The sequence below is a fragment of the Manis javanica genome, chromosome X (assembly GCF_040802235.1).
Source record: "Manis javanica isolate MJ-LG chromosome X, MJ_LKY, whole genome shotgun sequence".
Lineage (NCBI taxonomy): Eukaryota > Metazoa > Chordata > Mammalia > Pholidota > Manidae > Manis > Manis javanica.
In genome coordinates this window covers 72,914,266-73,202,623 of record NC_133174.1, presented here as the reverse complement: position 1 = coordinate 73,202,623, position 288,358 = coordinate 72,914,266, and the positions used below count along the sequence as shown (strand labels likewise).

The 288,358-nt window shown below is 36.9% G+C and overlaps 2 protein-coding genes across 9 annotated transcripts; one reads left to right on the top strand and one right to left on the bottom strand.

The window, feature by feature from the left end:
- Positions 1-88,098: 88,098 nt before the first annotated feature.
- POF1B (POF1B actin binding protein) lies at positions 88,099-185,606 on the top strand. The gene is made up of 17 exons (XM_017640166.3): positions 88,099-88,249; positions 88,355-88,680; positions 102,253-102,327; positions 104,586-104,666; positions 124,128-124,229; positions 129,109-129,291; positions 154,366-154,496; positions 159,110-159,137; positions 160,314-160,388; positions 165,692-165,784; positions 166,621-166,734; positions 167,530-167,682; positions 168,063-168,182; positions 169,498-169,626; positions 170,463-170,545; positions 181,396-181,510; positions 183,945-185,606. Exons 2-17 carry the CDS (start codon positions 88,399-88,401, stop codon positions 183,948-183,950), a joined length of 1,770 nt encoding a protein of 589 aa, XP_017495655.1. The 5' UTR covers positions 88,099-88,249; positions 88,355-88,398; the 3' UTR covers positions 183,951-185,606.
- A 6,800-nt stretch (positions 185,607-192,406) lies between these two features.
- ZNF711 (zinc finger protein 711) lies at positions 192,407-221,187 on the bottom strand. Of its 8 annotated transcripts, none has more exons than XM_017640182.3 (11): positions 220,969-221,187; positions 219,137-219,257; positions 217,981-218,240; positions 217,524-217,626; positions 209,100-209,663; positions 200,876-201,031; positions 200,057-200,194; positions 197,851-197,988; positions 196,957-197,004; positions 195,556-195,699; positions 192,407-195,080 (listed from the first exon to the last, which is right to left on the bottom strand). In XM_017640182.3, the coding sequence occupies exons 4-11, from the start codon at positions 217,600-217,602 to the stop codon at positions 193,903-193,905; spliced, it is 2,445 nt and encodes an 814-aa protein (XP_017495671.1). In that variant the 5' UTR covers positions 217,603-217,626; positions 217,981-218,240; positions 219,137-219,257; positions 220,969-221,187; the 3' UTR covers positions 192,407-193,902. The 8 variants fall into 8 exon arrangements, with proteins under 8 accessions (XP_017495671.1, XP_036860713.1, XP_017495680.1 ...); XM_037004818.2 differs by having other exon boundaries at positions 217,981-218,072; XM_017640191.3 differs by having other exon boundaries at positions 217,986-218,072.
- Positions 221,188-288,358: the final 67,171 nt, after the last annotated feature.

Below are 288,358 nucleotides of genomic sequence, written 5' to 3'. Positions count from 1 at the left end.
TATCTATTGCCTGTAATATTATAACACCTTCCAAATTGATTTTTTCTTCTGCCCTTGTCCTCACTATAATGTCATCTCAACACAAAAGCCATAGTAATTGCTTTGGAACAGAAATCAGATTATATCTCGCCTTTTCACAATTCTCAGATGACATCTTATACCATTCAAATATCAGTCTTTCAAATGGTAAAATGCCTTACATGATTTTCCCCTTACTTCTACCTCTCTGTTGTATTACTCTTCCCTTCACTTGGTACTTACATTTCAGGTGTGCCTGCTTGCATTTCTGGAACTAAAGTTTCCAAGAGGTAGTTGTTACTTCGTGCTACTGGTTCTCTATAGATTCCTTGTAATAAGTTATAGTGGCCTGAACAAATGAGGGCACTTCCTAAGTGCAGGAGCTCATATCTCAGGGCAGGGCAGGGCATTAACACTCTGATAAGAAAGCTCTATTTTCTATGGCTCAACTATAAGTGAATTTGAGTTCCCAGGTAACCAAATAGTGGTAAAATTTACTAACAAGTCCCACCTCTTTGTTTTATCTATTATTACCCAGGTACCTTTGACTTTTATGTTTTATGTTGACTTTTATGGTTTTATGATTTGAAGGTCATAACTACTCTTAAAATCAGGGAAATTTGACAGACGTAATGAATGAGGTAAGTCCTAATTTTATGCTTGGATATTGTACATTGTTCAAACTGGTGTGTGTAATAGTTAGAAGCAAGTTACAACATGTGCTTAATTATGTGTCATGCAAACACATTACCAGGGCAGTTTCTGTAGGCACAGCTCCAGCAGCAGTGTGAGTTCATGCTAACTCATATTTACTACAACACAGTTAAGTGTGAGAAAGAAACTCCTAAACAAAGATTTTTTCCATTAACATTTCTTCCATCATCATGTACATAATACAATAGAGATTTCAGTCATATTCCAAGTTCACAGCTCTTATCTAAGAGAACTATCAAGTATTCAAATGTCAAATCAAGCATACTTCTTCAATAATGTAGTGAACAGCATACCTTCCAAAAACCAATCAACAAAATATAATCTAACATAAAGAGGAATTGAGAGGGAGTGGTTGGAGAAATTAAGAATATATGTGGATTACGGGAAAATGGCAGCCTGAGTAGCTCAGAGGAAATCTACTCCCCAAAACATATATATTTATGAAAATACAATAAATACAACTATTCCTAAAAGAGACACCAGTGCATGCAGTAAAACAGCCAGGATATATCTACATTGGTGAGAACCCGATGTCACACAAAGGGGGTAAGATAAAAGCTATGGCCAGGCGAGACCTGAACACTCCCCCACCCCAGAACCCAGAGGGAAGAAAGGAGTCAGAACAGGGAGGGAGTGAAAGCCCAGGACTGCTAAACAACCAGCTCTAGAAATCCGCACCTGGAGTGCAGACACAAAGTGCGTGGGGTGCTGGATATTAGAGAAATGGAAAAGCAGAACCTGTGGACAGGTCCCCACAACTGGTGCCCCTGACACAAAAGAAAAGTAAGTGCTTTCTGCAAGTCTTAAAGAGACAGGGACCCTATAGCTGGATGAAGTCATCCCGGCACACTTAGTCAGCAGCTGGGAATCCCGGGGAACTTTAGGTGCCCTAAACCCTCAGGAGGCAGCGCAGCTCTGAAGCCCCTCATCACTCTAAGCAGCCTGCCAGTAGTTCCTCCAACTAGTGCGGACCCCGACACAGTGGCTCAGTAGCGGGAGAGGGGCAGTGCACGCTGGGGGCAGCGGTGCTGGAAGGGACAGGGAGTGGATTGCATGTGGCAACAGTGCCAGAGGGGAAAAGGAGAGGCTTCCGTGAGCCCACAGCAGTGGTGGCTGAACAGCCCAGATGTGGCTCGCACACACCAGTGGCAGTGGAGCCAGAGGAGTACAGGAGAGGTCCGCACGGGAAAGCCCCACGTGCACCTGCAGTGGAGCCATAGGGAGCAGGTGTACTCCCAGCAGCTGACCGGAATTCCACCCAATGGACAGCCACCTGGGCCAGACCCAAAGGCAGCTGCTGGCACACAGATGCCCAGCACCGCTATCACAGAGGAGTGCACCTGGCATGCCTGCCACTCACTGCAGGGCTATGCACTGCTCTGACGGAGACCCCGCCACAGAAGTTTAGGGGATTAACCCAGTGGCTGCACCAGGAGTGCAGGTAACCGACACAGGCAGCAGAGGAGGGCAAGGCATCCATCAAGCAGGAAAGGACTTTCTTCTCCCAGCTGACACACCTGCTACCTGCCTATAGCCACTGCTATCACCATGCAAAGGCAAAAAAATTTAGTCCAGTCCAAGATAGTTCAGACAACACCTGAGAGAGGATCTGCAGAGACAGACCTAACTGTCTCCCTGAAAAAGAATTCAAAATAAAAATCATAAACATGCTGACAGAGCTGCAGAGAAATATGCAAGACCTAAGGGATGACATCCAGAGGGAGATTACAGAAGTGAAACAAACTGTGGAAGGACTTATAAGCAGAATCGATAATATGCAAGAGGCCATTGATGGAATAGAAACCAGAGAACAGGAACGCATAGAAGCTGATGCAGAGATAGAGAAAAGGATCTTCAGGAATGAAACAATATTAAGAGAACTGTACCAATCCAAAAGGAACAATATCCACATTATAAGGGAACCAGAAGAAGAAGAGAGAGAAAAAGGGATAGAAAGTGTCTTTGAAGAAATAATTGCTGAGAACTTCCCCAAACTGGGGGAGTAAATAGTTGCTCAGACTACAGAAGCACACAGAACTCCCGAGAGATGGAAGCCAAAGAGGACAACACCAATAATAATCAAAATGGCAAAGATCAAGGACAAGGACAGAGTATTAAAGGCAGCCAGAGAGAGAAAAACGGTCACGTGCAAAGGAAAACCCATCAGGCTATCATCAGACTTCTCAACAGAAACCTTACAGGCCAGAAGAGAATAGCATGATATATTTAATGCAATGAAACAGAAGGGCCTTGAACCAAGGATACTGTATCCAGCACGATTATCATTTAATTATGAAGGAGGGATTAAACAAATCCCAGACAAGCAAAAGTTGAGGGAATTTGCCTCCCACAAACCACCTCTACAGGGTATCTTAGAGGGACTGCTCTAGATGGGAGCACTCCTAAAAAGAGCACATAACAAAACACCCAACATATGAACAATGGAGGAGGAGGAATATGAAGGGAGAAAAATAATCATCAGACTGTGTTTATAATAGCATAATAAGTGAGTTAAGTTAGATAGTAAGGTAGTAAACAAGCTAACCTTGAAACTTTGGTAACCATGAATCTAAAGCCTGCAATGGCAATAAGTGCATATCTTTCAATTATCACCCTAAATGTAAATGGCCTGAATGCACCAATCAAAAGACACAGAGTAATAGAATGGAGAAAAAAGCAAGATCCATCTATATGCTGCTTACAAGAGACTCACCTCAAACCCAAAGACATGCACAGATTAAAAGTCAAGGGATGGAAAAAGATATTTCATGCAATAAACAGGGAGAAAAAAAGCAGGTGTTGCAATACTAGTATCAGACAAAATAGACTTCAAAATAAAGTAACAAGAGATAAAGAAGGACATTATGTAATGATAAAGGGCTCAATCCAACAAGAGGATATAACCATTATAAACATATATGCACCCAATACAGGAACACCAATATATGTGAAACAAATAGTAACAGAATTAAAGCAGGAAATAGAATGCAATGCATTCATTTTGGGAGACTTTAACACACTACTTACTCCAAAAGGCAGATCCCTCAGAGAGAAAATAAGTAAGGACACAGAGGCAGTGAACAACACACTAGAACAGATGGACCTAATAGACATCTATAGAACTCTACATCCAAAAGCAACAGGATACACATTCTTCTCAAGTGCACATGGCACATTTCCAGAATAGACCACATACTAGGTCACAAAAAGAGCCTCAGTAAATTCCAAATGATTGATATCCTACCAACCAACTTTTCAGACCACAAAGGTATAAAACTAGAAATAAATTGTACAAAGAAAGCAAAACGGCTCACAAACACATGGAGGCTTAACAACATGCTCCTAAATAATCAATGGATCAATGACCAAATTAAAATGGAGATCCAGCAATATATGGAAACAAATGACAACAACAACACAAAGCCCCAACTTCTGTGGGACGCAGCAAAAGCAGTCTTAAGAGTAAAGCACATAGCAATCCAGGCATATTTAAAGAAGGAAGAACAATCCCAAATGAACAGTCTAAAGTCACAATCATCGAAATAGGAAAAAGAAGAACAAATGAGGCCTAAGTTCAGCAGATGGAGGGACATAATAAAGATCAGACAAGAAATAAATAAAATTGAGAAGAATAAAACAATAGAAAAAATCAATGAAAACAAAAGCTGGTTCTTTGAGAAAAAAAAAACAAAAGAGATAAGCCTCTAGCCAGACTTATTAAGAGAAAAACAGAGTCAACACACATCAACAGAATCAGAAACGAGAAAGGAAAAATCACAATGGACCCCACAGAAATACAAAGAATTATTAGAGAATACTATCAAAACCCATATGCTAACAATCTGGAAAACCTAGGAGAAATGGACAATTTCCTAGAAAAACACAACCATTCAACACTGACCCAGAAAGAAATAGAAAATCTAAACAAACCACTTACAGGCAACAAAATTGAATCAGTAATCAGAAAACTACCCAAGAACAAAATTCCTGGCCCAGATGGACTTACCTGGCAATTTTATCAGACATATAGAGAAGACATAATACCCATTCTCCTTAAAGTTTTCCAAAAATAGAGGAGATGGGAATACTCCCAAACTCATTCTATGAAGCCAACATCACCCTCATACCAAAACCAGGCAAAGACCCCACCAAAAAAGAAAACTACAGACCAATATCCCTGTTGAATGTAGATGCAAAATACTCAACAAAATATTAGCAAACCGAATTCAAAAATACATCAAGAGGATCATACACCATGACCAAGTGGGATTCATCCCAGGGATGCAAGGATTGTACAACATTTAAAAATCCATCAATATCATCCACCACATCAACAAAAAGAAGGACAAAAACCACACTCTCATCTCCATAGATGCTGAAAAAGCATTAAACAAAATTCAACATCCATTCATGATAAAAACTCTCAACAAAACGGGCATAGAGTGCAAGTACCTCAACATAATAAAGGTCATATATGATAAACCCACAGCCAACATCATACTGAACAGTGAGAGGCTGAAAGCTTTTCCTTTAAGATCGGGAACAAGACAGGGATGCCCACTCTCCACACTGTTTTTCAACATAGTACTGGAGGTCCTAGCCACAGCAATCAGACAAAACAAAGAAATACAAGGAATCCACATTGGTAAAGAAGAAGTCAAAGTGTCACTATTTGCAGATGACATATTGTACATAAAAAACCCTAAAGACTCCACTGCAAAATTACTAGAACTAATATCAGAATTCAGCAAAGTTGCAGGATACAAAATTAACACACAGGAATCTGTAGCTTTCCTATACACTAACAATGAACTAATAGAAAGACAAATCAGGGAAACAATTCCATTCACAATAGCATCAAAAAGAATAAAATACCTAGGAAAAAACCTAACCAAGGAAGTGAAAGACCTATACTCTGAAAACTACAAGACACTCAAGGGAAATTAAAGAGGTCACTTACAAATGGAAACTCATCCCATGCTCCTGGCTAGGAAGAATTAATATCGTCAAAATGACCATCCTTCCCAAAGCAATATACAGATTTCGTGCAATCCCTATCAAATTACCAACAGCATTCTTCAATGAACTGGAACAAATAGTCCAAAAATTCATATGGAACTGCCAACGACTTCGAATAGCCAAAGCCATACTGACAAGGAAGAATAAAGTAGGGCGGATCTCACTCCCCAACTTCAAGTTCTACTACAAAGCCACAGTAATCAGGACAATTTGGAACTGGCACAAGAACAGACCCACAGACCAGTGGAACAGAATGGAGACTCCAGACATTAACCCAAACATATATGGCCAATTAATATACGATAAAGGAGTCATGGACATACAATGGGGAAATGACAGTCTCTTCAACAGATGGTGCTGGCAAAGCTGGACAGCTACATGTAAGAGAATGAAACTGAATCACTGTCTAACCCCATACACAAAAGTAAACTCCAAATGGATCAAAGACCTGAATGTAAGTCATGAAACCATAAAACTCTTAGAAAAAAACATGGGCAAAAATCTCATGGACATAAACGTGAGTGACTTCTTCATGAACATATCTCCCCAGGCAAGGGAAACAAAAGCAAAAATGAACAAGTGGGACTATATCAAGCTGAAAAGCTTCTGTACAGCAAAGGACACCATCAATAGAACAAAAAGGTATCCTACAGTATGGAAGAATATATTCATAAATGACAGATCCAATAAAGGATTGACATCCAAAATATATAAAGAGCTCACACACCTCAACAAACAAAAAGCAAAGAATCCAATTAAGAAATGGGCAGTGGAACTGAATAGACAGTTCTCTAAAGAAGAAATCCAGATGGCCAACAGGCACATGAAAAGATGCTCCACATCGCTAACCATCAGAGATATGCAAATTGAAACCACAATGAGATATCACCTCACAGCAGTAAGGATTGCCATCATCAAAAAGACAAACAACAACAAATGCTGGTGAGGTTGCAGAGAAAGGGGAACCCTTCTATACTGCTGGTGGGAATGTAAATTAGTTCAACCATTGTGGAAAGCAGTATGTAGGTTCCTCAGAATGCTCAAAATAGAAATACCATTTGTCCCAGGATTTCCACTTGTAGGAATTTACCCTAGGAATGCAGCACTCCAGTTTGAAAAAGACAGATGCACCCGTATGTTTATTGCTGCACTATTTACAATAGCCAAGATATGGAAGCAACCTAAATGTCCATCAGTAGATGAATGGATAAAGAAGAGGTGGTACATATACACAATGTAATATTACTCAGCCATAAGAAAGAAACAGATCCTACCATTCGCAACAACATGGATGGAGCTAGAGGGTATTATGCTCAGTGAAATAAGCCAGGCAGAGCAAGACAACTACCAAATGATTTCACTCATATGTGGAGTATAAGAACAAAGGAAAACTGAAGGAACAAAACAGCAGCAGAATTACAGAACCCAAGAATGGACTAACAGTTACCAAAGGGAAAGGGACTGGGGAGGGAGGGTGGGAAGGGGGGGATAAGGGAAAGAGGGCATTATGATTAGCATGTATAGTGTGTAGGGGGCATGGGGAGGGCTGCGCAACACAGAGAAGACAAGTAGTGATTTTACAGCATCTTACTATGCAGATGGACTGTGACTGTGAAGGAGTATGTGGGGGGGACTTGGTGAAGGGGGGAGCCTAGTAAACATAATGTTCTTCATGTAATTCTGGATTAATGATACCAAATAAAAAATAAATTAAAAAATGTAACGACACAGCCTAGAAGAACCTGTTTGCATGAGATTTTTTGAATCATCAAAGCTCATCTATACTTATGGGGGAAAAAAGTGGTGGCAGAAGATAATGAGAATAAGCTTGGCAGGGAGTGAGCCAACTTGAATGCTGTGATTACGTTCTTGTTATTCTTTCTGTTCAGGAGTGGATTCATTGGATGTAGGTAGTTTAAAAGGGTATTTTATACAGTTTCCTGAGAGCCAGTTAGAAAGAAAGAAGGAAAGGTAGAAAGGGAGGAGAGAAGGCACAATGGAAGAGGGGAAGGGTGGGATAAAGGAGAAAAAGGAAGAAGGAAGGAAAGGAATATTTATTTTCTGCTACCACTAGGTGTTCTACATACACTTTCTCACTTAATGCTCACAATAACGAGACGAGCTAGGTATTATTCTCTTCTTTTTGAAAAGAGGGAAATGAGGCTGAGAAAGGTTAAGTGATTTACCTAAGGTCTTGCAGCTACTAAGTGGCTCAGTTAGAATTCAAGCCTGACTCCGTGTCCCTGTTGGGCTTCTGCGGTAACTTTGACACAGAACTTTGGTTTACAAGTCATGGTCCACATGGGTCCTCGGGTGGCCCACAGACTATCTAATACCATTACTAAAAAGAATATAACAATGCATATTTCTTAGTTTCTGTTATGCATTCAGAACTTCTGTTTCTAATAAAAATGCATACATAACCTCATTGTGGCTCATCAAAAATTTTACTTTCTCTAATTCTGGGGAGATTTGGTTGTATTTTCTGAGAAGGCAAAGCAAGTGGAATAGATGGCCCATGAAGTCTTCTGCCCCATCAAAGGGGGCAACGGACTGAAAATATTTTAGAACAACTCACCCAGGTATTTTAAAACTAGATAGAGTGGTCATTTTAAGCTTTGGAAGTGTTTTTAAGACGTGTGGGTAAATGTACTACCAAAAGAGTATAATATAACACTGTGGGACAAGTTTTAAAAGTACAATTTTGGATGATGGCATTGTTTTGGAAAGAAACAGTCATAGTTTATTAATTGGCTCTTAGGTTTGCTGCCAGATACTCTTACTATATTTTTTCCCTATTGAACTTTTACAAATTAAAAACAAATAAAAATGCACATAAAATTCAAACTATAGTAATGGGTATGAGGTTGCTTTTAGGGGTGATGGAAATGTTCTGGAGTTATACTGCAGTGATGACAGCACAACTTTGTAAATTTAATAATCCTCATTCAATCCTACACTTGAAATGAGAAAACTAATGGTTTGCAGATGATATCTTAATAAAGCTGTATAAAAAAAAGGCTGAATGTAAAAATTTCAAACTGCACAGAAGAGTACAGAGTAAAAAATAACAGGTACAATTTCAGATTAATTAATGTATATTCTAAATGGGAGCCTTAAAAAGAATGAAAGGAAAAGATTGCTAGGTAATGCTATGATATGCAGATTGATCAATTCAAAACTTCTTTTCATCACAGTGATAATCTAAATAGAGATAGCTGTGATGTTATCAGTTACGTGCTATATACCGGTACTGTTTAAGTGTTTTGCAGGTATTAGCTCACTTTATACTGACCAGGATCATATAAGGTAAGTAGTAGTATTAACATATCCATTTTACAGATGTGGGAACTGAGGCAAAAAGATTAAGTACCTTCCCAAGATCACATGACCAGCAAGTCTGGAAACCAGGGTATATAATCCAGGTAGTTTGATTCCAGGAACCTTGCTCTTAACATTTTTTTAAGGAGTTTGGGTACTATACTACTCTTTTTTTTTATTACGAAGGTTTCACATGAAAAACATTGTGGTTACTACATTCACCCATATTATCAAGTCCCCCACATACCCCACTGAAGTCACTGTCCATCAGCATAGTAAGATGCCACAGAGTCACTACTTGTCTTCTCTGTGCTACACTGTCTTCCACCTGACCGACACACACACCATGCGTACCAATCATAATACCCCTTCTCCCTCTCTACCAACCCATCTCACACCCCTCCCCTTTGGTAACCTCTAGCCCCTTCTAGGAGTCTGTGAGTCTGCTGCTGTTTTGATCCTTCAGTTTTGCTTCATTGTTACACTCCACATATGAGGGAAATCATTTGGTACTTGTCTTTCTCCACCTGCCTTATTTCACTGAGCATAATACCCTCCAGCTCCATCTATGTTGTTGCAAATGGTAGGATTTGTTTTGTTCTTGTGACTGAATACTCTTCCATTGTATATATGTACCACCTCTTCTTTATCCATTCATTTACTGATGGACATTTAGATTGCTTCCATATCTTGGCTATTGTAAATAGTGCTGTGATAATCATAGGGGTGCATATATATTTTTGAATCTGAGAACTTGCTCCCTTTGGGTAAATTCCTAGGAGTAGAATTCCTGGGTCAAATAGTATTTCTATTTTTAGTGTTTTGAGGAACCTCCATATTGCTTTCCACAATGGTTGAACTAATTTACATTTCAACCAGCAGTGCAGGATTTCTTCGTATCCCCCTTTCTTCACATCCTCACTGACATTTGTTGTTCTTAGTCTTTTCAATGTTGGCCATCCTAACAGGTGTGAGGTGATATCTCATTGTGGTTTTAATTTGCATTTCCCTGATAATTAGTAATGTTTTCATGTGCCTGTTGCCCATCTGATTTCTTCTCTTGAGAACTGTCTGTTCATATCCTCTGCCCATTTTTTAATAGGGTTATTTGCTTTTTGGGTGTTGAGGCGTGTGAGTTCTTTACACATTTTGGATGTTAACCCCTTGTTGGATATTTCCTTTACAAATCTATTCTCCCATACTTTAGGATGCCTTTTTTTCTACTGATGCTGTCCTTTCCTGTACCGAAGTTTTTTAGTTTGATGTAGTCCTGTTTGTTCAATTTTGCTTTTGTTTCCCTTGCCTGAGGAGATGCATTCTGGAGAAATTTTCTCATGTTTATATTAAGGAAATTTTTGCCTATGGTTTCTTCTAAGAATTTTATGGTTCCATGACTTACATTCAGAACTTTGGTCCATTTTGAGTTTACTTTTGTGTACAGAGCTAGACAATAATCCAGTTTGATTCTCTTACATGTAGCTGTCCGGTTTTGCCAACACCAGTTGTTGAAGAGGCTGTCATTTCCCCATTGTATATCCATTATTGCTTTATCATATATTAATTGACCATAATTGCTTGGGTTCATATCTGGGCTCTTTATTCTGTTCCATTGATCTATGGGTCTGTTCTTGTGCCACTACCAAATTGTTTTGATTTCTGTGGCTTTGGTGTAGAGCTTAAAGTTGGGGAGCATAATCACCCCAGCTTTATGTTTCCTTTTCAGGATTGCTTTGGCTATTTGGGGTATTCTGTGGTTCCATATGAATTATAGAACTATTTTCTCTACAAATATTGAAGAATGCCATTGGTATTTTGATAAGGATTGCATTAAATCTGTAGATTGCTTTAGACAGGATGACCATTTTGACCATAGTAATTCTTCCTATCCATGAGCATGGGATACATTTCTATTTACTAGTATCTTAATCTCTCTCATGAGTGTCTTGTAGTTTTCAGGGTATAGGTCTTTCACTTCCTTTGTTAGGTTTATTCCTAGGTATTTTTTTATGCAGTTGTGAGTATAATTATTTTTCTAATTTCTCTTTCTGCTACTTCATCATTAGTATATAGGAATGCAACAGATTTCTGTATACTAATTTTGTTTCTTGCAACTTTGCTGAATTCACTTACTAGTTCTAGCACTTTTGGGGTGGATTCTTTAGGGTTTTTATGTATAATATCATGTCATCTGCAAACAGTGACAGTTTAAATTCTTCCTTATCAATCTGGATGCCTTTTATCTCTTTCTGTTTTCTGATTGCTGTGGTTAGGACTCCCAGAACTATGTTGAATAAAAGTGGGGAGAATGGGAATCCTTGTCTTGTTCCTGACCTTAGAGGTAAAGCTTTAAGCTTCTTGCTGTTAAGTATGATGTTGGCTGTGTGTTTGTCATATATGGCCTTTATTGTGTTGAGGTACTTGCCCTCTATATCCATTTTGTTGAGAGTTTTTATCATGAATGGATGTTGAATTTTGTTGAATGCTTTTTCAGCATCTGTGGAGATGATCATGTGGTGTCTATCCTTTTTGTTGATGTGGTGGATGATGTTGGATTTTCAAATATTGTACCATTTTTGCATCCCTGGAATAAATCCTATTTGATCACGATGAATGATCTTTTTGACGTATTTTTAATTCAATGTGCTAATATTTTGTTGAGTATTTTTGGATCTATGTTCATCAGGGATATTCATCTGTAATTTTCTTTTGTAGGGGGTGTCTCTGCCTGATTTTGGTATTAAAGTGATGCTGGCCTCATAGAATGAGTTTTGAAATATTCCATCCTCTTCTACTTTTTGGAAAACTTTAAGGAGGATGGGTATTATGTCTTCACTAAATGTTTGATGAAATTCAGAGGTGAAGCCATCTGGTCCAAGGGGTTTGTTTTTGGGTAGTTTTTTGATTACCAATTCAATTTCATTGCTGGTAATTGGTCTGCTCAGATTTTCTGTTTCTTCTTGGTTCAGCCTTGGAAGGTTGTATTTTTCTAGAAAGTGGTCCATTTTTTTCTAGGCTATCCAGTTTGTTAGCATATAATTTTTCATAGTACTCTCTAATAATTCTTTGTATTTCTGTGGCATCTGTAGTGATTTTTCCTTTATTATTTCTCATTTTTTTATGTGTGTAGACTCTCTTTTTTTCTTGATAAGCCTGGCTAGGGGGCTTATCTGTTTTGTTTTGTTTTTTTTTCTCAGAGAACTGGCTCCTGCTTTCATTGATTCTTTCTATTGTTTTATTCTTCTCAATTTTATTTATTTCTGCTATGATCTTTATTATGTCCCTCCTTCAACTGAGTTTAGGCCTCATTTGTTCTTCTTTTCCTAGTTTCATTAATTGTGAGTTCAGACTGTTCATATGGGATTGTTCTTCTTTCGTGAGATAAGCCTGTATTTCAATACACTTCCCTCTTAACACAGGCTTGATTGCATCCCACAGATTTTGCAGTGTTGAGTTATTGTTCTCATTTGTCTCAATATATTGCTTGATTTCTGTTTTTATTTGGTCATTGATCCACTGGTTACTTAGGAGCATGTTGTTAATTCTCCATGAGTTTGTGGGCTTTTGTTTCCTTTGTGTAATTTATTTCTGGTTTTATACCTTTGTGGTCTGTGAAGTTGGTTGGTACAATTTCAATCCTTCTAAATTTATTCCATCCTCTTCTACGTTTTGGTAAACTTTAAGGAGGATGGGTATTATGTCTTCACTAAATGTTTGATAAAATTCAGAGGTGAAGCCATCTGGTTCAAGGGGTTTGTTCTTGGGTAGAATTCCTCCTTGTGTTCTTGGATATTTTTCTTTAGCTCTGTAAATATGTTTATGATTTTTATTTTGAAACCTCTTTCAGAAAGATTGATGAGTTCAATTTCACTTGCATATCTTTCTGGTGTTTGTGGGATTTTGATTTGAACAAAGTTCCTTTGACATTTCATGTTTGTAGGTGGTGGTGCCCTCTAGTGCCCAGAAGCTCTACTCTTTGGAGCTCCTCAGCCCCTGCAGTGATGGCGGGGGCTCACAGGCAAGCTGTGCTGGAACCTCTTGAGAGGAAAGAGCTCTTTCCTGCTTCCCAGCTGCATTGCCTGTCTCCACTGCCAGGGCCAGTGGGCCAAATGTGTAGCAGAAGCCTCTATGCTTTGCACTTGTAGCTGCCATAGGCAGTGCTGCCCTATAGCTTTCCTAGTGCTATGGTGGGAGCAGCCATTTCTTGAGCTGTTGCCAGCTAGGAGTAAGAGGTGGCAGGCTGTGTTATCATGGTGGGGGGTCTTGGAGCTGCATAGCCAGCCAGGGGGATGGAGCACTTGAAGCTCCTGAAAGTTCCCAACTTGCTTGGCAGAGTGCGCCTGGATAATTTGGTCCACCTTTCCTTTCTCCTGAGCAGCAAGCTGTGTGCAATCCCTGCCCCTTTAGCAGCCCTCTTGTTGTTAGGAAGTCTCTCAGACTGACCACCGTTCCTTTGTCCCAGAGCAGCCAGTTGTGGATACATGTTTTCCACAAATGGCTGGATTCTCAGTCTCTCCAAATATTCTGCCTCTTAGCTTTCCAACCCCACTAGTCTCCCGATCACCATGTAATGTAAGTTAGTGCCCTCAGAGCAGATATCCAGGTCTGGGTTCTCAGCAGTCCTAGGCCTCCACCCCCTCCACACATTCTTTTATCTTTAGCTTGTTTCATGTATTTGTGTGTCATCTTACCAGCTAGACTCATTGAGGATAAAAAGAAAATGAATAAATCATTCTTCTGTACACTCCACAGTGCTTAACTCATGACTAAACATACAGCACATGGCCAATAAATTCTTGTTTATCAGTTGACTGTTTAGGAAAATTCACTATTATGAATATATAAACTAATTATACAAGAACAGTAAACAAGAGACTTGAGGCAGTTTTGTAAATTCCTCACACCAAAATCTCAACAATTGAGGGGTTAAAACATTTAATTTGAGTAGTGACAATTTAATTTCGTTGTGACAATGATTAAACTTATTAGACAATTTCCCTTCTCCACTCTGCCTGAGTAGACCTACTGAGAAGAATGTACTTCCAGTATCTTTCAAAAATATATATTGTGTCCACTTCATGCAGAATGTATGTTGAGGCCTTTTAATATCCCACTGTTCTTCTGGATCCAAATGAGATTGTTTAATAACTGAAGGAAACTTCTATGTATTTGGGCCTCTTGACACTTTGTTGCCTGAGAAACTAGCATGTCTTATGTAAAACTGCTTTGCCAAATGAAACAGAAAGTTTTACAATGAGATTGCAGTGTAAGATATTCTGGGTAAAAATAAAAAGACCTGTAAAGATAGTCCTTATTCTTTGGAAGTATATATACTTTATAAGACTAAAAGTGTTTTCTAAAGTGGATAGGAAAGATAAACATCAAACTGTTAGCAATAGCTACTACCAGGGAGTGGATTGGGATGGGGCTGGGTATAGCTAATGGACCTGCCACTTTTTACTGCATATACTTCTGTACTTCTTAAATTTTCTATAATGAGAATGTGTTCATACATTATTTGTGTAACTTAAAAAAAATAAACCAGTCATTTAAAATAAAAGAAACTTTCTAACTTTGTGATTGTTAAATTAAGAGGTGACAGACTTTGCTGAAAAGGAGTAGGTACAAAGTATTGCGAGGAAAAAGTGAAGGGGAACCCAGCTACTCCAGCAAGCTCTCTCTTTTTCTCACTTTCATCATTGCGCACACTTCCCTCTTCTCAGTCCTTCCCCTCAGATTATCCATGCCTTGGAAAAAGAGAACCGAAACAAATTTTGTAAGACAAAAGGCTTACTGATTAAATAGGTGAACTTTTGAGTTGAACTAAAATTTTGACAGCGAGTGTTTCTCTACTGTTTATATATTTTAGAGCTTGAAAAATTGTGTTTAAATAAATCACGATTTACAGTCAGAAAAGGAATCAAAATTTTTTTTCAAGTAAAAATTTAAGAAAGAGACTTTTTAATTATGTTTCCTGACATTAGAAAAGGTAGGGTATTTATAGTATTGAAGTAATCAAGATGCCCAAATCCTCTTGTCTTCATTTTTTAGTGTATCTATTCATATTAATTAGTCTTCTCTGTTTAAATTATTTTATGGACAGGTAGAACCTGCCATTTTCTAGTGCCTTGTGAATACTTCCTATGTGGTTCTGTAAAAAGTCCTCTCTTCGAGGCCTATTGGGTTGAGGCACAAAGCCAACTCGAGGCTCCAAGTTGATTATTTTCAGATGTTACTTCCAAAAAACATGATGTAGCTGGGAGTAACAAAAAGACAGAACAGAAACAAGACCATCCTTATGGTAGCAAAGCTCCATAATTCTAACTTCCCTTCCCTAACTAAGATAAAGAATCAACTCTGTCTTATTTAATTTCTAGAAATGAAAGAGAACAGTCATTCCCTTCCTCTCTCATCTCCACTTTTTCTATGACCTGACCGTAAAGGGTATCATGACCCATTATAGGCTTTGTTTCTCAGGCTAGTCTATGTGATCTTTAATTGTGTTTGATAAAAATATCAGAGTTCCTAGCTTAGGAAACTTTTTAAAAATATTAGTTTGCATAAATATAAACATGCAAGACGTGCTGATCACGGAACAGCCATGTAAAATGATAGAACAAATTAGCAATACAGGCCATCACAGCCCACATAAATCATTCAATAGACTTCAAAAACAATCAACATAATGACATCTTGGATTAGGAAAGTCAGGAACCCAGCTAAGACTCCCCAGCCTTTGCTGGAGGGAGACTAAAAAGCAATCACACTCATCTCTCCAGACCAGAAGGATGACTATCATGATACTTCTCACATGGCACATATTTTCTTGCAATAATATACTAAGACCTTGCAGCTTTTATCTCACTTGGAAAAAGACTAGAATAAAAACAAAACACAGTAACTAAAGAACAAGCACAATAAAACCTGTGCCCCCGAAGATGTCCTTTGCTCCAGAATACCCATGTCTCATCCCAGTTGAACTAATAAATTTATAATGAAAAGTATATACATTGTGTCTCTTCTGAAGGCATTGCCAATTCATTTGTTTCTTATCCAATTGATTAATTCAAATAAAGCATGCATTCTGAACAAACATTTACTAGGTTCTATGCCTTTTAAGGACTCCACTACTTTGTCTCTTGAGCGCTAGTAAAACTGGAGTAATTGGGTGGATGGATTAAACTCATTTTTCTTCCTCCTTTCCTTACCCCTCCCTTTCTTTTCTTCCCTTTCTTTCTCTTTTCTTCCTTCCTCCCTTCTTTCCTTCCCTCTGTTCTTCCTTCCTTCCTTCCTTCTTTCTTTTATTCATACAGCAATTCATTATTAAGTATTTATTATGTGTCAAGTACCAGCTAGCAACAGGTATATGAAACAGACCTGGCCCCTCCCTCGAGGAGCTCACAATTTATGGGGGTATCCAGAATAATAAATGTAGGAGATAAGGGAAAAGGAGGAATCAAAGATGATTTGGGCATTTAGATAGGTGGTGGTAGCATTTGTTGGGCCAGGGAACACACAAGAGATTTGGAAGTGAGTATGGAGATGAGTTCAAATATGGATGTGATGTACTTGAAATGGTTGAGAAACATCCAGGTAGAGATGTTCAGTAAGCAACTGGATATTTGGTCTGGAATCTAGAAGAAATATAAGGGATAAGAGGGATTTGAGAGTCATTAACAGTGATAGCTATTCAATCATGAGAGTATATGAGATAATTTTTAGAGAATGTGTACAGTAAGAAAAGAAGATTCAGGATACCAAAATGGACCCAACTGATAGACTATCTAATTTACAGAGGATGGTACATCTACCATAATATATATTTTCATCTGAAAGCTTATTAGTTTATTTATCCATTTATTCAATGAGCATTTATCAAGTGTCTACTACAGGCCATAGATAGACAATTATACACAATATACTTGCTGTCACCATGACAGAATTCATGGGTACTGAGAAAAGAAAACCAAGAGCTACTGTGAAGGTGTCCATTTACCCAAAACAAATGATTTGACTAATAGCCCTAATCCCTTTTTTATAAAGGAAATTCAAATGCTGCAACCTAATTCTGTTATCAAAATTAATAAAGAAAATGAAAACACAAAAATGGTTTAAATCACACTGCTTTCAGTGGAATGTAGGGATTCATGATAGAATTCTTTGTTCAAGACAAACTTTGATCCAGGTTTTAAATTGGTGAAGACAATTAAACCTAGCTCTTCTGTGGCATTGCATCAGATTGCTTATGGCTCCCTTCATTGCATCCTTCAGGTCATCATTGAGAGGGTGTTTGAAGAACTCGTCCTCACTTGATTAAGAACTACTCCTCAAGAAGTTTCCAGGAACCTTCCTACACACTGATGACAATGATGATAATTCAGTCTTCAATTTATGACTCAGAATCACTATAATAATCAGGTCTAAAAGCCCCTTCATACTGAACTAAACTTCGTTGAGATAACTTTGTTTTAGTTAGGATGCATACTGTTAGAGCTAAAAGACAAGGAGACAACTGGAAAGCATTGTCAGCAATATATAATAGAAGGTTTACTATTTTTATACCTGTTGTGCTGGGTAACCATTTATGAACATAAACATTGCATCAAACCTTAAGACCTGCTCTTCTTAAAATATGACAGAAATAGAATTAAAAAGCTAGTTGCCTGTCTGAATTAAAAACCATTATCATTTTCCTGATACATATTAGTGATCCTAAAGAAATCAAGGAGAGCTTAGTTCCAGTTCACAACTAAAATTGCAAACAGAAATATAAACAGATTTTAATAACATTTTTAAAAGAACTATAAATAAGGCCTTAACTTAATGAAAAGTATATACTGTAGTTGATTTAGACGCTGTAAGAATTTTGGAATTCTTTGATTTTGTTCATGAATGTTTTCCTAGACAGACTTTATCCTAAAAGGGATCAGGAACATGTGGAACAGGCAAAGTTTTACAGAGAGGTATCCATAAAAATCTAATTTGAGTACTTCTAAGAAGAGGAAGACTTTCTTAAGTAGGGTGCAACTTCAGTAGTTAGTACTCTGAAGAGCTGAACTGGCAGCAATACCAGCATTTGAGTGGGTATTATGGGTTAGGTTTTGCATTGTTCTATAATTTAATAACTTGTGTGACCATTATGCTAAGAAAATGACCTCTCTGGAGTCCATTTATAATAGCACTATATAAAAGCGCTAAAATTTAATAATTATTTTATCTTATGAGATTGGCTTTTACAGTGTATCGTTGCAAGTCTAATATGGACCTTGGTTTGAATTCTAGCTCTGCTGCTTAAAACTGTGTGGCCTTGGACAATTAAGTTAACCTTGTTTACCCTCAGTTTCTTTATCTATAAAATACTAGTAATTATGTCATCAATCTCATATAATTGTTTTGAAGATTAAATGAGGCCTAGTGTGTTAAGGTTATGCATAGAACAAGAGCCTGGAATATGGTAAGCTCCCAATTCATGTTAGCCTTTATATATATATCATCATCTGTGATCTCTGTCGCTTCTCTTCTCAGGGAACAAATATTTCTATAAGAGTCAGTGCAGCTTCAATCAGTAATTTTTCTGTTATCTACAAAACAGAGACTCCATCTAAAACAAACCAAGATCCTACAAGATTTAAGCCCTGAAATCAAGCAACTTAATACAGAAAATGAGACAGTACATGAATTGGTTGGCTACTTCCTGATTCCTGTAACGGGGCTTACACTCAAGTCCTAAAATTATGACACATTCCCAGTTTTCCCAGTTGTTGCTTCCACTCAATATTTTCTCAGGTATTCACATCATGAATTATCTTTGACAGTTGGGCCAGGTTTATATTTTAGTATTAAAACCCATGATAAGTGAGGGAGTCTATGAAGACTCCAACCTCTAAAATATTGTATCAGGGCCTTTTGTAATTCACTTTTTGATGTTTTGGGGAGAGATGGGGAGAAAATAACCTGGGGAAAAGGTAATAGCTCAGATATTTTAAATGTTACAATATGAGCTTTAATGGGCTGGCAGAGATGTCACCTGGAATTCTCATCACGGAAGAAGCCGTAATTAATTGTTTCACAATGCTAGATGCATACACACCCTTAATGTCCTTGTTTTCTTCACTGCATCTCATTTGTTAATGAGGTTTAGGCAGAAAGCTGTGCAGGTGGAGGTCCACTGGTTGGTTGTTGAGGAAGTTTGAAGTCTATCTGGACAAAATTATGACACACAAAACTTTTATGTTAGAATTCACAGCCTTTCTTTCTCTACTGGAGAACTTCTTCCCTCAGGTAGTCCATGCTTTTTATATCCCTTTGACTTTTTATACACCTGAATTGTGTATTTCTTACTCAAGGTATCTCTTGGCTCTGAACCTCTTTACATCCTCGCATCAAAACCATCTATCAAAGTCTTTTATCTCTCTCATTCTTCCAGAACCACAGCAGATCAGAAAAATAAAATTATTTACCCTTGATTGTTGATGTTTGCCAATGAAATACTAGTATGCTGCATCAAATCACCTGGGTAGTTGGATAGGTATACAGATTCCTAGGCTCCATGGTGGACACATTGAATCAGAAGCTCTTAGGTTAGAGTCTAGAAATCTGCATTTTAAGCAGATTTCCTAGGTGTTTCTAATATGCAGCCCTGTTTGAGAACCACTGTGAATACATTCATGAAATAATGACTTGTCACAGTAGCAAAAGCAATGCTGTAAGCCAGAGGAGTAATTCTCAGGTGGTAATATTTGGTGCATGGTGTCAAGCTGTTAGAGAGGATGTAATCTGGGTGAGGGTGCCACTGAAATGACATTCCTTGAGTCACTTGTACTTCCTATTATAGATGGTGCCTGTGTATTTTTCAGCCATTTTTAGCTATTAGATCCTCAACCCTCCTGGTCCCACTCAGGAGATGCTCAAGGCGCAACTGTTCTCTCTCTCTACCATTTTCCTGAGAATGTTTCTAGTGACAATATCAATATCTGCCCTCTAGCCCTTTAGTTCAGCCAGAGACATCACCACTTGATACTAAAGAACACTCCTCACTTCTAGCATAGATCTCACAAAAATGGCTGCTATGCTGATTAGGTTTTTTGCTTCCCAAAGTCCCCCACCTCAGGCCTCAAATACTGTGAGGTAAATAGAATTATCATAGTCATTCTAATGAAAGAAATGCAAATTGAAAGACCGGCAGGGTCAGAGATGGAACACAGGAAAGACTTGGGAGTCTCTGATTTCCTTCTTGATGCAACACATGCTGGATAGTTTCTCAGCTTCTGTCAACAGGGTTTTAAGTGTTACATTTTCATACTTGCATGAAGATGTCCATAATTTAAGTCACATAGTAGTTGTACTGGATGAATTGATATTACTTTCCATGTGAGGGCAAAAGCTGAAACACTGGCAGGCAAAAATGTTTGGGTCTGACGACGTTTAAAATTGCCCTAATCCCATGCCTTTCATAATTGCCAAAATTTTGATTACAGATGAGAGTAAACAATATAATAATTTTTTCTTTTCCTCAGTGCAATACTAGCTTCAATTACTGGCCTACATGAAAATTCCAAATATCTTGGTGAAAGTATCTAATTCAATGCAGTTTTATAGTAAGCTATTGGGTCTTTTTCTCAACCTGCAGATTTTTCAAGTTATTGTGATTTCCATAGCTTGCTTATGTTGTTATGATTCTTTTTTCAGTTCATTTATTTCTTGAAATATTGTGACTTTTCAACTGTTTACTAGCAATAAAACTCGCACCCAGAAAGAAGGCCACTTCTGATTGAAGACCTTGTTTTAAATTACATTATTATTGATTCAGAATCTGTTCTTATATTTTCTTTCAAAGCCACATCATTTCAGTAACTATAATAGAAAATTGATCTCAATGAGAGAAATAAGACTCAGAACATAAAGCACAAGCCTTAATTTGTAAACTGTTGAGTGTAACAAGTACATAGAGATCCAAGTCTTTCATACTTTGTTGTTCCTATTGTGCCTCTAATAATGTTAATGGAGCTATAAAATGTTTCAATAATAATAGTAAAGATGTCAAGTTATGAGTCATTGCATGTGTAACTTTTTAATGACTTAAGCTTCTTTTCAAGGGAATGGTTTCATTATTCAACAGCAACACACGTCTATAGGTTGCGTTTCAGTGATTTCTTTTTAAGAATATAGGGACTGGGGACAAATTGTATCAAATAAAGCAATTCTATGTAGGCCAAGCTAGTATGTTACCACAGAAGTGAACATGATTATTAAGATGTAAAAAATGTGGCTTGAAAAAGCATGCATTTCACAGTACATTAGAGATCCATCCAGGATTTGGCGGTCCAACTATTTCTTGGCACCCTGTTTCCACCCCAACTACAAAAATGATAGGATGAAGCCTGGCTTATGTTGTATAAAAATAAATTTCTCAAAAAAAGCCCATTTTGTCTCAGAGTAAATGAACATAGTTTTCTGCATATACCTATGGTCTCCTACTAATGCCAGTATGTCATAAGTAGCAAAACTGCAATATGGTGAAAGGATATTTCCCTCTATGGCTCATTCAAAGATTTTGTCTTCTATTTTCTACTTTTTCTTACAAAGAAGTCATAACTTAGATATCATCACCAGCTGATCAGGCAGCTAGTAAACCATTAACGCTCCTTTGTGGGAAAGAAAGGCAAAGCAAACAAGCAAGCAAAGGCTGAGCTTTCAGCAAAATTCTATCCTTCAATACCTCAATAAAATCTGCAATATTGGTCATTTAAGATCAGAAGAAACTACCTGCAGACTACGTCAGGGATTGTAATTTGTTCACTAATTTTATGACACACACTCATACCACAACTATTATATTACTAGTCTGTAGCCCAATGAGAATGAAAGGGAAGATTCTTTTCAATGCATATTTACTACCTATTCTTCCAATTTCAGGGGACACACACCAAAAAATGAATATGATAAAAATGAAAGAAAGTAAAGTCAAAGTCTGATAGAACTGTTTTAATTTGCATTGGAAGTTCACTTCTTTACATTACAAGTGAAACTCTAGAATTTAAGTTCTAAGAGAAATTATGTAGTAAGGCTGCTGCTCCTCCCCTCATCCTCAAACTAAATAAGCCAAAGCCAGTTGCTAACAATGCAGAGTATGAATGCACGTTGTCTCCGCTTCTAGTTTCCCATATCCATTTTCCCATGGTGCTCTCTTCTACTTATTTGTTCTGCAACCTGGAGTGGGCCTAAGTGCCCTCAATAAATAGTCCCTTTGCAGAGAGACCTCATTACTGCTGTTTCATACCTTTAAGCAGGAAGGTTATGTAGAGGGAGGCACATTATATTGGACATCAGAAAGCCTGGATTTGAAGCCTGGTTTGATTTTTTTTTTGATTACTCTTCATTTTTCTGTAGACTTTAGTATTTGTCAGTCATACCTCAATAAAGCTAAGGGCAAATGTAAAAACAAAGAATCAAAAAAATGTGGTCAGGGAAGGCCTTCCTGAAGAGGTAGTAATTGAGCAGAAACCTGAAAGAAGAGAGGGAGCAAGCCAATGCAAGTTCTGAGGAAGTTCATGCATAACATAATGGAAAGCAAATGTAAAGGATCTGAATTAGATAATGAGTTTTTGTGTTCTTGGAATAGTAAGAACACCATGGTGGTTGGAGAAGAGTGAGTGGATTGGACAGTGATAGGAAATAGGTCAGAGAACCTAAATAATGTAGAGAATGGTAAGCTATGGTAAAGGAGTTTGAACTTTGTTCTCAGTGCAATGGAGTATTTGGAGAAAAAGAGAGGCATGATATAATGTGTGTTTTTAAAAGGTCAATCTAATTGCTGTGCACTGGGTAAAATGTAGGGGGTCAAGAGCAGAAGCAGGGAGAATAGTGAAGGGCTACTGCCAAGTATGTTGGCAAATCTAGGCAAAAGTTGAAAGTGGCTTGGACTAGGTATACAGTAGTAGAGATAGTGACAAGTGTTTTGATTTTGGATAAATTTTGAAAGTAAAACTGTCATGTTCTGTGGATGGGTCGAATTAAGGGTGTGTCGAAAAGATAAGGGTAAAAAATGACTCCTAGATTTTTGTAGATTTAGCAACTTAGTAAATGGAAGACAGACATTTATTGAGAAGGGAAGTACTGAGGAAGGAGTCATTTTGGGATGGGGCGAATCAGAAGTTCTCTTTTGGCCATACTGAGTATGAGTTGCCTTCAAGCAGAGCTTTCACAGGCAGTTGGATATGCGCCTGAGGGACAGGGAATGGGGTCAAGGATAGAGATGCATTAATTAAGTAACCACTTTGTGAAAAAGTCCAGATTAAGAACATGAGGAACATACTAAAAAAAAATCATAATGAAAGGTACACCAATCAGGCATCCTGTAGTGGAATTCATAATATACAGCAAACTTCTACAGGACAAACTTAGTAATGTTTACAAACAGAAAGGTTTGTACAGGTAATTATAAATTAATACATTCCTAAAATATTCAAGGTGGGGTAAAAAAAGGAACATTTATTTTGAGTTAAGGTGGGGCTAATATAGTTTCCTGAAAGGTCTGGGGAATTAGGAGTAATTGAAAGGCATGATTCATTTTCCCCTTGATAAAGGCCATATAACTGGGATTATTTTGTGAAGATTAATTTAAATATTTTCCATTTCATATTTTCAAGATCAAAAAACAGAAGTGAGTGGCAGTGTGGTACATTTAGTGTTTTTTTAAATGTACTTGTCATTCTGGTTTCACTGCCTTTGTTAGGGGAATAAAGAAAAGCAATTAGAAAACAGGTCCTATTGCAGTCCTATTGCAGTCCTATTGCAATTTTCCAGATTCACAATAAGCTAACTCAGGAAACTGGAACAATAAAGCCTGTCACTCATTCAGTCAAGCACATGAGATCATGGAACCAAAAGAGAAGCATGGCTTGAGCAAGAGGTTGGGAATTGCACCAATTAGATGGAGCATGCTTTACATTAAGTAGTGTTACACAATTTTGCTTAAAAGTGGCTTCAGCTGCAACCTATTTCCTATGGAAGCAAATTTACTCCTTCAACTGCCTCCATTCTCTCTTACTCATGTCACGTACACAAAGATATCTCTAGTGCACATGAAAAAAATAAAACTATAGTAGAAAGTGCTTTAGTGTGTTGTAATGAAAATATGCAAGCTCTTGAGATTTACAGGTTTACAGATGCCTGAGGCAACAGATGCATTTCCAGAGATCAAGGTTGGGAAGGATGTCACACTATCTCAGCACTAGGGGCTTTTTTTTCTTTTGATGGAGGGTGAGAAGAGGTGGGTATAAAGACTAAACGCTTGGGAAATCCTAGCATAACACAAGGCACCACTAATCTGTTTCTTTGGTGATCGTTATAACTCAGTAGCCATGGCTTAATCTTTAGTTGCTCTCAAAATAATAAGGTTCAGATGGCTTAGGCAGAACCTGGGACGAAAAGAAAGTCGATTAAAAAGGAAAACATTTTGGATGACTGCAAATACCTGAAGTGAAGTCCAGGCTCTTTTTTCCCTCTTTTGTTGGGGTTTGGCGGGGAGGCTTGGAAAATGAGTGCAGATAAAAGAACACTAAGACTGTGGATGTACTCCTGAGGGCAAAGATCTTGGAAAGGTTAAATCATCCTAGTGGGAGGATTAAAGAATACTGTAAAAGGAATATTTTGTGTGTTTGAAGAACATTTTCTGCAGTTTTAACTCTTTGAGGAAAGGCAATATTTAAAGAGAAACTTACGGACACTTTTGTTATTGTTTTCTAAAGTTCTGGAATACTCTTGTCATCTGATTTCCCTTCCTCTTGTCGTTGCCTGTTGGTATTTTTGAATGGCAAGGAAACAACCCCATCCATGGCATGGCCCAGCATTTTATGTTTGCGAAGATATGTTTACGGTAACCTTTGAGAAACCAGAGTCCTGAATTTTATGCAGGTCATTGGAGCATAAAAATATGCAAAAGGAAGACTTACTCAGTTAAACGTTTGCTTCATTTTCTGCCATTCTCCAGGTCGTGTACCTCACTCTGTGCTTCTCCTGATTCCCCAGTTTGGCAGTTGTTCCTGCTTATAGTAGGGACCACACCTTACTTACCTTGCAGCTCTATTACTAGCTTTGCCTTGAGTAAGTGTTCTAGCGCTTGTCTTGAGTCCTACTTTGTGCCAGGAATTTTTCTAAGACAAGGGATAAGACACACAAAGTCATTAGCCCTAAAGAGTATAAATTCTAGGTGGAGCAAGGGCAATAGACAAACGAATATATATAAAATATCTCAGTGATGTGTTATAAGAAACACAATTCAGGGTTTTGGGGTAAAGAAGGTCAGAGGCTTATCATTTTAAGTAAGATTGCTAAAGAAAGACCTATCTGAGGTGAAATTTTAGCATAGACTTGAATGAAATAAAGGGAAGGGTCATGCAGAGATTTGCAGAGATGCTGTGAAATTGCATTAAAGGCAGAGGGAACAAATCCAAAGGCCCAAAGACTTCAAGGCCCTAAGGTTCCAAGGCATGCTTACTGTGCTTTTAGGACAGCCAGGAGCCCAGCATAGCTGATGCCCTGTGAGAACAGGATAAGTGCTAGGTAGTTAGTTAGGTTGGCAAGGTTGTAGTTAGATTATGTAAAGACTTATAGCTAAGTAAGTGTAGTGAAAATCCAGTGGAACATTGGGTTTTGAGAAAAGGAGGGAGGCAGCATTGATCTCATTTAATTTACTCTGTGACCAATTAGTGAGGAGCTGACTCGGGTAGAGGATGGGGAGTGGGCATAAGGGGAATCCAAGAGATCAATTAGGTTAGTGTACAAGCAGATTGCGGCGTGGACTAAGTGGCTTTAGTACAATTGGTGAGATGGTCTGATTTGAGGTAAATTTTGAAGGTTATCCAGCGTCTGCTGAGATTTCACTCTTCTTTATTTTCCAATACTCCTTACTACCTCCACATGTGCTGATCAAACCACGGGCTCATCCTTTCTCTGGGAATGCTTGACTCCTGAAATTTTAAACTATTATCCCACTCTCCAGCTATAATAAGCTCTAAAACTTGCCATTCTTTCCTTCCCTTCCTTCTGCCATACTCATATTCTACCCCACAGGTATCTCTGGTCTTTTGACTCCAAGTAGCTTTTCTATCAGGTTACCAGAATCCTTTGGTCTTTCCTTCCTCTACCAATTAGCCCAGACTGCATATTCCATCATCTCATTTACTATCTGACGTCCATCTACAAAACTGTTCCCTCTATTTACCTCTCCTTTGAAGTCACTTACAAACTCCCTCCTTCACAAGCGATTAGGCTGGAATCTCAAAGCACCTCATTCCATATGTATAAACCTATGTACATCCATACCCATTTTCCCCTGTTTTCCGGCTTCCTGCTCCCTCTTCCCATTCCATTCTAAATAAGTCCTTTGCCTGTGCTCTGTATATTATCCTTTCCCAATTCTTTAGGGTCCAAAGTCCATTACATATCTCCTTCTTCAGGTTTCCCCAAAGAATTTCCCCACCAATTCTCTATCCTCTCTATCTACCACATAATGTCTTATTTTCTCTATATTAATTTTGTGGAAACAGTAGTTTAAATTCACTGCTACCTCTCTCTCATTGTCCTCCACTCTTCAACTTTCTTTAATTTGGCTTCCACCTTATCACTCCACTGAAATTTATTTTCCTAGAGGCACAATGAGCCTTCCAATTGCCAGACTAAATAGACAAATTTTAGTTTTTAAATAAAACATAAAAACCAATTTCCTTTGTCCAGCATTCAAGGCTCTTGATGATGCAACCCTTTCTTATATTTCTAGGCTCATCTCCCTATCTCCCTCTACATACCTTGCTCTGCAGCCATCTTCAACTATTTGCAATTCAAGAGTAGACAATGATCTGGTTTTGCCCCAACACTTTTGTATATGCGTTTCCCCCTATGGAAAATCTCTTGTGTACCTGATGAACTTCTGTTTCAAGACTAGACTTAATGTGACAACCAGATGGAAACTTACTAGATTTCCCTAATCAAAGATGAACACTTCATCTTCTGCATTAGCATAGCACCTTATATATATAGCAACAACTGCATCACTGTAATATTTCATTTACAAGTCTTCTCCCCTCCAGACTTTGAGATCCTGAAGTTTATATAGGGAGAAGACAACATTGTAACTTTATGTCTTCATTTCCTTAGAACTTAGAACAGCATATGTTTGATGTTTGTGAAACATTTGATGAATAAATAAATGAATGATTATTATCAATAAACAGTTACTCAGTATCTACTCTTTCCAGGCACTGTGCTAAGTGCAGTGTAAGTCAAAGTATATGACATGGTTTTGGCTCTCACGTGGCTTGCAGTCTAGTTAAAGTAACAGAACAAATAAAAAATAGATGTGTAAATAAATAACACCATAGGGTATCCTACAGTAAGTGTCAAATGGGTAATAAAGACAAGGACTACGAAGAAAGAAGAAGCCTGGGCTGGAATGGTCACAGAAAACATGAACTTAGTCCTAAAGAGCTGACAGAATTTTGTTAGGTAGAGTGAAGCAGTGGCCATTTTTTGACAGAAAATATGGAATGAGCAAAGATGCCAAGGCAATGATGCATATGCTGTGTTCAGGGAACTGGGAATAGAAACATCTGATAAGAGTGCGTAGTTCAAGATGTAGTTCTACACTTTCTCACTGTGTGATCTAGAGCTTTCTCACCAGTAAAAGGGGACTACAATACTGTGTACCCCATAGCGTTGTTGAGAAATTAGCAAGCCCTAAAGAAGTATTGGGGTTGCTTTTGTTATTATTATTAGGCAGGAGAGGGGGATAAGGGAATACAGGTTGAAGCCAGATTCTAGATGACTGTAAATGCCAAAGTGGTTTTTATTTTATCCCCTAGTTCATGGAACATTCCCCTTTGAGCAGGGGAGTGTCCTACATAAAATATTGCTTTAGAAAGATTGATATGAAAGTGTTGTATAGGATAAATTTAGAGGTAGAAAGATCAGTTAAGAAGCAATCGCAGTAGTCCAGAAGTGAAGTTCTAAGGCTCTAATTAAGATGGTTACCATGGAAATGAAAAAGATAATGAAGCACTGCAAAGAATCTAAAGGGCTTGGTGATTAGATATTGGAGGTAAGGGAAAGAGAAGAGTCAGAAGGACTCCAACATTTGTAAGATGGAGTGGCAAAGGTAATGATAGTAACATGGACAATACTGGCTGATCCAGGGATGGGGAGTGGGGGGGAATTGGTTTGGGGAGAAAGAAGATAAATTTGGTTTTTAAAAATACAACTAACATGCTCTGACCAAGTGTCCATTTAGGCTGGTAGTTGGTTATTATTACACATTTGGGAAATACAGAAAATAGAAGAAAATTAAAATCACTTTTAATTCCAACACCAGGAGAAACCAGCTAATTTATTGGTGTATTCACCTTCAGTTTTCTCTCCAGAAAGTGTATATATCAGCAGTATATTAATGTGTCCATGACCGATACGAGGTGTAATTGTTCTTTTTAATTTTTATTAAGTTGATAGGTAAAAAACAATATCCTATTTTTGGTTTAGTTTTCACCCCTATTGATAATGAGGTTTTTTTTTTCCAGATAATCAGTAGCTGTATTTTTTAAAAATTATTTGTTCAAGTATTTTACCTATTTTTAAATGACTATTATAATATTTTTAAATGTTTTAAATCAAGGTCCTTTTTTAAAAAACTCATCAACTAACATTTCAAAACTCAAAACCTATTTATATGGTCTCTGTGGAGGAAGAGCACACAGAGTTGGTGCTTGTTCTTTTTACAGGAGATCTTTATGTTATGTGCCATTTTATAACCTTTCAGCCATTAATCTTTCTCATCATGGTTGACCATGAAGCTCTGTGTAGCTGTGACTGATTATACTCCTTTTTGTTTACTGTTCACTCAAGGAGGCAAAATTATGCCAGTCATGCCATCCCCCAGCCAAGGACTGCTCCATTATATCATCCTAATTGTCCTCCAGGAACAGAATGATGGCATCATTCAGTCCTTCATACAAGGGCCAGGATAAAGGGCAGTGTTAAGCAACTTCATTTTGTTTTCTGTTAGAAAGTTCTGCTTTGTTGACTAACTTAAATACTTCTAAATTGAAAACCTTTTCATGTGGCCACCTCTTTTAGAAATGGAGACATTACTACATACTGTTGAGTGGATAAAAATGTATACCCAGTTTGAAAAATGTATTAGAATAGATTTGTGAACAGTCACTCAACCAGGACAAGGGACAACTTATCCCAAGCAAGTAGAAAGAATAACAATTGCCCTTCTTTTACTACTGATGTGCAGCTGCATAGAAAATGATCTGGGGGTGTGGTAGGTAGAGAAGGTGTGGGTTGTTCACAATGTTTTATATTTATTTTACCTTTGCATTAAATTTTGTTAAATTTCTTATGTGCCTCTCCTGTAAAAAGAACAAGCACCAACATTTAAACTTCTCTTCCTGGAAATAAGAAGTTCATCCACCTGTTTTTTATGCTTCCATTCCCCTATTTCTGTCACAGTATTCTCACCTTTCTGCTACCCTGTTCCTACTTAGCTATTTTGCAGTATGTTCAAACTGCTCTTAGGGATCACTCGGTGCCTTGTAATTCTCTTGTGTGTTTGGGGCTTTGAGGGGGTTTGTTTTGTTCTGTTTTGTTTTGTTGGCTAGGAAGTCTTGGGTAAGTGATTTTTTAATTCAAGTGCTTTGCTGTTCTAATACACTAAGATACCTTTGTGACATAATTATGAAAGGGCATGCTTTTCTTGACTCGCAGAGGCTGGTGAGACATGGCATGGAATATTGTTTATCCACTCAAGGTCAGGCAAAAGTTGTTAGTGGATCTGGCAGCAAATGTTGCTGACAGCAGCAGGAAGGGTACCTCATCTGGAACACCAAGTGTAAATACTGTTGATATGATTTCCAAGTTAGCTCTCTTTTCACAGGGAGTGAATTTCTTTGTTCTAACAATGTTTCAAAAAATGATTTCACTCAGCAGGCTAGGCCAGCTATTCTGGTACATTTGTTACACTGAAACCACCTCACAGCCTTTCTAAAAATGTTTACATTAAAAAGAAAATGCCATTTCAACATGAAGCAACCTTTAGCAGCAGCAAAACTTGAATTAGAAACTATGGATGACCCCTCTGGCTCAGCTGAGTTGGAAAAAAACAGCCCTTCTGCTGAAATGGCAAAGCCTTCAACTTGGTATGATTCATGAGGCCTTGGTTTCTAGTGCAGACCATGGGCTAGGACAGCAGGTATTTACTCTTGTAAAAGTGATGTTAGGAGCTGTTGGGAGTGGGGAGCAGGGGTAAGTTCTAAGAAAAATAGCACCTACATGGAGCTTAGGTGGCCCTTTGTGAAAGTATAAGATAACCTGTTTCTTCAATCATGTAATCGTTGATTTAGAAAGAACCTTAGATGTCCACTAGAGCTTATCACAATGCTGATCCACTCATAGTAGGGACTCCTTAGCTATTTGTCTCATGGTGGACTCATGCTAGGAGTCATAAAGAGTAAATCTAGTTCTCCCTTGGTAGCTCTTAGTATTTAGGAAAACTATCATTATCTCAAATCCATACTCCCAATTTTTCTCCAGTCCTCACATTGGTTCCAATATTTTGACCCTCCACAGTACCCTACACATGGACAAACCTTTCCATATGTGATTTCACACAAGTGAAGTAGGACTATCATATTTCTTGTTAATGATATAAGTAGTGTGTTGAATGTTTATACTTGGTCCAGTGCTAAGTGTTTTACATGGAATTTTCTCCTTTAACATTTTCAAGAGCCCCATGAGGAAGAGCCCTATTATTATTATTATTACCCTGATTTTACATATCTGGACTCTGGGCATTTACTAATGCCACCTAAGATTATATTCATTTTGTTGTTGTTGTTGTTTCATTTTGTGTATTAGTTGGTTCAAAGGATGCTTGTGATCAATAAAATTCTAGATCTTTTCCCCATGAATTGTTGTCAAAGTTCTCTCTTAGGTATCTTATTTTCTAAGCTAAATACAGAACCTTACATTCGTATCAAATTTCTTCTTGCCAGTTTTATACTGCTTTTCTTCCTCTTCTTTTTTTCTGGATCGAAGTACATTTTTTCTAACATTTCATAAAATTCTATTTTGATCTAAAGAAATATTCAACATTTTTTACAATATTATATTTATTATTCAAAATGTTAACTACCTGTCCCAGCTTTGTTTCTTTTACATATATGATAAATTTGCCTTCTGCATCTTCACCCAAATAATAATAAAAATGCTAAAGAGAACAGGATCATAAACAGAGTTCTGCAGTACAACATTTAATAGCTCTTCCCAGAATAACAGAAATCAACACTGTTCAGGTTTAGTTGTTCAATCCACCTCACTACTATTCAGCTTTCATTCTCTCATCTCATTGACTAGGACATTATAAGATACTTTGTCAAATAACTTGTTGAGAATAAGATATGCTATTGCTGGGGCATTCCCTTTTCTATCCATCTTGTCATCTCATTAAGAAAGGAAATGAGAGTAATTTGGTATGACTTGTTACCTTTTCTGTCTTGTAGATCTCATTTAAGTTTGCATAAATTATCCACAATGTTATATTCTTGAGCTTTTTCATGTCAATAATAAATTTATGTGTTGATAATTTCCAGAATCAAACTTTCCAATCTTCTGGCATCTTTACAGATTTGTGTGATTTGCTTAAGATTACTGACAGTGGTTCAGCAACACAATCAGTAAATTCTTACTATTTAATTTATCTGAGTAGAAGAGTTAAACCTACAAAAGGGTGATATCTTGCTATTGTCTCCCCACCTTAGGCTTCACTTCCTTCTTTACTTCAAAGATACAGTCTGAGTTTTGATCTTGATACCCCAAGTTTCCTTTCTGTCCTGGCTTGTTCATTACTGAGAAAGACAAATAAAATATGTCATTGGTGATTATCTGAACAAAGACAGGTTATAAATAAGAATGTTCTCAAGATCAGAGCATTTTTTTAAATTTAGTTTCATTTTCTCTCACTTTTATTTACAGTAAGGATAGAATAAAGCTAATAATATCATCTAATCACATAAACACAATAAACAAATTTGATTTTGTGAACCATTGTAAATCAGAATCTGCTATGTTTGTACAAAAAGAAACTTTGGAATGAAAGTCTCCTAAGTAAAAAGTGAGACACAAGAGCTATATGAATTAAATTCAGTAAAATAACAAAGGAAGTCTCAAAGGCGAGCAAGAAAAAATCTGAGACATAATAGAGATAAAGATCCTACAGTTGATAAATGGATGCTAACAGAAGCAACTCTATAATGAATTGAGTCAAAAACAACTGCAGTATTAGACTTTCAGAAAGCAAAACGATGGATTTAGGAACAGTGGAGGTAGAATTTTATAGGAATTGAGGGAAAACCAGAACCTATTTCTTGTGCATGTCATTTCCATAGTAATAACACTACAATTTCCTCTCTATATAATCTCCCTCTCCAAATTCTAAAGTGATCAATAATATTCTGTACTTGTCTATGATTTTATTTACCTTGCACTTAATTCATCTGCAAAGGAGTCCCCATCAAACAAGAATGTAGTAGTGATACCAGGGTTCTTGTATATGGTGTTGAAGAATGAACTTCATAAAAGCTCAAGGTAGGCAAGCAAGAAAGAGGTTTTTTATTGATAGAGGGAAGTAAAGATACAGTCCTCCCAGGCATATACTGGGAGGGGCAAGGCTGGCCTTTATATGCTCAGGTCTAGGGGATTTTATGCCTGTTGCATCGAGGGAGAGAAGCTGTTTGTTTTCTATAGATTTCAGTCAGAATGGCAGCTATATTTTAGCCAATCATACTAAAGCTCATTTCTATTTTTAGCTAGTATGCCTTGGTCAAGGTACAGGTGAGCTACTGTAACTTATGATCAGTAAGATGGTTCTTTATCATGGAAGTTGTTGCATTGTTTCAGCTGCAAGTCTCCTGTTTTTCACATTCCTAAGGTCCTTAGTAAGCATCTCATTTGTTCTTCCCAGGGCCCTTATCTTGCTCTAACTGGACAGGGGTTGCCTCTTGTCCGTTCCCTGTCTCAGTAGGATTAATGAGTGTGTCAAAAATTAATACTGGGAGCATGAAGAAGTATATAGTGAGAAAGGGGTCCCAAAGTTAGGTAGCAGGCAATTCCATTCCATTTGGCCCCAGACCACCAGTAAAATCCTACACCATGGTATCTTAATCCTTCTGACACACACATGCACACATACAGACATTACTAATTTTTCCCTGTCTTCCAGGCATCCCATCACCTTTTGGTCTCAGATACAGGACTCCACATCCAATGGGCTGAGATTTATCTTCCTCACCAGTTTCTTAAAATTGTTTTACCCTAAGTTATGCACACTAATGGAGAGAAGCTTTGATTGGGTTCTATTTTTTTGGACTCTTCATCATTATTTTTCTTCAATGAATATGAATATTTGAGAGTTGTCTGCACTATTTAACTATTAACCCAGCTTTGTCTCCTCCAGGCTAAGGCTCTACTTTCACAAGACCTCTGCTGAGCCTTGAGATCTGATAATCTTTAAAGAGAGAGATTTGGCATGACCTCTCATAAAATACATGATTATGTTTGTACCTATCTGAGATAAATGTCTGATGTATGACTGTTTGCAGGAACCTAAAAAAGACTGGCTGAGAACATGCTATGGTGTGGCATACCATCAGATAATAAATAACATTTTGTGTGAAAATCTCCCTTAATGTGATAGAACATACTAGCCTAAAACAAATTTCTAATGAAGTGTTTGGTAGGACAAAGCCAGTTCTTACATTTAGGAACTTACCTAAAGAATAGTGCCCCAGCTAAGCTCTGTTTAAAGATTTATGTGCTATTTCATATGAAAGTTATGTGCTAATCTTTTGACTAGTAAAAGAATATGCCAATTTCTTAAAATTTGGTGAGCTGTTCCAGGAGCTTTTCTGAACATTGTAGCAATATTTTGTCTTAGTTCAAAGTTTAGGAAAATGAGAAAATGCCTAGATATAGATGAAATTGAATGACCCCTGGCATTAACTTCAATAGTACCTGAGTCAAACATAATTCCTCAGTGTTCAATTTTCAATACCTTTATGGGCAGCCATTCTACTCAATCTGTGTCACTGTAACATATGTGAATCATTCCAACATAGCCTCCAGTGAGCTTTCTTTTTTAAACCAAACAGAAACATTAATTAAAAACAAAACATCTTTCACCCATCTGTAAGGCTGAATTTTATTTTTTAGAACAGATTTCTTTCAAGCTCTTTTGACTAAGCACAACATTCGATTGCATTTGTGCCTTTTATCTGTGTGTCAGTGCTGAAATGAATCAAATAGGCCTTTGACCTCTTTCAAAATAATTGCCTTTGCAGTGACTTTTAGAAGTTAATAAAACCATGTTAATGATAAGTCATAAGAAAAAGGGAAGGCTAGATAAATACTATCTTTAGAATTGAGTTCTTCCAGCATTACCTAAAAACAGCCACTTCCATGATGAAGAAAAATTAATAGCCATTTATTTCCTTTCTCATTAAGTGAAGCACATGAAACAGTTAATTCAGCAGCATGTGCCTAGTGGCTATGTAGGTAAAGATGATGATAATGACTATTACTTATGCAGGAACCTTTTCCCTACAGTAATCTTCAAACTAAACTTTCATCTTGGGCCATTTCTCCTGGTGAAAACATATAATGAGCATAGGATTCTACGTATGTTTTCTCTATACATCTGCACATATTAGAATCTCATTGATTTGTCTTAAGATTATAAAGAAAATCAGCACATGAGATATGCTTTATATAAACCATATTTAACAAATGGTAGTTATTTTAATAGTATTTATACCTGATGGAGTAGTGTCCAATTCAATTAGCCTATATGTTCTCAAAGAACAAACTCTATGTTTCTTTTCTTTGGTAAAGGTACAGTGAGATGGGCACACTCATACACTGATCACAGATGTGCAATTCTGTATATTCCCAAAGAGCAAACCAAAAATATTCTAACAAAATAATATATATCCTTTTACCCATTTCAGTTAATTTATTCTAAAGACATAATTATGAAAAGCATAAAGACTTCTTTACAGGAATATTTATCAAAGCTGTGTTTATATATCAAAGTAAATGTTTAACAATAAGAGATCTGTTGATTAAAGTATGATACAATTTTATTACATGGCTATTAAAATCTCAAAATGTAATATGTATTAGCATTGAAATATATATGAAATATTGCTAGTTGAAAAGCAAGTAGTAAGACAGCATGTTCAGATGATTCTACTTGTTTTTAAATCTCTATGCATATGCATAAAAAGAAACTGGAATGACATTTGTCTTCAGGTAGTGAGATTGTGATGATTTATGCTATTTTTTTACTTTCTATGTTTTCCCAGTTGTCTGCGATAAACATGTATTATTTTAGAAATTAGGGGGAAAAATAGCAACTGTTACCTTTTACCAGTGAAAGCATGGCATGGAAGATGCCTGGAAGAACTTTTACTCCAGCTTTATGATTCTCAGGCTTCCCTTCCTGTCCTTAAAAAAGGGTACGAAGGAACATGAGTTGGAATGGGGAGAGTAAGTGAGTTAAAGCTACTGGCCTTCCACTATATTGTCTGGGGGGTTGCAACTCTTAAGTCTCTGATTCCTTCATTAAAGCCAGCCTCCTGAGAAATGCGTCACTGGCTACACCTCTGCCAAATATACTGCCTATTCCTGGAAAGGGATCCTGGTCCCAAGCCTTGCCTGTTTCCTGCCCTGGTTAACTGGGCTGGTCAGTAAAATTCCCTCTACTACCCTTCATAAATCATTAAGAGCTTAAGGACAGTTCTGGCAAGAAAACCTTGCTTGCTTTCCCCTTGGATCTTCCCTCCCATTCTGGAGGGCTAAAGATACTTACCAGACAGTATAAACCCCAGGTTACCAAATTAGCTTCTCCCTGTATTACCACTGAAATAATCAAGTAAGTGGAAAAAGAAGAGACTTTTTATGATTATTTTACCACTCTTACCATAAGTACCAGGAGGAACGCTGAACACACGCCACATCACATTCTCCAAATTTCCCAAGCAAAACTTTTTTAGCTGTTAGAAGTGAGAGACTTTTCAAAAGTACCTGAAGTACTTAAGGTAAATCACACATTTGTTTGTTCTGTGACAGCATGAAACTTAGATTTTCAATGTGATAGAAGATAAAAGCTGATAACTATTACATCTGTGTGATCAATACATCTATTTTAGCTACACCATGCATGTATCACATGTGTGGTACTAACTTGGGGAAGAAGGTGGGTGTGAAAATCAGGAAATGACTGTCACTCTTTCTGACCCTCCAAATGGTATTTTTCCACCTCATATTATTCTTTTCATTAACATGCTGGCTCTTTAAATCAACCTCATTTTGAAGTTCTTGATACATGTGCCAGGGGCTCTGAGGGGACAGAGGAAAAGAAATACGGGGCCAAGAAATAATTCATTCACTATGTTAAATCTCAGGTAAAAAGGAAAAGAAAAGAAAAAGAGTCCTGAAACTACATCTTTCAAGTTGCCGGTTCCAACAGAACATGTTCACCTAAACCATAAACTCAAAATTTAATAAATGTTTGTCTTATTTATGTCCATTTATTTTCATGAAATTTTTTTCATGGAGGTCTGGAAAGAATTTTATGAAGGTCTCTATTGCTTAGATAATTTTATTTTATCTTCCACATGACTTTTCCTGGACATTTCTATTCTGTTTTCCTTTACTTAGAGTAACTAAATTTAGACACAGTGTTCAGGTATATATTATGGTTCTGTATTAAACATTGGTAATGCTTTGCTGTTTTTTTCCTAATACATTGCTTCCTTTTTAAAGACAATTTGTCCTCATTTTCTTTTTTGAGATATAACTGACAAAATCATATTAGTTTCAGGTGTACAACATAATGATTCAATATCTGTATATATAGCAAAATAATCACCCCAAAAAGTGTAGTTAACATCCTTCACCATACATACATAGATACAGAATTTTTTCCCTATGATAAGAACTTTTAAGATCTACTCTCTTAGCAACTTTCACTTATATAATACAGTATTATTAACTATGGTCACCATGTTGTACATTATATCCCCATTACATTCATTTTATAACTGGCAGTTTGTACCTTTTGACTCCCTTCACTCATTTCACCTACTCCCTACCATGCATTCTCCCACCATCTCTGGCAACCATTAATTTGTTCTCTATATCAGTTCAGTTGAGTATTTTTTTTAAGATCCAAATATAAGTGAGATAATACAGTATGTGTACTTCTCTGACTGACTTATTTCACTTAGCATTATGTCCATAAGGTCCACTGTGTTGTTGCAAATAGCAATATATCCTAATTTTGTATGACTAAATAGTATTCCACTGTGTGCATATGTGTGTGCGTGTGTACCTCATTTTCTTTATCCCTTCATCCACTGATAGACACATAAGTTGCTTCCAATGAATACATTTCTTAATGATGTCTATATCTCTATAATGATTCCCTAATCCTTTACCAAGGTTATATTAAATATTTTGGACTTTGGGTCATTTTCTTGTAAATTCATTGATTATCTTTTCTTGATTGAACATTTTGTTTAATATGCAGAGCAAAATCATAGGAATCTTTAAATTTAATTGTCATTACAAATATTTGTCAAGTTTTGTTTTGGAAACTCTTTTCCTACTTTCTTGCATATGAACCCAGACACACTACAAACCACTAATTCATCATGCTGCAAGGGCAAACATTATTCATATAAACATCTCTCATTAATTTCCCATAATTAAAAAGTCATAGAATTATAGATATTGAATAAGGCTCATAGATTTAGTTTAATTCGGCAAAAAAACCCCGCAATCAGAGATGTTCATTAACTGTGATGGGGTTAATTTTACTTACCCATGATGAAACTCATTCATACTTTTCTATCTGCTCATCCTTAGGAGAATTTTGTGCAATTCTCACCATAGAACAGGCAGTACACCATCTACACAGAAATTAAGTATCTCTCACTAATATGGAGGCAATGTATTGTGGAAGAAAATCATAATTAAGGGCCAGGATGTCACAGTACTTAGCACTGGTAACTAGCTGGTATGACTGAGGAAAACACCTAAGGACTCTTTTCTCCCCTGTTAAGTAATTTCATTATGGACTCCCTCTTCCATATTTATTAAATTGTCTAGTAGTAGGAAGAAACATTGTCACCATCGCTTGGATAGTCCCAAGTTCTCAGTGTCCTAAGGAGTAAAAAGTATATCTTGAATATGCAGTACATGCCTTTGGCTGCAAAATAATATAAGATCCATCAAAGAATTCAGAAAATGAATCAAAATCAGACATAAGTTAGGATGCAAAGAAGAATTTAAAATTTTGCTTGAATTCACATATTTGCATGATTTTCTGTAAAGAGAGCATAAATACAGGGTAAAAATAATTAAATCCATCCAAACCTACACAACAGTATACCTAGTTAATTCAAATATTGGGCTGACCAATCTAGGTAGAATTTTACCCTGATGGACTATAACCAACTACAGAAGGAAAAAATATTTATCTGAATGGTTGTCCTTTGTATATGAAAATGTTTCTGATTGTGTATTCTCTTGGATAGATTTCAGCAATATTTAAATCTAACTTATTTTTATTGTTGGCTCTTATATCTTTCATACTGGAAAATTGTAACCTAGAACAATATTGTTCTAAGGCATCCTTAATTAGCCAGTTTTAGAATTATCTGTGCAGGCCCCACTCCCAGGAATAATGACAGAAATGGTGATTAATTCCTCGCTTATCACACAAAAGCCAATTAAATTCATGGTGTGGCTGATGTATATTATAAATAGATTCTTTACAATTGCAACAGAGAACACTTTGGGGAAATGGTTCAGAAAAGGTCTCTTGAAAACTGGAAGAAATTTTAGTCAAAGTAAAATTTGGAGCACCAAGTGGTCTGGAGCAGTGTTTATGATTGGGTATTACCTAATAGGCACCAAGAAGGTGAAGTCCATCAGACAAAAACAAATTTAAGTTTACCTCAGGATGTTCAAGGAGAAGAAGTTCCAAGGAAGGTAGGGAGGGAAGGGGGAAGAGAAGAGCTAAGGAAACTAGGTCTTACTGGTTAACAGGATAGAAGCTAGGCTATCTGCTTTGCCTGAATGAATTACAATATGATAGCATAACCATTATTACATCAGGTGGCATCAGCATGGCAGTAAAATAGGGTGAATTTGTAAAAAAAACAGTCTTTGGATCATTCAGTAAAAATCTGTGCAAGTATGTTCTTTCTGGTGCCTCTTTTTCAGGGATATTTTTAGGTATTTTACATACATTCATAAATCAAGAGTGCTCACTTTCACAGGTGGTTTCCACCATTCTGTCTGCCATTCCTACCCTGGCTTCTAGGTTATTTGAAGCTTTTATAACACCCCATGAAATCACTTTTCCTGGCTACTGATATCTTTCCACTGTTCCTCGTACCTCATTTAGATGGTGTACGGTAAAGGGCAGAGTTTCCAGAATCTCCTGCCTAGCCTTAGTTCATTTACATATCAGTGGGTATTTACCACTGCAGAGCCCCACTGTCAATCTGGGGCAAGGGGTGGAGAGAAAATAGCTATTCTCACCTCCCCTTCCTTTTCTGGTACATAATTGGCCTGGCGTTTGCCAGTCACCAACGACCTGCTCATGGAGTTCCTCCCAGAAGTGGCAGGTGGGGAAGCAGAGCACATGTAGTGGCTGGAGGGGATGAACTGACAAGAGCCCGGCTAGTGACTGTAAGAAATAAAAGCCTTTCTCCCAACCTGACTTTTTCCCTTGACTTACTTCAGTTTCATCAGATTCATACAGCACTTTCTCTGGATTGGCAACACCCTTTCCCCTGGAGCTACAGATGGATAGCCAGGATTTTATTTGACAGTCATGACACTGGAAGGAATCTTCAATCCTACCCATCATCTGCTCTATTAAAAGCCACAAAGCAAAAGCACCTCATGCTTTCTGTTTCTAGTCTACTTTAAAACCTCAGATGTAGCTCTTTCATTTAATTCACTGCTTAAGTCAAATTACAAGCCATCTTGCACTAGAGATCTGTCACAGTTTCCTAGGACAGGACCAGCAGTCATCACCATCACATGGTCCACAGTGATGCCCACATTATTGCACTTATAACCATTCTTCACCTGCTGCACCCATTCTCATTTTCCTCAAAATATGTCAGTACTTTCACTATTACGTCAACATTCTGAAAGAGTACAAGTCAAGAGGATACCCTTATTCCCTTACAATACACATGTGCTTAGTCTGAGGAGGCATCCGTGAGCCTCAATTCATCCAGTTATTGTCAAACATGAGGATTGTTGGCTCTGGTAAACTTCATTTGAGAGACACAGTGACCTACAGTGCTTTTCCTCAGTTCTATAGTTACTAAATAAGTGATTCTTGACTTCTGGCTGCAGAAGAAGTCTTAAAAACTATGAGAAAAGGTGGTCAGTATTATTAGTCACTAGGGAATTGTAAATCAAAACTACAATGAGATACCACTTCACACACACTAGAATGGCTATAAGATAAAACAACAAAATGACAAGTGTTGACAAAGATGTTGAGAAACTGGAACACATACACAAAATTGTGTGACCACTTTGGAAGGCAGTTTGATGTTTCTCAAAAATTTAAACATAAAATTACCATATAACCCAGAAATTTTACTCACAAACTGTGCCCAAGAAAAAAGAAACCACAAACATTCACACAAAATGCATGCATAAAAGTTCATACTAGCATAATTCATGATAGTACAAAAGTGGAAACAGCCCAATTGTTCAACCGATGAATGGATAAACAAAATGTGGTGTATTCATATGAAGCTGTGTTATTTAAACATAAAACTGAGTGAATTACTGATACATGCTACAACATAAATGAACCTTTAAAACATTATGCTAAGTGAAAGAAGCCAGAAACAAAATGCCTGTAGGGTTCTATTGATATGAAATGTCCAGAATAAGCAAACCCACAAATACAGAAGGTAGATTCATGGTTGCCAGGGGCTGGGGGGCAATGGGGATCAATCACTAACAGTATGGGTTTCTTTTTTGGGCTAATGAAAATATTCTGGAATTGGTTAGTGGTTATAGTTTCACAACTCCAAGGATATTTAAAATACATAAAATAAAAACCACTGAGTGAAATATATAGTATGTTAACTATACCTCAGTAAAAAGAAAGCCTACAGAGACAGTAGATTTGTGGTTGCCTGAGGATAGGGGTGGGACTGGAAGTGTCTATAAATGGATGGCAGAATTTTGGGGGTTGATGGAAATGTTCTAAAATTAGATGGTGATGACAGCTGCACAACTTTGTAAGTTTATTAAAAACTACTGAATTGTACACTTCAAATGAATAAATTTTATGATATGCAAATTATACCTCAATAAAACTGTTTTTTAAAAAGCCATGAATGTCTACTTGACGATGGGGGGAGTCTAGTAAACATAATGTTTTTCATGTTATTGTAGATTAGTGATACCAAAAAAAAAAAAAAGCTACGAATGTCTGGTCTCCTAGACTGATTAAATAAGAATTTATGGGGTAAGTTCTGGCCATCGTCAGTTTCTAAAAGTTTCCCAGATGAGTGTAACATGCAGCTAGAGTTGAAAACCATGGTCTTAAATTATGGCTTCTGGCTTAAAGAATTGATTGATCTTGGAATGGCAATTTTTATTGCATATAAACTTACAAAATGCTTGGTATCCTCACTGGTACTATATCTCATCTCTCCCCACTTGCTATTTACATAGGATTCATTCATGCATTCGATAGGGATTAATTAAGCATCTATTATGTGCCCAGTGCTGTGGTTACTGAAGACACAGCTTACATCCTAGTGGGATAGAGATATGTAGACAACAAATTGCCATATAATGTAATAAAGGGTAACTGAGCTACATTAGGTCCATAAGTCCAGGGAAAGGATGACCAACTCATCCAGACACTCTGCTAAAATCTTATAGTCAAATGATAATTAAAGTGCTGTGTCATAAGAATTGTTATAACTCAACAATAAAAATTAGACCATGCTATATTTATTAACTATAACTGAAGCTCAGTCGATATTTTTCATTAACAGATAATAAATCAGTTCTTCTCTGGATTAGATGGAGATATGAATCTGAAGATATAAAAAAGATTATAAATTATTTTTAAAGAAATGCAGTTTTATGACTTGCAATTTTATAGCCATTAACTTATGCAACAAATTATAAAGGGCTTCATAGATTTGCTGTAGTGAATAGATTTTTTTAAAAGTTTGCAATTAGCATAGTAAGTGTTTGAAATGTACTTAGTGCTTTTAAAATCTCCTGGTTCTCTGAAGGTAGCTTAAACATTTTCCAAAAAAATTTTGTTTACATTATTAACTTGAAAAGCAAGAGATTTCATCCACAAACATCAAGAAACTAAACTTGTTCAAAGACTATTTCCCAATTGTAAAAATGTCCAAATTAAAAGAATGTGAATTATTCACACATTCAACAAACATTTCATAGAGAATCAAACAGGTACCAGGCAATATTCCAACTACTTCAGATATATTAATGAACAAATCAGACAAAAAGTTCATGTCCTCTTGAAGCTTACATTTTAGCATAAAAGGCTCATTAGATTTTTAACTACACTGGGAAATGGAGTGAAGATAGGAAAAACATATGTAGTCCAAGCACAATGCCTTTAAAATGCTTATATCACAAAGTGATTCAGTAAGATGTTTTGGCTATTACATTTCAAAAAAGTGCAAGACAAAAATATTTATTTTTGATTCCATATTACATTTATTGTCTTCGGTTGTCTTTACTACACTGTGTGTGTGTGTGTGTGTGTGTGTGTGTGTGTGTGTGTGTGCACTTGGCATTAGATGGAAAGGGAATGTTTTGTAATTGTCACTTGTCTCCCCCTCGTTTCCTATGATTTCTTTCTGTTTGTCTCTTTTTCATCCATTTCTGTCTGTCTCACCAACTCTATACCCTATGCCTCTCATTCAACAAACATTTCATAGAGAATCAAACAGGTACCAGGCAATATTCCAACTACTTCAGATATATTAATGAACAAATCAGACAAAAAATTCATGTCCTCTTGAAGCTTACATTTTAGCTTTTATTTATTTATTATTTATTTATATCCTTTTATTATTTATATCCTTTAAACACCCAAAAATTCTTTATACTTTTATTATTCCATTTTGCAACTAAGAAGCCAACATACAAGGTGGTTGCTACTTTAACAAGATCATCCAATTAGTAAGACAAATCCCAGGTATTTTGACTCTAAATCATGATAAGTTTTCATTACACCACACCACAATATTTCACATTTGTCTCTTCAAAAAAATTAAATAACATAAAAACATGCAAGGATTCCAGTTCTAGGTAAGATGGAGTAAACACACAACAACGATTTTCTCCTACATATGCAACAATAAAACCTGCACATGACACATTGTATAGCTATTCAAGGTCTCTGAAAAGTAGGTATCAGCAGGAGGATTAGGAAGGAACACCTGAAGTTGAAGTGTCACCAAACCAATGGTGAGCATATCATTTTTTCCCACTGGTATCCCATAGCCTGAATTCAGTGCTGCCTGAAATACAAGTGAACACTTGAGAGGCAGAAAGACAGACAGAAAGAGACAGAGATAGAGAGATCTTGGGTCAACCCACTAGTTCTGTCTGGAGAAGAAAAGGGAAATCCTAAAGTTCAGAGCAATGGGAAAATCCTCCAAGGTTTTCTCCATTCACTTCTTAATCAAGCCATGTGCCTGCTAAAGTGAAAATATAAGTATTATTATCAATAAGATATAAACAAGAGCTAAAGTCTCATGATGTATTATTTAAGATGCCCAAAATACAAGCCAAAATTACTTAGTACATGAATATCTCAACTCATATGAGGAAAAACAATTAACAGATGCCAAAGGCAAGGTAACACAGATTTTGGAATTATCTGACAAGATATTTAAAGCAACTATAATTATGATTTCCAAACACAAAATCATAAACATTCTTGAACAAATATAAAACAGAAAGATTCCACAAAGAAACACAAAACATAAAGAAAAACAAAGGGAAACTTTAGAACATAAAATGTTCTAAAAATTTTACAACCAAATCCTGAAAACAACCATGATACATTGCACTGGGTAAATGGATATACAAACAGTGGTCCATTCATATAATGAAATACTACTCAGCAATAAAAAAGGAAAGAACACCTTAGATAAATCTGGAGAATGTTGAGTGAAATAATCCAGTCTCAAAAGAGTACATTCTGTATGATTCTTATTATATGGCATTGTTGAAAAAAATAAAATGATAAGAACAGAAAACAGATCAGTGGTTGCCAGGATTGGGAGCTGGGAGATGGTACAACTATAAAGGGTAACACAATGGAGTTTTGTGAAGTGATGGAATAGTTTTATATATAGACTGTTAACATAGACTATTGTGGTGGTTACACAAATATATACGTGAGTTAAAAATCATAGAACTGTGCACTGAAAGTCAAAAGTCAATTTTACTGCATGATATTAAAAATAAGCAGGAAATTAACTTGGTATTTATATGGCCTTGATATTTACTTCTCTGCAGAAACTTTAGGCTTAAGTAGGCTAAAAAATATCCCCAATCCTGGACAGTCTTAAGCTAGCAGATGATTTTTTTAAATAGAACTACAGGCACAATCAATGTCATTAAGTTCCTAATTATTCTTCCCTGCTAATATTAGATTTTATTCAGTATTTAGGTGAGAAATAAGCTCAGTATTTCAGTATGACACTATACACTATTTGGTATGTTTTCATTAAGTAGTCAATTATCTGTATCACCTGTATAAAGAAGTTTGTGTATGAGCACAGGATTACCATTGCTACATAGAATTTAGTGCTTTTCCCGGCATTAAGATGGTGGTTATTAACATGGAGATAGTTTAATGGAAACCTGTGCTTATGGGCAGGTGGGAGGCCCAGATGTATTGCTCTTAACTGACAGTGTTTATGACCTTTAACTAAACACAGACCTGTTCTGTTTGGTCCCTTCCCAAAAGCACAAACATGGCAAATAACATGGTTTCTAAGATATTCCCAAGAAGGTTTTATCTATAATAGCATCTAATAACTAGAAATTTCGGTTCTAATATCACAATAATTTAATCATCTATCTTTCTTCATTAACAGCCCTGGCTTTCTTGGGTGTCAATCCTTTATTAAAAGAGGAACCCATTTTTGCTGAACAACAATGTACATATATTTAAAACCACAATAAAACAGCCTCTTTATTGGATCTTCTGTTTGAGAACAGGGACTTCCACCAGAGTTGCCTCATGCATGGTACTGATAAAAGTGCATTATTTATTTGAGTTAGCTGTAGCCACTTACAAAAACCCATAAAAAGCCTATTAAAAGTATCAGCCCTGAGGTGGAGCCAAGATGGCAGTGTGAGTAGAGCAGCGGAAATCTCCTCCCAAAACCACATATATTTATGAAAATATAACAAAGACAACTCTTCCTAGAATAGAGACCAGAGGACACAGGATGACATCCAGACCATATCCACACCTGCGGGAACCCAGCACCTCACAAGGGGGTAAGATACAAACCCCAGACCTGCGGGACCCGAGCGCCCCTCACCCCAGATCCCGGCGGGAGGAGAGGAGTCAGAGTGGGGAGGGAGAGGAAGCACAGGACTGCCAAACACCCAGCCCCAACCATCCAGACCAGAGTGCAGACACAGTGCATGCATGGGTTCCTGGATACTAGGGTAACAGGAGAGCAAGACCTGTGAGCAGGTCCCAGAGGCCGGCACCCAGGGACAAAGAAAAGTGAGCGGCTTTTATTTTTTATTATTTTATTATTTTATTATTTTTTATTTTTTTTGTGTGTGTGTGTGAGTGATTTTTGGAAGTCTTAAAGGGACCGGGACTCCAAAACTGGATGGAAGAGTCCCAGGACACTTAGTCCAGCAGCATGGAATCTGGGGATCTCTGGCCACTCTAACCCCCTGGGCAGCAGGGAGCACGGAGGCCCCGTATGGGGATAAATACCCTCCCGGCAGCTCCCCCTCCAATGCGGCTCCACCAATTGGAGCAGCGGCCCGAGGCAAGCCACTCCCACAGCAACAGCAGAGATAAATTCCATAGGAGGTGAGCAGGAATCAGAAGCCCTGCGTGCATGCAGCTGCCCAGAACAAGCCAATAGAGGTCGCTGTTCTCCCAGGAGAGGAAAGCCACAAACCTACAAGAAGGAAAGTTCTTCCAGGCGTCACTCGTGCCAGATCTGCAAACTATCTCTAACACCATGAAAAGGCAAAATTACAGGCAGACAAAGATCACAGAGTCAACAACTGACAAGGAGACAGAATTAAAGAGACTTTCTAAAAAAGAATTCAAAATAAAAATCATAAACATGCGGATGGAGATGCAGAGAAATATAAAAGAGCTAAGGTATGATGTCCAGAGGGAGATAATAGATGCCTGGAAAGAGATTACAGAAGTGAAACAAACTCTGGAAGGATTTATAAGCAGAATGGATAAGATGCAAGAGACCATTGATGGACTAGAAACCAGAGAACAGGAATGCATAGAAGCTGACACAGAGAGAGATAAAAGAATCTCCAGGAATGAAACAATATTAAGAGAACTGTGTGGCCAATCCAAAAGGAACAATATCCATATTATAGGGGTACCAGAAGAAGAAGAGAGAGAAAAAAGGATAGAAAGCGTCTTTGAAGAAATAATTGCAGAAAACTTCCCCAAACTGGGGGAGGAAATAATCGAACAGACCACAGAAATACACAGAACTCCCAACAGAAAGGACCCAAAGAGGACAACACCAAGACACATAATGATTAAAATGGCAAAGATCAAGGACAAGGAAAGAGTTTTAAAGGCAGCTAGAGAGAAAAAGGTCACCTATAAAGGAAAAAGCATCAGGCTATCATCAGACTTCTCGACAGAAACCTTACAGGCCAGAAGAGAATGGCATGATATATTTAATGCAATGAAACAGAAGGGCCTTGAACCAATGATACTGTATCCAGCATGATATTCATTTAAATATGATGGCGGGATTAAACAATTCCCAGACAAGCAAAAGTAGAGGGAATTTGCCTCCCACAAACCACCTCCACAGGGTATTTTAGAGGGACTTTTCTAGACGGGAGCACTCCTAAAACTAAACAGATGTCACCAGAGAAAATAAAATCACAGCAAAGAAAGCAGACCAACCAAATACGAAATAAAGGCAAAAAAATAAAGTCAACTATCCTCTAAAAGCAGTTAAAGGAAACACAAGAGCACAGAATAAAACAACCAACATATAAAGAATGGAGGAGGAGGAATAAGAAGGAAGAGAAGAAAAGAATCTCCAGAGAGTGTATATAACAGCTCAATAAGTGAGCTAAGTTAGGCAGTAAGATACTAAAGAGGATAACCTTTAACCTTTGGTAACCACGAATCTAAAACCTGCAATGGCAATAAGTACATATCTTTCAATAGTCACCCTAAATGTAAATGGACTGAATGCACCAATTGAAAGACACAGCGTAATAGATGGATAAAAAAGCAATACTCATCCATATGCTGCTTACAGGAAACTCATCTCAAACCCAAAGACATGCACAGAATAAAAGTCAAGGGATGTAAAAATATATTTCAGGCAAACAACACAGAGAAGAAGGCAGGGGTTGCAGTACTAATATCAGACAAAATAGACTTCAAAACAAAGAAAGTAACAAGAGATAAAGAAGGACACTACATAATGATAAAGGGCTCAGTCCAACAAGAGGATATAACCATTCTAAATATATATGAACCCAACACAGGAGCACCAGCATATGTGAAACAAATACAAACAGAACTAAACGGGGAAATAGACTGTGATGCACTCATTTTAGGAGACTTCAACACACCACTCACCCCGAAGGCTAGATCCACCGGGCAGAAAATAAGTAAGGACATGGAGGCAGTGAACAACACAGTAGAACAGATGGACCTAATTGACATCTATAGAACTCTACATCCAAAAGCAACATGATATACATTCTTCTCAAGTGCACATGGAACATTCTCCAGAATAGACCACATACTAGCTCACAAAAAGAGCCTCAGTGAATTCCAAAATATTGAAATTCTACCAACCAACTTTTCAGACCACAAAGGTATAAAAGTAGAAATAAATTGTACAAAGAAAACAAAAAGGCTCACAAACACATGGAGGCTTAACAACATGCTACTAAATAATCAATGGATCAATGACCAAATTAAAATGGAGATCCAGCAATATATGGAAACAAATGACAACAACAACACAAAGCCCCATCTTCTGTGTGACGCAGCAAAAGCAGTCTTAAGAGGAAAGTATATAGCGAACCAGGAACACTTGAAGAAGGAAGAACAATCCCAAATGAATAGTCTAACATCACAATTATCGAAACTGGAAAAAGAAGAACAAATGAGGCCCAAAGTCAGCAGAAGGAGGGACATAATAAAGATCAGAGAAGAAATAAACAAAATTGAGAAGAATAAAACAACAGAAAAAAACAATGAAACCAAGAGCTGGTTCTTTGAGAAAATAAACAAAATAGATAAGCCTCTAGCCAAACTGATTAAGAGAAAAAGAGAATCAACACACATCAACAGAATCAGAAATGAGAATGGAATGAATAATCACGACAGACTCCACAGAAATACAAAGAATTATTAAAGACTACTATGAAAACCTATATGCCAACAAGCTGGAAAACCTAGAAGAAATGGACAACTTACTAGAAAAATACAACCTTCCAAGACTGACCAAGGAAGAAACACAAAAGTTAAACAAACCAATTGCGAGCAAAGAAATTGAAACGGTAATCAAAAAACTACCCAAGAACAAAACCCCTTGGCTGGATGGGTTTACCTCGGAATTTTATCAGACACACAGAGAAGACATAATACCCATTCTCCTTAAAGTTTTACAAAAAATAGAAGAGGACGGAATACTCCCCAACTCATTCTATGAAGCCAACATCACCCTAATACCAAAACCAGGCAAAGACCCCACCAAAAAAGAAAATTACAGACCAATATCCCTGATGAATGTAGATGCAAAAATACTCAATAAAATATTAGCAAACAGAATTCAAATGTATATCAAAAGGATCATACACCATGACCAAGTGGGATTCATCCCAGGGATGCAAGGATGGTACAACATTCGAAAATCCATCAACATCATCCACCACATCAACAAAAAGAAAGACAAAAACCACATGATCATCTCCATAGATGCTGAAAAAGCATTTGACAAAATTCAACATCCATTCATGATAAAAACTCTTAGCAAAATGGGAATAGAGGGCAAGTTCCTCAACATAATAAAGGCCATATATCATAAACTCACAGCCAACATTATACTGAATAGCGAGAAGCTGAAAGCTTTTCCTCTGAGATAGGGAACAAGACAGGGATTCCCACTCTCCCCACTGTTATTTAACATAATACTGGAGGACCTAGCCATGGCAATCAGACAAAACAAAGAAATACAAGGAATCCAGATTGGTAAAGAAGAAGTTAAACTGTCACTATTTGCAGATGACATGATATTGTACATAAAAAACCCTAAAGACTCCACTCCAAAACTAGTAGAACTAATATCGGAATTCAGCAAAGTTGCAGGATACAAAATTATCAAATAGAAATCTGTGGCTGTCCTATACACTAACAATGAACCAATAGAAAGAGAAATCAGGAAATCAACCCCATTCACAATTGCATCAAAAATAATAAAATACCTAGGAATAAACCTAACCAAAGAAGTGAAAGACCTATACCCTGAAAACTACAAGTCACTCTTAAGAGAAAGTAAAGGGGACACTAACAAATGGAAACTCATCCCATGCTCTTGGCTAGGAAAAATTAATATCGTCAAAATGGCCATCCTGCCCAAAGCAATATACAGATTTGATGCAATCCCTATGAAACTACCAGCAACATTCTTCAAAGAACTGGAACAAATAATTAAAAAATTCATATGGAAACACCAAAGACCCCGAATAGCCAAGGCAATCCTGAGAAAGAAGAATAAAGTAAGGGGGATCTCACTCCCCAACTTCAAGCTCTACTACAAAGTCATAGCAATCAAGACAATCAGAGCCACAGACCAGTGGAACAGATTAGAGACTCCAGAAATTAACCCAAACATATATGGTCAAATAATATTTGATAAAGGAGCCATGGACATACAATGGCGAAATGATAGTCTCTTCAACAGATGGTGCTGGCAAAACTCAACAGCAACATGTAGAAGAATGAAACTGGACCATTATCTAACCCCATACACAAAAGTAAATTCAAAATGGATCAAAGACCTGAATGTAAGTCATGAAACCATAAAACTCTTAGAAAAAACATAGGCAAAAAACCTCTTCGACATAAACATGAGTAACCTCTTCTTGAACATATCTCCTGGACAAGGAAAACAACAGCAAAAATGAACAAGTGGGACTATATTAACCTGAAAAGCTTCTGTACAGCAAAAGACACCATTAATAGATCAAAAAGGTACCCTACAGTATGGGAAAATATATTTGCATGTGACAGATCCGATACAGGCTTGATTTCGAAAATATATAAAGAGCTCACCCACCTCAACAAACATAAAACAATCCAATTAAAAAATGGGCAGAGGAACTGAGCAGACAGTTCTCCAAAAAAGAAATACAGATGGCCAACAGACACATGAAAAGATGCTCCACATCGCTAATTATCAGAGAAATGCAAATTAAAACCACGATGAGGTATCACCTCACACCAGTAAGGATGGCTACTATCCAAAAGACAAACAACAACAAATGTTGGTGAGGTTATGGAGAAAGGGGAACCCTCCTACACTGCTGGTGGGAATGTAAATTAGTTCAACCATTGTGGAAAGCAGTATGGAGGTTCCTCAGAATGCTCAAAATAGAAATACCATTTGTCCCAGGATTTCCATTTCTAGGAATTTACCCTAGGAATGCAGTACTCCAGTTTGAAAAAGACAGATGCACCCCTATGTTTATGGCAGCACTATTTACAATAGCCAAGAATTGGAAGCAACCTAAGGAACCATCAGTAGATGAATGGATAAAGAAGATGTGGTACATATACACAATGGAATATTATTCAGCCATAAGAAGAAAACAAATCCTACTGGTTGCAACAACATGGATGGAGCTAGAGGGTATTATGCTCAGAGAAATAAGCCTAGCAGAGAAAGAGAAATACCAAATGATTTCACTCATCTGTGGAGTATAAGAACAAAGGAAAAACTGAAGGAACGAAACAGCAGCAGAATCACAGAACCCAAGAATGGACTAACAGGTACCAAAGGGAAAGGGACTGTGGAGGATGGGTGGGTAGGGAGGGATGAGGGAGGGGAAGAAGAAAGGGGGTATTATGATTAGCATGCATAATTGTGGGGGGAGAAAGGGGAGTGCTGTACAACACAGAGAAGACAAGTAGTGATTATACAACATTTTGCTATGCTGATGGACAGTGACTGTAAGGGGGTTTGTGGGCGGGAGCTGGTATAAGGGAGAGACTAGTAAACATAATGTTCTTCATGTAATTGTAGATTAATGATAACAAAAAAAAGAAAGAAAGGGGAATTACTCCCTGATAGGATAAAACTAACTGCAATTCACTGATTAATGGATGCTTTAAATATCCTTAATTTTGATCATTTAAAGGGTGTCAGATGATCAGCTATGGAAGTACATTTTTTGGATAATATTCCTTTCTCTTAAAAAAAAAAGCAGTTACTGTATGGTGATCTCCAATAAGTTCTTCACAATGGTATAAAGGGCATATCAAAGTGTGTGCAAAAGGTTTGTTTGTGTTTATACAGAGGATCAAAGCCTAATTTGGCTACCCAGAAAATGAATTAAGATACGATATGAAGAAGAACGTCTGACATCCATATTCTCTGGAAGAGTCATTCCAGAAGATGATCATCAAAAAATTTCAACAAAGATCCTGGTGCTGTTGCAGTTGTAGCTGCATTCATCCCACCGGTTCCTGGACTTGCCATTGGAATGAAGAAGGAGATATCTAAGCTGATCTGTGCAAACAGTAAAACAACAAATTTGACTGGATCTATACTGTCGGAACTCAACCAAGAATTAGAAGTGCAAGTTGCAGGGCTCCAAAATCTTGTGACTATAGACTATCTACTGTTAAAAGAACATATGGGATGTGAACAGTTCCCACGAATGTGCTGTTTTAATTTGTCTGATTTTTCTCAAAATATTCAAATTCAGTTAGACAATATCCATCATATCATTGATAAGTTTTCACAAATGCCTAGGGTGCCTAACAGGTTTTCTTGGTTTCACTGGATATGGCTGGTAATTGTAGGTCTGCTTTGGTTATGTAGCTGTATTCCTATTATGTTAATGTGTACATGCAATTTAATTAGTAATTTAAGACCTATACATGCTTATGTTACACTACAAGAAGATATGTCAAAGAAATAATCAATCTTCCCATGTTTTCTTCCATCTGCTACTTCTATAGCTTCTCTTCTTCCTTCATAATTACAACCCCTAAGTAGAATTTGTGCCTCATACCGGAATTACCGAGTATCATAATTCTCCCAAGTGGTAAAGATATCTCAAGACAAATGCTGGGCATAGAAGCCACAGGGCATAAATCTGCAAAAAAGTGAAAAGCTATCCTTTGCAAACAGTATTGCTTCTCTCTCACTTACCAACTTTACATTTCCCTGTATGGCCCTGGAAGATGACCTGTTAGCCAGAAACGGGCAAGATTCCTCAAGGGAGGAGCAACCTAAGACAGGCACAGTCACAGGGGGGCCATCAGGTGAGAAATTGGGGATCAACAGAGGTGAGGCTTAGAACCTCACCCCCCTGTTTTGAGAGAAATCTTCTGCATCTGTGGATGTTTTGTTGCCCTTGTCTAGCTTGGATTAATACTTAGTCTATAGGCACACACCTGATCATCTACATTTGCCCTCTTACAGCACTAAACTATGTTTTCTACCTTTATCTTCCATCTACCTACCACTTCAGCATTTTATTTAAAATAATAATAATAATAATAATAATAATAATAATAATAATTAGGGAGAAATGTGGAATTCACATATAAATCAAGTAAAAAAATCAAACAAATAATCATAATTGACCTGATTGTTTATAGTTCATGATGCGTGATCAAAACCAAAAGTTTCTGTGATGACTGCCCTTGCACTGTTCACCATGTAAGAACTTATTCACTATGTAAGAACTTGTTCACCATGTAAAAACCTGTTTGTTATGCTTCTGAATATTGGAGACTATTGAGAATTAGGCTTGGGGTTGATTAATGATTGTGCATTGAGTCCCCTATACAGAATTTTATTGTTGTTAACAACCATATGATTAATAAATATGAGAGATGCCCTCTCAAAAAAAATGATGCAGGGTTAGGTTTTCAGTTAAAAATATCTCTCCATTAAAAAAACAATACTTCTAAATAAATATGTATGCATTTAAAACACTAAAAAAAAAAGCCTATCAGCTCTGATCATTAACCTTGTCAGGAGTTCTCAGTGGTGATCAGGGAAGGTGTTAAGATTGATGGGAGTTGAAACTGGTCCAAGGTGGAGACTAGGGAAAGAATCAGGGCAAAATAAGTAGTTGCTTTTAGGGAAGAACATTGTCCAAATCATCAAGTTCCAGAAATTTGAGGTGGTACATTTCAACCCAGATTATCATTTATTTGTCTGTTCTGTCAATAAGTATTTTTTGAGTGATTAATCCATGCATTCACTATTCCAGTTGCTTGGTTTATTGCAGTGAACCAGATAGCCAAAATTCTTATGATGGAATTTATAAGCCTAGTGAGAGTAAAAAGACACTGAACAAGTAAATGAGATAATTTCAGAAAGTCTTAAGTAATTTCAAAGAAACAAAATAGAGTAACGTGGTAGAGAATGACTAAGGATGAGAATGGGGTGGGGTTGGGGAGGCTATTCTACATATGTAGGTCCAGGGGACATTTGAGCTGAGACCATAAATGATGTGAAAGAGTCAAGCAAGAGAAGATCTAGAATAAAGGAGCAACAAATACAAAAACTCTGAGATGAGAGCAAGTTTGGCCAGTGTAGCTAGATCAAGCCATTGGACAATTTAAAATGAAGAGTGAATGATCTGATTCACATTTGAAAAACAATTCGGATTTGGCAATTGTGTGGAGAGGGTTTTAGAGGGCAAAAAGTAGAAGCAGGGAAACCAGTTAAAGAAAGAGCACACACTTAAATTACAGCCTTTGTGATACACTGAGCAGAGACATTCATACCATGCCAGACTCCTGACCTACAGAACGGTGAATGAATAAGTGTTGTTTTAAAGCTGCTAAATTTATGGTAATTTGTGATGAAGTAACAGAAAACCAGTATTATGTTGTGTTAATTTTCCAGGGCTGCCATAACAAAGTGCCAAAAACAGGGTGGTTTAACAAAATTAATTTATTTTCTCACAATTCTGGAGGCTCAAAATCTGAGATCAAGGGGTTGCCTGGGATGGTTTCATCTGAGGCCTCTCTCCTTGTCTTATAGATGGCTATCTTTTCCCACTGTCTTCACATGATCTTCACTCTGTGTATTCTGTGTCCTAATCCTCTCTTCTTATAAGAATACAGGTCATATTGGGTTAGGACCCACCCTAATCACCTATTTTTAACTTAGTTACTTCTTTAAAGATTCAACCTCCCAATGCAGTCACATTGTGTGGTATTGGGCCCTAGCATTTCAACATATGGATTTGGGTGTGATGACACAATCAGCCCACAACATAGAAGGAGATCAGTTAGGAGATTTTCATGGTAGTCCAGAAGAGAAATAATAGTGACTGAAACAAGGACTATACAGTTGGCAATGGAGAGACATGAATAAATCCAATGTATTTTTAAAAGTTGCTGACAAGACTTGCTGATGGATTATATGTGGACTGTGAAGGAAAGAGTGAAATTCTGAACAGCCAAAAAGTTTCTTTCCTGAGAAATTCTAAGGAAGTGATGCCAGGGTTCTTGTTCCCAGAGTCAAAAAATGAACATCACAAACACTCAAGGTAGGAGAGCAAGGCAGAGGCTTTTATTTAGACATAAAGCAAGAGAACAGAGCTCCTGGCTTATGCCAGGAGGGGAACAAGAGAGCCCCGGGGTAGTGTGTTATCTAGAGGACTTCAAGGCATGTGGGGAGGTTGGGGTTCCTATGGCCAGGATCATCACTGAACTTAAACCACTTGATGATGTCACTGGCCTGTTGCTAGGCTACTGCTTCCACACCTTTAGGCAATGAGCTATTATTACACTATATAGAGAGCTTGACCCAGTGTTCTGGGAGGAGGCAGAGATGCTAGTGCTTGACCTACCACTGGGAGAACAGGCCAGGTAATAAACCTTTTCACCCCAAAGAAATGTTCTACTGTCATTTCTTTGGTCACACTGAATCCATAGCAAACTTGCCTGGTGCTGAAACCCATTGGCAAGACAATTGGTGACAGTTGGCAGGATTCATTGTGGACCAAGGAAAAAGACAGGCTACCCTTATGGGAGGGTTGTTTCAGTGGGCTGCCGCTATGAATGGGGAGACAGTGGACTGTCCCTCAATGGGGTTCCTATGTGGTCTCAGGTGGCTTGCCTCCTAGAGGCTGGGCCCCACACCAGGACTGGAGGCAAGTGGAGAGGATACCTGAGGCAGTTAGGGATAGTCCTTGGTATAGTAAGTAGGTCTTTTCAGAGACAGATTGCCTGTGAGGAAGCAGGGACTGTGAGTTAGCTGCTTCTCACAGTATCAAAAAAGTCTACAGAAGATAAGGACATGCTCCTGCAAAAGACCCAATAAATGGTGGCATAAGAATGCCAGCTACAAACTGCTGTGGATTCACTGAAGAAGGATATGGCATTAATGTGAGAAGAGGCAGCACGAGAACACTGGCAGCGAGGTACCATTGAAGAGGTAAAAGATTTCTTACAGAACAAGATGGCAGTGCTGCCAGGTGCTCTGAAGGAGGAGAAGGCCATAAAGGAAAAAGATGAACTCCTGAGGGAAGCATAAGTGGAGGTGACATGAGAATTCCAGCTGTGAAGATTTTAAATGAAGGTAAGACAGCAGCAGAAACTGAGCTAGCATTGCTGCAAGGTACTGTAGAAGAGGACAGACTCGGGGGAGTGGATAGAAAGGTATCATCAGACCCAGAAATGGAGGAGCTGGGTAAGGATGAAGGGGTGGTGCTGGAGGCACTGAAATCTCCTGTATTGAAAGAACACCCAGTGTTGTAAAGAAAATAAAGATGCTGTGTTTGAGAGTTCCCCAAGGACAGGAGCAGCCCCCACTCTAGGTCGTGTAGCACTCTATGCTGCACCCCTATACGCAGGCTGAGCTGGTGGATTTGGGCTCCCAGTTTAGGCAGAAGCCCTCATAGTCAATATCAGCTTGGCTCCTGTGTCTGTGGGACTTAGGGGTGGATGGAATTGTTCTGTCTGGATCAGATATGGGAAAGCTGGCTTCCTTGATGCTTCAGCCCACCTTGAGTCAGAGGTTACAAAGTGCACATCAGACCCCAGAAAATCACTCCCTCCTTGATTGGCTTATGGCTGTACTTTGTGTTGACTGGCCCAATCAGACTGATCTACCATCCTCTTTTGCTAGATGACAGACATATGGTGAGTTCCAACAGGTGTTACTAGGAACTAGGCATAAGAAATGCCATCTATAGCCCAGAGAATCAGGCACAGATGAAGAGAATTTCACTACAGGGATGAGAACTATTGTGCTTCAAATGGCTCCCACATTTCTTTTTGGGTATCTAGTGGCCATTCTTTCCCCTCACTTAGGGCAGCCCATAAGCAAGGTGACAAGTACAGTAGCAGCTTAGGAGATGCTGAAGCAATAAGAACATGGAAAGAAATAAGGTCTGCCACTCACAAGAAGAATTTAAAGGGCCCCATGAAGGTTACAAGGACCCAGATGTTGGTTGATTTAATATGGGCAGGAGCAGATGGAAGGAAATTAGATGGAAAGACAAATAGGATCTTACTAGAGCTATGGCAGAAATGAAAACCAGAGCAGCAGTTCCAGCCATTAAGACTAAAGAGGCAGAGGCCAGAGACAGAGCCACAAGTCCAGTCTGTGTGTTTGCAAGACTTCCTGCTGGAGGGTGAGCCAACCTCACTCGAGCCCACACAGGAAGGTGACTGGTGAATATGGTTTGACTGAGGGGAAGGTCAAGGAACCTGCCTCAAGGGATCAGGTGGGGACCGGAGGCCACATGTTGAAATAGCTATCCATTGGTCCACAGTGAACATACAAGGTGATCTGGCTCTGGTGGACAAAGGGGCTGAATATTCACTGATTTATGGTAAGCCTAAGTGTTTCCTGGGACCCCCACTATCATAGATGGATATGGGGGTAAGGCTGAGTGAAACAAGCCCAAATCCCTTTGAGAATAGGGTGTCTACCCCTTAAAGAGTATACTGTGTATTTATCTGCTCTCCCTGAGTGTATTTTGGATATTGATATCCTGCAGGGTCTATGGTGGCAGACCACTGCAGGTGATTCAGACTGAGAGGACATGTGGTGAAGGCAGTTCTGAGGGGACATGCTATGCAACCACTCATAGCTTTGCCTGTGCCTTGGCGGATGACTAATACAAAATAATACAAATACAATGAAACCTTCCAGGAACTGGAAAAGGATGTTATTATAAAGCACACCCATAGCCCTTTAATTTCCCCTGTGTTGCCAGTAAAAAAGGCAGATGGCTCCTGGCATATGACTGTGAATTACAGAGAATTGAATAAACTCATACCCCCTTTGCATGCTACTTTCCCCTCTATTGCAGGCCTGATGGATACCCTCAGCCATGAACTAGGAAAATACCATTATGTAGTAGATCTTGCTAATGCCTTCTTTTGCACTGACATTGAGCAGGAATGTCAGGAACAGTTTGTCTTCACATGGGAAGGATAGTAATGTACTTTCACCATCCTTCCATAGGGATAACTCCACAGCCCCACCATCTGTCATGGACTTGTAGCCCAGGACTTGGCTGAATGGGAAAAACTGCCAATGGTGCAGCTGTACCAAGATATTGATGATGTCATGCTCATGTCAAATTCTCTTTCAGATCCAGAAGGTGCAGCACCGAGACTTCTGCAACATCTGCAGGAGAAAGAATGGGCTGTGAACAGTACCAAGGTTCAGGGACCTGGTTTGTCAGTCAAATTCTTGGGGGTTGTCTGGTCGGGTAAGACCAAAGTTATACCAGAAGCAGTTACAGATAAAGTTCAGGCCCTTCCTATCCCAACAACTGTAACATTGTTACAGGAATTTTGGGGTTTTCCAGGCCACAGGAGAGTGTTTATCCGGCACTTGGCACAAATTCTGAAGCCCTGATACAGTTTGGTAGGAAAGGGTATCAGGTGGGACTTGGATGAGACATGTGCATCTACTTTTACTACCGCAAAACAGACAGTTAAGGACATACAGGCCTTGACTGTGATAGAGCCATTAAGGCTCTTTGACCTGGATGTTCATGTGACTGAAGATGGCTTTTGCTGGGGTCTCTGGCAGTGGCTTCAAAGAACATGCCAACCTATTGGATTCTGCTCACAACTCTGGAAATGGGAAAAGGTCTGATACACTTTGACAGAGAAACAACTGGCTGCCATGTATCATGCCTTGCTGGCTACAGAACCCATCCCTAGAATGGTCCCAATAAAGGGAATAACCACCTATCCCATCTAGGGGTGGGTATGAGACTGGAACCAAAAGCCAAGGAGTGGTGCAGCACAAATGCCCATACTGGCCAAGTGGGGTGCTTACCTACAGCAGCGTAGTGCCCTCTCTAGTAACCCCTTGAGTGAAGAACTCCACCACTTATCGGGGCTCGTGACATATACTAGTGAAAATAAGGAAGAACTTCGTTTTGAACCATTAATAGCAGAGAGTCCCCATCGAGAGGGAAGAGCCCCTATACCTGAAGATGCATGGTACACAGATGGCTACAGCCATGGGAAGTCCCCAAATTGGAGGGCCATAGCTTTCCATCCTAAGACTGAGACAATATGGATGGAAGATGGTGAGGGGAAGAGCAGCCAATGGGCAGAGTTGTGGGTCATGTGGTTTTTGATCAGCCGGGAGCCCTCCCTTTTAGTTGTCTGCACTGACAGCTTAGATGTCTATCAGGGCTTGACCCTATGGCAACCAACCTGGTACCAGGCCAATTGGCTTGTTGGTCAACTACCCCTTTGGGGGCAAGAACTGCTGCAAGACTTATGGGCCTGTAGTCATACTAAAATAATTACAGTATACCATGTGACAGGTCATTTGTCACTGACACCCTCAGGAAATGATGAAGCAGATAAATTGGCCCAGATACATTGGTTAGAAGGAAAGCCTCCCTGTGATGTAGCCTAATGGTTACATCAGCGTTTGTTGTATGTGGGGCAAAAGACAATGTGGGTTGGAGCCCGTCAGTGGGGGTTGCCTTTGACCTTTGAAGAAGTTATTTAAGCCCCACAGGAGCGTGTTGTATGCTCTAAAAGGGACTTACACTGAGTTCCACAGCTACATGGGACAATAACTATGGGGCAGATACCCCTCATCAGGTGCCATGTAGACTATATTGGGCCTCTACTTATGTCAGAAGGATACGGTATGCCATGACTTGTGTGGACACAGCTACTGGACTTCTGGTTGCTTTTCCTACCCATTGTGCAGACCGAGGATCACCAAAAGAGGCCTGGAGCATCTCTTTGTCACCTATGGCTGACCACAGATAATTGTACATGATCAGGGCACCTATTTTAGTGTACATATACTGCAAGAATGGGTGTGACAGTTGGGAATGAAATGGAAGTTTCATGTGCCATACAATCGTACCACAGCAGGCTTGATAAAGAGCCACAATGGCTTGTTAAAATCCGGACTAAAGTCAGATACCAACAGTCTGCAGGGATGGTCAGTCCACTTATGGACCATGGTACAGTGTTTGTATGAGAGACCCCGAAAGGGAGCCCTGAGCTCCATAGACATGTTAAGATACATGGCTGCCTCCCCTATACAACTGCAAGTACAAACCAAGGAAAAATCACTGAAGCCATGGTTTAGCCACCAGAATAATATCTTGCTGCCAGCACCAACAGCACTGCACCCTGGAGACTCCATTGAGTGGGCATGGTCTTGGACTTTTTGACACATGGACCAACAATAGCTGGCTCTCCTGGCACCCTGGAGAGAAGGCCTGGCAGCTGGCCTCCTGTATATTCCTGGAATAACAGCAGAGTGGCCCCCAAAGAACATAGTATTATATCCTGAACAGCCAGAATGTAGGAGCATCCTACCAGGGAGTTTTGTTTTATCATGATGGCCAGTGTATGTACCTCCAGTAGCACTATATATAGACCTTTTAGCAGCCCCATGGGGAAAGGAGTAAAAGTATGGTATACTAGATCTGGATGGTACCCCCTTCCTGCTGCAGTCCTAGCATAGGACCACTCTCTTGTATGCATACTACCTGATGGACAAGATTTGCCTATGTTGGTATCATTAAAACATGTGTCTTATTGCCCCTAAGGTCTTTGTGAATTGGAAAACTCCTCTGGCTTGAAGATTGTTATAATTTTTGTTCAAAATCTTGTATTTTAATTTTTCTTACTATCTCTAAGTTGGTCATTATCACCCCTAAGGTTTTGTGGATTGGGAACCTCCTCTGGCTTGAGGAGTATCATAATTTTTGTTACCTGTATCAAAATCTTGTTGTATCTTAATTTTTGTTAATATCTCTAAGTTGTTTTTATCCTCCATTGCTGTTGTGGAATCTGGTTGCAGTAATCTAGCGTTCTTGCACAGGGACCATTGCAGAAGATTGAGAGCATGTAGATTTTAAAGCAAGAATCCTGGAGGGGTGGAGTGTCGGCAAGTTGGGGTTCCTATGGACAGGATCCTCAATGAATGTAAAGCACTTGATGATGTAACTGGACTGTTGCTTGGCTACTGCTTCACACCCACAGGCAATAAGCTATTATTGCACTATATAAAGAGCTTGGCCCAGTGCTCTCAGTAGAGGCAGAGATGCTAGTGCTCAACCTGCCATCAGGAGAACAAGCCAGGTAATAAACCCTTTCACCCCAAGTATGTTCTGCTGTCATTTCTTTTATCACACTGAATCCATAGCAAGCTTGCCTGGGGCTAAAACCCATTGGCAAGACAGGGAGGTTGAGAGACAAAGGGCTAGGGATGCACACCTGCTAAGTTTGTCTTTTTAAGAGACATTAAGTTTCTTATTAGTCTTCTTGGTTATTTACGATAAATTTACTGCTCTGATTTCCTCCCAGGGTAGCAGCTTCCTGGTCTTGGAGCATATCAATCAAGATTGCCTGCTTTGCTCCCAAGGCGGGCTCTTATTTTCTGTTTGTTAAAGAGTATGTTAAGAAACTTAATTTTTAACTAATTGGTTTTAAAATGCAATTTTATCTCTAAGATGGAATCCTTCCTGTTTTTGCTATATTGTTTTACTTGCTAAATTGCCCAGGTTGCAAATCACTTGATTAGGGCTGCAGGAAGAAAATCAGCACCCGGGAAAAGTTATAAAAATAAGTTGGGCTCCCCATCAGGCCAAAGCAAATCCCACAATGGATTATCCTGCTCTGTTTTCTCTGGAGGCCCTCACCCTACTCTGTCTAAGCCCAGAGTCCCTTTCTCGGAAGGTAGTAGTACAGTTGACCCTTGAGCAAATAGGGGGCATCAACCCCCCCGTACAGTGGAAAATCCACCAATAATTTTTGATTCTCTGAAATTTTAACTACTACTCGATTAATGTTGACTATAAGCCTTATCAATAATAATGTATATTATGTATGTTATATGATGGTTTTTATAATAAAGTAAGCTAAAGAAAAGAAAATGTTTTTCAAACTGCTGCAAGTCTCCAAAATTTTTTCAGTACACTTATTGAAAAACAACCCACATATAAGTCGACATACACTGTTCAAATCTGTATAGTTCAAAAGTCAACTTTATCTACTGAAGTTGAGCAGACTGGAGAAGGTTTGGGATTTTTTACAAGAAAATAAAAATTTTGTTTGGATTATGTTCATTTTAAGATGCCTGTTAGATAAAAGTGGAGATACCAAGTAGGGAATGGAAATGTGAGTCTGAAATTCAGAGGAAAGGCTGGAGATATAAAGTTGAGGTCTATCAGCATTTAGATGGCATTTATGCCATGGGAATAGAGAAGACAGAGAAAAATTTTTCTTGAAAATGTAAAACATGAGAGATCAATTTTATTTCAAAATAAATGAGAGAATACCATATATATTTTATGGTCTAGCAAGTAACTTCTTTAAAAGAGACAGAGTTAATAACTATCCTATGTTAGAAAAAGTGCTTAGATTCTTCATAGTGTTCAAAAGCCATAATATAGTATCCATAGGTGGGAAGGCTCAAGGGAATCAAGCAGAGGAGGTAGTTAGAGGGAGGAATATGCAACTAAAGATCAAGATTGATTTCAAAGTACTAGGTACTTGAAAGTAAGGCTGAGTTCAGACTTGATTATACAGAATAGTGAGATACTAAAGAGCTTTGAGCAGATGCCTGGTCAAAATAAGATGGTGTTTCATAGTAATTAAAATGGCAAGGATCAAGGACAAGGAAAGAGTTTTAAAGGCAGCTAGAGAGAAAAAGGTCACCTATAAAGGAAAACCTATCAGGCTAACATCAGACTTCTCGACAGAAACCCTACAGGCCAGAAGAGAATGGCATGATATACTTAATGCAATGAAACAGAAGGGCCTTGAACCAAGGATACTGTATCCAGCACGACTATCATTTAAATATGATGGCGGGATTAAACAATTCCCAGACAAGCAAAAGCTGAGGGAATTTGCTTCCCACAAACCACCTCTACAGGGCATCGTACAGGGACTGCTCTAGATGGGAGCACTCCTAGAAAGAGCACAGAACAAAACACCCAACATATGAAGAAGGGAGGAGGAGGAATAAGAAGGGAGAGAAGAAAAGAATCTCCAGACAGTGTATATAACAGCTCAATAAGGGAGCTAAGTTAGGCAGTAAGATACTAAAGAAGCTAACCTTGAACCTTTAGTAACCACGAATCTAAAGCATGCAATGGCAATAAGTACATATCTCTCAATAGTCACGCTAAATGTAAATGGACTTAATGCACCAATCAAAAGACATAGAGTAATAGAATGGATAAAAAAGCAAGACCCATCTATATGCTGCTTACAAGAAACTCACCTTAAACCCAAAGATAAGCATTGACTAAAAGTCAAGGGATGGAAAAACATATTTCAGGCAAACAACAGTGAGAAGAAAGCAGGGGTTGCAGTACTAATATCAGACAAAATAGACTTCAAAACAAAGAAAGTAACAAGAGATAAAGAAGGATACTACATAATGATAAAGGGCTCAGTCCAACAAGAGGATATAACCATTCTAAATATATATGCACCCAATACAGGAGCACCAGCATATGTGAAGCAAATACTAAGAGAACTAAAGAGGGAAATAGACTGCAATGCATTCATTGTAGGAGACTGCAACACACCACTCACCCCAAAGGATAGATCCACCGGGCAGAAAATAAGTAAGGACACAGAGGCACTGAACAACACACTAGAACAGATGGACCTAATAGACATCTATAGAACTCTACATCCAAAAGCAACAGGATATACATTCTTCTCAAGTGCACATGGAACATTCTCCAGAATAGACCACATACTAGCTCACAAAAAGAGCCTCAGTAAATTTCAAAATATTGAAATTCTACCAACCAATTTTTCAGACCACAAAGGTATAAAAGTACAATTAAATTCTACAAAGAAAACAAAAAGGCTCAGAAACACATGGAGGCTTAACAACATGCTACTAAATAATCAATGGATCAATGAACAAATCAAAATAGAGATCAAGGAATATATAGAAACAAATGACAACAACAACACTAAGCCCCAACTTCTGTGGGACGCAGCGAAAGCAGTCTTAAGAGGAAAGTATATAGCAATCCAGGCACACTTGAAGAAGGAAGAACAATCCCAAATGAATAGTCTAACATAACAATTATCAAAACTGGAAAAAGAAGAACAAATGAGGCCTAAAGTCAGCAGAAGGAGGGATATAATAAAGATCAGAGAAGAAATAAACAAAATTGAGAAGAATAAAACAATAAACCAAGAGCTGGTTCTTAGAGAAAATAAACAAAATAGATAAGCCTCTAGCCCAACTTATTAAGAGAAAAAGAGAATCAACACAAATCAACATAATCAGAAATGAGAATGGAAAAATCACGACAGACTCCACAGAAATACAAAGAATTATTAAAGACTACTATGAAAACCTGTATGCCAACAAGCTGGAAAACCTAGAAGAAATGGACAACTTCCTAGAAAAATACAACGTCCCAAGACTGACCAAGGAAGAAACACAAAAGTTAAACAAACCAATTACGAGCAAAGAAATTGAAACAGTAATCAAAAAACTACCCAAGAACAAAACCCCGGGTCCAGACGGATTTACCTCGGAATTTTATCAGACACACAGAGAAGACATAATACCCATTCTCCTTAAAGTGTTCCACAAAATAGAAGAAGAGGGAATACTCCCAAACTCATTCTATGAAGACAATATCACCCTAATACCAAAACCAGGCAAAGACCCCACCAAAAAAGAAAATTACAGACCAATATCCCTGATGAATGTAGATGCAAAAATACTCAATAAAATATTAGCAAACAGAATTCAAATGTATATCAAAAGGATCATACACCATGACCAAGTGGGATTCATCCCAGGGATGCAAGGATGGTACAACATTCGAAAATCCATCAACATCATCCACCACATCAACAAAAAGAAAGACAAAAACCACATGATCATCTCCATAGATGCTGAAAAAGCATTTGACAAAATTCAACATCCATTCATGATAAAAACTCTCAGCAAAATGGGAATAGAGGGCAAGTACCTCAACATAATAAAGGCCATATATGATAAACCCACAGCCAGCATTATACTGAACAGCGAGAAGCTGAAAGCATTTCCTCTGAGATCGGGAACAAGACAGGGATGACCACTCTCCCCACTGTTATTTAACATAGTACTGGAGGTCCTAGCCACAGCAATCAGACAAAACAAAGAAATACAAGGAATCCAGATTGGTAAAGAAGAAGTTAAACTGTCACTATTTGCAGATGATATGATACTGTACATAAAAAACCCTAAAGACTCCACTCCAAAACTAGTAGAACTAATATCGGAATACAGCAAAGTTGCAGGATACAAAATTAACACACAGAAATCTGTAGCTTTCCTATACACTAACAATGAATCAATAGAAAGAGAAATCAGGAAAACAATTCCATTCACCATTGCATCAAAAAGAATAAAATACCTAGGAATAAACCTAACCAAAGAAGTGAAAGACTTGTACTCTGAAAAGTACAAGTCACTCTTAAGAGAAATTAAAGGGGACACTAATAAATGGAAACTCATCCCATGCTCATGGCTAGGAAGAATTAATATCGTCAAAATGGCCATCCTGCCCAAAGCAATATACAGATTTGATGCAATCCCTCTCAAATTATCAGTAACATTCTTCAATGAATTGGAACAAATAATTCAAAAATTCATATGGAAACACCAAAGACCCCGAATAGCCAAAGCAATCCTGAAAAAGAAGAATAAAGTAGGGGGGATCTCACTCCCCAACTTCAAGCTGTACTACAAAGCCATAGTAATCAAGACAATTTGGTACTGGCACAAGAACAGAGCGACAGACCAGTGGAACAGATTAGAGACTCCAGAAATTAACCCAAACATATATGGTCAATTAATATTTGATAAAGGAGCCATGGACATACAATGGCAAAATGACAGTCTCTTCAACAGATGGTGGTGGCAAAACTGGACAGTTACATGTAGGAGAATGAAACTGGACCATTGTCTAACCCCATATACAAAGGTAAACTCAAAATGGATCAAAGACCTGAATGTAAGTCACGAAACCATTAAACTCTTGGAAAAAAACATAGGCAAAAACCTCTTAGACATAAACATGAGTGACCTCTTCTTGAACATATCTCCCCGGGCAAGGAAAACAACAGCAAAAATGAGCAAGTGGGACTACATTAAGCTGAAAAGCTTCTGTACAGCGAAAGACACCATCAATAGAACAAAAAGGAACCCTACAGTATGGGAGAATATATTTGAAAATGACAGATCTGATAAAGGCTTGACGTCCAGAATATATAAAGAGCTCACATGCCTCAACAAACAAAAAACAAATAACCCAATTAAAAAATGGGCAGAGGAACTGAACAGACAGTTCTCTAAAAAAGAAATACAGATGGCCAACAGACACATGAAAAGATGCTCCACATCGCTAATTATCAGAGAAACGCAAATTAAAACTACAATGAGGTATCACCTCACACCAGTAAGGATAGCTGCCATCCAAAAGACAAACAACAACAAATGTTGGCGAGACTGTGGAGAAAGGGGAACCCTCCTACACTGCTGGTGGGAATGTAAATTAGTTCAACCATTGTGGAAAGCATTATGGAGGTTCATCAAAATGCTCAAAACAGACCTACCATTTGACCCAGGAATTCCACTCCTAGGAATTTACCCTAAGAACGCAGCAATCAAGTTTGAGAAAGACAGATGCACCCCTATGTTTATCGCAGCACTATTTACAATAGCCAAGAATTGGAAGCAACCTAAATGTCCATCGGTCGATGAATGGATAAAGAAGATGTGGTACATATACACAATGGAATACTACTCAGCCATAAGAAGTGGAAAAATCCAACCATTTGCAGCAACATGGATGGAGCTGGAGAGTATTATGCTCAGTGAAATAAGCTAAGCGGAGAAAGAGAAATACCAAATGATTTCACTCATCTGAGGAGTATAGGAACAAAGGAAAAACTGAAGGAACAAAACAGTAGCAGAATTACAGAACCCAAAAATGGACTAACAGGTACCAAAGGGAAAGGAACTGGGGAGGATGAGTTGGCAGGGAGGGATAAGGGGGGGAAAGAAGAAGGGGTGTATTAAGATTAGCATGCATGGGGGGGAGGGAGAAAGGGGAGGGTGGGCTGCACAACACAGAGAGGACAAGTAGTGACTCTACAACATTTTGCTAAGCTGATGGACAGTAACCGTAATGTGGTTGTTAGGGGGGACCTGATATAGGGGAGAGCATAGTAAACATAGTATTCTTCATGTAAGTGTAGATTAAAAATTAAAAAAAAAAAAAAGAAAGAAAGAAAGAAAAGGGGGATTACTCCTTGATAGGATAAAACTATTGGTAAATCAAAGATCAATGCATGCTTTAAATATCCTTAATGTTGATCACTTAAAGGGTGTCAGATGTTCAGCTATGGAGGTACTCTTTTCTGATAATATTCCTTTCTCTTAATTAAAAAAAAAAAAAAAAAGCAGTTACTGTGTGCTGACCTCCAGTGAGTTCTGCACAGTGGTATAGGGGGCATGTCAAAGTGTGGGCATGGGGTCTGTTTGTTTCTATGCAGAAGATCAAGGCCTAGCTTGGATACCCAGAAAATGAACTAAGATACGATATGAAGAGGAGCTTCCGGCATCAGCACTCTCTGGAGGACTTATGCTGGGGGATGATCATCAAAAAGCCTCCACAGGGATCCGGATGATGCTGCGGTTGTGGCTGCATCCAGCCCACCGTCTCCTGGACTTGCCATAGGAATGAGGAGGGACATGTCTAGGCTGGCATGTGCATACAGTGAGACAACGAATTTGACCAGATCTGTACTGTTGGAACTCAACCAGGAGTTGGGAGGGGTGCAAGTTGTAGCACTCCAAAATCTCATGACTATAGACTATCTACGGTTAAAAGAACATATGGAATGTGAACAGATCCCAGAAATGGGCTGCTTTAATTTGTCTGATGGTTCAAGTACAGTTGGACAATATCCATCATATCATAGATAAATTTTCACAAATGCCTAGGGTGCCTAAATGGTTTTCGTGGCTTCACTGGAGATGGATGGTAATTATAGATTTGCTTTGTTTATGTCACCGTATTCCTATTATGTTAATATGTGTGTGCAAATTAGTTAGTAGTTTAAAACCTATACATACTTAAGGTACTCTACAAGAAGATATGTCAAAGAAATAATCAATCCTCCCATGTTTCCTTCCATATGCTACATCTATAGCTTTTCTTCTTCCTTCCTAATTACAACCCTTAAATAGAATTCGTGCCTCATATCGAATTTACCGAGTATCATAATTCCTCCAGGTGGTAAAGATACCTCAAGACAAGTGCTGGGCATGGAAGCACAGGGCATAAATCTGCAAAGAAGTAAAAAGATAACCTTTTCAAACAATATGGCTTCTCTCTCACTTACCACCTTTACATTTCCCTGTATGGCCCCAGGAGATGACTGGTTAGCCAGAGACGGGTAAGATTCCTCAAGGGAGGAACAACCTAAGACAGGCACAGTCGCAGGGGGGCCATCAGGTGAGAATTTGGGGATCAACAGAGGTGAGGCTCAGAACCTCAACCCCCCTGCTTTGAGAGAATTCTTCTGCATCCGTGGATGTCTTGCTGCCCTTGTCTAGCCTGGATTAATACTTAGTCCATAGGCACACACCTGATCATCTGATCATCTACATTTGCCCTCTTACAGCACTAAACTATGTTTTCTACCTTTATCTTGCATATACCTACCACTTCAGCATTTTATTAAAAATAAAAATAATAATAATAATAGAGGGAGAAATGTGGGATCAACATATAAATCAAGTACAAAAAACAAATGAATATTCATATTTGACCTAATTGTTTATAGGTCATAATGCGGGATCAAAACCGAAAGTTTCTGTGACGAATGCCCTTGTACTGTTCACCATGTAAGAACTTATTCACTATGTAAGAATTCGGTCACCATGTAAGAACTTGTTCGTATGCTTCAGAAGATTGGAGACTGACGAGAATTAGGCTTGAGATGGATTAATGATTGTACAGTGAGCATTGACCCCCCATACTGAATTTTATTGTTGTTAACAACCATTTGATCAATAAATATGAGAAGATGCCCTCTCAAAAAAAAAAATAAATAAGTTGGTGTTTGAGAAGAGTAATCTGGTGCTGATACAATAGATGGTTGAAGAGAATGAAGGTGGCACGTGGGAGACATGAATTTACTAGTAGAGAGCTCATCATCAGATAACAAGGATTTATGGAGATTCAAAAGAGAGGTAACATATTTTTCCTTGGTAAAAAAGTATCTAGTTCAACAGAGACTAGGTTCTTAAAAGAATGTTAAATTCCTTCTCTTCCTCTCCTTGGCCATATCTCCAATTATTGGACCTGTGAGACACAAATCAAATACTTCCTTTAAGAGTGGAATAAGATAAGGAAATTAATTTCTACCAGTCTCTCCCATGTTTCAGGGTTTGATGTAAGATAAGCAATTAACAGTTTTGAACTATGTCTTAGTAATATATCTCTGAAACATTTCCTTTGTGGACTCTGTAACTTCTAGAGTAAATATTAATTTATAGTGTCATTTTCTTTATTTGGTCATCAGACTCTTTCACAAAATAATGGAAGCTATATGTCCATAACCTAAATTCTGTTGGTAAACAAATGGATAAAGAAGTAGTGGTACATGTATATAATGGAATATTATGCAGCCATAAAAAAGAATGAAATCTTGCCATTGCAACAAGGTGGTGAACTAGAAGTTGGTATGATGAGTGTAATAAGTCAGAGAATGACAAATGCTGTATGATGTGACTTATATGTGGATTTTAAAAAACAAGACAGATGAACATAAAAAAAACTGAAATGGACTCACAAAAACAGAAAACAGACTGATGGTTGCCATAGGGGAGGAGGATGGAGGGATGGGCAAGATAGATGAAGGGGAAAAAAATCATTGAGAATGTTTGATATCTTGATCTGGGTGATGGTTATATGTTTATGCACAAATTTAAGTCCAGCAAGTGCACACTAAGATTTGTGCATTTTATTTTATGTACATCTTTATAAAACAAAAATAAAAAATGAAAAATTATTAATACTTTTTTCATCTTTTCAGAAAAAATAATTAATTAATTGAAGCTATAGTCTTTAGATATAAAGCTCACTAAGGTGACTTGTTTATAATAGAGAATTTTTGAATTTAATTACCAATGCTAAGTTCAAAATAGAAGTTTGTGCTTGGTTTCTGGCTATGTGTTTAAAAGGTTGATGGGCTAACTTTATTCTGGTAGCCAAATCTCTTACTGCCTGGCCAGAATCATTAAAAACCAGTTAAGAGTCAAGACTTCACCAATGACCCTGTAAAAATCAGGGCCCAGTGTTTATCTCTGGGCCCAGCACAGATCATGAATCTAGTGGGCTTACTACTGTAGGCCTAGTGGACGTTCTATTCTTTCCCCAGTATATATGAAAGGTATCAACAATCTTGGGAACTCTTAGGCATTCAGAAAAACCCTACCAGTCTTTGCCATAGGATATTATCCCATATTCTACTTAGAGTGATGAGGATTATAACCCTTAACTCAACTAAGGATTCTCACTTTCTTCCTCTATTGGTCTAGGAGATAAAGGAGACAGCTATTATGTTTATTGAAGTATCATTGATATATATATTCTTACATTGGTTTCAAATATACAACAAAGTGGTTCAGCAGTTATCCATATTATTAAATCCTCACTCCAAATAGTGCAGTTTCTGTATCTGTCAATACAGAAAAATGTTACAGAATCACTGACTCTATTTTCCATACTGTACTACTATTCCTGTGACTGACTTACACTGTGATTGAGAATTTTTGTGCCCCTTTATCACCCTGATCCTCCCCACATACCCACCCCAACTCCTCACTCATGGTCACCACTAGTCACTTCTAGTGTCTATGAGTCTACTGCTGTTTTGTTCATTCCGTTTTGCTTTGTTTAATATTCCACAAATAAGTGAAATCATATGGCATTTCTCTTTCACCACGTGGTTTATTTCACTGAGCATAATACCCTTTAGATCCATCCATGTTGTTGCAAAAGGTAGGATTTCTTTTTTTATGGCTGAATAATATCTATTGTGTATATGTATCACTTCTTTATCCATTCCTCTGTTAATGAATACTTAGGTTACTTCCATATCTTGGCTATTGTAAATAATATGGCAATAAACATAGGGGTGCATATATCTCTTCAAATCATGGATTTTGCTATCTTCAGGTAAATTCCTAGAAGTAAAATTACTGGTGGAATGACATTTCTATTTTTAGATTTTTGAGGAACCTGTATATTGCTTTACATACTAGTTGGACCAATTTACATTCCAACCCAGAGGGTAGGAGGGTTCCCATTTCTCCACATCCTCGCAAACACTTGTTATTTCTTGTCTTTTGGATAGTGGCCATTCTAACAGGTGTGAGATGCTAGTTCATTGTGGTTTTGGTTTGAATTTCCCTGATGATTAGTGATGTGGTGCATCATTTCATGTGCCTGTTGGCCATCTGTACTTCTTTGGAGAAATGTCTGTTCAGGTCCTCCACCCATTTTTTAATGAGGTTATTTATTTTTTGGTCTTGAAGTGTGTGAGTTCTTTAAATGTTTTGGATGTTAACACATTATCAGATGAATCTTTTATGAATATATTCTCCCATATTTTAGGTTGCCTTTTTGTTCTGCTGATCGTGTCCTTTGCTGCACAGTTTTTAGTTTGATGTAGTCCCACTTGTTAATTTTTATTTTGTTTCCCTTGCCCAAGGATATGTATCCAGGAAAAAATTGCTTATACTTACATTCAAGAGATTTTTGCCTATGTTTTCTTTTAAGAGTTTTATGGTTTCATTTCTTACATTCAGGTCTTTGATCCATTTTGAGTTTATTTTTGTTTATGGAGTTAGACAGTAATCCAGTTTCATTCTCTTGCATGTAGCTGTCCAGTTTTCCCAACACCACTTACTGAGGAAGCTGTCTTTTCCCCATTGTATATTCATGGCTTCTTTACCATATATTAATTGACCAAATATGCATGGACTTATATCTGGGCTATTCTATTCCTTTGATCTATGGGTCTATACTTGTTCTAGTACCATACTGTTTTGGTTACCATAGCTTTGTAGTACAGCTTGAAGTCAGGGAGTGTCATACCCACAGCTTTGTTCTTATTTCTCAGGATGGCTTTGGGGTCATTTGTGGTTCCATATGAATTTTAGAACTATTTGTTCTAGTTTGTTGAAAAATTCTGTTGGTATTTCCGTAGGGATTGCAATTAATTTATAAATTGCTTTGAGCAGGATGACCATTTTGGCAATACTCATTCTTCCTGTCCATGAGTACAGGATAGATTTCCATTTATTTGTGTCTTCTTCAATTTCTTTCATCAGTGTTTTATAGTTTTTAGAGTACAGGTCTTTTACTCTTTGGTTAGGTTTATTCATAGGAATTTTATTTGATTTGATACAATTGTAAGTGCAATTGTTTTTTTGATTCTTTCTGCTAGTTTATTGTTAGTGTATAGGAAGGCAACAAATATCTATGTATTAATTTTTTATCCTGCAACTTTGCTGAATCCAGTTATTGGTTCTAATCATTTTTTTTGGCTGGATACTTTAGGGTTTTTGAAATATAGATTCATGTCATGTGCAAGTAATGATAGTTTAATTCTTTCATCACAAATATGGATGCCTTTTATCTCTTTGTCTTGTCTGATTGCTGTGGCTAGGACCTCCAGTACTATATGGAATAAAAGTGTGAGAGTGGACAAAATTGTCTTGTTGCTAATCTTACAGGAAGAGCTTTCAACATTTTACCTTTGAGTATGACGTTAACTGCGTTAACTGTTTGTTTTTTATGTGTGGCTTTTATTATGTTGAGGTACATACCGTCTATTCCCATTTTGTTGAGTGTTTTTATCATGAATGCATGTTGAATTTTGTCAAAAGTTTTTTAGCCTCTATTGAGAAGATTATGTGGTTTTTATCTTTTTTGTTAATGTGTCATATGATGTTGATTGATTGATTTACAAATATTATACCACCCTTTCATCCCTTGAATAAATCCCATGTAGTTGTTATGGATAATCCCTTTGATTCATTTTTTAATTCAGTTTGATAACATTTTGTTGAGGAATTTTGCATCTATATTCATCAGGGATCTTGATCTATAATTTTCTTTCTTTGTAGCATCTTTGCTGGTTTTGGTATTAGAGTGATGCTGGCCTCATAGATGAATTTGGAAATAGTCTCTTCTCTTCAACCTCTTGGAATACTTTCTTAGCTCTTTAAATATTTGGTAGAATTCAGTCCATTTGTTCCTGGACTTCGTTTTTTGGGAGATTTTTGTGAGTTTAGACTGTTTATTTGGGATTGTTCTTCTTTCTTGAGGTAGGCTTTGTGCTACCTCTTAGAACTTTGTGCTACCTCTAAGAGGGAAGCACACGTGCTTCCCTCTTAGAACTGCCTTTGCAGTGTCCCACAGACTGTACTGTTGAATTTTTGCTTTCATTTGTTTCCATTTATTGCTTTATTTCTGTTTTAATTTGTTCATTGATCCATTGATTATTTAGAAGCATGTTGTTTAGACTCCATGAGTCTGTAAGGGTTTTTGTTTTCTTTGTGCAATTTATTTCTAGTTTCATACCAGTGTGGTTTGAGAACCTGCTTGATACAATTTCAATCTTTTTGAATTTAGTGAGGCTCTTTTTTGTGGTCTAATAGGTGATTTCTTCTGGAAAAAGTTCCGCATACACCTGAGAAAAATGTGTATCCTATTGCTTTTGTGTGGAATATTCTATAGATATCTATTAAGTCCATCAGATCTAATGTATTGTTTAGTGCCTCTGTTTCCTTATTTATTTTCTGTCTGGTTTATCTGTCTGTTTATGTGAGTGGTGTGTTAAACTCTCCTAAAATGTATGTGTTACAACCTATTTCCCCCTTCAATTCTGTTATTATTTGTTTTACATATTTAGGTGCTCCTACCTTGGGTGCATAGGTATTTGTAATAGTTATATCCTCTTGTTGGACTAACCCCTTTATCATTATGTAATGTCCTTCTTTATCTCTCTTTAATTTCTTTATTTTGAAATCTATTTTGTCTGATGTAAGTACTGCTGCTCCTGCTTTTTCTCATTATTTGCATGAAATATCTTTTTCCATCCCTTCAGTTTTAGTCTGTGTATGTCTTTGGGTCTGAAACGAGTCTCTTGTAGGGAACATATAGATGAGTCTTCTTTCTTTATCCATTTTACCACCCTATGTCTTTTGATTGGTCCATTCAGTCCATTTACATTTAAGGTAATTATTGATAGGTATGTAATTATTCCCACATTATTAATTATTTTCTGGCTGTTTTTATAACTCCTCTATGTTCCTTTCTTGCTTTATACTCTGTTCCTTTCTTGTTTTATACTATTCTCTTGTTATTTGATATTTTCCTATAGAGTTGTTATTGGATTTCTCATTTTTAATTTTTTTTGTGTGTGTATTATAGGCTTTAGGTTTTTGGTACCATAAGGTTCAAGGATAGCTTCCTGACTATATAGCAGTCTATATTAACTTGCTGATTGCTCTATTTAAACCACAATCTAAAACTACTTCTTTTTTTCTTCTTCCTCCTCCACTCTATATGTATTAGATATCATAATGTACAATTTTGTGTATACCTTGACTGATTTTGTGTATAATTGTTTTACTACTTTTGTTCTAATTTCATAAATACTTGGTAAGTGGTCTATTACCTTCACTGTGAGTTTATTTCCACCAGTGAAAGTTATTAGCTTAGGAACATTTCCATCTATAGCAGTCCCTTTACCATATCCTGTTATGCTGCTTTACTGATTATAAATTCTTGAGCCTTCATTTTATTTGGAAATGTTTAATCTTTCCTTTGAATTTGAATGATAATCTCACTGGGTAGAGGATTCTTAGTTGAAAGTCTTTCTGTTTCAATATATTAAATATTTCATGCCACTCCTGGCCTGTAAGTTTCTGCTGAGAAGCCTAATGGTATTTCCCTTATAAGTAATCTTTTATCTCTCTCTGGTTGCTTTCATTACTGTCTCCTTATCTTTATTCTTTGTCATTTTAATTATTAAATGTATTCATGATGTCATCCTGGGGTTCCTTTTCTTAGGGGCTCTCTGTGCTTCCATGACTTGAATGCCTATTTTCTTCCCCAAATTGGGCAAGTTTTCAACAAGTATTTCCTCTGAGACTTTCTATCCCTTTGTCTCTCTCTTCTCCTCCTGGTACCCCTATTATGTGAATATTGTTTAATTTGGATTGGTCTCACCATTCTTTCCTTCCTAAAGATCCTTTTTACTCTCTGTTGTTCAGCTTCATTGTGTTCCTGTTCTCTAATTTCCATCTTTTTGATTGTCTCCTCTACTTGCCACAATCTATTATTCATTCCATCCATTGTGTGTTTTATTTCAGTTACTGTATTCTTCAGCTCTGAGTGGCTCTTTTACAGCTCTTGTATCTTTTTTGTGGAAACCTTCCCTGAGATCTTCAGTATTTTTCTGCATATCAGTGAACATCTTTATGAATGTTACTTTTAAATCTTTATCAAGAAGATTGGTGATCTCCATTTCATTTAGTCCTCTTTCTGGTGTCTTATCCTGCAGTTTTGTTTAGAACATATTCCTCTGCCTCCTCATTTTGTCAGGGTTTCTGTTTTTCTTCCTTTATAACAGATGGATCTGCTGTATTTCCTGGTCTAGAGAGTAACAGCTTTATGAAGTAGGCATCCTGTGGTGCCTAGAAGCTTAAGACTCTTTCCTCTCCAGTCCCTCATTCTCCTTTGTGGTGATGCCCCAGTTGCTGTTGGTGAGCAAGTGGTGAGTCCTCCTTTCTGTCTGTCTGCTGTACATGTTTTATCTCAGTCCCCAGCAGCTTGCGGTTTATCTGAGCCAGCCCTTTGTGATCAGAGCATTGGCTTCTTCTGGTAAATTTATGGGCAGGGCCACCTGCTGCCTGTCCTTTGGTGATAGCAGGGCTGCTGTGTTAACAGGGTGTGCAGGACAGCCATGCTGCAAGTTACACAGTGGGAGGGTGTGTGCTGCCATCACAGTGATTCTGATGAGCACCCTCTTGCTGGTTGTGAGGCATGCAGGATTGGGCTTGGCTGCCAGAAGGAAGGAAAGAACATTTGGAGCTGGCTCCTGCATGTGCCTTTCTAATTGGGTTGAGACAGGGATGAAAAATCTGGAAAAGCCTCCCTCTGCCTGCCAAACAGCAAATTCTGGTTCTGCTGGGTCAAGTGGGTTGGCACATGCCAGTGGTGCCTAGGGAAGTACCTCAGGGCTGAGCCCCCACTGCAAGGTGGGGGATGGAGCATCTGGGGTTCCTGAAAGTGCTCAACCTATTGAGTCTCAGGGGAGTCAGTGGAGTGTGCCTGTTGTCCACAAGTAGCTGTAGTTCCAGCCTCCCAGAGTATTTCAGCTGTTCCTGGTGCCAAGGCCCACTAGTCACCAGAACCCAATGCAATGTACGTGTTTCCAGAGCAGATCTCCAGGGCTGGGTGTACAAAGTTTCTGAGTACCTGTCTCATGTCTACTCCATTCCTCTTCTTCCCACCTGTGGGCTATTGGGGAAGGGTTTGGGTCCCACTTTTTTTGCAGCTTTGCCACTTTACCTTTTTGTGTATGGTCTCCTCTTCACCTGGTGTAGGTGGTCTGCTCTTCAGTCTTCAGGTCATTTTCAGGTTTAGTTGTATTTGCTGTAGTTGCTTCCTTGATGTGTTTGTGGAGGAGGTTTCCACCTTGCCCTCCAACTCTGTCATCTTTTTTCCAAGAACCCCAGAGACAGCTGTTTAAAACTGCATGTGATTTACCTATATCCTATGAGTTTATGTGCTCTTGGTGAGTCACCATTCACCTATGGAAAAAGAACCCAATTCCAGCCACATTCTTGGGACTAGAAATGTAATTAGACAGTTACTACTCCCAAGGAGTTCCTAGGCAATCTAGATCATCAAGTCAATCTCCTGTTGTCTGTATGTATGGTACATACATATGTTAGTGGTTGCTTTTGAAAAGTAGCTTTTAGCTTTAATGAGATAATATATTTCTGTAGTGTTATTGTACATACTATTACATTTACTTTGGGTTAATGCTGGGATCATTACCCTTTGATGAATATCACTTTATGTTGTAAAAGTACAGGAACATGGTAAATTTATTCTCTTGGTTATGTTGGTGATTTTTTTCTCAGTATTCTTATCACCCTCCCTACCATATTTATATTACACTGTTGTAATTATTTATCCTAGCTTTTATCAGTCACACTGCACACTGTGTATTACTTCTAAAAAATTTGAATAATCTGTATAGTTGCAATTTTTCATTGTCTGTTTTGATTTTAAGTAACTGGGTCATTTTCTGCTCAGTAAGGCCTGTTTCAAATGGTCCTACCCAACTTAGTTTTTCTCTTTCTCTTTAATATTTTGGTCTTTAAACAAAATCTTGTTTTTGAAACTTAGTACGACACTATCAATATTTTTAGTTCTAATGGGTTTTATTTACAACCATCCCTCCAATTCATTTTATGCACTATTTCCAAGGATTTTCATGCATATAATTTAATTTATACTATATATTTAGTATGGCAACAGAGATTGAAAATGTACTCCATAACTAAGGAGTATGTTGCAACATTGCGTGAAATAGAGAAAAAGCACACAGGTCCTAAATGCTCACCAATATGGAGATTGATTTACAATGCCTCCATACATTGGAATGTTATGTAACATTTTATCATCATGAGAATTTTCAATATGTTATGAAATAAAAATTGTCCATGATGAATTATTGGAGGAGAAATCACATTGCAGAATATTTGTATATGTGTCTGTGTATGTAAATACACACACCTATATAATATTTATTTATATCTATCATTTATCTATCTATATCTGTCATCTATCTATTTATCTATCCTATCTTCTATCTGGATGAAAGTCTAGAAGAATACACACAACACACACAAAACTGCTATCATTGTTTACATATGAAAACTGAGTTTGTGGGAAGATCAAGAGGATTTTAGTTCTTAATTTACAACTTACCATATCATTTGAATTTTCTAAACAAGTGTGTATTATTCCTGTAGTTTACTAACTAAATATTAAAATAGGAAGTAAGGAGGAAAGGAATGGAGGGAAGGGAAAGAAAGGAAGGAGAACAGCAAGGAGATGCCACCATATCATGTGGGAACATCTGGAAATATAATCAATAGCTTCTCAATTTAGGAGACAGTAAGTCACTGAAATTATCAGCCAACAATTCATTCAAAGATATTTGCTTAATATCAAACTTTTGAGAATCCCTTGAACATGGTAGTACAGAGTTAGATGAAGTTTAGATCCCTTTCCAACCTCAAATATTATATCCTAACTACTAGTAGTCTTCTTTATGCCTAAGGAAATATAGAAGTAGAAATACAAGTCTTGTCTTAAAGAAACTATCAAATATTTATCAAGTACAATTTTTTATATTGGAAAAGAAGATCATAGAATCTGTAATATATACAAAGATATCAAGATTTATATATAAGACATATATTTTTATAAATATATGTAATAAACATTGTTGGTTGATTCTCAAATAACCATTCTGCCCTTTTTCCTTTCTAAAACAATCTTATTTTTAGGTATCCACACCTTCCGCATTCAGTCCATATGCCTCAAGGAAAACTGACCTTACCTCCATCTGCAGAAGTGGGTCTAAGAGATCCAGGAATGAGCACATAACCCAAATTGGTGCAATTAGACCAAAGAACTTCCAATCAACTTTCTCTTGTGTGAGAGAGATGTTCTTCGGATGCTAGATGTGAGTAAGGAAAACTGTAACCCTGAGTGCTGCTGGCAACCATCACACAAACATAAGGGGGAATTGCTTTAGGATGAACTTGGTACTGTGGAGGCAGAGAGACACCCCACCTGAACACTGATAACCTAATAGCAGTCAGCTACTGAATCAAACATCCCTTATCCTCATCCTACCACTGGGATTTGTATGAAATAAGATAATAAATATCTTATTGTTACGCCAGTTTCAGTAAAGTTTTCTATTACTTGTAGATCAAATCATCCTAATACACAATGTACAAAGCCATCTCTAGATGGTAGTGGTATTACAGTGTGACTTTCTTTTTTAATACTTGCTAGTCTTTACAAATGTTTTACAGTGCACATGAATTACTGCTAGAATTAGGAAAGAAGAATAAATGTAACTTAAAAATAATATTTCATGTTACAAAATAAACATATGCCTATTGTGGGAAATAAGGAAAACAATAAAACACAAAGCAAGTAAAAATTAATATAAACACATTACTTCAAAATAATCACATTTTGGTGTGTCCTTGTCTTTTTTCTGTATATGCACATTATTTATTTACAAAAATAACATTGCACTTTATGTAACCTGCCTTTTCACTAATTTATTATTTTATGAACATTTTCCATAAAACTAAATAAATTTATATAATGTAACATTAATGGTTGTATAATAGTTCATATTATAGATAGAACAATAATATATTCTTGGATATTTGGGTTGATCTTGTACCTATATATGACATATAATATTGTGTAAATTTAAGGTGTACAACATGTTGATTTGATACATTTACATATTATAATGTGATTGCCATTGCAGTGATAGCTAGCACCTTTGTCACATCACATAATTATCATTTCTTTTTGTGGTTGGAATAAATAACTTGCTTAGTCTATTAGAAAGTTTGATGATTATGATATAACATTATTATCTATATTTGCAATACTGTACATCAGATCACTAGAACTTATTTACTACAGTTGCAGTTTCGTATGCTTAAACATCTCTTCTATTCCCCCAACCCTAGCCCCTGTAACCACCATTTTATTCTGTTTTTACCAGTTTGGCTGTTTGAGATTCCACATATAAGTGATACCATACAGTATTTGTCTTTGTCTGACTTATTGCACTTAGCATAATGTCCTCAACACCCATCCATATTATTGAGAAAGATTTCCTTCTTTCTCATGGTTGAGTAGTATTCCATTATTTATATATATATATGAACATACATATATACACACACATATACATACATACATACACATATAGATCATATCTTCTTTACCCACTCATCCTTTGACAGGCACTAAGGTTGTTTCTAGTTCTTGACTGTTGTGAATAATGCTGCACTAAATATACCTCTTCAATATCCTGTTTTAATTTCATTTGGTTATATAACCAGAATTGGAATTGCTGGATCAAATGGTACATCCATTTAAAAATTTTAAGGAACTTCTATATTGTTTTCCAAAGCAGCTGAACCAGTTTACATTCCCAACAGTGTACAAGGGTTCCCTTTGTTCTACCTCCTTGCCAACACTTATTTCTTATTTTTGTGATGATAGCCATTCTAACAGGTGTGAGGTAATATTTCACTGTGCTTTTAATTTACATTACCCTGTTTATTAGTGATTTGAGCATCTTTTCATTTATCTGTTGGACATTTGAATGCCTTCTTTGGAAAAATGTCTATTTAGTTCTTCTCATTTTTAATTGGATTGTTTGTTGTTGAGTTGTATGGATTATTTATATATTTGGAATGTTAACCCTATATTTGATATATGGTTTGCAAAATTTTTCTTCTCTTCTGTAGGTGCTTTTTCATTTTGTTGATTGTTTCTTTAGGTATGCAGAATATTTAAAGTTTGATGTCATCTCACTTGCTGATTTTTCACTTTTGTTGTTTGTGCTTTTGGTGTCAGATCCGAAACATCATTGCCAAGACCAATGTTAAACAGCTTCTTCCTTACATTTTCTCCTAGGAGTTTTTGGTATCAGGGCTTATGTTTAAGTTTTTGATCCATTTCAAGTTAATTTTTGTGATTGATGTAAGGTAGGGCCCAATTTCATTGTTTACTATGTTTTTATCCCATTTCCCCAGTACTTTTTGTTGAGGAAACTATCTTTTCCCCATTGGTGTTCTTGGCTCCCTTGTCAAATATTAGTTGATGGTATATGCAGGGATTTAACTCTGGGCTCCCTATTCTGTTCCATTGGTCTATGTGTCTATTTTTATGCCACTACCATACTGTTCTAATTACTCTAGCTTTGTAGTACAGTTTGAAGTCATGATGTGTGATGCCTCCAGCTTTGTTCTTAAAATTGTTTTGGCTGTTTGGGGTTTGGTAGGGGTTGCATACAAATTTTGGTATTATTTTTCTCTTTCCATGAGTAGAAAATGTCATTGGAATTTTCATAGGTATTACATTGAATCTGTAAATGATTTTGAGTAGTATGGACATTTTAACAATATTAGTTTTTCTGATCTATGAACTTGAAATGTCTTTCCATTTGTTTTGTCATATTCAGTTTATTTTATCAAAGTCTTGTAGTTTTTATTGTACAGATCTTTCACTTGCTTGGTTAAATTATTCCTAAGTATTCTTTTTGATGTTATTGTGATCGGGATAGTTTACCTCTCTTTCAGATGTTTTATTATTTGTGTACATAAATGGAACTTATTTCGATATGTTGATTTTGTATCCTGCAAATTTATTTGTTGATTAGTTTGAATGATTTTTTGATTGAGTCTCTTGGATTTTATATATATATATATATATATATATATATATATATAAATCATCTGCAAATAATGGCAATTTTATTTCTTCCTTTCCAATTTGGAGATATGTATCTTTTTTTGTCTTGCCTGATTTCTCTAGCTGGAACTTCCAGTATTATATTGAATAAGAGTGATGAGATTGGACATACTTGTCTTGTTCTTGATCTTAGAGGAAGTTCTTAGAATTCAATTTTTCACCATTGAGTATGTTAGCTGCAGGCTAGTCATATATGATTTTTATGTTGAGGTATGTTTCTTCAATACCTGATGTGTTGACGGGTGTTTAAATCATGAAAGGGCATTGTATTTTGCCAAATGCTTTTTCTGCATATGTTGAGATGGCCATGTGATTTTTATCTTTCATTATATTAATGTGACATATCACACTTATTGATTTGCATATGTTGAACCATCCTTGCATCCCAGGGATAAATCACACTTGGTCATAGTGTATAATTCTTTCAATGTTCTTGAATTTAGTGGGCTATTTTGTTGAGAAGTTTACATCTATAGTCACCAAGGATATTGGTCTATACTTTTATTGTAGTGTCATTATCTGGCTTTGGTATTAGGGTAATGCTGGCTTCACAAAATACATTAATCAGGGTTCCTCCCTCTTCTATTTCTGGAAGAGATTTTTCTAAAAATGTATTGATTTTTCTTGAAATGTTTGATGTAATTCAGTATTTTTTAGTAAGTTTGTTAATATGAATTCTAGTTCTTATATAAAGATAGGGCTAATCACTTTATCTATTTCATTTTGGATAACTTGTAGTTTTGTGGTTTTTAAAAAACAGGTATATTTCATCTAAGTTTGGGAATGTACATGCATAAGATTGTTAATAGAGTACTTCATTATCCCATTAATGTCTGTGGAGTCAGCAGTGACATCTCCTCTTTCATTCATGATTTTGGTTATTGTACTTTCCTTTTTCTTTGTCTGCCTTGTTAGAGGAATATCAATTTTATTGACTTTTTTCCAAAGAACCAACTTTTGGTTTTGCTAATATTCTTTATTCTTTTTCTGTTCTGAATTTTATTGACTTCAGTTCTTATATCTATTGTTCCCTTTCTTCTTTTCCTTTGGGTAATTTTGTATATATATTTTAAATAATTTGATTACATTAAAGTTACTCATTCTAATTTCTCTATATTATAACACAAATACCTAGAATAGACATTATAGAACTTTGTTTTCTAACTAAGCTCTTCCATACTAGCCAAGCTTTTTAAATTATAAAAGACTGCCTTACAATGAAGCTTCATTCCACCTTCTCCTTTTTGTTAAATTGTGACTATGTCATCTGGCATTTCCCCACTTCTGTTGTCTTCCCCTTTTACAAGTCATGCCTACTTTATATGATACTTTCTACTATAGGCATTTTTATTTGCAAAGCTATGAAAATCCTTTTTTCCTTTATCCCAAGCCAAATCTAGATCATAATATTAAAAATTGTCATTTGTTGTGTTGCTATTAGGTACCAGACACCATGTTAAACACTTTGCATGGATTTTATCTAACCTACACAACAAACCTTTTGTTAGGGGTTATTAACCTTTTCACTGAGAATAACAGAAGCTCAGAGAAGTAACATGATTTGCCAGGCAATGGAGTTAATATGTGGTACAGACAACATTTAAATCCAAGTCTAACTGAAAACTCTCATCAACACTATACTATATAACCTTCTGGTATATGCCAATTCTCTCCTTTAATTAAAATAAAAATATTAAAAAATATATCATAACATCTTAGCTATAGCTAATGTATTACACTGTAATTCATTCTCATTTTAACTTTTCTTTATATGTAGAACAGTTTGACTCTTACCTAGAGTTGTAGCTCATTTTCCTCATAGATTTTTAATAATTCCTTCCTGAGATGCTTACAAATTATTACCCACTATATTGGAAATCTCATCTCTCTGGCACTACCATCTCCCTATTTTCTCCAAGTCTGACCTGAAAATACTGGTATAAATCAAGGATTTTCAAACTTCAGTGTGCATCAGGGTTACCAGGAGGGCTTGTTAAACAGATAGCTGGGCTCCATGCCTAAAGTTTCTGACTCAGAAGATCTGAGGTGGGGCCTAAGAATTTGCATTTCAAGAAACCTCCCAGGTGAATCTGGTGCTTCTGATTCAGGGACCTTACTTTGAGTATCATACTGGTATAGTTATGTGGCTGATCAAATGGTGTTTGTTTTCATGATGTCAGTAGAATTACAAACTAGATATGAATCCCCACTTAGTTTATGAGTTTAATTTAAAGTACATGGAGAAAAAGCAGAAAGAAAAAAAATCTGAAGAACACAAGTCACTGAAGTTATTCCACACAAAATACATTCCATCACCAACAGAAAATTCTACACGTCATTGACCCATTTAGATCACAGTGTACATTAGCTTATGAAAGGCTATCACAGTTATGTCACAAAGCTATTTCTCAAATTTTGTTTAATCAAGTATTTCTTAAACTCATTTTGTCACAAAACACTTTTGTTTTCTAAGTGTAACATGCTGTAGACTAATGTTATTCAGGACACACTTTGAGAAATGCTGTTCTAATCTTTTTTGCAGTAAAAGTCAGTCATCCCTGGGGAACTTCCAAAATCATAGAGGGTTGGTGTCACTTTCAACAGCATTCAAATCATACCAAGGAGTTATTTTCTCTGTACAGGATCCAGGTCTGATGTTCTCTAGTATGGCTCTTGGAAAACTGGAATTAGTTCTGAGCAAAATTATGCTACAGTTAAAATGTATTCAAGAAAAGAAATTCAGAAACCAAGATAGGGGATGCCAGTGGTCTTTCTGGGATCACTTGTTTTTATTCTAAGTGTGTGTATCGTCAGACACCTGATAGTCTGATATAGATGTTTGACTTGAATTGATGTCAGATTAAACTGTTCAGTTTGTAAAATTCATCATTATTTATCTTATTCAAGACAATGTTCTTTTCATATATGATATTTGGAAATATTGCTCAGTCTAAAGTTTCCCAACAGCAGTTAAGCAAGCTCAAATGTGAGGTCTGTCAGAAGGCAGGAATGGAATTCTGCTGGATTAAGTGACTTGGACCTATTTAGTAAAACATAGGTGCTTTCATACAATCATCCTCACTACCTTGGGCTTTCAGCTCCCTCTGACTACTGCTTATTGACCTTTTCCATAATTTCTTTTTGATCATAGGGAAGGCAGAAGTAAAAAGACTAGAGTAATTTTGCTTTAATTGTAACATTTTCCATTACACCATTAGCCTCAAGCAGGAAGCCAGGTCTAGAGATTGATTTGAGTGTTATCCCCATAAAGCAGAGGTGGAGTACAGGATTAGTTATACACATAAAAACTCCACTGCTGATGCTAATGAAATTTTAGTGTTAAATTTATGATTACTTATATTGTTTAATATTTTAAGATAATTATGTACATCAATTTTGATAAATTAATTACTGATCTGTTTTACTTCAGTGGTTTTAGGTAGTTAAGCTTTTCAAAAATCAGGCCTACAGCCTCCTGGTATATTCATATTTGCATTTCAAAGCTTACTATTTCACAAAAATCACACTACTTCATCTGTGAATAATATATTTAAAAATCTTACACCTGGGTAGTATATTACAACTAGCAGGCACTTTAGCATATGATCCTAATGACAATTTTATGAGGTAGGTAAAATCAGGACTTTTTCAGATTGCCTTCAAAACAGCTCCATCAAAATATAAATCTCAGTCATTTTTTTAATCACCAAAAATGTATAGGCCAGACAGTCTTCATATTCAGTCTATCCCTTACTCTCACCATCAATGTGGGAAGTTTTATTTTCTACTTTATTCACATTTTTGCTTATTTGAATTTTTAAAGAATGAATAATTCTTATAATCAGCAACAGTAAAGATTTTTAAAGTCTGTTAGACTGAATTAGCTTCTAAGTGGATATTAGCTACAGGGAAACCAAAACCATCATCATAAGTTAGTCTTTTTTCCCCCCACAAAGTAGCTATGTCATTGAATGAAACAAAACAAGTGCCAGAAATATAATTAAGGCTTCTGTGAACAAGTCTAGAGCTGAGAATAAGAAATCAACTCTTACTATCCCAGCCAACAATGTTAGGATAGCACAATCATGAAGCTTTCAGAATGCACTATGTCAATCCCTTGGGTTTTCAAGTAGAAAATAGGGCAAATATATTTGTATGTATTTATTAATAAAAATAGGTGAGTATTATCATTTGCATAAAGGAGAAATAAAACAATTGTAGATGCAGATCATTGAAGACAACAGTTCTCAGAGAAGGAAGGGAAACGTTGGTAAGAATAATTGATAAACCTATCAGAGGTGTCAATATCTGCTTTGTAGTTAGATGTGGTTTGCCTGCCTGTTAGTGTCTAATTTCATTTTTTATATATCATGGCTGAGCTTCAAGTTCTCTCTCCCTCATAACCAGGGATGAAGAAAAGCGATGGATGAGGCTCAGGGAATAGATGAGTATGCCAGTTTCACACATTAATTTTTTCCTAATGCATCAGGGTGGCTGCCTCAAAATAACATATTCAAGAAATGAAGAAGGTAGGTATAGTCACCATTTTATGGATGAAGAAATTTTTATTCTTCATCTCAATCCCTTCTTTTATAGGCCACCTCTTGGCTGCAGATATTAATAGCATTGTGTATATATGTGTTTGCCTGTATTTTAAATTCAGATTTCAACAATCAGAGCTGAGTGGCTGACCCCAGTTAACACCTAGTCCTTGTTCACAGATAAAGTTTATTCAAAATAATATTGCTAATGATACTAACAAGTTATTGATCTGATATATTGTCAGACTGTTTGGCAGGTCTCATGTTTGTAATTAAATTTTCATTGATTCTTGAGGAACAGCATTAAAATGAACAAGAATTAGATTTGAAAGCTCTGCACACAACACACAAATACAAATGTAAATATATAATAAATTATTTTAAAGAGTTTTTAAGGTCTACTTTTAACAGTTTGCATACTGCTCTCCCATAAAAATATCCAAAGATTCCTTTTAAAGTCACTTACAGCTAGCAATTCAAAACTGTTTATTTTTATGTAGTTTTTCCACCAGAAGATTTATTAGATGGCCAGTTGCAGAACATAATTTCAAAATTTATCTAGCAGTATAATATAGTCAATGAGAGATTAGACTCTTTTAGTGTTGCCCAGACCCACCATTTACTATTTATTTACCTGAGGGAAATTTTTCAACCTCTCCGTGTCTGTGCCTCAGTTCCACAGCTACAAACACTCATGAAATTGTGAGGGTGACAATACACAAAAAGCTTCTTGCACAGTATCTGGTCGTAGTAAGTGACCAGTAAGTCACTACATTTTGCAGCAGATAAAAGGCTGGCTAGTCAGCTTAATGATATTGTCCTTCTCTCTAGAATGTTGGTAGTGTACTAGGTTCTATGGTATATACATATATATACACACACTAGTATATATAGACACCTCTTATCTGAAGATACCCTTAGTAAGTATTCTAGAGTTCAGTGGTGCTGAAGTATCTTGCAGGGCAAAACCTGGTGGGTAAGTAGACATTATGATTGTAATTTCAAGTACTAATAAATACAAGTGCTGAGCACGTTTAAATCTTACTATATTAGGTAAGGCACCTCTCAGGAGTTGCATCTCCCTTAACAACTAGATATTAAAAAGGCAATCAAGCTCAGTATACCTAGGGAACGAATAAAATCAGCATATACTCTTTTGTAAAAATGCAAAACAACATACAAATGTTAAAACGCAAAGCATTTGTGGAATGGTTAGATTTTTCTTGACCAACCCTCCAAGTGTAGGTAGCAATTTAATCATTTAGACAATTTTCCTTAAATGTATGCTCAAAAAGCTATACCTTTAAGCCTGGAGCAAGATAAACAGGTCCATAAATTAGAGTTGTTAGAAGGAGACCCCATAGCAATCTTCCTTAAATGCAGTTACCAGCTGGATTTTGCAAAGAATGCAAATTTATCTGTGAAAATTAGTGTATCCCTAGGCTAATACCTTATATTTTGGGCTGGGACTCTGGATGATAATACTTATGCTCGTATCTACCTTTACTACGTTTAAAAACCATAGGAAAGCCACTTTCATGTCTTTGCCCAGCTGCAAAGTGAATTTCAAAGACTGTGGACTTGGAAGCCTGGCTTCAGCCCTAAAATTCCTCATTTCTGCCTTTTCCAGACTCCAGACTCCCTTAGCTACTGGACAGCCTTATAGCTGTCTCCGTGGCCAGGGCCTCTCCAGGCAGGTAAACCTGACCGGTGAATCCGCCCCTTAGGGGCGTGTCAGTACCATTTCCTGGAGCAATCTGACAGGGTGGCTCCACTTTCCATTTGTGCTCAAATACTTTGCTGCCTCTGTAGCTGCCAGACCTGCTCCTGCTGCTCCTCAGGTAACTCTCATCTCACCCTGGCACCACTATAGATATGTGTGCTTGCCTGCCTGTCTTCCTACCCCTTTCTTTCATGATCTCTCTTTTTCTCTGTTTGTTGCTTAGGGAGAGCATCTGGGGGGAGTACCCTGCTGACCACCGAGAATATAATGAGCTCAAGCTACTGGAACGAGATGAGCAGCAGCAGCTGTGGGACTCAGCAGCCCCCAAAGGGGCTGCAGTGCCAGCCCCAACACTACCACTGCTACCATCAGTCAAGCCAAGCCCAGCAGTCTCCAGAAAAAAACGTAGTGTATGAACGAGTGAGGACCTACAGTGGGCCCATGAACAAAGTAGTTCAGGCCTTGGACCCCATCGGCTCACGGGAAGTGCTCTCCCCTCTCAAAACTGCTTCCTCCTACCAAAACTTGGTTTGGAGCGACCATTCCCAGGTACCACAAAGACAGTCGTGCCAGTGTAGAAAGGGGAAGGCTTAAAGCTCATTTCTTTTCTTTCTACTTCCTTGTCTCTGTTCTACAGGATGAAGTCTCTTGGTGGATTACAGCTACATATGCAATGCTTAGCAACTCAAGCTCCATCTCTTGCTGTTCTTTCATCTACTAGTGCCTGTGGTTGTTAACCAGTTACAAAGACTGTCATAATCTAGAGTATGGGATGGTTCATTTTTTATTAGATTTGATTGGAATATTTGATCTGAGGTATTCTTTTGCCACTACTGCAAAGCACTCCTCAATTTGAATATAGTAATTTTTGTAGACTCATTCCCACTGATTCACTTCATATCAGAAGTAAACAGGGCTTTTTTTTGGTATCACATATGGTGGTGTACAGACAATGGAATGTATGGAGTGATGAGCAATTGTCTGTTCAGTAAATAGCACACTGCTCCAGGATGAGTGACAGGCACAAATGTCAGAATTGTCATGTGCTTCATTTTCTGAAAATGATACAGTGGTTCTTGTACAACAAAGGTGAATAATTTATGAATATTGATAGAAGGAGTACTGAAAGAGTTGGTATAGGATTGAAAAAAGCAAGATGTGACTGTTAAATGAAAGCTAGAAAAGGTGGAACTCTTAAGACACCCTTTAAAATGAAATCAATTTGTTATTTTAGCATCAGTTTCTGTGCTAATGATCTTACCAATGAATGTAAAAGAATATCACAAAACTATATAAAATTAACAGCTCTATATGTTTTTTATTCTTTGACTATTTACATTAAATTTGCATGTATTTAAGCTTTGTGGAAACTTCTGTCCAAACTGAAATTATGTTGTCAAGATACAATTTTTTGCTGTAAAGAGCTCAAAAAGCAACCATTGGGATATTACCCTATGTTGCACTATTACATTAGGAATCATATGGATTATTTTCCCCCAAAATACAATTTAAAGTAGGATATGAAGCATCATTTAAAAAGTATATAATAAAACTATTTTCAAAATAATTTTTAAAGATCTGGATAACCCAGCAACTACAAACGCCACAATTTTACTCTCTTATTTTACTCTTACTGTCGTCTGAAGGGAAAAGCTATGAAGAAAAAATATCCAGGATTTACAGTCAATAATTTCCTAGTTGAAAAACTCTGTCTATATTGACGTCAAGGGGAAGAGAACTATAAAGGTCAGAAGTTTGTGTAAGTGATAATAGTAATGCAAATGCACATTCCAATATCCAGTATTAGGGTGTTAATGAACAACAAAGTGGGTGTCACCTATGTTCCTTAGTCCAAAAACAAGTTACCACTACCACAGGAATGTTAAAATCACCCTATCTATCATAGTTAACACATAAACTTCTTTTCTTGTAAACTTCCTAGTAAAAGAAAGATAAACAGACAAAAATTTAAAAGCTGTGATTTGGCAAATTATAAAGATTGACTACAGAACAGTTTTTAGGAACACAATCTACTGTATGCTCCTTAGTTCAGCATTCCATTTTAATATCCTTTCCTTCTTTCTACCTGATATTTGCTAAAGTGATCTTTGTAAGACGATCTCTGTCCTGAAACATAGTTGCCCGCAGAGGAGTTCATAAAGAACTTTAAGGGCAGAAATTATGGCCACAGAAACTGGTGTGAGATCAATCAGAATGCAAGAGATTGTGAAGTCTGAAGTTAGTTATTTGAAAGAAAGAAAAGTAAGGACTGGGTGAGGATGAGGAGTGTAAGATTTTAGATACGCGGTAAAGGAAAAAAATAAGAAGTTTCATTCCCTTACTGAAACAAGAAGAGATAAAATTTGACTATAAAATTTCAAACTGAGTTAGATATCAAAGGGCATTCACAAATCCGCTAAATGATGATTAGGCAAGAAAGCTTTTAGATAGACGCCACAAAGAATGTTACTAGGTAACCCTTCTGTTTTATTTTCCTTTCTCCTGTTGCTAGGATAACATTCTGCAAGGTAGGACTAGATTTGATCTGAAATTACCTTAATGCTAACAAAATGGGTAAGCTGTGGCAGCAGTTTTGTTATATACCATGCACAGCACAAGGAAGCTGTACATGTTACACCAAACCCTTTCTTATTTGATTGGTTTTTGTTTTGATAAAGTCTCTTCTTAATATGCCATGTTTCAGAGACATTTTGAGTTAGTATGTAGCGATTACTCTGATGCTAGAGTTGACCAATTGTTGGTCATCATAAATTCAATTAAACTTTTACATTAATTGTTTTTAGTATTTCATGTTTGAATGACTCTCAGAGAATTCATAAGATTTAAAAATATATATGATTGCCAGTAGTAAAATACGTTCCCTTCGAGAAGCTGAAATTGATCCCCCTCAGATTTCCTTCCTGAATCTTAATTTCAGCTTATATAGTAGACATTTTAAATTTAACCAAATGCTTTTTGCAGCCCTTTAGTATTTTCTATTTTTAGCTTTCTAGTACACGTATTTCCTCCATTGCCTTCTTGTGCACTAAAATGGTGTTTATAGACATAGACATATTTTAAATTTCCAGATATAATGTTGCTTTGTTTCTTGTTTACAATTGATCAGATGTATTTTATGATTCTCTTAGTTAATTTTTTGTCTGATTGATAGTCTTCTCAAAGAAAATTGAATGTAGAAACCAGTTGGTGGTGAAATTATCTAAATTGATGTAGACTTAAAATTACTAGGTTCATCCATATGTACAGGTAAAATCAAACACAGGTGTAATCAAGGGCATAGATGCATTTTAAAACCGAATGCAGTCTTGTAAATAAATGGAGTTCTAGAAACTACAGTTGTCCCTTGGGCAATGCGGGGGTTAGAGGCCCAACCCTTGTGCAGTCAAAAATCCACATAGGACTTTAGACTCCCCCAAAAGTTAACTACTAATAGCTTATTGATGACAGGGAGGCTCACTGATAACATAGAGTCAATTCACACATATTTTGTCTGTTATATGTATTCTTACAATAGAGAGAAAGGAAAATGTTTTCTTGAATTGTCTCAAATCTCCCAAAAATTTTTCCAATATTTTTATTAAAAGAAATCCACAAATAAATGGACCTGTACAGTTCAAACCCCTTTGTACATAAAATAAGAGAAAATTTAAAGATTTACAGCTCAGTCTTTTAAAAAGCTTAAATATTACCTACCATCATTAACTCAAAATGAAATACTGCTTTAAATGAATAGCATTGATGTGAATTACTCATTGGGCATATGCATTTGCCTTTCCATTAACTTAGCTTTTTATGAAGTTCAAGACATTTTCCATGTATACAGAGGAGCTCTATTATGTGAGAAAAAGGGATCAAAAGAAAATATATTTTTTAATACCAGTCATTCAGTGAAAACATATTTATTAAGTGCCTGCTATGTAGGAAGGGCTGTGAATATCTAGATAAATGCAATTTTCTTACCAGGGAGAGTCCATGTTGAGGACAGATATATAGGACCAGGTCTATAGGTGTTCCATATGTTTTTATTTCATTTTAAAACATTGTCTTGTATTTTGGTAATCAATATTTTATTGAATAAAACATGTTTTAGTTCAGGAAAGGACTTCTTTATGTATGGGTTACCATTCTTTACAATTCGGAACTTGCAACCAAATTTAACTCTAGAGAGTAGCCCAGGGGAGAATATGTGTTCATGAATGGCTTCTCCTTTCAATAATTATTCAGCTTGGGCTTATCTTTGTGTACATGTGTTTTTTTTCCTTTTACTTTGGTTACAAAGATTGTGAATAGCTCCCTTTCTTTGCCAGGATATCTATACACTATTAGAAAATCTTCCTGTTCTGTGGGGAGTAGTGTGTTTTGATAAATTGTTGTTCAAGGGTGTGGTCGCTAAAGTGAATGATTGTTCAAGGAAGTAGGTTGTCTGAAAAAGGAATGAGATCATAAGATAAAGAGGCCCGTATTTTCAGCTTTATTCATCCCTTTTGTGCTTACAGTTAAAGGTAGCTATAGAAATTGTGAGTGCAACTAATTGCTGGGTGAAAATGCCCATGCCACTTGTTTCTCATTTAAGAGAGGTCTGATCAATTGCTGGGCCTGTGTTCAGGCAATGGCACGCACAAGCTGTCATGGTGCGTGTCTGTGGCAAGATGGGAATGGGTGGGGAAAGGGGATGGGAGATAAACTTGTTTATTGTTCACCTTTAACTGTTGTGATCCAAATTTTTTTCTTGACAATTAATGAAAACACAATTGGGTTATTTGCCATGCCCTTCAACTTCATTTAAAAGTGAAAACTTTTCTAAACAAGTGCATTTGAACTAACTCTTTTCATACCAGTAGCTATCTCATTAGTGATCCTTTTTCGATTTCCAATGGAGCATTTATACTTCTAGAAAAGACAAAAAGCATTCACTGCAAAGAGAAATGTGTAGTTTATTTTATCTCCTAGTTTCCTGCAGGAAAAGAAGAGAAAAAAATCCACGAACAAGTCTCTTAAATGAGGGATATCCATTGGAGGGAAGGGATGAGGGGAAGGAGTTCTATTACTAGTACATTCTACTGCTTTCTTTACATGAGAACATGATCACAGATTTTATCCTCAATTAAGGAAGTGCTTGTTTCATTTAAAGAAAGGTCATGATCATTTAAATGTTTTTCCTGTATAAAGTTCATCTCAACAGTACCCTAAGGCAGGTATTTCACCATGTTACTGGCTTTGAAAAGTTCTAAAGAGCATCTTCCATACTACTCGGAATTTGTTCAAATAGCAGTTTGCCTTTGCAAATTCTGTCAGCATAAATGTCAGGCTATTTTCAAAGATACTGCCTTTTTTGAAACTGTTTCTAATTACCACTATTATTACATTCAGTGATTCTCATAGTTATTAGGACTGAAAGAAGCACCCAGAAGGCCCCCATCGTTTTTCTTCTTGGAACATTATATTATTTATTAATTTTTAAATAATGTTTTAAAATTCAAATTAAACATGAAATAGTTCCATGTTCATTCCAAAAAGCTTACAAATATTTAGAGAGCAAAGTCCTGTACTATGTATGTAATCTTCTGTGTCTATTACCTAATTCTCATTCCCAACAGTCCTGCTGTCTTTCTTGTAGGTGTTGCACCAAGGTCTTCAACTCTGATCAGAGCTATCAATAGGAAAATGAAAGCCAATAGGTATTGACCAACGAGGCTTATATTTTGCAGAATATAGAGACCACTCACAGAGAACTTTGGAGAAAATGTCCACACAAATGAATCTATGTTAATGTCTTAGGGAGAGCTGCAAATAATAAATGTGCAATGATGAAGTAGAATTTGGCAGAACTGAACCAGGAAACAGTCTAGTGTAGTGGCTAAGAGTATATGCTTAGGCTTTAAACTTCTTGGGTTTAATTCCAAGTTTGGGGACTTGTTATATGCCTCAGTTGCCTTATCTGTAAAATGGGGCAATAATAACACTAACATATAGGATTGTTGTTAGAGTCAAATGCAGTAATGTAGAGTGGAAAACACGCAGCACAGTGCCTGACACACAGTGAGTGTTAATGCTGTACTGCTTAGAATAAATTACTTAACCTCTCAGGACCTCAATATCCTCATTTGTAAAGCAGGGATAATAATACCCTCTTTCAGGGTTGCAGTGAGTATTGAGTGAGATAACGTGTGAAGGTGTGCAGCACAATATCTGGCACAGAGTTAGCACTCAATAATTCTTTCCATTTGTATTACTGATTTATGAAAAATGTAGCCAACAAAAGGCTTTAGCTGCACAGACAAGATAATAAGCTAAATGAATAAGCTATAAAGTAAGAGCTCCTTTGACACTGGAAAGATTAGGAACATATGTGCTTGAAAGGCTTATTAGGGCCCTACTAGCTAAGAAAGACTAATGAGGAAAAGCATTAAAGCAATTTTCTAAAACTCATGGTATATGATCAAAAGACTGGAAGAGCAGGAATGTATTTGTAATGTTTACTGGCATAAAGATCCTTTAGAGAGAGTAATTTGGAAGTTCCCAGGCTCTTAGAGCCTTTGAACTTGGACCTCCATACTTCAGATGGCGCTTTGTTAGTTTGCATTTTTCTTCTTTTTCCCTTTTAAAATGTAGTGACACTGAGCACTAAAGTTTGCTTGCAGTCTGCCTCTTACCAATGTTTCCTCCAGAGTTGCACTTCCAATAGGGTAGCACACGACTGTATACCTTCACATTTAAATTAACTCAAATCAGATAAAATTAAATATTCAGTTCCTCAGTCACACTAGCCATAGTTGACATGATCGGTAGCCACATGTGGCTAGTGGTTACTGTATTGGATAACACAGATATAGAACATTTCCACCATTGTAGAGAGTTTTTCTACTGGACACTGCAGATATTCAAGCTACTACTTATTCAAGCTAGTCATTTAAATACAGAAATACCTCTAAGATCATCATATTCAAAGAAATTCATGATGGTGCAAATGTGTGATCAGTGTGCTGCCTGTTTACATGATCAGCTATAATGGGCACACAGGAATTTAAAAAATGAAGCCAGAAACTCCAAAGTATAAGTTTGAAGTGCCAATTTCAACTGAAGGAGAATAAAATTCATAATCCTTTGAGAAAAGAACTGAGTAAAAGGTATTTATGTATGTATGCATGTATCATTCTACCTATATAATTTTCCCAGAACCTCGGTTTTTAAAAGAGAAAATGGTTAAGAAGAGGAAAAAGATGAAAAATAATTCCCCTAATCAAAATGTATCTTCCTTGCTTTTGGGCACCTGATCCAGGTTTCATAGACTGTCTGCAACTGCCTATCTCCCTTAGGTACTGAATTAATTTTAGACTTTAATAAGTAAAGTTCAAATAATCATTGCCATTTCTGTAGATGAGATAACTGAGGCACAGAGATTTTATATAACTTGCTCAAATCCATACAGCTAGTATGTGACAGAACTGGGATTTAAAATGATCAGTCAGTGTAGTTCCATGTCTGTGATTTGTAAGCACCATGCTATACTGTATATTCCTGCTTTACACATTTGACTCTTATTTATGTTACAGTCTCCAATATCTGATTCCTATTTATATTTTATGATCATTTTCTTGTATGTGCTCCCATTATGAACCAGCTAAAATCTTTTGGAACAGAAGCCAGGGCATAAATAAATAATGCAAATGAACATTTCAATGCTTTTAAAGTATTATGTTATTTGCCAAGAATGCAGATAGTTTTTGTTGCTGTTCAGAATTCTTTTTAAAATTTTTCTCATAAATTTTATTGATTGTTTTGTATCAAAATACACAAGGTTCCAGCACTCATAATAAGTTGATTTTTAGTTATTTAAAGATATAAATGCTTTGGGAGAATGTCCATAGAAATATTATGAAGAAATAAAATCAGTTTATACTTTATTATGGAATTTATTATTTTGGTCATTTTATTACAGCATTTGATTTGAAGTGCAAAATCCATTCAAACCTTTGATAATCAAGTTCAGGTGTAAACTCCTTGCCTTGATGATGTTGAAGGGCCTCCTAAGGACAGTCCCGTCCTACTTTTACAGTCTTATCTCCCACTAACCACTTCCTCCCACAAGGTTCCCACACAAGTGTGTTGTACCAGACACACTATATTGCTTTCTGTTTCTTGAACAAACAGTATTTTGCCACCTTCTTTCCCCTGTCTTTATTGATTCCATTCCCTGCTCTGACAACAACCACTCTCATATTTCTGCTGGAATTCTACCTATCTTTCAATATTCCATCTAGAAAAGTCATCTTCTTTAAGACATGTTCTCCAACGCTGAGTCTTTTTACTGTCTCTTCAGGGCTTCCATTTTCACCTCCACCCCAGATGTGGTTTCCTTTTAAAAGCTAGTATCACTTCTCATTATTTAACTATAAGCAAGGAACTTATAATACTGAGCAGTACATTATTTCTGTGGTCCTTCTTCCTCTCCACTATGGAATGTACTTTTGTTGAGGGTTGAGGTTTTTTTGTCATAAGTCAAAGACCAAGTAGAAGCAAATATTTTGGGGAATAGAATGGAACTGGAAATTCCATCTCTCTCTCTCTCCCACTCTTTTCCCGACTTTCCCCACTCATCTGTTCCCCTCTCCCTTCCTCTCTTTGTGATTATGGCTTGCAAAAATGCCTGATTGTGACCATCAGCAATAGCATTAATAAAGATATATGACTAGGATTGTTCATGGGGTTCCGAAAAGTAAGAGACAAATTGCCTCGTTAAAAAAGTGAACACACAAAATAAATATAAGGAAATGATTTAATAAGTCAATTCTATTTCCATTCTAGTTCTTGGGTCCCATTAAGCATCTGGATTTGACTTGCTTATATTTGATTTATACTTTTTTCCTTATGGAAAAATATGTATCATTATCTATTATGGCAAATGCTGTTAAAGGCTTAGTGATTCTGATCTGTCTACCATTTCTCTGGGATCTTGTGATACTTCCTTTAGCCAAATTAGCTTGAAGCTGCTAATAGTCTGGTGCTTATAGAGATCTTCCCTCTATTTCCCCTGCTACTGAAATTCTGTCTAGGTTAAGTGTTTTTACTTACTGAATCTTACTCAGTTACCCTGTAATTGGTTTAGCATATCAGTTACGCATCCTTATTCCCTCATAAAAACTGCTACTATTCAGTATTCATGCACACACCAAAATACATTTAGAACTCTAGAAGAAAAGATTTTTATCCTCAAACATAGTATTTACCCATTTCTCCTCTAACAGAGACTTCAGCTTGGATGCTTAGGTTTCTGCATAAAATTACTTAAAAGTCTTCACAAACCTAATTACATCTAAGAATATGTTCCTTAGAAAAGTTGCTTAAATACCCAACAAACAGTTCATGTCACTCTTCTGCCCAAAACACCTTCAATGACACTCAGTGTCTATAAATTTCTTAGTCTAACTTTCAAAGCCCTCCATGATCTGCGTCCTAGGGAACTTACTTCCAGGAACTTCCTTCTAGTGTTCTTTTTTTTTCAGCCAAAATGTGAACTCTTGTTCTCTAAATAGAGCCTCCAATTTCCCAGAAGTGTGTCTTTGCTCATATTGCTCTTATACCCAAAATGTCCCTATGCCCCATCCTCACCAATTTAGATATGCTGAATTTACATAAAATTTTTCAAGATCTTCCTCAAGTATAACCTTGTGGTGAAATCTGAAATTATCCCAGGCTGATGTTATTTCTTATGTCTCAAAACTCCCACAGTAAATTCCCTATAGCTCATATAATATTCTGTTGTTATTTACAATAATCGTGTTCACCCCATAAGTGATTATGAGCTTGGTGAGGGTAAAGACTATATTCTATATTTTATATATCTTTCAATATTATTACATAACAAATATTGAATAACTTAGTTATACATGTAACCAATCCAGTAAAAAATAATGCCTCATATTAATAGACGGCATATTTTAGTTTCCAAAATTCTCTGACATTTATTATTTACTCACCAGAATTCCAAGTTTGAAGTAGTAAAAGTATTATCATATCCATTGTATAAGTTGTGCAGTGTACATTTAAAAATATGCATTGTGTATTTATTTGTCTGCTGTACAAATGAAGAAATCAAGTTAAAACAGCTAATTAATGCATGTCTTGGGTTTATAAACCAGCTTTTGGTATCTCTACCATATCAGCTATCTCTCCTAAACTTAGTAAGATACAAAAGTATTTTCAATTTAAACAAGTTTATATTTCTTTGTTTCAGCAAATCACTTGTTGATTACCCCTACTGTGAGATTTTCCAGAGTCTACCATTCTATTATCAGAATGGAAAATATCAAAAATATATTAGAGGACAAAAATGGTTTCTGTTCTGATTTTCAAGGTCTTGCCCTGAAATAATCCTGGAATTCAGAGTATGTCCTAAGTTTTTAAGGTTTCCCTTCTATCTAAAGGAGAATAACTCCTCTCTACCTTCTGCTTGCCCTTCTTTCTCCACTGCACTGAGCTACTCAAAAGCTCTTTCACTGAGGTAAATGCCTGAGAAATTGGGGCCATTTGTATTTCATAAGATTTTTAGAATCTGAAAAACATAGCTATTTTAACAGAAAGATGAAGTTTTATAATTAGTGAATTCTCCCTAGGGCAACTAGAGTTTCCCAGATCTGATTTAGTGTATATCAGTGTAAGGACAATTGTCTCAAGTGATGTAGTGAAATTATCCCAGTTGGTAATGTCACAGGCACTTCATAAAAGGAGAGGAGGAGTAGAAGGAAGAAGAGAAGAAAGAGGGCTGCTACAACTTTCCTGAAGTTGAAAATCATTACTTTAAATAGTGTGGGAAAAGCAGGCCTAGATTTTTATACTAAGCCTGAACACACTTACTTATCAACAAAATTATTTTCACCAGAACTGAAAGTTGCCAACAAGGCAATGTTTATGTATTTAGCAAATCTGAGCCACAGGAATAAATGATTCAATACTATGCTGAATATATGATCAGATAGTAGGGCCTTCCTACAAAATTGAAGGGCTTAGATGATTTGTATGTTAAATAAAAATTCAATATTTTATTAAGTTTAGAGGCTTGTGAGCACATTCTGTAAAGATACCATTGCAGTCTATAAAAATAAACCTTCTTGAATTTGTAGATGTTTAAATGATTTAATCTGGGCTTTTTTTCTCACACAGTCACTTTTGGGTGGTTATTTTATTTTCAGGTATCCAAAAGTTGACTTTCATAGTAAATAATCAAAAAGACAAATATCTAGCCTCCTATTATAAGGACTAGTCAGATCTAACAGTAGAATTATGTTCCACAATTTGGAAAACAGAAAATATGATGAGGTAAGCTATAGATGTGGCAAAGTATAATGATTAAAAGTATGAATTCTGGAATGATGTTGAGTTGGAATTCCAACTTAGTATTACTGTGTGATATTTAGCTAGTTACTTAACCTATCTTTGTCTAACTTTACTCATTTGTAAAATCTGGTTATAAGAGCACCTTCCCCATGGGTTTGAGTGTTAAATAAACTAATCTATACAGAGTATTTTGTGCAAGAAGCTCTTAATAAGGTGTTTGTCATCATCATCAAAATCCTATCTGTGGGATGAGTGGCTGCAATCCTGCCCAGAGCTAGATGTCACTGAAAGCACCTTCCCATGTTCATTTTTTGGACATTTACTCAGGCTGTTTTAATTCTGTAGACTTCCAAGGAAAAACGTTTTCTTTAGCAAGTCTTTCTGGAATGAATATACCTTATATTCAGGTGTTTTGAACCTTATGATCAGCCTAATACTGCTACATTTTAAATTTATACTGGTCAACATCTTATGTCTTAATCTCCTTGACACATATTAAGCTACTGCCTTAATAGTTTACTTTTTTAAGTCATTCCATTTGTTCTCTGTTTTCATGAGGATTGTATGGGAAAGTTACATTTGCCTAGATGATTTCTTTTTAATGAAAGTTCAAAACAGTTAAGTAAATTATGACCTATAGAATTAATATACCAGCTTCCCACATAAGAAGATGGAATAATTTCTTCATTTTAAAATCAGACTAGTCTTTGCACAAATACACCAATTTTTCTTTTAAATATCTACTACCTTGGCATATGAATAAAGTAACCCTGCTAATACATTATAAATAAATATCCTAAAGATGTGACATATGTATGTTTATTCCTATTTGGGTTAATTTGTCCAAGTTTATAAAACTTCACAGTACAGTCTTTTATCTTAAAAGCTAGTTCACTAGGCTAGTCAGTTCCATTCTGTTTAATTTGCTGATGCCATCAAATTTGAATTGGTTAAAAAGAGGGGGAAGAAACTACCATTCATAAAACACCTACCATGTGCCAGGCAGTGGGCACAAATTGTCTTCTCAAAATTACTCTAGTATTACTAGCCCTAGCCTAAAAAGGCTAAAAAGTTGCTGGAAAGCATCCTCCAGACATGAATACTTTTACATACTGCTGGCAGAAGTGTAACTGGCATGACCATTTGGAAATCAATTGGGCAGTATATTAAAAATGAATAATGCACATAATCTGTGCCCCAGCAATCCTGCTCCTTTGTGGGTTTCTAGATAAATGAATTGCACAAGGATGCTCAATGCAACATAGTGAAAACCTGGAAACAATTTAAACATTGATCAATAGGGAAATAGATAAAGAAGCTATCAAACAAACATTATGGAACAATACATATTACTTTAAACTAATGAATTAAGACATATCTAATCCAAATTACAAGCAATAGTGTTTGGCTTACATTGCAGAAAAATAAAGACAATATATAATATTATTTATCATATATATTTATGTAAAGATACACCTAACAATAATGGTTATTTCTGGGTAAGGGATGTGGATGGAGGGAAAATGATTAAGGGAAGATCTTTGACTTTGTGTACATTTTTGTTTTACATTGCATTCATGTACTAACATATAACTAACAAGCACAGTTTTTTTCTTTTCTCTCTGAACTGGCTCCTGTTGGATCTGTGGGCCAAACCCCCATGCACTTGGTTGCATTTGTATCCATCTCCCTAAACAGAAGAATATGTACCTGTTTGGTCTACAATCTTTAATTCTCTGCATTTGACTGAGCAGTTGTCCTTAACTACCAGCAGGAAATCTGGGAACATATTCAAAGGCTGCCTTGTAACATTAAGTTTGCAGGGTTGCTGTTGATGTAACAGAGGGAGGAGGGATGAAAATGTTACAAGTTGAACCAAAAGAAAAACCAAAGCTGCAGAACATTTGGCAAGTTGAGTAAACACACTGTCTTGTTTTAAGAACAGCAGGTTACACCTACATTATAGTTACTCTTCTCTGTGAGTCTGTCAGTGCTTCTCTTGTAAGTCTGTGCTTGTGATTTTTAATAGCCTTCTTGTTCTAAAGAAAGAAATATAAATGATATGTTAGAATATATCCTGGAGTTGTATCAATTGGTTGTAAATTATAGTAATGCTATTAACTCTTTGCACACTAATAAAGCTATTCAAACTTGCTGATTTTGGGAAAAATGTAAAGAATGCCAGCATAATCAATAAAGTGATCACTTTAATCATTATTAAAAACCATATCCTTTTTGGATCATTTTTTGGATTTTATGGATCATAGAACCTATTCTTTGAAATTAAACTAGAAGCAGATCAGAGAAGGCATAATTAAGAGTCAACCTGAAGTAATCTCAGGGCAGTAGTCACTGAATTTTCAAAGGTAGTTTCCTATATGGGCTGAGAGTTTTTGCATTTAATGCTGTTGTTTGATAAATTTTTCATCTTGTTAATTGCAGACAGTAACATTGGGGTGTATATTATCAGAGTTTCTCAAAAAAGAAAAAAAGATGCAATCTAAAAGTACAAGAAGAATGTATTGTTACAGAAGCATTCTTGAAATTGTCTTAAATTAGGTTACTTGCAAAGCTGACAAAGGAATTTCGGTAATGTGCTCTTTGGAGATACAGACATCATTTAAGAAAACACTAAATAACATTTATTCTTATTTCCGACAAATTGGGTTATTATAAAAATAAAGGAAAAGGTACCTCAAGACCATAAGACATTCAAATGACACCGTGACTAACAATTTTTGGACCCTCTTCTGTTTCTCTCAACAGGAACTCCATTCTCCAACTCTGCAAATATCTACTTGTGCCCCAAGCTCTGTACAAATAACCCAAAATACTGAACAGGTAAAATAAGTTATGGATTAGATTAGGTTCTTTTATTTTAATGTAGGCCTTATCATATGTTCAAACAATCCTAAGTTCCTCATAAGGTTTTACATATTCATAAAATGTCAAGAACATGAAACCAGAAAGGGGATTCTCACATAGGAGAATCAGCTCAGTCCATTGAAGGAATGTAAAACAAGTACTGAATCAAGTGCTGTGAACTGAGATTTTTCAGTTTCATTGTCTACTCAATGTGATTGTTTTTAGTTTGAGTGCAGTTTATTTTTAGCCAAGGAGCTCCTAGTGATTATGTATATTTTAAGGGTCCTTGATTTGAGCACAAATAAAGTGATCATAATCTTGGATTAAGGACTTGCCTTTATCAGTGAGAGTACTGTAAGTTTACATTCAGAGAGAATAACTTAGAGGGTCAGAACTAGCCCTTCTCAAGGGTGCATGATTTGAAAGTTATACAAGGGTCTAGTTTCCTTAGCCTTTATGACCTGATATTCCCACTTTTAAGATTATTCTTGAGTCTAGGCATTTTATCTCCAAAAGGTATCTATAATAATAAATGCCATATTAACAATTATGTACTTAATATTAAAAAGAATACTAAGAAAATAAAATAGGAAACATCCTAAATTTAATACTACATAGGAGAGGACTATAAAGTGTGGGATTTGGAGGAGTAGGGAGAAAGTTGCTGTTCTAAGCAAACTGACTTGTCCAGATGAGGTTTCAGGGTGTGAACATGGACAATAAGGGGACAAATGGACAAAAACTGGTCTCTAGACCTTGAACATATTAAAGAAATGGTGATATTATGCAGAAAAAATAAGATTATTAAAGAAAAGTTTGCTTACCACTTCCCAATTTGGCCTTGCCTAGAGCTAGGTCAGTTAGAATCAAGCATTGATTCAGCAAACTTTTGCTGAGTGCCAACTATGTAGCAAATACTGCACAAAGGTCAATTAGGACAATCATTGTTCTCAAAGAGTTTACAGACTAGCATGGGTCACATACATAACAAAATATAAGACAGTGGGATAAAGATACAGTTGAGTTAGAAATGGAGCCCTACAGGATCACCAGATAAGATTACCTCAGAAAAGTAACTCCACTTAAATCAAAAAGCCATTCACTAAAGCAACTCCAGTCAGAAAACTGCAGTATTATTTTTCATAATGGAGGGCTTTAAAATTGTGTTTACTGTATGAATTATTTCTGATAATAAAAATATGTGTTTATATAGAAAATTCAGGAACTGTAAAATGATATAAAGAGGAAAAATAAAAAAATCACTCACAATGCCCTCCCCATCCAGAGATATTACTCTTAGCATTTTGTATTTTCTTCAGTTCAAAAAAAAAATTGAGATCATACCATACATGCATTTTATAACTTCATTTCCCATTTAATCTTTATGTAATTTGTATTACTCAAGATTATTACTTTAATGACCAAGTATTTCAACCTATGGATGATTGTTTAATTTTTCCCCTCTCCATAGGAAAATGTTTCTCCTACTTCACCCTCATCATCATTATTATTTAAAATATTTTCCAGTTAAAACATGATATTCTTCTGTTATGTTTGTTTGATTCCTAGTTTGGGTAAATAATTTTGTCTATTAATTTTCTTTTCTAAAAATAAATGTTCACATTACTTGTTCATTTTTCTATTAGTGTGAAGATTCTTTTTTGGGGGCAGTATAAAAACTCTGTTTGTATTAATGATATTGACTCTTTTTCCAACAAAAGTTTACAAATGACTTTGTTCTAGTATTGTCTCTCTTTTAATATTATTTATGCCTCTCATCACAGTGAAGATTTAAATGTTTAAGTGCACACATACACACACTTTTTCCTTGCAACTCCTTCCATTTTTTAAAATACTGGATGTTCTTTCCAAAGAGAAGATGTAATTAATAAATATGAAGCTATACTTTCTTCTAATCATGTGTGCACATTTACAATGAAACAAGTATTTTGAAACTCATCAAATATAGTTTGGAATATGTGATGAATTACCATGAAATGAGTATAAAATGTAGCAATGAGGATAAACACCTAGCACAGTGCTGAGCACGTAAACATAGGCTTTCATGTATGTTTTTGAGACTCAAATTGACTGAAACATAAATTCACATGTCATCATTTGTGCAAATGACTTTAAAGTTTTCACTGTGAAAATTGCTCCCTATTATTGTTGATGGCTCCAAGATCACTATATATGAACTATGATTATATGCAGCTTTTATCTTTTTTTCACAGGAACTCCATTCTCCAACAGTGAAAGTCACTACATATCCACAGACCACTGTTAGGAGATACATAGTACAAAATCCTGAACAGGTAAGCTGTGTCACACCAATTGTGTCCCAATTTATAATTCCTTAGAAGCTGAGAGCTTAAATGAGAAAGATAAGTCAGTTACCAGATCCTTAAAATCAGATTGGTGTACTTACAAAGTTTATTTCTAAACATTAGTATAAAAAGAGTCATCTTTAAATCCAGGCAACCATGGGCCCATATGTTCTGATTCTGAGATGCAACAGTTCCAACCAGCATGGAAATTCTCGGAATATAAAGTCTTTCTATCTCTATGGCTCTACCCTTGTACTACAAAACATTTTTGTGCACTTTGAACCAAGGAAAAAAGGGACAAAGTTCTTTCACAGGCTTCTTATAAAAATTATCAGCTGTTACATCAGAGGTTGAAGTCTTTATTTAGATTTTGCTATTGAGATATGGTCTAGGAAGAAGAAAATGAAGTCAGAAGTTCAAGTATTTCCACACCTTTGTTGTCTATGGTGTATGAACTTTTGTGCCTAACAATGAGCTCTTTTGAAAATTACATTATTATATTTTCTACTAAAATATATAACCTTCTATTTTACAAACTAGGATACATTCTCTGTCTCATTTGAGGAGAAAATTAAGAAAACTTTTTTTACCCACAGTAATAAGCTTTCTCAGCACACACAAACACACACACACACACACACACACACACACACACACACACACACACACACACACACACAGCTCTTCTTAGCTGAAACAGGAGATTCTTCCAAGCGGTTATAAAGACAAATGTTTCACAGAAACAGTGTGCCCCGGAAAATAGTAACAACAGTTCTGTGCTTTGCTTTGCTTTTTATTTCTCCCATATTATTGCAGGAAACAATTCTTCTATCACAAAATAAAATCAATTATTTGCTTCAGCTGTGGAAAGCAAAGGGTTAAATTAGGGTAACATACTTGGTATTACTTTAGACCGGTGGGAAGCTGTACTATTCTTTTGCTTTTATCTGCCTCCCCTCTTCTTTCTTTATTTTAAAATCATTTTCTCATGTCTCTTTAGGGAGGCTGTTAGTTGTGTCTATGTGCACGTGTGAACCTATGAGCATGTAGGCTCTGTTGGGAAGGTGATTGTTTTGGACATTTGCTTGAACTTTCATATATTTATGTAAATATCAAAGGAGAATGTGATTACAGTAAACTAGTCACTTGCTCCTTTTGCAGAATCAAATGTTAAAGCAACAAATAAGAACTGTGTGTGTGAAGGGAGGGAGACAGGAGGTGGTTCTGGGAGATGAGAGGTGCCTTTTTCTATAACTTGGCCAATCACTTTCCACTTTCCCCTTCTTCCTCCCTCTCTCTCTCTTCCTTCCTTTTGCACACTAACTGGAGAATATACACATTGGGATGCACATTACACTCGCTTTCCCTGGCTTTCACAGAATTAGTTCTGGATAGCACTTGTTTTTTCTCATAATGTGAGAATTGCTGTGTTTGCTTAGGATATATTCACAGAGAGATCTTAAATATCAAATCATTTGAATTCCAAGCCACTTTGCCAGTTATTCATATGTGACTCTGGATATATTTTTGTTCTTTAGATCATGTGGAAAGGGAAGAATTAATATTTATTGGGTATGCACTCTATGCTAGGCAATTTACATATTTTATCCCATCTAATCCTAAAAAGGTGAGAAAACAGAAGCACCGAGAAGTTCAGTAATTTATTCAATGAATATTTATTCATTGCCTATTATGTACCAATAATTGCACCAAGAACTGGAGAGAGAACAGTGAACAAAAAAAGTCCCAACCTTCCTGAAACTCGAGTTGTTAACTGGCCCCAAACCATTGGGTTACAAAGCAGTAGAGTTGGAACTGAAACTGAACAATGCAGATCTGGGGGAGAAATATTTGCAAATTCAGAACAATTGATTCTGTAGGTAAATTAGGACCCATAGACTCATCTACGTACCACCTTCCCCCACCTTTTCCACAGCCACAGTGTAATTTTAAAGGCAGAGAAATTAGAAGTATGTGTGCAAGTACATAACATATTTGTTACATGAAGCCTGCCCCTGTAAAGGCTTGTTATTATGGCTGTGTTCAACTATAAAGAAGTAAATAATTTATCAGGGAGATAAGGGCTAAACCCAGCAGAAGGCTAAGGAAATGATCATTTTAAAGCTTTTAACTCTTTTCATTATTGAGGAATTAAACAAATTTTAATCCCCATACTTCCTAAACAAAAATAGTCTGGTTTTGCAGAGAAGCTTGTAAATCCTGTCTAGATATATTTCCAATTTGATTTATCTAAGTTATATGACTTTTTGTTTGCTCTTTTAAATTCCTCCAGAAGATTTTGGCTTAATTACAATATTTATAATAAACTGAGCCTCCTAAATGGCAACTTTATCTTCTTTTTCCTCCCAGATTGTCTAATTTTTACTTCTCCTCCCTGTAATTAAACTGATCTAATCTACTTCTCTCATGATTTGTTCTACCTTTGTTTAGCTTTTTTATTTTTGGTTGGTCCTGCTCTTCCTTGTTCTCTATTTATTGTCACTTTGAGTCAAAGGATTTATGCATTCTTGTATATAACTTGACCCAGAAATGAAGGAAATATTTTTGCTCTATCAGTAGATAGGATCTATTTGCTATTAATCAGTTTCATTAATTTTCCACATGTGAAACTGCTGCTGTGGCTCAGAAGGCACAGCAGAGTCTTCAAATAGAAAAAAAAAGGAAATAAGACATGGTTCTTGAATCAATGGAGCTTACGGTATCTTTCAGGAAAGGAAATAAGATATGTCCACAAATAGCTATGTAAAATACATGGTAGAGAGTATGACAGATGCCACAAGAGAAATGAAGATGAAGTCCTTCTGAAGTTTAGAGGTTGGTGATAGCACATTTGGAGGATTTCTTGTGGCATTTAATATATTATTACAATTAACATTGTTATTAGTATCATTTTACTAATGAGAAACCAAAGCTTAAATAAGTGTAACTTACTCAAATCTTCTAACTCCAAATCTCTCACTGTCTTTTCTGACAGTCATTGTGGGAGTAATTTTGACAAGATTTGATAACTTATATTGGATATGGAGTTAAAAGAAGGAGAAAAGTAAAATATGACTCTAAGCTTTTCAGTTTGAAATACTGACAGTTTGGTAGCCCAATTAAAAGGATCAAGAAGTGAGGGGGAGGAGAAGCTGATTTAGGAAAAGGAAAGATTGTGAGATCTGTTTGATCCAATAGTGCTTGAGGTGCACGGAAGGGAAGATGCCCCACAGGCACTTAAAAAGGACTCAGAGAAAGGGCACCTTAGAGACAGAGATATGGGAGTTATTCCTCTTAAAGTTACCACTGTAGCTTGGGAATATGTGAGAACACTGAGGGGTAATGGGAGAGGGGTGAGGCCAGAACCTTGATAAATATCTACTTTAAAGGGAACAGAAGGAAGGAGCTAATTTCACAAATACCAAATAGTGAAAGAGGGTGTTGAACCATCTCAAATGACCTAAAGGCCAAAGAGGATGAAGCCTGAGAATAGAGTTTGACTATTAAGAAAGCAAGAATGATGTGTGAAAGAGGAGTTTTGGTGTATCTGTAGAAGCAAAATCCAGATACAAAAAGTTAATGGGTGAATAGATTAAGAAGAAGAGGAGATAAGTGAGGATTACTCTTCAAAGAAGGATATTGGTCAAAGGAAGGAGAGATGGGATGGCAGCTAAAGGAAGAAGCAATCTGAGTTTTGTAGACAGAGGGAAAGAGCTAGTAATAAGAAAGACTAAAGATGCAACAAAGAAAGGGGACAAATGGGATAAGATTCCAGAAGAGACAAGAGAGGATAGGATTCCACGTACAGATAGAGAAGTGACTTCAGGAAAAAAGAGTACATTTTCTCGGTAATGAAATAGAAGGAGTAAAAATTGAAGAGAGATTGTTGATGTGGAGAGGAAAATGGAGGACTCTCATTGAATAGATTATCTTCGTTTTCTCACTAAGTAGAAAGAGAATGAGGAAACATAAGCACAGGAAGTTGAGGAAAATGAAAAGATTTGTAACCACATTTACAGAGAATTTGATGGCTACATGTATGACCATGAAGGTTGGAGGGCCTCTTAGAGTTGGATAACTTGAATTTGTTGGATAACTGAGCCAAATCACCAAGTTAAAATTTTTTTCTCCAGCAAAGTTTCATGGTCTGGGAACAGTAAATTGTGTACTTTGGTAGGTGTGAGAACTACTACCAGAGGTGCTCAAAGTAACCATTATATTTATAAGATCAGCCATTTTTGAAAACACCTGTTAATTCTTGGGTGGATCTGGCACCATTTCAAATGCACACAGAGAGAAAAACAACTGTCAAAACAGTAAAAGTGTTAAGTAGTTCATTTGTGAGAAATCTAAGACTTCTGATTAAGTTTATTTTGCTGATCTGCTTCATACAGAATGATTTATTCATAGTCATATTTGGTTTAACTTTCCTATATATTTTGGGAGAATAATAGTCCCCTAAGTTTGGAAGTTTCTTTTTCAGTAGTCATTTGAAATAGTAATTCCAATATACATTTCAGAGATAATCAACACTATTAGCATCTAAACCATTTTTCTTTTTAAAAAATAATAGTGGTTCAGCATTTATACTGAACTTTAGTTCACAGAGAAAAAAATTTCATGCTTTTGCTAAATTTGTTTTCCCCTCTTAGAAGGTACTACATCCTGAAGATAAAGGTTCATATTATCTCTTTTCATCCAATCATCTGTTTTTTCACTATGGGGTTTTCAGGTGGATAAAATCACTTCCCTCAATAAACCTACTATTATATACTTAAAATTTTTTTTATTAAGGTATGATTGATATACACTCTTATGAAGGTTTCACATGAAAAAACTGTGGTTACAACATTTACCCACATTATCAAGCCTCCGCCTATACCCCAATGCAGTCACTGTTCATCAGTGTAGCAAGTTGCCAGAGATCCACTATGTACCTTCTCTGTGATACACTGTTCTCCCCGTGACCCCCCACACCATGTGTACTAAACATAATACCCCTCAGTCCCCTTCTACCTCCCTCCCACCCACCCTCCCACAACCCTCCCCTTTGGTAACCAGTAGTTCATTCTTGGAGTCTCTGAGTTTGCTGCCATTTTGTTCCTTCAGTTTTGCTTCATTGTTATACTCCACAAATGAGGGAAATAATTTGGCATTTGTCTTACTCCACCTGGATTATTTAACTGAGCACAATGTCCTCCAGCTCCATACATGTTGTTGCAAATGGTAGAATTTGTTTCTTTCTTATGGCTGAATAGTATTCCATTGTATATATGTACCACATCTTCTTTATCCATTCATCTACAGATGGACACTTAGGTTGCTTCCATATCTTGGCTATTGTAAAAAGTGCTGTGATGAACATAGGGGTGCATATGTCTTTTTGAATCTGAGAAGATGTATTCTTTGCGTATATTCCAAGGAGTGAGATTCTGGGGTCAAATGGTATTTCTACTTTTAGTTTTTTGAGGAACCTCCATATTGCTTTCCACAATGGTTGAACTAGCTTACATTCCCACCAGCAGTGTAGTAGGGTTCCCCTTTCTCCGCATCCTTGCCAACATTTGTTGTTCTTGGTCTTCTCGATGCTGGCCATCCTTACTGGTGTGAGGTTATATCTCATTGTGGTTTTAATTTGCATTTCCCTGATGATTAGTGATGTGGAGCATCTTTTCATGTGTCTGTTGTCCATCTGAATTTTTTCTTTGGAGAACCATCTCTTCATATCCTCTGCCCATTTGTTAATCAGGTTATTTGCTTTTCAGGTGCTGAGGTGTCTAAGTTCTTTATATATTTTGGATGTTAACCCCTTGTCAGATACGTCATTTAAAAATATATTCTCCCATACTGTAGGACACCTATTTGTTTTGTTGATGATGTCCTTTGCTGTACAAAAACTTTTTAGTTTGATGTAGTCCCATGAGTTCATTTTTGCTTTTGTTTCCCTTTGTTGAGGAGATGGGTTCAGGAAGAAGTTGCTCATGCTTATATTAAGGAGATGTTTGCCCATGTTGTCTTCTAAGAGTTTTATGGTTTCATGCCTTACATTCAAGTCTATAATCCATTTTAAGTTTACTTTTGTGTATGGGGTTAAACAATAATCCAGTTTCATTGTCTTGCAGGTAGCTGTCCAGTTTTGCCAACACCAGCTGTTGAAGGGGCTGTCATTTCCCCATTGTATATCCATGGCTCCTTTATCATATATTAATTGACCATATATGGTTGGGTATATATCAGGGCTCTCTACTCTTTTCCATTGGTCTATGGGTCTGTTCTTGTGCCAGTACCAAATTGTCTTGAATACTGTGGCTTCGTAGTAGAGCTTGAAGTTGGGGAGTGTAATTTCCCCTGCTTTATTCTTCCTTCTCAGGATTGCTTTGGCTATTCGAGGTCTTTTGTGGTTCCATATGAATTTTAGGATGATTTTCTCTAGTTCGTTGAAGAATGCTGTTGGTATTTTGATAGGAATTTCATTGAATCTATAGATTGCTTTAGGCAGGATGGGCATTTTGACATTATTAATTCTTCCTATCCATGAGCATGGGATGTGTTTCCATTTATTGGTATCTTCTTTAATTTCTCTCATGAGTGTCCTGTAGTTTTCAGAGTATAGGTCTTTCACCTCCTTGGTTAGGTTTATTCCTAGGTATTTTATTATTTTCGATGCAATTGTGAATGGAATTGTTTTCCTGATTTCTGTCTCTGCTAGTTCATTGTTAGTGTATAGGAATGCCACATATTTCTATGTATTAATTTTGTATCTCACAACTTTGCTGAATTCAGGTATTAGATCTAGTAGTTTTGGTGTGGATTCTTTAGGGGTTTTTTATGTAAAATAGCATGTCATCTGCAAACAGGGACAGTTTAACTTCTTCCCTGCCAATCTGGATTCCGTTTATTTCTTTGTGTTGTCTGATTGCCATGGCTAGGACCTCCAGTACTATGTTGAATAGAAGTGGGGAGAGTGGGCATCCTTGTCTTGTTCCCGATCTTAAAGGAAAAGCTTTCAGCTTCTCACTGTTAAGTATAATGTTGTCTGTGGGTTTGTCATATATGGCCTTTATTATGTTGAGGTACTTGCCCTCTATACCCATTTTGTTGAGAGTTTTTATCATGAATGAATGTTGAATTTCGTCGAATGCTTTTTCAGCATCTATGGAGATGATCATGTGGTTTTTGCCCTTCTTTTTCTTGATCTGGTGGATGATGTTGATGGATTTTCAGATGTTGTACCATCCTTGCATCCCTGGCATAAGTCCAACTTGATCATGATGGATGATGTTTTTGATGTATTTTTGAATTCGGCTTGCTAATATTTTGTTGAGTATTTTTGCATCTATGTTCATCAGAGATATTGGTCTGTAATTTTCTTTTTTTGTGGTGTCTTTGCCTGGTTTTGGTATTAGAGTGATGCTGGCCTCATAGAATGAGTTTGAAAGTATTCCCTTCTCTTCTATTTTTTGGAAATCTTTAAGGATAATGGGTATTAGGTCTTCACAGAATGTTTGATAAAATTCAGTGGTGAAGCGATCTGGTCCAGTAATTTTGTTCTTAGGTAGATTTTTGATTACCAGTTCAATTTTGTTGCTGGTAATTGATCTGTTCAGATTTTCTTTTTCTTCCTTAGTCAGCCTTGGAAGGTTGTATTTTTATGGAAAGTTGTCCATTTCTTCTAGGTTATCCAGTTTGTTAGCATATAATTTTTCATAGTATTCTCTAATAATTCTTTGTATTTATGTGGTGTCCATAGTGATTTTTCCTTTCTCATTTCTCATTCTGTTTATGTGTGTAGACTCTCTTTTTTTCTTGATAAGTCTGCCTAGGGGTTTATCTATTTTGTTTATTTTCTTGAAGAACCAGTTCCTGCTTTCATTGATTTTTTCTATTGTTTTATTCTTCTCAATTTTATTCATTTCTGCTCTAATCTTTATTATGTCCCTCCTTCTACTGACTTTGGGCCTCATTTGTTGTTCTTTTTCTAGTTTCATTCATTGTGAGTTTAGACTGCTTATATGGGATTGTTCTTCTTTCTTGAGGTAGTCCTGTATTGAAATATACTTTTCTCTTAGCACAGCCTTGGCTGCATCCCACAGATTTTGTGGTGTTGAATTATTGTTGACATTTGTCTCCATATATTGCTTGATCTCTGTGTTTATTTGGTCATTGATCCATTGGTTATTTAGGAGCATGTTGTGAAGCCTCCATGTGTTTGTGGGATTTTTCATTTTCTTTGTTTAATTTATTTCTAGTTTCATAGCTTTGTGATCGGAGAAACTGGTTGGTACAACTTCAATATTTTTTAATTTACTGAGGCTCTTTTTGTGGCCTAGTATATGATCTATTCTTGAAAATATTCCATGTGCACTTGAGAAGAATGTGTATTCTGTTGCTTTTGGGTGTAGAGTTCTGTAGATGTCTGTTAGGTCCATCTGCTCTATCGTGTTGTTCAGTGCCTCTGTCTCCTTACTTATTTTCTGTCTGATTGATCTGTCCTTTGGAGTGAGTGGAGTGTTGAAGTCTCCTAGAATGAATGCATTGCATTCTATTTCCCCTTTTAAGTTAGTTAGTATTTGTTTCACATATGTGGGTGCTCCTGTGTTGGGAGCATAGATATTTATAATGGTTATATCTTCTTGTCAGATTGACCCCTTTATCATTATGTAATGTCCTTCTTTGTCTCTTGTTACTTTCTGTGTTTTGAAGTCTATTTTGTCTAATACATGTATTGCAACTCCTGCTTTTTACTCTCTGTTAGTTGCATGAAATATCTTTTTCCATCCCTTCACTTTTAGCCTGTGTATGTCTTTGGGATTAAAGTGAGTCTCTTGCAGGCAGCATATAGGTGGGTCTTGTGTTTTTATCCAGTCAGTGACTCTATGTATTTTGATTGGTGCATTCAGGCCATTTACATTTAGGGTGATTATCGATAGGTATGTACTTATTGCCATTGCAGGCTTTAGATTCATGGTTACCAAAGGTTCAAGGTTAATTTCCTTACTATCTAAGAGTCTAAGTTAACTCACTTAATATGCTGTGACAAGCACAATATAAAGATTCTTTTCTTTTTCTTCCCCCTTTTCTTCCTCCTCCATTCTTTATATATTAGGTATCATATTCTGTATTCTTCATCTATCCCTTGATTGACTTTGGGGATAGTTAATTTAATTTTGCATTTGCTTAGTAATTAGTTGTTCTACTTTCTTTACTGTGGTTTTATTTCCTCTGGTGACAGCCATTAAACCTTAGGATCCCTTCCATCTATAGCAGCCCCTCCAAAATAGACAGCAGAGATGGTTTCTGGGAGGTAAATTCTCTCAGCTTTTGCTTATCTGGAAATTGTTTAATCCCTCCTTCAAATTTAAATGATAATCTTGCCAGATAAAGTAATCTTGGGTCCAGGCCCTTCTACTTCATTGCATTAAATACATCATGCCACTCCCTTCTGGCTTGTAAAGTTTCTGCTGAGAAGTCTGATGTTAGCCTGATGGACTTTCCTTTGTATGTGATCTTATTTCTCTCTCTGGCTGCTTTTAATAGTCTGTCCTTATCCTTGATCTTTGCCAGTTTTATTACTATATGTCTTGGTGTTGTCTTCCTTGGGTCCCTTGTGTTGGGAGATCTGTGAATCTCCATGGCCTGAGAGACTATCTCCTTCCCCAGACTGGGTAAGTTTTCAGCAATTACCTCCTCAAAGACACTTTTTAGACCTTTCTCTTTCTCTTCTTCTTCTTCTGGTATCCTTATAATGCAAATATTGTTCCATTTGGATTAGTCACACAGTTCTCTCAATATTCTTTCATTCTTAGGGATCCTTTTTTCTCTCTGTGCCTCAGCTTCTTTGTATTCCTCTTCTCTAGTTTCTATTTCATTTATTGTCTCCTCTACTGTATCCAACCTGCTTTTAATACCCTTCATCATGCTCTTCAGTGATTGGATCTCTGACCTGAATTCATTCCTGAGTTCTTGGATATCTTTCTGTACCTCCATTAGCATGTTAATGATTTTTATTTTGAACTCCCTTTCAGGAAGAGTCGTATGTTCCATGTCATTTAAATCTTTCTCAGGAGTTATATTAATTTTACTCTGCAGGTTCCTGTGGTGTTTCATATTTGTATATGTCACCCTCTAGTGTCTAGAAGCTCTAATCTGGAGTTTCTCAGCCCCTGAAACAATGTCGCAGGTTGCAGGGGAGTGGTATTGGTGGAGGAAAGAGCTGTTCCCTCTTTCCGGCTGCTGTGCCTGTCTCCACTGCCTGAACCAGTGGGATGAGCACACAGGTATAAGCTTTTGTCCCAGGACAGCCAGATATGGATCCCTGCTTTCCACAAGTGGCTAGAATCTCAGTCTCTCCAGGAATTCTGCCTGTATTACCTTTCCAACCCAGTAGTCATGCCAGTATCACGAAAGCACCATGAAACATAGTTTTGTTCTCCCAGAGCAGATCTCCAGAGCTAGGTATTCAGCAGTCCCAAGCCTTCCACTCCCTCCCTGCTCTGTTTCTCTTCCTCCTGCCAGTGAACTGGGATGGGGGAAGGGCTTGAGTCATGCCTGGCCACAGCTTTGGTATGTTACCCTGTTCTGTGAGGTTTGATCTTTTCTCCAGGTGTATGCAGTCTGCCACTGTCTTTTTTCTTGTTGCTCTCTCATAAGATTAGTTGTGCCAACTATATTTTCTAATTGTATCCAGTTTTAGGAGGAAGCCTCTGTCTCTCCTCTCATGCCACCATCTTTAATACCCTATTATATACTTTTTAACTTGATATCCTAGGAAAGTTCTAACAAGGTTCTTATACATTATTTTAAATACAGTATGGATTTTATATATTACCATATATTATTAAAAACCAATGCCATTTGTGCATTAAAACCACAGATTAAAGATACTTTAAAAAACTTTATTTTGCTTGATATAAAGTGTGCTGCATTACTATCCCTATGATAAGCAAACTGAGGATCAGAGAAGGTAAATGACTTGCCTAAGTTTCCACAGCAAGTAAGTGACAGAGGCAGAAGTGAACACAGGTTTTATGACTTACAATTTTTTCCATTACACCTGCTTCCACTAATGTTAGTAATCAAATCCAATCCACTTTGTGGTTCTCACCTGTTGACCTCTCTGAAGCATTTATACCTTCACTTAATTTTCTACTGTTTCTTGAAAATTTCTCTTATCTTGATTTTATGACATTTTTCTCTTCTGAGTCCCTCTTAAGACTTGTCTAGTTCTGTTTTTTATCTTGCCTTTTCAGAAGTTACACGGTTTTAATTATCTCTTGTCAATGGGTTTCAGACCCTGGCAAGTTCACTACAGATTCAGTGTGACCAAAGAAATGACAGTAGAACATTTCTTTGGGGTGAAAGGGTTTATTACCCTGCTTGTTCTCCCAGTGGTAGGTCAAGCACTAGCATTTCTGCCTCTGCCCAGAGCACCGGGCCAAGCTCTCTGTATAGTGCAATAATAGTTTATTGCCTAAAGGTGTGGAAGCGGTAGCCTAGCAACAGGCCAGTTGCATCATCAAGTGGTTTAAGTTCAGTGAGGATCCTGGCCATAGGAACTCTAACTTTCCCACACTCCACCCCTCCAGGATTCTTGCCTTACAATCTATATGCTCTCAATCTTTCGCAATGGTCCCTGTGTGAGAAAGCTGGAGCACTGTAAAGAGACTCAACAACAGTAACAGAGGATAACAACAACTTAGAGATTAAAAACAAAAATTAAGACACAACAATATTTTGATACAGGTAACAAAAATTAAAATAATCCTCAAGCCAGAGGAGGTTCCCAATCCACAAAGACCTTAGGGGCAATAAGACACATGTTTTAATCAAACCAACATAGGCAAATCTTCTCCATAGGGTAGGATACATGCAAGAGAGTGGTCCTGTGATAGGACTGTAGCAGGAAGGGGGTAAAATCCATGTCTAGTACACCATAATTTTACTCTTCTTCCTGTGAGGGTTACTGAAGGGTCAATATATAGTGCTATTGGAGGTGCCTGCACTAGTCATAATGATAAAATAAAACTCCTCTGTAAGATGCTCCAACCATCTGGCCATTCAGGATATACTACTGATCTTTGGCAGCCACTCTGCTGTTATTCCAGGAATATATAGGAGACCACCTGCCAGGCCTTGTCCCCAGGGTTACAGGAGAGTCAGCCATTGTTGGTCCATGTGTTGAAAGGTCCAAGGCCACGTCCACTCAATGGAGTCTCCAGGGTTCAGGGCACTTGGTGCTGGCAGCAAGATATTATTCTGGTGGCTGAACCTCGGCTTCAACTATTCTTACTTGGTTTGTACTTGCAGTTATATAGGAAAGGCAGCCATATGTGTTAACATGTCTATGGGGTCAGGGCTCCCTTTCGGGGTCTCTCATTCAAACGCAATAGCAAAGTCCATATGCAGACTGACCATCCCCACAGACTACTGGTATCTGACTTTAGTCGGGATTTCAACAAGCCATTGTGCCTCTCTATCATGCCTGCTGTGGTAGGATTGTATGGCATGTGAAACTCCCATTTGATTCTTAAGTGTCAGAGACATTCTTTCAGTGCATGTCCAGTAAAACAGGGGCTATGATCACTCTCAAGTACCTGTGGTAGAACTTAGGTGGCAAAAAGATGCTCCAGGCCTCTTTTGGTCATCTGCTGGTTTGTACAACGGGTAGGAAAAGCAACCAGAAGTCCAGTAGCTGTGTCCACACAAGTCATGGCATACTGATATCCTTCTGACACAGGTAGAGGCTCAGTATAGGCTACCTGCCACCTGACAAGGGGTATAGGCCCCTGAGCTATTTTCCCATTTGCTGTGGAACTCAGTGTAAGTCCCTTTTAGAGCATAGAACACACTCCTGCCAAGCTCTCCTAACTTATTCAAAGGTCAAAGGCAAGCCCCACCGACGGGCTCCAACCCACATTGCCTTTTGCACAACAAACACTGATGTAACCATTGGGCTACATCACAGGCAGGCTTTCCTTCTAACCAATGTATCTGGGCCAATTTATTTGCTTCATCGTCTCATTGGGATGCCAGTGGCAAATGACCTGTCACGTGGTATACTGTAATTATTTTTGTATGACCACAGGCCCATAAGTCTTGCCAAAATTCTTGCCCCCAAAGGGGTCAGTGACCAACCAACCAGTTGGCATGATACCAAGTTGGTAGCCACAGGGTCAAGCGCCGATAGACAGCCCAGCTGTCAGTGCAAACAGCTATAGGGGAGGGCTCCTGGCTGATCAAAACCACATGACCCACAACTCTGCCCATTGACTGCTCTTCCCCTCACCATCTTCCATCCATATTGTCTTAGTCTTAGGATGGTAAGCTATGGCCCTCCCATTTGGGGGCTTCCCATGGCTGTAGCCATCTGTGTACCATGCATCTTCAGGTATAGGGGCTCTTCCCTCCCAATAGAGATTCTCTGCTACTAATGGTTCAAATGCAAGTTCTTTCTGCTTTTCACTAGTATATGTCACTGGTCCCAATAAATGTTGAAGTTCTTTACTCAAGGGGCTACTAGAGAGAGCACTGGGATGCTGTAGGTAAGCACCCCACTTTGTGAGTGTGGGCATTTGTACCACACCACTCCTTGGTTTTTGGGTTTAGTCTCATACCCACCCCAAGATGGGATGGGTGGTTATTACCTTTATCAGGGCTATTCCAGTGATGAGTTCTGTAGCCAGCAAGGCATGATACATGGCAGCCAGTTGTTTTTCTATCAAAGTGTATTGTATCTCTGCCCATTTCCAGAGTTTTGACCAGAATCTAATAGGTTGGCAAGTTTGTTCAAGACACTGCCACAGACCCCAGCCATAACTGTCTTCAGTCACATGAACATCCAGCTCACAGAGCCTTGATGGTTCTATCACATTCATGGTCTATATGGCCTTAACTGCCCGCTTGGCATCAGTAAAGGCAGCTGCACATGTCTCCTCCCAGTCCCACCTGATGCCCTTTCATACCAACCAGTATAAGGGCTTTAGAAGTGTGCCAAGTGTGGGATAAACACTCTCCAGTAGCCTAGAAGACCCAAAAACTCCTATAACAATGGTACAGTTGTAGTGGCAGGAAGGACCTGGACTTTATCTATAACTGCTTCTGGTATAACTTTGGTCTTACCTGACCAGACAATCCCCAAGAATTTGACTGACAAACCAGGTCCCTGAAACTTGGTACTGTTCACAGCCCATCCTTTCTCCTGTAGATGTTGCAGCAGTCCAGGTGCTGCACCTTCTAGATCTGAAAGAGAATCATACATGAGTATAACATCATCAATATAATGGTACAGCCACACCATTGGTGGTTTCTCCCATGTAGCCAAGTCCTGAGCTACAAGTCCATGACAGATGGTGGGGCTGTGGAGGTATCCCTGTAGAAGGATGGTGAAAGTCCATTGCTGTCCTTCCCATGTGAAGGCAAACTGTTCCTGACTTTCCTGCTCAATGGCAATGGAAAAGAAGGCATTAGCAAGATCTACCACATAATGATATGTTCCTAGTTCATGGCCGAGGGTATCCATCAGGCCTGCAATAGAAGGGACAGCAGCATGCATAGGGGGTATGAATTTATTCAATTCTCTGTATTCAACAGCCATACACCAGGAACTATCTGGCTTTTTTACTGGCCACACAGAGGAATTGAAAGGACTTTTAATACCCACCTTTTCCAGCTCCTGGAGAGTTTCTCCAATCTCTTTATGCCCTCCAGGCAGTTTGTATTATTTGGTATTAGTTACCTGCTAAGGCACAGGAAAAGCTATGGGCAGGTCCTAGCATGTCCCCTCAGAAGTGCCTTCACCACACATACTCTCAGTCTAAACTCACCTGCAGATGTCTACAACTGTAGACCCTGTAGGATATCAATCCCCAAAATAATATACTCAGGGATAGGATATGTACACATAGTATACTCTTTTGTGGGTAGACGCCTTATTCCCAAAGGAATTTGGGCTTGTTTCACTCAGCCTTATACCCGTATCCATCTATGATAGTGGGGGTACCAGGGAACTGTTCAGGCTTCCCATAAATCAGTGAACATTCAGCCCCTCTGTCCATCAGAGACAGGACACATTGTATGTTCACTGTGGACCAATGGACAGCTATTTCAACATGTGGCCTCTGGTCCCTGACTGATCTCTCCGGGCAGGTACCTTGACATTCTCCTCAGTGGAACTGTTTTCACCAATCATCTTTCTATGTGGGCTCGAGTGAGGGTGGCTCGCTCTCCAGCAGGCAGTCTTTCAAACACACAGGCTGGACTTGTGACTCTGTCTCTGGCCTCTGCCTCTTTGGTCTTAATGGATGGAACTACTGCTGTGGTTTCCATTGTTGCCATAGCTCTAGTAAGATCCTATTTGACTTCCCGTCTAATTTCCCTCCATGTGTTCCTGCCCATATTAAATCAACCAACATCTGGGTCCTTGTAACCTTCATGTAGTCCTTTAAATTCTTCTTGTGAGTAGCAGACCTTATTTCTTTCCATATTCTCATTACTTTAGCCTCTCCTAAGTCTGCCACTGTGCTTGTCACCTTGCTTATGGGCTGCTGTAGGTGAGGGGAAAGAATGGCCACTAGAGACCCAAAGAGGGATATGGGAGCCATTTGAAACACAATAGTTCTCATCCCTGTAGTGAAATTCCCTTCATCTGGAACATGATTCTCTGGGCTATAGTTGACATTTCTTATGCCTAGCTCCCGTAACACCTGTTGGAGCTCAGCATACATCTGCCATCTAGCAGGAGAGGATGGTAGATCACCCTGATTGGGCCACACAGCACGAAGCCAATTGAGGAGGGAGTGATTCCCTGGGGTCTGATGTGCACTTTGTAACTCCTGCCTTAAGGTGAGCTCAACCGTCAGGGAAGCCAGCTTTCCCATCTCTGATCCAGACAGAACAATCCCATCAACCCCTAAGTCCCACATATGGAGGAGCTAAGCTGATATTGACTCCCAGGGCTTCTGCCTAAAGTGGGAGCCCAAATCCACCAGCTCAGCCTGAGTATAGGGGTGGAGCATAGAGTTCTCCACCATCTGGGGAGGCGCTTCTCCTTTCCTTGGTGAACTCTCAGCTGCTGGGTCTTTATTTTCTTTACAACCACTGGGCATGCTTTCAGTAGAGGAAGGGTCAGTGCCTCCAGCACCACCCCTTCATCCTTCCGCAGCTGCTCCATTTCTGGGGCTGATGGCACCTTTCTCTCCCCTCCCCCAAGTGCCTCCTCTGCTACATCCTTTACCTTTTCTACAGTGCCTTGCAGGAATGCTAGCTCAGTCTTCAGCAGCTCTCTTACCTTCACCTTTGTGCTTCACAGCTGGTGTTCTCGTGCTACTTCCACCTGTGCTTCCCTCAGGAGTTCGTCTTTTTCCTTTATGGCTGCTTCCTCCTTCAGATCGCCTGGCAGTGCTGCTATCTCATTCTGTAAGGAATCTTTCACCTCTTCAATGGCCTCTCGCTGCCAGTATTCTCGAGCTGCCTCTGCTCACATCAATGCCATTTCCTTCTTCAGTGAATCCACAGCAGTTTGCAGCTCGTGTTCTCATTCCGCCATTTATTGGGTCTTTAACAGGAGCGTGTCCTTCTCTTCTGTAGACTTTTTTAATACTGTGAGAAGCAGCCAACCCACATTCCCCACTTCCTCATGGGCACTCTGTCTCAAAAGACCTGCTTACTATACCAAGGGCCACCTCTACTGCCTCAGGTATCACCTCCACTTGCCTCCAGTCCTGGGGTGCGGCCCAGCTCTCTAGGAGGCAAGCCACCTGAGACCACATACCCATTAGGGGACAGTCCACTGTCTCCCCATTCATAATGGCAGCCCACTAAAGCACCCCTTCCATAAGGGCAGCCTGTCTTTTTCCTTGGTCCACAATGAATCCTGCCAACTGTCGCCAATTGTCTTGTCAATGGGTTTTAGCCCTGGGCAAGTTCACTGTGGATTCAGTGTGACCAAAGAAATGACAGTAGAACGTTTCTTTGGGGTGGAATGGTTTATTACCTGACTTGTTCTCCTGGCGGTAGGTCAAGCACTAGCATCTCTGCCTCTACCCAGAACACTGGGCCAAGCTCTCTACATGGTGCAATAATAGCTTATTGCATATGGGTGTGGAAGCAGTAGCCTAGCAACAGGCCAGTGACATCATCAAGTGGTTTAAGTCAGTGAGGATCCTGGCCATAGGAACCCCAACTTCCCCACAAACTAGAACTGTTATGCATACGATTTTGAAATCCAGAACTGTCGTCATAAAATCTGGTACTGTTCACCAGCCCATCAGTTCCAGATATGTGCTTTCATCTGTGCACTGGACATCTATATCTGAATGCCCACTTGCACAATTTTTGTAAAAGGGTTTCTTTGCTTCTTTTCTGCAACAACTGAACACATTTTTAAGGGACTTCTATGTACTATGTTATGAGGAACAAAAACAAAATGATTCACACCTAGATCCTTAGCAAGAGTACATAAAAGTCGATGTGTCTGAACTTTTTCTGTTTTTGTTTTTATCATCATTGGCCATATAGTAGATTTCTCAGGTTCATGATCTCATTCATCTTTGAACAGTACTGTCCTTGATGATTTAGGATCATCTCAAGTGTACTCTTTCCATTCTCCAATTGATCTTTCTGAAATAGACTTATATTCACCTCACATCCCTCTTTAAATCATTCAAAGGCTTCTCACTGCTTGCAGAACCATCTGCCAAGTATGTCCCCTACATACAACTTACATGTTTCCAACCTTGGTGTCTTGACTTAATTTGTTTCCTTCATTTGGAATATCATTTTCTTCCATCTTTTCAAATCCAAATCCTACCTTAACCTTCTCTCAAATGCTCTCTGATCCAAGTAACCTATTTGAGCACTGCAGGATGAAACTCAGATTTTTCTCCTTTTGAATTCTATCCCATAAGTTATTTCTATGTACCTCTTCTGGGCACTTGTCTCTTTCTACTTGTATTTTAGTTGTTTGTATTCATATATCATCTAGGTCAGGGATTAGCAAAATCTTTCTGTAAGGGGCCATACACTAAAAATATTTTAGGCTTTTCTGGCCACATAGGGTCTCCATCTTTCCTTTTACTTACAGTCCTTTAAAACTCTAAATATCATTTTTAATTTGAGGATATTACAAAAACAGGCTGTTGGCTTTAGTTTGATGAGCTCTGATCAATATTCAATGCTCCTAGTAATAATCTAAACTTGATTCATGCCTTATAACACTTAGCAAAGTATCTTGTACATAGTAAGCTCTTAAATGTGTGTTACATGATTGCAAATAACTGCTAATGAGGCTTTTTTACAAATGCAAGCAAACACAAAAGAGCTTCTAGGGCAATCTTTCTAAATATATCTTTACATTTAATAATTAACTAGCCAAATTTAATCATTTATATGTTTGTTTTACCAAAGTATCCTAGGAACATTTAGTTAAAGCACCCTTTATTCAAAGGGAATACAATAAATATATAGCTTTGGGTTAAGAGTGTCTTGACTTCTCAACAATCAGTGTTGTAAATCCAGTTGTTCTAAGGGTTTTTACAATAGCAGACTACAAAAATGCTAGCACATTTTGTTGATTTTGAAATGGTTTTAAACACATTAACTGGTAATAGGCTTAGCCAATCCCCTTCTATACTGTTCCCCAGTATTACAAAAATAAATTAGTGTACTTCTTGGTTTGTAATAAAGCAATCCCAAAAACTCATATGAAAATAAAGAAAGGAATATAGTACGCATTATATTTATTTTAGACTCCTGGTCTGATTCTTATTAGTGCTTCCCTGGTTTCTTTCAGATCTTGGACATGTCACCAGCCTTTACTTTATTGGCTGACATCTTCTAAGTACTTGGATAATCCTACATCAATTTAGTTGATTATATGGAGATACAGTGGCTTTTAAAGCATCTACTATGTTCTCAGTATTCAAAACACATGTTGTAGTGAGAGTCTTAGCTTTGATTATAATCAGAAGAATTGTATACTTCAAGGACACCCGAATTGAGTTCCAGGAAAAAAAATTAATATAGTTCTATCTACTTACAGCTCAGAAGTGTTGAATTATGTTTATTTTGTATTTCTTCAATAATACTTTTACATAGACAGAAACCTGCCAGTGAACCCAATTTAAATGAGGCTGACCTTATGTCTGTCTACCTCAAAGGAATTCATTATATCTTACCTTAGGAAAAGGAAAAAAAAATATTTCCCACCGCATTCCAATTTCTCCGAAACACTTTGTTAGGCCCAGTAAAATGTAGCAGGAGAGATCTAAATTGTACTGTTTGAGGAAATGTATTCTCTTCATTACTATTCCCTTGTATCTCTCAGAACGTTATTGGGATGTCATTGCCCTGTCCTAAAGTCACTGTTACAGAGTTTATTAGAGTCTGCTTAAGTTAAGGTTCCTCTGAAAAAGTACCTTCCAAAGCAAAATATAGTCTTTACTGTCTTTCTAGGAACCACTGTCTCCGCTCCTAAGAGGAGGCCATTTCTTCCCAGGAAACAATGTTATCTATGAAAAAACAGTACGAAAAGTGGAGAAGCTAAATACAGATAAGGTATGTAAAATTTGTTTTAAGGGTTGTTAAGTGTATCCTTTTGAATTATTCAAATATTTAATTTAAAAAAATGTAGTTCTTAAAATTTTTTTGAAACTTTTTTATTGAAGAATAGTTGACATACAATAGTATATTAGTTTCAGGTGTACAACATTGTGGTTCAACAACTATATAATTATGAAATGCTCCCCATAGTTAAGTGTAATTACTGTCTCTCACTATACAAGGCTATTATAATATCATTGACTACATCCGTTATGCTGTTACTTTTCATCCTCATGACTTCTTTATTTTATAACTGGAAGTTTGTACCTATTTATCCACTTCACCTACTTTGCCCATCCACTCTCCTCTGTGGCAGTCACCAATTCTTTGTATTTATGAATTTATTTCTGTTTTGTTAGTTCATTTGTTTTGTTTTGTAATAGAGCTAAAATGATACTCAGTTGTCAAGTGCTAGGCAAGACCAATATGAATCATAATAATACCTTATTATATCTACAGCCCTTCATATCATCCTTAACATTTTCATATCTATTTCCTCTTGTGAAGTATTATTGTCCCTGTTTTACTGAAAGGAAAACTGAAATAAAGACATATCAAAACATATAGAACATTAATTGCAGAATCTGAACTTAATATAGATGTCCCAATATTTTGCAAGTTTCTTTTAAACCTACCTCACAAAACTCATGACTTAAAATATTATAATTGCATCTTAATTCATTTAATATGAAATTAATTTTTAAATGGATAATATGCATGAATATGTAAAATACTGTATACTATAAAAGATGTAGAAAACTAAAGCTTCAAGTTACATGTTTAAAATTCCATTAAGCTTAATTGAGAGACCAAGTACAGAGTACAAAACTACAGCAGGGTTATGGTAACTCCATGGCATCTAGAACCCCCTTCCTTCAAACAGATTTGTTACTATAGTGAGTAGAGGTTTCATATTGATCTTCTCAGTGGATACAAGCACATCCAGCCCAGAAAAGCTTGGGACTTGTCTCTTGGCCATTCATGAACTAGGACAGTGTATTGGTTTATTAGGGCTTCTGTAACAAAGTACCACAGTCTGGGTGGCCTGAAACAACAGAAATTGATTGTCTCACAACTCTGGAGGTCAGAAGTACAAAATCATGGTGTTGGTGGCCTTGTTCTTGAAGCCTCTAGGGAAGGAACTCTTCCATGCCTATCTCCTAGTTTCTGGTGGCCTCAGGCATTCCTTGGCCTATAGATGCATAACTTCCATCCTTCATCTTCATATGACATATTCCTTGTGTGTCTTTACATTATTTTTCCTGTATGCATGGCTGTCTGTGTCCAAATTTCTCCTTTTTTATGAGTACATCAGTCATATTTCATTAGAACCCATCTAATGACCTCATTTTAACTTGATTACTTCTTTAAAAACCCTATTTCTAAAATAAGTCACATTCTGAGGTACTGGGGGTTAGGACTTTAACATATCTTTGGGAGGGGGCACAATTCAACCCATAATAGGCAGTTAAATAATATGAAATGAATTTTGATCACAAAAATCATTTTCTCATATACAGATTAAAAATTAAAATATGCTAACTTCTCCTTTCTACTTCTTTTGGTATGAGAATATGTCTTATTCTTATGAGCATTTATGGGCAGTTGTGACCAGTGTCACAGGAACTAATACATTATTACTTAGACGATGCCCAATGAAAGTTAAATAAAGTAAGTTCTTGGAATCATAAATATCCAAATCTTTAACATTTTGGTCTGCTTGGAAAGCTGGATATAGTCTGAAGGGTCTGGTATGGTACATATGGGCACATATCTTTCAAAATACTCCTGGACATTATGATTCAAAATAGAAAACGTTTCATCAAATATGTCAGTTCTTCAAGGGGCACTTTCCTCAAGCTATCAAATTACAACATCTGTCCTTTATCCAACTGGACTGCCAAATCAGTAAGTTTGACACATTTTAAATAGTAAGGGTTGTTTAAAACACATAATTTCATCCTGCATCCAACTTCTTGTTTCAAAGAGAGTAAACAGCTCTTACAGATCTTGGTCCCTGGAGAAAAAGATTGGATATCCTGTATATTATTATTGCTATGCATGTGGAACAATTAAAGAAGAACTCTTTTAAAAGAACACTGTTGCTACATACTATTAACTTGAATATATGCTTTCTAATGCCACTTTTCTTGTTAATGATTTAAATGATTTGGGAGTTTGGAGACTGCCATGGGAGACTGCCCAAGGTAAAAAGAGCTATGCATATGGAACAAACTACAACTGCTTTGACCTAATGGAGTTATTTAGTGACAGACATGCAGTAGGACTAGCGGGATAAAGCCAGGATCTGGATGAACCTGTTTAATGTCACATGAGACAAGTAGAAATAGCTCTTAGGAGATGGGAACTGTTCAAAAAAGTGGTCTTTGTAGTGAAAGTGTGGTAAAGGTGCCTGTTACAAGATAATTAGCCAATTTATACCAGTGTATTTTTTTCTCTATCAAAGAAGACAAAATATATGATAAATCAGAAGTGTTTGATCTTTTCTACATTAAAAATTCAACTTGCGGCATGTTTCAAAAGTATGAATAACATATGAATATCTTGCTTTGGAACAACAATTTAAGTAGTCAGGTGTAAGAACTGAAAACTGGAAAACTGCTAGGACTTCAGTGCTACCAATGAGTGGTTCCAAGGCCAAATAGGCTTGGGAAACCACGACACCTCAGATGGAAAGACTGCCACCATTCCACTCAAGCATGAACTGATACAGTAATAAAGGAAGATGACTGACAAAGGAGTTTTGTTTTCTCTATTGTCCTATGTTGATGTGTCCTTTAAAGTGTTTCCTAACTTGCTTTGTAAGGAACACATTATTTTTTTTTCAGAGGAATTCTATTTCAGTAGTGTACAAGATCCCCACTGGATGAAGGTTTTCTCAGACTGTCACTCTGACGTTATTCTAATCCACTATATGAAGGATTTTTGTAACATAAAAGAACAGATAATACATTCACCACCCCCCACAAAATCTGTACAAAAGTACACAGACCTCTAAACTGTAGAGATCTTTTTACTAGCATATTTGTAAAGTGAGTCATATTTGATCAGAGCCTAGAGCAAATGATTTTATGACCTGATCTGTGACCTTTATTATCTATATGCCTACCAAGGCAGTATCTATTTGTAAAATGTGTTTCTGTATGTAATTTTTCTTTCTTTCAAAATGTTATTGTATACATGAGAAGGTAATTTGTATACATGGCAATAAATTTTCAAAGCATTAAAAGTATAAAAGGCATAAAGAACATAAAAAGAGAATAAAAATGTATATAGTGAAAAAAAACCTCTCTATTCTGACCCTCTCATCCCTCAGTTCCTCTTTCCAGAGATACTCATAAAAGTTATTTGCTCTATGCATTTAAAACCAGTATTTAAAAGAGTACTGTGTATATTTGTAAATATACATGTATATGTTTTCAAATGTTACACAAAAGAGAACATACTATATTCATTCTTATGTATCTTTTTTCATTTCATATAATTTGAAAATTGTTCCATATAAAAAATTTAATTTGAAATGCTTTACTTTATTACTATAGGTCAGTTTTCCACAGTTCAAAGGAAATAGAGCATTGAATTTACACTTTCAAAGTTAATTGCATGTGCATGAATGTACCATTACAATCAAAGTAGAGTATTTTTTTCTTTGCAAACTGGTTTTCACATGCTTGTTATCAAAGTAGAAAAATAAAATAATATGGGAAATTCAAATATACCTGAAATGCCCCAAACTGAAATAACTAGATATCTTTTCTTATTCTGTACTCTATACTTAGTCAGAAAAAGCTCTGACAAATAAACAAACAGATAGCAAAGATTTAGTTTAAAAACAAGTTGCAGAATATTTGAGGACAGTATAAATTCAGCCTAATGTTCTGAAAGAACTCTGAGCTAGAAATCATGAGTTTCAGTCCCAATTTCGCCATTCATTAGTTCTGTCATTATACATAAATCATCGTACTTCTCTGGATCTCAGGGTTTTCTTTTTACCACCTGTAAAATTAGTGATGGGGGTGATGATTAAGTTGATGATGATGATGATAAATGACTAAATGATGTCAGAATAATAATAAATATTATTACCCACCTACTTTGTACTAGGCACTTTATAACAGCTCATTTACTCCTCACAGCAACCCAATGAGGAACGTATTATCATCACTTTTACAAATGGGGAATCTGAGGCCCATAAATGTTGCATGTATGGTTTACTAAGATCACAAAGTAAGTGATAGAATCCGAGTTAGAATCCACGTTTCTGGATCTGAAGCTTTAGTCACTGCTTTCCAGTCTTTTTTCTTAATTCATGCTCAATTTTCATAAGCATAAGAACTTCGCTGCCCCCACTATGATTCTAATATGCTTCCTGACATTGAAAATCACTACATTACATTATTTTCTAACTTTACACCATCTACATCTTCAGTATTATAGTATTATTATGTAATTAGATCCTGAAGTGCCTGTTGAATTATCAAAGAAAGATTAATTAATATTAATATTCATTAGAGTTTTAGTGTTAAGTGTAGCTGGAATATTAATTTAATCAGAACATGCAATTCCCTGGCCAATTTAGGTAAGTATTTGGATGGTCACAGCCACCTGATCAAATAAAAATAGTATTCAATGGAATTTCCCTCAGTAGAACAATTTGAAAAAATAATATATCACTTAATAAAACTACAAATTCTAGGACTTGAATTATTTTGTGAAAGAACACATTATATTTAAATAATGGATTCAGTTAGATTTTTCTTGATTAGTAATTTCTATATTCAGCAGCTCTTTTTGGCATGTGTATGTATTTTAGGAATACTATCCTCAAGTTCAGTGTCATCGTCACATTGTCCAACAGCCCCAGATCATCCATTCTCCACACTGTCAACAATGCCATTCTAGCCAGCAAATGCAAACCATCACAGGATGTGATTCACTTTCTATAAATACTGGAAATGAACTGTGCCATGGTGGATCAAGCCATATACATGATCAGGTAAGACCAATCAGCTGATACCTCATAAAACTGAAATTACACTCTTAAACCCTTTTCACACCAGTGTATGGGTACCCACATTAAATTTTCATCCAAGTATTGAGGAGTTATACCACTTTGTTGTGGCATTTTTAAGACAAAATTTTCCATTTCTTGTCAGAAGACAATAATTCAGGTCTATTAATGCATTAAATCTGTGAGGGAAATTATGAAGTGAATAATGAATACCTCATTTCCAGCTGATCCTCAGTTCTAAAATGTGTCTGTTGATTGTGCAACATTAAATATTTCCATGACGTACAGTATTTAAATGAACAATGAATTGGAAGTGATATCAATAATGATTGTAATGGTCACATTTCACAACTGGTAATTACTTCCTGTGTTCTTTGAAAAATACAGTATATTAACAATTCAGACTATATGTGCATTTTATTGCATATTATATCAACAAAATAGAAACTAAAACTTAATTGCAAAGAAGAAATCTCTTGGGATACAATTGTCAGTGACTAATTTATGTTCTGGAGACTTTGGAATCTGGAGAACATCTGTTATACAATTGTTGAAGGAAAAATATTTTCTTATATCTTGGTAAAACTAACAATAACTGGTACAATGGGGCATCAGCCATCATTTGTATTTTTTAAAATCTTTTTTCTAATGAGGAATAACTTGCTCAAATGGACCTCTCCCATAGGCAACAATTAGTAAAAGAAAAAGGAAAAGAATAAGAAAAAATAAAGGAGTCTGCCTACATAAGAATTTGATTATTCTACATTAGATTATTTCTAAAGACTGAAACTTTGAAATTTGCCTTTGGCCATATTGCTGAAAAAGAACCACAGATTTTAAATCCATGTTTTTCCAATCTAAAGAAGCTTAAAATGATCTTTTCTTTGAATATAATGTATGGAAATAATTGGCCTCTAGGATTATTCTGAAACATGATCCAGATGGTGTTGAACTTCTTAGGTTACATAGATTAGCAATAACCATTAAAAAGCCATTTTATGAGGTTAAATCATTTGAAATTGTGATTTTTATAGGCCAAAGTCAGTCAAATAGCAAAAATTTCATACAGTTCAATCTAATACTGACCTTTGCCTCAGTTTTCTCACTCTAAAATAGTGGTTCATCATTCATTTCTTACAGGGTTATTGTAAGAATTAATTCTTGTATGTTAAGCACCTAACATAGTTGAATGCTGATGAAGTGCTTAACAAAAGGTAATTATTAATTGTTAGTAGTAATTATTATTCATAAACATTAAATCTTCATGCCAAGTACTATGAGAAATACAAAACTGGGTAAGCTGTTGTCACACTTCTTATAGGTGCTTACCAATAGGGGAAAGTGGCAAACACAACAGAGTGCAAAGCAAAGTGTTATCTGTCATAAAAGAAGAACAAGAATGTTCGATGGGAATAGAAGAGAGAAGAAATTAATTTCAGCAGGGAGATCAAGGAAAGCTTTGTTGAGGAGGTGGCAATTGCCCTGGGCTTTGAAAAGTGGGCAGAATTTCCATATGTGGTATTGTGTTGTGGCATGGAGATGACAATCTAAGAAGAGAGAATCACATGAAAAAGGTCATGTATTTGGGAAAGTACATTTGGGTTTCACAGAGAGTTAGTGGTTTGGTTTGTCCGGCAAGGAAGACATTCCTGAGAAGTACCAGAATGCAGGGTTAAAATGATACATTAAAACAGATCATGAGGCCCTTAAATGTTAACTTTAAAATCTTGAACTGTATTTGGTAGGGAATGAAGCATGAATGAAGGGTGTTGAGTAGGAAAATAGGTATGCTTTAGGAGGTTAATCCTAGAAGCTTTGTACAAGATTGGCATATTGAGTTTCTTCTCACGAATGATCAGATGAGGAAGGTGTTATTGTTGCCCTTATTGCTCAGATAAGGAAACAGGTTCAGAGAGGTTAAGTTATTTGGAAGGGCAAAAGGCTTGGACAACTAGCATGTGGTGGAGCCAGATACCTGATGCCATAGCTTATTGAAAGTTCTCTCTTGAAGTTGAGTTAGTTGTATGGAGAGTCTTTTATCAATAATGTAAACATTAATAAAGCACTCCATTAAGAGACTGCCCGTGGAGAGGTGTTGGTGACATAACAGAAAGTAGACTAGTGTCATGAAAGGAAGACTTGGGTTCCTGTCCCAGCTCTGTGACTTTCAAGCTTTGTGTTCTTAATATGTATTAAATCTCTTAGAACCATTCTCATCCATAAAATTTAGGTAGTAATGCCTACCTCACAGATCGATGTAAAGACTAAATGAAAATATATGTCAAAATTGCTTAATAAACTATGAAGTCAACAACTTAAAAAAATGCCGCAGAAAAGGATTTTCAGAGAGAAGATATTTGAAGCTATTTCAGTTAGTCTTAAGTGTAAAACTTAAGCTAGAATCGTGACACTAGGAATGGAGTGAGGGACAATTATCAGAGACAGCAACAATATCACAGGATTAAGAGTCCTGTCCAATGGCACTGGTAATGTGGTATCCTTCCCTAGGTTAGTACAGTTTATAACATATTTAACCAGATTAGATATTGTCTATTTAGAAAATGGGCAGAATTAGGTAACATTATTTCTACTTCATTACTCACTCTCCAGTTTGAGATTCCAATTCAGTTTTGTTAAAGGCTGAAGGCTTTTTGTATAGATAAAATTTTTCTGTTTTTTTAAGTATTTTATGAGGTTGAATTTGAAGTGCTGTTGAGAGAAAGCTTAAAGATAGTAATTCCACTTGTATGGATTACATAGCATTGGATCATTTCCTGATCAGAGTAAGGACAGGGTAACCTGGTTGTGTAGATACCATGGACGGAGAGCAGAGAATGAGTTTTCTCACCTAGGCTCCTTGGTGTTTAACATGTCTCTTTCATATCGGTGGAGGAGTCTATTTAAAGAGTAATAGAGCAAATCTAAGTTAGGCTTTTTTAAAACTAAAGGTTGACCCATTCGTAGCTTGTGTTTTAAATTGTAATTCAGAGGTAGCTTAATAAGGAGGAAAGAACATAGATTTTCAATTCCATTATTTGGGTTTATAAAACCTGATTCTGCTGAGCTGCATGATCTTAGGTAATTGACTTAACTGAACTGAACCTCAGTTTCCCCATCTATAAAAGAGAGAATCAGACTTAGTGTGCAGTGTATCCTACAATAGGATTAAATGAGATAAAATATGTAAAGTACCTAGCTTAGTGCCAACTCACAATAGATGCTTAAATGAAGGTTTGATTCTGCACCTTCTTCCTCCCCCAACCTCAGGCCCCATGTGTTTCAAAGCATTAATATAAGAAACTGGTTCCCATTGTAATATTTTTACAATAAACTAAATCACCTTTAAAGTGTCTTCTACAAAGCATTAAAATATTTTTGAAAGTGAGCTGTCCAAAAACCTGTCTTCAAAATACTTTTTTATCAAAATAATTTATGTATGTTTTACATGGGCCTCCCTGGAAACATCATCATTTTGGTTTCAAATTCAAAACATCACCAATTACATTTCCTTCCCTGGGGACATTAACAATAATGTGCTGTGATCATTTCTCTGTCATTAGCAAGGAACGGATAAATTCACATATGTTAGTGACAGGGAAAAACTGAGCTGAACTCATTTTACAAGTTGTCATAGAGGTGGTTTATAAGAAATACTCAAGTAATTTTGTATATTATATGCTCAACTCTTTTCTACTTGGCTTGAGGCTTCCAGGAAACCTTTTGGAGTCATTGGAGGATGTAAGGGGAACAGCCCCGCTCACTTGGATAGTACTATTGCCAATGAAAAATTCTCCAACTTTTGATGTCTTTCTTCCTGTCGTTTGAAAATTCAATTTTTGTCAACATTAAGACAGCACAAATCTTAGTGTCAGATGCATTTTCTGACATGTATCCAGGAAACTTACTACAATGTTTATTTAATGTAAGTCATTCACTAATGATGGAATCTCTGGGTTACCTCTATAAACTCAGCAGTTCTGCCTGTTTCCTCTCATTAAAATGTGGCTCAAGTCCCTCTCCATATTTACTGTCTTCTCATCTCCATTATTGAAAATGAGTGTCTTTTGTGCAAACTTCTATCCCCTGCTTATCTCTTCCAAAAACATAGTTTATATCTGTTTTGGGTCCATCATTTCTCAGTACCACCCTTATCTGTCTCCTGCTACCTCCTGCTATGGTGCCATTTTGAACTCTTGTGGAAAACAATAATTGTTAATTATTTGTTCTTTTAAAATAGATTTTACTTTTTTAAATCAAAGAAATGCATGTATATAGCTTAAAAGGTCAGATAGTACTAAAAGGCACATAACAAATTCTCTGTCCCAACCCTTGTCACACCCTCTTGATCCCCAAAGGCAACCATTTCAACTCTTCTTTTTCCTCTAGGATTTACCTCCAAATAGTTAAAAGCTTGCATATAGTTATGCTGTTAACTTCTTATTTTATCAGTGTTGCATATTATCTGTTGTTAATGCTGGTACATAAGATTTTACTTCCATTAATCTCCCATCCGCCTCCTTTCATATCTTCCATCATCTCACTGTAGTTAAATCCCATATTTTGGCTAAATCAGTATTAAGTGTTTATATTATTATTGCTATGAAATATTATTTACTGCTGAGACAATTTTTGTACTATTTTGCTTCTGTTTTAGTACAACTATTTTTTGCTGGTGTTGAGAATTCTGACGTTTTCTTTTTCATTTGTTTTATTCTCTGTGTATCTATTGCTCTCTCTTATATATTACTAAATTCTGTTCTCAATACAATACTAGGCAATCAGGTATTCTGGGTTTTGTTGATCAACATTCTTCTCACTTTAAAACCCTGCAATCTGTATGTATCACTCTTCTTGGCTCATATTACTACTCTCTACTACTGACCTTCTAGATATTCTCCTTACCCTTCAGCAGTTTCATTGGCAGGTCTACAATCTTCTCTCCACTTGCGACTGATCCCTGCCCTGGAAACATCTATAAGAACTTCACCACTCATATCAGTGATCCTTCCCACACTCTCTTCTCGTCGCTCTTCATCACCCTCAGTTTCTTCATTTCTACTATATCTTCAGCCCTCATAGACTTTGGGCACTCCTTGAATCCCGTCATCATTTGAAATTATTTAATCTGGAATTCTGAATGTATTTTTCTCTTACTATAACGTTTTAATTTAATATCCTACTCCCTCATTCCTACTCAACCTTACCTTCATCAGGCTCTCTACCCCTCAGCTCCAAGCCAGGTTGGCTTGCATTGTCAGCCAATTCAACAATGATTTTGCTAGAAGCTTTTGAACTTTTTGTTGCTTTATCTGAATACTGTCTTCATTTTGCTGATCCCTTAGTTTGGATAGATTATCATCCACTTTCTCTATCCTTAGATTTTGACTTTATTGTGTGCTAGAGAAAGTCCACAAACTAGGCCAATTTACTCCAGTAAAGATTGTCTGTATCTTGCTGGACTACTCTTTGCTAGACAGTCCTTTTAATAAATTCTGTTTGACTTGCTACCATAGTCTTCAATATCTAATCCTTATCTTGCCCACCCTCCTCTTACTTTAGATTCCACTACTGTTCTCTCCTTCTCTGCAGGTAGCCTTGCCTTCTACTGAGAATGGGCAGTGGGACTAAAATTTTACTGTGCACTAGAATCAGTTGGAAGGTTTGTTTAAATAGAGATCGCCAAGACCTGATAATTTGCATTTCCAAGTTCCGTTATCCCAGGCTACTGGTCCAAAGAGCACAATTTGAATTCACTCTGCTCTATGTGAACTCCTTCAATGCCCCACTTCACTGAAAAATTTCTCTATGCTTGCAGCAAACTTCTGATTCTTTTGATCTTCAAGAATTAAGAATCTAACAGTTTCGTCAAGGTGATTCCCTTAGCATCCCTAACATTTTATTGATTTATGACTTCCTTTTTTTCATTCCCTTCACCTGCAAAATTCCTGAAGGAGGAGGGCATGTTTGTTTACTACTGCCCTTTCCTCACTACTCACACACTCCTTAACACTTTGAAATCCATATTCTAGTTTCAGAATGCTCCTGATCTCCAAGTTGTAAATTCTATTTCCTTTTCTTTGTTCTTATCTTACTTCAGTTCTATAGCATGTGACACTGTTGATCCATTCTATTCTTGGAATTTTTTCTCTCCATTTTACTGCTGCTTCTAAGTCTTTTTCTCAGTCTCCTCTTCGTTCTTTTATCAGATCTTCCCCGAGGACCCTTCCTTGGCTTTCTTCTTTCTCTTTCCTCTCTCCCTTGACTATATATAAAATCTTAACCTCTGTGAACTTTACATGGACACATTTTTGCAATCTCCTTTACACAGCCAAGTTCCTAAATTCTCCTCCTCAGCTCTAGTCTATCATTTTCTTTTTGTTTTTTTGCTGGATCATATTGTAGTTCTATTGTTAAAATTTAAAAAAATTTTTTGTTGAAGTATCATTGATATACAATCTTGTATTGGTTTAAAATATACAACAGAGTGGTTCAACAATTACCCATATTATTAAATCCTCTACCCCTCTAGTGTGGTTACTATCTGATAACATAAAAAGATGTTACAGAATCATTGATTATATTCTCCCTACTGTACTACTGTCCCTGTGAACAACTGATAATGACAGAACTTTGTGTCCCTTTATCCCCCTTGTCCTCCCCACCCTCCCACCCTGACCCATACCTCTCCCCAATAGTAACCACCAGTCATTTCTCAGTGTCTATAAGTCTACTGCTGTTTTATTCATTCTGTTTAACTTTGTCTTTATATTCCACAAATAAGTGAAATCACATGGCACTTCTCTTTCTCCACCTTGCATATTTCACTGAGCATAATATCATTTAGATCCATCTATGTTGTTGCAAATGGCAGGATTTTGTTTTTATGGTTGAATAGTATTCCACTGTGTATATGTCCACATCTTCTTTATCCATTTGTCTATTGATAGACACGTAGGTTGTTCCCATATCTTGGCTATTATAAATAGTGCTGTGATAAACATACAGGTGCATATGTCTTTTTGAATCAGGGATATTGTTTCCTACAAGTGGAATTGCTGGGTCAAATGGTATTTCTGCTTTTAGTTTTTTAAGGAACCTCCATACAGCTTTACATATAGCTTCAAGTCAGGGTACATAATACCCCCAGCTTTGTTCTTCTTTCTCAGGATTGCTTTAGCTATTTTAGGGTCTTTTGTGGTTCCATATGAAGTTTAGGACTATTTGTTCTAGTTCATTGAAAAATGCAGTTGGTATTTTGATAGAGGTTGTATTGAATCTCTAAATAGCTTTGGGCAGGATGGCCATTATGACAATATTGATTCTTCCTGTCCATGAGCACAGGATAGATTTCCATTTATTTGTGCCTTCTTTAATTCCTCTCATGAGTGTCTCATAGTTTTCAGAGTACAGATCTTTCACCTCCTTAGTTAGATTTATTCCCATGTATTTTTTAATTCTTTTTGATGCCATTGTAAATGGAATTGTTTTTCTGATTTCTCTGTCCACTTGTTTGTTGTCAGTATATAGGAACACATTTCTTCGCATTAATTTTGTATCCTGCAACTTTGCTGAATCCAGTTATTAAATCTAATAGTTTTTTGATGGAGTCTTTAGGGTTTTCTATGTATAATATGTCATCTGCATATAGTGACAGCTTAACTTCTTTCTTACTAATTTGGATGCCTTTTATCTGTTTGTCTTGTCTGATTGCCATGACTAGAACCTCCAGCACTATGTTGAACAAGAGTGGTGAGAATAGATATCCTTGTCTTATTCTTGATCTTAGAGGAAAAGCTTTCAACTTTCCGTTATTAAGTATGATGTTGGCAGTGCATTTGTTGTATATTGCCTTTATTATGTGGAGGTACCTACCCCCATACTCATTTTGTTGAAAGCTTTTATCATGAATGAATGGTGAATTTTGTCAAATGCTTTTTCAGCATCTATTGAGATGATCACGGTGTTTTTACCCTTCTTTTTGTTAATGTGGTGTATAGTATTGATTGATTGACAAATATTATACAATCGTTGCATCCCTGGAATAAATCCCACTTGGTCGTGATGGATGATCCTTTCGATATCTTTTTGAATTTGGTTTGCTAATATTTTGTTGAGGATTTTGCATTTTTGTTCATCAGGGATATTATTCTACAATTTTCTTTTTTTTTTTGTTTTTGAGAGGGCATTTCTCATATTTCTTGATCAAATGGTTGTTAAGAACAATAAAATTCTGTATAGGGGACTCAATGCACAGTCATTAATCAACCCCAAGCCTAATTCTCAACAGTCTCCAATCTTCTGAAGAATAACAAACAAGTTCTTACATGGTGAACAAGGTCTTACATAGTGAATAAGTTCTTACATGGTGAACAGTGCAAAGGCAGTCGTATCACAGAAACTTTTGGTTTTGATCACGCATCATGAACAATAAGCAATCAAGTCAGATATGATTATTCATTTGATTTTTATACTTGATTTACACGTGAATCCCACATTTCTCCCTTATTATTATTTTTTTTTAAAGAAAATGCTGAAGTGGTAGGTAGATGCAAGATAAAGGTAGAAAATATAATTTAGTGCTGTAAGAGGGCAAATGTAGATGATCAGGTCTGTGCCTATAGACTAAGTATTAATCCAAGCTAGACAAGGGCAACAAAACATCCACAGATGCAGAAGATTTTTCTCAAAACAGCAGGGGTGAGGTTCTAAGCATCCCCTCTGTTGGTCCCCAATTTCTCTCCTAATGCCCCCCCTGCAACTGTGCCTGTCATAGGTTGTTCCTCCCTTGAGGAATCTTACCCATCTCTGGCTAACCAGTCATCTTCCGGGGCCATACAGGGAAATGTAAAGTTGGTAAGTGAGGAGAAGCAATATTCTTTGAAAAGGTTAGCTTTTTACTTCTTTGAAGATTTATGCTCTGTGGCTTCTATACCCAGCATTTGTCTTGAGGTATCTTTACCAATTGGAAGAATTATGATACTCAGTAATTTTCGATATGAGGCACTAATTCTACTAAAGGGTTGTAATTAGGAAGGAAGAAGAAAAGCTATAGAAGTAGCAGATGGAAGAAAACATGGGAAGAATGATTATTTCTTTGACATATCTTCTTGTAGAGTAACATAAGCATGTATACGTTTTAAACTACTAAGTAAATTGCGCACATAAGTTAACATAATAGGAATAAAGCTTCATAATAAAAGCAGACCTACAATTACCAGCCATATCTAGTGAAACCAAGAAAACCAGTTAGGTACCTTAGGCATTTGGGAAAACTTATCAATGATATGATGGATATTGTCTAACTGAATTTGAATAGTTTGATAAAAATCAGATAAATTAAAACAACACATTCCTGGGAACTGTTCATATCCCATGTGCTCTTTTAACAGCAGATAGTCCATCGTTGCACGATTTTGGAGCACTGCAACTTGCACTTCTCCTAATTCTTAGTTGAGTTCTGACAGTAGAGATCCAGTCAAATTTGTTGTTTTACAGTATGTACATGCCAGCTTAGATATCTCCTTCTTCATTCCAGTGGCAAGTCCAGGAACTGGTGGGGTGACTGCAGCTACAACTGCAGCATCGCCTGGATCTTTGTTGAGGTTTTTTGATGATCATCTTCTGGTATGACTCTTCCAGAGAGTGCTGTTGTTGGAAGTTCTTCTTCATATCATATCTTAGTTCATTTTCTGGGTAGCCAAATTAGGCTTTGATCCTCTGTATAAACACAAACAGACCCTTTGCCCACACTTTGATATGCCCTTTATACCATTGTGTAGAACTCAGTGGAGGTCACCACACAGGAACTGCTGCTTTTTTTTTTTAAGAGAAAGGAATATTATCAGAAAAGTGTACCTCCATAACCGATCATCTGACACCCTTTGAAACATCAAAATTAAGGATATGTAAAGCATGCATTTATCATTGATTTGCAGTTAGTTTTATCCTATCAGGGAATAATCCCCCTTTTCTTTCTCTTTTTTTTGTTATCATTAATCTACAATTACATGAAGAATATTATGTTTACTAGGCTCTCCCCTATACCAAGTCCTCCCCACAAACCCCATTACAGTCACTGTCCATCAGCATAGCAAAATGTTGTAGAATTACTACTTGTCTTCTCTGTGTTGCACAGCCCTCCCCTTTCTCCCACCCCCCACATTATGCATGCTAATCATAATACCCCCTTTCTTCTTCCTCCCCCTTATCCCTCCCTAGCCACCCATCCTTCCCAATCCATTTCCCTTTGGTATCTGTTAGTCCATTCCTAGGTTCTGTGATTCTGCTGCTGTTTTGTTCCTTCAGTTTTTCCTTTGTTCTTATACTCCACAGATGAGTGAAATTATTTGGTATTTCTCTTTCTCTGCTTGTCTTATTTCACTGAGCATAATACGCTCTAGCTCCATCCATGTTGCAAATGGTAGGATTTGTTTTTTTCTTATGGCTGAATAATGTTCCATTGTGTATATGTACCACATCTTCTTTATCCATTCATCTACTGATGGACACTTAGGTTGCTTCCAACTCGTGGCTATTGTAAATAGTGCTGCAATAAACACAGGGGTGCATCTGTCTTTTTCAAACTGGACTGCTGCATTCTTAGGGTAAAAATTCCTAGAGGTGGAATTCCTGGGTCAAATGGTAAGTCTATTTTGAGCATTTTGAGGAACCTCCACACTGCTTTCCATAATGGTTGAACTAATTTACATTCCCACCAGCAGTGTAGGAGGGTTCCCCTTCCTCCACAACCTCACCAACATTTGTTGTTGTTTGTCTTTTGGATGGCAGCCATCCTTACTGGTGAGAGGTGATATCACATTGAGGTTTTAATTTGCATTTCTCTGATAATTAGAGATGTGGAGCATCTTCTCATGTGTCTGTTGGCCATCTGAATTTCTTCTTTGGAGAACTGTCTGCTCAGTTCCTCTGCCCATTTTTTAATTGGATTATTTGTTTTTTGTTTGTTGAGGTGTGTGAGCTCTTTATATATTTTGGATGTCCAGCTTTTATCAGATCTGTCATGTACAAATATATTCTCCCATACTGTAGGGTACCTTTTTGTTCTATTGATGGTGTCTTTTGCTGTACAGAAGCTTTTCAGCTTAATATAGTCCCACTTGTTCATTTTTGCTTTTGTTTTCCTTGCCCGGGGAGATATGTTCAAGAAGAGATCACTCATGTTTATGTTTAAGAGATTTTTGCATATGTGTTTTACTAAGAGTGTTATGGTTTCATGACTTACATTCAGGTCTTTGATCCATTTCGAATTTACTTTTGTGTATGGGGTTAGACAGTGGTCCAGTTTCATTCTGTTACATGTAGCTATCCAGTATTGCCAGCACCATCTGTTGAATAGACTGTCATTTCCCCATTGTATGTCCATGGTTCCTTTATCAAATGTTAATTGACCATATATATTTGGGTTCATGTCTGGAGTCTCTAATCTGTTCCACTGGTCTGTGCCTCTGTTCTTGTGCCAGTACCAAATTCTCATGATTACTATGGCTTTGTAGTAGAGCTTAAAGTTGGGGAGTGAGATCCCCCCCCACTTTATTCTTCCTTCTCAGGATTGCTTTGGCTATTCGGGGTCTTTGGTGTTTCCATATGAATTTTTGAACTATTTGTTCCAGTTCGTTGAAGAATGTTGCTGGTAATTTGATACGGATTGCATCAAATCTGTATATTGCTTTGGGCAGGATGGCCATTTTGACGATATTAATTCTTCCTAGCCAAGAGCATGGGATGAGTTTCCATTTGTTAGTGTCTTCTTTAATTTCTCTTAAGAGTGTCTTATAGTTTTCAGGGTATAGTTCTTTCACTTCCTTGGTTAGGTTTATTCCTAGGTATTTTATTCTTTTTGATGCAATTGTGAATGGAACTGTTTTCCTGATATCTCTTTCTATTGGTTCATTGTTAGTGTATAGGAAAGCCACAGATTTCTGTGTGTTAATTTTGTATCCTGCAACTTTGCTGTATTCGGATATCAGTACTAGTAGTTTTGGAGTGGAGTCTTTAGGGTTTTTTATGTACAATATCATGTCATCTGCAAATAGTGACTGTTTAACTTCTTCTTTACCAATCTGGACTCCTTGTATTTCTTTGTTTTGTCTGATTGCCGTGGCTAGGACCTCTAGTACTATGTTAAATAGCAGTGGGGAGAGTGGGCATCCCTGTCTAGTTCCCTATCTCAGAGGAAAAGCTTTCAGCTTCTCGCTATTCAGTATAATGTTGGCTGTGGGTTTATCATATATGGCCTTTATTATGTTGAGGTACTTGCCCTCTATTCCCATTTTGCTGAGAGTTTTTATCATGAATGGATGTTGAATTTTGTCAAATGCTTTTTCAGCATCTATGGAGATGATCATGTGGTTTTTGTCTTTCTTTTTGTTGATGTGGTGCATGATGTTTATGGATTTTCAAATGTTGTACCATCCTTGCATCCCTGGGATGAATCCCACTTCGTCATGGTGTATGATCCTTTTGATATGCTGTTGAATTCTGTTTGCTAATATTTTATTGAGTATTTTTGCGTCTACATTCATCTGTGATACTGGTCTGTAATTTTCTTTTTTGGTGGTGTCTTTGCCTGGTTTTGGTATTAGGGTGATGTTGGCTTCATAGAATGAGTTTAGGAGTATTCCCTTCTCTTCTTTTTTTTGGAAAAGTTTAAGGAGAATGGGTATTATGTCTTCTCTGTGTGTCTGATAAAATTCCAACGTAAATCCATCCAGCCCAGGGGTTTTGTTCTTTGGTAGTTTTTTGATTACCGTTTCAATTTCTTTGCTCTTAATTGGCTTGTTTAACTTTTGTGTTTCTTCCTTGGTCAGTCTTGGAAGGTTCCATTTTTCTAGGAAGTTGTCCATTTCTTCTAGGTTTTCCAGCTTGTTGGCATGTAGGTTTTCATAATAGTCTTTAATAATTCTTTGGATTTCTGTGGAGTCTGTCGTGATTTTTCCATTCTCATTTCTGATTCTGTTGACATGTGTTGATTCTCTTTTTCTCTTAATAAGTTTGGCTAGGGGCTTATCTATTTTGTTTATTTTCTCAAAGAACCAGCTCTTGGTTTCATTGTTTTTTGCTATTGTTTTATTCTTCTCAATTTTGTTTATTTCCTCTCTGATCTTTATTATGTCCCTCCTTCTGCTGACTTTAGGCCTCATTTGTTCTTCTTTTTCCAGTTTCGGTAATTGCGATGTTAGACTATTCATTTGGGATTGTTCTTCCTTCTTTAAGTGTTCCTGGATCGCTATATACTTTCCTCTTAAGACTGCTTTCACTGCATCCCACAGAAGATGGGGCTTTGTGTTGTTGTTGTCTTTTGTTTCTATATATTCCTTGATCTCTCTTTTAATTTGTTCATTGATCCACTGATTATTTAGGAGCATGTTGTTAAGCCTCCATGTGTTTGTGAGCCTTTTTATTTTCTTTGTATAATTTATTTCTGGTTTTATACCTTTGTGGTCTGAAAAGTTGGTTGTTAGAATTTCAATCTTTTGGAATTTACTGAGGCCCTTTTTGTGAGCTCGTATGTGGTCTATTCTGGAGAATGTTCCATGTGCACTTCAGAAGAACGTGTATTCTGTTTCTTTTGGATGTAGAGTTCTATAGATGTCTGTTTGGTCCATCTGTTCTAGTGTGTTGTTCAGTGCCTCCGTGTCCTTACTTGTTTTCTGCCCGGTGGATCTATCCTTTGGGGTGAGTGGCATGTTGAAGTCTCCTAAAATGAATGCATTGCATTCTATTTCCTCTTTTAGTTCTGTTAGTATTTGTTTCACATATGCTGGTGCTCCTGTGTTGTTTGCATATGGTTATATCCTCTTGTTGGACTGAACCCTTTATCATTATGTAATGTCCTTCTTTATCTCTTGTTACTTTCTTTTTTTGAAGTCTATTTTGTCTGATACTAGTACTGCAACCCCTGGTTTCTTCTCTCTGTTGTTTGCCTGAAATATGTCTTTCCATCCCTTGACTTTTAGTCTGTGCATGTCTTTGGGTTTGAGGTGAGTTTCTTGTAAGCAGCATATAGATGTGTCTTGCTTTTGTATCCATTCTATTACTCTGTGTCTTTTGATTGGTGCATTCAGTCCATTTACATTTAGGGTGACTATTGAAAGATATGTACTTATTGCCATTGCAGGCTTTAGATTCGTGGTTACCAAAGGTTCAAGGTTAGCTTCTTTAGTATCTTACTGCCTAACTTAGCTCGCTTATTGAGGTGTTATATACACTCTCTGGAGATTCTTTTCTTCTCTCCCTTCTTATTCCTCCTCCTCCATTTTTTATATGTTGGTTGTTTTATTCTGTGCTCTTTTGTGTTTCCTTTAACTGCTTTTAGTGGGTAATTGATTTTATTTTTTGCCTTTAGTTAGCATTTGGTTTGTCGGCTTTATTTGCTGTGATTTCATTTTCTCTGGTGACAGCTGTTTAGTCTTAGGAGTGCTCCCGTCTTGAACAGTCCCTCTAAAATACCCTGCAGTGGTGGTTTGTGGGAAGCAAATTCCCTCTACTTTTGCTTGTCTGGGAATTGTTTAATCCCTCCTTCATATTTAAATGATAATCTTGCTGGATACAGTATCCTTGGTTCAAGGCCCTTCTCTTTTATTGCATTAAATATATCATGCCATTCTCTTCTGGGCTGTTAGGTTCCTGTCAAGAAGTCTGATGATAGCCTGATGGGTTTTCCTTTATAGGTGACCTTTTTCTCTCTAGCTGCCTATTGTTCCTTTTGGATTGGTCACACAGTTCTCTTAATGTTGTTTCATTCCTGGAGATCCTTTTATCTCTCTCTGTGTCAGCTTCTATGCATTCCTGTTCTCTGGTTTCTATTCCATCAGTGGCCTCTTGCATCTTATCCATTCTGCTTATAAATCCTTCCAGGGTTTGTTTCACTTCTGTAATCTCCTTCCTGTCATCTGTAATCTCCCTCTGGACTTCATCCCTTAGCTCTTGTATAATTCTCTGCATCTCTGTCAGCATGTTTATTATTTTTATTTTGAATTCTTTTTCAGGAAGACTGGTTAGGTCTGTCTCCTTCTCTTTTGTTGTCTTTGTGATCTTAGTCTGCCTGTAATTTTGCCTTTTTATGGTGATAGAGATAGTTTGCAGAGGTGGCACGAGTGATGGCTGGAAGAACTTCCCTTCTTGTTGGTTTGTGGCCTTCCTATCCTGGGAGAACAGTGACCTCTAATGGCTTGTGCTGGGCCACTGCACGCAGAAAGAGCTTCTGATTCTTGTCTGGCTGCTATGGAGTTTATCTCCACTGTTGCTGTGGGCATGGCCTGCCTCAGGCTGCTGCTCTGATATGGTGGAGCTGCGTTGGAGGGGGAACGGCCGGGAGGCTATTTATCTCCATGAGGGGCCTCTGTGCTCCCTGTTGCCCAGGGGGTTAGAGTGCCAAGAGATCCCCAGATTCCCTGTTGCTGGACTAAGTGTCCCAGTATGCTTCAGTCTGGCAGTGGGGTCCCTGTCCCTTTAAGACTTCCAAAAAGCACTCGCTTTTCTTTGTCCTGGGTGCAACGTCTGCACGTACCCGCTCACAGGTCGTACTGTCCTGTTTCCCTAGTTTCCAGTACCTCACCCATGCGCTATGTCTGTGCTCTGGTGCGGATGGCTGGGGATGGGTATTTAGCAGTCCTGGGCTCTCTCTCCTTCCCCGCTCCGACTCCTGTCCTCTCGCCGGGAGCTTGGGTGTGGGGCGCTCAGGTCCTGCCAGGCTGGGGCTTGTATCTTACCCCCTTCACGAGGCGCTGGGTTCTCTCATGTGTGGATGTGGTCTGGCTGTTGTCCTGTGTCTTCTGGTCTCTTTTAGGAAGAGTTTTCTTGTTGTATTTTCAAAAATATATGTGGTTTTGGGAGGAGATTTCCACTGCTCTACTCATGCCGCCATCTTAGACCCGCCCCCTACAATTTTCTTTTTCTTGTGGTGTCTTTTCCTAGTTTTGATATTAGAGTGATGCTGGCCTCATAGAATGAGTTTGGAAGTATTCCCTCCTTTTCTAGCTTATGGAATACTTTAAGAAGGATGCATATTAGCTCTTTAAATGTTCAGTAGAATTCACCTGTGAAGCCATCTGGCTCTGCACTTTTGTTTCTTGGGAGTTTTTTCATTACTAACTCAACTCATTGCTGGTAATTGGTCTGTTCAGTTTTTCTGTTTCTTCCTGGGTCAGTCTCAGAGGGTTTTATTTTTCTAAGAATTAGTCCATTTCTTCTAGGCTGTCCAATTATCAGCATATAATTTTTAATAGTATTCTCTAATAATTTTTTTGCATTTCTGTGGTATCTGTTGTGATTATTCCTTCTGATTTTTATTTGTGTACTCTCTCTTTTTTTCTTGATAAGTCTGGCTATGGGTTTATCTATTTAATTAATTTTCTCGAAGAACCCACTCTTAGTTTCATTATTTTTTTCTAATATTTTATTCTTTATTTTATTTCTAGTTTGATCTTTATTATGTCCCTCCTTCTACCAACTTTGGGTTTCATTTTTCCTTCTTTCCCTAGTTTGTTTTAATTGTGAGTTTAGACTGTTTAGTTGCGATTCTTCTCATTTCTTGAGGTAGGCCTGTATTGCTAGTACTTCCATCTTAGTACTGCTTTTGCAGAGTCCCACAAATTTTGGACTGTTGAATTTTAATTTTCATTAGTCTCCATATATTACTTGATTTCTGTTCTAATTTTTTCATTGATACATTGATTATTTAGAAGCATTTTGTTAAGCGTCCATGTGTTTGTGGGCTTTTTTGTTTTCCTTGTATAATTTTTTTCTAGTGTCATACCACTGTGGTCTGAGAAGATGTTTGATACAATTTCAATCTTTTTTGATGCTTGGTACAATTTCAATTTTTTAAAATTTATTGATGCTCTTTTTGTGGCCTAATATGTGATCTATTCTGGAGAATGTTCCGTGTACACCTGAGAAAAATGTGAGTCCTACTGCTTTTGTGTGGAATGTTCTGTAGATATGTTTTGTCCATCGGATCTAATGTATTGTTCAGTGCCTTTGTTTCCTTATTTATTTTCTGTCTGATTGATCCACTGATGTGAGTGGTGTGTTAAAGATTCCTAAAATGAATGTGTTGCCATCTATTTTCTGCTTTAATTCAGTTACTATTTGTTTTACATATTTATGTGGCCCTATGGTGGATGCATAGATATTTATAATGGTTATATCCTCTTTTTTGACTGATGCCTTTATCTCTTGTTACTTTCTTTATTTTGAAATCAATTTTGTCTGATATAAGTACTGCTACTCCTACTTTTTTCTCCCTATTATATGCATGAAATATCTTTTACCATCCCTTCACTTTTAGTCTGTATATGTCTTTGGGTCTGAAATGAGTCTCTTGTAGGCAGCATATAGATGGGTCTTGTTTCTTTATCCATTCTGCCACTCTGTGTCTTTTTATTGGTACATTCAGTCCATTTGCATTGAAGGTAATTATTGATAGGTATGTACTTATTGCCATTTTATTGTTTTCTGATTGTTTTTATAGCTCCTCTGTTCCTTTCTTCCTGTCTTACAGTCTTTTCTTGTTATTAAATGGTTTTCTTTAGTGTTGTGATTGGATTTCTCTTTTTAAATTTTTTGTGTACCTATTATAGGCTTCAGGTTTGTGGTAACCCTAAGTTTCAAGGATAGCTTCCTGACTATAAAACAGTCTATATTAAGTTGATTATTGCTTGTTTCAAATACAATCTAAAACTTCTTTTTTCTTCGTCCTCCTCCACACTTTATGTAATAGATGTAATAATTTGCACTTTTTGTGTATTTCTTGAATAATTTCATGTATAGTTGATTTTACTATTTTTGCTTTGTTTTAATTTCATACTTGCTTGGTAGTTAATTGGTTACTACCTTCACTGTGGGTTTATTTTCACTGGTGACAGCTATTTAGCCTTTGGAACATTTTCATCTGCAGCAGTCTCTTTAACATATCCTGTAATGCTGGTCTGAGGGTTATAAATTCTTTGAGGTTTCGTTTTTCTGGGAATTGTTTATTCTCTGTTTCAAATTTGAATGATAATCTTGCTGGGTAGAGGATTCTCAGTTCAAGGTCCTTCTGTTTCAATATATTAAATATTTCATGTCACTCCTTTCTGGCCTGTAAAATTTCTGTTGAGAAGTCTGCTGATACCTATTCTATCATTTTTAATAGACTAGTTGACATCTCTACCTGGCTGTTGCACAGTCACCTCCAACTGACCATGTACCAGCTTTCCATTCTGTTTCTTCTATTTTGATTAATGATGTCTCCAGGATCCTAATAAACATACTTAAAATTTAGCAAGTTTTTACTTTACCTCTCTTTTCCCACCTAATACCTAATCAGTTGTTATAGTCTGATTATTTTTCATACATACAACTCTCTTAACATTTGACCTGTGCCCTTCCTTATAGCCCTTATCAATTGGTAAATCTATTCCTTAATTAAAGATATTTAGGTATATACCTCAGACTTTCTAAAACACCATAAAGTCCTTGAGAGAGGAGTCAATATCTTATGTGACTTATTTTCAAGTAGCATTTAGAACTGTATCTTAGGACAGTTCTTAGTAAGTTCTTAGTAAATGTGTACTGAATGAATGAATGAATCACGCCACTGTGACCTTTTAAGTCTTGCATATGTCTTTTCGGTATAAATTTTAGCCTTTAGTTTAAGTAAAACTGTTAGAATGTAAAATAAATTACATTAAAAGAGCTACTGTATATGTGCAGCATGTTCCTCCACTGGCTTGCTTTACCTAAAGAATAGTTTCATTCTTTGAATAAATTGTATACTAAGGAATGGCATAATAAAGAAATGACAAAGTGGCACAGAGGAGAAAAAGGCAACAATAAATTTCTTACCAAAAAATTATATATTCAAAATACATATTCATTTAAAATTAGTTTCCTCAGTTTAGATACTCATATATATATATAGTGAGAGAGACATATATACAGGTGTAGGTCTATATATTTATACCTCCCATTTAATTACATCATTACAAAAAAGATTTGGAGTGGCTTAAGAGAACAAATGACATGTGATAGAACAGAAAAAGAAATGCCAGGGCCAGTTTAAATATAATGGAGCAAAAACACCAGAAGGAAAGAGAAATACAGGCCACAGAGTTCCATGTCATAAGTAAAACCCTGAAAATCACAGAAAAAAGGAACACTTACTTAGTAATAAAACTCCCATTGTTTATGAGAAAAAGTTTCATAAATTCTTGATAGTCACTTTTATTATAGGAAAATATACATTTTATTTTCCAGTCAGAAAGCATAATTTAAGCTGCTACAAATATTATGAATTTAATCACATGTATTCATTATAAAATATGAATCCAAACCACTTGCTTTTTTTAATAAATTATTTGAGAGTGTAAGAATCATCTTGTTTAATAACAATGCCAAAATGTACACATACACACCAAAAAGGAGCAAGGACAACCTTAAGTTGTACTGAAGTCCATTTCAGTGTACTTTGTTAAAACACCTTTTCCATCTATCATACTTAGTATTTAGTCCCACTTTAAGCCTTTATTACAAAAATTTCCTCACTACTTGCCTTGCAACAAATGTTTACTTAGATCTACTCTTTTCAGGCTCCTACTCTGGGTAGTGGAATTAAAAAAAAATGTCTCTACTCTTAGGCAGCTGAAAGTATTATAGAAAAATTACAATTGTTTCTCACTGCTTCTATCATTATTCCAAAAGCCGATTGTCTCTATGCTTTAAATTAAATAAAACTAATATTTGTATGATGGTTTTGTGTAATGGTTTAACAATTTACCAAAAAAAATGCAGTATCTCCAGCAACCTTATAAAATAGGTACTAAATTATTACATTTTACAGTTGAAGAAACAAAGGTTCAGGGAATTTAAGCAATATTGCTTAACCTGCAACTAGAAGCAGGAGCCCTACTTATGGTTCCAATTTTCATTCTTTCTTCCTTCTAACACTTTGCTGCCTCATTTTATTCACATAGACACTAAAATTAGGCCCTTATTTCAAGTACAGGACTGTTGTTATGAGTAAAGTCTTCATTTTAGAATTGTGATTGTTGTACAGTACATTAAATTCAGTGACAGTTATTAAAATTTTATATGTACCATGTACTATATAATGCAACATTTCTTTACTAAAATATTATGGAGATAAAAATAACAGGATTTTTAGAAACCAAAATTCTGATACTTTTTCTCCTAGTAGGATTTTTTCTTGTGATACAAAATAGGAAGAGACCAATTATTTTTTCCCCTACTGGTCAAATGACTATTCAGAATACATTTAATTTCATAGGGAGTAATGCCCACTAGATTAACTGTAGTTTCAATCAGTCTGACAGCTATTAAGAACATCCCAAATCTAGGCAAAATTAATGAAGCAGTAACCTTATTCGTCTACAAACTTCACTGTATCATTATGAGCTTTGCAGGATAATAGTTTATACATTGGAAACTTTATTAATAATAATGTTTTCTATTGTCTTGTAGCAAAAAATTACTACCCAATACGGTCTAAGCACTGCTATGTTACTTAACATATCATGACCTTTTAGAAGGCTAGACATTTATGTATAGTCACTTTTAAACAACATGGCATCTTAAGCACGTTATAATTTGCTAAGCAGCCCTTCTAAACAGGTGAAAAATGCACACACTTAAACCAGTTACCTAGTGGGAATAATTTTAATTAAGCCAACACCCTGTACTACTAGACAGTGATTTATACCTTGATCACAAACTATACCCAGTCCTAAGCAGCATTCTACAAATGTTTGCCATTATGCTTGAAAGGAGCCAGGCAAGAAAATACAGATAGCCAAAACCCATTAATTACTGTGTGTCTACTATCTGCAGGGCTCTATAATCATTACCACCTAACTTTGTAAATATGGTTGATTAAAAGTATCATCTTTGGATATCAAAGTTTATATAATATAGATGTTAGCAAGGAAATTCCACTCTTGGAAACTTATAGACCACAAACAAGGACAAAAACTTCTAAAGCAGTAGTAAGGTGAGGCCCATGGTTTTCCTTTACAGGGTACTTTCTACAGATTTTCTGAAAAATGACCACTAATTTGCCTCTCATTTCATCCCTAAACATTGTTGCCTTGCCTTAGGTATGCAGCAGCAATTCTAATCAAAGGTTTTTTATGTGTAGTCCCAGACAAGGAGTTGGACTGCTTGGCTATTATTTTAGTCAAATGTGATCTAATTAAAGGTATTTGACTGATGTATGCTAAAGAACCTTATGTAATTTTTGTAATATTTTTCAGAAATATCACATTTTGTGTATCTGGGAGCAGCTATTATTCAGCACAGTTTGTATTCCTGCCCTGTTTACATATTAAAAGCTAAAGCTGTTATCCAAGATTGACATTCAATATAGCACTCATTCATCAGGCAAAGGGCAGATATGGGGTATGCCTATAGATCACATATTTTATCTGCTCAATACTGTTACACAGAGAAAAACTTCCATCCAGTATAGCTACCATTACTATGACCTTGGAAGGCTCCCTATCTTGGCTTTTTCAAGGCAACAAGAATATGGATTTGAGTTAACTCTAAAAAATTTGTTGAAACATACCTACAAACAGTTCCAATAAAACTAAGAAGCTCTAAACACATGTGATTCACTAATGGAAAATATTGCTAACTGGCACATCATAGTTTATGGTTAGGAAATTTCATCTTATTGTTGAGCACAGTCCTGTTAAAGAATTAGCAGTAGATGAGAATCTGATGTCTGTCTGCCCACTCCTCTGCAAACTTTTGAACCCATCTTGGTTTTGGTTTTTAGTGAATGTTACCCCAATGTTACGGTAAATTGTAGACTGTACAAAACAGGAGAAATTCATATGCAAAGGGGTGACATTTTAGTTGCTGCTTTTCTACCTTGACATCTCTTTTGCCAAAAACCCATTCTTCAATTCTAATGCCCTTACTTTTCTCCAGTTGATTAAAATTTATTACCTGAACTTCACACATATTTTGCATATTTACACACTAAGAAAATAAAACTCCTTACTGTTTTAAGTCCTAACCCAACAAACCTCCAAAATAATGCAGTTAGCAACAAGGTAATTCCAAAGTAGCTGAGAAAACAGACACAAGAGGTCACTTGGGAAGGCAATATTGTGTAATGGTTACAAGAGAGCACTAACTTAATCTTTATATGCAAAGTTCATAGCACAATGCTTGGCATGTAGAAAAGGCTCCATAAATGTTAGTTATTATTACTATTTCTCAAAATAAAACCATTGCTTTTTGGTAATTTTTAACACATCTTTCTAGCTATGAACACAGACGCAATGTTGATATAAATCATTCCTTGCCCTGGACTCTGATTCTTTATTTGGGTCCACCACATAGAAATTAGGGGAGCAAAAATTTTAGTAATGGCACTAAAGATTCATGTCGGTAAGGAATTATGCACCTGAAAGGTCTACTAGCATGCAGTGCAATGACAGGAGAATGTTTGTGCCAAAATAAAAAAGAAATAAATATTTTAAGACACAAATGAATCAAATTGGAAGGAAAAAACATGATATTCACAGCATTATGAAGTGATTATAACCAGCTAAGAGAGAATAATACGCAAAATACTAAACCTATAAAATTAGCTTTTCAGAGATTCTAACAGGGGAGCTTAGTAGTTGAATATCTTTAGCTAACGAAATGCCTTCTTCTTGAGAAAGTTACAGTTTTAGAAGGGATACACAGAGATAGGCAAGTCATGCAGTGGGTATCTACTTGACCAGCTTCAGCAATGAAATAATCTGAACATTAATGGAATAATATTGACATGCAGCTAGAGTTTCCTCTTATCCAGTTAACCTTGATTTTTAAAATCATATTTGAAGCCATGTTTTTAGGCCACTCCCAGTTTGGTTAAGATGTAGATGGCCCATAAGGGAGGAATGCATGAATAAAACATGAAATCAAAAGTATTCATGGTTATTCTGAATGAAGGCTTGTCTAATTTTGACTTTCATTTCCTGAGAGGGGTCTGTCACCAAGGAGATGACTCCAAGATCTAGAAATCCAGGTACAACTCAATTGTTAGTTTCCAACTCCATAAGGAGCTCAGTTTAGTTGCTGTAATTAGACTTACCAAATTTAGGAAGAGGATTTAAAGGATCACCACAGTATTCTTGAGGAAGTGCTGCCTATGCTCTTTTTGGCTTTTCTTAACAATTGTTGGCAAGCTGCTTTAATAGAGAAACCTTAAAGTAAGAAAGTTATTTCCAGATTTAGCTGGCATTTGGGGTCAGTTCTAACCAGGTAGATAACAAGTACTTATTGAGCAACTATAGTATGTTCAATTAGTATTGCGCAAGATACTATGGGATATACCAAAAAGTATGACTCATTTTTAGTCTTAAGATTATTTCTTTTGGGTAGGCAGAGGTGCTGAGACAACAAGATTTACATATGCAAAATATTATGAAAACAAAGAAAATTGAACACAAAGAGCTGAATTCAATTGGCTTGTTGGCTGGTATAGTTTGAGTTTTGATGGTGGTAGTAGATCTTGAGATGGAGTTCAAAGGATGGGTAAGATTTGGATACACAACAAGAAGGAGAGACAGTATTCAAAGCAGCAAAAAATGTGAGTAAAGACCAGAGTCAGGAATATCAGGATGTGTCCCCAGAACAGTGAAATCTACTATGACTAGAACAGAGAACATGTTGGGAAATAGAAAGTGTTACTATATTCGTGTAAGTATTTAGAGGTTGTATATTGAATATGTACAACTTATACATTCTATGACATACAAACATACTGCATGATGATATTGACTTTGCCAGTTTATCCATCTACTCATGCCTTCATATAGGAAACTTTAGTCTGTTTAGGAGGCAATCATTACTTCTCTAGGAAAGGAACTTCAAAGGGTACATAGACAAGAACATTGTGGTGCATTCATCCAGACTTCTAAAAATATGAAAAAAATATGTATCTTAATAAAAACATAGTGATACTGTTAATTTTGAATGTGGCTTTTTCCATTAATCTGTGTTTTATAAATGACATATCCACAGACATTGTTATGAAAGCTCATCTTTGCTTAGTTTGCAACCCTTCCATTTACCTTAGCGTGCATGACATTTTAGGGTCTGCATTCAGAGAACAGATTGAAACGGAAGTATCAGTGATCAGATTTGAAGTTCACTTATCATATATATATACACACTTAGGAATAAATGTGTTTATAGTGCACCTTCAGTCCTATATGCAATATTAAAGGTAGTATGGAATGCAAGCTGTTATTAATCTCTAGGTAGTATTGTTTTGGGGTGGGAGGCAAGTTGGTCAACAATACTTAAAAGATTGGTACCAAAGGACATGAAGTCAAGGTTTTATTTAGGACATTATTCATAGTAATTTGTGCTAAGATTTCAAATGTCTCTGAGATCCCAAATTTTCTAAATTTGGTCATGAGCTCTTCTTTCCCATGTCAGACTGACTAGATGTTTATTATAAATAACAACTGTAGGGAATCCAACAAGAATTACATAAAAACACATTGAATTGTGAATGTTGACTTAATCTAACTTTAAGATATACTAATAAGTCAGGTTGATTTTTCCTGAGAAGAGGTAAGTCCAAATGAAATTAATTCTTCTACTGTTAGTATAATTCAAATAATTCACATTTTCTTTTTTAACAGGGGACAGATGAGTAAGGCATGTGGTGATAACAGGCAATTCAGAGATTTTGATTTACTTATTTTATATACTGTTTTATTTAAGCATCTATATTCAATAGCTTTTATATAAATTATTCAAGCTTTATAGTCATTAGGTCACTTAGACTTGAATGAAATGAAATTGAAAATGTTATTGCAATGTTGCTTCTCCTTTAAATTCCTCCCATATTGAAAAAATGTATGCTCCCACATGCAAAAAAAAAAAAAATTTAGTGGCTTGATTCATGTGTTGACTTTGTAATGGGTTACTTATATTAATGAGTTATTTCATTTTCTCATTTCACATCAAAACATCTGTGAATTAATAAACAATATTGTTTATAATTGTGGATGATATTTTCTTCAGGTGATAATTCAGGATGATGAACCTGAAAAATTGGACCCCAAGTATTTTGGAGAGTTGCTTGCTGATCTAAGCCGTAAAAATACAGATCTATACCACTGCTTATTAGAACATTTGCAGAGAATTGGACGAAGGTACTGTAAATATATCATTTGCCTTGATCTTGTAGCTATCAACCATTTCACAATAATACTTTTACTAGACTGTTTTTTTATTAAGGTATCATTGATATACGATCTTATGAAGGTTTCACATGAGCAACATTGTGATTACTATATTCACTCATATTATCAAGTCCCCCTGACATACCCCCATTGCAGTCACTGTTACTAGACTATTTTTTACAGCAGTTTTAGGTTCACAGAAAAAGTCTAGTACTTTTAATGGGGAAACAGGGTAACTGTATGAGAAGATCTGAGCAAATGTCTTATTTTAAGAGTTAATGTATTTTCTGAAAATGATCAAAGAAATCACACCAGCCCATTTAGGATCAGAAAAGAATTCTTTGTACCTTCTTTCATAATGTACTTTGGTGGCAAAATGCAACCTCTTGGGTAAGGAGCTGGAAAAATGTGTGGCATACTACGACTTGTTTTAAGATATTATACTGATGATATAAGCTATATTCCCACTGCCAACACACTACTATTTATCTTCCATTGATGTGTGTTCAACATACAAAGGCCAGAGTTTAATATACATTTAGTGTTATATATTATTATGTGTCATATATTAATATATTACATATAATTTATAAATTATATAAATATGCATATCATATAATATTACATAATATGTATAATTATATATTTAACTACATACACATAAATTATCAAATGTTAAAGTGTATATGAGAGGATATTATGTCATGAAGTGAATTCTATAAGCTACACCCCAAAAGTTGCCTTTTACTAGACAGTCACATCATCTATCAGGCAAAATCTGGAAGAGTTCCAAAAATTCAGAAAAATCTGGAGGATAGAGGAAAGACAATAGAAATTTTTTTTTAAGTTCTGACTTCACTAACTAGATTCTTCTACTTATTTTGAATCTCTTTTCCATCTCTTTTCTCTCCATTTATTACATCTCTTTCTCTCCATTTATTAGCTCCATACTCCCTGACTTTTCTTGCCTTCATATTCCTGACTGCAACAATTCTTACCACTCCTTCAACTACCTTACGTTCTTAGTGTCCGTCCCACTTAGCAAAATCTCAACTGTGGATTAGTCTAGCCCTCCTGCTTTATTTATCATTTATTTTTATTACCATGTCCTCATCCAATACACAAAACCCACTACAGTTAGAATTCAGAAGGCTCCATGAGTGTTTTATTTACCCTTGTTTCCTTAGTGCTTAGTGTGGTGACTGGTTTAGTGTAATGATCTATAAATATCTGTTGAATGAATGAATGCCCTCTTTACTGCTACATCCATACTGTTGAGCACTGTTAGAAAAGAATTGCAGCCATTTATTTGAGGTCATTATAAGCACACAATTTCCATCTTTAATAAATCCTCCATCATAGTTTTATACTAATCAACACACTCTCCCAATACCCAAAAAACTATTTCACACATTCACCTATTTGCACAAGGTCACTACCTTAAAAGCTTTTCCCTCAGTCTTGAGTAGTCATTTATTGAGTGTCCACTATGTGCCAAACACTGTGCTCAGTGCTTTTTCTTTATTACCTAATTTGCACAGCAACCTTAGAAAGTTTCAAATGGAGACCCAAAGAGAGTAAGTTACTAACTTAAGGTCACACAGCTACTATGTGCTTGAGATGGATTAAACATTTTTGGTTATTGCTTTACCTAAAAACTGACTCAGCTTTTCTAGATACTCAGTTTGGTCTCAGTGTTTCTCTTCTGTACATTTAATGCCTTGTGAATATTTGTATCAAACCATCATTTTGTAAAATCCATAGAATATAGGGACATAGTCTTAAGTACCCTGATTCTAGATCCAGAGTTCGTATCCTAAGTTCATGTCTGTGCTTTTGTTACATACTAGATGTGTAGTATCAGGCAGCTTGTTTAACCTCTCTGTATCTCAATTTCTTCACCTATAAAAAGGGATAATAATAATAATACTTACCTCATAGATTTGTTATAAGTAATAAATGATCTAAGGTGTGCATTTACAAGCAGCATCAGCATCATGTGAGAATTTGGAAACAGACATACAGAATCAGTCTCTGGAGATAGGGCCCAGCAACAAGCCCTACAGAGGATTCTGATACATGATCCAGTTTGAGAACCACCTACCTAAGGCTCCAAAGTGGCAAAATCTGGAACTAGAACCTGTACTCTCAGAACTTTTTCTTCTTAGGCAAATCACTTAACATTTCCATACTGGTTATGCATCTCCAAATTGTTTAAGATATTGCACACAAGTTAAATCATATTTTTTGGATCATCAGATTCGAAAAGGTCACAAGGTTTAGATCAATTTTACATTGTTCAAATTTTGCCTCAGAACAATTATGTTTGTAGGAAGTACAGGGCAAGATAATGTTCATTTTGCATTGCCCCAAAACAGTTTAGAGCACATAGCCTAGACAAAGTCTTCTCAATAAGGGTTTATAGAATGAGAGTTAAACATATTTCAAATTTATTATTCTCATACTGATTAGAAGTAGACAAAGTAACTGAATGAAGGAATTTAATTTATTACACAATGATCATCCAGGTAAAGGTGTAATCCTGGGTTTTGAAACAACTTTCTCTCATTGAGGTGTCTTGATAAATTTCCATGGGTGACTTAAACCTGTAGTTAAGCACTGCAAAACTTTGAATGTAATTCCTAGAGTAGCTACAAATACCAATAAGGAAACAGACAACTACTGTCTCCACAATAGTAAACACTCCAAAAGGAAGAGGGTCTTAAAATGTTGGTGTGTAAGAGTTTCTTTCAGAAGGTTGCCAGTTTCTTTCTCTTCATTCCTTCCCTCTCTCCTTCCTTTCTTTCCTTTTTGCTTTTCCTTGTTACATCCCCTCCCTCCTAGGAGGTGAGATGGTATATAGTGAGTTTCCCCTCCTTTTTTTTCTGCCCAATGTAATTCTAGCCACCATTCCCCAGTACTGAATGCATGTAATCCACATTGATCTTTCCACCCTTCTGCTCTGCTTTCTTTGTTTACACCCTCTCCCTCCCCTTTTGTCCTCACTTTTCTTCTCTTTCCAAATTACAACTCAGCAGTGAGTGTGTGCGGGGTCAGAATTAAGAAAGGTTGTCTCATGAAACCATTCTGGTTACTTTAAAAAATTCCAGTATTAAGTGCTTTAGAATGTTCCTTGTTTTGTTTCTTTGTTATCTTATTTATAGAAAGAAGTAACTAGGTACATGTGTACTAGGTTAGTATTGGAACTGGAATTTTAAACATAAAAGATCTATTAATACTGTGATAATTCCAATCAATAGTAATGAAAGACTGCTAGAACTGCATTGTGATTCATTATTTTTAACTTGTTTTAATTTCCAATATGCTCATGAAGTTATTTTAAGTAAAATATTAGTACAGTAGAAGATATTTATTTATGTTTTATTTTTTGACTAGGTCTTCCTCACAATTTCTATTTTGGGCAACACAGGAAATACCACATATAAACATATAGATGACTGCACATAGGCAGTCATGCCTCAGGAAATGGAATCTTCAGTTCTCTTTCTCCACATTAGTTTGTTTATTTTTTATAAATGCATGCAAGAGGCTTTGCATAGTGAGTGACCCACATATCTCTGTAAGCAATATATTAGTCATAAGTACTTAGAAGGTAAAGCTAGTGTACTAGCTTGTATTTCTAAAACACTTTTCTGTTGTAGTAAAGATATGGTAATCATATGCCTATGATTTTCTAAGACTGTCTTACTTTAAAAGATTCTGTCTTACTGTCAGAACATGTATACTGCTTTTTTGTTTGAGAAGTATGTTCACCATGTGTATTTTGGGCCCAGTTCTTCAACTAAGTGCAGAGGGAACAAGGAGGCAAAAATAAAGGCTTGTCTGTTGCCACTGACAACATCAGAACTTTGCAGCTTTCACCATTCCCCAAAGGAGCAAGTATCAGACTGGTATAATCACTAACAAGTCTGTTGTAACATTTGCCTATGTAACATGGCTCCACAAAGGGCCTTCCAATCCTCATGGCCAAACCCTCATTTTTGATGCCAGAAATTCTATTATTTCACTAGGATTTTGGTTATATTTAAGGCTCTGTCCATATGTAAACATTCAAATACACTTAAAGCTTTGCCAGTGTCATACAGATTACAGTATAGAATGAGTGAGTTACTCAATCTTGCAAGTTTTGATTTTGAAAAAAAGGGTATGAATAACTTGGAGACACTGCAGAGAGAAGCTGGAATCAGCACTGAAAGGGAGCAATACAAAGAGAAAAGGGAGATGGAAATAGAGAACAACTATTATTATTATTCATTCAGGCATTTATTGCCAAGCACTAAGGACTTCTAAATCCAGCCACAATGGACTGATGCTAATAGATGGCAGTAACTAATTCTGTACGTTTTATTGTTTTTTTTACTGGGATGTTGTTTATTTTGAATAGATTAGCTAGCTCCAGGTAAATTATTTTTTGTCAAGTGTCATTTTAGTTTAAACATTTTCTTTTGGATTATAAATTGAATTGGTGCTATGTGTATTATAAAGATAATATTGGAACACTAGAATTTATATGATCAATGTACACATTTTCCTAAGTTTATTTTTTTCTTCATTTCTTGCAGCAAACAGGACTTTGAGTCTACAGATCACGTAGGTGCAAAAATAGTTGAAAATCAAATATAGTTGATAACAAAGCAGATTCTGGTATTTGCAGTAATAATATTGTTTTGGTTTGGTACTTTTATTAGACTGGAAACACAGGTTAATAAAAGAAATAATGATCATTTCACCTTTAAAATGATATAACCATTTGTATCTTTGTAATGCCTGTACAAGTAATAATTGTAAAAGTAATCATTCGTACAAAAATGTTTTATCATATGTCACTTTACGATTAAATTTGTCTTTGGTTATCAGAATATGTAAAATTTCACTGACCACATACTGTTTGCTTTAGAAAACTGAAATATATATTAACTAAGTAAATATCAATTTTAGTTTTAATGTATTTTGGAACCTTGTGTGCCCCATACCAAATAGCCAGCAGCTTGAAATGTTTTATTTTTCAAGTATTAGTTCCATTATATATGTGCATTTTGTTAATAATTACTTCTAATGGAATAAGTCACCAAATAAAGAAGAAACTGCTTTCAATGTAATGAAAAAATATAATGGCCTCTTTAGTGCTAATTTTTCTTTATTTCCAATATATTGATACCCTGCTTTTATTAAAATAACTCAATAAGTCTTATATTGCCTTTAAGACATACTGGCTTAAACTCAGCTTCTCACTTAAAATTAGTTGAAGCATCTTAGTGTTGTTGTGGCAACATATTATTTTAAGCGACACCACTGCTTTATGTAAATTCTCAAAAAAATTAATTTTATTTTATTTCCCTAAATGTTCATTATTTAAAAAATCAGCTTCTAGAGTGGCATATCTATGACCCAACAAAACGTCCAGTTGTTGAAAGATACACTGAAATAAAGTGTTTAATGGGATTTAAGAGACCATCCTTTTGTTTTTAAACTGCTGTTTTTAAAAAATAGAAATGAAACATCTGATTCGTTGCCCAAAGCTTTTTCCTAAGATGCCGGGAATTCAGGGGTCTTTCCATAGTGTATGCAATATAATTGTTTTTTTAAAACCAAGAACTGATAAGGCTAGAAATGGAAGTTTGAAGTAACTATTGTGCAAAAATTGAAATAATCTTTCAATGTCCCTAAAAATTATGACCTGCTGCACAAAAGTCTGTGTGAACTGCTGACCCGAAGATCAAAATACAATGTATATCTGTTCAATGGATAAATTGTCTTTTCTTATAGTCGGAAGACATTGAATCCTTGATTCCTAATGGATTGTCAGAGTTTACAAAACAGCAAATTCGCTATATTCTGCAGGTGAGGTGGGGTCAAGTTTGTCAAGCTAACAAACTGCGAGCCTAGGATGCTTTCGTTAGTTATGAACATAAAGTTCTAAATAAAAATCCTGTTTCACAAGAGTTGATTATATTTTGATTAAACAAGGGTTCCATTACAGTTTAGTCAGACCCACAAAGACTAGCCTTGCATGACTAGTATTCAGGAAAGCACTGTGAAAGTGTTCTGTCTTATTCCCTGCTGTGGAATGCTCTTTTTCTCTCTCACTGCTGTAGTACAATGTGACTCTAATTTATGGCTTTTGCTTTCCTCTTCTGCATTCTATTTTCTAGTCCTCCCACTCTACCCTCTACAGTGAAAGATGGAAAGGCCAATGTCTTGCTTTCCTTGAATTGGATAAGGCTAGAGGCCACTAGAGCAGTAAATTACCCTACAGTGAAGGAAGAGACAGATTAAGACAGGTGCTAAGGAAATATGGCTAAAAAGATGAGTACACGTTTGAAAGAAAGAATTGTGAAGATAATCTAGTTTTGTCTAGTGAGGCCAATTTCTAAGTTTGAAATTTGGTGTCAAAGCTTTGTTGGTCAATCAAATATTGGATCTGGTGTCATATCTGTGAAATAATAAATGAAATATTTTTAGTGGCACATGGTCTGTATTTTAAAGAGACAGTGGAGTAAGGAACACAAATGCTCTGCAGAACCTCAGTCTTGGAAACATCCTTGGTATTATCTCTGGTGAGAGGATGTCCATCCAACATGCATTCAAGGCCTATTCCTTTGAAAAACTCTTGAGGATTTTTGCATGTAAGTTTATGAGGGACACCAGTCTGTAGTTTTCTTTCCTTTTATTCTCTTTGGTCTTGGTGTCAGGATAATACTAGCTTCATAAAATGCGTTGGGAAGTATTTCTTCCTTTTCTTTTTTTCTGAAAGAGATTCTATAGACTTGGTATTAATTCTTTAAACATTTGATACAACCCTTAAGTGAAAATATGTGGACCTTGAGATTTTTATGGGGGAGGGGGATTTAAAAATTTTTTAATTCAATTCCTTAATAGTTATCAGTTTGTTCACATGATCTGTTTTATATTGGGTGGTTTTGGTAGTTTGTGTTTTTCAAGGAGGTAGCCCATTTCATCTAAGTTCTCAAATTTATGTGTATATAGTTGTTCATAGTATTCTCTTATGGTTCTTTTACTGTCTGGGGGATTTGTATTATTATCCCCTGTTTAATTCCTGATACTAGTAATTTGTATCTTCTTTTTTTTTCTTCATCAGTTGCTGGAGGTTTATCAATTTTATTGATTTTTTTCAAAGAACAAGATTTTTACTTTTATTGATATTCTCTTGTTTTCTGGTTTCCACTTTAACTGATTTTTTGCTCTTGTCTGTATTACTTCATTTCTTTACTTGCTTTGGTTTATTTTGCTTTTCTTTGGCTAGTTTCTTGATATATGAAGTTAGATTATTAATTTGACACCTCTCTTATTTTCTAATGTAAGCACTTAGTGCTATAAATATCCACAGCACTTTAGCTATGCCCCACAATGTATATGTATTTACATTTTCTTTAACTTATGTATTTTTTATCTCCCTTTAGACTTCTGCTTTGACTGTGGATTATTTAGAAGTACACTGTTTAGTTTCCAAGTGTTTAGAGATATTCCCACTGTCCTGTTATTTACTTCTAGTTTGATTCCATTGTGATCAGAGAACATACTCCATATGAGATTAATTCTTTTGAAATAGTTAAGTTTTGTTGTATGGTCAAGGATATGTTCTATCTTGGTATATGTTCCATGAACACTAGAAAGGAATGTGTATCTGTTGTCAGATGGAGTGTTCTATTGTTGCTGATTAGATCCTTCAGTTGATGGCATTGTGTTGTTGAGTTCTATATTCTTGCTCATTTTCTGCCAACTCATTTTACCAGCTGCTGAGAAAGGGGTAAGGAAGTCTTCAGTTTTAACTGTGGATCTATTTCTCCTTTCAGTTACATCAGGTTTTGTTTCATACATTTTGAAGCTCTGTTCTTTGGTGCATTAACATTCAGGAATGCTATGTGCTCTTGGTGGATTGACACTTTTACCATTATGTAATGTCCCTCTGTGTCCCTGGTAATTTTCTTTGCTCTGAAGTCATTTTTATCTAATATCAATATAGCACTCGTGCTTTCTTTTGATTAATGTTTACATGGTATATCTTTTTTCCCCAACCTTTTAAGTATAATAAAAATTAATATATATTAATATATATATGCATATACATTAATTTTCATTATACTTAAAGTGAGTTTCTTGTAGAAAACACACAGTTGGGTCATTTATTTTTCTCACTCTGTCAAGCTCTGTCTTTTAATTGGTATATTTAGAAGAAGTTGTAATTAATGACATTTTAGGGCTATTTTTATTTCGTTTTGTTTTCTTTGTCCTGCTTTCCTGTGGATTATTTAAACATGTTTTAGAATTCCATTCTTATTTACTTCTAGTGCTTTTGAGTGTTTCTCTTAGGATAGCTTTTTCAGTAGTTGCTGTAAGCATTACATTATATATACATAATTTGTCCCAGGTACTGTTGTCAATATTTGATTAGTTTCGTGAACTGTAGAAAATGTTGTTTTCTTCATCTCTTTTTACCTTCCACATTCATATTATTCTTAAATATTTCCTCTACATACATTTAGAGCCACATCAGTGATATAATTTTCACTAATCATCAAATATAATTTAGAAAACACAATAGGAGAAGGAAGACCTACTCTATTTACCCATATTTTTGCTTACTTAGTTATCTCTTCCTTCTTAATGTTACAGATTCCTTCTTTTCATCATTTTCTTGCTCTTCAGGGGACTTCTGTTAGCCATTTTTTTAGGATAAGTCTGCTGGTGACAAGTTCTTTCCATTTTTCTTCATCTGAAAATGTCATTTCCTCTTCATTCTTAAGGATATTTTCATTGTCATTGGATACAGAATTTGCAGTTGATGATTCTTTTCTTTCAGCACTTAAGAACAGTGTGCCACTCTTTCTAGCCTACATGGTTTCTGATGAGAAATCTTCTGTTATTTGAATTGTTATTCCTAATAGTTAAGGTTTCTCTTGCTGCTTTGAAGATTTAGAATTTATCTTTAGTTTTAAGAAGTTTGATTTGTCTGGACATGGTTTTTCTGAGGGTTTATTCTGTTATGATTTTGCTCAACTTCTTGAATCTGTATTTTTATGATTTTTGCTAACTTGGGGAAGTTTTCAGCCATTATTTCTCCAAATACTTTTTCATCTCCACCCTCTTTCTTTTTTCCTTCTAGGACTCTGATAACATACGTGTTAGATATGTGTTATATTTCCACAGGTCTCTAAAGCTCTGTTCAGTTTTTTTTTCCAATCAATTTTCTCTCTGATGTTCAGACTCAGTACTTTCTATTGTTCTGTCTTCAAGTTCACTGATTCTTTGCTTTGTGCTCTTCATTCTGCTTTTTAATTCATCCATTGAGGCTTTTGTTTTCTTTTTATTTATTGAGCTTTTCTGTTCTAAAATTTCATTTAGTTCTTCTTTATATCTTCTATTTCTTTATTTCTTTTTTGAGATTTTCTGTTTCATTGCTGAGACTTTCTATTTTTTAATTTACTTCTGCAATTTCTTATTGAAGTATTTTTATTATGGCTGCTTTAAAAAATCCTTGTCAGACAACTCTAACATTTCTGTTTCCATGATGTTGGCACCTTTAATTGTTTTTCTTATCAAGTTGAGATTTTCCTGGTTCTTGGAATTATGACTTTTTTAATTGAAACATGGACATTTTGAGTATTATGTTATGATCCTGAATCTTATTCAATTCTTGTTTTAGCAGTCCTCCTCTGATGCTGAAGTGACAGAGGATGTGGGGGTTACTACCAGCTGGGGGTTGGAGTCCAGGGTCACCACTTAACCTCTGTTGACACTGGTCAGGGGAGGAGTTCCTTGTTTCCTCCTGGATGGGGATAGGAATTGTGACTCTCTAGTAGGCCCCCACTATTATCACCCTAGTTTGGACAGAAAGGAGTGCCTCACTACTGTTCTCCATTTGGCCTCCACTAATACTGCAAGGTGAGTGGCCTCATTTCCATTAGGCAGTGATCAAAGTCCTGACTGTCCACTAGGAATCCTCTGATATCATCCCAGCAGGGAGGTAGAGCAGTATCTCATTACTGCTGGATAAGGTGAAAGCCTAGGCTCCTTTCATATTCTCAAGCAAACTACAGTGCTTGAGGTCTCATCTTTGCCCAGTGGGGATGAAAGTCCCATCTCCCCACCCTGCCTTCCCTAACACTAACCTGGTGAATAGTGTCGATCCATCCTTTTAGAACCTCTTGAAGGGGAAAGTTTAGGCTCCCTTTTTGGCCTTTGATGGTTTAGGTGAGATTAGTGTTGAAGATTTTTTCATTTGGTATTTGTCTGGAGTAGACTGGTTATTATCTGAAAGTCCTCTACCTTGCTAGGCTGGTCTTTTTCACAGTCCTTTATTCAGAGAAAGCAGGCTTTTCTAGGGACTTTTTTTTGTCTGTATCCATTGATGTTTCTGGGTTACTGGCTTTCCCCAAACCATTCTGATATATAATGCAAAAAGAAAACCCAGGAACTCACTTCAGTTGTCACTTCTCAGGTCCCAGTGTTCCTAACCAGCCTTCTTCTTTTCACCTTTCAGAATCATTTTATATTTATTTTATACATAACATCCAGGGCTTTTGGTTATATTTAGCAGAGGAATAGGGAAAAGTACTTCTCTAGTTTTCTAGATATGGAAATTGCCTGGTTTGTAAACCATTTTTCTTTGAAGAAATAAGTTTAATCTACTGAAAGGGATTTTCCCCCCTCCTCTTTAAAATTTGATATGTTTCTATACTTCAAAGTTCGACTTACTATTATATTCTTCTCACCTCAGACAAAATCCATGCATTTGCAGCACATTTAGGTAGATACATTTTATTATTTAAGGGTTGACTGCTTCATATTTTCTAATCTTTAAACAAAGAATAAGAGTAAATTTGAGAATTTGCTGATAGATTTCCGTCTTATGAGAAAGATGATACTTCATCATGGGAAAAATAATAGACCCTTATTCTAATCACATAGCTATGATCTCCTCAGGAATGTTGCTTGAATTACCTATGCATGCTTTTGACAAAATGCCCTGTATCACTATTCTAATATTCCAATATTCCTATATCAAAAACTGTTTATAAAATTGCTTGTATCACTTATATTGCTTATATTACTTATTATTATCACTTATATTGCTGATTTTAAACACTAGTACAAATAAACTATAAATTGTTTTCTTCCTCTAGATGAGGGGTATGTGCGATAAATCACTCCGGCTAGTGTTGTCCACATTCAGTAACATACGGGAGGAGCTTGGACATCTTCAGAATGACTTGACAGTAACATTTATTTTGATTTTTCTTTCCAAAACCTTTCAGTTCCTAACCTCCTAATGTAGAAATCAAAGAATTCAGCCTACCGTTTTAAAATTTAATACAACACAATATTATGCTTACCCAGACATAGTTATTTTCTTGAAACAGTTAACTGGGGTTGACAGAGGAGAAAAGAGCTGTGTAATGTGAAAATGAAAAAAGTTGTGTGCACTCATTATTTAATTTACCACGAAGGTAATTTAATTCTTAAAGCCAAGAAGTAGCTTGTAAAATCAGAAAAATCTAACTAATTGAATGGGAATTTCCCCCTTTTCTGTACTAAAAAAGCATACTCTGAATTTCTTTGAATATTTGAAAACTTCTTTTTCAAAGAACTTAACCTTTTCTGTTCTCTATTTTAATTAGTGTTCTTTGTGCCATTAGCTAGATACTTCAGAATACTTTCCATACAGTGAATAACTTCTTGAGGACATTAGAGTGGATGTTTTGTTTCTGCAATCTGATGAACACAGTTATAATCTACTTTGAAAATCTACATGCAGGGATTAACGAGGAGTCTTTGTAGATTGGGGCAAAACATTAAAATATTTCAGAAGGTTCTGCTTCATTACACTTAGAATTAGTCAGCCCATCAAAATATCCCTTTCAATGCAGGTTTTTAAAGTTTCAATCCTTCTATATTCTGTATTTTGCTTGACTTTAAAGAATTCTGTTTTATTAATAAACTATAAATAAAACAAGTGCTTATTTAAGCCTTCCAGTCTAAACAAGTCTTTGTATTATGTGATTGTTGACAAGTTTCTATACTTCTGAGTCATAACAAATTATTTTGCTTCTAGTTACTGGAAAATGACAAGATAAACCTTGACAAAGACTTGGCATTCAAAGAAACTCAAATAAAAGAGTATGAAGAACTCTTGGCATCAGTGAGAGCAAATAATCGCCAACAGCAGGTAAGTTATATTTTCATTGATAGTAAATTAGACTGATAGCTTTTCATATGTACAATTACTGGCACATTGGACTTATGATATAAAATCCAGACACAATTAAAATATGATGGAACAATTTGTTCATATGAGAATTCAGTGATTTGGGGTATTTCCAGTGACTGAAAATCCTCATAGAAAAGCACATAACCTTATGTATTTAGATATAAACTACATACAATTCACAATTATTGGTGTTGGGTGATAAAAACTGTATAAATTCTAAAAGTCTAAGTTCACATTGTTGATAAAAAAGTTTTGTAGATCTTAACACATGTTTGTGCAATGAATAAATGAATGAATGAACTTTAGAAATGTTCTCCAGGTGTCTGAGCAGAGAGGATTCTTAAGAAATTATAGTGAGTCTCTAAGACTGATCCCTTCCTCATCTTTTCTCTCATGATGGTCCCCAATTTTTGCTAAGTTTACAGTTGTTACACAATTAGGTATGTGGCCATTTTGATGCCTACTAGATGGCAGGGTACTGTATTGTCAAAGAGCACAAGTCAGATTGCTAAATTGGTACACTGAAAATTCATCTAGTTTTGATTCCTTCTTATTAAAGACAGGCAAGTCAGACTAGAGGCAAGAATCTAATATCTTATACAGCTGATTTAACTCACCATTTAAAGTTAAATATGTAAGAAAACTGGGCATAGAAAAATATTTGCTTTATTTCATTGAATTATTCAACTAAAAGAGCACTCTCTCCCGAAAAGTAAAATGCACTTGTTTCATTTACTTTTGTCTTCTTTAAAGCAAGGACTTCAAGACTCAACCTCAAAATGCCAAGCACTGGAAGAAAACAATCTCTGTCTTCGACATACACTATCAGATATGGAATATAGACTAAAAGAACTGGAATATTGTAAGCATAATTTAGAACAAGAAAATAAAAATCTTAGAATACAGGTACTAAAATTTTGTTTTATATATATATTATTCATTAGTTATACCTCTGCAATCCTAGCACTGGCAATAGTGAAGACACACACACACACACACATACATACACACATATGTGTATGTATGTGTGTATATATATATATATATATATATATATAAAATGATCTGTTCATCTTGAGAAAATACATGCATTGCTTTCTGATGATCTCACATGCAGTTAGGTCTTATCTCACTGCCATTTGAGCTATATAATGCAATTCCTGAAAAGTTGCTCTCCTTATTTTAATATCTTATTTAATCATCTTTTTTTTCCTAATAATATGGTGATATAATATGCATTTCTACCATAACAATCAAATTACAGAAATTTATTTTGTCTTGTGTAGGTTTCTGAGACTTGCACAGGCCTGAGGCTACAGGCTAAAATGGATGAGATTGGCAACCATTACATGGAGATGCTAAAAAATTTAAGAATGGAGAAAGACAGAGAGATCTGCAAGCTAAGGGTATGTTAATCCTACACTGCATAAATAATACACAGGTCAGCACAAACTTTCTAATAAGATAATGATGGTTTAAATTTAAAGCTACAAAGATAAATCAACTAAAGGTAGAGTTTTAGGAATATGACACAGAACTTTTTGCTTAAATACATATTACAGTGTATAGAATATTGCTAAATTGTTTAAGATAATTTAGCTTAATTTTCTCTAGGAAAGCAAAAGAAGATAAATTTAGGGTTTTGGTTTCTAACTTTTATTCATTTATTTTTTGTTGTTGTTGGAGGTATCCTTTATGATCTTGCCTAAACATGTTTATGCAGGGAAGAGCAACATATGAGATTATCCAGCAAAGTCACAGTGGGTTCATAAAAATCCTTCTTTGACTTTGAGGGATGATACACAGCAAGTATGTTGTCAAGCACAAGGATAAAAAGTGTCGAATTGTTACTGTCATCAAAATTAGGGTGATATTTGTGAGAATAAGTATACATTGCTTCATACTGTAATTTTGTCAAACTGACTCTTAATTAACTGATACCTAAGTGTAGTTAGATACTTAAATATTTTAATGCAAAAACCAATCAGATTCTTCTTTCCCAATACCAATATACAATCTTTACTGAAAATAAAAGTGAAACGATATATAATTTGTCCAAAAGCTTACTGATTTTTCTGGCAGAATTCCTTCACCAGCATCATCTTTTCCATCCCTACATTATGAATAAAATTTTAATCTAACAGTCACCTATGCAAATATAATGTTGTAAAGAGGAAAATGGACAGGATTTAGAGTCAGAAGACCTGTCTTGGAGTTGTAACTGTGTTTCTCACTAACTGTGTGACTGCATCATTTATCCTCTCTGGATCTCATGTACCTGTTTGTAAATGAAGATTATAATAATACTTACTGCACAAAGCTGCTGTGAAAACTGAGATAAGTCACACAGGAGGAATATTTTGTGAAATGCAAATCATAATATAATATTTGTTATTGTTATTGAGTTTTCCTTAATTAGTACTTGAAGGAATCTGAAATGCCTGTTTTTTCAGTTTTATTTTAATCATTGTGGCCTAGGACTTTTACTTAGGTAATGCTTAGCCCTAAATAGTAAAGGCACTTTTAAAAAATGAGAAAGTCCCAATTGACATTGCAATTCATATTTTATATTCATAAAACTTTATGAATGCTTATAAATATTGGTGTTTTGCTCTCCATTTCATAACGAGCTGCATGACTTTATGTCAACCTTTCTGGAACTCAGTTACCTATTTTGTAAATAAGTATTACAATAATCTTTATTTCTTTTTAAATCTGTAGACTCAGTTAAACCACTACCAAAAAGATGTTTCAAGAAGAGAAGGAAGTTGCAGTGACTTCCAATTCAAACTTCATGAACTGACAAGCTTGCTGGAAGAGAAGAATTCCCTTATAAAGCGTCAGTCAGAGGTAAGAGAGAAAGGGGTAAGGGTGGAGATGAACAGCACAACTTCAACCTGTAGGATAAATACTTGCTGTGAACTAAAGAGCAGTTTTCCAAGGCTCATTTTTTTCATGAAGTGGAAAGTGACTGTGAAGTAGAAGATTCATATTTCAGGAGAAATACTTTAAATAAAATCTAGAATTGAAGCCAAAAATAAGGCCTATTGTGCATTTAATATTATTAAGACATTGATTTTCTATCTCGTTAGCAGTGAAACTCCCAGTAAGACTGTGAGCTCCTTATTAGATTATTAGCTGCTTCAGCAAGAGACTGTTATATCTCTCTCTGTACCTGTAGCATGTAGCCCAGGATCTTTTCTAATCTAAAGATTAGAAAGTTCTGAAGGAAGGAACTACCAAAAATGGTGGCTAATACTGTACTTTGTTATTGAACAAATGGTACTGGCACTAACGGTCAGTGTTGGACTCTGTTAGGACACTGTAGCTGCTTCCATATCAAAGTTCCAATATTTTTCTGCTGTGGCTATACTTTTCCAGCTTTTTAGGTAAAAACTTCCATACTTTCATCTTGAGAACCTCACTCATTCAATCTCATGTTACCCCTCAAATATAGAAATCCTATACCAGTTAGTGGACTCATGCACAAGCATATAATGTGACTTATTAGCTACCATGAAGCAAGAATATTTGGTATTCAACAAGTGGGGTTAGAATATTCTTATCTTAAGGCCAAAAAGGAAGGAAAAAAGAATTTCCTTAGTAACCTTGTTAAATAATCAAACATACTTCTTACCTCATGTTTCTACTATTTTTGAATGATTATATTGCCTTTTATTTGTAAGGAACTCTCAAAGTTGAAACAAGAAATATATTCATCTCATAACCAATTCACCAGTGGTGGAAGAACTACCGTTACCACTAAAAAGTAATGTATTTTTTTTATGAAATTTGAATATGGTTTCAGTTATTATATAATTCAAGTTATAGCATGTTTAACTGATATATACACCCCTAGACAGAGTTTGCTGTTGTCTTCAAGCCAGGAATTCTACTGAAGAATGGATATTTACAAAAAGACATAGCTATGATGGTCAATAAAATTCAGTAGCACATCTTTCCTGTATTCACAATATTTTATATACAATGGAAGTGAAAAGCAAATAATTCGATAACCAACCATATTACTTCGTATACTTTCAGTCGTGCACACCAGAAACCCAGCTTAAACTGGAAATTAGCTAATGCAGTTAATTGGGATTGCTTGGTAACCAGATGGATTTGTGTCTCTATCTCTCTCTATCTGTCTCTATCTCTTGGTTCTGTTCTTTACTGTACAGATGTCATTTTTAGGCAGGGTCTCCCTTCATCATAGCAATGACCACAGCTTGCATCCCAGCAATTTAGGAAAACCAAATAGAAAGTAATTCTTTATGAATAGTATCAGCAAAAGTCTATTTCAGATATTTCATATAAATAGAATAATACAAAATAGGTCTTTTGTGATTGGATTCTTTCACTTTGCATATTATTTTCAAGATTCACCCATGTTTTTTTATTTTTTTTTAATTTTGGTACCATTAATCTACAATTACATGAGGAACATTATGTTTACTAGACTCCCCACATCACAAAGACCCCCCACATTCCCCATTACACTGTCCATCAGCGTAGTAAGATGCTACCGAGTCACTACTTGTTATACAGCCCTCCCCGTACACCCTCTCATTATACATGCTAATCATAATGCCCCCTTTCTTCACCCCCCTTATCCCTCCCTTCCCACCCGTCCTCTCCAGTCCCTTTCTCTTTGGTAACTGTTAGTCCATTCTTGGGTTCTGTGAGTCTGCTGTTGTTTTGTTCCTTCAGTTTTTTCTTTGTTCTTATACTCCACAGATGAGTGAAATCATTTGATACTTGTCTTTCTCTGCCTGGCTTATTTCACTGAGTATAATACCCTCTAGCTCCATCCATGTTGTTGCAAATGGTAGGATTTGTTTTCTTCTTATGGCTGAATAGTATCCCATTGATGTGTGGAGCATTAAATAAATTCAATTTAGCTCAATTTAGTTGTTCACATCTACTATATCTTCAGAGAATTTCTGTTTACTTCTAATATTAATTATCTTGGAAGGCAGGCCAAAATTTCCAGCTGTAATTGTGAATTTGTTGATTTCTCCTTTCATTTGCTTAAGTTTTTCCTCATGTATATTGAATTTCTACTAGGAGGTACATAAACATCTAGGATTGTTATGTCCCACTGATGAATAAACTGTTACACCTTGATGAACTGATACCTTTATTATTATTTTAATATTTTAATCTCTACTAATCCTTCCTGTTCTGAAGGCTATATTATCTGATACTACTATAACTACTCCAGCTTTCTTCTGATTACAGAGCACATGAATATCTTTCCATTCTTTCACTTTATCTAAAAATTTGTTTCCATTTAATTTTTTAAAAATAAATAGTATATATAATTGGGTCTGTTCTTTTAAATCAGAGTGTAACAATCTTTGTTTTGCCTTTCAACTGAAGTGTTTAGACCATTTATATTTAATGTGATTATCTATGTGTTTGAGTTGAAATTAACCATCTTGCTCTTTGTTCTCTATATGTCCCATACTGTCTTTGTTCCCCTTTTCCTCTGTTCTCTTTTCCTTTTGGATTAATTATTTTTCATGATTGTATTTATCTATTTCACTGGCTTATTAAGTATACTTCTTTTTTATGATTGCTATAAGTCTTACAGTATTCTTTATCTTTATCACTGTCTACATTCAAATAATATATATCTTATCACATATAGCATACAAACTTCATGAGAATATATTTCCATTTCTCCATTTTTTTTGCTATTTCTGCCAAACTTATTTACTTTTACATATATTATAAATCCTCTAAATACAGTATTGTTTTTAAAGAAATACAATGTTTTAAATTCACTTATTTATCATTTCTGGTGCTATTCATTCTTTTGCTTAGATACAAGTTTACATCCAATATCATTTTCCCTGTGCTTGAAGGACTTCCTTTAACATTTCTTGTCAAGGTGCTCTGCTGATGAACATTTTTCTCCATTTTTTGTCTGAAAATAGTATTAGGCATTCATTGTTCAAAGTTATTTTTGTTGAGTATAGGTTAGCAAATTGATAGTTTTTTTATTTCAGTCCTTTAAAGATGTCATTCTACTGTCTTCTGACTTTCATTGAGTCTAATAAGGTGTTTACTGTTGATCTTTTTTTCACTTAGAGTAATTTTTTTCTCCCGCTGGCTATCTGTAAAATTCTTTATCACTGTATTACAGCAACTTGATAATGATGTGCCTCTGTGTTTTTCTTCATCATTCTTTTCCTTGAGGTTCACTAAGCTTCTTGTATCTGTGTTCATAATTTTCATCAAATTTGGAAACAATTTAGTCATTATTTCTTCAATTACACCAGTCCTGTAGACTTCAATTACACCTATATGAGTGTACCTGATATTCTCTATAACTAACTCATAATCTGTGCAATTTTTTTTGTATCATTAATGTACAATTACATGAGCAACAATATGGTTACTAGACTCCCCCATTATTTTATTTTATTTTTTTTGGAGAGGGCATCTCTCATATTTATTGATCAAATGGTTGTTAACAACAATAAAATTCTGTATAGGGGACTCAATGCACAGTCATTAATTAACCCCAAGCCTATATCACAACAGTCTCCAATCTTCTGAAGCATAACAAACAAGTTCTTACATGGTGAACAAGGTCTTACATAGTGAATAAGTTCTTACATGGTGAACAGTGCAAGGGCAGTCATATCACAGAAACTTTCGATTTTGATCACGCATCATGAACTATAAACAATCAAGTCAGATATGATTATTCATTTGATTTTTATACTTAATTTATATGTGAATCCCACATTTCTCCCTTATTATTATTTTTTTAAATAAAATGCTGAAGTGGTAGGTAGATGCAAGATAAAGGTAGAAAACATAATTTAGTGCTGTAAGAGGGCAAATGTAGATGATCAGGTCTGTGCCTATAGACTAAGTATTAATCCAAGCTAGACAAGGGCAACAAAACATCCACAGATGCAGAAGATTTCTCTCAAAACAGGGGGGGTGAGGTTCTAAGCCTCCCCTCTGTTGGTCCCCAATTTCTCTCCTAATGGCCCCCCTGCGACTGTGTCTGTCTTAGGTTGTTCCTTCCTTGAGGATTCTTACCCGTCTCTGGCTAACCAGTCATCTTCTGGGACCATTAGACTCCCCCATTATTAAGTCCCCACCACATACCCCATTATAGTCACTGTCCATCAGCATAGTAAGATGTTATAGAATCACCACTTCTCTGTGTTGTACTGCCTTCCCCATGCCCCCCAACATTATGTGTGCTAATCGTAATGCCCCTTTTCCCCCCTTACATCGCCATTCCCACACATCCTCCCCAGTCCCTTTCTCTTTGGTAACTGTTGGTCCATTCTTGGGTTCTGTGTGTCTGCTGCTGTTTCGTTCCTTCAGTTTTTTCTTTGTTATTACACTCCACAGAAGAGTGAAATCATTTGACAGTTGTCTTTCTCCACCTGGCTTATTTTACGGAGCATAATACCCTCTAGCTCCATTCATGTTGTTGCAAATGGTAGGATTTGTTTTATTCTTATGGCTGAATAATATTCCACTGTGTATATGTACCACATCTGCTTTATCCATTCATCTACTGATGGACACTTAGGTTGCTTCCATTTATTGGCTATTGTAAATAGTGCTGCGATAAACAGGGGTGCATATGTCTTTTTCAAACTGGGCACCTGCATTCTTAGGGTAAATTCTGAGGAGTGGAACTCCTGGGTGAAATGGTATTTCTATTTTGAGTTTTTTAAGGAACCTCCATACAACTTTCCACAATGGTTGAACTAATTTACACTCCCACCAGCAGTGTAGGAGGGTTCCCCTTTCTCCAAATCCTCACCAACATTTGTTGTTGTTTCTCTTTTGGATGGTGGCCATCCTATCGGGTGTGAGGTGATATGTCACTGTGGTTTTAATTTGCATTTCTCTGATGATTAGCGATGTGGAGCATAGTTTCATGTGCCTGTTGGCAGTCTTAATTTTTTCTTTGCAGAAGTGCCTGTTCAGATCCTTTACCCGTTTTTTAATTGGATTATTTTCTTTTTGTTCTTTGAGGTGCGTGAGTTCTTTGTATATTTTGGATGTCAACCCCTTATCGGACATGTCATTTATGAATATATTCTCCCATACTGTAGGATGTCTTTTTGTTCTATTGATGGTTTCCTGTGCTGTACAGGTTTTCCACTTGATATAGTCCCAATTGTTCATTTTTTATTTTGCTTCCATAGCCCGGGGAGATAGGTTAATGAAGAAGTTGCTCATGTTTATGTCAAAGAGATTTTTGCCTATATTTTTTCCTAAGAGTTTTATGGTTTCATTACTTACACTCAGGCCTTTGATCCATTTTGAGTTTACTTTTGTGTATGGTGTTAGACAATGATCCAGTTTCATTCTGTTACATGTAGCTGTCCAGTTTTGCCAACACCAGCTGCTGAAAAGGCTGTCATTTCCCCACTGTATCCATGGCTCCTTTATTGTATATTAATTGACCATATATGTTTGGGTTAATATCTGCACTTTCTATTCTATTCCACTGGTCTGTGTGTCTGTTCTTCTGGCAGTACCAAATGGTCTTGATTGCTGTGGCTTTGTAGTAGAGCTTGAAGTTGGGAGTCAGATACCCGCTGCTTTATTATTTCTTCTCAGGATTGCATTGGCTATTCAGGGTCTTTTGCGGTTCCATATGAATTTTAAAACTATTTGTTCCAGTTCCTTGAAGAATGCTGTTGGTATTTTGATAGGGATTGCATTGAATCTGTAGATTGCTTTAGGCAGGATGGCCATTTTGACAATATTAATTCTTCCTACCCAGGAGCATGGGATGAGTTTCCATTTGTTAGTTTCCTCTTTAATTTCTCTTAAAAGTGTCCCATAGTTTTCAGGGTATAGGTCTTTCACTTCCTTGGTTAGGTTTATTCCTAGGTATTTTATTCTTTCTGATGCAATTTGAGTGGAATTGTTTTCTTCATTTCTCTTTCTGCTAGTTCATCTTTAGTGTATAGGAAAGCACCAGTTTTCTGAGTATTAATTTTGCATCCTGCAACTTTGCTGATTTCAGATATTAGCTCTAGTAGTTTTGGAGTGGAGTCTTTAGGGTTTTTTATGTACAATATCATGTCATCTGCAAATACTGACAGTTTGACTTCTTTCTTACCAATCTGGATAACTTTCATTTCTTTGTTTTGTCTCATTGCCATGGCTAGGATCCCTAGTACTATGATGAATAAAAGTGGGGAGAGTGGGCATCAGTCTTGTTCTTGATCTTAAGTGAAAAGTTTTCAGCTTCTCACTGTTAAGTATGATGTTGGCTGTGGGTTTGTCATATATGGCCTTTATTATGTTGAGGTACTTGCCCTCTATACCCATTTTGTTGGGAGTTTTTATCATGAATGGATGTTGAATTTTGTCGGATGCTTTTTCACCATCTATGGCAATGATCATGCAGTTTTTGTCCTTTTTGTTGACATGGTGGATGATGTTAATGAATTTTCAAATGTTGTACCATCCTTGCATCCCTGAGATGAATCCCACTTGATCATGGTATATGAGCCTCTTGATGCATTTTTTTTCTTTTTATTGGCAAATAAAATATACATGTTTAATATGTACAACTTATATAGAGATATACATATGAATTATATATATACTTACACAAAGATTGTGAAATAATGACCACAGATAATTAATACATCTTGATGTATTTTTGAATTTGGTTTGCTAATATTTTGTTGAGTATTTTTGCATCTATTTTCATCAGGGATATTGGTCTATAGTTTTCTTTTTTTGTGATGTCTTTGCCTGGTTTTGGTATTTGAGGGATGCTGGCTTCATTGAATGTGTTTGGTAGTATTCCCTCCTCTTCTACTGTTTGGAAAAACTTAAGGATAATGCATATTATATCTTCTCTAAACGTCTGATAAAATTCAGTGGTGAATCCATCTGGCCTGGGGGTTTGTTCTTGGGTAGTTTTTTGATTACTGATTCAATTTCTTTGCTGCTAATTGGTTAGTTTAGATTTGCTGTTTCTTCCTTCATCAGTCTTGGAAGGTTGTATTTGTCTAGAAAGTTCTCCATTTCTTTAAGGTTATCCAACTGGTTAGCATATAGATTTTCATAGTATTCTCTAATAATTCTTTGTATTTCTGTGGTGTCCATCATGATTTTTCTGTTCTCATTTCTCATTTTGTTTATGTGTGTAGATTCTCGTTTTCTCTTAATAAGTCTGTCTAGGGGTTTATCTATTTTGTACATTTTCTCAAAGAACCAACTCTTGGTTTCATTGATTTTTTTTCTATTGTTTAATTGTTTTCAATTTTATTTATTTCTCTGATTTTTATGTCCCTCGTTCTGCTGACTTTGGGCCTCAATTGTTCTTTTTTTTTCCAGTTTCAATAATTGTGACTCCATACTATTCATTTGGGATTGCTCCTCCTTCTTTAAATAGGCCTGAATTGCTGTATACTTTCCTCTTAGAACTGCCTTTGCTGCGTCCTACAGACATTGGGGCGTTGTGCTGTTGTTATCATTTGTCTACATATATTGCTTCATCTCTGTTTTAATTTGGTCATTGATCCATTGATTTCTCAGGAGCACGTTGTTAATCATCCATGTGTTTGTGAGCCTTTTTGTTTTCTCTGTGCAATTAATTTCTAGTTTTATGACTTTGTGGTCTGAGAAGTTGGTTGGTAGAATTTCAGTCTTTTTGAATTTACTGAGGCTCTTTTTGTGGCCTAGTATGTGGTCTGTTCTGGAGAATGTTCCATGTTCACTTGAGAAGAATGTGTATCCTGTTGCTTTTGCATGTAGAGTTCTGTAGATGTCTGTTAGGTCCATATGTTCTAGTGTGTTGTTCAGTGCCTCAGTGTCCTTATTTATTTTCTGTCTTGTTGATATGTCCTTTGGAGTGAGTGGTGTGTTGAAGTCTCCTAGAACGAATGCATTGCATTCTATTTCCTCCTCTAATTCTGTTAGTATTAGTTTCACATATGTTGGTGTTCCTGTATTGGGCGCATATATATTTATAATGGTTATATCCTCTTGTTGGGCTGACCACTTTATCATTATGTAATGTCCTTCTTTATGTCTTGTTACTTTCTTTGTTTTGAAGTCTATTTTGTCTGATACCAGTACTGCTACACCTGCGTTTTTCTCCCCATTGTTTGTATGAAATATATTTTCCATCCCTTGACTTTTAGTCTGTGTATGTCTTTGGGTTTGAGGTGAGTCTCTTGTAAGCAGCATATAGATTGGTCTTGCTTTTTTATCCATTATGTTACTCTGTGTCTTTTGATTGGTGCATTCAGTCCCTTTACATTTAGGGTGATTATCGATAGTTATGTACTTATTGCCACTGCAGGCTTTGGGTTCATGTTTACCAAAGGTTCAAGGGTAGCTTCTTTACTATCTAACTGTCTAACTTTCACTCATTTATTATGCTATTATAAACACAGTCTGATGATTTTTTATTACTCTCCCCTCTTCTTTCTCCACCACTCTTTATATGTCACATGTTTTATTCTGTACTCTTTTGTGTTTCCCTTGACTGCTTTTGTGGATAGCTAATATTATTTGTTGCCTTTAGTTAGTATTTGGTTGTCCTGCTTTCTTTGCTGGGATTTTATTTTCTCTGGTGACAGCTATTTAGCCTTAGGCACACTTCCATCTAGAGCAGTCCATTTAAAATACCCTGTAGAGGTGGTTTGTGGGAGGCAAATTCCCTCAACTTTTGCTTATGTGGAAATTGTTTAATACCTCCTTCAAATTTGAATGTTAATCTTGATGGATACAGTATTCTTGGTTCAAAGCCCTTCTGTTTCATTGCATTAAATATATCATGCCATTCTCTTCTGGCCTGTAAGGTTTCTGTTGAGAAGTCTGATGATAGCCTGATGGGTTTCCTTTGTAAGTGATCTTTTTTCTCTCTCTGGCTGCTTTTAATACCCTGTCGTTGTCTTTGATCTTTACCAGTTTAATTATTATATGTCTTGGTGTTGTCCTCCTTGGGTCCCTTGTGTTGGGAGATCTGTGGGCTTCCATGGTCTGAGAGACTGGTTCCTTCCACAGCTTGGGGAGGTTTTCAGCAATTATTTCTTCAAGGACACTTTCTATCCCTTTTTCTCTCTCTTCTTCTTCTGGTACCCCTATTGTGTGAATATTTTTCTGTGTGGATTGGTCATACAGTTTTCTTAATATATTTTCATTCCTAGAGATCCTTTTATCTCTCTGTGCCTCAGCTTCTCTGTATTTCTGTTCTCTGATTTCTATTCCATTAACAGTCTCTTGCACCTTATCCAGTCTGCTCTTAAGTCCTTCCATTGACTGTTTCATTTTTGTTACCTCCCTCAGGACTTCATCCCTTAGCTGTAGCATATTTCTCTGCAGGGCCATCAGCATGGTTATGACTTTTATTTTGAATTCTTTCTCAGGAAGATTGGTTATGTCTATCTCACCAGGCCCACTCTCTGGCATTGTTTGAGTGACTTTTGACTGTATCAGGTTCTTCTGCGTTTTCATGGTGATAGAAGTGATTGCCAGCAAGTGGCACATCTGTCAGCTGGGAGACCAATGTCCCTTCCTGCTTGCTGGTTGCCTTGCCCTTCTTCGCTGCCTGTGCCGGTTACCCACACACAGAGAGCAGTCTCTGGGTTAATTCCCTGAGCTGTCGTGTGGAGGCCAGCTTTCGGGATGCCTAGGGCACTGCTGGGCATTGCAGGTTTGTGGCATATGTTCTCCTGTGAGCCTTCCAGACTTTGCACCAGCTTCCTCTGTCTGTGCCACACAGCTGTGGGCTGGCTCCAGCCTCTGGATCTGGACCAGTTAACTGTGCACTGGGAGAAGACTCTGTGTGATTGCTGTGGCTGGGGCAGCTCCTTGGTTGGTCCACAGCAATGGCAGATGAGCCAGTTGGCTTGCAGTGCTGGTGGGGGCTGAATGAACGGCAGGCTGCTTATCACCGTGAGGGGCTTCAGAGCTTTGTTGCCACCCACAGGGTTTGGGCACCTGAAGTTCCTTAAGATTCCTAGCCTGCTGGGCTAAGTGTGCCAGAATGATTTTGTCCATCTGTTAAACACTTGTCCCTTTAAGACTTTTAAAGCACCGGCTTTTCTTTTTTCCCAGGGGAGCTGGCTGTGGGGACTCACTCACAGTCTCCATCTCAGATTTTACTTTTCCATTTCTCTAATATCCAGTACACCATGCAATGTGTGTCTGTGCTCCCAGGGCAGATTATGAGGGGTAGTTGTTTAGCAGTCCTGTGCTTCCACTCCCTCCCCACTCTGATTATTTTCCTCCCACCAGTGAGCTGGGGTGGGGGAAGTGCTCAGGACCCGCCAGGTCACGGCTTTGTATCTAACCCTTTTCGTGAAATGCTGAGTTCTCACAGATGTAGATGTAGCCTGGCTGTCGTTCTGTATCTTCTGGTCTCTCTTTTAGGAATAGTTGTATTTGCTGTATTTTCAAAATATATATGGTTTTGGGAGATTTCCGCTGCCCTACTCACGCCATCTTTAGCACCTGCTCATATTCTGTGCAATTTTCACTTGTTTTATTTTAGATAATTTCTCCCAATGTTTTCACATTTAGTAGCATTTTCTTCTGCAAGTACATATTCTTTTGTGAATCCCATACAATGTAAATTTCATTTTTAGTGGTCCACTGTATATCTTTATATCGTCCACTTTTCTCCTCATGCTATTCACAATTTTAACTTCTTGAGTATACATTGTTATTTAATAGATGCACCTTTGCCTATTTATTTATCTGTCATTTCTTGGTGGGTTTCTACCAATTTATTTTTCTCTTCATTATTGGCCATATCTGCCTGCTTCATTGAATGCCTACTGTATTGAATTCCATGTATTTTCATTTTACATACTTGAGTTTTGTATTTTTGGGTATCATTGTATTTTGGGGTTTTGTTCTAAGATGAAGTTAAGTTATTGGAAACAGTTTAATACTTTAAAATTTTGCTTTTAAACTCTGTTAGAAAAACCTGCAGTCTAGGACTAATGTCATCCCATTACTAAGGCACAACTACTCTTCTGTAGCCTTTGCCTGATGTCCCTGTATTAGGACGTTTTTCCACTCTGGTTAGTGGAACTTAAGCTGTTCCCTTTGCTATGTGTGAGCTCTAGGGATTTCTTGACTATTTCTTTCCAGTGATTCTTTCCCCAGTCTTGGTACCTTTTTCACATACTTACACTGATCAGTACCTACCCAACTACTTGGGGGGAAACCCTCGACAGATATCCTGACCTCTTTCTATGTAGCTCTTTACTGTTTATTCTGTCCTATTGACTCTGGCTTCCTTGGCACACCTTTACTTGAAATTATGTCACCTCAACTTAGTGAGACAGAAAAGATGTATTTGGCTTCCCTTTCCCTATCCTGTAACAAGAAAATCTCCAGGCAGCAAGCTAGGCACTTGTAGGGCTTATGCCATTTGCTTCCCTCCCCTGGGATCACTGTCTAGTGCTGCCAGTGGTCCATCTTTAGCAGAAGTACCTCCCTCTATCTTTGTACATGGAAAGGGGATTTTCTTTTTAGAAAGAGTTATTCAGAGATAAATTAATTTAATAAGGACACTCAAACTAGGAGTGACTAAAAAGGAATGAAAGTTATTTTCTTGTGCAGCTTTTAAACTGTTTTTCTTTATAGGTACAGAACACAATATCCAATCCTAGGCCTCCTGTATGATGACTATGAATATATACCACCAGGTAGTGACACAGAAACTATTGTGATTGAGAAGACAGAAGACAAATGGACTTGTGTATGTTCATTTGGGCATTTGTAGCCCTAATATCATATATATTCTATGCATACCTTCAAAATTTGTGGTAAAATATCAAAATGAACTAAGATCTTTACAGAGTTTTTTCTCTTAAGACTTTTCCATGTTTCTCTATTACACAGTAGGATTTAACTAACTTTGGAATGATTGATACATGGGTAATATAATTGATTGTCTAGATTATAATAAATTAGATATAATTTTACCCCAAAGAGGAAGATAGTAAGCATTGACAATATACTAACTTTGTTTCTTTGCATATCTTAGGAGTTATTGAATGGATTCCACTCATTTTTTTTAAATTCATTTTTCTAAAGCAGGTAGAAAATGTCACAATTATTAAGTGGAATGGAGGATGGAGAGGAGGCATATTTTAATAGAATTTGTCTTGCATTCTTGAATGTGGTACTTATTTCTCTAAATTAAAATTTTTTAGAAGTTTGAAAAAGAAGATGTGTGTATTTCTCACTAAATTCTAAGATCCTCTAGCTTTAAGTCCCACAGTTAAGGTGAATCTGAAGAGTACTTTAAAAGTCATGTACTCTAATCTACCTTATACAATATCCCCCAAGATCACCAGGGTACATGGACCTTAGCATATTTCTCAGTAGTCCAATACATTGCTAAGGGGGGCTGATTACTAAAACTCTCTTCTTATAAAGAACTGAAAGCTACTTTCCTAAAACTTTTACTTATTGATCTAGCACCCTTTAAAGTAGTGAACATCAAACTGACAATATAATTTCACTAGGACAATGGTTCTCTACTAGGGCAATTTAGCCCCCTTGAACATTTAGTAATGTCTGGAGACATTTTTGTTTTTCACAGCTGAGGATTGAGTACTATTAACATCTGGTGGGTAAAGGCCAGGGATGCTGCTAAACATCCTAGAATGTACTAGACAGTTCCTCACAAAAATGAATTATCCAGCCCCAAACGTTAATATAGCTGAGGTTGAGAAACCCTGCTAACACAATAGAATGGCCTTGGGGTCTTTTTCCCCCTAATTAGATACTTCTACAGTACTTCCAAGAGAGACTCACAGTACAGTATTGGCAGTGATGGGAATGTATGCTATCCCTCAGGTGCAAGAGACAGAAAAAAGATTGAGAATCCCAGCTCTAAAACCATACAGAATCTGACTGAAACACTGTGGAAATAAGAGCCTTTGTATTGTTATGTTAAAAACTGCTTAGATACTAAAATCAGATAAAACTATGGTTATTAAAGTCAGGAAATGGTGATTCTTGAGGGTGGGTACTGATCTGAAGGAAGCAGAAGGACTACTGGAGTATTATTAATAATGTGCTGTTTCTTGATCTGGGTGATAATAGCATATGTGTGCTCATTTGGGGGAAATTCAGTTAGTTGTACACTTATGTGTACTTTCTCTACATGTTTATTGTACTTCAGTTAAGTCTTCAATGCTTAAGTATACCATGATGAGCAACAGATAAGGAAACAAATGTCAATCAACTATTCTGAGAACTTTTTGAAGAAATTTTTACAGCGCAGTTATAGTAAATAAAATACTGCAGATGTATGGTTAATAATAAGCATCTGTTAAATAACTCACTTTAAAAAGTTATCTTTTGGTTGAACAAGCTCAAATATCTGAGTAAATACAAATTTCAGAAAGATTTTACCTCTGAAACCCTTCTGTAACTACAAATCATCAATCCTGTATATATGGTTGTCTGCCATCAGTGGAGCAAACAACATTAGTAACCCTCAAATAATCATAATTTCAGCTTTGCCATATGCTGTGTTTCTAGGTTATTAATTAGCTGAGAATTACTTATTACTAAAATATTCACTGATAAAGAGTACTTGATGGCCCAAGAACCAGATAAGCAGCAAGGGAGTCAGCATAGGATTTAAAATGTGTCACTCGGGATTATCTGATGCTGAAATTTCAGACGAGAAGTAATTCTGCTACAAACATGTGCCCCAGAGGTGGCATCAATATAAGGACCTGACAATAAAGGGTCTACAGAATAGTAGTCATTACTTCCCTCTGCAATAAAAATGTGCAGCAATAAATATCCAAATTGATATCTGAAGGGATTTGATACTGAAAGCAGTTCTAAACATATTTAAGTAAGTTGACAGATTATAGGTCTATAATTATTAATAATGAAAGAAACTTGGACATATTTAACCTCTAAATATGAAAATAAGGAGGAAATCTACTCAATCCTCAATCTCTCCTTTTTAAAGTCATTTGAAACATATCTTGACTGAAGTTAGATCACTGTTTCATTGAATATACACATAAGAGTAACACAAAAATTCAGTAAATTTCCTTTGGTGTTAAATTAATCAATTTAAATCATTTTTTCATAAATGTGCATATGATAACAATGTCTTAAATTATGAGCCAGCTGTAAACTAACTTTTTTTTCTTTTCTAGCCATGAATGAATTTCCAACTCAAAGAAGTTTTTTGTGTCTGCATTAGCACTTTATTTTTCCATAACTAAAGGCCAATCAAAATTTTGAACCATGCTTCCAGGAAATCTAATGTGATGAATTACTTCTGCAGATGAGTTTCTCCAGACATTTATGAGACCTGAATTTTTCTATCACATTTTTATATTCAATAGCAAGACACCACTTGTTTAAATTTCAATTGCAGACACTGTATGACATAATCCATTATTTTTCAAGAGGGTGCTTCCTAGCCACATTTTACAGGTTATTCCATCAGATTTTCTCTGATATTAGATTTTACAGGTTTTCTCTGATATTAGATGTGTAATTAAGCTTCAAGAGTACTATTTCTGACAAAACAGGCAAAAGACTAATGAATTTCAGAAAATCTTTAAGTAGTGCATGGTATATACAGCATGTTTGCTTTTCTCACATTAAACTTATGGCTAAAAGAGATGCTTTATAACATGCTATTATACTTCTTGGAGAGATAATTAAATCAAAGGTGATGGTTAATTTTATTTAGGGAAGTGGGATAATATCTTTTTAAATAGCTAAATTTAGTAAATCACATATGCTATTATGTTCCTAAGTACATATCACTAGGTTGGCAAATCTATTCTTTCAAATCGTATCATCCCTGAATGAGCCACCCACTTCCTTAAAAACATGCAATACCCCATTGTAGTAGTGGGTGGAAGAAAGGAAGCTTTTTTATAGTAGTATAGAAAACATAATACTTGAACAGTGCAGAAAGGCTTAGGGAATAAAAATAGCAACAACTAATATTTGATATCTGTATCGTACTTGGGAGAAAGGGATTTTATAGTAAAGTATTTAATGTACTTTGAATTTGGCTCATTAATTGGGTTCTAATGATTCTACAAAGTGAACAAAAGTATTTTATAAACACTAGTAAATAAGAATGAAATCTCTTAATTTCAACCACTTAATTTCAAATTAAGAATTAGCAAAAATTAAATGTCTGCATTTGACAAAGTATAGACTAAGGTAACAAATATATTTTAGGATACATGTGAATGAGGCTTTGCACTGAAATATCTGCAAATATCCATATAGAATATTCTCATGCTTTATAATAATTATTCATTATATTAAGAAACTATTAAGATAGGGACAGATAAGGCATTACACTACAACCATAAGGTAGGAGAAAATGCTTTTATAAAAATTTTCAAATACATCTTGACATGAAGCTTAAAGCCATAATCATACTTGGACTGAAATGTTAAGCTCTATATATGTCAATTGTTACAATTCCTATTTCATCAATATTTTATAATATAAGATGTTTATATTCTTCAGAAACTTGATCCATGCATAGATCACTTGATCCATGCATAGTGAACTGGGATAACAAGGTACTTATTTTACTTAACAAATTTAAATGTATGTATTGATTTTCCAATTTGTGATTAAGATCAATAGAAACAGTAGTGATGTTTTTCCCGGAGTTTCATACAGCTTACCTCTGAAAATGGCAAAGATGTTGTCAAGTGAGGAATGTCTGTTTATCTAATTTCTATTCCAGTATGTTTTCCTTTAGATGTCAAAATAAATGGATACTGCAATGACATGAAAAAATTTGTTTAAGTGTCTAAATAAAATATGTTAAGAATCTGTATGGTCTTTGTGTAAGTCTTATTAGAAAACATGCAGCGTAGATTTTTAACTTAGTTATATACTTTTGCCAGAATGTTATTGTCATGTGAATGCTTATGGTAGAGGTAACAAGCACCAGTCTAATTAAAAAAACAAACAAACTTCTTGATGTGGAGCACCAGAGACACCACCTTACCACAGTTGATTGGATGCAGGTTTCTACTTTTAAATGAGAATTTCTTTGCTTACAAATCTAGTCTTCTAAGTTCTGTAACTCAGCTTGAATCAAATGTAAGTCCATAAAGGATTCTTCCCACAGTAGTTATGGTATTCTTAACTGCAAGGATATAACCATTATAAATATCTGTATACCCAACATAAGACCACCTTAATATGTAAAACAAATACTAACAGAATTGAAGGGGGAAATAGATTGTAACATATACATTTTACAAGACTTTAATGCAACACTCACATCAGATCAACCAGACAAAATAAATAAGGCAACAGGCACTAAACAATAATATATTAGATTAGATAAACTTAACAGATATCTAGAGAACATTCCATCCAGCAAGAGCAGGATACACACTTTTCTCAAGTGCTCATGAAACATTCTGCAGGCCACACAAAAAGCCTCAATTAATTTGAAAAAATTGAAATTGTATCAAACAACTTCTCAGACCACAATGGTATGAAACCAGAAATACATTACACAAAGAAAACAAAAAGCCTACAAATACATAGACTCTGAAGAACACACTTCTAAATAATCAATGGATCAATGAAAAAAATCATTGAAGTCAAAACAGAAATCAATAAATACATGGAGGCAAATGAAAACAAAAATTCAACAGTCCAAAGTTTGTGGAACACCACAAAAGCAGTTCTAAGATGGAAGTATATAGCAGTACAGGCCTATCTCAACAAAGAGAAATTCCAAATAAACAGTCTAAACTCACAAAGAAACTAGAAAAAGAAGCACAAATGACACCCAGTTAGTAGAAGGAGGTACATAATAAATATCAGAGCAGAAATAAATGAAATTGAGAACAAAACAATAGAAAAAAATCAATGAAACTAAGTGCTATTTCTTTGAGAAAATAAAATATATAAACCCAAAGCCAGACTTAATCAAGAAAAGGAGGACACAAATAAAATCAGAAATTAAAAAAGAATAGTCACAATGGATACCACAGAAATACAATGAGTTAGACAATACTATGAAAAATGAAATGCTCATAAATTGTACAAACTAAAGAAATGGACAAATACCTAAAAATACAACCTTCCAAGACTAACCCAGGAAGAAACAGAACATCTGAACAGACCAATTACCAGCAATGAAATTGAACTGGTAATCAAAAAATTCCCTAAAAACAAAATTTCCATACCAGATGGCTTCAAAGCTGAATTCTACCAAACATTTAAAGAGGAGAGAATATTCATACCTTCTTAAAGTATTCCAAAAAGTAGAAAAGGAGGGAATACTTCTAAACTCATTCTATGAGGCCAGCACAAACTCTAATACCAAAACCAGTCAAAGAAATGACAAAAACAGAAAATTACAGACCAACACCTCTGATGAACATAGATGCAAAAATCCTCAACAAAATATTAGCCAACCAAATAAAAAAATACATGGAAGTCATCCAACATGACCAAGTGGGTTTTATTATAGGGATGCAAGGATTGTTTAATATCCGTAAATCAAAAAACATCATACACCACATCAACAAAAAGGACAAAAATCACATGATCATCCCAATAGATGCTGAAAAAGCATTTGACAAAATTCAACATCCGTTCATGATAAAAACTCTCAACAAAATGGGTATAGAGGGCACACACCTCCACATAATAAAGGCCATATACAACAAACCCACAGCTAAAATAATACTGAATGGTAAAAAGCTGAAAGCTTTGTCTCTAAGATCAAGAAAAGACAAGGATGTCTACTCTCACCACTCTTATTCAACTGGAGGTACTGGAGGTCCTAGCAATGGCAAACAGACAAGGCGAAGAGATAAAAGGTGTCCAAATTGGTAAGAAAGAAGTTAAACTGTCACTATTTTCAGAAGACATATAATATATAGAAAACCTAAAGACTCCTCCTAAAAACTATTAGAATAACTGGATTCAGCAAAGATGCAGAATACAAAATTAATATAAAGTAATCTACTGTATTCTTATTTAGCTATCAGAAAGAGAAATAAGAAAATAATTCCATCTACAATTACATCAAAAAGAGTAGAATACCTAGGAATAAAGCTAACCAAGGTAATGAAAGACTTGTGCTCTAAAAACTGTAAGACACTCATGAGAGAATTTAAGACACACATGCATGGAAATCTATCCCATGCTCATGGGTAGGAAGAATTAATATTGTCAAAATGGTCATCCTGCCCAAAGCAATGTATAGATTCAAAGCAATTCCTGTCAAAATACCATTGTTCTTCAATGAACTCAATCCTGAGGAGAACAAAGCTGGGGTTATTATGCTTCCTAACTTCAAGGTGTACTACAAAGCTATAGTAATCAAAACAGTATGGCACTGGCATAAGAACAAACTCATAGATCAATGCAACAGAACAGAGATCCCAGATATAAAGCCACCCATTTATAGTTAATTAATATATGATAAAGGAGCCATGACTATACAATGGGGAAAAGCCAGTCTCCTCAATAACTGTTGTTGGGAAAACTGGGCAGTTTCCCAATGCAAGAGAATGAAACTGGATTAGCAACTCCATACATACACAAAAGTAAACTTGAAGTGGATCAAAGACCTGAATGTAAGACATGAAATCATAAAACTCTTAGAAGAAAGCATATGTAAAAATCTTTTGAACATTAAGTTTAAGCAATTTTTTCCTCAACACAGCTCCTCAGGCAAAGGAAACAAAATAAAAAATGAACAAGTGGGAAGTATAACTAAAAAGTTATACAGCAAAGGACACCATCAACAGAATAAAAGGGCAACCTGCAGTTTGGGAGAATATATTTGTAAATTATTCATCTGATAAGGGGTTAACATCCAAAATATATAAAGAACTCATGACTCAACAACAAAAAAACCTCACATAACCCAATTAAAAAATGGGTGGAGGACCAGAGCTGACATTTATTTCTCCATAGAATACAGATGGCCAACAGGCACATGAAAAGATACTTCACATCACTAATCATCAGGGAAATGCAAATTAAAGCCACAATGAAGTATCACCTCACACCAGTTAGAATGGCCACCATCTTAAAGACAAGAAATAAGTGTTGTGAGGATGTGGAGAAATGGGAACACTCCTATACTGTTGGTAGAATGTAAGTTGGTACAACTGCTGTGGAAAGCAGTATGGAATTTCTTCAAAAAACTAAAAATAGAAATACCATTTGACCCAGTAATTCTATTAGGAATTTATCCAAAGAAAACAAAATCTCTGATTTGAAAAGATATATGCACCCTTATATGTATCACTGCATTATTTACAATAGCTAAGATATGGAAGCAACCTAAGTGGCCATCAATAGATGAATGGATAAAGGTGTGGTACATATACACAAGAGAATATTATTCAGCCATAAAAACATGGATTTGTGACAACAAGGATGGACCTAGAAAGTACTATGCTAAGTGAAATAATCCAGGTGGAGAAAGAAAAATCCTTATGATTTCAATTATTTGGGTAACATAAAAATGAAACAAAACAAAATGAAGAAAATAGCAGTAGACTCATAGACACTGAAAAGTGACTGGTGGTTACCACTGGGGAGAGGTTGGGTGAATGGGTGAGAAGCATGAGGGGGATTAAGGGGGCACAAAAATTCTTATAAAAGTTGGTCACAGGTATGGCATTACAGCATGGAGAATATAGCCAATGATTCTATAACATCTTTTATGTTGATAGGTAGTTAACTGCACTAGTGGGAGTGAGGATGTACTAACATGGTAATTGTTGAACCACTGTTCTGTATATTTGAAACCAGTATGACTGTATATAAACAATATTACAATTTTAAAAAAGTTACATCTGTCTTTATAAAACCTGTAATATTAGTGACCAAATAAGACATACCTCTTTTGGGTCTATAAAGGGGTACTGAAATTGTTACATAATTCCATGATAGTCAGACATTCTTGGTAATATTGGACTGGTCTTGTTGGCAAGATATTGTTAAATGCAGGTTCTTTGGTTTTCCATTCCATTACATTAAATAAATTTTGTTCTTAAAAGTTTATGTTTCAGAGATTCTTTATATCACAGTACAGCCTTTGCAATATAATTCTTTAATTCAGTAACTGGTTTACTAACACAATCTGTGAATAGTCCCAGCTCATGTGAGAAAATACAATGATTCAGACCAATTTCTTAAAATGGTAGAATATATATATAGGCTTTTTGAGGTTGTTCCCTTAAGAGGTCTGATGAGCAAACCATGTTATTTATGATGGGTAGGTGGGGCTGGGATCTAGGAAAACAGGCTTTTGGAGTCAAATGGGAGGTGAGTGGGACTCACATAATAGGTTAAATAAGATAGTTTCACTATTGTCAATTGGTCCAGAATTAAAAATGAAGCAGAGTTTCCTTTGGAATAATTACTTGGGTAATGCTGAAAGAGAAAGGTATAGCAACTGAAACAAGGCAAGTGGAAACATTTTGTTTGTGAAAACTAGTGCTAGTACCTTGGCCCTGAAAATTATGCAAGGTCTTCTGTGGAGCCTCGAGACTGCCAATAATAGCCAGTTCTTATCTAAGATCCAAAGTTCTAACAGATCTTTCTTAACCAGTATCAAATTTACAAGCTAATTCTTTTGGAAGGTCAGAATGGAGCTGAACAAAGTTGGGAAGATTCTCTAACCAATGATACCCTGGGGTTCTATTTTTGCATTTTCTTTAAATGATGTCTTCTTAGTTCTGAAACCCTTAATGGATAGAACTTCAAATATAGCCATTTTTTTCTTGAATTCTTATAAGGGAAAAATAGATTCAGACAAGCCTTTTTTTCTGCTATCATAGGAGGTGAGTCGTTTTTGCCCTGGAAGCTGGCGTATTTAAGATTAAGAATTTTGCTTTCTTCCTAATTCTTAAAATGTCTGGGATTTACTTCAAATTAAACCAAGGGAGAAGGAGGGCTTCAAAATCAACCAATCAGGGATAAGTGGGTGAAGAGAGGTATGTGGAAAATGTAAATGAAACATAATTTGCCACAAAGTGATGATTATTAAAGGTGGGTTATGACTATGTAGGGGCTCATTATGTTCTTTATTTTTGTACATGGTTGAAAATGTTCTGCAATGAAAGCTATCTATTGTATCATTTATCTATCATACATATCTTTTAGGGCACTTTAAGTTTCAAGCTGGTGGTTGTCCTGTATGAGACATAAGTTGGATTTGAGAGCCCTTCCCAAGTAACAATTACAAATACTTTCCCCTCCATCATGCAGGCCATTAAGGTGACAGACAAATCCGTCTTCACAAGATTTTAGTAATTCCTTGTGAAGGTACTTTGACATGCCATTTTTAGGTGAAATCTGTCTTGCATATAAGGCAGCCTATACCAGGAAAATCTGTCTTTTTTTAAGACGGTCTTTTGTTTGCAGCATAGGCTAAACTCCTACCTGTTCTATGTTGCCTGAGGTTTTCTGGACTCAATTTATGAAGTGAAATAAAGAAAACCCATCTTCTTTTCTCCAGCTCCACTATAACCACGAACAAGTGTAATAAACTCTTCACATGATTCCCAGCTTCCCTTGGCTCCTCTAGGATACATTCCTCACACAGCCTCCAGAGTGACCTTCAGAATGTAAATCTTATTCACATTACTCCCTTTCTTAAAAACTTTCCAACGATTTCCCACTTCAAATTCCCACAGGTCTCAATTCTTACCAGTCTCTCTCACCATGTTCTCGCCAAAAGTCACTCCAACTCAGGTTATTTGCATTTGTATATTTTGCTGCATTGAGTATTTTTCTACAAGACATTTGTATGACTGGTTCCTTCTTGCCTCTCATGTCTCAGCTCAAACTCCAGGTCCTCAGTATGTATTCCTTTTATTCACTCAACCATAGCTATCTGTTTAAGCAAAGCTGCCAAAGTTCATACCAGAATTACACTAGAGGCTTTTGTCTAACACCTTATTATTTCAATGGGGGTAACACATGGGAGCCTGCTAGAAAGGTAGAATTGTAGGCTCCATTCCACACCTACTGAATCAGAATTTGCATTTTAATAAGATCTCTAGGTGAACTCTACAAACATTAAAGCTTAAAAAGCACTGGTCTAACATGCAATGGCTAAAAGATTTCTTCTTTTTCTGCTAGTGATTATTAAAGAATAATCAATTGACAAGAGTCTTAAGCAATATGCTATATATCTAGGTACATGAATTCTATTGAATGCTGACTAGTGTGAACATAGCAGGTTATTTTTATGCTCCTTTGCAGACATCTTTCCCAAATACTTGATTTAATACCTTTCCTTTTGAATGTATATTGGTCTATTAGGAACATAATTAGATTCACTTCTCAAGATTGTGTTAACCTAAGCAGGTTAGTAATTTTGAATTTTCTCTATAATACTAAATCTCAAGTTTTAAGATGGGTACCTTTATAGTATTTCACCATGGTTTTAGCAAAAACATACATGTTTTAAGAATAAATCATGCCATAATCGTAATTACTTAAATTCCTAGCTCATGTTGTTAATGCACAAATTCTACAAAATTTTAAACCGTGGACCAAACAGCCTATGAACAATTTTAAGTCTTTTAATAAAGAGTGAACATAACACAACTTTAAATAAACTCATAAAACCTTCAAGTGCAATAAATGCTTTTTATTGTAAGCTCATTTCAATGAGTAACATTTAGAAATAATAATCCCACGTAACAGTGACAATCTTATTTTACAGCGTGTACATCATTTACAGCCACATAACACACAATTTTAGATTTTCCAAATTTAATTTTCTGAAGTTAAGAAAGATAAAAAATTTCTTCTCAAGGAACTGATTCTTATCTGGTGCAAAAACAGAAAGGTGAACGTTATTTGAAACACAAAGCCACAATATATCATGAAGTAAAATTACATTTTAATTATGTTGAACAGTTGAGTGTAAACATGAAGCAACTAAAACTTAAAAGTACACATCATATGCATTACATTTATGAACAGGATTTTCATTAAATTTCCCAAACCCAGCTTTTTATATTAAGCGCCCTTTTGATTTGCAGCATGCTAACACAAAGCGTTGTTAAAGGGATGCATATTTTAAATTTACACACTGTAAACTGAATATCCACCTCCAAACTCTATGGGCAGCATAGTGTTTTGTTAAATACTGCATAAATACTGCCTCACATTGAAAACGCATATTAATAATATGGTATATAGACTTTAAAAATCAAACCTTTCAATAATGGCATAAAATTGCACCTTTAAATGTTAGAGCAAGTATGACTAGAACAATGATACTTGCTAAGACTGTCCCAAAAAACCCTCTAAACATTATAATATTTAAGAAAACTGTTCTCTCAGTTTAATATTTAGATCATTAAGAAATATAGTGCTAACTTTGTTTGCAACACTATTGCTGCATTTGTTTTAGAAAGCCACATTTGACTCCAATATATTTTTGTCATATATGCCATAGTGAACAATCAACTTGACCATCAGAAAAAAGGGAACTTTAATTCGTAGACTTCACCTCAGACTTCAGCACAGAATGCTCTATTTTAAGCATCCTATCCTGTGATAAAATCTTAGCAGCTCTGAAAATCTTAATAGCACTGAATTATTCTAACCTGTTTTCCAGTGAAATTTCTTCTAATGACTACACAAAACTTGCCATTTCTGGAATTCAATTTCCATATATAAAAGGCTCAATGACTAAATGACTGATGGTTGACTGTATTTTATTTCCCCACCCCATTTCTAAAATTGCATAAAAGTGAGGTTTGCTTGCCATAGCAAAGCACTGCTAAACTCCTCAGCTATGTATCTTTTCAGAGACATTTATCTCTAGTATGATAAGCCAAATAGTCATCTTCATTCTTCCTCTCTGCAGTTTGATTATGCATGTAATTCTATTAAGTAAACACTTAAGTTTTCTGCAACCATTCTATGGTGCCTCTTAAGTTCTTTAAGTAATTTTCAAAGGGCTATGATACCCTGTCAATTAAAATATCTTAAGATCTTTATAGAAATAATGTTGTTATGATTTACTTTTAAGCTTTGTGACCAGATGAAAGTTTGTGAAATTTTCCTCCCATGTAACATACCATATTTTCTAAATAGCTTCTCTTTATATTGATCTTACTATATAACAGCCTCCTTATGGTGCCTCATAATATGCTGATTTTTTTCTGATGGTCTTCGGAATCCCTTCTTGCAGAATTCACACCTGTGTGGATAGTCTTTTGTATGTATTGATATCACATGTCGTTTAAAACCAGATGCATCTGTAGTGCTGTATTCACAATACTCACATTGGTAAATCTTCCTTCCAGTGTGGGTCTTCATATGCTTTTTAAGCTCATTTTGTTGTCTGAACCCTCTCTTGCACCTTTTACACTTCAATGACTGATCCTTAGTATGAACTGAAAGGATATGACCACTGAGAATAAATGGATCTGATGTTTTAAAGTCACAATGCCTACAGTGATGAATCTTCCTACCCTTATGGATGTCAGTATGCTTTTTGAGCTCAGAAGGACGATGGAAACCTTTATCACAGACCTCACATTTGTGAGGAAAATCCTTAGTGTGGACAGATATGATGTGCCGCTTAAGGTCACTTGAGTTGGTGCTCTTATGGTCACAATGAGGACACTGGTGTGTCTTATGTCCTTGAAACAAATCCAGATGGCGCTGAAGCTCCCTCTCATCACCAAATGCTTGGGGACAATGCTCACATTTATATGGTAAATTGTTACCATGCTTAGACTTAATGTGAGTTTTCAGATTTGATTGATCTGCACACCTGAAGACACAATACTGACACTGATATGGCTTTTCACCAGTATGGGTTCTCATATGTTTCTTGAGTTCGGAAGGATGTCGAAAGCCCTTCCCACACTCAACACAAACATGAGGAAAATTCTTGCTGTGAACAGCCAATAAATGTCTGTTTAACAGTCCTTGTTCTGCAGTTTCATAGTCACAGTATTTGCACTTGTGCATCTTCGGCTCCTTGTCTCTTAATATAAGTTTATTTGAACTCAGTGGACTAGCCTCTCTGTATCTTCGTGTGTATTCTGTAAATTCATGGGTTTTGTCAACTTTGTTTATGAGCTTATGGCTTTCTAAGTGGTTATGGAAACTCACTTTCTTATTAGTTGTAAAGTCACAATCTGTACACTGATATTTTTTTCTCATCAAATGATCAGGATGATTCTTCATATGTCTTTTCAAGAATCCCCTGGATTTAAACTTTTTTGTGCAAATATGGCAAGGGTACACTGTCAGGGGCTGTCCATCAGGGCCTATTATCACAGCTAGATAAAAAAAATAATAGGGAAAGTTGTGACATTTGGCCAGACTGTTTTAAAGAGTCTTACAACAAAGGTGCCAAAATTCGCTGACATTCATAATGTGAGAACTACACTAGTGGAATAAAATCCTGTAAGATAAAATGCACATTAAAAGCAATTTATGATAAAATAGCTCACTAAAAAGTAATGAACAGCACTCTTTTGTGGACTATACTTACCTGCCAAAATGCTGTATCACATGCCCTTTGTAAACTGAAACAGGCTCCCTTTATTGTTAAACCTGAAAATTCTCTTTAAAAATATCATTTGTGTAAAGAGCAAACAAGCATAATTTTATTAAATACCAAACACATACAAAAACTATTTAGATCAAACACGAACAGATACGTGGGAGAAGAACTACACTATAAACAACTGAGTTTTTTAATTTGGTTATGAAAAAAACACTTCCCCATTGGAAAATATTAGCGCTTTTTACCTGTTTGCCATTGCCTGGTTTCTCCCCTTCTCCTCTTCTTGGCTTTTTGTTTAAGTATTTTATTTGTATTGATGCTATCACAAATTTGAAGATACTGTGCTGCTGTACTACTTCTGTTTTCTAATGTTGAGTCCAAGGTATTTCCTTAAAAAAAAAAAAATCGATGTAGCATTAAGCTACATGTATTCATACTTTTTTGGTTTTGGTTAGATAAATTACAAGAGATGAAATGGCATCAAGTTGCCATTGCAGTACTAAATTTCACAAAGTATACCCATCTTCTCCTCTCTCTTTTACATCCTTATACACACATGTGTATATGCAAACACTTTACATAGGATATCATATGAAATTAACTTTAATATACCCCAATTTATTCATCCTAAAGGAATGAACATATAAGTTGAACATAACATAAGAAACTGAATTTTATTACTATAATCAAAATCTTGGCATCAGATCAAGTTCTCACCAATGAAGGCTCATGAAATTAATAGCATTTAGTAAAGAAATATATGTCAGTGAACCAGTATAGTCATGGTGACTGCATGTAATGCATAACAAAAAGCAGACCTCTCGTATATATGCTTTAGAATAGTTTACTCGATGTTAAAAGTATTAAGATTGATTTTAAGGGTTAAGACAGATGTGGCAGGCAATTTATCACAATTTCAGTGGGATCAGTGTATACAGAATAAGTACTTAATAAAATCTCAGTCCTCACAAATCTGTTGCTATACAATAATTTAAAAATGTGGACCTATAGAACTGTTTGCTTTTATGCTATGGTATATACCTCTCATCAATTCCTCTGAAATCTACATTTAAATTTGGAGAGTCAAATACCTCTTAAGGGTAGAAACAATACTTTATCATGAAAAAAAATCTCCTTACTTATTTAAGAAAATAAAGAGAAATATCAACCACAGAATAAACACTATATGACAGTATATTAAAACTAAAAAAATTAAGCTAACACATGGGTTTCATATAAGTTACATAAATCTACTGGTTACTAGAGAAATAATGAAAACAGATCCACCCTGACGAAGACATTAACAAATGGTTGATATCATGGATATTCTTACTTTTCTGTCAAAATGTAGTTTACATTGTTTTCCACAGCAACCTTTTATGGCCCATGCATCAAGTTGCCTGGTATTTGTATCTTGAGGTAAATCTAAAATGAACTGCATTCACAGAATAACACACATTATGCCTGTACATAAATTAATCAATTCCCAAAAGAGGCAAACTCCTATGAACTAACAGAAAAGATAGGACCAGGAATGTCAGTGTCCAACAAATGTGTCTGTACACACAAACTATTAACTCTTCATTTACCAAGCAGTATACAAAACTAGCTACTGAACTTATATATCACATATAATGCTCTCTCACCTGATGCTTGACAATCTTCATACCTTCGGGAAACTCTTCTTTCATCTCCTAAAAAAACAGACTAATTAAAAAATGATATACTATGTATATGATTACTAGAGGATCACATCTCATTCTATAAAATGTAATTTTGACCACTATTCCTTGGATTAAAATCTTTTTGTTGAGTTCTTCCACTCCCATGGATTGGATAATTTCACACACTGACAATGAGGGCTACTGTCAGCATCCTTGGAACTGCTAACCTTTAAAGAAATTAAATTTTTAAATAAAAACTGAGTAAATACTTCTGTACAGTACCCCCTCACAAATGAAGACAAATGACTTGAATGGATGAACCTTTGGAAAAACCAAGTTTAGATAATTAATGCATTTGAACACCATAATTTTTAAAGGAAGAGTATACCTGACCATCTTGTAAATCAAGTAGGAATGAGATAAAACAGGAAAAAAAACTGATAAAATTACCTTCCATTACATGCTTTCTAAAAGAGCACACCTGGATTTCTGTTCATTTTCAAAACCCCAAAATCCTTTTTGTGGTGTTAATACATGATATATAGTTTTGCAAAAGAGTGAGTATCAAATTTCAAAGAATATTTCTATTTCAGAAAATTAAAACTTTTTATGGCACTCAGGATATATGTATCCTACTTATACAAGTAGGATTTAAGATAAATCCTACTGAAAAACAACAATGCATTAAGCAAGGTTCACTTTAAAGAACATATATGGTAGGAAAATCATGTAAGTAACTAGAGATGAATCAGTCCACAGCAAAACGTTTTATAATATTAGCCAACTCATGGGGGGCATTAGCACAGCATATTTAATTATCTAAAGACTGATCAAATAGATATGTACTTATCAGGTGAAAAAATGTCAGTGTCCTACCATATGCCGCAGCCCAGACAACAGGGACAATTGTTTTATTAACATCAGAGTCCTCAAGCTGAGTCTCAGGGAGAGAAGTTCCTTCCTCTTCCCCTACAATGACTTCCATGTAAACTTCATCTGCTATTTCAGCGCAACCTAAATTTTAGAAATAATTGCTTGTTTACAACCCCAAATATTTAATAAATGGGTAAAAAAATTCCAAACAACTTAAATCTTTTAACTTTCAAGATTTCAATTTGTTTAATTTAAAAACTACATTAGGCACTTTGGAGGTTAGTGCCACTAGGAGACATTTATCAAAATTCTTATTCTCCTCTTAGAACTTATCCTATAAAATAATTTTTAGATTACCTAAAACATGTGCGCTTGAAATATACTGACTGATTTTACAATCTACTGGGCATTACAAATTTATCATAAGGGTTGTATTCCATAATTCTGCCTGACAGTTCTTTGGAACTCAGAAAGCATTTCCCATAGAATCAGAATTAGAAAGTGGTCCATTCTATCCCACCTATTGTAACTTAAATGCAGTATTATAAATGTAATGAAAAATAGTCAAAAACACTAGTAATTGAAATAAATTTAAAACAAAAATAATTAAAAGCACATATATATTATTTGCATAATATATAGATAGATATAGATATAATGCTGGTGTTCAAGAATATGTGGACACCCTTTAAGAGGAAGGATTTTCAGAGACCCTACCGAGGAAAAAAAGCATTAAATGAGACTCATTTAAGAAAATGTGGTGTGGGTGTAAAAAATTTAAACCTAGAGGGTCACTTAGTATTATTTCATGTGAAACATTCTGTTTATATTTAACCTGTAAAATAGAAAATTTGCTTGAATTTCTTTACTTTTGATTCACATACTGGGATCTTCTGTTCACTACAAAAGAAATGTAGATAAAATTTGGGGAAAAAAGTCCCTCTTCTCCTAAGTTTCCCTTCCAATTAACCAGAAAGGAAACATTGGTCTAAGTTTTCCACATCCCCATACAATACTGGCAGCTAACTTAAGCTTCAGTCTCCCACCTGCTACTGTGCCCTTTTATTGACCAATGAGTAAAAAATAATAATAATAAAGAATTTAGAGACCAAATAAAAATTATTTCATTTAACTCTTTTCCTCTTCAACCAAATCCTCTAGACTCATTTGTGTTTTGCTGCTATTTTCTGCTGTGGTATATTATTCATGTTTAGGATTAGAATTCAGCTCCCCATGGCTCCTATGGAAGGAAATTTGAGGAATAGAGATGAAGGTGGAGAATGGGTAAAAGCTGAGTACTGTCAATGCACCTAGTGGAGGCTCTTGCCTTCCTAGAGCAAAACAAAGTAGTTTTGCCTCAGCATGACTAGACAGAAGAAACCTTAGGGTAGGGCTGCATTTCTATACTGAGATGAGAAGAAAGTGGGCAGAGTGAAATGTCTTCATAAGGAAATGGGTAGCATGGCAGGAAAGGAAGTCTAAGGAGCTTTTTTTTTTACCCTGTGGTACTCAAGCCCAAAGAAAACTTAAGCAGCAACTGCTTGGAGACTATCATAGGTATAAGTAAAGATCCTGGCAGCTTAACTTGTAAGAATACTTACTTAGCTAAACCCATAGTGACAGAAGAACAACCAATTAGCCCTTCCACTGATAAATCCAGAAAGAGACCAATAGTGGTCACTGCCATGTGGAAAAAATACTGGCAGTAGAGTAATACAGGTATGAGTTCAAATTCTACCTTCCTCATTTAATACTGGAATGATCCTGAGCAATTATTTAACTTCTCTGAGCGTTTTTTTTTCTTTCCATAAAACAGGGATAATACCACCTACCTCAGAGACAGATGAGTCGTAATAATTAAATGAGATAATATATACACCACTTACTCAATAACACACACAAAGTAGATTCTCAGTAATTCCCTATATACTTATGGGATTTACTTAAGTCAGGAACCATATGTTACTGATCTCTATACCCTTTGTATGTGAGTCACAGTATTGCATGTTGGCTGATATGAACAATACATGTATGCTTTTGAATGGTTGAAAGGACCCTTCCATTCTAAATTAATTACATCAAAGAGTCAGGCTTATTTTACCAAAGTTTGTTCCTACACAACACTTCCATCTCTGAGACTGCTTTTTTTTTTTTTTTAAGAATTCATGATGGTTACTGATAAGTCACTACTGTGCCATTTTTTTCTTACTGATATCATCTTCTTCTTGAGAAGAATCTTTAACTGCCATGTAAACCATCTTCTCCCGCTGCATTCGGCTCTGGTCAAGCACTCCAGCTACAGAATGTCCACTGGTGTACTCACTCTCTGTGACAATTTCTGTTCCACCTTAATAATTAAAACACAAAATAGAGGAGTATCATGGACTAATTACCTAAATTAGTAAGGAGGATATATAAGAGATATTTTCCTCTAGAAAAATATTCCCCCCAAATATTCCAATGTAAATTTCTAAGTGTCAAGAGAATTTCCTCATGAATTACACTTTAAATTTCAGTCATCACTGAAAAATTACAACAAATGTTAACACATCACACATGCCAAGCACTATGTAAGTCTCTTACATGTAATTTACCCACTTAATCCTAACAATAGCCCTATAAAGTAGTTACTGTCATTACAGTCATTTTATGGAGAAGGAAACTGAGGCAGAAGGAGATTCAGTAACTCACCAAAAGCTATTCAGTTAACTGGCAGACTAGGATGAAAATCTAAGCGACCTGTTTCTAGGCTCTAGCCTGCCCTTAAATACTCATTATAATTTCCTACTCTAAACCAAATCCTCTCCACTCATTTGTTTTGATAATTCAACTGTAATATTCTACTCATGTTTGAAAGAATCTAATAACATATTCTGCATTTCTGCTTTATATCCATATACAATTTTTATATCCCAGCCTGAAAGAGAGATATAAAAAAATCTGCACTTTGAACACAATTGTAGAATAGCCAGAAAAGGTTACAAGGAAGTTCTAATTCCTAACCATTTGCAATAAATCAATCTTGTACCTATTTCAACATCATCTTCAGCCTCAGCTTTAAATATATACACTTTTATTACTTCTGAACCAAATCCATCTTCTTTAACATCTTCTTGTGAACCATCGCTGCCAATTTTTAATGGTGTGTTCCCCATATGCTCTAATTTTTCCCCAACATCATCCACTGTAAAATATAAAGAGGGAACTATTTCAGTCAAAAAGTACCACTGATATTTAGTGGGTGAGAAGCATAAGTGCAATGTGAAATACTGAGTACTGTGTTAACCATCTACCCACTATATTCAGTAATGACCTATTACTGCAACCATTAAAGTGGTATATGTTTCAGGAAAGACAGTATACAAGATCAGATATACTACAGATCAAATTATATTTTAAAAAACCTACTCAGAGATTTATACACACACACACACACAAAAAGTGCTTAATAACCATACAGAATAATTAAAAGGTTTGGGAAAAGATTAGTCTTCCATCATGTTCAACATTTTAAGTGAAATCCTAACACCAAATTTAATAACAGAAAAATTAGAACATAAAATACATAATACTCATAAAAGGTCACATAAAAAATAATTCCCAAATTAAACAGTAGTATTTCTAAAACCAATTAACATGTGAAGTCTAGGATTAAAAAATAGAGGAAACATAGAAAACACCCTAACTGTTTTATATAAAGGGCTTTTCAAAATCATTATAGAAAAAAATCTTAGTAAATACTCTTAATTTCTGTTGAGTCATGGAAGACAGCTTCAAATCAGAAATTTTCTGTACTTCTAGGTTTATCAATGTATGTTTTACTTCAGAATCATATACAAAGGTAAAGAAATAATATTTGAGAATATTACTTACATTTTAAGTATACTTTAAAAATATGATTCCTTCAGTCTTTAAGAATAACATTTAGTTTCACATGAATACTATGCATGAACTATGCAATGAATATATCATATTAACAAACTTTGTACTTTGAGCATAAATATTCCACAATAAAATCCCCCCATTATATGCTTGTCCCTATAAAAACTGAAATGTAGTCAAAACTGAAAATCTACTCCTTCCTATTATATGTATCGTAGTATCATATATAAAATCCAAAACCTTTCACTATAAGTAATTCCACAAGTACTGAAAACAGAATAAAGTGACATTAAGTTTTCAGAAAAAAAGTACTTTCTTATTCTTGGAAATAAAGATACAGGATATACAAACACCTCAGAAAGCATCCTAAATATTAATTTCTTAGGTTGGAATAACTTAGAGTAAATTAATAAGTAAAAATACTCTCATTTGATAAATGCTGCTTTATTATACTTGAGTGGTTTAGAGTGATCACAGTTCCTTCCGGGAGGAACTGAATTAAAAATAATAATTACAACGCTTAAATAGAATTCATGCCTCATATCGAATTTACCAAGTATCATAATTCCTCCAAGTGGTAAAGATACGTCAAGACAAATGCTGGGCATAGAAGCCACAGGACATAAATCTGCAAAGAAGTAAAAAGTTAACCTTTTCAAACAATATGGCTTCTCTCTCACTTACCAACTTTACATCTCCCTGTATGGCCCCGGAAGATGACTGGTTAGCCAGAGACGGGTAAGATTCCTCAAGGGAGGAACAACCTAAGACAGGCACAGTCGCAGGGGGGCCATCAGGTGAGAAATTGGGGATCAACAGTGGTGAAGCTTAGAACCTCACCCCCCCTGTTTTGAGAGAAATCTGCATCCGTGGATGTTTTATTGCCCTTGTCTAGCTCGGATTAACACATAAGTCTACAGGCACACACCTGATCATCTACAATTGCTCTCTTACAACACTAAACTATGTTTTCTACCTTTATCTTGCATCTACCTACCACTTCAGCATTTTATTAAAAATAAAAATAATAATAATAATAAAGGGAGAAATGTGGGATCCGCATATAAATCAAGTATAAAAATCAAACGAATATTCATATTTGACCTGATTGTTTATAGTTCATAATGCATGATCAAAACCAAAAGTTTCTGTGATGACTGCCCTTGTACTGTTCACCATGTAAGAACTTATTCACTATGTAAGAATTCGTTCACCATGTAAAAACTTGTTCGTTATGCTTCAGAAAATTGGAGACTGACGAGAATTAGGCTTGAGATGGATTAATGATTGTGCATTGAGCATTGACTCCCCTATACAGAATTTTATTGTTGTTAACAACCATTTGATCAATAAATATGAGATGCCCTCTCAAAAAAAAATAAGAAGAATAATAATAATAATTTAAAAAACTAAAGCTTATGAAATGAAATACATATTTTGGGTCACTTCTCAATAGTTCTGGACCATAATTTTTGCTTTGAGTACTGAAGTTACTGCTGCTATTCTGATTCCATTTATACCTTTCCTTAAGGTCCATAAGTTAATGCATTCATTATTTTCTTAGATTCCTTAGAATGAACAATTTTGAAATGTACTGAGTAAATTTATTCTGTATTTTAAATTCATAGAAGATGATAGTTATTAAAGATGTTAGTGTGCAGTTTTAAGAGCTAAGCCATCAACTTCACCAAGATTCACTCTATGCTTTGTGATAGGAAGTAAAAGGTTAAATTAACAAAGACTTAATAGCCAATCAACTGACTTTAGACACAGATCTTCAAAGACTCTTCTTAATGCAGATAATACTCAAAATAGTCCAAATTCCAGCTTAACCATTTGTGCTTGTTGTAAGGCTTGCAATATCCAAGACATACAGTGTCATTTCTCAATTCATGTGACATCAAGCCAATAATACGAGGGTAATAGTATATACACCACAGAATTCTACTGGTGCTAAATATAGCATAAAAGAGTAAGGTGCACTGTTTGCCAACACTGCATAGTTTGCTAATGTTCAGTATCTTTTTATAGCCCAATGGCACCATCTGATTAAAATTTTATTTTAGCAAAATGTACAAAAAAATTCCTTTTTTAATAAGTGGGCTGCTTAATGTACTCCTTTTATGTTATGTCTACCAGAATATCATGGTGGATAGTATAGTATAAACATAGTATTGATGTACCGTTGGGATGGGCAAGGCAATGTGTAACGGACCTGTATTTCACAATGCTGAAATAAACAAAAATTAGCAACATTTAAATCACAAAAGTATTCCATTCCCAAAAACTGAAGGAACAAAACAGCAGCGGAATTACAGAACCCAAAAATGGACTAACAGGTACCAAAGGGGAAGGGATTGGGGAGGATGGGTGGGTAGGGAGGGATAAGTGGGGGGAAGAAAGGGGGTATTAAGATTAGCATACATGGGGGTGTGGGAGAAAGGGGAGGGCTGTACAACACAGAGAAGACAAGTAGTGATTCTACAACATTTTGCTATGCTGATGGACAGTGACTGTAAAGTGGTTTATAGGGGGGATCTGAAATAGGGGAGAGCTTAGTAAACATAATATTCTTCATGTAAGTGTAGATTAAAGATAAAAAAAAGAAAAGGGGGATTACTCCTTGATAGGATAAAACTAACTGTAAATCAACGATTAATGCATGCTTTAAATATCCTTAATTTTGATCACTTAAAGGGTGTCAGATGATCGGTTATGGAGGTACACTTTTCTGATAATATTCCTTTCTCTTAAAAAAAAAAAAGCAGCGGTTCCTGTGTGGTGACCTCCAATGAGTTCTACACAATGGTATAAAGGGCATATCAAAGTGTGGGCAAAGGGTCTGTTTGTGTTTATACAGAGGATCAAAGCCTAATTTGGCTACCCAGAAAATGAACTAAGATATGATATGAAGAAGAACTTCCAACAACAGCACTCTCTGGAAGAGTCATACCAGAAGATGATCATCAAAAAACCTCAACAAAGATCCAGGCGATGCTGCAGTTGTAGCTGCATCCATCCCACCGGTTCCTGGACTTGCCATTGGAATGAAGAAGGAGATATCTTAAGCTGGCCTGTGCATACAGTAAAACAACAAATTTGACTGGACCTATACTGTTGGAACTCAACCAAGAATTAGGAGAAGTGCAAGTTGTAGCACTCCAAAATCTTACAACTACAGACTATCTACTGTTAAAAGAACATATGGGATGTGAACAGTTCGCAGGTATGGGTTGTTTTAATTTGTCTGATTTCTCTCAGACTATTCAAGTACAGTTGGACAATATCCATCATATCATAGATAAATTTTCACAAATGCTTAGGGTGCCTAACTGGTTTTCTTGGCTTCACTGGAGATGGCTGGTAATTATAGATCTACTTTGGTTATGTAACTGTATTCCTACTATGTTAATCTGTATGTACAATTTAATTAGTAGTTTAAAACCTATACATGCTTAAGTTACTCTACAAGAAGATATGTCAAAGAAATAATCAATCCTCCCATGTTTTCTTCCATCTGCTACCTCTATAGCTTTTCTTCTTCCTTCCTAATTACAACCCTTAAATAGAATTCATGCCTCATATCAGATTTACCGAGTATCATAATTCCTCCAAGTGGTAAAGATACCTCAAGACAAATGCTGGGCATAGAAGCCACAGGACATAAATCTGCAAAGAAGTAAAAAGCTAACCTTTTCAAACAATATGGCTTCTCTCTCACTTACCAACTTTACATCTCCCTGTATGGCCCCGGAAGGTGACTGGTTAGCCAGAGACGGGTAAGATTCCTCAAGGGAGGAACAACCTAAGACAGGCACAGTCGCAGGGGGGCCATCAGGTGAGAAACTGGGGATCAACAGTGGTGAGGCTTAGAACCTCATCCCCCCTGTTTTGAGAGAAATCTTCTGCATCTGTGGAGGTTTTAATGCCCTTGTCTAGCTTGGATTAACACATAGTCTACAGGCACACACCTGATCATCTACATTTGCCCTCTTACAGCACTAAACTATGTTTTCTACCTTTATCTTGCATCTACCTACCACTTCAGCATTTTATTAAAAATAAAAATAATAATAATAAAGGGAGAAATGTGGGATCCACATATAAATCAAGTATGAAAATTAAACAAATATTCATATTTGACCTGATTGTTTATAGTTCATAATGCGTGATCAAAACCGAAAGTTTCTGTGATGACTGCCCTTGTACTGTTCACCATGTAAGAACTCATTCACTATGTAAGAATTTGTTCACCATGTAAGAACTTGTTCATTATGCTTCTGAAGATTGGAGACTGACGACAATTAGGCTTGGGGTGGATTAATGATTGTGCATTGAACATTAACTCCCCTATACAGAATTTTATTGTTGTTAACAACCATTTGATCAATAAATATGAGAGATGCCCTCTCAAAAAAAAAAAAAGTATTCCATTCCCAGGTATATACCCAAGAGGATCTGAAAATGTATGTCCCCATAAAAACTTGTACAGGAATGCTCATGGCAGCATTATTCATAATAGTTAAAAGTGGAAACAACCCAAATGTCCACCAACTGATAAATGGATAAGTAAAATGCATATCCTTATAATGAAATAACTTGGTAAGAAAAAATAAAGTACTGACACATACTACAACATGGATGATCCTTGAAAGCATTATGCTAAGTGAAAGAAGCCAGACACAAAAGGCCACATATTATATGACTATATTTATAAGAAATGCTAAGAATAGGCAAATCTAGAGAGACAGGATCTGAATTAATGTTTGCTTGGTGGGTAGGGTGCATGGAGTGAGGATGACTGCTAAACGGTGTGGAGTTTCATTTGGGGTGAAGAAAAAATTCTAAAACTGATTTTAGTAGTGGCTGTACAACTCTGTGAATATACTAACAACTATTGAATTGTGCACCTTAAACAGGTGAACTGTATGGCATGTGAATTATATCTCAGAAAAGCTGTTAAAAATTACAAAGGTGTTACCTTTTCTTTTTACCCCTGAAATTGGTGAGGTTTGCAGAGATTCCCATAATGACCCTACCAAGATATTTTACTTTTTACAAAATTATGTTCCTGAAAGAAACATAAACTGATTTTATAAGTTAAAAAAATAATTTGAATGCATTACATTGCTTCATTATTAAAGGAACCTTCATCTTCCACTGAAGCTTTTTATAAAGGAAATCATTACCCATAAATGCCTTATGGGGGTTAGGTATTTTTAAAGAGCACATCTGGGATAATATATACAGATACAGCTATCCTACATTAATTTCTAAGTTACTCAGCACAAGCGGAAGAATCTAAACATCTGCTTAAATACGGAATTCATGAAGTTTAGCCTGAAAGTGGAAAAAATTCAGATGCACCCCAGATATTGAGAGAAGACAAACTCCTTACCTGTAAAACTCAGCTAATAATAAGAATTCCTTACAGGAATATTTAGGAATTCAATGACAAGATGGAGGTCTGTTTTAAGTCCTCTACTGTCTCTCTTAGATATGGTGTAAAACTCTATCTTGGAGGAAAAACCAGAAGAGGACTTTTAAAATTAACACTGAGGCCTTTCAAGGCAATTTATTCTCTGGTCAACAGAAATGAAGAGGTACAGAAAATGAAGATTAAGATATGGAAAAAAGCAAAGAACTAAATCAAAACAAAATAAAATAAATGAAAATAGAAGAGAGTAACTAGTACCAATATGAGTATTATAACCATTATAAAACTGTCAAGGATCTGGGTGGTGGGAAAATAAGAAATATAAAAAATATTTAATTTTTGTACATTTGTATATTCTATTTTCCACAAAAAAATTGCTTAAGTTTAAAGGGATTTTAAAAAATTGTTGCTGTTCCTTTACAAATCATTTCTTTACAAATGATTACAAATAATTAATCCCAAGTGTATATTCCCCATAAAATGACCCTGCAGCAATACCAATATTATTTAAGCAATACAATTGTTCTTTATAATCTTCAGTCTAATTCTATAAGGCCAGGTCGCAAATCCTTTACATTTGACATATATAATAATATCAAGATAATATTCTACATTGAAATATCTAGAAACTCAGAATAAAAAGCCTTTTGCAGAATCAAATCATAGAAGATAATGTAACTGCTCACAAGACGTATGTCTGCATTTTCAAATGCTTTAAACCCAAAGGGTTTAATTTGACTAGTACCCTTTTAAAGGCATAATTCAATATTATTTTGGTACAGAAAGACTACCAACTTTTGTCACACCATTTTGTATAATGATAACAATAGTTTTTATTAAATGTGAGGCTCAGATGTAAATATGGAGTTGCTTTAGTAATCCACATCAATTTTAAAAGAGGTAATAACATTTGCACAGGCACTCTAGTCTTTCAGCAACTTAAATCATTCCCTTAAAAACAATGTAAATATTCACCTTCAAAGTGCTTATTGAGGGAAAAAACACCCTTCAGAATCATATACACATATTAAATCTAATTTGTTTTTAGTTTTAAATTTATTGATACAAACATATAACATACAAACACTTTCTACACACATACACATATTCTACCTGGCAATGCACTTCCCAATCAACTTTATTTTAAAAAGAAAAGAACAAAAATCCTCCCTGGAAAAGTGAAGTCCTTATCTAATCTTTACTATTTCCAGTATCATCCCTTTAAATTTTATAAAGAATAGACCTACGTCTTCCACAAGCTCACTCATCATGAGATTTTTATTACTGTTCAGGCAAACCCACCACTTTGAAAGGAGAACAAGATAGTTCTTTCTTTCTCCTTTAGATAGAGTGTCTTAAGGACACTGTAAGGCAGTCTGAAATAAACATGTTAATAAAGTATTTTTGCATAGAACACACACGCACACATTTAGGCAAACAGAAAATAAACGCACAGAACGGTGGGACACAATATGTCCTTATGATTCACTTTTCAAATATTTAATATAAAAACCAATTACATATTTCTTAACCTATTATGCTTAACTTCTTAAGCAAAACTGAACTGACAACTCCAGTACCTGCCATATTAAAATGAAAGCAGTGGCTGTATATAATAAATGTCCCATTTTGAAATATATTGACCATTAAAATTTTGTATCAACACTGCTGTTGAACCTTCCAAATTTGTATGCCTTTTCTAAGATATTAATAAATTGCATTATTTTACTTAATCTAGGGTATGAGTTTTCACTGAGTAAATTAAAGACATGAACAAATTCAAAAAAGCATTTCAACACAGCTTTGAAAAAAATTATTTTTCAAAAAGATCACCCCCATGACTTTTACTGACTAGATCCCCCAACCCAGAAAATCTTTCCAGGCTATATGTAAATCAAAGTCCCCAGTAATAATGGATTTTTGTGGCACTTACGAGATATCATTAAGTAGTCTTCAGAAGTGCTCTTAATATCATCATCATCATCTTCGTCGTTGTCGTCATCATCATCTTCAGTTTTAATAGTAACTGTAGAACCAGGAACACCACCAGTTGCTTGAATCACAGTCTCTGTATCTGAATTAGTGACAAGAACCTCTTCTGATACCATTGTGGGAGAGTCAACTCCTGAAACACAATCCTGGACCACATGTTCTAAGTGTCCATCAGGACCAGTAACAAGGTCAGCCACAAAAACCTGCTCAGGTACTCTAACGGTTTCTGTAATTAGCTCAGAAGACAAGATGTGATCGCTATCATCTTCCTCTAAATCTTCTTCAATGGCAACATCAGCTTCCAGTACAGCTTCAGGAACAATTACACCATCTGTTACTACATCAGTCTCAGTGATGATATCAGGCCCATGGACAACTTCAGCTGCAAGGCCATGATCAAGAGTTATCCCTTCATCTGTGACAACATCAGAAACTAATACAGCCTCAGGAACTGAAACAACAATATGGTCTCCATCGATATGTGCAGTACCAGCCATTCCAGCCACTATAATACAAACAATTATTCAAGAAGAGTAAAGTTATTTTATTAATTAACAGTACAGAATTTATAAATCAGAGGACAGAATATTTTTAAAATATGAAATGGTCCTGGCCAAACTATCATTTAAAAAACTGATAATTTAACTGCACCAACCAGGAACTGGGGTGGAGATAGCTGAATACAATGGTAGTAAAATCTAAATTAAGACCTTAAAAACAATGTACTTTATTTTCAAGTAAAACATAAAAGCCACAGTGAGATATCATTACACACCACTTAGAGCAGCTTAAAAAATAAAACAATAATACCAGCTCAGGTTGGTGAAGACATGGAGAAACTGGATCTCTCACATGTTGCTAGTAGCAATGTAAAATGGTAACAGCCACTCTGGAAAATAGTTTAGCTGTTTCCTACAGAACTAAACATGCATTTACCACACAACCCAACAACTTTACTTTAGGGCATTTTCCCCAGAAATATTAAAGCATATGTTTATGCAAAAAACTGTGCATAAATATTCATAACAGCTCACAGAAGCTATTACTGTAGTAGAAATTGCAAATCCATATGTCCTTCAGCAGGTGAATGTTTGGTTAAATCAATGATGGTACATCCTTACCATGCCCAGCAATAAAAAAGGGACAAACTATTGATACATTCAACAACTTGAGTGACTCTCCAGAAAATTAAGCTGAGTGAAAAAGCCAATTACCAAAGGTAACAATATTGTATTGTATAATGTATAACTGGAATCATCTATATTACAATTTCAAATTTATTAAACTAGAGATAGAATACAGATTAGCAGTTGCCAAGGGTGTGTGTGTGAATATGTTGACATAACATATATGTGGTGATAGAACAGTTATCTTCATTGTGGTGGTGTTTACACAAGTTTATATATGAAACAAAACTACGCAGAACTATATACACTCACATATGCACACACACACAAATGTATATAAAAAATGGTGAAAAGTTAATGAGGTCTGTAGTCTAGTTAAAAGTAATGCACCAAAGTTAATTTCCTGGTTTTGATACTGTAGTACAGTTATGTAAGATGTCACCACTGGAGGAAGATGAGTAAAATGTACATGGGACCCTATGTACATATTTTTTCTGTTGCTTGTGAGTCTAGTATTTCAAAAAATTAAAAGGACACACACATAAAAGTGTACTAATACGTTAAATTGAGTTAATAAAATATGACAAGCTTACTACATTATAAAATGTGTATTATAAACATGAAAGTCTCTGAACTTCTTTATAAGAATTACTACATTCAAAAGTGGAAGGTCTCTTTCAACACCTGATTTTCGGGGGGAAAAAAGACCAAACTCCATTTTAGACAAAAATTTGGTTTGCTAAACAAGATCATTCATATGGACTCAAATTGTATTAAAATCTAAATTAGTAAATCTGCAGGAATAAAGCTTTAATTAACATTTTTCTTGAGTAGCATAGTAAACACTGACTACTACCCACCTTCTAAATACTTTAAGAATGTAATAAAATTCCTTCATGAGCAACTCTTAAATTTGGCCTCCCTGAGGTGGTATAGTAAACAAGCTAATTGAGTTTATGGACCAGGTTATAACAAAATTATCTATATAAATTAATCCAGTACAAAGCCTTTTCCACATAATGATCACTTTCTATAAAATCACGCCTGAAAGAGTATTATTTGTTATTCAGTGTTCACTATTATTAACCAATTCATTATGGAAGTTAGTTAACAAGTGAGGATGGAGATCAATGCACACTATTATGATCGCCCATAAAAAAATAAGGTGAGAAAGGAAAGCTGCCTTTCAAGATTATCTTCCTTTATACCCTTCTGTATCCATCTTGCTATTCTCAAACTCTCACCTAAACCACCATATTATCCCAAAAAGACACAGCATCAATCTTGAAAACCTGGTAGACAAGGGAATGTTTGTATAACAAGTGCTTTCTATTCACTTGTTACTACACTGGCCATTTTGGAAAGGGGGAGGGAAGAAGAGGTTCAAACTTAGCACTCAATCAGATTGGAGGTGTGTTTTTTAGCAAGGAACAATTAAATGTTAAACCTTGCAAAATCACAGTATTAAAAATCTACATACATAAACAAAATTAATATTTTATAAAATCTTTACACAAGCCAGACTTGCAATATGGGAAATTCCACTTAATTTAGAGTATTGCTGGAGGTTAATTCTGTTCCTGAGAATAGACACTAGGGGAAGTTGGAAGGATAGAGTAATGCTAGTGCTGGCGTGGGTTAACATTAACCCGGTTGGGAGGATTTTAAGATGCAATAAATGCTTTTTAGCTCACCTAGCCTCTACTCTAGTAGGACGTTACAGGTCAAAATAAATCAGGTCTAAGCCAAGGTAAATTCAAATATGCTTGTTTACCATGAACTAAATAATTTAAAGGATCCTAACCAAGATTTGACAAGTTCCCCATGGTACTAGATTTCTCAAAACAAGATCCAAGATGTCTCCTCTTAAATTTTGCTCTTTCTTCTTATCAGCTCATCTGTTAGATTCCATTCAATTTCTAAGCAAAGTCTTATTTAAAGCAAAGTCACTTATTTAGTTATACTTATTGAGAACCAACTATCCACCAAATAGCCTAATACTTTTACATATTTCATTTAAGCCTCAGAACAACTTTATGAGGTGGAGTGTTACTATCCCCAGTTTGAATATGAAGGAACTATGGTTTAGAGAGGTTAAATAAGCTTGTCCAAGGTTCAAGCCGGGAGCTGTTTTCATTGTTTGACTCCAGACTGGCTTTTTTCTATCTGCATAAAGGAGGAAAGCAGAATTTATTTACTCTCGAGACTGTTTCTAAGAGATTTATAAGGTTAGCCAGGTGAGTCATGATTAAAGGAATAATTTGAGAGAGGGAGAGTAAAAAGACCTATCACACAGTCGGTCAGTCATTTAAATTTTAAAGCATTTAAGAAAAAATACAAATACCACATGATTTCACTTACATGTGGCATTTAAACAAAACAAAACAACAGAAATATTCAGACACTGAGAAGTTACTGGTGGTTACCATCAGGGAGGGTTTGGGTGGATGGGTGAAACGGGTGAAACAGATGAAAAGGAACAGAATCTCAATCATATAAATTGGTCAAGGGGAGGAAACTAAAGCATAGAGAATATAGTCAATAGTTCTGTAACACCATTCTATGTTGACAGATAGTAACTACACTACTTGGGGTGAGCATTTAATAACGAAGATTACTGTTGATCACTGTTGTATACTTGAAACCAATAAAATACTGTATATCAACTTCAATAAAAAACATTTTTAAAGCATTTATTAAGCAGCATTAGATGGCATTAGAAATTTATCTCACTAGGTAGCAAATTACAAATGATTAAGGAAAAAAAATTTTTTAAGTGTTAATTAGATAACCAGTAAACAGTAAGAAATAAGTCATCATTTCAAGTATTTCCCATTTTACTAAACTTACTTCATTTAAATGCAAATGCCGAGAATTTCACCAGAGAGATAGCATGAAATTGGGTATTTGTTGGATCTGCTTTGGACCACTGTCTAAGGCTGTTTTGCTGTTTAAGTCCCAATGCAACGTACTTTTTGCAACAATAAAATCTTAAAACAGCTGTTCATTCAAGGACAACCATCATACTTAGACATAAGCAAAGTTATTACATAAAGCATAATGTTGTAAATTTAAAAATCTCAACTATCTTTCAAAAGAAACTAGTCTAATGAATTTCTTAATTAATGTCTCAGATTCTTAATAGCCATCCCTTTCCAACCAACACTATAAAATTTAAAGAGAGCACTACGTGTGTATGTTAAACTCTTGTTTCAAAATACCATTAACTTATGGGACTGCAAGAATCTGTTTTGATGTTAGCATAAATTTAAAGACAATGTATCTAATTTGTAATGAAATTTTAGAATTTGCAATTTGCAAAGTTTAATGGGTGGGCGGACTGACCCCAAGGGGACTGCTTTCAGAAGAAACCTAAATCACAAGAATAAAATTTCCTTTGTCAAAAATCCTCCCAATAAGTTTAAACTGTTTGGTACCTTTGCATTTATTAAAATATGATAAAAAAATGAAAATACCTATATATGAAATTGAACTTGAATCTGTACATCAAAAAAATATGGAGTTCCTGCCTTCTAAGAGTTCAGACTTTCTTTACCAAGGACAAATATTTAATGTGATATCATCCCTAAACATAAATAAGTAAACATTAACCATATCAGCCATTTCTGCTCTAACTGGATATCCAGCAAAATAATCTAACCAAAAATGTAAAAACAATTTAGTTGCCATCTATTTGCTTGAATTTTTAAAAGCATAAAAGTTAAATTTAAACAGCATTTTAAAACAATGCACCCTTTCATAAACCAATAACCACAAAATACTATTAGGCAGTTGAATCACAAATAGCTATATAACAAAAAACTATGACTTTAAATATTTTCTGACATAAATAAGCTTATTTACTCTATTAAATTCATTTTAGAAAGGAATTTAAATGATACTGTGAAAATACTAACACAAAATCTGGAAGTAGTTCTCAAACTTTTCCAATTTATTACTCAAAAAAAGACAGGGGATAGTGAATGAAAATTTTGCTTTCTATCCCATTAAATGTTTATGTGAGTGCAACTATCTGTGTGTGTGTGTGTGTGTGTGTGTGTGTGTATTCTCCCCAATGCAAATGAAAGGCACACCAAGATGTGCTGTTTATCCTGTGGTTTCAGGTGCACCTTGGCACACTGCCACATGCCTCCAAGGGTAACCATACTCTAGTCTAAGACACAAAGCTTTAGGCCAAACACAAGTGTTCTAGTGCACTAAAAATATTTCAACAACTCAAATGCCTGTCAACTGATAAATGGATAAACAAATCGTGGTTTATCCATGCAGTGGAATATTACTCGGCAGTGAAAAGGAATAGAGCACTGACACATGGTACAACATGGATGAAACTTGAAAACTTTATGCTATGTCAAAGAAGCCAAACACAAAAGGCCACATATGGTATGATTCCACTTATAGGAAATGTCCAGAAAAGGTAAACCCATTGACAGAAGGATTAGTGGTTACCTAGGTCTGCAGATAGTGGGTAGGGAGTAACTGCTAATGAGTATGCGGTTTTACTTTATGATGACAAAATGTTCCAAAATCAGGCAGTGGTGATGGTTGCACAACTCTGCGAATATACTAAAAACCACTGAATTGTATTCTTTAAAATGGGTAAGTTGTATAGTATATGAATTATGTATCAATACAAAATAAACAAGAAAAAAGAACATACACAAAATATTTCAATATGCATATTCTACTTGCTTAATAGCTAAAATGAAATAAAGTGTAGATGCAATAAGGGACTACAATTGACCCTTCAACAATACAGATCTGAACCACTTATAAATGGATTTTTTTTTCAATAAATATATTGGAACACTTTTTGGAGATTTGCAACAATTTGAAAAATATTTTCTTTTCTCTCATTCATTTTATTGTTAAGAATACATTATATAATATAAATGACATACAGAATATGTGTTAATGACTATGTTATCAGTAAGGTTTCCAGTCTACAGTGGGATGTTAGCAGTTAAGTTTTAGGGAAGTCAAAAGTAATACTAGGATTTTGACTGTGAGGGGGTGGATGCCCCTAACACTAGTGTTGTTCAAGGATCAAGTACAATTAAATCTGAAGACATTGAGGAGAAATAATGGAAAGGAAGGTAAAAGGAATGCCAAGTAAAGGAACACCAAGTAAATATTCACCAGCACCAATCAGATGTTTTTTCCTGCCTCTGAGAGGAATCATACTTTACTTGGTAACAGGCAACTTATTCAGGAGTGAAGGGGGTGCTTCTGGCACTTTACCAAATGCTGCAGGGTAGGTCATACTTTGTATTAAATGGAGAAAATACTGCATTTCTTTAATTTTTAAAATATCTTATTTTTAAAAGGTAAAAAATTAAAGTTCTCATTTCAGCTAAAACTTATTTACCATACTGAAGTTCAACTTTTGTAGTATTTTAAAAACTATCCTTAGCAAATAATTTACAAAACTCTTTGTGAAATCTTACTTTTCAGCCCTTTGTACTTCTGAAATTTATCCCTGTACTTTTTTTCCACCCCAATTCAATTCTAAGTCACCCATAATCAAGGCCACTCACATCTGACTTTTAAAAATAAAGAATAAAGTGAAGATTGCTTATTCTTATATGTAATAATAAAGCCAAGTTTCCCTTCTATTTTATCAATTAACTGCACAGTCATCTTGATCCCCACCACATTTAGTCTTGATCTATGCACCAGACCTTTATTCATCAGAAAGAAATGTCAAGGAATCACAGAACAGGGAAGGCCATTAAATGTGATCATGTTATCTAATCCAACTCCCTCATAAAAGTGAATTAAGTAATTTGTCCAAGTTTATACACATAGTTAATAGGACTAGAAAAACTAGAATCCATTTCTTCTGGTTCTCATCTGTGGGCTTTACAAGAGGAGAAGAAGTAACACTCAACCATATTATCTGAACACAACAGTAGCATTTTCTTAATTGAGCAAAGTATCACACTAGCTGCAACTCTCCATCCCTAACTTCATCTTCTACAATTCCATAATACATTGATTTTATCCTACCTTACCATTTTTACTTTTTATCCTAACTTAAAAGTTTTACTTTGTATCCAAACTTACCATTTGTCTTTTCTACTCACTCCCATCTTTTCTTCAATTCTTACCATCCTATCCCTGACTCTTGTACTTAGATACCTCTTCTCTCTTCAGTAATTCAGACTGACCCTGCCCAAATTCAGTTTATTTGTTGACTATCAGTGCAGTCTTAGCAAGTTTGTCAAAATGATGGTTAAGAGGCTACTGAAAACCTTGGCCAGAAAAGTAGGGAATCTTTTCTTTTTTAAAAAAGAATAATAGAATGTTATTAGTAACAACTTTATGAGGACATAGCTATAGCATTATCAGATTAATCACCTAGTGCATGACTTTCATGTATCAATATATAAACATCTAACTTCTTTAAGATAACTGAAAAATTTCCTCTTACAGCTTTATTAACAATGCAACTGAAAATATATTTTAGAAAGCCAATTGGGTATTTTCTACATTTGAGATCCGATGCAGTAATTTATGCAAATTGAGTTTTTCATTTCAAATGATATTGCCTCTATATTCCACATTTCCTTACATCAACCTTCCCACAAAATTTTAAGGATTTTAAGTAGACTACTGACACACAGCTTTACTTTAAGAAAATAAACCATAGAAATGTATTTTCCTAATAAAAGAGCAATTTTCCATTGTTATTGTCCCCTTCCTCAATACAAGCATACCTCATTTATTGTGCTTTGTTTTACTGCAGTTCATAGATACTGTTCTTTTCACAAATTGAAAATTTGTGGCAACAGTGCATCAAGCAAGTCTGCCCACATCATTTTTCCAACAGCATCTGCTCACTTTGTGTCTCTGTGCCACATTTTGGTAATTCTAGCAATATTTCAAACTTTTTTCATTATTATTATATTTGCTATGGTGATCTGTGATCAATGATTATGACTCACTGAAAGTTCAGATAATAGCATTTTTTAGCAATATTTTTAAATTAAGGTATGTACATTATTCTTTTAGACATAATCTTATTGCACACTAATAGACAACAACATAGTGTAAACATAACTTTCATATGCACTGGAAAACCAAATAGCTCATTTGACGCACTGAATTCCAAGTCTGGAACTGAACCTGCAATAGCTCCAAGGTTTGCCTATATATTTTTGATATTTAGTAAGCTCTGACTTTTAAAAAAAAGTACAACACAGAAAATGCTTTACCAAAATCCTGCATAATCATGGTATGGGCCATTCTAGAGTCTGATGTATGTAATCCAAGACTTCCGCCACCTGAATCCATACTTAGCAAAGTTCACTCAAATCTCTGTAAAAGAAATGGTTTTAAAAATAGTTTAAGTAAATTTAGGCCAAAATCAGTTGTTTTGAGAAAAAAATGTAACTGAAAATATGCCTATCAATCAAACGTGCAAATCTTATTACGAAGGAAGACAAAACAAAAACCTTGATTAGACGCTTTATGTGACAGCCATAAATAAAAAGGCCAAGTGGAAGTAAACCAAAGGTAATGTAGACTAAGACACATTAAGGGTGATAAGCAAGTGACAGAAGCAAGCAAAAAAAAAACAAAACTGTAGCGTTGAGGTTCCATTTAAAATAGGTTACAAAAGAGGAAGAAAAAGAACAAAATGACAACAGACAATAGTTGGGATGTTTATACATTACTAGAGGACTCAGGTGTCTAGTATTAGTGAATTTCATCCAGTGGCTCTCATCCATTTCTTCCAGACCCAGATCAGCCCTGCAGTGGAGCTGTGCAGATAAACTTGTGTTTCAACTCTGGCTGCTGGGGTTCTACTTATAATGTAAAATGTTCTATCCCAGTTTCCCTGGAGTTCTGAGCCAGTAGGGACCTCTGGCCTCACTCTACTACATTCTCTTGTCTCACAGTTCTGAGGACTCATGAAATATGACTGCTTCCTAAATATGGTAGAAATAAGATCAATCACATACAAACATTTAGCAAATTATTTCTTTCAGGATATCATTTACTTGTAATTGTACAACTGATTTTTTTCATTAAATACTAATAAAGTCACGCTAGCCTCATGCCAGTTTTGAAAGTGAGGGTCCAACTTATTTCATTTCAAAGGACTTATTTTATATTTAAGAGCACCAGATATGTAACCTAAAGTCAGATGTTATCACTCAACACATTTCTTATGATTACATATGTATTTCTCCTTCAAACATATGATTCAAAGTAAATCAACCAAAAAATACTGTCAATTTTAGAAAGCACTTCTCATTTTTAGTCAGGAGTGTTTAATAAATTGGACGATATTGCACAAAAGATGGTTACATCATTAATGAGTTTTAGAAAGCTGCCACATAAAACAATTTCATCTGTCTTCAAGTATAAATCACTAAGATGTTTTTTATCCCTGCCTTAAAGATCTATAGATGTACAAGAGGCAAGAGAGTCTCACAGAACAACCTCTATCAACATTTGAGTCATGTATATAAAAATCCTACAGCAGTAGATGACATTTCTGTGTATCAAAGGATTCAGAGAAAATTTCTGTATGTGTGGGCAAAATTACCAACTAGCTGTATTTTGTTATCTTTTTTCCAAATATCACATTATTTTCTGTCTTCAAAATGAAGAGAAGCCATAAGAATTCACAATAAACTACTTATGTATTCACAGGTAAATTAAAATGTCATAAAGACTTATTTTTAACATTTAAAACATCCTATTTCAACGTTTGAGTAATTGCTTTCTTTATCACATAACCAATAGAACAATTAGAAATGTCTTAAAAATGTTTTAAACAATTTTGTTTAAATAAAACATTAAGTAAATTGATAATCACCTTGAGTGTCTTGAAGAAATTGCAGATTTTCTTACATATTGTAAAATAAAATATGAAGCAATTTCTTTTTATTTTTCCTTCTGAACTGTGTTATTTTCTTTGGAAAACATGTTCTCTTTACCTATTGTAAAAATACATTCAAAGTTAGATATTTTAAAACATTTTAAACCAAATTCTTACACAACTTCATAATTTTTCTTTATACTTTAACCTATAGGTAAGGTTGGGAAGGGTTCATATGCTTAAATCTGTTATCTAAAAATTAACCTAAGGGATTCCAACATAAACGACTACCTACTACAATATAAGCAACATTATTACACTCAGAACTCGACCACTTGATTAAACCAAAATCTTCTCTAAAGCACGTTATAAGAATCACTAAGCAACACCTTATTTTGGAAAGTGAAAAAGAACCAACCAAGGGCAAGCATTATCCTTGCCAAATCCAGAGAAAAATATGCACTAGCACTCAATGAAATGTAAAAATTTTAACCCACGGTGCAACTATTATGAGAAATACCACGCTGCGTGAATACTAAATAAATCGGAGCACCTTTCTCCATATAGGAAGTTTGAATAAGATCAACAATAAATAAGGTACGAGAACAACAGTATGTTAAGTATTAAATAATTGCCAACAGCTAGCTAGGCTTCTTTCTCAAGAGTGTATCTTACATCCTTATTGAATGAAGGTAACCAGCAAGCACGCTTCAAGTACACATTTTTCCTTCAATGTAAGGGGAGCAGAATCATCAAACAAACAAACAACCATTTTACTCTCATCCGCCTCCTCTAAACACAGCTCGTTCAGGACCTGGCCTCTCAGTGATGTAAACAGGGTGAGGGATAGAAGAGAAATCCTAAGGCAGCCGAGCAGGAGAATGCGAAAGTAGTATTTGCAGAGATAGGAGACAAAGGAGCGCTGGCAAGCAGCAGTATTGCAGTTTTGGACGCAACCCTCTTCCCGCATGATTCTCCTTTTCCCACGACCATGCCAAGTTTGAATCATTTCAAGAAGGCACGCACGTGCCCTCTCTTACATTACCCAGCAGACTGGATCATAAATCGAACAGAACCTTCACTATGGAAAGGCGAAGAGCGAAGAGACAAGAACACCCTTTCCCCTCCTCCCTCCTCTAACTTGGTGCAGCGGTCCCCGCCGCTGCTACCCACGCCGTGTTGCCCAACCCCTCATCCTCCCCCAGCTCCCTCTGCCCCGCTACGTGGGAGACCGCTGGGAACCAAAATGGTGGTGTTTTAGCGGAGGCGACAGTTGCCGCACACGCCCCCCCCCACCAAACCTCAGCCCCGGCTCTGACGGCTCCCAATCCCCTAAAATGCCCGATCTGTGCCACGGTCTCGGAGACGCCGACATGCCTTGCGCATTGCAAGGTTACCATTACCAGGAGCGCCGGGCGGGGGCGGGGGGAGGGTTGGGGGGGCACGAGAAGAGGAATACGTGGGGGGAGGTCGCCGAGAGAAAATGCCAGAGGGACGCCGCATTCTTCATTTCACCGTTTTGTTTTCCGCCATTTTCCCGTCACCCTAAACCACCGACGGCCTCAACAACTGCTCTCGCCCTAAGGGGCTCCGGCCTAGGGGAAGAGGTTGGCTGAGGAGGAAACACTTCCCTCAATTCCTCCAGCCACTGGCTGCAGCTGAGGAGAAAAACTGTCCGCCCGAGGGGGAGCTTAAGGACTAGACACCACTTCCATTGTTCCTTTCGTCCTACGCTACACACTGGGTGTGAGCCTCTCTTCCTCTCACAGAGGCGACACTGCGCGCAGCGGACCCAAGTCCCTCTACTTTCTCCTCATAAGTGTCCTTACCTGCCGCCGCCGCCAGTTGGATTCTGACCGGGCTCGGGTTTCTGCGGGGGGCGGCAGCTGTGCATCTGTGAGGTCCTCACTTTCGGGTTTCCGAGGTTCCGCAGCCCGAGCCAATCACAGGCTACTCTGCGTCTGGAAGGCGCGCTGCCTCGTCCTGCCTTATATCGCCGCCGACTTGCTGAGGTTGCATTACGTCACGCAACCCTTGCTGCAGGGTAGGGGGCCTTCTGGGGAGCGCGCGCAGGCGCGCGCGCAGGGACTCGAGAAGCCCGCGCTGGTCTGGTGCTTGGAAACCCGCGGACTTGCAGTGGGGGCTGCTTCGCTGGGCGAGTCCAAGTGTGCAAGCCTCGATCTTGGCGCACCCCTGAGGAGTTGCCGTGGGAAATTTTCTGTTTTCCAGGTTTCCCAGGGGAGAGGAACAGGGGGAGGGGAAATCAATAACTGGCCACCTACTGGACCTCTAATAGATGTGGGGACGACGTTAAAAAAAATCGGCCCTACCCTCGAGGATATAACCGTTTAGGCTGACCAGAGTGCTCAGAGGTATGCCTCCTCCCAGTAAAACGTCTGTGTGTTTTGCGGTTTCCCTTCTTCCCTCCCTCCCTCCATTGCTTTTACATTTTCGAATGGTAGACAATTCAATGAAGAAAGTAAATAGTGAAGAAAGGCATAGAGGGAAAGGCGGGCAAGGGACCTACATAAAGTGAACGTTAAAGATCTCTCGAATGTGTCATTTTCAAGCTTGCGTCTGCACAAAATGGGTGAACAGTGAAAAATTCAGTGGTGATGGGTGTGGAAAAGAGTGATGAGATGTGACTAAAAGGTTGCATTTGCAAGGGGCCTTATATTCTGAAAATGTAGCCTTAGTACTATAAGCATTTGGAAAGAATAGCAGTGTGGAAGCTGAGAAAGGATACAATCCTTTAAAAATAAAAGTAATTCATAACCTTCGTCTAAATAATTTGGATATTTTGCACATGAAACATGTTGTTCACAATTAGCTACATAATTTATCCAGGTCTCTATAACCTAATATACCACTAAAGGTTTGGAGAGAATTAGAGGAGACACGAAGTGAAAGCTCTGGCCAGTACCTGGCTCATGGAAGACCAGGAGTCAGTGATCCTTATCTGTAGAGGGCCAGGTAGTACATATTTTAGGCTTTGAGGACTGTAAGGTTTCCTCTGCCTTACAATCAGCAATTACAGCCCAAAAGCACCCGTAGACGGGATGTACACAAATGTGCATGGCTCCAGCAGAACTTTATGGACACTGACATTTGAATTTTATATCTTTCTGTGGTGTCATGGAAAGTTACTCTTCTTTGAATTTTGTTCAATTATTAGAAAACGTAAAAACGGTAAGATAAATTCTAGCCGAAATAAGCAGGCAAAGAGAGGCAACAAAGGGCCAGGTAATTTATTTAAATATCCCCGGGTGAGGTTCTGTGGCCTTCTTGTCACAGGCCAGAGAAGTCACACCCGGTTGGGGAGGTGGGGGGGTTTATAAGGGATTAGGAGGGGGAGGAGTGGGCAAGCTATCTTAGGGGGTGTGGAGAGGTATGATTGGCTAAAGGTGACATAATAGACAACTAGAAACTTTTTTTCCTTCCAAGAGGGAGGAGGCTGACATCCGGGTCTTAGTTGGCACATCAGGATGGAATTCAGGGAGAGCTGTGCCCTTTCCATATACGGCACAGACTTTGGGGTCTGGTCTGTTCTCCCCCTATGGCATCTCTCTGTTCTGTTTGCATGTCCTTGTTTTTCCTTTCTCCAGCCTAACAAAAACCATTCTTAATTGCAGACTATTAAAAAAAAGGCAGCTATCCAGATTTGGCCCTTGGGCTGTAGTTTGCTGACCCCTGTAGGTGTTATTTATTTACACTTTTGTTTTCCCTCCTAGATGAATAAGGGTATTTTTAAGAGCTACTCTGGCAACTGCTACTTGAAAGGTCTCCTCCCAGTAACAATTACAGTTTGTCAGAAGAAAGCTGAGAAAGATGTGGGGTTTTCACACCACACTCACCTTTGTGAAAAATTGTGGTGGATAGTTTTTAAATTCATAAAATCATTCTTGCTCCTCCCTCTTTCTCCAAACATCTGGCCCATCAAAGTGTCATGAGAATTCTACTTCCTTAGCATCTCTGGAATTCATCCCTTTTTTCTATTCCTAGTATCATTACCTTGTTCAGATTCACATCCCTTCTTACCTGGATTATTGACTGCAGTGCCTTTCTAACTAGTTCCACTGTGTCTATTTGCTCCTCAAATCCTGAAATCAGAAATCACTCATACCAAGCCTCTCCACTTTATTTTCACTTCAGTTGAGGCCCTCAACAAACAGGACTGTGTAATAGCTTTCTGACTCATTTCTCTGCTGCAAGTGTCACTTTACTCCACTTGATTATCTTTTGCAGTGTAGAGTCTACACCACCACAGTCACTTGCATAACAAAACAAAGAAAACTGATTATCTCAGTCTTTGCTTAAACACTGTTGTCATTCCCCACTAGAAATCAAGGATGACACCCAGGCAAGGATAGGAAACTTCTGGGAATCCAAGCTAGGCAGCAATGTGGAAGGCCTTCCAATATATGTTATTTAGATATTTGATCAATATTTATTTAAAGGAGTAAATTGAATATTATGTTAAGGATGGTGGTTGTGCTTTAAACAGTACATGTTGTTTCTATATCCATTCTTCGGTGTTTTTGCATTTTCATATTAGCCCTAAGACGAATAATACAAATTAAGTGCTTTAAACACTTTGTAATTTGTAGCTTGTTTTGTTTTGTAGCTTGCTCATTTCACTCCCTCTACCTCCCTGGGTGACTATGGCCAACTAATACTGTCATGCTGTGGTACATTTAGGAACCACATATTGCTATTTCTTCTTCTTCATATGCCTCTGGAGTCACTGTTTGTCACCAGCTACATTCCCTTTAACCTCGACCTCTGTTTTGAAAACTCTTAGCCTTCTTGCTTTAGTGGTAACCTGACCATCTGCCAAGGAAAAAATCTGAAATAAATTAACATAAGCCTATTCTGGGTTATCTAGAAGACCACCTTACTTATAACTGAACCCTGTCATAATTATCAACACTCACATTTGTATTCTTATTTACAAGCACATTGACACCAGGTAGTAACATTTTAATTGTTTTGAGTTGATTCAAAATCAAGGAGTCAGACTTTGTAAATTATATGTCCCTGTGCCAGGTGTGCTGTACATACCATTTCTTGGTAGGTAGAATAAAGTGGTGGGGGAAGTGAATCATCCCATAGCATGCAACAAAGCCAGCTGTGCTCAATATGCCATTAAAGAGTCACATTCATGTAGTGAACTGTAGTTTAGTTTCAACAAACAATATAATGCATAATGTTGTTAATTTATTAGTTTTTTTTATTGTTTTGTTTTTATAGTTGTACAAGTATCATAGCTTATGGCATTGATTTAAGCGTAGCTCTGTTGTTGTTTATGTTTAAGTAATATAATAAAACTAATTTAAATCAACATTAAGATTACAAATTTTGATTGCTCGTCAGTCCTGTGTGGCCCTGCTGTGGCAGGGCCCTACTTATACTCAGTTGGGTACCTGATGAGTGGAGACCCATGAGCCTTTTATTTGGCTTCTCAACCTTCATCCCCTAGGGACAGGGATATGAGCCTCCAGGTGACATTGTACAGGGAGGCACTAGAGCCTGACACCGTAGAGATAGGGCAACGCAACACTCAAGACAGGGGATTATTTTCACCATCTCATTCAAGCTTCTGTTGATTTCACCTGGTTAAATTGCCGGTCCCAAAGCGTGGGCATCAGAATCACGCGAAGCTCTCTACAAGGAGATTCCCGGGGCAACCTCTCAATCTGATTGCCCATTTTTCAAGTTAAGATTGTTTCACTGTCAGGATCATGGGAAGATGGCGACATGAGTAGTTCAGAGGAAATCTCCTCCCCAAAACATATATATTTAGGAAAATACAATAAATACAACTATTCCTAAAAGAGACACCAGTGGATGCAGTGCAACAGCCAGTATATACCTACATCTGTGAGAACTCAATATCACACGAAGGGGGTAAGATACAAGCCGCGGCCAGGTGAGACCTGAAAACTCCCCACCCCAAAACCTGGTGGGAAGAAAGGAGTTGGAATGGGGAGGGAGTGAAAGCCCAGGACTGCTAAACAACCAGTTCTAGAAATCCACACCCAGAGCGCAGAAACAAGATGCATGGGGTGATGGATATTAGAGAAATGAGAAAGCAAAACCTGTGGGCAGGTCCCTGCAACCAGCACCCTTGAGACAAAAGAAAAGCAACTGCTATCTGCAAGTCTTAAAGAGACAGGGACTCCATAACTGGACGAAGATGTCCCAGCACACATAGCCAGCAGATGGGAATCCCAGGAAACCTTAGGTGCCCTAAACCCTGAGGAGACAGTGCAGTTCTGAAGCCCCTCACAGGGCTAAGCAGCCTGCCAGTCATTCCTCCAACTGGCGTGGACCCCAACACACTGGACCAGTAGTGGGAGAGCGGTAGCGCGTGCCAGGGGTGGCTGCACCGGAAGGGACCAGGAGCAGACGGCATGTGCCAACGGCGCCAGAGGAGACCAGGAGAGGCTTGTGTGAGCCCACAGTGGCAGCAACCAAACAGTCTGGGTATGGCTCACATGCACAGGCGGTAGTGGAGCCAGAGGAGCCCGGTAGAGGCCCACGTGGGAGAGCCCTATGCACACCTGCAGTGGAGCCAGAGGGAGTAGGCATGCTCCCAGGAGCTGACTGGAATCCCAGCCCAATGCAAAGACGCCTGGGCCAGACCCAAAGGCTGCTACTGGTACACAGCTGCATGGCAGGGGCACCACTATCATGGAGGAGCACACCTGGAGTGCCTGCCATTCCCGCAGGGCTCTGTGCTGCTCTGAGAGAGGCCCTACCCACAGTAGCTTAGGTGACTAACCCGGTGGCTGCTCCAGGAGTGAGGATAACCGACACAGGCAGCAGTGGAGAAGGGCAAGGCATCCAGCAAGCAGGAAAGGACTTTCTTCTCCCAGCTGACACACCTGCTACCTGCCTACAGCCCCCGCTATCACCATGAAAAGGCAAAAAAATTTAGTCCAGTCCAAGACAGTACAGACAACACCTGAGAGAGGAGCTGCAGAGACAGAACTAACCAGTCTCCCTGAAAAATAATTCAAAACAAAAATCATAAACATGCTGACAGAGCTGCAGAGAAATACGCAAGAGTGAAAGGATGACATCCAGAGGGAGATTACGGACCTCTGGAGGGAGGTTACAGAAGTGAAACAAACTCTGGAAGGATTTATAAACAGAATGGATAAGATGCAAGAGGCTATTGATGGAATAGAAACCAGAGAACAGGAACGCATAGAAGCTAATGCAGAGAGAGATAAAAGGATCTCCAGGAATGAAACAATATTTAGAGAACTGTGTGACCAATCCAAGAGGAACAATATCCACATTATAGGGGTACGAGAAGAAGAAGAGAGAGAAAAAGGGAGAGAAAGTCTCCTTGAAGAAATAATTGCTGAGAACTTCCCCAAACTGGGGGAGGAAATAGATGCTCAGACTATGGAGGCACACAGAACTCCCGAGAAATGGGACCCAAAGAGGACAACACCAAGACACATAATAATTAAAATGGCAAAGATCAAGGACAAGGACAGAGTATTAAAGGCAGCCAGGGAGAGAAAAATAGTCACATACAAAAGAAAACCCATCAGGCTATCATCAGACTTCTCAGCAGAAACCCTACAGGCAAGTAGAGAATTACATGCTATATTTAATGCAATGAAACAGAAGGGCCTTGAACCAAGGATACTGTATTCAGCACGATTATCATTTAAATATGAAGGAGGGATTAAACAAATCCCAGACAAGAAAAAGTTGAGGGAATTTGCCTCCCACAAACCACCTCCACAGGGTATCTTAGAGGAACTGCTCTAGATGGGAGCACTCCTAAAAAGAGCACAGAATAAAACACCCAACGCATGAAGAATGGAGGAGGAGGAATAAGAAGGGAGAGAAATAATCATCAGATTGTGTTTATAATAGCTCAATAAGTGAGTTAAGTTAAGACAGTAAGGTAGTAAACAAGCTAACCTTCAAACTTTGGTAACCACGAATCTAAAGCCTCCAATGGCAATAAGTACATATCTTTCTATAATGACCCTAAATGTAAATGGACTGAATGCACCAATCAAAAGACACAGAGTAATAGAATAAATAAAAAAGTAAGACCCATCTTTTTGCTGCTTACAAGAGACTCAGCACAAACCCAAAGATATGCACAGACTAAAGGTCAAGGGATGGAAAAAGATATTTCATGGAAACAAAACAATGGGGGGAAAAAGCAGGTGTTGCAATACTAGTATAAGACCAAATAGACTTCAAAATAAAAAAAGTAACAAGAGATAAAGAAGGACATTACATAATGATAAAGGGCTCGGTCCAACAAGAGGATATAACCATTATAAACATATATGCACCCAATACAGGAGCAACAATATATGTGAAACAAATACCAACAGAATTAAAGGAGGAAATAGACTGCAATGCATTCATTTTGGGAGACTTTAACACACCACTCACTCCAAAGGACAGATCAACAGGACAGAAAATAAGTAAGGACACAGAGGCACTGAATAACACACTAGAACAGATGGACCTAACAGACGTCTGTAGAACTCTACATCCAAAAGCAACAGGATACACATTCTTCTGAAGGGCACATGGAACATTCTTCAGAATAGACCACATACTAGGCCCCAAAAAGAGCCTCAGTAAATTCCAAAAGATTGAAATCCTACCAACCAACTTTTCAGACCACAAAAGTACAAAACTAGAAATAAATTGTACAAAGAAAGCAAAAAGGCTCACAAACGCATGGAGGCTTAACAACATGCTCCTAAATAATCAAAGGATCAACGACCAAATTAAAATGCAGATCCAGCAATATATGGAAACAAATGACAAAAACAACACAAAGCCCCAACTTCTGTCGGACGCAGCAAAAGCAGTCTTAAGAGGAAAGTATATAGCAATCCAGACATATTTAAATAAGGAACAACAATCCCAAATGAATAGTCTAATGTCACAATTATCGAAATTGGAAAAAGAAGAACAAATAAGGCCTAAGGTCAGCAAATGGAGGGACACAATAAAGATCAGAGAAGAAATAAATAAAATTTAGAAGAATAAAACAATAGAAAAAATCAATCAAACCAAGAGCTGGTTCTTTGAGAAAATAAACAAAATAGATAAGCCTCTGGCCAGACTTATTAAGAGAAAAAGAGAGTCAACACACATCAACAGAATCAGAAACGAGAAAGGAAAAATCAAGATGGACCCCACAGAAAAACAAAGAATTATTAGAGCCCTTGTCTCGCTCGGATTAGCACATAGTCTACAGGCACACACCTGATCATCTACAATTGCTCTCTTACAACACTAAACTATGTTTTCTACCTTTATCTTGCATCTACCTACCACTTCAGCAGTTTATTAAAAATAAAAATAATAATAAAGGGAGAAATGTGGGATCCACATATAAAATCAAATATAAAAATCAAACGAATATTCATATTTGACCTGATTGTTTATAGTTCATAATGCGTGATCAGAACCGAAAGTTTCTGTGATGACTGCCCTTGTACTGTTCATCATGTAAGAACTTATTCACTATGTAAGAATTCGTTCACTATGTAAGAACTTGTTCGTTATGCTTCAGAAGATTGGAGACTGACGAGAACTAGGTTTGAGATGGATTAATGATTGTGCATTGAGCATTTACCCCCCTATACAGAATTTTATTGTTGTTAACAACCATTTGATCAATAAATATGAGAGATGCCCTCTCAAAAAAAAATTATTATTATTAGAGAGTACTATGAAAACCTATATGCTAACAAGCTGGAAAACCTAGAAGAAATGGACAACTTCCTAGAAAAATACAACCTTCCAAGACTGACCCACAAAGAAACAGAAAATCTAAACAGACCAATTGAATCGGTAATCAAAAAACTACCCAGGAACGAAACCCCCGGGCCAGATGGATTTACCTCGAAATTTTATCAGACATACAGAGAAGACATAACACCCATTCCCCTTAAAGTTTTCCAAAAAATAGAAGAGGAGGTAATACTCCCAAACTCTTTCTATGAAGCCAACATCACCCTAACACCAAAACCAGGCAAAGACCCCTCCAAAAAAGAAAACTACAGACCAATGTCCCTGATGAATGTAGATACAAAAATACTCAACAAAATATTAGCAAACCAAATTCAAAAATACATCAAAAGTATCATACACCATGAGCAAGTGGGATACATCCCAGGGATGCAAGGATGGTACAACATTCAAAAACCCATCAACGTCATCCACCACATCAACAAAAAGAAAGACCAAAACCACATGATCATCTCCATACATGCTGAAAAAGCATTCGACAAAATTCAACATCCATTCATGATAAAAACTCTCAACAAAATGGCTATAGAGGGCAAGTACCTCAACATGATAAAGGCTCTATATGATAAACATACTGAACAGCAAGAAGCTGAAAGCTCTTCCTCTGCGATCGGGAACAAGACAGGGATGCCCACTCTCTCCACTGGTATTCAACATACTAGTGGAGGTCCTAGCCATGGCAATTAGACAAGACAAAGAAATACAAGGAATCCAGATAGCTAAAGAAGAAGTTAAACTGTCACTATTTGCAGATGACATGATATTGTACATAAAAAACCCTCAAGACTCCACTGCAAAACTACTAGTACTAATATCAGAATTCAGCAATGTTGCAGGATACAAAATTAACACACGGAAATCTGTGGCTTTCCTATACATTAACAATTAACTAATAGAAAGAGAAATCAGGAAGACAATTAGATTCACAATAGCATCAAAAAGAATAAAATACCTAGGAATAAACCTAACCAAGGAAGTGAAAGATCTATACCCTGAAAACTATAAGACACTCTTAAGAGAAATTAAAGAGGTCACTAACAAATGGAAACTCATCCCATGCTCCTGGCTAGGAAGAATTAATATCATCAAAATGGCCCTCCTACCCGAAGCAATATACAGATTCGATGCAATCCCTATCAAATTATCAACAGCATTCTTCCATGAACTGGAACAAATAGTTCAAAAATTCATATGGAAACACCAAAGACCCTGAATAGCTAAAGCAATCCTGAGAAGGACGAACAAGTGGGGGGGGGGGGATCTCACTCTCCAACTTCAAGCTTTACTACAAAGCCACAGTAATCAAGACAATTTGGTACTGGCACAAGAACAGAGCCTCAGACCAGTGGAACAGAATAGAGACTCCAAACATTAACCCAAACATATATGGTCAACTAATATTCGATAAAGGGGCCATGGACATACAATGGGGAAATGACAGTCTCTTCAACAGAGGTTGCTGGCAAAACTGGACAGCTACATGTAAGAGAATGAAACTGGATCACTGTCTAACCCCATACACAAAAGTAAATTCAAAATGGATGAAAGACTTGAATGTAAGTCATGTGTCCATAAAACTCTTAGAAAAAAACATAGGCAAAAATGTCTTAGACATAAACATGAGTGATCTCTTCTTGAACATATCTCCCCGGGCAAGGGAAACAAAAGCAAAAATGAACAAATGGGACTATACCAAGCTGAAAAGCTTCTGTACAGAAAAAGACACCATCAATAGAACAAAAAGGTACCCTACAGTATGGGAGAATATATTTGTACATGACAGATCTGATAAAAGCTGGACATCCAAAATATATAAAGAGCTCACACACCTCCACAAACAAAAAAGCAAATAATCCAATTAAAAAATGGGCAGAGGAGCTGAATACACAGTTCTATAAAGAAGAAATTCAGATGGCCAACAGACACATGAAAAGATGCTCCACATTGCTTGTCATCAGAGAAATGCAAATTAAAACCACAATGAGATATCATCTCACACTGGTAAGTATGGCTACCATCCAAAAGGCAAACAACAACAAATGTTGGCGAGGTTGTGGAGAAAGGGGAACCCTCCTACACTGCTGGTGGGAATGTAAATTAGTTCAACCATTGGCGAAAGCAGTATGGAGGTTCCTCAGAATCCTCAAAATAGAAATACCATTTGACCCAGGAATTCCACTTCTAGGAATTTACCCTAAGAATGCAGCACTCCAGTTTGAAAAAGACAGATGCACCCCTATGTTTATCGCTGCACTATTTACAATAGCCAAGATATGGAAGCAACCTAAATGTCCATCAGTAGATGAATGGATAAAGAAGAGTTGGTACATATATACAATGGAATATTACTCAGGTATAAGAAAAAAACAGATCCTACCATTCGTAACAACATGGATGGAGCTAGAGGGTATTATGCTCAGTGAAATAAGCCAGGTGGAGAAAGACAACTACTAAAAGATTTCACTCATATGTGGAGTATAAGAACAAAGGAAAACTGAAGGAATGAAAAAGCAGCAGAATCACAGAACCCAAGAATGGACTAACAGTTACCAAAGGGAAAGGGACTGGGGAGGATGGGTGGGAAGGGAGGGATAAGGGTGGGGAAAAAGAAAGTGGTTATTATGATTAGTGTGTATAGTACATGGGGGGCTCGGGGAGGACTCTGCAACACAGAGAAGACAAGTAGTGATTTTACAGCATCTTACTACGCAGATGGACAGTGACTGTGAAGGGGTATGTGGGTTGTACTTGGTGAAGGGGGGAGCCTAGTAAACATAATGTCCTTCATGTAATTGTAGATTAGTGATACCAAAATAAAATTTAAAAAATACATCAAGAGGATCATACACCATTGTTGGGTGCAAACCTGTGGGCCTTTAGGCAGGCTTGGTTATGAAAGCCTTAAGACAACAGCAACCTTTGAGTAAAGTCTCTCCTGTAAAATCGGAAACAATGAATCCATCCATGCATTAGAAACAAGTTTTCCCCTATTACCAAGAAATGCATTTAGCAAACTCCTAAGCCGGAACTAGTGGTTAAGTTACCTAGCAACCTGTGCTTTTCTGTTCTTTCCACTGGCCTATTAATATTGCCAACATCTTGTTAATCAAGAAACACCCTCTGCCCCAGGGGAAAGCCCCACCCTTGAAACCTCCCTCCCAAGGGCCCCCTCCCGCAAGATGGTGAACTCCCTGCTTCTTTTCCAGGTCCTCCACTCCTACCGGCGCCAGCCAAAGCCCAATCACCCCCCCTACACCTTCCCGCCGGTGCCACCTAAGGCCCAATCACCTTCTGACCCACCCCTTCCTTGCTACCTGTATAAATTTAGCCTGCAAACAATAAACTGTGTCAGCTTGATCAGACATCCTGTCTTGCTGTCCGTTCTTTGTGTCTCTTGCCCCTTCTTCTCTCCTCCAGGTCATTGACCCCCGTTGATAGTCCTGCGGGTTGGGACAACTGGCGCCCAACATGGGGCCTGACAGACCAGAGAGGCGAGAACGTCGCCCCCAGGAGGGTGGGCCCACGTGGGCCCACCCATGAAAGGAGGTGTCTACAGCTATAAGACCCTCGCCAGAGTCATCCCATTCTGCACCCAGTGTGAGACAGACTCGTGTATACTCAATCGGCGATGCATTTAGGAAAGTAAGCATGGGGCAAGCATCCTCGCAGGAAGATTTATTTATAGCCGGACTCAAATAGTCCCTCAGGACAAGAGGAACAAGGGTTAAGAAAAAAGATTTGAAATGCTTTTTAGTCTTTATTGAAGATGTCTGTCCTTGGTTCCCTCAAGAAGGAACCATCAGTGAAAAGAAATGGCAATGAGTGGGCTATTGCCTTCAAGTCTATTACAGAGTTTTTAGTCCAGAAAAAGTACCTGTGTCAGCATTTAGCTATTGGAATCTCATTAATGATGTCCTGCGCATTCATTGCGAGTGGCCCGATTTACAGAAAGTTGTCATTGAGGGAGAAAAAACCTTGAGATCTCGCTCTCGTCCCCCTTCCGAGGCTTCTCGGCCAGCCTCCCCTTCTCTCAAAACACGCCCTTCAGATTCCACTGCAAACCTCTCCCAAATATCAGACAGACTCCCACCCTTACCAACAGTTGAGTCTCTTTCCCCTTCACTGATGGAAAAGGTTTCCTCCCCTGATAATTCCGCTGACTCCCGTCCTCTCCCTGTTATCCCTCCCCCAAATATTTACCCTAGTCTCATCAACTTAAATCCTGATGAGCCCCTTAATCCCACTGATGAAGCCACTTTGGAGGAAGAGGCAGCGCATTATAATAATCCTGATTGGCCACCTAAAGCCCCTACCATCGCCCTTGCCTCTGTGCTTCACCCACAAGCAGTAACCTTACCCCCCTTCATCCCCCCGCCACCTTATCACTCTCCTGTTCTTAACCAAGTGTTTCCCGCCTTCTCCTCTCTCTCCCATGAGTATTTACATGCTGCAAATGACCTCTCAGTCCTCAGACAGATGGTCAAATATAGAAAAGAACAAATCCAAGTCCTACAAGCCATCCGTGACCTAGATCAAGAGCTCTCCAAACTAACCCATTTAACCCACACCCCAAATTCTTCCTCTAAAAGTATTTCCCCCCCCTCGAAATCACTTTTTCACAAAACAAAAAAATCGCCCAACCCTGTCCTGACTTTTCCTGTCTCCCTACGGAGTGGGGTTTCTATTCCCCGGAGCCCCTCCCCTAGATTATTTGACCCCGATAACCCTGAAGAAGAGAGCACTGATCCTTATAGGAAAGAAGAAGGTCCTGTGAGTACTACTCTTGTTGATAGAACCCAGAGAGACTCATGGCGTGACAATAAAGATGACTATTTAGACGATGGCCCCAAAGACCGAGCCGAAAGAGGCCCATGTCCTAATGACAAGCCTCCTTTTCACCCCTAGATATCCGAGCTCTAGAAAAGCTCAAGTCAGCTGTTTCCAATTATGGGCCTACCGCCCTGTTTACTCTAGCTCTGCTAGAATCTATCACTAATGTTTGGCTTACCCCAAATGAATTCCATCAGCTTGCTTGCGTAGCCTTAAGCGGGGGAGACTTTGTTCTTTGGAAAGCCAAGCTTGCCGAATTCACTAAAGAAATTGAAAGTAAAAATCTTACCCGACCCAGTTTCCAAGGCTGGACAGCAAAAAAAATTTTAGGTGAAGCTCCTTATAACACTCTAGCAGTCCAAGCACACTTTCCCACAGGCCTCCTGTCTCAAGTCAGACAAGCTGGCCTCAGAGCTTGGAAAAAGTTACCCCCTAAAGGAGCCACTACTGCTGCTCTTACTAAGATATGGCAAGAAGCAGACGAGCCCTATAGCTCTTTCGTCAGCTGCCTTACGGAGGAAGCTGAGAGCATGTTTAGAATCCAAGAGCCCAACAACCCCTTTATTAAACAGCTGGCTTTTGAGAATGCTAATCCAGTCTGTCAAGACCTGCTTTGACATCATCGCAAAGAGTCAGTGTCCGACTTCGTGCGCCTCTGCACAGGCGCCAGAACTAGTCATGCCATTGGACTGGCCATTGGAGTTGCCTTGCAAAGGGCAGGCATTGGCTCAAGACAAAAAACTTGCTTTAACTGCAAACAGCCTGGTCATTTTGCCAAGGATTGCCCACAGCCTCAAAACCCTCAGCCTCCCAATTCTGGCCTTAATCTGCCCCTTCCTAGCGATTCTGGCAACACCCCTAAACCAACTAATCCATTCCCCCCCTCCACCCTTTGTCCCAGATGTCAAAAAGGATACCACTGGGCCAAAGAATGCCAGTCAAAAACCGATATACAAGGTCTGCCCCTCCCTTTTAGGAACCAGGGAAACCCTTTCAGGGGGCAGCCGCCGGCCCCCCTGCAGAAGATGAACCCCAGGGCAATTGGGTTCATCCCCTCGACAGTAACCCAAAATCAATTTCAGACCTCTGGAGAGCCACAAAAAACAGCCCAGGACTGGACCTCTGTTCCACCACCAGTACAATATTGACTCCAGAAGAAGGGACAAAGCTTCTACAGATGGGCATCCAAGGGCCCCTCCCCTCTAACACTTTCAGCTTAATTCTGGGATGTGCTTAAGCCTCCCTAAAAGGGCTTCAAATACACCCTGGAGTAATTGATCCAGATTTCAAAGGAGAAATTCAGATCCTAACCTCCACTCTTAAGGGCCCTCTATATATTCCAGCAGAATATACCCTTGCCCAACTTCTTCTCCTACCCTTTATCCCTTCCTCCAATAAGTGCCTTAAAGAGCACTGTGAAACGAGTGACATAGGCACCACAGATGTCTATTGGACTCAACAAATTACGCGTGCCCACCCCATGCTAACTCTGTCCTTAAATGGGAAAGCCTTTCAAGGCCTCCTAGACTCAGGAGCAGATGCCACTGTTATTGCCAAAGAGCAGTGGCCCCCTTCCTGGCCCCTTACAAACTCCACCACCCACCTACAGGGAATCAGACAGTCACAAAACCCTCAAGTTAGTTCCCAGTCCCTTCATTGGTCAGATCAAGAAGGGAATTCAGGGACAGTTATTCCTTCTGTAATTCCTAGGCTTCCAGTCAATTTGTGGGGATGAGACATTCTCTCTCAAATGAATATTATTATGTGTAGCCCAAATGAGTTAGTGACCAAGCAAATGCTGACACAAGGCTACTTGCCTGGCCAAGAGCTAGGAAAGAATGCACAAGGTATTAGAACTCCTGTGACCATCGTATCAAATACTCAGAGAAAGGGACTAGGATTCCCTTTCTCCTAGAGGCCACAATCATACCTGTACCCCAGCAGTATGCCAATAAAATAACATGGAAAACAACCAAGCCTGTCTGGGTTGATCAGTGGCCTCTGAATGCAGAAAAACTACATGCAGCCACGCAGCTTGTACAGGAGCAGCTGGTAGCAGGCCATATTGAACCTTTCAGTTCTCCTTGGAATACCCCCATTTTTGTCATCGCAAAAAAATCAGGCAAATGGAGGCTCCTACAAGGCCTTCGAGCCATTAATAAAGTTATGGTCCCTATGGGTGCCTTGCAGCCCGGCCTCACGTCCCCTGCTGCTATACCCATAAACTATTATAAGATTGTTATAGACCTGCAAGATTGCTTCTTTACTATTCCTCTCCACCCAGATGATTGTATCCATTTTGCCTTTAGCCTTCCCCAAATCAACTTTAACAAACCAACGCCTAGGTATCAATGGCGTGTTCTTCCCCAAGGTATAACGAATAGTCCTACCTTAGCCCAAAAATTCGTAGCCCGAATTCTAGACCCCATTAGGAGACAATGGCCTCATATTTACTTCCTTCATTACATGGATGACATACTTATTGCTTCCCCCAATGAAGCTCAAGGCATTGCCAGTTTCCAACACCACCTAGAAAACCTTGAAGCCTCCCACTTGAAAATTGCTCCCAATAAAATTCAGTTTTCCAAACCCTATACTTACCTAGGCTATAGCCTCCGAGCTCACTGAATTTTCACACCCAAAATAGAGCTCCACACTTCTTCCCTTAAGACGCTGCTAACTTTCAAAAATTGTTAGGCAACCTACAGTTTTTAAGGCCATACCTAAAACTTCCCCCTGAAAGTTTTACTCCCTTAAACAATTTACTAGCAGGTGACTCACATCCCCTCTTCCCCTGCACCCTAACGCCCCTAGCAGTTGCTGCTATAGAACAGATAAATCAACCTATCTCGCTACAAACCTCCTTTCAGATTGACTACTCCTCTCCTTTATATCTTATCATTTGTGCCACCACCCATGCTCCAGTAGGAGGTTTTTGGCAGTCTACCAAGACCCTTGAACAATGAGGCAAGCCTCTCCTTTGGGTCTACCTCTCCAACAAACCTGTAAAAGTCCTAACACCTTACTTTTCTCTAGCTGCCTCTATTATCATAAAAGGAAGAAAACTAAGCAGACAGTATTTTGGTAAAGATCCTGATATCCTTGTAGTTCCATATACTACAGAGCAGATAGATTGGTTGCTACAAACCAACGATGACTGGGGTATCGCTTGTGCCTCCTTTGCTGGGACCATAGATAATCATTATCCCACTGACCCTTTAATCCAGTTTAGTAGACTACATCCCCTAGTTTTTCCCAAAGTTACCTCCCCCTCTCCTTTGCAAGAAGCCCTCCTCATCTTCACAGATGGCTCAGCGACAGGGCGGGCAGCATATGTTATTCAAGATAAAACCCCCATCTCCCTGCCCACTCCCTTTTCATCCACCCAACTTGTTGAACTTTACGCAGTCCTCCAAGTGTTTCAATCGCTCTCTAATACCCCTTTCAATCTCTATACAGATAGTTCCTACATAGCCCACTCAGTACCTCTCCTAGAAACCACTCCCTTTATTAAACCTTCCTCCAACGCCGCTGATCTGTTTAGACAAATTCAATATCTCATAGTCCGATGCTCCAACCCTTTTTTTATTGGCCATTTGCGGGCTCACACAGGACTCCCCGGCCCTCTTTCGGCAGGCAATGCCCTTGCTGACCAGGCCACCCGTACTCTTCCCTTAATAGCGCCAGCTTTCAGCAGTGCACCCCTAACTCAAGCTCAGCATGCTCACTCCCTCCACCACCTTTCAGCAAATACTCTGTGGCTCATGTTCAAAATTACCAGAGAGCAAGCCCAAGAAATTGTCAAAAGATGTAATGACTTTGCTCCACATCTTCCTGTCCCTCATTTAGGAGTGAACCTTCGGGGACTAATCCAGAATGAAATTTGGCAAATGGGTGTCACTCATTTCACCCCCTTTAAAAAGATGAAATACCTCCATGTTACTATAGATACCTTTAGTGGTTTTATCTTCACGTCGCCCCTTACTGGAGAGGCTTCTAAAGATGTCATTACCCACACCTTGTGCTGTTTTACAGTGCTAGGCAAGCGAAAGATCATAAAAACTGACAATGGGCCAGGTTACACAGGAGCTAAATTTCAGCGCTTCTGTTCTGACTTCCAGATAAAACATATCACAGGCATCCCATATAATCCCCAAGGACAAGGAATTGTAGAGCGAGCTCATCAAACTCTTAAAAACACGCTCTCCCGCCTCAAGAACAATCCCCTCCTCTATACAACTATCAGCCCCCATAATCAACTTAGCCATGTTTTGTTTGTCATTAACTTCTTGATGCTCGACTCCCATGGACGTTCAGCTGCTGATCGGTTATGGCACCCAAAAACCAATGAACTTCAAGCGTTAGTAAAATGGAAAGATCCACTGACCTTCGCATGGAATGGTCCCAACCCCGTTATTATCTGGGGCCGAGGGTCTGTCTGCATCTATGACCAGCAAAACTCCGAGCCTCGATGGCTCCCTGAAAGGCTAGTTAAAACCGCTAACTTACCACAGTCCAGACTGGAGCTTCCATCTCCACCTGAGACAAATTTTCTTTCCATTGCAGATGCAGATGCAGTCGCCAAAAGTCCTCATCCTCCTGATCATGACCACAGCTCTGAGCCATCAGCCAGCACCACAACCCATGAGATCCCGACACTTTCCCTGGAACTACACCTGGATAGTGCTTTCTGAAAGAGGAGATGTTGTTTGGTCCCACTCTCAAACCTTGCCAGACGTCTGGTGGCCAAGTGTTTTCAACCTGATCTTTGTAAGTTAGCCCTGGGAGCAGGGGCCCCCTGGGGAATAGAACACCTTCTAGACTAGAGTTCCGTGCCCAATATCTTCTGGAAAGATCATGTAGCCATGCCAGGTTGTTCAGATTCTGGGCGCCGGTCAGTTCTTAGGTCATATTCTTTTTATATCTGCCCCGGGCAACAGTGACCCTGTGAACTCCTCCATAAATGCGGAGGCAAAACAGATTTTTATTGTGCTTCATGGGGGTGTGAGACCATGGGAGATACCTATTGGAAGCCATCCTCTTCCTGGGATTACATTATAGCCAGAGCCAATTACTCCCACAGTCCATTTGCGAATGGGCGTCCATTCAAGAATCCTGAGTACCCTGAGGCCCTCCCAGAATGCAAGCACACATACAGTGCTACTAGAGGTTGGTGCAACCCTCTTTCAGTCACATTCACCAAAACAGGGAAAAAAGCCTCAAGCTGGACACAAGGATATACTTGGGGTCTTCGCTTATATAAAGAACATTATGATGAAGGCATCACCTTTACTATTAAACTCTTTAAAGAGTTCCCTGCCACCCCTTCCACCGCCATAGGCCCAAATACAGTCCTAGGTGGGAAGCACCCTCCCCCACTGAAGTCCTCCGCCCTCTCCCCTGACCATAGCTTTGCAACTAGCAGTCTTAAACCCTCCCCTACACCGCCAGTGCCCGCCCTAGCGAGCTCTAAAGACCTTGTCCTCACTCTCATAAATCAAGCCTTCCTTAGTCTTAATTCCACCACTCCTGAGCTTACCGCTGAATGTTGGTTATGTTACCACTCTTCCCCCCCTTTTTATGAAGGTGCCACCATCCCTGGCAACTTCTCCACCTCCAATGACACCTACAACTGCCATTGGGAATGCGCTAGTTGGGAAGGCCTAACCTTAGCCCAAGTAGTCGGTAACGGGACTTGTATAACTAACACTCTTCAAACGATTCCTCATGAGTACACTCACCTCTGTCAGGAAATCTTCCCCATTGAACAGGGACCCCAATTTATAGTTCCCCCCAATGACACCTGGTGGGCCTGCTTAGATGGACTCACCCCCTGTTCCTACAATCCTGTATTACAAGAACATGTATTTTGTGTTCTCATAAAAGTTATACCCAGGCTCGTTTACTACCAGCCTGATGAGTTCTTCCATATCTGGGAACAATCTTCAGACCCTTCCCTCCCTAAACACTCCCACTGAGAACCCATTACTGCTGTTACTATCGCTGTCCTGCTCGGCCTAGTGACTGTAGGTGCAGGCACAGGCATATCTTTTCTGCTTCTTTCTAACTCCCGCTATCACGAGCTCAGTGCCACTATAGATCAAGATATCCAAGAATTGCAGAAAGGAATCTCTGACCTGACAGATTCGATCTCGTGCCTCGCTGAAGTAGTTCTCCAAAATCGCAGAGGGCTAGATCTGCTCTTTCTGCAGCAGGGCAAGCTTTGTGCTGCCCTGAAAGAGGAGTGTTGTTTCTATGCTGACAAAACAGGAGTAGTTAGAGATAGTATGAGAAGAGTTAGAGAAGGGTTAGAAAAAAGGAGAATAGAAAGAGAGCAGAGTGAAAGTTGGTATAAAAATTGGTTCTCCACCTCTCCATGGCTTACTACTCTTTTACCCTCTCTCTTAGGCCCCCTCATAGGATTAATATTGATCTTGTCTTTTGGCCCTTGGGCTCTTAAACATTTGATGAGCCTTGTAAAGAAGCAAATAGACACCCTTGTTGGCAAGCCTATTCAAGTCCACTCGCGATAGCAATGATGAGGAAGCTCCCTCCTCCAGCAGATATGAACGTTAGTATGACTCTTCTAAGAGTCCTTGAGTAAGCTGGTTGAGAACCAAGGATAATGGCAGTGAAAAACCTGCCTTAAGGGACATGTCTGATTGCATAGAGGTTTGTGTCCAGTGTCTTCCTCTCATCAGAAAATAAAGACATTTCATGCATAATCAAGCAACTCCCTTCTCTTCAGCACAGTCTGTAGGACTAAAGGAGTTCCCTTCGCACGCCAGGTACCCATATGCCAGGTACCCACTGAGGATCAGACCCCTGTACCCACCCCCTTGGAGTACTCAGCTTTACAGAATTCTTACAACAAATTGTCAAGACTGGTAGCCAATGACGGGTAAGATATGGTTGTACTGGGAATAGCAACCTAAGACAGGGTATAGTTGTTAGAGGACTATGGCCCCATGACGGGTAAGGATTTCCTTCAGCTGTACAACCTAAGACAGGCACAGGCCTTGACCCAGCCAGAGCTAGGCTGGCTGTTCCAATATAAGAAAAACGGGGGAGATGTTGGGAGCAAACCTGTGGGCCTTTAGGCAGGCTCGGTTATGAAAGACTTAAGACAACAGCAACCTTTGAGTAAAGTCTCTCCTGTAAAATCGGAAACAATGAATCCATCCACGCATTAGAAACAAGTTTTCCCCTATTACCAAGAAATGCATTTAGCAAACTCCTAAGCCGGAACTAGTGGTTAAGTTACCTAGCAACCTGTGCTTTTCTGTTCTTTCCACTGGCCTATTAATATTGCCAACATCTTGTTAATCAAGAAACACCCTCTGCCCCAGGGGAAAGCCCCACCCTTGAAACCTCCCTCCCAAGGGCCCCCACCCACAAGATGGTGAACTCCCTGCTTCTCTTCTGGGTCTCCACTCCCGCCGGTGCCAGCCAAGGCCCAATCACCCCCGCCTACACATTCCCGCCGGTGCCACCTAAGACCCAATCACCTTCTGACCCACCCCTTCCTTGCTACCTGTATAAATTTAGCCTGCAAACAATAAACTGTGTCAGCTTGATCAGACATCCTGTCTTGCTGTCTGTTCTTTGTGTCTCTTGCCCCTTAATTCTCTTCTCCAGGTTGGTGACCCCCGTTGATAGTCCTGCAGGTCGGGACACACCAAGACCAAGTTCGATTCATCCCAGGGATGGAAGGATGGTACAGCATTCGAAAGTCCATCAACATCATCCACCACATCAACAAAAAGGACAAAAACCACATGATCATCTCCATAGATGCTGAAAAAGCATTGGACAAAATTCAACATCCATTCATGATACAAACTCTCAACAAAATGGGCATAGAGGGCAAGTACCTCAACATAATAAAGGCCATATATGATAAAACCACAGCTAACATCATACTGAACAGCAAGAGGCTGAAAGCTTTTTCTCTGAGATTGGGAACAAGACAGGGATGCCCACTGACCCCACTGTTATTCAACATAATACTGGAGGTCCTAGCCACGGCATTCAGACAAAACAAAGAAATACAAGTAATCCAGATGGGTAAAGAAGAAGTCAAACTGTCACCATTTGCAGATGACATGATATTGTACATAAAAAACCCTAAAGACTTCACTGAAAAACTACTGGAACTAATATTTGATTTCAGCAAAGTTGCAGGATACAAAATTAACACACAGAAATCTGTAGCTTTCCTTTACACTAACAATGAACTAATAGAAAGAGAAATCAGGAAAACAATTCCATTCACAATAGCATCAAAAAGAATAAAATACCTAGGAATAAACCTAACCAAGGAAGTGAAAGAACTATACCCTGAAAACTACAAGACACTCTTAAGGGAAATTAAAGAGGTCACTAACAAATGGAAACTCATCCCATGCTCCTGGCTAGGAAGAATTAATATCGTCAAAATGGCCATCCTACCCAAAGCAATATACAGATTTGATACAATCCCTATCAAATTACCAGCAACATTCTTCAACGAACTGGAACAAATAGTTCAAAAATTCATATAGAACCGTCAAAGACCCCGAATAGCCAATGCAATCCTGAGAAGGAAGAATAAAGTGGGGGGGATCTCGCTCCCCAACTTCAAGCTCTACTACAAAGCCACAGTAATCGAGACAATTTGGTACTGGCACAAGAACAGAGCCACAGACCAGTGGAACAGAATAGAGACTCCAAACATTAACCCAAACATATATGGCCAATTAATATTTTATGAAGGAGCCATGGACATACAATAGGGAAATGACAGTCTCTTCAACAGATGGTGCTGGCAAAACTGGACAGTTGCATGTAAGAGAATGAAACTGGATCACTGTCTAACCCCATACACAAAAGTAAACTCCAAATGGAACAAAGACCTGAATGTTAAGTCATGAAACCATTAAACTCTTAGAAAAAAGCATAGGCATAAATCTCATCGACATAAACATGAGTGACTTCTTCATGAACATATTTCCCCAGGCAAGGAAAACAAAGGCAAAAAATGAGCAAGTGGGACTATATCAAGCTTAAAAGCTTCTGTACAGGAAAGGACACCATCAATAGAACAAAAAGGTATCCTATAGTATTCGAGAATGTATTCATAAATGACAGATCTGATAAAGGATTGACATCCAAAATATATAAAGAGCTCACACACCTCCACAAACAAAAAGCAAATAATCCAATTAAAAATGTGCAGAGGAGCTGAATAGACAGTTCTCTAAAGAAGAAATACAGATGCAAACAGGCACAAGAAAAGATGCTCCACATCGCTAATTATCAGAGAAATGCAAATTAAAACCACAATGAGATATCACCTCACAACAGTAAGGATCGCCATCATTGAAAAGTCAAACAACAACAAATGTTGGCGAGGTTGTGGAGAAAGGGGAACCCTCCTACACTGCTGGTGGGAATGTAAATTAGTTCAACCATTGGCGAAAGCAGTATGGAGGTTCCTCAGAATCCTCAAAATAGAAATACCATTTGACCCAGGAATTCCACTTCTAGGAATTTACCCTAAGAATGCAGCACTCCAGTTTGAAAAAGACAGATGCACCCCTATGTTTATCGCTGCACTATTTACAATAGCCAAGATATGGAAGCAACCTAAATGTCCATCAGTAGATGAATGGATAAAGAAGAGTTGGTACATATATACAATGGAATATTACTCAGGTATAAGAAAAAAACAGATCCTACCATTCGTAACAACATGGATGGAGCTAGAGGGTATTATGCTCAGTGAAATAAGCCAGGTGGAGAAAGACAACTACTGAATGATTTCACTCATATGTGGAATATAAGAACAAAGGAAAACTGAAGGAATGAAAAAGCAGCAGAATCACAGAACCCAAGAATGGACTAACAGTTACCAAATGGAAAGGGACTGGGGAGGATGGGTGGGAAGGGAGGGATAAGGGTGGGGAAAAAGAAAGTGGTTATTACAATTAGTGTGTATAGTACATGGGGGGCTCGGGGAGGACTCTGCAACACAGAGAAGACAAGTAGTGATTTTACAGCATCTTACTACGCAGATGGACAGTGACTGTGAAGGGGTATGTGGGTTGTACCTGGTGAAGGGGGGAGCCTAGTAAACATAATGTTCTTTATGTAATTGAAGATTAATGAAACAAAAATTTAAAAAACAAGATTAAAAATTTTATTTCCTTTAGTCTATAATAAAAAATACAAAATGATGCTGAAAAGTACTAATAGTACTCTACATAAGAAGAACCAGGACTTCTTGGGGGGCAGTAGCTAATTTCAGGTTTGAGATAGGAGATAAATAAGTTGAGATTTAGAGCAAGAAAACAGTCAAAGACTAATGGAATCATGTCAAAAGTTCACAAGAGCTTCAAAAAATAATAGTCACTGCAAGTGATTGAAACAGATGGAATATATTTTAAAATCATGACTTTAAGGATACTGAAAGAGAGAAACAGAGATTCTCCCCTACTCCTAAAAAAAATCTCATTGGATAGCATATGAAGTAAATAAGATATCAACTCTTTATTCTGACAATTAGCAATTAACAGAACTCAGTATTTTATTCTGCTGCTTCTGACAGACTATTTCAGGACAACCAAATAGACCTAGTTTGATGAGTAAAATTTCTTCTTTTCACAAGAAATACAATTAATAACTGTAGAAGAAATATAAAAATAAATGTAGAAAATCACCATTTTACAACTCTAATGAAGTAACAAATCCAGGCAATGATCATCAGTGGGTGAAACATTAGGTGAAAGACTGATGGAAAACTGTAAAGGAGTTTATTCTCTCATCACCCAAGCCCTCTAATCAATGTCTCTGCATCCTCACCAGCATTTGGTGTTGTAACTATTTTATATTTCACATAGTCTAGTAGATGTGCAGTGATATCTCATTGCGGTGTGTTAATTTGAATTTGTCCGATGGCTAATGATGTTCAACATCTTTTTGTGTGCTTGTTTGCCATAATCTCTTTGGTGAAGTGACTGTTCAAGTTCTTTCCCCATCTTTTAAATTGGTTGTTTCCTTATTGTTTGTTGAATTCTACAGTTTTAAAAATATATATTTTGGATCAAGTCCTTTATCATATATGTGACTTGTAGATATTTTCTATCTATTATCACCTGACCTTTTCTTTTTCTTTACAGTGTTTTTGGCAAAACAGATGTTTTTAATTTTGATGGAGTCTAATTTACCATTTTTTCTTGTATAGACTTTGCTTTGGTGAAGATTCCCAGAATTCTTTGCCTATTTCAGCTCACAAATGTATTGACCTATGCTTTTTTCTAAAAGTTTTATTGTTTTAAGCTTTATATATACACATCTATGGTCTATTTTGAGTTAATCTTTGCATGAAGTGTGAGTGAGTTTGTGGTTCATTTTTATGCATGTGGATGACCAGAGGCTCCAACAGCATTTGTTAAAAAGACTATCCTTTCTCCAAAGAGATTTTGCACCTTCGTAAAAATCAGATGGCCATAATTATGTAGGTGTGTATCTGTCCCATGTATTAGGTTCCATAGATCTGTATGAATCTATCCCTTAACCAATACCACACTGACTTGATTGATTTAGCTTTTTAGTAAGTCCCCAAATTGGGTAATGTGATTTTCCCAAACCTCATTTTTCTTTCTCAAAATGGTCTTAGCTATTCTTGTTCCTTTTAGTATCACCTTGTGTATATTTATAAAAAGATTCTGCTGGGATTTTGATGGACATTGTGTGAATCTATAGCTCCTTAGGAAAATTGATGTCTTTACTATGTTCATTCTTCTAATTCATGTGATACAGTATGTCCATTTATTTGTGTTTTCTTGGGTTATTTCATAAGCATTTTGTAGTTTCAGCAACATTGTACATGTTTTGCTGGATTTATACCTAAATATTTAATTTTTTTATTTCAATTTTTAATTGTTCTTTGTCTTTAGTCTTAAGCACTTTGATTGTAATGTGCCTGGGCTTGGATTTTGGGGGGATATATCTTGTTTAGGGTCCACTCAGCTTCTTTTGGTGTGTATACTTATGTCAGATAATTTGCCAATTTTAGGACATTTTCTGCCATTATTTCTTTGAATGCTCTTTTGGCACCATACTTTCTCCAGTCCTTCTGAGATATTGATTCTATGAAGTTTAGACATTTTGTTGTTGTCCCACAGTTCCCTAAGGCTTTTTCTGGTTTTCCCAATCATTTTTCTTTTTGTTGTTCAGATTGGATAATTTCTACTGGTCTAATCTCAAATTCAGTGACTCCCTCTTCTGTCATCTCTATTCTGCTATAGAATCCAGAAAGTGAGATTTTGTGGGATTTTAATTTTTTTGGTTATTGTATTTTTAAGTTCTAAAATTTCCATTTGGTTATACCTTTTATATTCTATTTCTTTGCTAATACTTTCATGTTTGGCTCACAGTGTTCTTGATTGCTTATTTGAGTATTTTTGTAATAGCTACTTTAAATTCCTTGTTAGATAATGCCAACATCTTTGTCATTTTATCATTATCGTCTGTTGATTGTTTTTTCCCATGTAAATTGACATTTTCATCAATCTTCATATGCCAATAATTTGGTTTGTGTCTTGTACATTTTGAGTAATACATTGAGATTTTGGGTCTTGTTTATATCCTATGGGATATGCTGATATTTTTGTTTTAACAGACACTTGGCTTGATTATACCAACTAAATAAAGAAAAATGAGGGAGAGAAAAAAATGGTGTTTACTCTGACTCTCTTTGAGCTTTAGGAATTCTCTTTTCCTCTCCTCCAACTGTAACTAGTGGATTTCAGGTGGCTTTTAATCCCTCTACTGCAGTGCTCACTTATAGGTTTCAAGTTGCATCAAGTTCAGGCCAGGGAATGTTAGAGGAGGAAAAAAAGGTAAATTAACCACTGGTTCAGTATGACATTTAATTCTGATTTTTCTCCCTGATCCTTCTGCTCCTGTTTATTTTTCAGAGTTCTCATAAAGTTTTCCATGAAATTTGTCCAGGTTTTATATTTAAATCCAGCAGGAGATAAAGGGAAGTAAGTGTTTACTCCATCTTTCTTGGAAGCAAAAGTTTCAAGGTAAATATTTTCACTGTTTGAAATTATATTCAGAAATCACTTTTAAAAAATGTTTTTACTGGAGCCAAGATGGTGGCATGAGCAGAGCAGCAGAAATCTCATCCCAAAACCACATATATCTATGAAAATATAACAAAGACAACTCTTCCTAAAATAGAGACCAGAGGACGCAGGACAACATCCAGACCACATCCACACCTGTGAGAACCCAGCACCTCACGAAGGGGGTAAGATACAAACCACAGCCCGGGGGAACCTGAGCACCCCTCTCCCCAGCTCCCAGCGGGAAGAGAGAGATCTGAGCGGGAGGGAGAAGGAGCCCAGGACTGCTGAACACCCAGCCACAGCCATCCAGACCAGAGCGCAGACACAGTGCATGCGCAAGGTCCTGCATATTAAGGAAACAGGGCGGCAGGACCTGTGAGTGGGTGCCTGAGGCCAATGCCAGAGAACAAAGAAACGGGAGCAGCCATTTTTTTTCCTTCTTTTTTTTTTTTTTTGGCGAGTGCTTTTTGGAAGTCTTAAAGGGACAGGGACCCCAATACTAGGGAAACAGGGCAGCAAGACTGGTGAGCAGGTGCCTGAGACCGGCACCTGAGGACAAAGAAAATCATGCGTTTTTCTTTCTTTTTTTAAAAAATTATTTATTTAACTTTTTGTTGTTGTTGTTGTTGCTGTTGTTGTTTTGGTTTGGAGAGTGCTTTTTGGAAGTCTTAAAGAGCAAGGGCAGGACACTTAGTCCAGAGGAAGGGAATCTGGGGATCTATGGGCACTCTAACCTCCTGGGAAGCAGGGAGCATGGAGGCCCCTTACAGAGATAAATAGCCTCCTGGCCACTCCCCCTCCAATGGGGCTCCACCATTTTGGAGCAGCAGCCCGAGCAAGGCCACATCCACTGCAACAATGGAGATAAACTCCATAGCAGCTGGGCAGGAAGCAGAAGCCCTGTGTGTACACAGCTGCCCAGCACAAGACAATAGAGGTCGCTATTCTCCCAGGAGAGGAAGGCCACAAACCAACAAGAAGGAAAGTTCTTCCAGCCATTATTTGTACCAGCTCTACAAACTATGTTTATCACCATGAAAAGGCAAAACTACAGGCAGACAAAGATCACAGAGTCAACACCTGAGAAGGAGACAGAACTAACAAGACTTCCTGAAAAAGAATTCAAAATAAAAATCATGAACATGCTGACAGAGATGCAGAGAAAAATGGAAGAGCAATGGGATGAAGTCTGGAGGGAGATCAGAGATGTCAGGAAGGAGATCACAGAAGTGAAACAAACCCTGGAAGGATTTATAAGCAGAATGGATTAAGATGCAAGAGGCCATTGAAGGAATAGAAACCAGAAAACAGGAACGTATAGAAACTGACATAGAAAGAGATAAAAAGATCTCCAGGAATGAAACAATACTAAGAGAACTATGTGACCAATCCAAAAGGAACGATATCCATATTATAGGGGTTCCAGAAGAAGAAGAGAGAGGAAAAGGGATACAAAGTATCTTAGAAGAAATAATTGTTGAAAACTTCCCCAAACTGGGGGAGGAAATAATCGAACAGACCACGGAAATACACAAAACCCCAAACAGAAAGGATCCAAGGAGGACAACACCAAGACACTTAATAATTAAAATAGCAAGGATCAAGGACAAGGAAAGAGTTTTAAAGGCAGCTAGAGAGAAAAAGGTCACACATAAAGGAAAACCCATCAGGCTATCATCAGAAATCTCAACAGAAACCCTACAGGCCAGAAGAGAATGGCATGATATATTTAATACAATGAAACAGAAGGGCCTTGAACCAAGGATACTATATCCAGCATGACTTTCATTTAAATATGAAGGCAGGATTAAACAATTCCCAGACAAGCAAAAGCTGAGGGAATTTGGTTCCCACAAACCAACTCTACAGGGCATCTTACAGGGACTGCTCTAGATGGGAGCACTACTAAAAAGAGCGTAGAGCAAAACACACAACATATGAAGAATGGAGGAGGAGGAACAAGAAGGGAGAGAAGAAAAGAATCTCCAGACAGTGTATATAACAGCTCAATAAGTGAGCTAAGTTAGGCAGTAAGATACAAAAGAGGCTAACCTTGAACCTTTGGTAATCACGAATGTAAAGTCTGCAATGGCAATAAGTACATATCTCTCAATAGTCACCCTAAATGTAAATGGCCTTAATGCACCAATCAAAAGACACAGAGTAATAGAATGGATAAAAAAGCAAGACCCATCTATATGCTGCTTAGAAGAAACTCACCTCAAACCCAAATACATGCACAGACTAAAAGTCAAGGGATGGAAAAACATATTTCAGGCAAACAACAGTGAGAAGGAAGCAGGGTTGCAGGACTAATATCAGACAAAATAGACTTCAAATCAAAGAAAATAACAAGAGATAAAGAAGGACACTACATAATGATGAAGGGCTCAGTCCAACAAGAGGATATAACCATTCTAAATATATATGTGCATAACACAGGAGCATCAGCATATGTGAAAAAAATACTAACAGAACTAAAGAGAGAAATAGACTGCAATGCATTCATTTTAGGAGACCTCTACACACCACTCACCCCAAAGGATAGATCCACCAGGCAGAAAATAAGTAAAGACACAGAGGCACTGAAAAACACACTAGAACAGATGGACCTAATAGACATCTATAGAACTCTACATCCAAAAGCAACAGGATATACATTCTTCTCAAGTGCACATGGAACATTCTCCAGAATAGACCACATACTAGGCCACATAAAGAGCCTCAGTAAATTCCAAAATATTGAAATTCTGCCAACCAATTTTTCAGACCACAAAGGGATAAAACTAGAAATAAATTCTACAAAGAAAACAAAAAAGCTCACAAACACATGGAGGCTTAAAAACATGCTACTAAATAATCAATGGATCAACGAACAAATCAAAATAGAGATCAAGGAATATATAGAAACAAATGACAACAACAACACTAAGCCCCAACTTCTGTGGGACACAGCGAAAGCAGTCTTAAGAGGAAAGTATATAGCAATCCAGGCACACCTGAAGAAGGAAAAACAATCACAAATGAATATTCTAACATCACAATTATCGAAACTGGAAAAAGAAGAACAAATGAGACCTAAAGTCAGCAGAAGGAGGGACATAATAAAGATCAGAGAAGAAATAAACAAAATTGAGAAGAATAAAACAATAGCAAAAGTCAACGAAACCAAGAGCTGGTTCTTTGAGAAAATAAATAAAATAGATAAGCCTCTAGCCAAACTTATTAAGAGAAAAAGAGAATCAACACAAATCAACAGAATCAGAAATGAGAATGGAAAAATCATGACAGACTCCACAGAAATACAAAGAATTATTAAAGACTACTATGAAAACCTATATGTCAACAAGCTGGAAAACCTAGAAGAAATGGACAACTTCCTAGAAAAATACAACCTTCCAAGACTGACCAAGGAAGAAACACAAAAGTTAAACAAACCAATTACGAGCAAAGAAATTGAAACGGTAATCAAAAAACTACCCAAGAACAAAACCCCAGGGCTGGACAGATTTACCTCGGAATTTTATCAGACACACAGAGAAGACATAATACCCATTCTCCTTAAAATGTTCCAAAAAATAGAAGAAGAGGGAATACTCCCAAACTCATTCTATGAAGCCAACATCACCTTAATACCAAAACCAGGCAAAGACCCCACCAAAAAAGAAAATTACAGACTAATATCCCTGATGAATGTAGATGCAAAAATACTCAATAAAATATTAGCAAACAGAATTCAACAGTATATCAAAAGGATCATACACCATGACCAAGTGGGGTTCATCCCAGGGATGCAAGGATAGTACAACATTCGAAAATACATCAACATCATCCACCACATCAACAAAAAGAAAGACAAAAACCACATGATCATCTCCATAGATGCTGAAAAAGCATTTGACAAAATTCAACATCCATTCATGATAAAAACTCTCAGCAAAATGGGAATAGAGGGCAAGGACCTCAACATAATAAAGGCCATATATGATAAACCCACAGCTAACATCATACTGAACAGTGAGAAGCTGAAAGCTTTTCCTCTGAGATAGGGAACTAGACAGGGATGCCCACTCTCCCCACTGCTATTTAACATAGTACTAGATGTCCTAGCCACGGAAATCAGACAAAACAAAGAAATACAAGGAATCCAGGTTGGTAAAGAAGAAGTTAAACAGTCACTATTTGCAGATGACATGATATTGTACATAAAAAACCCTAAAGACTCCACTCGAAAACTACTAGAACTGATATCAGAATACAGCAAAGTTGCAGGATACAAAATTAACACACAGAAATCTGAGGCTTTCCTATACACTAACAATGAAAAAACAGAAAGAGAAATCAGGAAAACAATTCCATTCACAATTGCATCAAAAATAATAAAATACCTAGGATTAAACCTAACTCAAGAAGTGAAAGAACTATACCCTGAAAACTACAAGTCACTCTTAAGAGAAATTAAAGGGGAAAGTAACAAATGGAGACTCACCCCATGCTCATGGCTAAGAAGAATTATTATCATCAAAATGGCCATCCTACCCAAAGCAATATACAGATTTGATGCAATCCCTATGAAACTACCACAAACATTCTTCAATGAACTGGAACAAATAATTCAAAAATTCATATGGAAACACCAGAGACCAGCGAATAGCCAAAGCAATCCTGAGAAAGAAGAATAAAGTAGGGGGGAGCTCACTCCCCAACTTCAAGCTCTACTACAAAGCCATAGTAATCAAGACAATTTGGTACTGGCACAAGAACAGAGCCACAGACCAGTGGAACAGATTAGAGACTCCAGACATTAACCCAAACATATATGGTCAATTAATATATGACTTACAATGGGGAAATGAGAGTCTCTTCCACAGATGGTGCTGGCAAAACTGTAGAGCTACATGTTAGAGAATGAAACTGGATCACTGTCTAACCCCATAGACAAAAGTAAATTCGAAATGAATCAAAGACCTGAATGCAAGTCATGAAACCATAAAAGTCTTAGAAAAAAACATAGGCAAAAACCTTTTAGTCATAAACATGAGTGACCTCTTCTTGAACATATCTCCCCGGGCAAGGAAAAGAACAGCAAAAATGAACAAATGGGACTATATTAAGCTGAAAAGCTTCTGTACAGCAAAAGACACCATCAATAGAACAAAAAGGAACCCTACAGTATGGGAGAATATATTTGTAAATGACAGATCCAATAAAGGCTTGACATCCAAAATATATAAAGAGCTCACATGCCTCAACAAACAAAAATTAAATAGTCCAATTAAAAAATGGGCACAGTAACTGAACAGACAGTTCTCCAAAAAAGAAATACAGATGGCCAACAAACACATGAAAAGATGCTCCACATCGCTAATTATCAGAGAAATGCAAATTAAAACAACAGTGAGATATTACCTCACACCAGTAAGGATGGCTGCCATCCAAAAGACAAACAACAACAAATGTTGGCGAGGCTGTGGAGAAAGGGGAACCCTCCTACACTGCTGGTGGGAATGTAAATTAGTTCAACCATTGTGGAAAGCAGTATGGAGTTTCATCAAAATGCTCAAAACAGACCTACCATTTGACCCAGGAATTCCACTCCTAGGAATTTACCCTAAGAATGCAACAATCAAGTTTGAGAAAGACAGATGCACCCCTGTGTTTATAGCAGCACTATTTACAATAGCCAAGAATTGGAAGCAACCTAAATGTCCATTGGTAGATGAATTGATAAAGAAGATGTGGTACATATACACAATGGAATACTACTCAGCCATAAGAGGAGGGCAAATCCTAGCATTTGCAGCAACATGGATGGAGCTGGAGGGTATTATGCTCAGTGAAATAAGCCAAGTGGAGAAAGAGAAATACCAAATGATTTCACTCATTTGTGGAGTATAGGAACAAAGGAAAAACTGAAGGAACAAAACAGCAGCGGAATTACAGAACCCAAAAATGGACTAACAGGTACCAAAGGGAAAGGCAATGGGGAGGATGGGTGGGTAGGGAGGGATAAGGGGGGGAAGAAGACAGTGGGTATTAACATTAGCATACATAGGTGGGGAGAAAGGGGAGGGCTGTACAACACAGAGAAGGCAAGTAGTGATTCTACAACATTTTGCTATGCTGATGGAGAGTGACTGTAAAGTGGTTTATAGGGGGGACCAGTTATAGGGGAGAGCCTAGTAAACATAATATTCTTCATGTAAGTGTAGATTAAAGACAATAAAAAGCAGTTCGTGCGTGGTGACCTCCAATGAGTTCTACACAATGGTATAAAGGGCATATCAAAGTGTGGGCAAAGGGTCTGTTTGTGTTTATACAGAGGATCAAAGCCTAATTTGGCTACCCAGAAAATGAACTAAGATACGATATGAAGAAGAACTTCCAACATCAGCACTCTCTGGAAGAGACATACCAGAAGATGATCATCAAAAAACCTCAACAAAGATCCAGGCGATGCTGCAGTTGTAGCTGCATCCATCCCACCAGTTCTTGGACTTGCCATTGGAATGAAGAAGGAGATATCTAAGCTGGCTGGTGCTTTCAGTAAAACAACAAATTTGACTGGATCTATACTGTTGGAACTCAACCAATAATTAGGAGAAGTGCAAGTTGTAGCACTCCAAAATCTTACAACTACAGACTATCTTCTGTTAAAAGAACATATGAGATGTGAATAGTTACCAGGAATGGGTTGTTTTAATTTGTCTGATTTCTCTCAGACTGTTCAAGTACACTTGGAAAATATCCATCATATAATAGACAAATTTTCACAAATGCCTAGGGTTCCTAACTGGTTTTCTTGGCTTCACTGGAGATGGCTGGTAATTATAGATCTGCTTTGGTTATGTAACTGTATTTCTATTATGTTAATGTGTGTGTGCAATTTAATTAGTAGTTTAAAACCTATACATGCTTAAGTTACTCTACAAAAAGATATGTCAAATAAATAATCAATCCCATGTTTGCTTCAGTCTGCTACCTCTATAGCTTTTCTTCTTCCTTTCTAATTACAACCCTTAAATAGAATTCGTGCCTCATATCGAATTTACCAAGTATCATAATTCCTCCAAGTGGTAAAGATACCTCAAGACAAATGCTGGGCATAGAAGCCACAGGACATAAATCTGCAAAGAAGTAAAAAGCTAACCTTTTAAAACAATATGGCTTCTCTCTCACTTACCAACTTACATCTCCCTGTATGGCCCCGGAAGATAACTGGTTAGCCAGAGTCGGGTAAGATTCCTCAAGGGAGGAACAACCTAAGACAGGCACAGTCACAGGGGGGCCATCAGGTGCAAAATTGGGGATCAACAGTGGTGAGGCTTAGAACCTCACCCCCCCTGTTTTGAGAGAAATCTTCTGCATCTGTGGAGGTTTTAATGCCCTTGTCTAGCTTGGATTAACACATAGTCTACAGGCACACACCCAATCATCTACATTTGCTCTCTTACAACACTAAACTATGTTTTCTACCTTTATCTTGCATCTACCTACCACTTCAGCATTTTATTAAAAATAAAAATAATAATAATAATAAAGGGGGAAATGTGGGATCCACCTATAAATCAAGTATAAAAATCAAACGAATATTCATATTTGACCTGATTGCTTATAGTTCATAATGTGTGATCGAAACTGAAAGTTTCTGTGATGACTGCCCTTGTACTGTTCACCATGTAAGAACTTATTCACTATGTAAGAATTTGTTCACCATGTAAGAACTTGTTTGTTATGCTTCAGAAGATTGGAGAATGATGAGAATTAGGCTTGGGGTGGATTAATGATTGTGCATTGAGCATTGAGTCCCCTATACAGAAATTTATTGTTGTTAACAACCATTTGATCAATAAATATGAGAGATGCCCTCTCAAAAAAAAATGTTTTTACCAAAAAATGCTCAACTGTATCAAATATTCTGGACAGACAGTTTGAGTATGATAACAGCTACTGAGTGATCACTGCATTTGGCTATATGAAAGTTATCGATCTTGAACAAAATATCTTTTGGAAGAGTGGTGGGGACAAAAGCCTAGTTGTAATGGGCTCAAGACAGAATTAGATGAGAAAAAGTAAATATAATGACTAGGGACAACTCTTGAACCCTCAATGTAATGTTTTAGAGACCTGAGGCATTGAGGCCTAGAATGAGTCATTCATTCAGTCAAGCTGTCATTTACTCATTCATTCACCTGTTCATTCAATAAAGATTTAGTACCAGGCACTTCTAGACATTGACAGTAGAGATGTGAGATAGACTCTGCCCTTGTGGAGCTTACAAGCTTATAAAGATATAACATTTAAACAGAAGAAGGAGCAAAGTCACATGGACTGCTTTCCACTTTAGGTACGATGGGCAAATGCTTTATACTCTGTCCCTCAGTTTCCTCATTTGCAAAATGGGAAAGTAAAAGGTACTTTACCTCAGAGTTGTGAGAACTGATGTGAGAATTAAAAAAAGGAATCCTTGGCAGAGCCAAAATGGCAGCATGAGTAAGGCAGCGGAAATCTCCTCCAAAAACCATATATATTTTTGAAAGTACAACAAATACAACTATTCTTAAAAGAGAGACCAGAAGATTCAGGACAACAGCCAGCCTACATCTACACCTGTGAGAACCCAGCGCCTCACGAAGGGGGTAAGACACAAGCTGCGGCATCCCTCACCCCAGATCTCTGGTGGGAGGAGAGGAGTCATAGTGGGGAGGGAGAGGGAGCCCAGGACTGCTAAATACCCAGCCCTAGGCATCCGCACTGGGAGTGTAGACACACAGTGCATGGGGTGCTGGATACTATGGAAACAGAACAGTAAACCCTGCAAGTGGGTCCCGACAGCCGGTGCCCCTGGGACAAAAGAAAAGCAAGTGCCTTTTGAAAGTCTTAAAGAGACAGGAGCATCACAGCTGGATGGCAGCATCCTGGTACACTCAGCCTAGCAGCTGGGATCCCAGGGAACTCCGGGTGCCCTAACCCGCTGGGCAGCAGTGCAGCTCAGAGGTTCCTCACAGTGATAAGCAGCCTCCCACCTGTTCCCCCTCCAGCATGGCCCTACCATAGCAGAGCACCAGCCTGAGAGCAGCCACACCAACAGGAGCTGAGTGGAGTTTCCTCCACAGCTGCCCAGGCAAGAAACAGAGACCCCATAGACATGCAGCTGCCCAGCACAAGCTGAAAGGGGTCGCCATTCTCCCAGGAGAGGAATGCGAGGAGCAAGAGGGAAGGGAATTTGTTCTCCCAGCTGACACATGTGCGAACTGCCCATGACTACCTCTATTGCCATGAAAAGGCAGAAGAATTTGACCCAGACCAGAATCATACAGACATACACCTGAGAGGGAAACTGGGGAGATGGACTTAACCAATCTTCCTGAAAAAGAATTCAAAATAAGGGACATAACCATGCTGATGTACCTTCAGAGAAACATGCAGGAGCTAAGGAGGGAGAATACAGAAGTAATACAATCTCTGGAAGGACTTAAAAGCAGAATGGACGAGATGCAACAGGCTGTTAATTGAATAGAAATCAGAGAACAGGAACGCAGAGAAGCTGAAGCAGAGAGAGATAAAAGGATCTTCAGGAATGAAAGAATATTAAGAGAACTGTGTGACCAATCCAAATAGAACAATATTCGCATTATAGGGGTACCAGAAGAAGAGAGAGAAAATGGGATACAAAGTGTCTTCGAAGAAATAATTGCTGAAAACTTCCCCAAACTGGAGGAGGAAATAAGCACTCAAACCACGGAGGGACTGTTCTGGATGGAAGCACTCCTACGGCCAAATAGATGTCACCAGAAAAAATAAAATCACAGCAAAGAAAGCAGAACAATCAAATACTAAGTAAAGGCAAAAAATAAAATCAACTACCCACAAAAGCAGTCAAAGGAAACACAAAAGAGCACAAAATAAAACACCTACCATATAAAGAATGGAGGAGGAGGAATAAGAAGGGAGAGAAATAAAGAATCATCAGACTGTGTTTATAATAGCTCAATAAGCGAGTTAAGTGAGACAGTAAGATAGTAAAGAAGCTAAACCTAAATCTTTGGTAACCACAAACCTAAAGCCTGCAATGGCAGTGAGTACATATCTTTCAATAATCACCCTAAATGTAAATGGACTGAATGCACCAATCAAAAGACACAGAGTAACAGAATGGATAAAAAAAAGCAAGACCTGTCTATATGCTGCTTTCAAGAAACTCACCTCAAACCCAAAGACATGCATAGACTAAAAGTCAAGGGATGGAAAAAGATATTTCATGCAAACAACAGGGAGAAAAAAGCAGGTGTTACAGTATTAGTATCAGACAAAATAGACTTCAAAACAAAGAAAGTCACAAGAGATAAAGAAGGACAATACTTAATGATAAAGGGGTTAATCCAACAAGAGGATATAACCATCATAAATATATATGCACCCAACAGAGGAGCACCAGCATATGTGAAACAAATACTAACAGAATTAAAGGAGGAAATAGAACACAATGCATTTATTTTAGGAGACTTCAACACGCCACTCACTCCAAAGGACAGATCCACTGGACAGAAAATAAGTAAGGACACAGAGGCACTGAACAACACACTAGAACAGATGGACCTAATAAACATCTGCAGAACTCTACACCCAAAAGCAACAGGATACACATTCTTCTCAAGTGCATATGGAACATTCTCCAGAATAGACCACATAATAGGCCACAAAAAGAGCCTCAGTAAATTCCAAAATATTGAAATTCTACCAACCAACTTTTCAGTCCACAAAGGTATAAAACTAGAAATAAACTGTACAAAGAAAGCAGAAAGGCTAACAAACACATGGAGGCTTAACAACATCTCCTAAATAATCAATGGATCAATGACCAAATCAAAATAGAGATGAAGCAATATATGGAAACAAATGACAAAAACAACACAGAGTGCCCAACATCTGTGGGGCGCAGCTAATGCAGTCTTAAGAGGAAAGTATATAGCAATCCAGGCATATTTAAAGAAGGAAAAACAATCCCAAATGAATAGTCTAAAGTCACAGTTATCAAAATTGGGTGAAGACGAACAAATGAGTCCTAAAGTCAGCAGAATGAGGGACATAATAAAGATCAGAGAAAAACTAAATAAAATTGAGAACAAAAAAACAGTAGAAAAAAATCAATGAAACCAAGAGCTGATTCTTTGAGAAAATAAACAAAACAGAGAATCCCCTAGCCAGACTTATTAAGAGAAAAAAAGAATCTACACACGTCAACAGAATCAGAAATGAGAAAGGAAAAACCATGACGGACCCCACAGTAATACAAAGAATTACTAGAGAATACTACAAAAAACTATATGCTAACAAGCTGGAAAACCTAGAAGAAATGGACAACTTCCTAGAAAAGTACAACCTTCCAAAATGGAGCAAGGAAGAAACAGAAAATCTAAATAGACCAATTACCAGCAACGAAATTGAATCAGTAATCAAAAAATTACCCAAGAGCAAAACCCTGGGGCCAGATGGATTTACCACAGAGTTTTATCAGACACACAGAGAAGACATAATACCCATTCTCCTTAAAGTTTTCCAAAAAATAGAAAAGGCGGGACTACTGCCAAACTCATTCTATGAAGCCAGCATCACCCTAATACCAAAACCAGGTAAAGACCCCATCAAAAAAGAAAATTACAGCCCAATATCTCTGATGAACATAGATGTAAAAATACTCAAGAAAATATTGGAAAGCTGAATTAAAAAATACATCAAAAAGATCATACAGCATGACTAATGGGGATTCATCTCAGGGACGCAAGGATGGTACAACATTCGGAAATCCATCAACATCATCCACCACATAAACGAAAAGAAAGACAAAAATCACATGAGCATCTCCATAGACACTGAAAAAGCATTTGACAAAATTCACCATCCATTCATGATAAAAACTCTCAACAAAAAGGGTATAGAGGCCACGTACCTCAACATAATAAAAGCCATATTCGATAAAACCACAGCCAACATCATACTGAACAGTGAGAAGCTGAAAGCTTTTGCTCTAAGATTGGGAACAAGACAGGGACGTCCAATCTCCCCACTGTTATTCAACATAGTACTGGAGGTCCTAGCCACGTCAATTAGACAAAACAAAGAAACACAAGGCATACAGATGGTTAAAGACAAAGTCAAACTGTCACTATTTGCAGATGACATGATATTGTATATAAAAACCCTAAAGACTCCACTCTAAAACTACTAGAACTAATATCGGAATACAGCAAAGTTGCAGGATGGAACATTAATACACAGAAATCTGAGGCTTTCCTATACACTAACAATGAACTAATAGAAAGAGAAATCAGGGAAACAATTCCAATCACAATTGCATCAAAAAGAATAAACTACTTAGGAATAAACCTAACCAAGGAAGTGAAAGACCTATACCCCAAAAACTACAAGACACTCTTAAGAGAAATTAAAGAGGACACTAACAAATGGAAACTCATCCCATGCTCTTGGCTAGGAAGAATTAATATTGTGAAAATGGCCATCCTGTCCAAAGCAATATACCGATTCAATGCAATCCCTATCAAATTACCAACAGCATTGTTTAATGAATTGGAACAGACAGTTCTAACATTCATATATTCATATGGAACCACCAAAAACCCTGAAGCCAAAGCAATCCTGAGAAGGAAGAATAAAGTGAGGGGGATCTCACTCCCCAACTTCAAGCTCTACTACAAAGCCACAGCAATCAAGACAATTTGGTACTGGCACAAGAACAGAGCCACAGACCAATGAAACAGAATAAAGACTCCAGACATTAACCCAATCTTATGTGGTCAATTAATATATGATAAAGGAGCCATGGACATGCAATGGGGAAATGACAGCCTCTTCAACAGCTGGTGTTGGCAAAACTGCACAGCTATATGTAAGAGAATGAAACTGGATCACTGCCTAATCCTATGCACAAAAGTAAATTTGAAATGGATCAAAGACCTGAATGTAAGTCATGAAAACATAAAACTCTTAGAAAAAAAAACATAGGCACAAATCTCTTGGACATAACCATGAGCAACTTCTTTATGAACATATCTCCCTGGGCAAGGGAGACAAAAGCAAAAATGAACAAGTGGGACTACATCAAGCTGAAAAGTTTCTGTACAGCGAAGAACACCATCAATAGAACCAAAAGGCATCCTACAGTATGGGAGAATAAATTCATAAATGACAGATCTGATAAAGGGTTGACATTCAAAATATATCAAGAGCTCATGCACCTCAACAAACAAAAAGCAAATAATCCAATTAATAAATGGGCAGAGGAGCTGAACTGACAGTTCTCCAAAGAAGAAATTCAGATGGCCAACAGACACATGAAAAGATGCTCCACATCGCTTGTCATCAGAGAAATGCAAATTAAAACCACAATGAGATATCATCTCACACCAGCAAGGATGGCTACCATCCAAAAGACAAACAACAACAAATGTTGGCAAGGTTGTGGAGAAAGGGAAGCCTTCCTACACTGCTGGTGGGAATGTAAATCAGTTCAACCATTGTGGAAAGCAGTATGGAGGTTCCTCAAAATGCTCAAAATAGACTTACCATTTGACCCAGGAATTCCACTTCTAGGAATTTACCCTAAGAATGCAGCAGCCCAGTTTGAAAAAGATATATGCACCCCTATGTTTATCGTAGCACTATTTATAATAGCCAAGATATGGAAGCAACCTAAGTGTCCATCAGTAGATGAATGGATAAAGAAGATGTGGTACATATACACAATGGAATATTATTCAGCCATAAGAAGAGAACAAATCCTACCATTTGCAACAACATGGATGGAGCTACAGGGTATTATGCTCAGTGAGATAAGCCAGGTGGAGAAAGACAAGTACCAAATGATTTCACTCATATGTGGAATATAAGAACAAAGGGAAAACTCAAGGAACAAAGCAGCAGCAGAATCACAGAACCCAAGAATGGCCTGACAGTTACCAAAGGGAAAGGGACTGGGGAGGATACGTGGGAAGGGAGGGAGAAGTGAGGAGAAGAAGAATGGGGGCCTTACGATTAGCATGTATAATGTGGGGGGGGGGTGCTTTGCAACAAGGAGAAGACAGGTAGTGATTTTGCAGCACCTTGCTAAGCTGAATGACAGTGACTAATGGGGTATGTGTGGGGGACTTGGTGAAGGGGGGAGTCTAGTAAACATAATGTTCCTCATGTAATTGTAGATTAATTATATCAAAATAAAAAATAAATAAATAGATAATTGGAAGGAATCCTTGTAATATAGTCCAATGCTTGATATATAGTAAAAACTCAATGAATATTAACTATTTTTATTAATCTTATGACCATCTTTACTAACAGAACAATTTGAATATGTCCCTTCCGTACATTCTCTGCTGAGAATCTGAAATGATTTACTCTAGGCTTAATATCTGTGAGTGGCCATATACTCACTTAAACCTTGCTTTGTACTTTAGAATAGTCTGGTAGTATGTTAGTAAACAGTCTGTGGGAAGACGGGAACCTTAATTTATACTGTTTCCTGATTTCCAAGGTGTAAATACTCTCACTGTAGGCAGTTTTAAGCTACCAATGTGACATCGCTGAATGCAAAATTGGAAAGAAATGCACACAATTGGCTTTAGTGAGTTAGTACATATAGGCTCTGGCATACTGTAGAAATACCCCTGCTGCTTCCTGAATTCCTATAATAGGAATACACTTCAAACCAAGTAAAATTCACTTAACTTGTGACCGCTGAAGTACTATTTTCTGTAATGTTACAGTCACTTTGGAAAACCCTTTTTCAGTACTACTAAAGCTGAATATAGTAGCACTGAATGTAGTAATACTAAACCTGATACCTAGCAATTCTCGTAGTTTTATACACATCAGAAATGCATTAATAAGCACAAAAACAAAACATGCATAGGAACAGTTGTAGTAGCATTATTTAAAGTGGCCAAAAACTAGAAAAAAACCAAATCTCAAGTCATTCATTCATTCATTCATATTTTTTGAGTGCCTACTATGTGCTAGACACTTCTGTAGTGTGCCTCTGTCTCTTGGAGCTTACATCCTAGTAGAGGGATACAAATAATAAAACAAACTAACAAACAAATATGTACAAGTTTTGGAAAGTTCTGTGAAAGGAAAGGAGTGAGTGCCCAGGTAAATCCTCTCTGAGGATGTGATATTTAGGCTTAGACCTAAAGTTTGAGAAAACTTTAGTCAGAAGAAGAGATACAGAGAAAACAAGCAAATGTGAAAGGCCTAAGGCCAGAAAAAAAACATTTAAGAAACTGGACGAAGGCCAATGTAGCTTGATCATGGTACATGAAGGCAATACAAGATGATGTTGAAGGCAGGCAGAGCTCAGATCATTCAGGGTCTTGTAATGAGTTTGAAATTTATTTTATTAAAAATGAGTAGTCATTGAAAGATCTTGTTGATTCTACCTTCTAAATATTTTTTTATATTCCTCATCCCTATGACCTAAACCATATTTCAGGCTGGATTACTGCAACAGTTCTCTTAACTAGTTCTGCCCTTTCAGTCTATTCTTTTCAAGTCCATAAAAGAGATCTTTTAAACATGCAAATCTAATCATTCTGCTATCCTCTTTAAATACTTCAATGGTTCCTCTTTATTCTACCGAATAAAGTCCAGCTGCACAACTAGGCCTATAAGACCTAATATGCAAAACCACATCATGAATTTCATGGGCCCTAGGTACTTTTGTGTACCTCCATTAGACTATGCAAAAAAGTATATTTTGTGACTGTTGGTATAAAAGCTAATATAATTCAGTCTTGATTCATTGTTATATTATTCAGTTTTATTCTATTACTCTATTCCTTCTGATTTTAAAACTTAAAATTTTAAATTCCTTCTGTTTTAAAATTATTATATTACCCTAGTCCCTTCTGATTTTAAAATAAATTCAAATTGAAACATTTTCATGACCTTTAGAGGTATAACGGGTCCTAGGCACGGTGCCTACTGTACTTAATGAATATGTCAACCCTGCTAGTACGGTTTACCTCCAGCCTCTCTAGATTCATTCACTGATTAATAAAAAAATATTTATTGAGTACCTACTGTATGCCAAACACTGTTCTAGGAACTAGAAGTACGTCTGAACAGGACAGACAAAAAGCCATAACTTCATTTTGCTTCAATTCTAATGTGGAGGGAGGGGAACAAAAGGTAAAATGAGTAGTGTGATAGACAGTGATGAAGCAGGGAGGAAGGATGAGAGTTTGGGAGATGGTTTGCAATTTAAAATAGAGTGCTCAGGGTAAACCTTACTGAGAATTTGTCACTTAAGCAAGCATTTCAAAGAGATTAGAGCGTGAGCTAGGTAGTTATCTGGGAGAAAAACATTTGAAGGGGAAGGAACAGTAAATGTAAAGGTCCTGAGACAGGAATTTGGTTAGTGTATGACTGAATAGCAAGGAAGCCAGTGTGGTTGGAATCAGAGAAATAAAAGTTGTTCAGATCATGGACTTTTTACCCTATGTTAACTTTGACTTTTTCTCTCAGGGAAAGGAAAACCTAATGGGTATGGCTATGGGAGTGACACTATGTGACATATATTTTAAAAGGTTCGTCCTTGCTGTTCTGTTTAGAGTAGACTATGGCCGAGCAAGGGGTAAAGCAAGGAAACCATTTAGGAAGTAATTATAACAATCCAGATGAGAGGTAATAATGGCTTTGATCCTGGTGGTGGCAGTGGGTGGTGAGAAATGGTCAGATTCTAGATATATTTTAAAGACACATCTAATATATTTCCTGATAGATTGGATGTGGGTCAGAGAGAAATAGAGAAGTGAAGGATGACTCCAAAGTTTTCAGCCTGAACAACTGGAAGGATGGAGTTGCTACCAATTGAAATGGGGACATTGGTAGAAAAGAAGCACATTTTTAATGAGTTCAGTTATGGACCTGTTAACTTTGTGATGCCTGTAAGATATCCAAGTAGAGTGTGATTTCAGGGGAAAAGTGCAGGATAGGAATGTAAAATTTAGAGATGATCAAGGAAGGGTGTAGATATAAAAGAGAAGGACTGAACTCCAGGGAAGTAAATTGTTTAGAGATCAGAAAAGTGAGACTAAACTAGCAAAGGAGATTGAGAAAGAGAGACCAGCAAAGAAGAAGGAAATCTAGTACAGTATGTCATTTTGGAAGCCAAGTGAAGAAACTATATTGAGAAGGGAGTGATAGGCTACAGCAAAAGCTACTAATAGTTCAAGTAAGATGGAAACTAGATTTAGCGTCATTGAGGTCATTGGTGACCTTAGCAAGAGCAGTTCAGTTGATCAATTCCAGTAGTAGTAAAATCCTAATTGGAATGGATTCTAGAGAGGTTGGATGTGGGGCATAGAGAAATAGAGAAGTCAAGGATGACTCCAACGTTTTCAGCTTGAACAACTGGAAGGATGGAGTTGCTACTAAATGAAATGGGGAAATTGGTAGAGAGAATGGGATGGGAAGAATTGGGAACTATGGATGTGGAAAACTTTTAAGGAAATTTTACTTTAAATGGGGCAGAAGAATGGGACAATAGCTGCAGGGGGTCCAGGATGTGAAAGGGGACTTTTTCCTTAATATGAGCAATTATAGCAATGTTTTGATACTGACTGGGGCTGATCCAGTAGATAGGTGAAAAATGGAGAATTACTGGAAAGACGTCTTTGAATAGGTGAGAGGCAATGGGTCCTAGTGCACAAACAAAAGGGCTCACCTTCCCATGGAGCATGGATAATGGCAAGAGGGAGGCAGAATGTGTGTGAACTGTACAGGTAGGTCAGTAAGAAGTTCTGACTGCTTGTGGAAAATCTCTCTAAAGAGTCTTCATGGTGAAAAAGTTCAAACATATAAAAAATAAAGTGAATAGGATAATGAACTTGCATGTTCCCACCACCCAGCTTTAACAATTATCTGTTCATGATCTATCTTGTTTTTCCTATAGCCCCACCTACACTCTCTCCTTTCCATAGATTATTTTGAAGGAGATCCCATAAGTTGTATTATTACAACCATAAATATTTCATTGTATGTCCCTAAAAGGTGGCTATTTAAAAAATACAACCACATTACCATACCTAAGAGATTAATAATTATGCCTTAATGTCATCAAGTTTCCAGTGTTCAAAATTCTCCAGTTGCCTTAGCAGTATTTGTTAGAAATGCAATCCAAATAAGGTGCATGCATAGCATTTGGATAATGTGTGTCAAATCACTTTAATTCATAGATTCTCTTTCCATTTATATTCCCCAATTTATTTGTTGGAAAAAAACTTAATTATTTGTCCTAATTTCTCACAGTCTAGATTTTTCTGCATACACCCATATGGTGGGTTTTGACACGTTCTTTATTTTATTTTATTTTATTTTTATTTATTAATTTTTATTTTTTCTAATTTTTATTTTTTATTAAAGTAGACATGTTCCTTAGTTCTCTGTAATTTATCTCCCAGTGCTTAGTGAGACCTGGGTTCAAGTTTTTGCAACAATACTTCATAGATGGCATTGTATACATCCATCAAGAAGCATAAGATGTTAAGATGTTAATAGTAATTGATGATTTTTTGCTTAGATCTATGAATTCACTAGGGGTTGCTGGAATTAGCTGGAATACTTCTAAAATTAGAAACTTCCCCTCATTCCTGATAAAGTTATACTAGAGCACAGTTGGAAATTTTATTATGATTGCTTCACTTTCTTCACTGAAATTGGAAAGAAGGTCATCAGCTAGAGAGAAGATAGAGGAGATATTGGAGATTTGAGAAAGAGGAGATATGGAATAGACAGACATCTGGGAGAGTGGAAACATGTTTAGTTTAATTACCAGGTAGTACTAAGAGCACAGCTGAGGTTCATGGTCAAGAATTTGAAGTAAGTCTAGTAAGTGTGGTTGTGTGCTCTTCTCAAGCAAGTTTCAGCTTCATGGATGCAGGTAAAAGTAAGTGAAGAATTGGATTTAACCAGGATTAGATTTTGGCAGATGAGTACAAACAAGAAAAGGGCAAGATATTGAAAGTATATTCAAAGGAGTGATTATAATGATGAACCACGGAATTTGAATTAGGTAAGGAGGAAGTGAGGGCATGAGAATGATGAGGAACAGTGAAAAGCTGATAGAGTCAAAAGAGTGCATTATCTTGTAAAGGCTGAAGAATTTAAGAAGCAAAAGTGTGAAAAAGGAGTGTGTGGGAGATATAGAGGATGTTGGTCAAATAGTGGATTGTTTAAAAAATTGAGCTTATGAAGAGGGTTAGGGCAAGGAAAGAGTAGGGTTAGGGAAAGACTAGGGGAGTAAGTGGCTGAAATGGAGTGAATGACAAGGTTACTGGAAGAGAGGAAATCAAAGAAATGAGAGGCCAAGTAATTAGAAAATTCATTAATATAGATATTGAAATCATTATGGATTATGATAATTAGTGAACCAGAAGCTAAACTCCTCAAAGAACGAGATGAATAACTTCAGTAAGGAGGGGTAGCAAAATATAAATTCCATGTGTGCAGGGATTTTTGTCTATATTTTTTATTGTTGTATATATACCCAGTTCTTAGAATAATACCTGGCATTTAGTAGGGTGCTCAAAAAAATGCTTGTTGTATGAATCAATTAGTGTGTGAATGAATGACTTGAAATTGAAAGCTGAGGAACATTTTGGGAAAAGAGAGTAAATGGTCTGAAAGTGGCAATGGGGTATAAGTTGGACATCCAGCCTGCATCTAGAACTGTTGAGGGGTATGGAAAAGAAAACAGCTGCCACTTGACAGGACTTTAGGAGAAGCAGTGCCTTCATGGGAGAGCTAGGGTTCCTAGATCAAGAAGGTGAGGGGAATGTTTAGAAAAGTGGTTAAGGATATAGGGAATTTTCTGTTGATAGCCTCTAAGTTCCCATAGACATGATAGAAGAAATTCAGGAGGTTGTGAGGGGTGGGGAGAAGGGTCAAAAAGAGAATGTGCAGATTAGAGTCTAGGGTAATAGGATTTCTGTACCTTTATAGGTGTCTGAAGTAAACAGAGATAGATGGCATAATGAGATGATCCTAATGATCTTGAAACAGATAATGGTTGTGAGGCTGTGAGTGTTGGGGATGAGGGAGAGAGATGGTGATTCTGCAAGGAGCATAGGATCCTGCAGTGAAACATGAGGACAATTCTTCACTCATGTAATGAAAAGGTGGCAACCAGGGAACAGGATTGGTTGCCTCCTAAGTCCTGGAGAACAAGGAGTTCTGGGGCACCCTTTTCATCTCTTTTTAAAATTGAGGTACATATGATAAAATGCACAAACCTTACTGTACCACTCAATGAATTTTCACATTTGTATACACTTATGTAACCATCACCGAGATCAGGATATCCAACACTCTCACTAATTTTTTGCCCGTTCACCTAAAAGGCCTAGTCCCCCACCTCTTTCCCTATGGCAACCATCAGGCTGTTCTCCATGTTTATGTTATGAGTTTCTGTTTTGTTTGTTTGTTTGTTTTATAGATTCCACATATAAATGAATCATATAGTATGTATCTTTGACTTACTTCACTTATCACAACCCTCTAGGTCTATCCCTGTTGTTGCAAATGAAAGATTTCATTCTTTTTTATGGCTGAGTAATATTCCATTGTATATATGTACCACACCTTTTTTAAATCCACTCATCTGTCAGTGGACATTTAAGTTGCTTCCATATTTTAGTTATTATAAGTAATGTTGCAATAAATGTAGGAGTACATATTTGACTTTTGTGTATCATAGTGTTGAATGCCAGGGATCCCTTTTGACCACTACCAAAGGTGAACATTTCAGGAAAAGAAATAGCTCCTGCATATATGCTCTTTATGCTTCAGCCACACTTGAATTACTTGCAGTTCCCTCAATCCAACATAGTCTCTGAGATTTCTGCCTGCTACTCCCTCTTCCTAGAATATCCCCTATATCTGTTCCCCATCTACCTGGAGCCCTCCTACTTTCTTCAAGATTCAGCTTAGGTATCCCTTTCTATACATTCTTTTCTTTTCCCTATATCCAAGGCAGATTTAGATACTTTTGCCTATTACATCTCTTGACATTCTAAATATACCATTGAGACACTGAATTTTTTATTGAAATTTTTATGGAGATAGTGTAGAGTCACATGCAGTTTTAAGACATAATATAGAAATATCCCAAATACCCTTTATCCATTTTCTCCCAATGATAATACATTAGAAAACTATCATAAAATGTAGCATCCAGTATACTGATGTTAATAAAATTCACTGATCTTATCCAGACTTCCACAGTTTTTTAAAAATTTTTTATTGAGGTATGATTGATATACACTCTTATGAAGGTTTCACACGAAAAAACAATGTGGTTACTACATTTACCTATATTATCAAGTCCCCACCCATATCCCAATGCAGTCCCTGTCCATCAGTGCAACACAGACTTCCACAGTTTTATTTGTACTTGTGTGTGAGTGTGTGTGTGTGAATTCTATGCAATGTTATCATATGTGTAAGTTCTTGTATCTACCGGCATATTCAAGATACATCAGTACAAGCATCCCTCTTGTTGCTCTTTCAAAACCACAGCAAACTCTCCACTACCGCCTACAACTCAACCCTAACAGCCATTAATCTGCCCTCTATTTCTAAAATGTAGTAATTTCAAAAATATTATGAAAATGGAATAATACAGTATGGAATATTTTGGGACTTTTTTTTACTCAGCATAATTCTTTGGAGATCCATCCAGGTTGTTGCATGTATCAGTAGCTCATTCCTTTTTATGGCTGAGAAGCATTACATTGTGTGGATGTATCATGGTTTATCCATTCACCAGTTGAAGGACATTTGACTCCCCCAACCCATCTTTGGCTATTATAAATAAAGTTTCCTTTCATGTACAATATTTTGTGTGAACATAGTTTTCCTTAATTTGGATAAATGCTCAGGAGTGGAATTTCTGGATGTAGTGGAAGGACTGGAGAAGTCCATCACCTCTCATCAGAAAGGCAAAAACTCTTACAGAAACCTTCTCCCTATCATACTTCCCCTTCTATCTCATTGGCCATGACTAGCTGCAAAGGAGGCAGAAAAAACAGAGACAAGCTTAGGTATCCCAAACAAAACTGGGATTCTGCTAGCAAAGACTAAAGGAATACTGGTTATGAAATGAACAACGCCTGCTAAAATGTCAGTGTCTGAGAACAAAAGAAATTGAATAGGAGAAAGTGTAACATAGTAGTTGTAATGGGCTGAATAGTGGACCCCCAAAAGATATATCCACAACATATCCCTGGAACCTCTGAATATTACTTACATGGAAAAAGATAATTAGGCTTCTTGCTTATTTGTTAAGATCAAGAGAGAAGAGGAGACAGAGACACACACAGAAGAGAAGGTGATGTGGAGACGGGGCAGAGATTGTAGTGATACAGCCACAAGCCAAGGAGTGCCAATAATCAGAAGCTGAAAGAGGTAAGGAACTTATTCTCCCCTAGAACCTCTAGAGGGAGAGCAACTGTGCCAACACTTTGAATCCAGGGGTTTGTCCTTCAGATGTGTGAGAGAACAAATACCTATTGTTTTAAAACACCCAATTTGTGCTAATTTATTATGGCAGACACAAGAAACTAACACTGTAGTTAAGTACTGATATTAGATCTGAATTCAAGGCCTTCCTCAGTTACCTTGCACTATGACTTTGAGAAGTGACTTAATTTTTCCATATTTAAGTTTCTGACTTAAATTTTCTATATTTAAGTTTCTTACTCTATGAAGTGATAACACAACATAAAAACATTTAGCACTGTGCCTGGCACAGAGTAAGCACTTATTAGTTTTTAGCCATTAATAGTATTAAGAGAAGCAAAGCTACAAAGGAAAACAAGAAAAGTACGAGCATTAGTACATAATCTCTCTCTCTCTCTCTCCCTCTCCACCACTGTTATCATTTCCATAAATAACACTTAATTTCCATTTTATAATTGGCAGTATACTCCCTACTATGATTTTGTGCCTGCATTTATTCTCTACTTCCTGAGATCTAAGAGTACATTGCTTTCTTTATTCTTATAATTAAAAATATATTATTTTCCTCTGGACCTGAGTACATGGTTTTCCAATGTTGACAGGGAAAATGTAATGTTAATGTAGTGACAGATCTGATTATATCTGTTAAGATAAGCCTCTGGGCATTGAAATACTAACCTACTATAGCTACTAAGGGGATTCCACAATATCAGTAATGGGCTCACTAGTGAGAAGTAGTGTTGTTTCAAGGAGCCCTGGGTAAGAAAGAAATTTAATATATATAGTATAATACTTCATTTTAATTATGTGATTAAAAAATAGGTAATATACATGTGTTATAGCTGATTTTAAATGGATCTACCTAATCAAATACTAAACTGTTAAAATTCAGGGTTCCCATCAGAAATCTTAATATATTCACTGGTCCTGTGTTTGAGAAGTAAGCATGCTATTGCCAACTGTCAGCTTTCACAAAAGGAAAACAATTTTGTGAATTGCAGGATTAACAAAGAGATTTTGTCTCTCATTTGGGGACCATAACTGGACCTTTGTCTGACTTAACACAGAAGGGAAAGCCTTGTAAATTTATCAACACTTCTGAGTTTCAAGAAATTTTTGAAAAGACAAAACATGCTTTCATTTCTTTACAAATACTGAAAGCTCCAGACTTTTCAAATGTATTTGTAATGGTCTACTACAAAATTGGATGCAGTTTTGTTTTAAGAACACGAAAATGTAAAACATCTTGTAATTTACCTCAATAGAAAGTTACTGCTAAAAGAAAGAAAATTGTTTTCTTTCTAGAAATGAGATTGAGTAATTTTTCAGGCTTTGCATAACTCACTTAGGACATAATTTTTAGGGAGGGATTTTCCTTTTGATCTCATCCCAGTCCCTGACAAAGATAATTTGTATGATGGTCATTATCTAAAACTATCTTTTCCCCTGCTCCTCTAGTTCATTACTTCAGACAGTCTCTCCTACTTTTGTATCCACAGATTTAAGCCTGCACCTAGTTGAAAACTATTCCAAGTCAACCCAGTCAGGAGGCATGTAGGAAATTCCCACCTAAAAAGATGTTTGGTTCAGTATTAAGCATCTTCATTTGTTGCTGATGCCTTGTGCCGATCACTCAAATCCCATAATTTCATAGCAACTTTTTGCGGCCCTGATTCTTAGGTCTAGGATTTTTGCTCCCCAGTCAGCAAGCAAGCTTGGGTTTCTGATCTCTGCTAATTGTCCTCCTTAGACCTGATCCAGTTTCTAGACCTCGGCTCCTTATCTTGGCTCATCCTCCAGGGTTTGGATGATGTAACCATCATAATGGCTGGAAGGGAATTGAGAGATCATCTAGTCTAACTCTTCATTTTACAGAAGAGGAAGAGAAAACTGAACCTATCTTTTTACCCTATCCAATGGGCCTGCTTTTCTTGGTTTCAGCTGACCTCCTTGAAATTCTCTTTTCTACCTTACTCAAAATATTATCCCTCTTTCAGTCTAATAAACTCTCAGCCAGTCACTCTCTAATCCTAATGTCTCTAAATTGTAAGTATTGTAACACAAACTTTGTGGGCAAGGAAAAGGATAATTCCTAAGATCAAAAATATTTTTACTGTGCTAGTATCTCAACTATATGATATTAAGGCACAAATGTTGAACATGTACCTCCTAGGCCAATCATAACTAAACATACAATGTGTTCAAAACATTTTTTTAAAGATAAAGCTTAACAGTAGGGGAAAATGAAAAATTCTTCTGCAATTGTTAAAAATCACAAAAGGACCGAACATTCCTTCAGAAAACAGCATGAACAACATTGTGTGCAAAACTATAAAGCTGTAGCCATTTCAAGGTTAAACAAAGAGCTATTGTGTATAAACTTAAAAATTATCTTAGCTAGAGGCTTACAGTTAGAAAAGTAATGTAAAGTAGAACCTTATTCCTTAAGAGTTCAGTAAAAAATGCTTTCCTGCTTGAGGTACTTGCCCTCTGAAGCTGTTATCTGTGTTGTTTTTTTTTTTTTGTCTTTCTTTTAGTCATGAGGAGAAAAAGATATAAGGACTTGTGACTGCTTGACAGTGTCAGAAATGCAAACCAAAATCATCCTTGTGCCTAGCAGGAAGCAATTAAAAAACAAATTGCCTTTGTCATTGTGCTATAGATGTAGGGATCAACAAAATAGACCTGATCATAATTTCATAATCAGGTAGTTAAATCAGGCAATCCAGGTGGCATACACCAGAGGAAGAGACAGGATTGGAAAGAGTGTACACACACACACACATACACACACACACACACACACACACACACACACGTATGTGCAATGCAAAGTGTGGGAAAGTCAGCTAAGGAAGGTATAATCAAACATATTTGCTCCTTTGGAGTGCCTAGAGCATAAAAGATAAGTCACTTGCCCAATGTCCACAGCTAGTAATTTCATATTAATTAGCTACTAGGCTATATTAGCTCCTGTATATAGACTATGCTTTTGACCATCCTGTGCCTTTTCCTGCTCTGACTCTAGCACTTAAGTATAGAAGTTCCTCACAATTTTGGAACTCATCAGTGCATACAGACAAAATTTCTAACCACTGTCTATGTTCTCATGCCAGTTTCATCATAAAGACATCAATACTCAATGCCCAATGCATATTCCTCCTTAGACACATAGGATCCAGTTAGAGCCTGCTCTGGTATTGTATTAAACACCTACAGAAGTCCTACTACCCAGGGTCTGGTCCTACATGACTCTTATGGTAAGTAGAGGAAGCTCTCAACTACTTGAAGCTTATTCCTGTTCTGGAATAGATGGCATTTGGTACAAAACCCTAACCACCTAAGAACACTTTCGGGGCCAGCCTAATTTAGAGATATTTTTCTGGGATGGCCACATCTTCCGCAGAAGCAGGGTTTGAAAGCCAGGGAATTATTTATGATTAGGTACAGGAAACTACGTGTATGAAGGCCCTAAAGGAGAAACTGAAAGTCTAGTACACCTACAGCAGAGAGTCAGGTGGAAAGAGTATATGAAGAGCTGAAAAGAATATGCTACAGTAATTACAGACGTCGGAGACAGGCTGGTTGTGTTTGAATCCTGGCTCTGATACTTCAGAGCAGGAGGAATGTAGCCATGCCCATATATAGAATTTGGCCCAGTGAGACTCATGTCAGACTTCTGACCTACAGAATTGTAAGAGAATAAATTTGTGTTTCAAACCAACTAAGTTCCTGGTAATTTGTTACAGTAGACACAGGAAACTAGTACAAGCAACTAGATAGATGAATTCACTTTTGGAAATACTGAATTTTCAATGCTTTTAAGACACAAGTGGAGATGTCCAATATACAAATGGCCACATGGGAAAGTCAGGAAGATGTCTACACTACAGCTATAGAATTGAGAGTTACTGAAGATAGTAATTAAAACAATGGGGGCAAATTAAATTCCTTATGGAGAATAAATAGAGTTAGAAAAATAAAGGCCTAACTCCAACAGTGAGTGAATTGAGCAAAAGAGGCCAAGAAGGAGCAAAGATTTAGGCATAAAACAAGAAAAGCATAACCTCATAAAACCAAACAAGAGAATGTTTCAAGGAGGGTCATTGGTGATGAATGATCATGAGCAAGTGGTAAAATAAAGACTAGAAATCATATGTTAGGTTTTGTGATACAGGGTAATTGATGACCTTACCAATTAAGAGTAATTTGGATGGCATAGTTGGTGTAGTAGGTATTGCAGCTAAATTGGTGTGAATTGAAGGATGAGGCAAAGAGAAAGAAATGAAGGCAGAGAGTAAAGACAACTCATTCCAGAAGCCTGACTATGAAGGAAAGAATAGTGAAGGAACAGGGGAAAATGGTGTTAAGGGAGTGTTTATCTAGGCCTTTCCAGAAGCAAACATCAGGATGGGATTAGACTGCACAAGGATTTTTTTTTTAAATTAGCCCTTTGAAACAAACACCTATTGAGAGAAAATAGGGAAGGCTCTGGAAAAAGGAGAGAATCTGACTCTGGATGAAAGGAAGAGGGAAGGAGAGTTGGGTAGAAGTGCTCTAGACTGCTATGTAGTCTAAGGAAGGTTCAGGAAAGCCCTTAGGGAGTCTTTAAGTCAAAGTCAGCCAACAAAGCAATCCCAGAACTCTCAGAAATGGACTCATATTAGTATCCTTCCTTCTCGCTGGCATATAAACTAGTAGCAGCCTGAGGAAGCATAGCCTCCAGGCAAATGCAGAGGTGGATTGCAGAGTGCAGTATCTTGGGCCCCTGGATAGAGATCTGTAAGACACATTCTCATGGCTTCCATAAAGGGGTTTTCTTTTTATTTTTTAAAGGTCTTTATATATTTTACCTGATGAGATGGAGCCAGTATAGAGGGAGAGGTTGAAAATGCCTGGGATAAAAGGAAGACAATTCATGCAACAAGGTCCAGGTAAAGCATTGCCCTTAGATGGGATATGAAGCACCTTGAAATAAGAGGGTAAATTGCAGGACTATTTGTAGTTTAGGAGTTCCCATCTGATGGGTTCCATTTACTGTTTAAGTTACAAGGTGAGGTCATCTCCTGAGAATAGGGGTATAAGAATGGGGAATGGGTCAAAGCTCAAGGAAAGTTGTAAAATAATCACTGTGGGGAGTTAGACAGTGACCTATCTTGTGGACAGAGGGCTGGGGAGCGTTAATGGCCCAGTTAAGTCTGGAGGTCATAAGTTTACAGGGGTAGTAATGTGCCTTTATCCTTCTAGCTCTCTAATTCTCTTATCCCCACCCAGCGTGATCTTTGACCCATTGACCCATTAGAGACCTACCTCCATGAATAGTGCCAATATCCTTTCAGTCACGATATTTTTTTCCTCCCTTCTGTGAGATCTCATGAATCTCTAGATCCTGTCAGTTTACTTCCTAGAAGTTGCTTCAACTTTGTAACTGGTCGCCCTGCCTCTCATCTTGTCTCCTTTAAATGCAACCTTCACACAACCATCAGAGTGATCAGTCTAACACATAAACTCGAATTATGATTATTTAAAACCATTCAATGTATCCCCATCACTGATAAGATTTAGTCTAATCCCCTTAACAAGGCATATGAGACCATCCATGACCTTGTCTTTGGGTACCTCATCAGCCTCATCTCTTCCTCACTTGACCACTCCAGCAGCACTTCACATCCCTTGTGTTCTCCATGCTGCTTTTCACTTCTGCACTTTTTGCTTTCCTTCTGTCTTAAAAACTCTCTCCCAACGTCCTTTTATAAAGCTAACTCCACTTACCTTTTATGACAGCTTAGACATCACCTTTTTATGGTCTTCTTCCTCCACCATTATCATTACACTTGTCCCTAGGCTTGGTTAATTGTTCTTTGATTTCTTACTTTCTTGCGTATGTTTTTATCATTGTGTCGATGACACTGGATAATAATAAGTGATTTTTGCTTTTATTGATAATTTTTCTTCTGCCCTCCTGAGCTCCAGGGATTATCTCAGATTCATTTTTGTACCTTAGCACTTTATAAACTAGTAGCAGCCTGAGGAAGCATAGCCTCCAGGCAAATGCAGAGGTGGATTGCAGAGTGCAGTATCTTGGGCCCCTGGATAGAGATCTGTAAGACACATTCTCATGGCTTCCATAAAGGGGTTTTCTTTTTATTTTTTAAAGGTCTTTATATATTTTACCTGATGAGATGGAGCCAGTATAGAGGGAGAGGCCAGAGCTTGGCACATTGTTGGTGTGAATTAAGTGTATTTTAAAGGAAGAAGACATAAAAGGGAGAGAAGACAGAATAAGGGAAGAAAGGAAAGAAAGGAAGGACAAACCCAGATCTTGGGATCATTCTACTGCACTACTCAGTTTACAGAAATCATTTAAAAATTCTTACTTCATTTTAAGCAAGTAATTTATAATCAAATTGCACATTTTAAATAAAATTCATGTTTACATGCTGACGCTTTGGTGCAATTCCTAAGACTTATCCAGTATCTAAAAATTATTCAATATTCTCTATAAGTAGTTTGCAACCAACCTCCTATGCATTTCACTGAGCACTTTATAAAGGTACTTGGTGCTCAGTCAGCAAGTGTTATGCTGAATTTTGGAGATAAGTGTTTGCCATCCTTGCTGAGTTAATGAAGTTGGATATTGGAAATGAAAGTTTAGCTCTGTGGTCAGGGGAGTGTGGGAGGGAAAATTAAAGATAAAAGGAGATAAATTTTGGCATAAATACAGAAAGAAAGGTGATCATTTACAGCATAGGTAAATCATACCCATAGTGCTTTCTTATTTTAAAATGATCAGGTGAATATATAATATTTGGCTTTCATCTGCACATGTCCTATCTTATAAGGGATTTGGCTCTTCAGAACTTGGATATCGAGTTTGCTGTCTCTCTCTTTGAATGTAGCTTGACTTTGGAAGTTAAAAATATCAAAGTAAAGAAGTGGCATTTAATAGAATTTCTATTCCTGTTTAGATACACCTATGTATTAGAAAGTAGGGCATATAATATCTGAATTATTTTGGATATCTGTTTATTCACCATTTACAAATTTTAGTGATTTAAAATGACACACAAAAATATTTTCTTTTAACAAATGACTGTTGACTGCTTTAAAATAACTGTTAAATTCTGTACCTGTACTACAGTTACTCCCGACAAATTTAGATATTATGAAATCCAGAATCTGTTTACTAATATAAGAAACAAACATTACAGGAGCAAATTTATCTAAGAAGAACAAATGCCTTTTTTTCTGAACGAAAATGTTCATTCATCTTGCACAGCAATGAATGTTAGTGCTGCATAACTGCAAAGTTAAATTTGTTGGTTTATGAAGAATCTCACTAGTATTATCATATGTACAAAAATTAAATTACATCACTAGTGTTCTCACATCATACGTTATTCTAACAACATTGTTCATGTCATACTAACCAGAGTTTTGTCACTGCTATAGAATTGTTTTATGATAGGGTTTCATGTTAAAACTTCTTTTCCTCAGCCTAACATGTTATTTTTGACAATTAAAAGTCTTCACTCACAGATGTACTTTTCTATTCCTGAGACCCCAAATAAAGATGTTTATGAGCATTTAAAAATACCATTTTAAGACAGATCTGAGAAAGTTTGAATACTGTAGTCCTTTATTTAGAGAATTCTCTGTTTTTACTGGAAAACATGGCACTGCTGGCCTTCTTCATTTGTAAGAGAATGGTTCAAAGATAAACACACACACATCTGGATGAATTAAAAATCAAATGGGAGAGGCAGACCAAAATACAGGTGGACAAATAATTAGAATGTGATACCTTAGCACAAGAGTGAAGGTAGTAGCACAGTGTTGGGAGGTCAGAGGACAGAGCACTACCTCTGCTTATAGATCCGGGAAGGACTTCATGAAGAATGCAGTATGCACAGTAGGTATGTTAGGGTAACTAGAAGTTTTCTAGGCACAGGACCATAAATGCTTGGGAACCTATACTTGGGAGACTGTACATTTAGTATGGTTGGAACATAGGGTGAAGCCCAAGAACAGCAAAAGATGAAGCTGGAGAGCTGGAGAGATGAAGGGGACTAAAATATGAATGGCTTTTTATGCTTTCTTGAGGAGTCTTGACTTTAGCCTACATGCAATAAGGATTGAGTAGGGTCTTTTAGACTGGATCACAGTTGGATTATATTTGGTTTTGGGATGGTAACTTTGGCGGTAGTGTGAGAGTTAAGCATGAAATAGAGAGGACAGGTGGTAGAGGACTTAGTGATAATTTAGAAGGAGCATGATGAGGACCTGAATTTAGTCAGTGGCAGAGGGAATGAGTTCTCCTAGACTTTTATGAATTGAAATTAGATTTGAAATTAACCAGCAAGATGGAACCCTGAAAAACACAATGTAAGTTTTGGATAGAGTTTGAGGTGTTTCAGGAGTCTGGGGAGTAATGATCACATAAAAATACAGATAATCAGGTATACTCAGTGAGAGCACTTATCCTACTATGGTTTAGTAGAATGATGAGCTTGGTTTTCCTGTGTCCCTTAAATCACAGTGCAATGAGAGATTTCTTGGGAAAAAGGTAAATTCAAGTTGTCAGAAGAAACTCAGATGAAATTTTCCCTCAGCCATTTCCTAAGGAGCTCTAGGCACTTTCTTGTCTGGTGTACTATGTTCTACCCTTAAGAATATCGACTTCACTTCAGCTTTTTCTCTTATCTTGCTTTTTCCACTTCCAATCATGACCCTACTTCTTAGAAACTATCGCTATTACTTTTTGATTGAAGTAGCCATGAAAGGGAGCTATGCTTTATTTCTGTTGTAGGTCTCCTCTGCACCTCTTATATAATAGTGCTTTTTGTTAAGTGGCTGTAGTCAAGGGTAATACTGACAGATACACTGCACTGAAGGTGACTGCACCATCCTTATTATTTTCTCTCACTACCCTCTGAGCTATTCCATCATAGCATTTCACACAATTTGTAATTCTGTATGTGTTTACTTGCTTAACATCTGTTTTCCCCACTATATTATAGGTCTGTGAGGCAGGGACAATAACTTTTCTTTCATCATTGTTTAACTGCCACAACAATACTTGGCACATAATAGGCAACCAATTGCTTGACTGAATGAAAAACGTCCTTTGCTCAGTTACCATCACTCAATTTTAAAAGATTAATCTCTCTTTCCCAATATTCTTATAACCCTGTAACCTTTAAGAGTCATTATATACATTTTTTCCTATTCACCTCACACTCCAGTAAAAGCTGAGTTATTTAATTTAGCATCATTTTAATACTATTTAGGGTAACATGCTATTTATCTGGATACAACCTAATGAATGACCCCCCCAGTGAGTCATGTCCCTTGCATAACCCCCTACCTTTGAGCATGAGCAGAACCTGAGACTTGCTTCAAACCAATAGAATATGGAGAAAATGATATGGGGTATCAATAGGATTGTTACTTCCTGAATAGGTTTCATTCTATAAGACTCAGCCCTAGCAGAATGGAGCTAAAGGTTCTGTTGTCTTGAAAATAGCGGCAATGTTGTAAGAGGGGCTGTCATCATGTGGCAACTGTAGCTGTCAGTGATCTCCTAGCTGGCAGCCAGTAAGGAAAGAGATGGGGCTGGGGGAAACCACCTAAGTTCTAAAGCTGCAAGGATCTGAATTTGGCCAACAACCATGTGAACTTGGAAGAGGACCCAAACTTGAGAATGCAGCCTCTTGATACCATGATTACAGCCTTGTAAGACCCAGAGAAGAGAGCACCCAGATAAGCCATATCCAGACTCCTGACCCACATAAAATGTGACATAATAAATGTGTGTTTTTTTATGATGGTGTGCCTGTAGTGCTTTGTTATGTAGCAACAGAGAGCTAATAACACAAATCAAAACTAATCCTGAAGCCACCTGCATTCAAACCCAGCCTTTTTCCCCTCTATAGTCTCAATACTAGCCTTTGTTCTTTTATTACTTAGATTTTCTCTTCTTGGATATCCTCACATATTGATCTACAGTGAGTTCAATATCACTCTCTCTTATTACCTTCTCTTTCCGATTTCACATGTCCCTTGAAGGTATCCAGTTTCTGTGCAGTTCTATCTTACAGAATCACTGGTTCACATAGATGGTACCATCTATCTAATGTGTGTTCAGCACATTAGAACAATAGTTTTATTCCATCACTCCAACATTTTGTGTTGGAGTGTACAACTTCATCTTGTACAATTAGGACCATTAAAACTCCATGTTAGCATTTCCTTAATTTATCTCTCTGAGGTCACTCATCAATTCACTGTTTCTTCCAGTTTTATTGACATACATCACTGTAAGTTTAAGGTGTACAGCATGGTTTGATTTACATACATTGTGAAATGATTACCACAACAGGTTTAGTTAACATGCTTTATCTTCTATATATACAACAAAAAGTAAAGAAAAAATTTTCTCTTTGTGATGACATTTTTATAGGATCTAGTGTCTTAACAACTTTCCCATATATCATACAGCAATATTAACTATAGTTATCATACTATACATTAAGTCTCTAGTACTTATTTATCTTATTACTAACACTTTGCACCTTTTGACCACCTTCCTCCAGTTCCCCTTAGCCCCACCCAGTACCTCTGGTAACTGAAAATCTGAACTCTTTTTCTGAGTTTTGTGGTGGTGGTGGTGTTTTCTTTCAATTCCACATATAACTGAGTTCTTACAGTATGTATCTTTCCCTGTCTGACTTATTTCACTTAGCATAATGCCTCCAAATTCCATCCATCTTCCCACAAATGGTAGAATTTTCTCATTTTTTATGGCTGAATGGCATTCCACTTATTTATATACAAATAACATTTATATTTATTATATTGTCAGTTATATACAAATTACAACTTCTTTATCCATTTATCTATCTATGGACACTTGTGTTGTTTCCATGCCTTGGCTATTGTAAATAATGCTGCTGTGCACATGGGAGTACAGATATCCTTTCAAGTTAGTATTTTCATTTCTTTTGGATATATTCCCAGAAGTGAAATTGCTGGATTACGTGGTAGCTGTATTTTTAATTTTGGGGGAAACTTCCACAGTTTTCCATAGTGGTTGTACCAATTTACAGTCCCATCAACAATGTATAAGGATTTTTTATTACAAAATCATTTCATCTGCAAACTTCTTTCCAATTCTGATGCCTTTTATATATTTTTCTTGACTGCTTTAGCTAAGACTTCCGTTAGTAAGGATTTCATTGGGAGATTTTCATCTTGGATAGTAGTGGTTACAGTAGCCATCCTTGTCTTGTTCCCAATCTTAGAAGACAACCTTTCAACCTTTCACCTTTGAGCATAATGCTAGCTATGGGCTTGGAATATATGGACTTTATTATTCTGAAATATGTTCCTTCTATGCCTAATTTAAGTTCTTACAATGAATGGATGTTGAATTTTATTGAATACTTTCTGAGTGTCTATTGAGATGATCATATGATTCTTTTCATTCATTCTATTAATGTTATGTATCACATTGATTGATTGAATGTATTGAACCATCCTTGCATCCCAGAGATGAATCCCACTTGATCATGGTGAATGATCCTTTTAATGTGCTGCTGAATTTGGTTTGCTAGGGTATTATTGAGAATTTTTCAATCTATATTCATTAGGGATATTGACCTATAGTTTTCTTTTCTGATAGGTCCTTTTCTGGCTTTACTATCAGGGTAATGCTGGCCTTGTAAAGAGTTTAGGAGTGTTCCTCCTCTTCAATTTTTCTTGAAGAACTTGAGGAGTGGTGTTAATTCTTATTTAAATGTTTGGTAAAAATCACCAGTGAAGACATATTGTCATGGAATTTTTTTTATTGGGAGATTTTTTTATTGCCAAGTCTATCTCTTTACTAGTAATGCCTCTATTCATATTTTCAGTTTTTTCCTGATTCAGTCTTGGTAGGTTGCATGTTTCTAAAACTTTTTCCATTCTAGGCTGTTCACTTTGTTAGCATATAGTTGTTTATAGCGGCCTCTTATGAGCCTTTCATTTCTGTGGTATCAGTTTTAGTGTCTCCTTTTTCATTGATAATTTTGTTGACTTGGGTCCTCTTTCTTTTTTCCTTGATTAATCTATCTAAAGGTTTTTCAATTTTGTTTATCTTTTCAAAGAACCAACTCTTAGTTTGGTTAATCTTTCTTGTTTTTTCTGTTCTCTATTTCATTTATTTCTGCACTAGTCTTCATTATTTCCTTCCTTCTGCTAACTTTGGGCTCAGTTTGTTCTTTTTCTTAAGGCATACAGTTCCTTAAGGCATATAGTTGGGTTATTTATTTGGGTTTGTTCTTGCTTCTTAACATATGCCTCTTTTGCTATTAACTTCACTCTTAGAACTGCATTTGCTGCATCCCAAAAGTTCTGGTATTTTTTGTTTCCATCTTCATTTGTCTCAAGAAATTTTATTTCCCCTTCAGTTTCTTCGTTGATTCATAGGTTGTTCAGGAGACCACTGTTTAATTTCCATGTGTTTGTGAATTCTTTCAGTTTTCTTCTTGTTACTGATTTCTAGTTTCATACTATTGTGGTTAGAGAAGATACTTGGTATGATTCCAGTCTTCTTGAATGTGCTAAGACTTGTTCTGTAGCCTAACATAAGGTCTATTCTAGAAAATGTTCAATGTTCAATTGAGAAGAATGTGTACTCTGCTGTTGTTGTATAGAATGTTCTGTTTATGTTTGTTGGGTCTTTTTGTCTATAGTGTTGTTCAAATCTATTGTTTCCTTATTGATTATCTAAATGATCTATTTGTTGAGAGTGGGATATTCAAATCTGCAACTATTACTGTATTTTGATTTATTTCACCTTTTAGGTCTGTTAGTTGTTGCTTTATATATTTAGGTGCTCTAATATTGGGCACACACATATTTATAATTGTTATATATTATTGATGGATTGACTCCTTTATTATTATGTCATGACCTTCTTTGTTCCTTTTCATCATTTTTAGTTTAAAGTCTGTTTTTTCTGCTATTATCTACCTCTGATTTTTTGGTTACCATTTGCCTGAAATAACTTTTTCCATTGCTTTACTCTCAGTTCATGTGTATTTAAGGCTAACGTTAGTGCCTTGTAGGCAACATATCATTGCATCTTGTGTTTTATCCATTGAGCGATTCTGTGACTTTTGATTGGATAATTTAACCTGTTTATATTCAAAGTGATATTGATAGGTAGGGATTTCTTATTGCCCTTTTGTTAGTTGTTTTCTGGTTGTTTTGTGGACTCTTTGTTCCTTGTTTCTTATCCTGCTTTTTTTGTGTGTTTTGATGTCTTTTATTATGGTATGCTTTGACTATTTTATCATGTTGTTTTGTGTAATTGCTTCAGGTTTTTCCCTTGTGGTCACCATAAGGCTTACATAAAAATATCTTAAAAATATAATGCCCTATTTTAAGCTAACAACTTAGCTTCAATAGAATTCCCAAATTTTATACTTTTAATTTTCCTCTCCTTCCCTCACAGTTTAGGTTATTGTTGTTACAATATACATATATTTGCATTTGGCAACTAATAACAGATTACTGTAGTTATGGTTATTTTCACTACATTCATTTTAACTCTTTTTTTTTGAGAGGGCATCTCTCATATCTATTGATCATATGGTTGTTAACAACAATAAAATTATGTATAGGGGACTCAGTGCACAATCATTAATCAACCCCAAGCCTAATTCTCAACAGTCTCCAATCTTCTGAAGCATAACGAACAAGTTCTTACATGGTGAACAAGTTCTTACATAGTGAATAAGTTCTTACATGGTGAACAGTGCAAGGGCAATCATCACAGAAATTTTTGGTTTTGATCACGCATCATGAACTATAAACAATCAGGTCAAATATGGTTATTCGTTTGATTTTTATACTTGATTTATATGTGAATCCCACATTTCTCCATTATTATTATTATATATTAACTAAAGTTGTAAGTCAATTATTCACCACCTTTACAAATTATAGAATCTAACTTTGACTATATATTTACTATTACTAGTGAATTTTATACTACCTTTTTGTGTTTTTATGACATTAATTAGCATTCTTTTATTTCTATTCAACTCTCTGTAGAATTTCTTGTAAGTCAGGTCTAGCGGTAATGAACTCTCTCAGCTTTTCTTTGTTCAAGAAAGCCTTTATCCCTCCTTTACTTATGAGGGATAGCTTTGCCAGTTATGGTATTCTTGGTTGACAGTATTTTTCTTTCAATATTTTGAATATGTTGTCCCCTTCTCTCCTCACCTAAAATTTTTCCATTGAGAAATCTGTCCATTGTCTTATGGGAGTTTCCTTGGATATAACTTCTCTCATTTCTCTTGCTGCCTTTAAAATGATTTCTTTGTCTTTAACTTTTGACAATTTAATTATACTGGGTCTCAGTGAAACCCTATTCTGGTTCAACCTATTTGGTGTCTTTTGGGACTGATGGATTTGGATGTTTGTTTATCTCCCCAGGGTCAGGAAATTTTCAGCAATTATTACTTTATACTTTCTGCCTCATTCTTTTTTCTCTTCCCTGGAATTCCCATATGAATATTGCTTCTCCTCATGGTGCCTCATTAGTCCCATAGAATTTCTTCACCCCTTTAAATTCTTTCTACCTTTTTTGCTCTTCTATCTGGATAATTTCTAATGTCTTATCCCCCAGCTTTCTGAAGATTCCTTCTACTGCATGATCAAGTCTGTGCTTGAAACTCTCAATTGAATTCCTCAGTTCAATTATTGCTATTTTTCAACTCTAGGATTTCATTTTTTCATGGTTTCTTTTCCTTGAAAAACTTTTTATTTTTTTATGCATTGTTCTCTTAATTTTGTATGGTTGTCTGTGTGTTCTTATAGTTCACAAACCTTCCTTATGAGTGTTATTCTGAATTCTTTGACAGTTCATAGATACCCATTATTTAGGGTTAGTTGTAGGAGCTTTATTAGTTTCCTTTAGTGGTGTCATATTTCCCTAAATTGTAATTACTTTTCATTTCTTGCATTGATATCTGCACATTTGCATAATGGGTCTCCTCTTCCAGACTTTATAGGTTTGCTTTGGCAGAGGCAGATTTTCACCAGTCAGCTCAGTTTGGATTTCTGGTTGTATCTGCTAGTAATGTCTTTGGGTAGTTGGGACCTGCTATTAGAGTCTATTTTGGGATAAAGAAACTGCTTGATCTCTGAGATAGGGAATGGAGGGATGTGTCACTTGCTAAGAGCAGTTGAATAGGACTGCTAACTTGATTCCCTGCCCTAGAGAACTTGTAGGATGACCTCTGTGGTTTCCTGGATTCTCTGATCAGGCTTACTAGGTGGTTGAGACTGAGTACTATATTCAGCAATAGATGATAGTTTCAATTAGCATCCCTGCCCTGGCCAGTTAGCAGTTCACCTTCCAGGGCCTACATGGCTCATTTTGGGGGGATTCATATCAGGTAAGATTTTACACTAATTCCCTGGTCAGGTGAGTCCACAGTTTTTGTTCTGCAAGTGGGGAAGTCCATGGGCTGTGCTCTCTGTTCAAGTGTCATTGTAAGGAAAGGTACTGGATGGGCTACACAGCTTCCCTTTTATTCTGGTTAGGTTCCTTTTTCAGGCAGGCTGAAGGTTGCATTCAGCAATGAGTGGGGCTACTAATTAGTTTCTTTACCTGGGTATAGGAGGAAAAGCAACTCTAAACCTGGTAAAGCTCTTTATTAACATAACTCAAGCTGATCCACACCCCAAATTCCCTGTCCAAACAGGGTCACTAGATTTTCTCTGATGGCTATCAGCTCTGGCTGCCTCTGTGTTGAGTATTACTGTGTTATGCAGTTGCCAGGTATTCTCATCAGTCCTTCTGGACAGATATGGCTGGGAAATATTCTCCACAATGGATGGGGCTATGTCCAAGTTCCCTTGTCTAGGTAGGACAGGGAGGGGCCCCTCCAGGCCTCTCCTACTTTTTCCCAAGCAGGATTTCCAGTCTGGAGGGGCCAGGAGCTACTCTCAACCTTGGCTATGAGTTAACTCCCCTGCCTAGGCATAGCATGGGAAACTTTCATGCCCAGTACTGGCTTTGCTCTGTGGGAAGTTAGCTCTGCCAGAATGTTGCTAGGCTATACAGTTTCCAGGTTTGCTTTCCAGACCCTCTGGCCAGAAGGGACTAAGAGACACTACAGAGTGAGTGGGTCTATGTCTCAGATATTGGCAAGGGCTTGGGTAAATCAGGCTCAAGGGCCAAGAAAACTCTTCATTTGAAGACTGAAATCAGACAGATAGACACTCCATCAAGTGCCCTGGTCAGAATGCACCATAAACTTGGTTCTACAAATGAACAAAGCCACTGTAGAATTACTCTTGGGCATTGCAGGTATGAACTCAGTCTGCCAAGATCCATGTGCTAGTTGGTTTCAAGTGCCCTGGCTTCTCTGCAGCAGATTCCCAGTGGTTGAGCCCTGTAATTTCCTCTACAATCCCTATGGGATGACACCACTATAAGGGCTCCCAAAAAACTAGTTGTCCCCTTGGGCACTCTTTTCCCAGTGGAAGAACCAGAGGTTTAGGGAAGACTTCTGCATGATGCTGCACTTATATGAGGGAGGGGCAATGTAGTCAATGTGTAACTGCTTCTCTTTCCCTTCTAATGAAGTCTGTTTTGTTCTCTGAGGTGCAAAGGAAGTTCATCAGCCTTACCCTCATGTTCTAGGATTCTCTAAGTGGCATCTTGTCCTGGAATATTTATTACTTGTTCTTTGTATGTGGGGGAGTGAAATGAGGAGTGAATTGTCACCTTGGTGACATCACTCTCCCGACAGTGGCATTTTTAGGGATGGTCATTTTGTCATGTGATCAACTCCACTAAAAGTGCCTCCCTCAGGAAAGAAAAAGGAAACTCAATATGCAAACAAACACTACGTATTCATTTTTGGTGAACTAGTCCAACTTTTTTCTGTAATTCATTGTATTTCAAGAAAATTCATAAAGATAACTTTTAGGTGATAATCCATTCCACTGTTTTTCATTGACTACTGTGTTTCAACACTTGTACAAAGAAATAACAGCTTGTACTTTGTTAATTGTTAATATGCCTTGTAACTAGAGATTTCCATTTAGCTATAGTTCAGCATAAGCTTGAGCAGTGTACTATTTAATGTATTATTTAAGTATGCTAAAATACAAAATGGCAGTTGCCTTGCTAAATTATGACAACATAATGAATATATTAACATAAGACCAGTATAACCTCTGAGTTAGTCTCATGGCATTTAACCAATCTTCTTTTGACCTCAAATCTCCTTTCGAGAGATTGCAAATTTAAGTGTTATATATTATATATTATATATTATATATATATATATATATATGTACATATATATATAAAGTATGTTAGAATATATGAATTATTATATACTATACCTTTGACTCATGCTTTTTGAAAGTCTTAAAGGGACAGGGACCCCACAGCTAGATGGAAGTGCCCCGGGACACCTAGACCAGTAGCAGGGAATCCTGGGGAACTCTGGGCACCCAAATCCCTGCAGCGCAGCTCAGAGGCCCCTCACCATGATAAACAGCCTCCTGCCTGTTCCCCCTCCAACACGGCTCCACCATATTGGAGAAGCAGCCTGAGGCAGGCTACGCCCACATCAACTGAAGAGCTAAATAAACTCTATAGTGGCCGGGCAAGATCAGAAGCCCCATCTGCACACAGCGGCCCAGCACAAGTCACTAGAGGCTGCTGCTCTCCCAGGAGAGGAAGGCCAAAAACTGGCAAGAAGGGACTTTCTCTTACCGAACACATGCTCCAGCTCCCCACAAATATATCTATTGCCATGAAAAGGCAGAAGAAATTGATACAGACCAAGATCACAGAGGCAAACCCTGAGAAGGAGATAGACCTAACCAGTCTTCCTGAAAAATAATTAAAAATAAAGCTCATAACCATGTTGATGGAGCTGCAGAGAAATATGCAAGAGCTAAGGGATGAAGTCCAGAGGGAGATTACAGATGTCTGAAGGGAGATTACAGAAGTGAAACAAACTCTGGAAGGATTTATAAGCAGAATGGATAAGATGCAAGAGGCCATTGATGGAATAGAAACCAGAGAACAGGAATGCATAGAAGCTGATGCAGAGAGAGATAAAAGGATCTCCAGGAATGAAACAATATTAAGAGAACTGTGTGACCAATCCAAAAGGAACAATATCCGCATTATAGGGATACCAGAAGAAGAAGAGAGAGAAAAAGGGATAGGAAGTGTATTTGAAGAAATAATTGCTGAAAACTTCCCCAAACTGGAGGAGGAAATAACCAATCAGACCATGGAAGTGTACAGAACTCCCAACAGAAAGGACCCAAGAAGGACAACACCAAGACACATAATAATTAAAATGGCAAAGGTCAACTTCAAGGACAGAGTTTTAAAGGCAGCTAGAGAGAGGAAAAGGTCACATATAAAGGAAAACCTATCAGGCTATCATCAGACTTCTCGACAGGAACCTTACAGCCCAGAAGAGAATGGCATGATATATTTAATGCAATGAAACAGAAGGGCCTTGAACCAAGAATACTGTATCCAGTCTGACTATCATTTAAATATGAAGGAGGGATTAAACAATTCCCAGACAAGCAAAAGTTGAGGGAATTTGCCTCCCACAAACCACCTCTACAGGGTATTTTAGAGGAACTTCTCTAGATGGGAGGACTTCTAAGACTAAATAGATGTCACCAGAGAAAATAAAATCACAGCAAAGAAAGCAGACCAACCAAATACTAACTAAAGGCAAAAAATAAAATCAACTACCCACAAAAGCAGTTAAAGGAAGCACAAAAGAGCACAGAATAAAGCACCCAACATATAAAGAACAGAGGAGGAGGAATAAGAAGGGAGAAACATAAAGAATGACCAGTGTTTAAAATAGCAAAATAA

Coding starts and splice junctions, on each gene's coding strand:
- POF1B (XM_017640166.3), top strand. CDS start 88,399: ATGAGCTCAAGCTACTGGAACGAGATGAGCAGCAGCAGCTGTGGGACT. Junction 165,785..166,620: donor ATCTTCAGAATGACTTGACA/GTAACATTTATT, acceptor TTTTGCTTCTAG/TTACTGGAAAATGACAAGAT. Junction 168,183..169,497: donor GAGAGATCTGCAAGCTAAGG/GTATGTTAATCC, acceptor TTAAATCTGTAG/ACTCAGTTAAACCACTACCA.
- ZNF711 (XM_017640182.3), bottom strand. CDS start 217,602: ATGGATTCAGGTGGCGGAAGTCTTGGATTACATACATCAGACTCTAGA. Junction 197,989..200,056: donor TCAAGAAGAAGATGATATCA/GTAAGAAAAAAA, acceptor TCTAAAATTTAG/GTTGCGCTGAAATAGCAGAT. Junction 195,700..196,956: donor TGAAGATTGTCAAGCATCAG/GTGAGAGAGCAT, acceptor TTTTTTTTTAAG/GAAATACCTTGGACTCAACA.